Below are 288,358 nucleotides of genomic sequence, written 5' to 3'. Positions count from 1 at the left end.
GTAAATGTTGAAAGAGTTAGGGGGGAGTAGGAAGCACAGCACAGAGGTGGAAAAGGCTAAGCAGGTCATCATCAGCCCCGCCAGGAAATTTCTTTGGGGTGGGAAATACTGCTAGGAACTTGGTTTTCAGCAATTTTAAATGGTAATGTTTATCTTTTTCTATTTATATGAAGTACTTCAATGCATTTAAACAAATGAACGTAATGTATTTATCGATAAGAAAATCCTTTTGAAGAGGTTGTAATGGCTTCAGTTTTATAGAAGATCAAAAGTCTCACAGAATTTTCATCCATACAAACAATAATACTCCTTTTCATCCAACCGAAATTCGTTAGTAGTAATATTAACAAGGACTTTTTACCAAAATTACTATTCATCGCCAACATCTTAAGCATATTCAAATTTTATCAAAAATCGAAATTGCAAATTTAAATGTAGGACGCATATTTGTTTATTTACATATTTTAAAAGCAATTAACCAGGGATTTAAGAGACAAGTACCTTAAATTATATCTTGGTTCGGCCTGCGTATGATGTGGAAAATAATCAAAAATTAAATAAAAAAAGCTTTTCAACTGAAAGGAAGGAACAGATTTAAACCCTATTTGAAAAGACTATACTTTATATGAAGGGGGCTGTCTCCTCCTTAGCTCCTTATTCTTTACTGTGAAGTTTGGCTTTTTCCAAATTTTTGAAAGAATATTTGCAATTGGAAAAAACAGATTTTTTAAAGCACTAAAAAACTTTTGTTTAATGAGCAAGGTGTTGAGAAAGGAGAAGTCCCCTCTTATATACAGAGTAATTGTATTTGTTTCGAGTTTTAAACTTGCTTTTTACTTTAGTTTAAAAACCCTTTCTATTTGTTTCATTACATTTCATGAAACTGTGAAGTTTTATGAATATTATAATTTTGGTAACCCAAAAAAATGATCAATATTTCACTGATCTCTGTTCGGATTTTGATGGGTAATCAAACAGTTCGTGGTAACGCACTATAAATAAGGAGCGACCCGGCTCAATAGTAACTGAAACTCTAAAAAACGGAATTTTGATATCAATAGATATATCAAAAGAATTGACTTATAAAGCTGATTCCAAATAAATAAGTTTCATTAAGTTTAATCTCACCCATCAAAAGCTACGAGCCTAAGAAATTTTTTCTGACTTTTGAAAAAGGGTGGGAAGACTCCCTTAAAGTCATAGTATTTTAATGAAAATTACACCATCAGATTAAGCGCGTCAAAGAACCCAACTGTAAAGGTTTCAAGCTCATATCTGGAAAAATGTGGAATTTTGTAGTTTTTGCTAGAAAAAAGATCACGGATGCTTGTTTATTTGTTGTTTATTTTCCCCCAGGGGTGATCGTATCGACCCAGTGGGCCTAAAACGTCGGAAGAGGGTTAGATCTCCCTCCTTAGGTTAGATCTTGAATTGAAGTTATCAGGTATTTTGCAGTAAGTCGCATCAAGACATGGTCAATTGTAGAAAAAGAAAAGCCAAGACAGATAGTCGAAATAATTGAGAGGCAAATGTTTAAATGTCTGTGGCACGGGTAAGTTGCGGGAGTAAATATGACTCTCTTATTGGACAAATACTTGTTTGTCAGTTTTTGGAAAGGCACGCCTGACTAGAGTCTCAGGCAGGTTGACCAAGAATTTAAAATTAACATAGGGCCATTAGATTGACTGGAATGAGAGGCAAACAAGGGACGCCCGCCTATGGTCTTAGAATTGACGTTGGGCAATTAATTTGCTTAAAATGACAGGCAAACAATCGTTTAATGCCATCTTCATCTTCCAAATAGTACGTATTCGTTGCCTAAGCTCAGCCTCGCTTTTTGAGAAAATTTCAATTTCTCACAAATATTTCAAATTTTTGGGTCACTTGTCCGAGACACTGTGCGGGTTTACGCCCCTAAATATGGTCCCAAATTCCTCTCTCAATTTAGCACTTGTTCACGGATGCCCATTGTCTCCAATCCCTTTCCAAATAGTATCATTTCCTAACCCTCTTCTAACCCTCTTCCAAATAGTAATCCCTTTCCAATAGTATTGGAGGGCAACTAGGCCTCTTCCTATGCCGCTTTTTTCCCAAAATCGTCCGGTCAAAATTTTGAGATACCTTTTTTCTTCGGCATAGTTGAAAGGCCCAATAACTGTGCCTTTGGAGATAAAATGACCCCCTACAGCCCCTGGGGAAAGGTTTTGAAATTATAAAGTTTGTCAGTTGTTCTATTTGTTATGTGGAAGTATGCATACATTTTCGGGTGGAGAGGGGAGGACGAACTTTCTACTGGAAGGATTTTCCACTGGGAGAATTTTCCATGGAAAGGAAAGGTTCCAGGGGGTGAACATTTCAGGGGAAACTTTTCAATGGGGGAATTTGCCAGAATTCCTATACGAAATGTCTTTATATGTATTGCTTTGTCTTTACCAATTCAATTTTAATCGTGGACATGTTAAGGATAATTGTCCGGCGTAAATTTTTGCCAGCATTGAATTCTCTAGAGAATATATCTGTGGGGAGGAGATTTTTCCGTTAAGGGGCAGCCAGGTATCCTGGCACTATTAAAAAATAATCAGAAATTAAATGAAAAAACAAGTTTTTTCAACTGAAAATAAGGAGCAACATTAAAACTTAAAACGATCGGAAATTATTACTTATTTGAGGGGATTTCCCCTTCCTCAACACCTTACTCTTTACGCTAAAGTTTAAATTTTGTCAAAATTCTTTAAAAACGACTCCTGAAACACAAGGGTCGTTTAATTAGAACAATAAGTAACTTTTTTAAAGTTCCGAAAAACTTTAGCGTGAAGAGCGAGACGTTGCGGAGGGTGACAATCCCCCTCATATACGTAATAATTTATTTTTTTAAGTTTTAATGTTGCTCCTTACTTTAATTTGAAAAAAACTGTTTTTTTTTCATTTAATGAAGCTTAGAGACAAACATTTTTCTAAAGGCAATGGAAAAAGTATGTCAATTAAAGTAAAAGTAAATAAAAATGGAAAAAAAATACAAAAATGTACAAAACAAAGCCTACTTACAAAAACTAAAATATGAACTCCAAGCATTCAGTTCTGCTGAGCAATGCCGAAACGTTGGAAGAATATTTTTTAACAATATCGACAGTTTTGAACTTGGTTATCAAAGATTCAGTATAAACACTGAGTCTAAATGCCTTTAGACTCAGTGTTTATAAAAAGTAACGTATTATCAAAGTAATTTGTTCAAAGTAAAACATTAAAATTAAGATTCAGAAAAGCAAATAAAATTTCTAGTTCAATAATTTTAGTTTAATTTTTAATACCAAGACCAATATATTTGACACGTTTATACTTCATAACTGTAAAAAATTAAATGTATTTCAAAAGTGACAACTAGATAAATACAATCACTCCTGGAAAAAATTATAATAAAACACAAAAACGTATCCGTTCAGGAGAAAAATACAGAAATTCCCAGCATTCCGTTCGGGGAAACATTTCTGATTAATGTGGCTTCATATATCAGCTCATGGGTACTCTTGCAATGCAAGCAAAAGTTGACGGCATATTGTTACCGGAATTGCCCCTTATTAAGCTTTTTTCCTTGGTGTTTTCTATAATTATACCAAGTTTCTTGTGTACTAATAACTGCACTAATTACCAATAAACAAATACACATTTAGGATCACCATAAAAAACTTATTCTTTGATTGAATATTATCAATAGTTAGGCTCTTATAATTTCGTTATTCACAAGGATTGTTATTTATTTACCATTTAATACTATGGAAAATTTGTTGTTTTTTTTTTTTTCACTCCAACCAAATAATATAGAAAAAATGTTCGTGGAAAACTGGAAAGGGGTCACTCAGTCACAAATTAGAACGTATATTTTCCTTATTAAGGGTCAAAATCTACTGGCAGGCAGCCAACAATGGGGCATCACAACACACATTTTGTCATAACCCACCGCAGCTTTGAAGAGGGATGCCGAAAAGAATAAAATACACTATATGGGGGCATAACCCACCGCAGCTTTGAAGAGGGATGCCGAAAAGAATAAAACACACTATATGGGTGCTGGTTGTCAGAAGGGCATATCATGAATATCTAAGGAACGGCTGAGGACATTAAGATGAAAATTTTAAAGGAATTTTGAAGGGGGTGTTGAAGAGCTATCGCAGGGCAAACAAACTCCTTGTCCTTTTTAGATGCCCCCTCTCTTCAACACTGATCGCAGGGCAAACAAACTCCTTGTCCTTTTTAGATGCCCCCTCTCTTCAACACTGATCAAAATATTGAAAAGTAATTTTCTTCAAAGTAGTCAAATATCTAGTAGCTATATCTTCGGGGATACAATACACCCCCACACCCTCCAGGGCAAGGATTTCAAATTATGCAATGTACCCTTTTTAAATGCAGGATTTATCATTGAGAGAAGGAGGAACGTTTGATTCTAGGTGTGTTGGGAAAGGCTAAGGGAATTAAGGTGAAACTTGGGGGAATGTTGAGGGGCCTGTTAAACTGAATCAAGAGATATTGTGTGCATCTAGTTTATTAAGTTTAAACTTCCAGGGCATGTTGAGGAAACTAGGTGCATCCCAGTCATGGGCGTAGGCAGCATTAGGCAGCATATTGTCTAGGGGGGGGGCAGTCGATAATGCGATGGAGTTTTATCAACTGCTTTTTCCAAACCATCTGCTTTTTCAGCCATATCTAATGTAAATTTGAAGGTCTAAGGGGGGAGGGGGCCACTGCCCCCCTGCCCCCCCCCCCTCTGTGCCCATGATCCCAGTTGCTACTGGGCGTAGCTGCACCCTCTCTAGAACGGTTAAGATTATTAAGTTGAAAATTTTCAGAAGATATCGAATGAGGTGTTAGAGTACATCAAAAGACTTCACGTATATTCTGGTTGTCAAAATGACATATCTGCAAAATCTCAGGAAGCCTATTGCCTCTTCAATGTAAAATTGCTTTGAGGATAAAGGATCCTTCTTCTTTTTAACCCCCCCTCCCTCAACACTGATCAAAATCATTAAATAGTCGCTTTGTTCAAAATAGTCAAAAGCTCTAATAACTATGGCTTTGGGGATGCTGTATCCCCAATAGCCCATTGGGAAATGGTTGTAAATCCCGTAATGTCCATAGGTTACATACAGGATTTATTATTGAAAATGGGAGGTTTTTTTTATCCTGTGTGTGACTTACCTGAACCGTGCACGCAATCACACACTAACACTTTAGTAAAACTAGCAAGTTTTTTCTGAAATATTTCAGCATAGCGTAAACGACGTTTGGTCAATAAAATACAGAGGAATGTTAGCCCTACCTCTGTTTGTAGTAAAGCAAACTGTCTTTTTTCCACACTACCGTTAAGCAGTTCCTACCTTGGACGTAAAGGTCCAAGCACGTTTTTTTTCTAACAAGGTACCATCAGGAGCCCTAGTCCTCCTTTGGAAACCATCAACTATCCCCCTTTCATATTTTTTTGGCTGAAAATTTCATGACAATTTGATAATTATATTAAGCTAAATCAAACCATACTATGTACAGCTATGTTGTCAAAAGGGCTTAGGTGAATTAACTCAGGAATAGCCAAGAACATTATGTTGAAACTTGCAAATAACATTGAAGATAATATTTATCTTAATTAAAAGACACTATATACATCCAGGCAGTCAAAAGGACATACCGGCAATGCATCAGGAACAAGCAAGGGTATTAGCTTCCAACGTTCAGGGAATGTTGAGGGTGATAAAACAAAATATCTGTATCAAATTTGTCAGTAGAGCATGTGGAACATTTGAAATATTTCATGAACAGCTAGTGGTATTAGGTTATGCCCACTAGTCCCCAGACACGCATGCATGCACACAGACACACAAACACACACACACACACGTAAATTTGCAGAGGTACAACCGTACAAGCAAAGAGGCTTGTACCCGTCTTAAAATAAACACATAAGGTTTTTTCAGAGACAACGCTATAACATTGCTTATAGTAAAGAGCCATAAGGCTTCAATGTATTATTTTTTTTTGCCAAAGACACTTCATATAGAAGAGGTGGTTGCATAAAACTTCGGAGGGGGCTCATTCAATTTGAAATCAGAAGTTCTAGTGTCCTTTTTAAGAGTTAAAAGTGATTGGAGGATACAAGCCCCCCACGTCCTTTTTTCTCTAAATTCATCCTATCAAAACTTTAGGATAATAATCTTTTTCAAAATAGTCCAAAGGTCAAATACTATGCCTCAGGGGGTTGACAAAAACGCTACAGCCCCCAGAGCGAGGGCTGTAGGTTAAACAAGTTGCCTATTGTTAACATGTAAGGTTTTCGTGGAAGGTGGGTCGTATAGACTTTGGAGGAAACTCATTTGATTAGAAACCAAAATTTCTACTTCCCCTTTTAATTGTCAAAAGTGACCGGAGGGCGAACAGCACCCCCCCTCCCTGAAGCTCTTTTTTCGCCAAACGCATCTTATTAAAATTCTTAGATGACCATTTTGTTAAAAATAGACCACAGCTCAATTAACTATGCCTCTGGGATTTAATCCCCCCAAGCCCCTGGGGCAAGGGCTGTAAGCTATGCAAGGTGCCCACTGTTGACACATAAGGTTTTACATTGGGAAAAGAATCCTGGATCTTCAAAAAAGCTTAGGGTATCAAAATACTGTCTTTTAGACTTTCGGTTACTATTCAGCCAGGTCGCTACTTACTTACAGTTCGTTATCACGAACTATTTGATAATGCTACAATGCTATTGATATTGGTCGCTCTGTAGGCTATGTGATCGAAATATCTGGACTTTTGTACCTGTTTTATTTTTCACTGTCTAAATAAATGGATTTATCCCCATTTGAAAATGTATTTCTTCTTCATAGAAGGGCAGTGTGACCTAAGAAAAGAATACCTAATTAAAGGTGTTATGTTGAAAAAAAAATACAATTTTTCAAGTTTTTTCTAGGGCCCAGGGTGCAACCTATGAAACATTTTGAATAGAATCAACAGATAAAAATTCAAAGTTTTAGTTACAAAAAAATTGAATCTCTCTCAACAATCTGGAAAATTTTCAACTTAATACCTTTAGCCACTCCTGAGATTTAACTACCCGCCATTTTGACAATATGGGTGCAAATGAGTTCTTTTGTTTTAGTTAAATATTCCGCTAAACATCCTTTGAAAGTTTCAACTTAACACCTTTAGCCGTTCCAGATATAATGCGAATATGTCAAGTTACAACCTAATGGATTTCATGTCTTGGATTTACCCCAATTATCCCGTCGACATGAAAAATTAAAAATCTTATGCATAATGATTATAAATAATAGCCTTAAAAGAAAAAAAAGAAAATAACCTCCTTTTTTTCTAGGCTGGAGCCCAATCATGAAAACGAATTCTAACAAGAAGTGCCCAAAATTTTGTATTTCAGGGAGAGGCTAGCCGCTTAGCCTGTAAGACTTTTCCAATGTAGAAAGTAGTAGACGTTTCCATTTTATATACTAAATTGGGATAGTAATTTTTCAAGCATCCGCAATTTCCCGATTACATAAGCACAACCTGGTAATGTCCCCCTCCCGCTTTCATTAATTATAATTAAATACAATGCTGAATACCGTTTTTGGTTCTCGGTGACTTCAACCTTAATTTAATGGAGATTCTCCCATCTACCCAGCAAGGAATTAATGGGCATGTGCTACAGTTCCTAGAGTGCAATCTATCACATGGTATAAGCCCTGTATGTCTTATACCGACTCGAGTAACGAATTATTTCTTCTTCTCTTATCGACAATGTCTTTGCATCTGGTCCATGCAAAGCCACTTTCGTGGTTATGGAAGATTCGCCTGACCACTGTATTATGACGTCTGATTGCAAAGCATGAAGGATAGTCTCTAAAAGTAGTCATAGGCAGCGCAATCGCGCTGCCTAAGTAAGGACGATGTTGGCACAATTTATTGTTTTATTCCTTTAGACCAGGGTACTTCATATCGAAGGAATTGTCGTAGAAACTTCGAAAAGGGCTCATTCGATTGGACATTGGAGTGGCTTGTGCCCTTTGTAATATTCGAAAGTGATTTGAGGATAACTAAAACCCCTTCCAGGCCCACCCTTTCCCCAAACACATCCAGTCAAAATTTTGAGATAGCCATTTTGTTCGAAGTTGTTAAAAAGTCTGGAAATTATGTTTTTGAGAATGACAACCCCCCCCCCCCCCCTCTCAGGGCAAGATAAGATTTTTATAGAAAGTGTTGTCGTAGAAACTTCAAAAAGGCTCATTCGATTGGAAATTGAAATGGCTAGTGCCCTTTTTGATAGTCAAAAGGGATTGGAGAGCAACTAACACCCCATCCACGCCCACCATTTCTCCTATTACATCCAGTCAAAATTTTGAGATAGCCATTATGTTCAACGCAGTTGAGAGGTCCGGAAATTATATCTTTGAGCTGGACACTCCCTCCAGGGTCTTCAGGGCAAGCGTTGTAAATTATACCCTGGGGCCGTATAAAGTTTTTAAAGAAAGTCTGTTCTTAAAAACTTGAAAAAGGGCTCATTCGATTGGAAATTCAAAGGGATAGTGCCCTTTTCACTTGGTGACAGTAATTGGAAGGCAACTAACCCCCTCTCACGCCCACCATTCCCCCAAACATTTTTGGGACTTTGTATCGAATTATTTTTTTTCCCCTACCAGGACACTTCTTATCAAAGGAGTTGTCGTAGAAACATTGAAAAGGGCTCATTCGACTGGAAATTGGAATGGCTGGTGCCCTTTTTAATAGTTGAAAGTGATTGGAAGGCAAATAGCACCCCTTCCACGTCCACCATTTCCCCAAACACATCCAATCAAAATTTTGAGATAGTCATTTTGTTTAACGTAGTTGGAAGTTCTGGAAATTATATTTTTTAGCATATTTTTGAGAGGATGACAATCTCCCCCCCCCATAGCCCTTAGGGCAAGCGTTGTAAGTTATTCCCTGGGGGCATATATGGTTTTTATAGAAAGCGTTGTCGTAGAAACTTATAAAAGGACTTATTTGATTGGAAATTGAAATGGCTAATGCCCTTTTTAATAGTCAAAAGTGATTGGAAGGTAACTAACAGCCCTTCCACGCTCACCATTTATCCAGACACATACACTCAAAATTTTTGAGATAGCCATTTTATTCAAAGTAGTTGAAAGGTCCAGAAATTATATCTTTGAGGATGACACTCCCCCCACAGCCCTCAGTGTAAGGGTTGTAATATATGTCCTGGGGGCATATAAGGTTTTTATTGAAAGCTTTGTCATAGAAACTTGAAAAAGGGCTCATTTGATTGGAAATTCAAAGGGCTAGTGATCTTTTTAATAGCCAAAAATGATTGAAGGGCAACTAACCCCTCTCTCACGCCGAACTTTTCCCCAAACACATCCAATCAAAATTTTTAGATAGCCATTTTATTCAACGTAGTTAAAAGTTTTAGAAATTAGGTCTTTGAGGATGATAACCTTCTCAGAGCCCTCAGGGCAAGGGTTGTAAGTTATGCCTTGGGGACATATAAGGTTCTTGTAGACAGCGATGTTGTAGAAATTTTTAAAAGCGTTCATTCAATTGAAATTAGAAGGGCTTGTGCCCTTTTTAATATTCAAAAGTAATTTGAGGATAACTAACACCCCTCTCACACCCACCATTTCCCCAAACCCATCCAGTCAAAATTTTGAAATAACCATTTTGTTCACAGTAGCTAAAAAGTCTGGAAATTATGTTTCTGAGGATGACACTCCCCCCCAGAGCCCTCAGGGCAAGGATTGTAAGTTATGCCCTGGGGGCATATGAGTTTTTTATAGAAAGCGTTGTCGTAGAAATTTCAAAAAAGGGCTCATTCGATTGGAAATTGAAAGGGCTAGTGACCTTTTTAATAGTCGAAAGTGATTGGAGAGCAAAAAACCCCCCTCTCACGCTCACCATTTCCCCAAACACATCCAATCAAAATTTTGAGATGGCCATTTTGCTCAGCATAGTTGAAAGGTCCGGAAATTATGTCTTCGAGGATGACGCTCCCCCCACAGCCCTCATGACAAGGGTTGTAAGTTATGCCCTGAGGGTATATAAGGTTTCTATAGAAAGCGCTGTCACTGAAACTTCAAAAAGGACTCATTCAGTTGAAAATCGAATGGCCTAGTGCCCTTTTTAATTGTTAGATTGTACTTAACAGCAGCTATCCGCCTCTACTGCCCAGCATTTTCCCAGCCAAATTCAATCAAACTTGCAAGTCCTAAATTATGCTCAATGTCATTTAAAATTCTTACTATACGGTCTTTCGAGATGACACCCTCCCCCCCCCAGCCCTCAGAACCAGGTTTGTGAGTTATACCCCGGGGGCACATAAGGTTTTTATAGAAAGCGTTGTCGTAGAAACTTCAAAAGGGCTCATTCGATTGGAAATTGAAAGGGATAGTGCCTTTTTTAATAGTTGAAAGTGTTTGGAGAGCAACTGACGCCCTTTTCACGCCCACCATTTCCCCAAACACATACAATCAAAAGTTTTTAGATGGTCATTTTGTCCAACGTAGTTGAAAGTTCTGGAAATTAGGTCTTTGAGGATGACACCCCCCTCACAGCCCTCAGAGCAAGGGTTGTGATGCATGCCCTGGGGGCCTATAAGGTATTTATAGAAAGTGTTGGCGCAGAAACTCAAAAAGGGCTCATTCAATTGGAAATTCAAAGGGCTAGTACCCTTTTTAATAGTCAAAAGTGATTGGAATGCTTGACATTTTTATAGTAAAGAGCGATGTGGATACAATGTATTATTATTATTTATTTTTTTTTTTTTTAGACCAGGGCACTTCGTATCGAAGGAGTTGTAGAAACTTCGAAAAGGACTCATTCGATTGAAATTAGAAAGGGCTAGTGTCCTTTTTAATAATTGAAAGTGATTGGAGGGCAACTAATCCTCCACCCACGCCCAGCCTCCCATTTGCCCAATATGTTTAAAAACTAAATGTTGCCTTACGATTAAATCAAAATGCACTGTGTTAATGCTAATTCCCAATAAGGCATACCTGATTCTCAGCAGTATCCTACGAACGACTGAATGTATAGTGTTCAAACTTTCGGGGCTACTTCTGCTCTTAAAATTTAACCAAATCAAAATAGCGTAAGTGTATCCAAGCTATCAAAAAAAGTAAACAGATTTTTTTTTGCGAATGGTATCAAGTTTTCTATTTCAGATCAACTAGTCGAAGTATGAAACCAAACTAAACACTACTATTTGTGTCCAGATTTTTAAAAGGGTGTATGTTGTTAAAAATTGCTGAAAACATTTTCTCCAGCATACAAATAGCAGGCCAAACTATAAAGTCTTAAAAAACGAAAAGATTTAAAGTATTATTTTCTTTTTTCCTGAAAAGACTATGTCAATATAAATCGAACATAAATTAATTAAAAAAAACTTTATCCACAAAATAAGTTTTTCCAAGAACAATAAAGAACTCCATTAAACCAAAAATAAGCAAAAATAAAATAAAATAATCTACCAAGGGTAAAACTACCACAAATCAGCGTCGATAAATAAATGAAACCCAAAATGAACAGAAACTACAATAAATAGCCGAGTCAAACTTAAAATTAGCAGAAATTAACATGAGTAGGATTCTATACCCCTATTCCTTCCCAAGGCCAGATCATAATTTGCACTTTACTGAAAAAAATACAAATGAATGCGCAGTGTCAGTTTAATATGCATAAAAGTAAATAGATTTATATTTTACATTACAAGCTTAAAGACTGAGGTATTTAGGAGGGAAAAAACCCCTCATATACGGAATGATTTCTGTTTATATTGAATTATTCTTTACTTTCAGTTGAAAAAAATATAATTTGTAAAAGGATCTTAAAAAGTAAGCCTAATTTTCAGTTTTTCATTCATCTTAAGGCCCATCGGGATCCAGAATTTTTGTTCGTGGTGGCATTTTTTGGGGTGGGAGGGGACAAAAAACGTTTGAAAAATACATAAAAAAATTGGTTCAAATACCTTTTGATTACGTTTTTACGAGTTTGACAAATATTTCAGAGGGGGATTTAAACCCTCTACCCCCTCCCCCTGAATACAGCCTTGAAGCTAATTCACAATGAAATTAACTAAACTTTAGCTAGCTCTAATTTGAGCTAATCAGAATTTTATAGCTAGTCAGAAAATTCTATGAAAAATATGAATGGCCTAAATTAGAACTCGGCACTAGGAAAACATTATTGTGAATAGGCCTTTACCATAACTTTGATGACTTTATTCATAATGAAGAAACTTATTTGAAGTGTGGAGTTTCTGTCCAAGACTGACCTCATTATCGCGCCTTGTTCAGACAGTGCTATTAGGCTAGCCATTAATCAAAAGGGTACGTTCATAACTATGACACATAGGTGTGAAATTCAATTTGAACGTTTCTATGAGTTATGCTTTGAAATTCCTAAAACAACACCTTGCCTCCGCGAACAGTAGGTGATTACACAGTTGGACGCCGTGGTTTGATGATTATTTTAAATGGGAGTGATAGTGATAATAGAGGAACAGAAAATAAGCGAAAAATTAATTTGTAACGAAATTAACAGCTCTTTCAAAGAAAATTTAGAGTCTTATCTATCCCCATAGAATGGCTCAGTAGTCTACAGATCCTAGGGCAAGGAAGTAACTTGATTAGACTAATTTTCTTTGGCTTAATTTACATTGAGTCATTGGAATATGTTCTTCTTTTGCTTGATAAGAAAATGTTTTGAAGTCGAATACTAAAAAAAAACAAAAAAAACAATAAGGATTAAAAAACAACAAAACCGCAGGTCCTAATGGTGTAGTAAATGGTTTCTTAAAAGGTTAAGGCAGGAAATAGGGCTAATAGCTGATTTTGTGTTAAACCAGGAGTTAAGCAGAGTTGTGTTCTACCCCTATTTTTATAGGTCATTTTGATAGATCCATGTTCTCGTCAGTGGGAGGATACGGAATCAAATGCTAAGGTTAGGAATAAGTGAAGATGAAAGGGTGACGCTGGATAGCCCAAAGATTGATCAAGTAGACAGCTTCACTTACCTAGGTTGTAACATAGGCAGCGCAATAGCGATGCCGAAGTAATCAGTAATTTGGGCGCAATAAATGATTTTTTTTCTGACCAAGGCACTTCGTAAAGAAGGAGTTGTCGTAGAAACTTCGAAAAGGGCTTATTCAAAAGCTCTATTGCCCTTTTCAAGAGTCAAAAGTGATTGGAGGCAACCAGCACCCCCGACCCCTATCATTTACCCAAACACATCTAATCAAAAGATAGCCATTGTGTTCAGAATAGTTGAAAGGTCCGGTAATTATGTCTTTGGGGATGAACCCCCCTCCTTACAGACCTTGGAGTAAGGGCCATAAGGTATACTAGTCACCTATTACTAGCATATAAGGTTTCTATGGAAGGGGCAGTTGTGTAAACTTTAGAGGGGGCGCATTTAATTGGGAATAAGAAGTTTTAGTGCCTTTTTTATGAGTCAAAAGTATTAAGAGGGCAACTAGCCCCCACTCCCACGTCCTCTTTCCCCAAAATGTATCCAATGAAAATTTTGAGATGATAATTTTATTCAAAAAATTATTAAAAGATCATAGGCAGCGCAATAGCGCTGTCCAAGTAAGAGCGATGTGGGCACAATGTTTTTTTTTTGTGTTTTTTTTCTAACCATGTCACCTCGCATAGAAGGATTTGTCGTAGAAACTTCGAAAGGGGTTGATTCAAAAGCTCTAACGCCCTTTTTAAAAGTCAAAAGTAATTGGAGGCAACCAGCCCACCTCCACCCCTATCATTTCTCCAAACAAATATAATCAAAAGATAGCCATTTTGTTCAGAATAGTTGAAAGGTCCAGTAATTATGGGGATGAAAACCACACCTCCTCCCTACAGACCTCAGGGTAAGGGCCATTTGGCATACTAGTTGCCCATTACTAATATATAAGGTTTCTATGGAAGGGGCGGTCGTGTAAACTTTAGAGGGGGCTCATTTAATTGGGAATCAGAAGTTTTAGTGCCTTTTTAAGAGTAAAAAGTGTTAGGAGGACAACTAGTCCCTACCCCCACCTCCCCTTTTCTCAAAATATATCTATGAGAAATTTTGAGACAACAATTATTCTGCACATTATAAAGTAAGAAATATTTTCTAGCTTCACACTGTCCAAATACTTACCCCCCCCCCCTAATGTGCAAATACACATCCCAAATTATATATTTCTTATATATTCAGTCACTTCTTTTTGTCTTGTCTCACGCTAAACTGAAAGAAACTATCGAAAAAAAAAACGGTTCTACACTGCATCATTGGATGAACAACTTGAGTGGTCGGGGCTATATCATACAAGTACCGAAAGGTGAAGTTACTACATCTTTGGGGGTGATAACCCCCCCCCCAATTTTGAGATAGCCATTTTGTTTAAAATAGTTGAAAGGTCATATAACAAGACTTTCAGGGCTGACACAAGCCCCCAGAGCCTGGGGGCAAGGGTTATAAGTTATACCCCGGGGATATATAAGTTTTTTTTACGAAATGGGTGGTCGTATAAAGTTTAGAGGGAGTTCATTTGTTTGGAAATTGAAAGCTCTAGTTCCCTTTTAAGAGTCAAAAGTGATAGGAGGATAGCTGCGCCCCCCCAGACGCCCTCTTTTACTCAAACGCACCTGATCGAAATTGTGAGATAGCCATTTCGTTCAAAACAGTCCAAAGAAAACAAAACAATGCCTCCAGGGCTGACACAACCCCCAGAGCCTAAGGGCAAGAGTTGTAAGTTATACCGGGGGCATATGAGGTTTTTATGGAATGGGTAATCGTATAAACTTCAGAAGGGGCTTATTTTGATTGGAAATTGGAAGTTCTAGTGGCCTTTTTAGGAGTCAAAAGTGAATGGCAGACAACCAGCCCGCCCCCTCCATTCTCATTATTTCCCATATCCAATCAAAATTTTGAGACAGCTATTTTGACCATTGTTGACAAGTCCAGTAATTATTTCTTTCGGGATACCCCCCCCCCAGAAGCCCTCAGAGCAAGGGCTGTAAGTTACGCAGTTCGTTCACTGTTTACATATAGTATATGTTATTGAGAAAGGTGGACATGTTCGATCTTTATTTTCCAAACAGATGAAGGGTATATACGTGAGCCTTTTAGAGAATGTTGAGGGGATTGTTGAACTAGATAAAAAATAAAGTTATATACACACGGGATGTAAAATAGGCATAACTCAGGAATGACTGTGTATAATAATTTGGAACCTTAAGGGAATGATAAGGGAGATAATCAGTAACATTTTGCATGCTACTGTTACTACTACTACAACTACCACTACTACTACTGCCGCAACTACTATCATTATTATTACCACTATTGCCACTAAAACTACTGCTTTTATAGCGAGTACTACCAAGGCTGAGGATATTGAAATGAACATCTTTGGAAACGTTGCGGGGAAAGTAATGGATTTGGGTGCAGAGATTTACTGATTGAAATATCAACTATGTAAGAGTTAAAAGTTCTTCTTTATCTTTCAGTTCAAACTCTTATTGCAGCAAGAAGGGGGATTTTTGTTGAAACAGAACGTGGGAGGCAGGAAGGAAGAGGTGAATATTGACTAGGGAAAAGGGGAGTTGTTCGATGGTTATGAAGGGCATTGTTAGCGAAACGCACGAAAATTTTTGCTCTTTCGTCAGAATTATGTCGGAGCTGATGTCGGAACTTTCAGACAATGCTTAAAGGTGAATATCAATTGACAAAAAGGTAATATGTGCATGATACTTCTAACACTACTACCTCTGCTACTTTTGTTGCTACTACTACTATTACTACTGCTGCTACAATTCCAAAGTTGGAGTAGTGCTACTGCACTACTCCAACTACTACTTGAATTGCAATTACTTGTACGACTAAGAGATTGAAGATGCAAAAGGCATCAAAAGGGGGTCAAAAGGGCACATCAGCAATATTTTTGGAACCTCTTACCGTATCAAGATGAAATTTCCGGGTTATCATGAGGCGGATGTTCAACTGATCAAAAGAAAAAATTTACTTGCTATTACTGTTGTTAATTCTGCTGCAACTACTTTTACTGCTACTAATAAAACACTACAACTGCTACAATTTCTCCTACCACGACCACTACTACTATAATGTTAGTACTATTAAGGCTAAGTGTACAAAAGTGAAAATTTGAGAAAATATTGAGGGGAAATTTGAACTTAATTAAAAGACACTATGTGTATGCAGATTATTAGAAGGACATATCTCAAGAATCAATTTGGGTATTAAGTTGGAACTTTCAGAGAATACTTACAGGGGAAGATCAATTGACCAAATGCAAAATGTGCACGCGACTACTAATGCTACTACCACTACTGTATTTGTTACCATACTACAACCATTACATACTACTCACTTGTACTTGTACTTAAAGCACATTCGAGCCGAATTGAGACTCATCGTGGCATCCAGAAGACAACGACAGGTTTCCTTCCGCACATCACGATTAGTAGTGGCCAACTCAACGATATTAAGCCAGTAACGGTCCCAGCGTCTTCCGTACTTTCGGAATCCGCCAATTGACTCCAGGTTGGCTTTGACAGTGGCAAGCCAGATTTTCTTCTGTACTCCTACTCTCTCCTTCCAAGACGAAAGCGGTAGGCATTTGAGGTAATTCTTGCTTACATTGTTGTCTCGTCTGCCTATTGTGTGGCCGAACCATCTCAGCCTTCTGTGTTTAAACACCTCAGATACAAGTGGGTAATCACCTCACCTTCGCTTATTTTCTTTGTTTGAGATTCTGTCTGATATGCGGAGTCCTAATATATAGCAGAGGCACTTGTGATGAAATGAGTTCAGGTTCAGGACCTCTGATGCTTTTAACGATCAAGTTTCACATCCGTCGAGGAGGAGGGAAAAGATAACGTCATAAACTTGAAGTTTTGTCCGCAGTGATATCTCACTTCGTTTCCACAGCGATTTACGCAGCTGAGGAAAGACAAAAAATGCGGATGAGATGCTGCTTCGGATTTTGTGTGCGGATTCTCCTGTTGGGGTCATTAGAGATCCTAAATATTTAAGCTGTAGGAGTCCTCGATTTGGGTTCCATTAGAGGTAATCGGTGCGTGGTCCAAGCCAATACGCATTGTCTTATTTCTCTCAAGGCTGGTAGGGAGGTCGGTTGATAGAATCCTCTTTGACATTTCATTGAGCATTGACAGTGCCTCAGCGAAAGTTGGGGTCAGAATGTCAACATCGTCAGCTTAACCTAGGCTTGTGACTGGGAATGAAGAGGGCTCAATGCGACACCTTAATACTTATCGAGAACTTGCAAAATTAGTCGATAATAGAATTGAACGAGATAATTTCGGAGACCACACTGCGTTTCCATGACGATAGATAAAAGTTCAAATAGGTATAAAAACCTTTTGATAGAAAGTGATTTTCACAAACCGTGATAAAATTTTACAAAAATCACTGTTTGTGAAAATCACTGTCTTTTAAAAGGATTTTATCCCTATTTGAACTATTATTTATAGAATTGAACAAGACGGGTAAAAGGAAACAACCTTGTTGGACATCTTCTTCGATCAGAAATAAGTCCAAAGATTCACCATCGGCTCTGACTCTTGCCTTCGTTCCAGCATAGTACGCTTTTAGTAGCCTGATTATTTTGTCAGGGACGTCGTCTTCCCACATAGCTTCCAAGATGGAGTTATGGTGTACCGAGTCAAATGCCGTGATAAAATCTATGAATATTTGAATTGTTTCTTGCTGATGTTCGAAGTGGTGTTCGAGGATCTGTAGTAGACTAAAAATATTGTCACAACAGCCGATGCCCAACCTGAAACATGCTTGGTTATGTCTTGTTCGTGAATTCCTCACATATCTGAATCTATTCAACAAAACTATTGCGAATAGTTTTGCGGCAGCGGGAATCAGGGATATTCTTCGATATTTTTTACATTATGAACGGTCACTCTTTTTGAATATTGGGATAATATTGGACATTTTCCACTCGTCAGGAATGTAGCCTACTCTTTCTCTCACGCATCTGCTACTATGCTGTGCCGGTCATTCACCACCAAGTCAGGGAGTGATTTTAAGAGCTCAGCCTAAATTTTGTCTATTCCTGGGCTTTTGTGGTGACCCAGTTGTTTCATTGCTTGTGTAATTTCTTCCCTGCAGGGTGAGTCTGTACAAAATCCCTCACAGGCCTTGTCACCTGGTGGATTTCGACTGGGTCCCAAAATGTTGAGTCTGAGCGTTTGGGGGGTCAGACTTCAGGAGCACTTGGAAATGAGTTTGAGTTCTCTTGAAGCGGTCTTCACTACTCGTAAAAAGCTTTCCGTCAGTTGCCTTCAGAGAGGGAACAGTAATTTGCTTCTTTTTGCCGATGCACTCTTGAAGTATCAGGTACAGCTTCCGTGCATCATTAAGTGAGGCAGTGTTTTCCATATCGTTAGCAACATTTGACCAGTATTTCTGTTTTTCAGTCCTACCAGCGCCTTATAAGAGGCAGATTTTGTTTTAGTCATTTGTTTCTTCTTCACAGAGAGCTCAATCGTTCTCTTGGGAATCCACTTTTTTGGGTTTCCAGTTGACCACAGCCAAAGTTTCAATGGCAGATTATTTCACGCTATCTCTTAAGCTTTTCCACTTCTGTTCAATCCCCATTTCCAGTTTTATAGGGTCTGTCTTATACGTCTATTTTGTGGCTAGGCGTACAAGTCTTCTTTGAACTGAGTCTGTACTCCAGTTTTGTCTTCAGGAGAAAGTGGTCTGACCCATTTCTGAATCCTGAATCGGCTCATGTAAACACTCTTGAATCTTCCACCATCGACTTCCATTGGCGGGATATAAGCAGATAGTCAATTTGAGCTTTCACCCTTACATCTCGGGATTTCCATGTATATGTGTGGCCCGGTTTATGTTTGAACCACGTGTTAGCCACACTCAGGTTATTGTGCATAACAAACATCAGCAATTGGTTTCCATTTGCATATCTATCAACGAGGCCGTGGTTGCCAATTACCTGCTCCGATGCACTGACTCTTCGCCCAAGCCTGGCGTTGAAGTCTCCTCCAATTACGCGAACATCTTTGCATGGTATTCTATCTGTGACATTCTGGACATTACTATAGAACTTTTCTTTTAGGGGCTCAGTGTTACGTTTATGGTTACCGGCTTTTTCGGTAAGGTAAAGTAAATCTTTATTATTGCAATAGTTACGAAAGAAATTCCACTTTAGCCAACGGAGACCACAGCTTGGAGTGTCAGTTTAATATATAGAACATAAATATGAAAATAACATTTAAAAATGCTACATCTTCAAACAAAATAAGAAGAGATCAATATTTTAAGCAGCAAAGGGCAAAGAGAAGAAGAAGAAAGAACAGAGAAAAAAGAATAGGGGACGTCCAAGCGTGAATATGAATCAAACCAAAATTGAAAAGGAAGCTAAAATTTGTAGGTCTATATTCCTTAAAACACATTAAATTCGTAGCAACACATTAACAGTAAACCCCGCAGGAATAATCCTTAAAACACATTTGTCTTTGACGAGTGATTTCTTGGAATAAGTAAATAAAAAAAACAAGTTTTTTTTAATTGAAAGTAAGGAGCGGCATTAAAACTTAAAACGAACAGAAATTATTCCGTAAATGAAAGGGGCTGTCCCCTCCACAACGCCTCGCTCTTTACGCTAAAATGTTTATTGTTTTAAAAAATAGCATTGTGAGATAGAGTCAAACTTTAGCGCAAAGAGCGAGGCGTTGAAGAGTGGACAATCTCTTCTATATACGGAATAATTTCTGTTCGTTTTAAGTTTTAATGTCGCTCCTTACTTTCAGTTAAAAAAAACTTGTTTTTTTATTTAAGTTCTGAAAATTTTTGAATTAATGCAGCTTTGATTTTGGCTCACCCTACATGAATAATTAAAATGAAATTTGCATATTAAATTTACTTTTTTTTGGCTAAATGGATTTCTCGAAATTTTTCTATGACATAACTTACGAATTAACTTACGTAACGAACTTCTATATTCGTTAGTTTTTATTATGCATATTAGGGAGTTCGTCCTCTAGTCCATACCTCGCCCTTTACGCTAAAGTTCGAATTTTGTTCGAATCCCTAACCCCTGAATCACAAAGACCGGTTAATTGGAATAGATAGCTCTTTTGAAAGTACAAAAAAAAACTTTAGCGTAAAAAGTGAGGTATTGACTTGGGGCGAACCCCCTCAAATACGTAATAATTTCTGTTCGTTTCAAGTTTTAATGTTGCTAGAACCAAACACAAAGAACACCAAAGCTGTATTTTTGAGACAAATTTAGTACGATTTGTATACGAGTATGCTGTACATTTATATATTATACAACACATAATTAAGTCTAATACATTTAAAATCTTGCTAGAAATTTCAAAATAGTTTTATACAAACTAGTGCGTCATACTCAACACCATCTATATTTTCGGGATTCAAGAGAAACCATTTCGTCATTTTTGAATTTTTGTTTTTGGTAGATTCAAGAAATGTTTTTAATACAAATTTATTCATTTGTTATTAGTATAATACAGGCTATATCATAATAAAAGAAGTAGAGGTTATAATAGACTGGCCTAGAACAAAAATCTGTTGACCTAAATGAAAAAATTAAGTTGCTCCTTTAAGCAGTTTTGCCAGTTTTGAGCCAAAAAGTAATCCAGAGACTTTAAAAACAAGGCAAGAATCAGCCGGACAATGTTTATGTCAAATCTAGCACAAATTTTACCCTATGCACTTGCGCTTATGTATTCGATGGACGGAAAAATTAATTACCTATTTGAGTTCTACCATGGCATTTAACACTGAAGAAACAGTTTTTTTGAAGCATTGTTTTTCCATGTTGACATTTTCAGACACAAAGTCCTAGGCTAGATCCCGAATCCGAAATGAATCAAAAACTAAACTAAACCTATATTTTGTTAAATTTCCTGTACCTGTAAATTAAAAAATTCCAAATATTTGAAGTAAGTTTACTCTTGATGTGATTGATTGATTCAGATACTGGATTCAATGAAGTGAAAAATGGTATGTTGATATATCAAACATCTCACAACGGTTCTGCAAACCAAATTAGATCTTCTAAAATTAGACCTGTAAAGTATGGACAAAGGAGGATAAAAATATATTACAGACAACTATTGATTCGTTACTTTCCAATAACTGCTAATATACTGTATCTTCAGGCATAACAACATAACTCAATTCATGACTAAATTTCTCCCTTATTTGTCTCTGAAAAATGATAAGGCAGAGTCAAAGGTTTCTTAAAATTTGAAAACGCTTTTGCACGTGATTCACTATTTTCACCATGCAGTTTGAGAGGTAAAGTGACCGTGGTTTCGATCGAACTTGCATGCACATATAGATAACAGCTTTTGTTATCTACATGTGCATCTAAGGTCGATCGAAACCACGGTCACTGTTTGGCTCTGCTTTATCATTTTTCAGAGACAAATAAGGGAGAAATTTAGTCATGAATTGAATTATGTTATTATGCTTGACGATAAAGCATATTAGCAGTTATTGGAAAGTAACAAATCAATAGTTGTCTATAATATATGTTTATCCTCCTTTGTCCTTACTTTACAGGTCTAATTTTAGAAGATCTAATTTGGTTTGCAGAACCGTTGTGAGATGTCTGATAAATCAACATACCATTTGTTACTTCATTGAATCAAGTATCTGAATCAATCAATCACATCAAGAGTAAACTTACTTCAATTATTTGGCATTTTTTAATTTACAGGTACAGGAAATTTAACAAAATATAGGTTTAGTTTAGTTTTTGACTCTTTAGAATTCGGGATTAAGCCTAGGACTTTTTGTCTGAAAATTTCAACATGCAAAAACAATGCTTCAAAAAAACTGTTTTTTTAGTGCTAAATGCCATGGTAAAACGCAAATAAGTAATTAATTGTTCCGTCCAAGTCTCTGGATTACTTTTTGGCTCAAAACTGTTTAAAGGAGCAACTTAATTTTTTCATTTAGGTCAGCAGATTTTTGTTCTAGGCCAGTCTATTATAACTTCTACTTCTCTTATTATGATATAGCCTGTATTATACTAAAAACAAATGGATAAACTTGCATAAAAACATTTCTTGAATCTACCAAGAACAAAATTCAAAAATGACCAAATGGTTTCTCTTAAATCCTAAAAATATAGATGGTGCTGAGTATGACGCACTAGTTTTTTATAGAACTATTATTGAAATTTCTAGCAAGATTTTAGCTGTATTAGACTTAATTCTGTGTTGTATAATATATAAATGTACAGCATACTCGTATACAAATCGTACTAATTTCGTCTCAAAAACACAGCTTTGGTGTTCTTTGTGTTTGGTTCTAATAGACTTTTTATAATTGATGCTCTTTTAACAAATTCCATAAAAACATACGTTTTAATATAGGTTTTCAGTAGCATTAAATCAAGTGTCATAACTAATGTTCACAAGATCCAAGGTCTAATTCATTTTATTTATCTTGAATAAAATTTAAGGAGCAAGAATATAATGCAAACATTTTATTTCAGGAAGAGTAATTATCATTCCAATTTAGAAAAATTAATTATGTCCTAGACGCAATGGCGTTTGTTCCGAAAATTGTGATCATAAATCAAAGTTCAAAAAAAAAAAAATTAAATTTCATGGTAGTTTTTCATCACCTACGACTACTTTTGACAAACAAAAAACTCAAATAAGGCAATGCCCAATTTTAGACCAGTGGTGGATACAAAGGGGGGGGGGAGGGCGAGGGGGGCGCGCGCCTCCTCCCTAACGTAGTCTAAAGTAGTGTGATTTACTTAATTAGCGCAAGTTTGCGTTAATTAAACTTGCTCCTAACGCAAGTTTATTGGATCAGCCTATTTTGCCCCCCCCCTAAAAAAATCCTGGATCCACCCCTGTTTTAGACATCTTTCTTACCGATGTTCAATCTGACTTCACTACAAGGCTAGCCAGGCATTTCTTTTTGTTCACTCTTTCCTTTTTCAATATAATAGGCTATTTTTATTTCTTTACATTTTTCGTCTTTGTGACCTAATTCTTATCTTCCTTACACTCAACAATTTACAAACCCAGCTCTTCCTTGGGGGTCCATCATTTTACTGCACTATGGTATTGTACTCAGTTTATGAGATCCATCATTCATTCTTTAGGTATTTAAATAAAAAAAAGTTTTTTCAACTGAAAGTAAGGAGCAACATTAAAGCTCAAAACGAACAGAAATTATTACATATATGAAGGGGATTGCCCTTCCTCAACACCTCGCTCTTTACGCTTAAGTTTTTTAGTACTTTTGAAAAAGCTTCTTATTGTTCAAATTAAACGAGCCTTGTATTTCAGGAGTCGCTCTTAAGGAATTGGGACAAAATTCAAACTATAGCGTACATACCGATGCATTGCAAAGGGGGAAATTCCCTTCATATGCGTAATAATTTCTTTCGTTTTAAGCTTTAATATTGCTCCTTGCTTTCAATTGAAAAAACTTGTTTTTCGATTTAATTTCTGATCACTTTTGACATAACGCCAGGAAATCTGGCCCCACCTGCATGGAGAAATCCCCCCCCCCCCACGGATATATCCTCTATAAAATTCAAAAAACCTACAAAGAGAAAAATGTCAGCGAAAAACAAAAACAACAAACGAGACTGCGGCCAGTGAAGAGAAAAGAAACGAAAAATGTAAAACAACGCGGATATTTTGCCTGTATCCAAACAAGGTGTCTTCAGCACGAAAGAAACACAAGAGGAACAAGATAAAAAATAAGCTAAAACTAAAAAACCAATAAAACCACCACCAAGAAAAACAAAATATACAATTGGCGCAAACTGATCCACGTAGGGAAAAGATGCTATTATAGAGTTACTTCAGTGAGAACTTAAGTGAGAAGTTACTCTGGTGCTCTCACTGAAGTAACTCTATAATAGTATCTTTTCCTCATGTGGATCAGTTTGCGCCAATTGTATATATATATATATATACATATATTTGGTGGTTGTTTTATTGGTTTTTTAGTTTTAGTATGTTTTTTTTTATCTTGTTCCTCTTGAGTTTCTTTCGTGCTGAAGATGCCTTTTTTCGATACAGGTGAAATATCCGCATTATTTTACATTTTTCGTTTCTTTTCTCTCCACTTGCCGAAGTATCTTTTTTTTTTGTCACTGAGATTTTTCTCTTTGTTGGTTTTTTGTCATGGCTGGCCAGTTCGGTTTAAGATCTTCCATTCTATAAAATTCAATCCTGGTGAAAATTTACCCCGGACAATTATCCTCAACAACTCCACGCGTAAAATTGAGACGGAAAAAAGAAAGAAATACATATAAGAAGAATTTTGTATAGGATTTCTGGCAAATTTCCCCAGTGTATAATTTCCCCTGACAAGTTTAGCCCCAGGAAACGTCCCTCCCTATGGTAAAATTCCCCAGTGGAAAAACCCACTGCAGAAAATCCCTTCCCCCCATATGAAAATATATACATACTTCCCAGTGGCAAATACTATGAGTATACAACGGGGAATTTTTAAAGACCTTTCCCCTGGGGTTGTGCAGGGGTTGTGTTATATCCAAAAGCATTGCTAGTGGGTCTTTCAATTATGATGAACAAAATGGCTATCTCAAAATTTTGATCGGGTGATTTCGGGGAAGAAAGGGGCGGGGGAGGAGACCTAGTTGCCCTGTAATCTTTTTGGTCTCTTAAAAAGCAAAACTAGAACTTTTAATTTTCGTTCGAAAGTCTCCTCTTATGATAATTAAGGACCACTGAGTTTTACCCCTGGGAAAAGCAAAACAAATAAACACGCATCCCTGATCTTTGTTCTGGCAAAAAATACAAAACTTCACATTTTTGCAGATAGCAGCTTGAAACATCTACAGTAAGGTCTCTGACACACTAAATCTGATAGTATGAATGAGATTCTATGACTTCTAGGGGCTGTTTAACCCTTTTTCTGAAAATCTGGCAAATTTTTTCAGGCTCGGGGCCATTAATGGGTAAAATAAACTTAATAAAACTTATATATTTGAAATCAGCATAACAAGTCAATTCTTTTGATATATCTATTGGTATCAAGATTCAATTTATTAGAGTTTCGGTTACTATTGAGCCGGGTCACTCCTTCCTTAGAGCTCGTTATCACTAACTGTTTGATGATACTAAACCCAATTTATTTGGTTTTTAGTTTCAGTTTAATTTTTATTGGTGCCTTTTTGACCATTTGCTATTTTTATTGCTTTATTAATATTTGTTTTCTATTGCACTGATGGGTGCTAAAAACGATGGCGAAAGACTTTTAATAGTAGGGGGAAAAAGTCAGAAAGTGATATTATCTAAATAAGCCAAAATTTTATGTATTGGTTCACTTTTTATTGTCTTGGATAATTTTTATTGACATGAATTGTTTTATTCTTGTATGATGGAAAGGAGAGTTATATTTAAAGCTACTTACTTTAAAATATGTTGGTCATATTCAATTTTTCAAAAAGAAAATATAGCTTACTTTCAGTGAAATACAACTTTCTGCAATATTTGAAAAATTTTGAGCTTTTGAAATTAAAAGAAATATCACTGAAATTATTCACTTTTTGCTCTGAAATTATTCAGAGTCTTAGTCTTAGATTTTTTAGTTTGGAGTATTAGTTTAGGGTTTTAGCTTACAGTTTTTGCTTAGAGTTTAAGTTTAGAGTTTTAGTTTAGGGTTTTAGTTTCAAATTTTGGTTTAGAGTTTTAGTTTAGAGTTTTAGTTTAAAGTTTTAGTTTATAGTTTAGTTTTAGTTTAGTTTTAGTTTAATTTTAGTTAAGAGTTTTAGCTTAAAGTTTTAGTTTGGAATTTTAATTTAGAGTTTTAGTTTATAGTTTTAGTTTAGAGTTTTAGTTTAATTTTAGTAAAGAGTTTTAGATAGAGTTGTAGTTTGGTTTTAGTTTAGAGTTTTAGTTTAGTTTTAGTTTAGAGTTTTAGTTTAGTTGTAGTTAAAAGTTTTAGTTACAGTTTTAGTTTAGTTTTAGTTAAGAGTTTTAATTTAGAGTATTAGTTTCGTTTAGTTTTAATTTAGAGTTTTAGTTTAGTTTAGTTAACAGTTTTAGTTTAGAGTTTCAGTTGAGTTTTAGTTAAAAGTTTTAGTTGGAGTAGTAGTTTAGTTTCAGTTAAGAGTTTTAGTTTAGGGTTTAAGTTATAGTTTTAGTTTAGTTCTAGTTAAGAGTTTTAGTTAGAGTTATAGTTTAGTTTTAGTTAAGAGTTTTAGTTTAGAGTTTTAATTTAGAGTTTTAGTCTAGTTTTTTTTAGTTTACTTTTAGTTTAAATTTTTAGTTTAGTTTTAGTTTAGTTTCAGTTCAGATTTTAGTTTACTTAAGCTTGAGTTTAGTGTTTTCAATTTATAATTTTAGTTTAATTTTAGTTTAATGCTTTAGTTTAGAGTTTTAGTTAAGAGTTTTGGATAGAGTTTTAATTTAGTTTTAGTTAAGAGTCAGTTTATAGTTTTAATTTAGAGTTTTAGTCTAGTTTTTGTTTAGTTTAGTTTCAGTTTAAATTTTTAGTTAGAGTTTTAGTTTAGTTTCAGTTTAGATTTTAGTTTACTTAAGTTTTAGTTTAGTGTTTTTAATTTAGAATTTTAGTTTAGTTTAGTTTTAGTTTAACTTTTAGTTTAGAGTTTTAGTTACAGTTTTAGTTTAGTTTTAGTGAAGAATTTTAGTTAGAGTTTTAATTTAGTTTTAGTTAAGAGTTAATTTATACTTTTAATTTATAGTTTTAGTTTAGTTCTAGTTTAATGTTTTAGCTTAGAGTTTTAGTTTAGAGTTTATCCAAGAGACCAAAGAACAACCTATGCCACTACTCATAGCACTTTCGATTGTATCCGTAAATTCCACGCAACATGTCAGCCTGATCGACCCCTCCCATGTATTTCTTTTAATCGCTGACCATTTTTGGACAAGATAAGGTCAATTTGGTTCGATCCTGTTTCTTCCTAGTAAGTGTCGTCATCTCAGTTGAGTGCCAATTGGACGCCAAAAAGACGCTTTTAATTCTCTCCACTTCAATGCAACAATTTCTTGCTGAGAAACTCGCCAATCTGAATTACCTCTCTCCATCTTCTTGTCCTATATAAGCTTATGGAAGTGCTTTCTTGTTTTCCTTATTGTCCCACACACATGAATACCTTTTTTTCAAGTAGCACAATAATTCAATCAACGTTAATTAATTGTCAATATACACCATGTGGTGTTTGAACGCGATTGGAGCAGTTAATTTTACAATTACTCTCCTTTCCAATCCTTATTGCACCTGTACGCATGATTGTTCTTCCTTTTCTGGATAGATTTCAAACCTGTAAATGTAGCCAGACATACATACTATGCACCAGACTTTAATGTCCTCGCTTTATGGGTTTCATAGGGTTATATTGCTTCATACTGGATCTACCCTTAAATAATATCATACTCTCATCAACTGAGAGAGCCTCTGCCTCATTCCAAGCACCTGAGAACTGTATGTTCAGCTTTTCAATCAACGGTCGAATCTTGAATAGCTTGCCCTTACACCCTTCGGGTATTGCATGGTTGTCATTGAGATGAATAAATCGTCGAATTTGGCAAAATCAGTTTCTAGTCATGCTCTCACATATAACTGGGACCTGTACATCTTCAGAGCTTTCCCAGTACATTTTCATGTCTGGGACTGTATGGTATGACATGATTATGATTATGTCTTGGAAACCCAAGAGTTGAGTCCCAGTTGAGGTCTTGAAGATCTTGGCTGAAGCCAATGCATCTATCTTTTGCTGGGAGTACAGGTTAGTTTGCTCAACAATCTGATTTAGTAACTTCCTGTTCCACAAAGGAAGAAGTCTTTTGGTGTGCTACAATCATCAAAAAAGTCACATTTTGGTCCACTTTCTTCCGAAAACGTTCCCATAGTTGGGGCTGCCAAAATTCGTTTCTTCCATTTGGGTAAAAGCATATCGAAAGAATAATTTTCGTTTGCAGTTTTCATGGCAATAGAAGAGGTAGATGTGACAGCTGAAGATCTAACAGCTCTTATGGTATGCTTTGCAGGGCTCCTATCAAACTTAGTACCAACTGGAATGGCCAGTGGTATCGTTTGAGCTCGGCTGTTTGGGAGCAATTTGGAGTTAGGTGCTGCTGTATTACTTTTTGGTTCTTCAGAACCAATCTCTGGTATTAAAACTGCATCCAGCACTTCAATGCTGAGGCCAGACTCAGGCAAGACGCCTTGATCATCGGAGAGGTCACAATCTGACTCTAATTCTGTGTCCGAGTCATAGTCAGAAGGCAATTCGTCTAGTAAAGTTGAAAGATTTTCTGGGGCTATTTTCTTCTTCATGTTGTGAAAAAAGAAATTCTGTAACTAAACACAAGGGATGCATACAGGTTCCACTAGTCTATCTTGTACAAGGTAAGAAACCCTTGTAATAATGTACACAACAATTAAGGTAAGGTAATGCATGATATTGTAAATTGATTTTAAGAAATAATATTAATAAATGACATTAATAAGATAGAGAAATATATAGGGAAATATTAATATAAAAAAATAAGCTTAATAAATAATAATATGTAAATATATCTAAACATTAAAAATAAAGAAATAATGAATAAATATAAAAAGTGCAGCAGTAAACAACAAAATAATATAGGGAAATAATAATAAAGACGAAAAAGTTATTAAAAACAACATTAATGAATTGTAAAACAAAAAATAAGATTTTCTAAGCAAAGGATTCTCCTGCAAAATGAAAATTGAGGAGGGAAAAAGGGCTCAATATATTTCTAAGAAATAAAATGCCAAGAAAGGTAATTTTTCCCAGAAGATACAGAAAAGGTAACAATAAAAATCTAAAGCAGTGACGGATCCCTGAGAGGGGGACGCGCGCCCCCCTCAAATGGTCTAAAGTCGTGTAATTTACTTAATTAAAGCAGGTGTGCGGTGATTAAACTTGCCCCTAATGCTAATGCAAGTTTGTCGTATCAACCTATTTTGCCCCCCCCCCCTAGAAAACCCTGGATCCATCACTGATCTAAGGGGACAGACAAATGCATGGTGCATTCCCCTCTGCCCCATCTACTATTGCTCAGGTATCTTGCTATACGGTAGCTAGTTTTAAATGATCTTATGTCACTAATTGTACAAAAACAGATCAAAAACACACTTCACTCAATAAGTACTGTTACTGACTGACGGGACCTTGGGGTCCCAGAGCAAAATAGTTCTGTTATCCCAAACCTAGGAAAAATGACCCGATTTCATGTAACGCACACTATAAATCAGTTTTTATTAAATGCGGAAAAAAATCGCATTTACCTACCTATATCACAACAACCAAAATGCTTAATTGCAAAATAAGATATTTTCCTGTCTAACTTTGGTACGTATGACAAATTTACTGATCATGTCGCGCAATTTGTATCCAATTTTTACAGGTGAATGACGTATTAATCTAATCGTCTCTGAAAGGAGTATTGGACAGCATCTATAATATCTCATTATTTTCAATCCGAGATGCCAAATCCAGCTTTTATTCAGCCGGAACCTGTAAATCCCGTCGGTCCAGAAAGAGTTAAAAGGTATTTGTATCTGCTGAACTTAAGTTTAAAATGGCCTTTACTTTTCTTTGAAAAACTTATTTTTCGGAAAGTTTTTTTTAATTAATTTTAAAAAGAACTAAACCGCCAACAGATTGCTCTTCTTACCGTCTAATTTCTTTTTCTTTCAATATTAGCAAGGTCTTCGAGCATATTCTTTTACCTAGTCTTACTCAAAATATTTCTTTCTTTCGTGAAAATCAACTTGGTTTCAGATTTGGTGTGGGGTGCCAACATGCTCATCGTGTCCTTTCTTCTATCCTTCTTTCTAATTCTTCTAAGGGTAAAGGCCTATATCTCTGTACACTTGATCTTTCAAAGGCTTTTGATTCTGTTATTCATAACCAGCTTTTCTTTTCTTCGGCTTCTTCTGGTGCTAATTTTTCGGTTATTTACCTTCTACGGTTTTGGTATTATAATTATTACCTCTGCCTGAAATCTTCTCCAGAAACCACTATTAAATTGCTTCGAGGAGTAAGGCAGGGAGGTGTTTTATCACCTACCCTTTTCAAGATTTGTATTTCTACTGTTCTGGAAAGGATCTCAGGCACTTATTTTCCTGGGTCTTCTGATATTTCATACATTGCCTATGATGATGACATTCTGTTGATCAGTCGTACTAAATATGCTCTTTCTGCGATGGTTTCTTTAGCTTCTCAGTCTTTCTTAAATATTGGTCTATTCCTGGATCTTGACAAGTGTGAATTCTTATCTTATAATCTGTCTTCATCTACTCCTCTGGTATGTAATAAATTTTCTGTCTCTTCCTTCCGGTGGCTTGGTATTACGGTTTCTAATTCTCTAGCTCTTCTCCGTAAACAGATTGTTGCTGATGCAGTAAGAACAATTCAGTTCAGTTACTCAAAAATTGTAGCAAACCGTAGAAAATATAGCAGAAGAGCTCTTGGGCACTTATTCTCGACTTTTTCCTATCATTCTGTACTTTATTTTTCGGATGTTCATTCTGTTCTTAAGCTAAAGGATTTGAAAAAGATTAAAGTTTCATATTTCAAATTTTGTAAATTTTTTCTTTCTCTGCCACCATGGACTAGAAATTGGTATCTAGTTAATAATTTCTATGTTACGGATGTAATTCAAAAGCTCGGTGACCTACACAAAAGGCTCTCTGCAGATGCATTTTGTAATATTGGCCCTAACCATGGTCTTTTACAGTTTTTTTTTCTTAGTAGAAATTAATTACTAGTGTTTGCTGATGTTCTTTTTTAGTTTTAGTTTTTATTATAGTATATACCATCTATTGAATTTGCCAAGGCCCCCGTACCAAACAGGTTTTTTTGTTAGGTAAACAGGTCATTATACTCGGTCATTACACTCTTTGTCAAGAGGAATTACGCAATTTCAAAGTATAACTTGATTGGTGAGTAGGATTTGACCGATGTCTCTTTTTACCCACCAATTATTTTTGTATATATTCAGATTTCATATTTGATTCTCCATCAGTTGGGGTTACGTGGGGAGGATCTTTCCATGGAGGAATTTTTCATTGAAGTTATGAACTTGGCCCAATGTTTACATAAAGTATTGGTTATTGGAGTATACAGAAGTTTTAAGGAGGAATTTTGTCTGATAGTTGGGGGGGTGAGTCGGAGGGTTACTCTATGACCTTTCTAATATTCTCAATACTCAAAGGTTCAAATGCAAGAACTTATTGATTTTCTTTAATTTATATAAAAATATCTAATCTATCGTGATGAAAGCCACAAAGTAATGTATATTTTTTACATGTTCTACACTTATATGTTGATTCATATCGATGTATATCTCTCCATATCAAAAACCAGTTCCGCTGCTTACACCAATAGCATCTATCGTCTTTGACTATATCATCGGGGTTATGGGGATAGTACAATCCTCCTTCGGGTTTCATTACAGAACTCTGAAAGTAAAAGTATATTAAATTATTAAGAAGCCTATTTCCTTAATATGAATAATTTTAATTTTAAAATTAAAATATGATAAATTATTTATTTTAATTATAAATTATTTTATTTAAAAAATTGGAAAAAAAAAAAAACCAACTTCACAATAAATAGTAACAAGTTAAGGATGAGACAGACATTTGATCGTTTACATAATTAAATAAATAAAAAAATTATATATTTGAAATCAGCATAAAAATATGTTTCTATTGATGTATCCATGGATATCAAAATTCCAGTTTTTTTGAGTTTCGGTTACTATTTAACAGTGTCGCTCGTTAATTACAGTTCCTTACCACTAACTTTTTTAAAAAATATTAATGTTGTTCCTTACTTTCAGTTAAAAAAAAACAAAAAAAAACTAGCGATAAAACTTATTATAGTGACAAAAAAAAAACTTATATATTAAACCTGTGAAAAGCTAAGAAATCCAGCTCAGAAAAGTAAAAAAAAAAATAGCAAGCCACACATCCCAAATCATAGATTTCAGACAACACACACACCAACGAAAGACTAAGAAATCTAGCTCCGAAAAGTACACTGAATCGAACGGTATGATTTTGATTAAAATTCACTGACTTTTAGGGTGAGTTTCCTCCTTTATTCAAAAAATAATGCAAATCTTCTCAGGCTCATAACTTTTGATTGGTAAAACATCTTCTCAGGCGCATAACTTTTGATTGGTAAAACTAAATTTAATGAGTTGAAATCACTTATATATTTGAAATCAGCATAAAAAATATGATTCTATTGATATATCCATGGATATCAAAATTCCAGTTTTTAGAGTTTTGGTTACTATTGAACAGTGTCGCTCCTTACTTACCTTCTTATTTGGGGATTCTGAATATGGATATAAACAACACCAGTCACTATTTATAGTTGAATAGGACATGGTTGAACAAATCGTCAAATCGTCAAAAAACCTACTTGATCTAATGAAGTGGCACAGAAACTCACCAAACTGAAAAGATAAATGTAATAATTAACAATTATTAGGTAGATCATGGTTTAATCTAAATAAAATTGCTTTTTACTACTACTGATTGCCAAGCAGTAAGAGGAAATTACAATTCTTAATTTTGGTTCACAAACTCTTTTTTTTATTCAATTTTTGATTGTTTTCCAAATCATACCCAGGACTAACTGAGATATTATTTGAAGTATCGGTCCCTTAAATCCTTGGTTAATTGTTTTTTAAAATATTTAAATCAGTAATTGCACGTTGATTAATACATCCTATGTTTAAATTTGCAATTTCAATTTTGTATAAAATTTGAATATACGTAAAAAATTGGCGATGAATAGTAACTTTGGAATACTTTGGAATAAATTTCAAAATTCTGAGTTTGGAATAACTTTGGATACAAAATGGAATTCTATTTTATTCTGTTAGAACTATTTTGGATTTGTGTTAACTATTTTTTTATTTTTAAGAATAATTTATTGTTTTGTAAGAAATAATTTGGATTTCTTACAACTTTTTATATTTTTTAAGAATTATTTCTGTTTCGTAAGAACAATTATTCTGTTAGTACTATTTTGGATTTGTCTAAAGTATTTTTGTATTTTGTAAGAATGATTTTTGTTTTTTAAGAACTATTTTTGGAATTTGTTTGAACTTTTTGTATTCTGTAAGAACTACTTTCGGTGTTGTTAGAATTTTCGGGCTTTGTGACAAGTATTTCATATTTTGCGGAAAGCTATTTTTAATTCTGTTAAAACTATTTTGGATTTGTGTAAAGGATTTTTTCTATTTTTAAGAATAGTTTTTGTTGTTTAAGAACTATTTTCAATTTTCTTACAACTTTTTGTATTTTGCAAGAATTGTTTCTGCTTTGTAAGAATTATTTTTGGAATAAGTTTCAATTTTTTGTGTGCTATAATAACAATTTGGGATGTTGTTAGAAAATTTAGTGTCTTGAAGCAAGTATTTGGTATTTTGCATCAAGTATTTTATATTCTGTTAGAACTATTGTGGATTTGTGTAAAGTATTTTTGTATTTATTACGAATAATTTTTGTTTTGTAAGAACTATTTTGGATTTCTTAAAACTTTTTGTATTTTTTATGAATTATTTCTGTTTTGTAAGAAATGATTTGGAGTTTGTCTGAACTTTTATATTCTGTAAGAACTATTTTTAATGTTGTTAGAAATATTTTGTTTTTTTAAAAAGTATTTTGTATTTTGCAAGAACTATTTTTTATTCTGTTATAACTATATTGGATTTGTCTAAAGTATTTTTGTATTTTGTAAGAACTATTTCCGGATTTTTCTGAACTTTTTGTATTCTGTAAGAACTGTTTTCGATGTTTTTGAAATTTTTGCTATTTTTGAAAAGCATTTTATATTTTGTAGTAACTATTTTTTATTCTGCTAGAACTATTTTGGATTCGTTTAAAATATTTTTTCTATTTTGTAAGAATAATTTTTGTTTTGTAAGAACTATTTTAGATTTTTTAGAACTTCTTGTATTTTGTAAGAATTATTTATGTTCAGTAAAAATTATTTTTAGAATATGTTTGAACTTTTGTATTCAATTAGAACTATTTGGGATGTTGTTAGAATTTTAATATTTTGAAGCAAGTGTTTTGTATTATGTAGCAAATGTTTTTTAATCTGTGAACTATTTTTTTTATTCTGTTAGAACTATTTTGGATTTGTCTAAAGTATTTTTGTATTTTGTAAGAACTATTTCCGGATTTTTCTGAACTTTTTGTATTCTGTAAGAACTGTTTTCGATGTTTTTGAAATTTTTGCTATTTTTGAAAAGCATTTTATATTTTGTAGCAACTATTTTTTATTCTGCTAGAACTATTTTGGATTCGTTTAAAATATTTTTTCTATTTTTTAAGAATAATTTTTGTTTTGTAAGAACTATTTTGGATTTTTTAGAACTTCTTGTATTTTGTAAGAATTATTTATGTTCAGTAAAAATTATTTTTAGAATACGTTTGAACTTTTGTATTCAATTAGAACTATTTGGGATGTTGTTAGAATTTTCATATTTTGAAGCAAGTGTTTCATAGAGACAACACACACACACACACACACACACACACACACACACACACACACACACACACACACACACACACACACACACACACACACACACACACGAGAGAGACAACATCCACACAGAGATGACACAAACACACACACACACACAGAGACGACACACACAAATTGAAGACTTACACAAAGACATGACACACACACACAGAGACGACAAACACACACACACACACACACACACACACACACACAGAGACGACACACACACACAGAGAACACACACACAAAGACACGACAAACACATAGAAACGACACAAACACACAGAGACGACAAAAACACAGAGACGACACACAGATATAGAGTACACGCAAACAGAGACTACAAAAACACAGAGACAACACACAAACATATATGAAACACACAAAGCGACGACACACGCACAGAGAAGACAAAACACACAGAGACGACACACACACACAGAGACGACACACACACATAGACACAACACAGACATAGATATGACACACACAGAGACGACACACACACATAGAGACAACACATACATATAGATTACATACACACATATACAAAACACCCACATTGACGACACACACACATAGAGACAACACATAGATAGAGATTACAGACACACAGATACGAAAAACACACAGAGACGACACACACACACAGAGTCCACTCACACACACACACACACACACACACACACAGAGGACAAACACACAGAGACGACAGACACACAGAGACGAAACACACAGAGAGAGTACAAACAGAGAGACAACACACATACACACACAGAGACAACATCCACACAGAGACGACACACACACACAGAGACGACACACTCAAAGTGACGACTTACACATAGAGAACATAGAGACGACAAGCACACAGAAACGACACACACACACACACACACACACAGACACAGATACGACACACACAGAGAGACAACACACACACTGAGACGACACACACAAACAGAGACTACAACACATAGAGAGACGACACGCAAACAGAGATGACAAACACACAGAGACAACACACACACAGAGACAAGACATCCACAGAGAGGAAACATGCACAGAGACGACACACACACACACACACAGAGACCACACGAACAGAGATAGGACAAACACACAGAGACTACAGACACAAAGATACAAATAGATACACACACAGATACGACACAAAAAACGCTACGACACACGCACAGAGAGGAAAACACACACAGAAACGACACACACACTCACACACAGAGACCACACGAACAGAGAAAGGACAAACACACAGATACTACACACACAAATTTACACTAATATACACACAAATATAAGAAACACACAACGCAACTACACACGAACAGAGAGTACAAAACACACAGACACGACACACACACACAGAGACGACACACACAGAGAGACAACACAGACCGAGATATCAAAGACACACATATAAACAACACACACAGAGACTACACACGCACACACACACACACACACAGATACCACACAAAGACACAGAAGACATACAAAAAGAGACGAATCACACACAGAGATTAAAAACACACATAAACGACACAATCAAAGATAAGATACACACACAGAGTCAAAACACACAGAGAGACGAGACGCACACACACACAGAAATGACAAAAACACATAGAGATTACACACACAAAGAGACGTCACACACACACAGATACAAAACACACAGAGGGGCGACACACACATAGACACAACACACACCCCCACTATACACTACACAAACAAAGTTTCTAAGATATAGAGACACACCTAGACTAATAAAAAACAGAGCGGAAAACCACACAGAAACTACACAAGCACAGAGACTAAACACACACACAGAGTCAACACACACAGAGAGACGAGACACACACAGAAATGACAAATACACATAGAGATGACACACACAAAGAGACGTCACACACACACACACACACACACAGATAATAAACAAACAAAGGAACGACACACACAGAGAGACAACACACACACACACACACACAACACCCACAGAGATTACACAATCACAGAGACGACACACACACACACAGAGCCAACTCAAACAGAGAGAGGATACACACAGACACACAGACAACACACACACTCATAGCCGAAACACCCACAGAGAGGACACATGCACAGAGACGACACACACACACACACAGTCCACTCAAACAGAGAGAGGACAAACACACAGAGACGACAGACACAAAGAGACGAATCACTTGCCTTTCCTTGGCACCTTTCCAAACGAGCGGGGATTCCCCACTGATTCCTAAACAGTGCAAAAAAGTGACCAGCATGAAAACTCCACGTTTTCAACCAGACTGGTTTTTTGACACGACACACAAACAGAGTCATAGTGAGAGAGATATCCAAAAAGTTGGGGTTAATCTAGGTTCACTTAGAGTGGCGCGCCACTCTAAGTCTGTGGGTGTTGTGTGTGTGTGTGTGTGTGATGTCTCTATGTGTGTGTCGTTCCTATGTGTGTTTCGTATCTGTGTGTGTGTGTGTGTGTGTGTGTGACGTCTCTTTGTGTGTGTCATCTCTATGTGTATTTGTGTTTTCTGTGTGTGTGTGTGTCGTGTCTCTGTGTGTGTGGTGTCTCTGTGTGTGTGTATCGTCTCTGTGCATGTGTAGTTTCTGTGTGTTTGTCCTCTCTGTGTGTGATTCGACTCTTTGTGTCTCTCTCACTATGACTCGGTTTATGTGTCTTGTGTAGTGTGTGCGTGTGGAGTCTCTATGTGTGTGTCACCACTATGTGTTATTAGTATCTGTGTGTGTGTGTGTATTATCTTTGTGTGTGTCATATCTATTTGTAGGTGTCTGTTCTGTGTGTGTGTGTGTCTAGTGTCTATTTGTGTGTTGTCTCTGTGTGTGTATCGTCTCTGTGCATGTGTCGTGTCTGTGTGTTTTTACACTCTGTGTGTGATTTATCTCTGTGTGTGTGTCGTCTCTGTGTGTGTGTGGTCTCTGTGTGTGTGTGTGTGTGTGTGTGTCGTCTCTGTGGGTGTTTTGTATCTGTGTGTCTGTCATCTCTATGTCTGTGTTGTCTCTATGTGTGTGTCGTCTCTGTGTGTGTGTGTGTCGTTTATGTTTGTTTTCTACTCTCTTTGGGTGTGTCGTAGCGTTTGGTTTTTCGTTAATGTGTGTGTCTATTTTTTTAACTTTCTTTCTGTCGTATATGTGTGTTTGTGCTGTCTCTGTTCGTGTGGACTCTGTGTGTGTGTGTGTGTGTCGTCTCTGTGCATGTGTCCTCTCTGTGGGTGTTTCGTATCTGTGTGTGTGTTGTCTATGTGTGTTTGTAGTCTCTGTGTGCGTGTCGTCTCTCTATGTGTTGTCGTCTCTGTATGTGTGTGTCGTCTCAGTGTTTGTGTTGTCTATATGTGTGTGTCGTATCTGTGTGTGTGTGTGTGTGTGTGTGTGAGTGTGTAGTTTGTGTGTGCTTGTCGTCTCTATTTTCTCTATGTGTAAGTCGTCACTTTGAGTGTGTCGTCTCTGTGTGTGTGTGTCGTCTCTGTGTGGATGTTGTCTCTGTGTGTGTATGTGTGTTGTCTCTATGTTTGTCCTCTCTGTGTGTGATTCGTCTCTTTGTGTCTGTCGTCTCTGTGTGTGTTTCATCTGTGTGTGTGTGTGTATGTGTGTGTGTGAGTGGACTCTGTGTGTGTGTGTCGTCTTTGTGGGTGTTTTGGCTGTGTGTGTCTGTCATCTCTATGTCTGTGTGGTCTCTATGCGTGTTTGTCGTAGGTGTGTGTGGGTTGTATATGTGTCTCTTTCCTATCTTTGTCTGTGGTGTGTATATGTGTTTGGTTCTTCTATTAGTCTGTCCTCTCTATTTCTGTTTTTTCTGGATGGATGTGTGTCGTGTCTGTGTGTGTGTGTGTCGTTTCTTTGTGTTTTGTCATATCTGTTAGTGTGTCGTCGGTGTGTGTGTTTCATGTCTGTGTGTGTGTTGTGTGTGTGTGTTTGTCGTCTGTGTTTGCGTGTCGTCTCTCTATGTGTGTCGTCACTGTGTGTTTGTCGTCTCTGTGTGTTTTTGTCGTCTCTATGTGTAAGTCGTCACTTTGTGTGTGTCATCTCTGTGTGTGTGTGTCGTCTCTGTGTGTGTGTGTGTGTGTGCGCTTTTCGTCTCTGTGTGTGTGTCATCTCTATGTGTAAGTCGTCACTTTGAGTGTGTCGTCTCTGTGTGTGTGTGTGTGTGTGTCATCTCTGTGTGGATGTTGTCTCTGTGTGTGTGTGTGTGTGTGTGTGTGTGTGTGTGTGTTTGTGTGTGTGTGTGTGTGTGTGTGTGTGTGTGTGTGTGTGTGTGTGTGTGTGTGTGTGTGTGTGTGTGTGTGTGTGTGTGTGTGTGTGTGTGTGTGTGTGTGTGTGTGTGTGTGTGTGTGTGTGTGTGTGTGTGTGTGTGTGTGTGTGTGTGTGTGTGTGTGTGTGTGTGTGTGTGTGTGTGTGTGTGTGTGTGTGTGTGTGTGTGTGTGTGTGTTGTCTCTATGAAACACTTGCTTCAAAATATGAAAATTCTAACAACATCCCAAATAGTTCTAATTTAATACAAAATTAAAAACATATTATAAAAATAATTTTTACTTAAAATAAATAATTATTAAAAAATAAAATAATTTATATAAAATAAAAAATTTTTATTAAAAAAAAAAATTTATTATTAAAAAATATAAAAAATATTTTAAACGAAGCAAAAATAGTTCTAGCAGAATAAAAAATAGTTACTACAAAATATAAAATGCTTTTCAAAAATAGCAAAAATTTCGAAAACATCGAAAACAGTTCTTACAGAAATACAAACAATTCAGAAAAATCCGGAAATAGTTCTTACAAAATACAAAAATACTTTAGACAAATCCAAAATAGTTCTAACAGAATAAAAAAAATAGTTCACAGATTAAAAAACATTTGCTACATAATACAAAACACTTGCTTCAAAATATTAAAATTCTAACAACATCCCAAATAGTTCTAATTGAATACAAAAGTTCAAATATATTCTAAAAATAATTTTTACTGAACATAAATAATTCTTACAAAATACAATAATTTCTAAAAAATCCAAAATATTTATTACAAAAAAAAAATTATTCTTACAAAATAGAAAAAATATTTTAAACGAATCCAAAATATTTCTAGCAGAATAAAAAATAGTTACTACAAAATATAAAATGCTTTTCAAAAATAGCAAAAATTTCAAAAACATCGAAAACAGTTATTACAGAATACAAAAAGTTCAGAAAAATCCGGAAATAGTTCTTACAAAATATAAAAATACTTTAGACAAATCCAAAATAGTTCTAACAGAATAAAAAATAGTTCTTGCAAAATACAAAATACTTGTTACAAAACCAAAAGATTTCTAACAACATTAAAAATAGTTCTTACAAATAAATAAAAGTTCAGACAAAATCCAAAGCAGTTCTTACAAAACAGAAATAATTCTTAAAAAATACAAAAAGTTTTAAGAAATCCAAAATAGTTCTTACAAAACAAAAATTATTCGTAATAAATACAAAAATACTTTACACAAATCCACAATAGTTCTAACAGAATATAAAATACTTGATGCAAAATACCAAATACTTGCTTCAAGACACTAAATTTTCTAACAACATCCCAAATAGTTATTATAGCATACAAAAAATTCAAACTTATTCCAAAAATAATTCTTACAAAGCAGAAACAATTCTTGCAAAATACAAAAAGTTGTAAGAAAATTGAAAATAGTTCTTAAACAACAAAAACTATTCTTAAAAATAGAAAAAATCCTTTACACAAATCCAAAATAGATTTAACAGAATTAAAAATAGCTTTCCGCAAAATATGAAATACTTGTCACAAAGCACGAAAATTTTAACAACACCGAAAGTAGTTCTTACAGAATACAAAAAGTTCAAACAAATTCCAAAAATAGTTCTTAAAAAACAAAAATCATTCTTACGAAATACAAAAATACTTTAGACAAATCCAAAATAGTACTAACAGAATAATTGTTCTTACGAAACAGAAATAATTCTTAAAAAATATAAAAAGTTGTAAGAAATCCAAATTATTTCTTAAAAAACAATAAATTATTCTTAAAAATAGAAAAATAGTTAACACAAATCCAAAATAGTTCTAACAGAATAAAATAGAATTCCATTTTGTATCCAAAGTTATTCCAAACTCAGAATTTTGAAATTTATTCCAAAGTATTCCAAAGTTACTATTCATCGCCAATTTTTTACGTATATTCAAATTTTATACAAAATTGAAATTGCAAATTTAAACATAGGATGTATTAATCAACGTGCAATTACTGATTTAAATATTTTAAAAAGCAATTAACCAAGGATTTAAGGGACCGATACTTCAAATAATATCTCAGTTAGGCCTGTGTATGATTTTGAAGACAATCAAAAAGTGAATAAAAAAAAAGAGTTTTTGAAATAAAAGTAAGAATTGTAATTTCATCTTACTGCTTGTCAATCAGTAGTAGTAAAAAAATATTTATTTAGATTGAGTCATGATCTACCTAATAACTATTAATTATTAAATTTATATTTTCAGTTTGTTGAGTTTCTGTGCCACTTCATTAGATCAAGTAGGTTTTTTGACGATATGACGATTTGTTCAACCATGTCCTATTCAACTATAAATAGTGACTGATGTTGTTTATATCCATATTCAGAATCCCCAAATAAGAAGGTAAGTAAGGAGCGACACTGTTCAATAGTAACCAAAACTCTAAAAACTGGAATTTTGATATCCATGGATACATCAATAGAAATATAACAATAGTAACCGAAACTCTAAAAACTGGAATTTTGATATCCATGGATATATCAATAGAATCATATTTTTTATGCTGATTTCAAATATATAAGTGATTTCAACTCATTAAATTTAGTTTTACCAATCAAAAGTTATGCGCCTGAGAAGATGTTTTACCAATCAAAAGTTATGCGCCTGAGAAGATTTGCATTATTTTTTGAATAAAGGAGGAAACTCACCCTAAAAGTCAGTGAATTTTAATCAAAATCATACCGTTCGATTCAGTGTACTTTTCGGATCTAGATTTCTTAGTCTTTCGTGGGGGTGTGTGTTGTCTGAAATCTATGATTTGGGTTGTGTGGCTTGCTATTTTTTTTTTTTTTAATTTTCTGCGCTGGATTTCTTAGCTTTTAACAGGTTTAATATATAAGTTTTTTTTTGTCAATCTAATAATTTTTATAGCTGGTTTTTTTTTGTTTTTTTTAACTTAAATTAAGGAACAAGATTAATATTTTTTCAAACAGTTCGTGGTAAGGATCTGTAAGTCAGGAGTGAGACTGTTCAATAGTAACCGAAACTAAAAAAACTGGAATTTTGATATCCATGGATACATCAATAGAAACATATTTTTATGCTGATTTCAAATATATCATTTTTTTTATTTATTTAATTATGTAAACGATCAAAAGTCTGTCTCATCCTTAACTTGTTACTCTTTATTGTGAATTTGGTTTTTTTTTTTCTCAATTTTTTAAATAAAATAATTTATAAATAAAATAAATAAATTATAATATTTTAATTTTAAAATTAAAATTATTAATATTAAGGAAATATGCTTATTAATAATTTAATATAATTTTAATTTCAGAGTTCTGTAATAAAACCCGAAGGAGGATTGTACTATCCCCATAACCCCGATGATATAGTCAAAGACGATAGATGCTATTGGTGTAAGCAGCGGAATTGGTTTTTGATATGGAGAGATATACATCGATATGAATCAACATATAAGTGTAGAACATGTAAAAAATATACATTACTTTGTGGTTTTCATCACGATAGATTAGATATTTTTATATAAATTAAAGAAAATCAATAAGTTCTTGCATTTGAACCTTTGAGCATTGAGAATATTAGAAAGGTCATAGAGTAACCCTCCGACTCACCCCCCCCCCAACTATCAGACCAAATTGCTCCTGAAAACTTCTGTATACTCCAATAACCAATACTTTATGTAAACATTGGGCCAAGTTCATAACTTCAATTAAAAATTCCTCCATGGAAAGATCCTCCCCACGTAACCCCAACTGATGGAGAATCAAATATGAAATCTGAATATATACAAAAATAATTGGTGGGTAAAAAGAGACATCGGTCAAATCCTAATCACCAATCAAGTTATACTTTGAAATTGCGTAAATCCTCTTGACAAAGAGTGTAATGTCCGAGTGTAATGACCTGTTTACCTACCAGAAAAACCTGTTTGGTACGGGGGCCTTGGCAAATTCAATAGATGGTATATACTTATTATTATGCTTATACTCCACTTGTACTTCTTATTCTATTGTAGTTGTGGGTAATAAACGATTGAATTGAATTGAATTAAACAAAAAATCTAAACTAAAACTCTAAACTGGAACAAAACTAAGACTAAAATGAAATTCTAACTAAAATTCTAAACTGAAACTAAACTAAAACTAAACCAAACCTATAAACTAAAACTAAATTAAAACGCTAAACTAAAACTAAACTAAACTAAAAAACTAAATTAAAACTCTAAACTAATACTCTAAGCTAAAATTCTAAACTAATACTCTAAACTAAAAATTCAAAACTCTAAGCTAATACTCTAAACTAAAACTCTAAGTTAAAACTAAATTAAAACTCTAAACTAAATCTAGTTAAACTAAAACTCTAAACTAAAACTCTGAACTAAAACTAAACTAAAACTCTAAACTAAAAAACTAAAACTCTAAACTAAAAATCTAGACTAAAACTCTCAACTAAAACTTTAAACTAAAAATCTAAACTAAAACTCTAAACTAAAACTCTAAACTAAACTAAAACTCTAAATGGAAACTAAACTAAGACTTTGATATTATTCTCCATGACCACACTGCCTATTCTATGACAAACTCAATAAGAATTCCAAATAGGGATAAGTCCTTTTATTAGACAGTGAAACGAAAATATAAAAGAAATACTCTAAATATTTCGATGACACTGTCGGTCATCATCATCAGTAGAGTTACTAACTTATCAAAATTAAAACAAACTGCTTTTATACTAAACAAAATAATCACTTCCGGGTCAAAGCAAGTTACCGGTCCATTGACTTAAAAAGTTTACTAACTGTTCTTGAATTTTTTATACTGCGTTGAGTAAATACTGCGCTGCATTTCATTTGCTATTAGAAGAATAAAAAGATAAATTTAGCACCTATAAATTCAGCGTTATTTCATTTTTAATTAGAAGAATATTCAACGCAGTATTACAAGATTCAAGAACAGTTAGTGAACCTTCTAAGTCAATGGACTGGTAAACTGCTTTGACATACAGTTTCGAAGTAACTAATACCACCTTTACTCAACGCTGTATACAAATAAAAATTCAAGAACAGTTAGTGAACTTTTTAAGTCAATGGACTGGTAACTTGCTTTGACCTGGAAGTGATTATTTTGTTTAGTATAAAAGCAGTTTGTTTTAATTTTTATAAGTTAGTAACTCTACTGATGATGATGACCGACTGTGTCATCGAAATATTTAGAGTATTTCTTTTATATTTTCGTTTCACTGTCTAATAAAGGGACTTATCCCTATTTGGAATTCTGATTGAGTTCGTCATAGAATAGGCAGTGTGGTCATGGAGAATAATATCAACGTCGTATGTATGGGGATGATAGACCAACTTCAGAATCAGCAACATTTCATTTGCTATTAGAAGAATAAAAAGATAAATTTAGCATCTATAAATTCAGCATTATTTCATTTTTGATTAGAAGAATGTTCAACGCAGTATTAGAAGATTCAAAAACAGTTAGTGAACCTTCTAAGTCAATGGACTGGTAACCTGCTTTGACATACAGTTTCGAAGTAACTAATACCACCTTTACTCAACGCTTTATAAAAAATTCAAGAACAGTTAGTGAACTTTTTAAGTCAATGGACCGGTAACTTGCTTTGACCCGGAAGTGATTATTTTGTTTAGTATAAAAGCAGTTTGTTTTAATTTTGATAAGTTAGTAACTCTACTGATGATGATGACCGACAGTGTCATCGAAATATTTAGAGTATTTCTTTTATATTTTCGTTTCACTGTCTAATAAAAGGACTTATCCCTATTTGGAATTCTGATTGAGTTCGTCATAGAATAGGCAGTGTGGTCATGGAGAATAATATCAACGTCGTATCTATGGGGATGATAGACCAACTTTAGAATCAGCAACATTTCATTTGCTATTAGAAGAATAAAAAGATAAATTTAGCACCTATAAATTCAGCATTATTTCATTTTTAATTAGAAGAATGTTCAACGCAGTATTACAAGATTCAAAAACAGTTAGTGAACCTTCTAAGTCAATGGACTGGTAACCTGCTTTGACATACAGTTTCGAAGTAACTAATACCACCTTTACTCAACGCTGTATACAAATAAAAATTCAAGAACAGTTAGTGAACTTTTTAAGTCAATGGACCGGTAACTTGCTTTGACCCGGAAGTGATTATTTTGTTTAGTATAAAAGCAGATTGTTTTAATTTTGTTAAGTTAGTAACTCTACTGATGATGATGACCGACTGTGTCATCGAAATATTTAGAGTATTTCTTTTATATTTTCGTTTCACTGTCTAATAAAAGGACTTATCCCTATTTGGAATTCTGATTGAGTTCGTTAAACTAAGACTAAACTAAAACTCTAAACTGAAACTAAAATTCTAAATTAAAACTACACTAAAACTCTAAAATAAAACTCTTAACTAAAACTAAACTAAAACTAAACTAAAAAAAAGTGCTACTACAAACATTATTTTTTTAATAGTAAAAATCACGACTAACATATCTATATCATTCTAATTTTTTATTTTAAAAATATTAGATTTAGGTAATTTTTTTGTTTTGATTATATTTCATATCATTTTAAGATATTTAAAAAAAAGTTGAAAAACTTTTCTACTGAAACTAAGGTAAAGGTGAACTAAAACTCTAATTAAAACTTTAAACTAAAACTAAACTAAAACTCTTAACTAGAACTCTACACTAAAACTAAACTTTAACTCTAAAATAAAACTCTAAAGTAAAACTCTAAGCTAAAACTAAACTATAACTCTTAACTAAAACTAAACTCAAACTCTAACTCTAACTAAAACTCTAAAGTGAAACTAAATTAAAACTCTAAGCTGAAACTAAATTAAAACTCTAAACTGAAACTAAAATTCTACACTAAAACTAAACCACAACTCAAGCTAAAACTAAACTAAAACTAAACAAAACTCTGACTAAAAATCTAAACTAAAACTCTAAACAAAAACTCTAAGCTAAAAATCTAAACTTTAACCCTTAACTAAAACTAAACTACAGCTCTAACTAAAACCCATAACTAAAAGTAAACTAAAACTAAACTAAAACTCTTAACTAAAACTCTAAACTAAAACTGAACCAGCCTATAAGTCTAAACTAAAACTCTAAGCTAAAACTCTAAACTAAAACTCCAAGCTAAGACTCTAAACTAAAACTAAAACTCTAAACCAAAAATAAAACTCTAACCTAAAACTATAAACTAAAACTCTAAGCTAAAACACTAATGCTCTAAACTAAAACTCTAACTAAAACTTTAAACTAAAACTAAACTAAAACTGAAGTTCCACTTTAATTCTGAGTTTTCTCGAAGAAGTGAAGAAAAGTTCAAGATTTCTTCTGAATTTCCTCAGAGACGAAAAAAAAAAGTCTGAAAATTTCCAAGTCCAAAAAATTCCAAGTCAGAACAAAAACGAAGTGTTACTGCAAACATTATTTTTCTAATTGTAGTAGTCACGACTAACGTATCTATATCATTCTGATTTCCTATTTCAAAAATATTAAATGTGATTTTTTTTTTATTTTAAGTACAATTTATGCCATTTTAAGACATGTAAAAAAAAGTTGAAAACTTTTTCTATGTTAAAAAAATATATAAAAAATAAAAGTAAAAAAAATGTTAAAAGAAATTAAACTTAAAAAAAAATTATAAAATGTGGAGGAGAGGTCAAAAAGCTAGGGGGGTATTGGAGGTTTGGGGAGGGGACCCTCGGAAGTTGAGGTATGGATGACTAATGGCTGCCGTATCATTTCGACTTTACTCTAGGGCTATTTTGAAAGAAAGGTTGAGGTGGCTAGGGCACATTGTGCGGATGAAGAATGACAGATTGCCGAAGATTGTTCTTTTTGGCCAACCGTAGAGGGCTAAACGGAAAGCAGGTCGTCCTCGTCTGAGGTGAGAGGAAGTCATAAAGAAAGATTTAAAGGAAACGGGAACTTCGTGGGAGGGTTTAAAAAGGGAGGCTTGGAATAGATTGGGATGGAGGAGGAGTGTGCGTAGCTGTGATGGCCGCAGGTAGTAGTAGTAGTATTACTATAATCGTGGATTCAAAATTCCAAATAAAGCTATTTTCTAAATTAAATAGAAACAGCACAAACAGAAATACTTTGTGTATAAAAAGGCAATGAAAACGGCACTAGACTTCACAGTCTATATCGGCGGTGCTGATCTCCTTATTATGGCCCTTCAGCCAGGAAGTGAAACAGAAAAAGGATAGCCCTCCTGTACAATTACTTGCCCTTTCAGTTTACCTTCCCCAAATTTCTTCAAGTGTCCATTTAGAGTTGGGTCGACTCGTGCCGAGCTTACACAGTCATACCACAGACAAACGTTCCAAACCAAATAGTCGGAGACTCCTGGACTCGAACCCCTGTCCTAGAGGACACAAGATTTCAAGTTTAGCGTGCTAACCACTCGGTTAAGATGACTCTATACCTGGGTTGACTCTGGCTGAGCGTACAAAGTCGCACCACTCACCACCACTCCAAACTAAATAACTAGCGACATCAGAATTTCAACCCATTGATATAACTTTGATTACCAAATAACCTTGGTTTATGGCTTGACGTTTTTTTTTCATAAAATGAAGATAGAGTTAAATCTCTTTATATGGTAGTAAGTATATTCAATAGAGCGATTCCTTTTAAATATTAAACTTTATGTTGTCATTTGCATATGCTGGCTTGTTATAAGTTTACACAATTGCCTAAGCTTATTGTCTCAACGTTATAACGCTCTAGAATGTCATGCTGTGGAATGTCATTGTGTGGAATTATTTGCCCGAATCACGTCGAAGGAGCCACTCATTCGATTTGTTAAAAAAATTCTTAAAAACTCTTTGGGTTCTTAGAAGTTATTTTATCTATATATATCTGTATATATCTATATATATATATATATATATATATATATATATATATATATATATATATATATATATATATATATATATATATATATATATATATATATATATATATATATATATATATATATATATATATATATATATATATATATATATATATATTTTTATTGGAGTCTATTTAATCTACTAGTCTACTTAATTAATTTAGTCTATTCAATCTATTTATTTTTGTTTTCTATACTTTTTATTTTATTTATATATTTTTTCATCTCCTTTTTGCTCTTCTAGTGATTATATTAATCTTTTTTGTATTTCTTCTTCTCTGAGTAAGTGACTCGTTCGTCTTTCCCATTCTTTACAGGCCAAAGAGCCTTTGGGGGAATAGGGCCTTTGCGGAAAAAACAATAAACGCTTGGCATTGCAATAATTATCCAAATATGAAAAGAATTTTTCAAACTTTAAGAGTTTAATCTTTGATAGATATTTTTCTATAAAATATTGAATTTGAGATATTATTACCTTAGAGATAGACTGCATCCCAAAAGTATTTTTTAACTTTACCAAAATCACCCAGTTAATCGACAAAAGTTACAATCCATTACGTTTTGTTATTAGTTAATCAAGTTACATGAGATAATTTTTACATTTTGGGAATATTGATGTTATAGAAGCTTCTAATTCAAAAAATCAGATTTCGACCTTATCAAAAACCATCACAATAAATAAAAGTTCAAATAGGGATAAAATCCTCTTAATCCATTTTTATTACTGATGACGGTCACTGCATATGTGACCGAAATATCTGGTATTTTTTGTGAATTTCTATCACTGTTTGTGAAACATTGTCTATTAAAAGGATTTTATCCCTATTTGAACTTTTATTTATCGTCATGGAAAGGCAGTGTGGTGTCCGAAGTTTTCTACGTCAAAACCATCACATCTTACAAATCAAAAGGTTTAGTGCTTGTATTGATTTTTCTAGACCACACTAAAAAAACTACTGAATTTTAGCCTTGAAGAAAGCGTCTAGTAGACAAAAGTACAATTGTTACCGTTTATAGTCTATGAAACAAATTCTTAGTCAAACAGTTCTTGGTAACTAACTGTAAGTAAGGAGCGACCCTGCTCAATAGTAACTGAAAGTCTAATTTTGATACCAATAGATTCATCAAAAGAATTAGATTTTTATGCTGATTTCAAATATGTAAGCTTCATCAAGTTTAGTCTTACCCGTCAAAAGTTACGTGGCTGAGAATATTTTCCTTGTTTTCAAAAAAAGGGAGGAAACACCCCCTAAGAGTCATGAACCTAAATGAAAATCACACCATCAGGTTCTGCGTATCAGTGAACCCTACAGTAGAAGTTTTAAGCTCCTATCTGCAAAAATGTGGAATTTTGTATTTTTTGCAAGAAGAAAATCACGGATGTATGTTTATTTGTTTTTTTCCCCAGGGTTGATCGTATCGACCCAATAGTCCTAGAATATTGCGGGAGGACTCATTCAAACGGAAATTAAAAGTTCTATTGCCCTTTTTAAGTTACCCAAAAATGGAGGGCAACTAGGCCCCCTCCCACGCTCATTTTTTCCCAAAGCCACCCGATCAAAATTTTGAGATAGCCATTTTGTTCAGAATGGTATAAAAATTAATAACTACGTTTTTGAGGACGATTAATCCATCACAGTCCCCTGGGGGAGGGATACAAGTTAGGAACTTCGCCTAGTATTGGTTATTGGGAAGTATACAGACATTTTCAGTTTTTTTCCTGGTAGTGAGGGGGGGGGGGTAGGTCGGGGGCTACTTGGGAGGATCATTCCATGGAGGAAATTTTCATGGGGGAAGGAACATTACTATGAAGGGAACACCGGATATCCCAGCATTATTTGAAAAAACGATCAGAAATTAAATAAAAACAAAAAAAAGTTTTTCAACTGAAAGTAAACTTAAAACTCAAAACTTAAAACGAACAAAAATTATTAAGTATATGATTGGGTTTGCCCCTAAGTTAATACCTCACTTTTTACGCTAAACTTTTTTTTTTAGTATTTTCATAAGAGCTATTTATTCTAATTAACGGCCTTTGTGATTAAGGTGTCATACTTAAGGAATTGGAAAAAAAATTTAACTTTAGCGTAAAGAGCCAGGTATTGAGCAAGGGCCGAACACCCTAATATACGTACTAAAAATATACGAATATAGAAGTTCGTTACGTAACTTACGTATATTTATTACTAATAAATTCATTCGTAAATAAAATTAAACAACTTTCGAGAAAGCCATTTAACCAAAAAAAAGTAAAATTTACATGCAAATTTCGTTTCAATTATTAATGTACGGTGACCCAAAATCAAAACCCGCATTAATTCAAAAACGTTCAGAAATTAAATAAAAAAAAAATCAAGTTTTGTTAACTGAAAGTAAGGAGCGGCATTAAAACTTAAAACGAACAGAAATTATTCCGTATATGAAAGGGGGTGTCCCCTCCGCCACGCCTCACTCATTACGCTAAAGTTTGACCCTGTCTCACAACATTATTTTTTAAAACAATAAAAAACTTTAGCGTAAGGTGCGAGGCGTCGATGAGGGGACAGCCCCTTTTATATACGGAATAGTTTCAGTTCATTTTAAGTTTTAATGTCGCTCCTTACTTTCAGTTAAAAATGAACTTGTTTTTTTATTTTAAGGATAAAGAATAGATGTTTTAAAATTTTCTTGACCTATTTTTTCAAAAATGATGATTGTAGATAGTTCGGATTGGGCTCTTTTGACTCCACATACTGAAATATGAAGTTTTTATGAGAAGAAACAGATCAAGAAGTTTTTAGCCACTTATTATGCATACAAGTTCCTCTGTGACACTGCACAGCTCCTGATCGAAATTAAAAATATATTTTCAGAAAAATACGATTATTTCCACATTTTCAACAAGACTATCGAAAATACTTGTTAAGCTTAGTAACCAAAACTTAATATACCAAAATTGGGGCTAAAGGGAATATCAGTCAGACTCTTACTTAGGAAATAGATGAGACACCGCTTTCCAAATCTGGCGATTTTCAGAGTAATTCATTTATTTTAGTGTCTTTTCGATTCTATTATCTGAATCCCTCTTCCAAAATATCAGGCCTTCTCCCCCTCCCTAAAAAAAATTTCCCCAGCCCCTTTGGCACTTCGTCTCCTTTTTCTTGTAGTAAGGATCGATTTTGAGTTTTGCAGTTAGCTCTTATACTGAAAAGACTTTTTTCATAAATGTTTGTTAATATATCAAATATGTAAATATTTATTGTAAAATTTAATAATAAGTTAGACAATAAGAGCATATATTCTTGGCGGTAAATGTCTATTTGGGTAGTGCCTACTTGGTGTAAGGTCTTCCTTAAATTTCGTTAAAGGACCTGTAGGCACTGACTTCATTGGTGGCAAATCTGGAATGAACTGAATCCCTCGTAAGTCTGGAGCTCCTGAAAAAACTACGACATTGCCACTTCTTGGTCTGTATGCAATTGGAACACTTTCTGCGTTTATCACTCCAAGAATTTTGCTTTTTCCTGGTGGCTTCTTAGCCGCAAGTCGTGAAAGAGCATCTAAAAAAATAAAGCAGATTAGTTATCAGTAAAAAATTTTCTCCGTACTAACTTATGAAGCAGTTAAAGCTTTCCAGTTTCTGAGATCAAAGTTTACTAAGAAAAAGTGGAAAACTTTCGTGGAAAATTGTACAGGCGTATGTATAAATCAGCCAAGATTTGGCTAGTTAGGGTTTAAAAATGCAAATCTTGAAGAACATAAAATCTGTTCTTTAACATAACTTTTGGTTGTGTGCTTCTATGCTAATAGTAAGTGCATCCTTATAACCTATTAGAAAGAAACTAGACCATAGGTCAGTTATTTTTTTCCTATTTATATATTCTTGATTTTACCTGAATATATATCAACTTCTCTTGAATGGCTCCAAATAGGCGTATTTCAGTCGTTGTGATTTTTATGCAAAGCCTTTGTATTTGATAAGTACTTATTCAAAAGGGCTGAAGCTAGCTAAGTGGCTGAAGTTGCACAATTCCTTTTTACTACTTGTTTGTTTTACATGGTCTGAGGATATTTCGACTGAGAAGTTGAGTTTCAACATCGCATAAAAATTTGAAGATGTAAAGATTACCTTTATTCAAACATTCTGTCATTAGATCCCTGTCTTTGTTTAAAAAAGTCTGAATTTCGGAGACTATTAACAGGTATTTTCTAAGAAAGCCACTGAGAATTTGGCCACATCCCAAAATTCACTGTTGAGAAATCTAAAGGTTTGAAAGAAATCCCAAGATAGTAAATAATAACATAATTAATACACATTTGAGGGTAACGTTTAAGGTAAATATACTTTTCACAAGATCCTAAGTGGTAGCTAAGTGACTAAACTGGTAGCATTCATTTTTTACTTTTAAATTACAAACATCATCACGAACGGTGGTCTCTCTTCAATTAAAGTAGTGCCTGCCTTGCGTTGGCTTAGAATTAGCATTTGCTCGTCTGTATCAGCTGTCCATTTTAGTGCACTTTTACAATTTAGGAATAAATTGCTCCAAATCGTGACCTACATTCCCGCAACGCTTTGGCTAGAATGTGTTCAATTTATTATGACTGTTTTATTCCTTTTCCCTCAGGTCTGCATCCATTTTTTAATTCTAATAAGATGCAGGAGATTCGAGTACTGTTTTTCCCCTACTATAAAAAAAAATACAAGTTGGTATATGAAATTTTATAATTTTGTTTTATAATTATGTTTAGTGCAACTGATTAATATCTGTTCTGACTTGGATTCTAAGTTAAATTAAATAAAAAAACATGTTTTAAATTAAATAAAAAAAAACAAGTAGGTATATGAAATTTGATAAATTTCTAATGTTTAGTGCAACTGATTAATCTCTGTTCTAGGGATTCTAAGTTAAATTAAATAAAAAAAAAAACAAGTTTAAAATTAAATAAAAACAATATAAGTTGGTATGTGACATCTGATAATTTTCGAATGTTTAGTGTAACTGATTAATCTCTGTTATGACTTGGATTCTAAGTTAAATTAAATAAAAAAAAAAAACAAGTTTTAAATCAAATAAAAAAACAAGTTGGTATGTGGAATTTGATAATTTTCGAATGTTTAGTACAACTGATTAATCTCTGTTATGACTTTGATTCTAAGTTAAATTAAATAAAAAAAACAAGTTTTCGAACTGAAAGTAAGGAGTAATATTAAAACTTAAAACGAACAGAAATAAGTAAACACATGAGGAGGGTTTCCCCTCCTCAACACATCGCTCTTTACGCTAAAGTTTTTCGGCTCTTTAAAAATGTTACTTATTGTTCTAATGAAACGACCGTTTCAGGAGTCGTTTTTAAAGAATTGGGACAAAACCTAAACTTTAGTGTAAAGAGCGAGGTGTTGAGGATTTCCAACCCCTCTCATATACTTAATAACTTCTGTTCGTTTTAATGTTTAATGTTACCCCTAAATTTCAGTTGAAAAACTTTTTTTATTTAATTTCTAATCGTTTTTTTAACGCCAGGGAATCTAGCTCCACCTCGACGGAAAAATCCCCGTCCCATGGAAATATCCTCTGGACAACTCAATCCTGGTGAAAATTTATCCCAGACAATTACCCTTAACATCTCCACGTGTAAAATTGAGTCGGTATAGGAATTCTGGCAAATTCCCCCCAGCATAATATTTCCCCTGAAAAGTTCACCCCTTGAAAACTTCCCTCTCCATGGAAAATTCTCCTCATGCCAAATCTCCCATCAAAAAATTGTCCTCCCCTCCCCAGTCGAAAAATATATGCATACTTCCCAATAACAAATCCTATATGTAAACAATGGGCAAATTTTATAACTGAAAGACCTTTCCCGTAGGGGCTAGGGAGAGGGGTCAAGTTATCTCCAAAGACGTAGTTTTCGGGCGTTTCAACTATCATGAACAAAATAGCTAGCTCAAATTTTGATCAGAAAATTTTGGGGAAAATGTGGCGTGGGAGGAGGCCTAGTTGCAGTTCTTTTTTCGGTCAATTAAAAAGTGCAATAGAAATTTTAACTGTCGTTAGAAAGAGCCCTCTCCCGACGTTCTGGGCCCACTGGGTCGATACGATCACCCCAGGGGAAAAAAACACACAAATGAACACGCATCCGTGATCTTTCTTCTGGCAAAAATTACAAAATTCCACATTTTTGCAGATAGGAGCTTGACACCCTTAAAGTAGGGTTCTCTGATACGTTGAATGCGATGGTGGGATTTTTATTAAGATTCTATGACTTTTAGGGGATCCCCCCATTTTTTCGAAAATCAGGCAAATTTTCTCAGGCTCGTAACCTTTGATGGGTACGACTAAACTTAGTGAAACTTATGTCTTTGAAATCAGCATATAAATCTGATTCTTTTGATATATCTATTGACATCAAAATTTCTTTTTTTAGAGTTTTGGCTACTGTTGAGCCGGGTCACTCCTTACTGACAGTTCGTTACCACGATCTGTTTAATGAATAGGCTTACTTGTGGTTATATCTTTTTCATCTTAATGTGTACTTGTTTTGATTTGCTTAGCTTTTTTTTTAACTAATAATTGTTCAAAAAAACGTTTCTTTGTATAATTATGTTCTTTTTTGTGTGTGTATTTATACATTCCTGCATGAATTTGTATATGTATGTGTACGTATATGTGTTCATGTACGTATATGTAGGTATATGTGTTATTTGTATATGTATATGTACGTATATGTGTTCATGAATGTTTATGTGTTTTTTTCTTTTCTTGTGTTTCTCTTCTATTTATGCTTATTAAACGTCTAGTCTCAGTTTATGGGCTAACTGAGCCACTACTAGTGACTGAGGAACGTCGGGTTCGCTTTTTATGTAGGCATAAGATGGATAAGTCAAATAGCCTCCATCTTTCTATGTGCCAGAACTGCGTCCAGTTTGCTATTGTATGTGTCCTACTTGTATTGTGTTTTATGTTATGTTATTCGAGGCAGTATGTTTACTATGTATGTGTGTGTGTGATTTTTTCTTTTCTTTTTGCTTACTTTGTTTTCTACTCTATTTAACACAGTTATATACTCTTTAGGGTAATAAATATATTGATTGAATGATCTTACAATGAGTTACTAACAAATCTAGCTATTGAAGAGTGAACTCATATAATCGGATTACTTTTTCAAGTTAAAAGGCTTAAATTTGATATTTTTTTGGACTTTGCCATTCCGTAATTTGATGCAAGTGTAGACTTCTACGTGTGGATTATAGCACTTATTATGACTGTCACTCAAGCAAAATTTTATGAAGGAGTGAAACGGCTTCAGGCGTTGCTGGATAAAATATTGGCAGAGCAAAGAAGTTTTACTGTCTCAATAATTTCCCTTCAAGATGAAGTTAGGCAAACATCAGCTGAAAATGCGAATCTACGAGAGGAATCTAAAAAGCTTCTAAATGATCTAGAGCAAGAAAAATTGCGGAATAGCGATTTGGAGAGTAAGCTTTTGGACATCGAAGTGAGAGAAAGAAAGTTGAATTTGATTGTTCATGGTCTGCCTTCTGAAAAGCATAATCAATCAGTGACTAGCAACGTAAAGTCTCTTCTTTCTGACAAATTGCAAGTTACCGAGGACATTTCTCTTACCAAGTGCTATCGCCTTGCGAGAAATAGCAGTTCAAATATCACTAGTAGGAAAACTAGTGTTCGGCCGACCCCTGTTTTTATATCGCTAGACACAGATCATAGCATTCAGGCTATTCTCAGTTAGGTGAATAAGTTGAAGGGTAGTGAAATTCGCATTTGCACTGATCTCCCACCAAAGCTAAATTTCCTATGGAATGAGCTATTGTCCAAGGGAAAAGACATTTCCCTTGGACAATATTATCATCTGTACTACTTCCATCCACCTTCCCCCTTTTTGTATTTTATTTTGAGCTTTATAGTTGCTTAAGAGTGTCACTAGTTTTGTTGGTTTATTTTTGCTTGTTTATGTTTGAAATGTGCATTTTCTCTCTCTTTCTTTTCTTATACTAATCTTATCAACCGTTGGATTGATATTTATTCATTCTGTGCTGCTATGTGTTAATGTGCTCTTTACTCAGTTTACTAAGAATTTTGGTCTTAAGCCATTGTGTATTTTGGAAAGCAATCGCTTTAACTCATTTTTAATTTATTGTTCTGTGATTTTTTTGTTAGTGTTTTTTATTTTTTTTTTCTTAGAAGGGAGAATTCAGATAGGCAATTTTACGAAATAAATATCTTGTCTTCCCAGCTTGAAACCTTAGGAAAAAGTAACATATGGATTTATGAGGCACACTCCCCTTCGCTGACCAAATTACAAAAATGTTTACCTGAATCAAACCCTCAAAGTTGCAAGAATGACAGCATGAATAGTAATTCAGCTATACACAGGCCAGCAACCATACTCACAGTACTTTAATCAATCATGTCCAAAAATGCACAGGCTGCATAACCCTTTGAAAATTAGCACCAAAGAATATAGGTAGCTTATAAGAGTGAAAACTGTAATTTTGAGTTTAAAAAATCACCAACGCCATCTAGGGTTTGGCGTTTCTTGACATTTAAAAAAAACCTGCTGATACATTTTTAAAAATAATTAAAATATATTAAAAATTAAAAATATAGGTAACTTATTAGAGTGAAAACTGGAATTTACGTAAAAAAAAAAAAATCACCAACACCATCTAGCGTTTGACGTTTCTTGTCACCTTAAAACAAAAATTATAATTATGTTTTTATGAAATTAAAATCCGACACTTCTCGCTAAAATAATTTGGCCGATTATACTCATTTGCCCTGTTGTTACTTTCTCATTTGCCCTATTCTAACTATCATTATTGTCATTTGCCCTATTGTTACTCTGAAAATTGTCAAGAAAAGACAAGCGCTAGATGGTATTGGTGATTTTTTTTTACACTGGCACCAGTTTCCACTGCTACAAGTTCCCATGCTCTTAGATTGCCAGCTGCCACACTGAGAATAATTATCAAGTTGTCAACCATCAGCAGGGATTTATGTCATTGGTCGCTTGCATTTCAGACAAAAAGAAAAGTTAAGTTAAATAGTTAAGTTAAAAGAATAGAAAAGTTAAATATTGCCAGAGTCAAGGCTGCATCCAGGGGTTTATGGGGGTTTGACCCCCCATCCTGAAATGTTTGTCCGACTCGTAAAAAAACGTAACAAAAATGAAAGTAAACAAATTTCTGATGCGTTTTCTAAAAAAAATTTGGTACCCCCCCCAAAAAAATTATTTTGTAAACCACCCCCCCCCAAAAAAAAAAAAAATCCTGGATACGGCCCTGGTCAGTACATGCTTATTCATGCTGTTCGTCATTTTTAAGCAAAGTTACTATGATAAGTATTTCTTCGTAAAAACACATTAGCGGGTGGGCTGGGAAATTTAGTTTCAGATAAAAAGGAACTTACTTCGTTTTTTCCTTTTTGTATTTACGGTCGTTATGTGCACTGAATACAAACTTCTTTCTGTGCCCTCTTCCATGAAAAAACTCTTCTTTTCCTGTTCAACGATTTCATGTTCTCGTGTAGACTGCAAATGTCTTCTTTCTTCATTGAAAGGATTCATTTGTTTTTCAACACTTTTTGTAGGCACTTCAGAACTATTAAACAGAAAATTAATAACTGTAGATGAACTTGTGTAATACGAATATTCAGTCTCATATGAATCATGGGAGTGAGGATAAACTACTGAGACGTAGAATATAAGGCCAAATACAGCAATGCTGACAAGAACGACCATCCAGGTCTGTAAAAAAAGAAACAAACATAAATTTTTGGAAATTTGGGAAAGTTTTGGAATTTCAATTAAACGAAAAAAAACCATGTACATGCAGGCAAGCGTTCCGAGGCTTATTTCATTGGGGGGGGGGGGCGATCTTTGTAAATGTTACCAAATTGCTACCTGATTTATGCCAAATATTCTGCAGAAATCAAGAATTTTGCTAAATTTCGGCTGAATTTTTTGCCTGTGGCGAAAATTTTCGTCTAGAGGAAAACTGTTGAACCATGTTTTGGGGTAAACGAATCAATTAAAACGTACTATATTCATACTACCTCTACTACTTCTAATAATACTACTATTAAGGCAAAGGGTATTAAGGGGACAATTTCAAAACATGTTAAGGGGTACGTTAAATTAAATTGAAACACGTTGTATGTGTGCAGGCTGTCAAATGGCATTATCAGCAGTATATCAAGAACAACTTAGAGTAGGCTGAAACTTTCACAGCATGCTGAGCGGTTTGCTAAGTATGTTGAGGGGTTTTATGAATGGTGTCAAGTTTTATTTTTTAGGGAATCACAAGGATGTGTAAAAAATTAAACAATACTATGTGTGTCCAGATTCAAAAAAGGTCGTATGCTATTAAAAATTTCCGAAATTTTTGCTGGCATTTCATTCATTGCTGGCATTACTAATTTATTTATAAGCATTTTTTTGTTTTTTTGCGAGTCAACAAAAATTTTGGTGGGGGGGGGGGGTTCAAGCCCGGTAGCCATCCTTGAAACGGCCTTGCTTATTCCCTATAATAATTCCTATATAGAAATATATATAACAGCAAATAGCTTCATAAAACAACAGGCAAACTGCTTAACTTACAGCCCTTGCCCCAAGGGCTCTGGGGATCAGAGCGTAACTACTAAACCTTTCCATAATGCTTAAAAAAATGATTATCAAACAATTTTGATTAGATGTCTTTGGATGAGGGTAGTAAAAAAGGGCTTGGAGGGGACTGGTCCTGGTTACCCTCAAACCACTTTTAACTCTGAAAAGGGGTGCTAGAACCTTCAATTTCCAATCGAATGGGCCCCCTTTAAAGTTTCTCCGAGAAATCATTCCATTCAAAGTGGTATGGTGAAGAGATAAAAATAAAAATACACAGAGCCTGTTGGCGGGGTGGGGTGCAATAACGATAGCAAAGACAGTTGTTTAATTATTTGAATAAGAAGAGCCCAGAAAATTTAGGTTTTGTGGGGGGTCAAGCGCTAAGAGTCCTTTATATGCAAGCTCCTATCTCAAAGTTTAGCTACAGTTTATAGCAAAATAAAAAGTGTGTTATTTTTTTTTGCTGCAGACGGCTTCGTTGGAATTTGACGGCTTCGTTGGAATGCGAAAAATTAGTTTTTCATGCAGAATATTTTTCAAAAGGAAAACAAAGGCTCTAATTCATGAAGTAATAAATTTGATATATTTTCCGGTTCCTTAAGTAGTGGAGGGCAGTAATTCCCCCTCCCTAGACTCTGAAAAATCCTGCTTTTGTGTATTTCCATTAACGAATTGAAAAAACAACGAAACCGCACCGCCCCCTATATTCTACAACGAAAAATATTGCCACCAACATCTCCTTGAATTGACACCACTGTTTTTGTTTGTTGTCTTTTTTTTTCATATTCTATTGAATTTTAAAAACCGAGAGGAAATACAAAAATTTAAGTTTTTTTTCAATTTTTTTAGCGTTGTAGTAAGCTCCAGTTGGCAACGCCTACTTAATGCGTAATATGTAGATTCTAAACGACATCGCAAATAACTTTTATTAGTTTGGATGACACTCAGAAAATGATATGACTTGTCAGATGAGCCGCCTTATTTCTTACCCATCACCAATAATTGCAAAACTACAATGATACGATTTTACATTTTATCGCAAAGATGACTGAATTAATTTCCGTTAGCAATTTACGATTTTTTAAATTTCTACACATAAAACTTATATCTGAATTTGTTTGATAACATAAAACTTATATCAGTTTTGTGAGCCTAACCTGACAATTGTAAGAAAATGAAGAGTAACAGAAAATAATACACATGCCGGTGCCGAACCAGAGTTTGGCAAGTTCCAAAGTCTCTAAAGGGTTTAGAGGGTAGCCAAAGCTATCCACTTAATGGATAAAAAGAGACACTAAACACAACAATTGACAGATTTTCAGCACGAAATAAATGAACTATCACACCAATTTACAGACAAGTACACAGTGCTCCCTTTTGACTCATTATCTTTACTATTATAGCAGTAATTTTCACGTAGTTTAAGAATTTTACTTTCCAAGCGGAGGATGGGCCCAAAAATAATGAAGCTAAAGGTGTTCCTTTAAAATCTAAATGATGAGTGGTTCTGAGTCAAATCCCCCCCATCCCCTACCCAAAATATACTCCTACATACCACTGAAGATTCATCTCCTGGGCGTCTGCGATATTTTTTCCAATTTATACCCATTTGGTCACCTAAACTACCACTACGGTGTCAATTTTGCAACTACTGGTCACTAGAGATTAGCAAAAACCCCGTTAAGACCTTTACCTCAGATGATTATCAAACTTGTGCTAATTATAAAAGCTTTTAGACTAGCTCATTGTGAGAATATTTTAACTTGTAATTAGTATGGCCAGCTCGTGGCATTTAAGCCGCTTACTTGGGGGTTTACAACGTCCAACACTAGACTATGCCTTAATCTTGGGGTGAATCCATATTTGATAATCCTAATATTGACATTGATGCTACTTTAGTATTTGCTGTTTACACTTGTGAGTTAGATTGTGATTTGATTTCCGCCTTATTTTCTCCATTCTGAAAAGTAGGACAGCCTATGAATTTTAATTTGGAATATTTATGCACAAACTATTAAATCTTGGTTTCCTATATTCAAGTAGCGATTGGCTCGAAGTATTAGCTTAAGAAAAACATCAGTGACAATGTCTAATTTATTTTAATATTTGTAAATAAGATAAACAGAACCCTCAGTAAAGACTGACTGAAAATACGGAAAGACTCAGTAAACTCATTTTGGCGATGCTCTGAAGTTACTGAGGTTTCTGAAATTCAAAGTCCCACAAAAGTGAGAGCCTGAAAGAAAATATTGTGGTAAAGCTTTTAGCATGACTAAATATATAATTGCTAACACAGCGTTCAACTGTGATAATCAAAAGTGCAACATAATCAGTGCATCATTTAAGGGGATCAATTATCCAAGTAGGGGAAGATAGGCTACTTCATGGGCTAATGAGGTGTAGAGCCCCCCGTTACATTGAAATTAGGAAATTTTGTATTGAAGGGAAGGATGTCAAATGGAGTGTAATTTTCTTTAGTATTTGTCTTTTTTGTATATGGCTTTAAAAGGCTTTTAAATACAGATTATTATTATCATACCCCGTTTTTGTAACATTTTAGGAGAGCCAAAAAAAACGAAAAAAGTGATTGTCTGTGGCCGTTCTGAAGGATGAGACTAATGGAGATAAAGGGAACATATTCTAAACCAGCTTTTTATGTTTTTGTTTCAGGGGTAAAAATTAAATCTAAATATTCCAAACGATTTCAAAATTATTTCATTTTATGGCGTATGTCTCCTTTTTCCTATAGATAATTCATATCCTTCTCGGTCAAAAGTATTCTGAGTGAATTAAAAATTAACCCATTTTTGACGTATGTCTCCTTTTTTCTTAAAAAAAAAAAAGAATTCAAATGCACTTATCAAACAGTTCGTACGTTAACGAACTGTAAGCAAGGAGCGACACGGCTCAATAGTAATCAAAACGGAATTTTGATGTTAACAGATACACCAAAAGATTTGGCGTGTTGCGTTGATTTCAAATATATGAGATTCATTAAGTTTAGTGTAACCCATCAAAAGCTACAAGCCTGAGAAAAGTTTGCTTGACTCTTCAAAACTTGGGAAAAAACACCCATTAAACGTCAAGAAATCTTAATGAAAACAACACCATCAAATTCAACGTATCCGAGAACCTTATTGTAGAATTTTCGAACTCCAATCTGCAAATTTGGGGAATTAATGTTTTTTGTCAAGAGAAAGATCACAAATGCATTTTCTTTTGTTTATATTTTTTTGCTGTTTTTTTTTCCAGGGTCGATCGCATCGAACCAATAATCCTAGAATATCAGGAAATGACTCATTCTAACGGAAATTAAAAGTCCTAGTGCCATTTTTAAGTGACCAACAAGATTGGAGGGCAACTAGCCTCCCTCCCCCCCCACCCCACTTTTTCCTCAAAGCTGACCGATCAAAATTTTGAGACAGCTATTTTGTTCAACATAGATGCCACTGAACATATTGATAACATAAATATGTTAATGTCTTTCTTTTTCTTACAAATATTGTCGTAAACATCCAATCACGTTCACACACTAAGTTTAATTAAGAGTTATCAGTTCTGGGTTAAGTCCCCCTATTTTCTATTCCCGTTGCAAATCAAGTCAAAATTTCATGCCCCTCGTTTTAAGTCAAATCCCAATTTATCACGCTTTAAAATATGTAACTGAAAATATTCAGTGGCATGAACTCACTAACCCTTAGGAGGGCGGGGCATAATGAGTTTTTCCGAATCTAAGTTGGGGGATGGGGCAGTTTTTTTATTTTCAGTTTTCTCAGTGAAACTCAAAATACGCTGAGCAGGTCAACCCAGACGAATCAGCACGTATTACTCAGCACCAAAATTAAATTGAAACTACAAAAGAAATCCAAAAAACGCATAAATATGTGTTTATACTCATTTTTGATACGTTTTCACGAGTCGAACAAACATTTCGGGGGGGGGGGCGATTCAAACACCAAACCCCCTTAAATACGGCCTTGAATGCACTTAATTTTATCCTTGGGGAGGAGATAGAAGCCCCCTCACTTTTCAATCAACTAAAATTGAAGGAGTCTGAATGAATTTCTACCTTTAACATTCCTTCCATCTTACCTGTTTGATACTCTGGTTACCCATTACTCGTATATAACAGGATTCATATTTCCTCTGCATCCTTTGTCATCACTTACAATAGACTAATCTCTATATGCAAAGATTTTTTTTTAAGTTGCCACCAAAAAGCAAGGAAGTTCCCGTCAACTTTAGCTGAAACCTCTGAAATTGTTACTAATACGCTTGACCTGAGCCCTAATGAAATATGAATTAGTTTGGTACCACTCTTGTTTCAAAGGTGTCAGGACTGTTAAAAATCACGCCGTTGGCATTTACATTTATTTCATATTTAGATTAGAAGCTTTATTAGCATTTGGTTTGTCAGATGAAACAAATATTTAAGACTTGGTACGGTTTGAGGTTAAATGACAAATATTTTTGATTGCAACTTAGATTAGCTTAAGTCAGAATCCAACTGTCAATCGACTGCGAGCTAAAAAGATCTGACAATAAGCCCTCAAAATTCTAGGCAAATTAGTGGCTAAATAAAAACGAATTAAGGTCATGGAAAACTTAATTCAAATAAAACGTTTCTATTTAATTGACTTGCTTAGACAATATTGTATCACTTGTCCAAATTTATTATCATAGGCAGCGCAAAGAGCAATATGCCTTCAATGTACTGACATTTCTAACTAATTCAAAGCTGTAGTGTCCTTTTTGAGGATGAAAAGTGATTGGTGGGTAGCAAGCCCGAGAAAAAATTTTGAGACGGTCGTTTTATTAAAAATGTGCAAGAAGTAGGCCACTGGGTCAGGCACGTACGCAGGAATTTGTTTCGGTGGGGGGGGGCAAATCCTTCAAACCCATTATTCTGTGAGAAAAATCAGAAAATTTTGGGAAAATGAAAAAAATCGTGAGATTTCGGGGGGGGGGGGGGTCCAAAGGCCCCCCCTGCGTACGACCCTGCACTGGGTAGGGTATGACACGTAATTAGACTCCAAGTGGTCAAAAGGGACTACTTGCAAACATGGGCGCCCATAACGGGGGGGGGGGGCTCCAGCCCCCCTGGCTGAATGACGCTGCCTTATATTTATATTAATTTAAAAAAAATTCCACAAAACAATTTTTTCAAAGAGAAGTAATGACCTCCATTAAGCTAAAAATGGGCAGAAATAAAGTCAAATAATCTTCCAAGCGCAAATCTACCACAAATCACTACCAAATAAATAAATGAAACCCAAAACGAACATAAACTGCAATAAATAGCTGAGTCAAACTGAAAACCAGCAAAAATTGACATGAGTAGGGCTGACAACCCCTACTCATACTAGGAGGGAATAGTGCTCGTCCGAAGTCTGCTCCCATGCATTCATGACGCAAGCAGAGCTGACTTCACATGCCTCTGGATATCCGGTTAGCCACCGGAGAACTAAATGCACCTAGGAACGGCTAGGCTAGCTAGCAATCCTCCTCCTGAAATTACTTGCTACGAAAGGAACTGGATATACAGCCTCGGATACCCCATCTACTATCCCAATTGGACCAATGCCTTTCCAAGGACGTACCCCTTTTAACATCGTTGACCAAAGTGGCATTAATGTCGCTACCTGGAATGTCCTGACGCTGAACCAGCCTGGTTCTAAGCTTCTTTTAGCAAAGGAACTAAGAAGATACAAAGTGACGATCGCAGGAATAACAGAAACTCACCTTACGGGAAGCGGCGAAGAAGATATTGGAGAAGGGTGGACACTGCTTTGGTCTGGTGGATCCCAAAAAAGAGGGGGAGTCGGCCTTGTTCTGAACAATTTCGCTCGGCACGCCCTATTGTCATTTACGCATATTTTACCACCTCTACTGAGAGTGAGAATCGACGGCAAGCACGGGAAGACAACTGTTCTTACCTGCTACGCATTGACAAACGAGGCCCAAGATGAAGATAAGGACAACTTCTATGCGGTAATGTCCTCTGAGCTCTCCTCCGTACCTCCACACGAGTACCTCCTAGTTCTAGGAGATTTTAACACTTGTTTAGCCAACAGCTCTGGTATGTACGATGCTGCTGTTGGACCTGTGACAGTTGAAGCTCTGAATGATAATGGTGAACGGCTGCTCAATTGCTGCATCACCCACGCTTTATCAGTAACAAATACCTGGTTTTTGAGAAAAGACATTGCGTAGTACACATGGTAAAGCAATGATAACAGGACAAAAAAGATGCTTGACTACATCATTGTTCGACAACACTGGCTTCCGTCTGTCCAGAACTACCGCTCATACAGAGGGTGAGCTCGGCAATGCCGACCATCGTCTCGTCTCTGCAAGCATAAGACTTCGGCTGATGGCCAATAAAAGTAACTCCGCATCCACCAAGAAGATAGACATCTCTCGACTGAAGCAAGATCCCTCGGTTCGCGAGCGGTATATGGTTAAATTTGTAACTGCTTCCAACAGTGCTCAGAAAGCAAGTCAGCATGGATCACTTTCAAAGACAATGTTCTCAGAGCAGCTACTGAAGTTGTGGGCTCGAAGCAGCGAAAGAAGAAAGAGTGGATTAGCACCCAGACGTTTGAAATACTTGAGCAGAGACGGCGAGCGAGATTCTACAGACAGATCCACAGACATATAAATAAAGAACGCAACTCCTTGCTTCATAAGGACAAGAAAGACTTCATTGCGTGTAAAGCCGCTAAGATTGAGCAATCTGCCCAAAAGAAATAAATAGGCACAACATTCAAGATCCTGCGCGAGCTGACTGGTTAACATGCCATGACGTCCACAAGCCTTAAAGCAGCGAATGAAGAAACTGTAAATGATCTGTCTCAATGTGTTGGTCTCTGGGAGAAACACTTTAATAAGTTGCTAAAGTCAGATCCGCTCGACCACATTGGCCCAGGGCTTATTGCAGCTGCGGCAAAAGCTATCCCTGCCCCCGACGGTGCCAATCTCCTGAGGAAATTACATCGGCCGTGAGGAAACTGAAAAATAATAAAGCAGCTGGCACATGTGGTATAGCTTCAGAGTTACTTACTACGGGCGGCCCTACAATGATACTTTGGCGGCAGATGGTTTTCAGCATAATCTGGCGCACTGAAGTTATACCGTCAGACTTGAAGAAAGGAATCATCGTGCCATGGTTTAAGCGCAAGGGCAACAAAACAGATTGCAGCAACTACAGTGGTATCACCCTACTCTCTGTTCCTGGAAAGCTGTTTGTAATGCTCCTGCTGAAACATGCAATAAGTTTCATATATGCTCTGCACCACCCTCCACAAGCCAGATTCATGCCAGGAAAATCGACAACTAAACAGATTCATACGGTCAGACAGATCGTTGAGAAGACACTGCAATTCAATAAGAAAACTTTCATTGACGTTCTTTCTGCCTTTGACACTGTTGACAGGCAGTCCCTTTGGCTAATCTTGAAAGCTGTGGACCTACCAACAAAGATATTCAGCCTCTTTAAAGAACTCCACAGCAGCACAGAAGTACCGTCCTTGTTAACGGGAAGATTTCTTCTTCTTTCCCCATCAAAAATGGTGTACAGCAAGGTTGCGTTGCTACACCTCAGCTTTTTACGCGCGTCATTGAACACATTTTGAACGAGACACACCGTGTCCACCCTTTTGGCATAAGTTATGCCGGGAGGACTTTGTCTGATGTTGATTTTGCTGACGATCTAGCCGTCCTTAGAGAAAATCTCGACCAGCTTAAGTCTGCACTCGAGACGCTCTCCTCCACTGCCTCCGGAGTTGGGCTGCAAATCAACTGGAAGAAAACGAATAGCATGCCCATAAAAAAGACCGCATCAGTATCACCCTTAACTGTTGTGATCAACAACCAAGCTGTTGGCGTGGTAAGGCAGTTCACTTATTTCGGATCAATTATATCATCAAATGGCACAATTGACGCCGAAATCTCAGCCAATACAGACTCTGTATTCGGACGGCTCCTGAGAGCAATCTTCCGCAAAACGCAAATTAGTCGCCTTACAAAAGCCCGTATCTACAACACCACAGTCTCAAGCATCATGCTGTACTCTTCTGAGACATGACCGATAACCCTGACACAGCTAAGAAAGATTGATGCCATCCAAACTATACATCTGTCAAGTTGAAGGCTTCAAATGGTATGACAAGATTCGCAATACTAAGATCCTGAGGACCTTCAAGTTAGTGAACTTCTCCACCCAAGTAGAAGCTCGTTCTCTAAGATGGTACGGCCACTTACTTTGCCTCCCGCCAACTACCCCTGCTAGGATCATATTGGACTTCAATCCCTTGATTGCCTGGAAACGTACTCGAGGGAGGCCGCGCACCAGATGGGCTGATGTTATAAATCAACGCCTCTTCAACCACAACATCGACCCAGATGAGACCCAATCCCTAGCCCTGGACAGTCTGCTTGGAAAAGACTGACAGCGCTGTCAAGCAGTTCCTTCTACGCTGGCGACTCTGCTAAGGAAGAGCATTAAGTCAAGTAACAACCCCCATGCCTTCTCAAGACCAGAACATAATTCAGGCTTTACTGAAAAAGAAACAAAAAACAAATGACCGTGGATTGTCAGTTCATTATACCTATACAGATATTTATTCCCTAAAGTCTTAATTTTTTGTTTTTATTTAAGTAAAAAAAAAAAAAAAAATTGAACGTATTTTGTTTTCAGTAAAGCGCAAATTATGCTCTGGTCTTGAGACGGCATGGGGGTTATCAGCCCTACTAATATTAATTTTTGCTCGTTTCGAGTAAGACTCGGCTATTTATTCTAATTTCTGTTCGTTTTAAGTTTTAGTTATTTATTGCTAGTGATTTGTGGTAGTTCTACGCTTGGACGATTACTTGACTTCATTTCTGCCCATTTTTGGCTTATTTGAGCTCTTTACTTTTCTTTTAAAAACTTCTTTTGTGGAAAAATGTTTTTAAAAAAGTAATTTCTGTTCTTTTTTTTGTTGACATAGTAATTTTCAAGAAAAGAAATTATATCTTTTCGGTTTCATCCAGTTTTTTTTCATTCGAACGTTTTATTCAGCTCATTCAAACGTAACTTAAAAGTTCTAGTGCCCTTTTTAAGTGACCGAACAATAGGGGGGGCGGCAACTAGGCCCCCTCCTGTACTCATTTTCTTCTCAAAGTCACCCAGTCAAAATTTTAAGATGCCATTTTGTTCAGCATGGTCAAAAAATACAATAACTATGTCTTGAGGATGACTTAATCCCCAAAAGTCCCAGGGGGAAGGTATACAATTTATGAACTTTGCCCATATTTACATATAGTATTGGTTATTGGGAAGTATACAGAAGTTTTCAAGGTTTTTTTTTCTGGTAGTTTGGGGGGGGGGGGGGGTCGGGGTTACGAGGGAGGATCTTTCAATGGAAGAAGTTTTCATGGGGGAACGGAGATTGCTATGAAGGGGGAACGGATTTCCCAGCATTATTTAAAAAAATCAGAAATTAGATAAAAAACAAATAATTTTTTCAACTGACAGTAAGGAGCAACATCCAAACTTAAAACAAACAGAGATTATTACGCATGTGATTATTATCTTTGTGATTAAGAGGTTATTCTTAAAGAATTAAACAAAATTTGAACTTTAGCGTAAAGAGTGAGGTATTGACTAGGACTTTTGGTACAGTATGATATACTGTAGGAAAAGTTTTAAGAGAGGAACAGTGTGATTTTAGGAACAAAAGTGTCGACTAAATATTCACCCTTTGATTAATAATTCAGAAGTTTCTGAATCATCAGACCCGTGGAATCATCAGGTCCTTACTTTCAGTTCATCGCTCCTTACTTTCAGTTAAAAAAAAACTTGTTTTTTTTATTTAATTTCTACAAGAATCCATAGTTTGGCCTGCTATTTGTATGTTGAGAGACACTTTCTCAACAATTTCTTATCCTAAGACTTAGTATCAAAAGACTTTGTCATAAGACAAAACATAAGACTTAGTATCATTCCCAAAAGATTCTATCTATACTCTTTGACAACCATTATACACTTACACTCTATTTATTTATTTAAACTGTAAGAGCAGAAGTAGTAATAGTAGTAGGCCCGAAAGCTTCAACTTAATACCCCCAATCGTTTTGGATATATTACTGAAGTGTCTTGTTGGCAACCGCAAACACAATGCCTTTTGATTTAGTTTTAAAGTAGTATTTAGTTATATATCATAATGTGCCAATTGCATAATTGTGGGGGGTTGACATGCCCAATATCCTTAAGGACATAGTTGCTGGACTGTTCTACTATGCTGAACAAAATAGTTGTCTCAAAATTTTGACTGGATGTGTTTGGAAATATATCGGCTTGAGAGACGGGCTGATTGCCCTCCAATCTCATTTTACTCTTAAAAAAGACACGATAATTTTAATTTTGTACCGAATTAGCTTCTTTAAATGTTTCGGTGATATTTCTAGCTATTACAGAGTGGTAGTGTCTATGATATTGCTTATATGCCCTTTTGAAAACCTTCATGCATACAGTTTTTTCTTTTTATTGGAACTCCCCCTAAACGCTTCCTAAAAGTTTCACCTTAATACTCTTAGCATTATTAGTTATAGTAACTGTAGTGGTAGTATCAAGATGTATACATAGTGCCTTCTGGCTAGTTCAAAATCCCCCACAACTATCCCCTACAAGACTAACTAAATTATACAAGTTGTTTCTGAGATATTGCTTTGTCACCTTGTTGAAAAACTACCTATTTATAGCTTGTTGTGATTTATTTAAACGTCCACCTAGATGTTCATTAGGTTTGCTTACTGACTACATTGATATATTCTCTTTGAACGGTTGGCTTCAAAATGGCTATCTCACAATTTCGATCGAATGTGTTTGGGGAAAAGAGGATATAAGGAAGGGGAATGGGCTATTTTACTTAGGCAGCACTAAGAGCCCACATCGCTCTTTACTTAGGCAGCACTATCATGCTGACTGATATTTTGTTTTGAGATTTCTATTTTACAGCATTGTAAGTGCGGATCAGATAAGCCCCCCCCCCTAAAATTTAGCCAATGGGCGCCCATGCTTGCAAAATATCAGGAACAACTAAAGAAATTTAATTAAAAGTTTCAGGGTATAATGAGGAGGATGTTCAACCAAATCAAAAGCCAATATGCCTCCAGGTTGGCTAAGGGGCATATCTGTATATATGTGAAAGAGATGAATATAATAAATTGAATATTTCAAAACATGCTGAGGGGGATGTGAAACTAAACCAGGAGACACCATACTTATCCAGATTTTCAAAAAGGAGTCTGTGCAATATTTCAGGAACAACTAAGCATTTAGGTTAGTGCTTTCAGGGCATGTTGTTGGGAATTTTCAGCTAAATAATAAGACAATAGGTCAATCCAGGCTCTCAATAGACCATATCTGCAGTATCTGAGGAATGGCTTATATCAAGTTGAACTTTTAGAAAATATTGAAGGAATGTTGAATTGAACTAAAAAAAAGCACACTTTGCATGTCCAGGTGGTCAAAAGGACGTATCTGTATTCCCTCACAAACAGCTTAGGGTATTAAATGGACACTTTCAGGGAGGGTAAGGGGGTGTTTAACTGCTTAGGAAGAAAGCTTATCTGGGAGGACAAAAATTTAGAAAACTGAGCTTTTTCAACTATTAGGCATTTTTTTTTACATATAATTTAATGTTATTTGATATTCAAGGTAAATTTGTGTGCTGTATTCGAACCCCCAAGAATCCTCTCACTGCATTTTTTCTTATAATTTGATATACTTGTTTTCTTTAAACTATTAAGGTAATTTTCATTGAAGTATAATACATGCTACTAAGAAGCCTGATATACTTAAGAAGACCCCCCTCCTCTCAAAACGGCTGTTTGTTTTCTTTTTTTCTCGTCTGTATTTTTAAATAATAAGTATACCTTATCATAGGCAGCGCAATAGCGCTGCCTAAGTAAAGAACGACGTTGGCAAAATGTTTTTTTTTCTTTCTCTCTTTTAGACCAGAGCACTTCGTATGAAAGGAGTCGTCATAGAAACTTCGAAAAGGGCTCATTCGATTAGAAATTGGAAGGGCTTGTGAAATTTTTAATAGTCAAAAATTAATGGAGGGCAACTAACACCCCTTCCACGCCCACCATTTCCCCAAACACATCCAATCAAAAATTTGAGATAGCCATTTTGTTCGACGTAGTTAAAAGGTCCACAAATTATTTCATTGAGGATGACACTTCCCCCACAGCCCTCAGGGCAACGGTTGTAAGTTATGCCCTGAGGGAATATAAGGCTTTTATAGAAACGGTTGTCGTAAAAACTTCAAAAAGGACTCATTCTATTGGAAATTAAAAAGGCTAGTGCCATTTTTAACAGTCGAAAGGGATTGGAGGGCAACTAACCCCCCTCTGACGCCCACCATTTTCCAAAACACATTCCGTCAAAATTTTGAGATAGGCATTCTGTTCAACGTAGTTGAAAGGTCCAGATATTATATCTTTGAGGATGACACCCCCCCCCCCCACAGTCCTCAGGGAGAGGGTTGTTAATTATGCCCTTGAGGCATATAAGGTTTATATAGAAAGTGTTGTCGCAGAAACTTCAAAAAGGGCTCATTTGATTGGAAATTAGTAATAGTCGAAAATGATTGGACGGTAACAAACCCCCCTCTAACGCCCACCATTTTCCCAAACGCATCCATTCAAAATTTTGAGATAGCCATTTTGTTCAACGTAGTTGAAATTTCTGGAAATTACGTCTTTGAGGATGACAACGACCCCACACCCCTTAGGGTAAGGGTTGTAAGTTACGCCCTGGGTGCATAACAGGTTCTTATAGAAAGCATTGTCTTTTAAACTTCAAAAAGGGCTCATTCTATTAGAAATTGAAAGGACTAGATCCCTTTTTGACAGTCGAAGGTGATTGGAGGGCAACTAACCCCCATCTCATGCCCACTATTTCCCCGAACGCATACAATCAAAATTTTGAGTCAGCCATTTTTCAAAGTAGTTAAAAGTTCTTAAAATTGGGTCTTTGAGGATTACACTCCCCCCGCAACCCTCAAGGCAAGGGTTGTAAATTTTGTACTCGTAGTATATAACATTTTTATAGAAAGCGTTGTCGTAGAAACTTCAAAAAGGGCAAATTCAATTGGAAATTGAAAGGGCTAGTGCCCTTTTTAACAGTCGAAAGTTATTGGACTCCATCTAACACCCCTCTCACGCCCACCGTTCTCTCGAAACACATCCAATCAAAATTTTTTAGATAGCCATTTTGTTCAACGCAGTTGAAAGTTCTGAAGAAATAGATCTTTGAGGATGAGCCCCCCCCCCTCACAGCCCTCATGGCAAGGGTTGTAAGTTATTGCCTGGGGGCATATAAGATTTTTATAAAAAGTTTTGTCATAGGAACTTCAAATAGGGGTCACTGGGTTGGAATCGAGCAAGTAGAACAATCGGGCTCACTGGATTGGAATCGATCTGAAAAGAGGCCAGTGCCCTTTTTAATAGTCGAAAGTGATTGGAAGGCAACTAGCCTTCCTCTCACGCCCACCATTTCCACGAACACATCCAATCAAAAATGTATGAGGATGACAAACCCCCCACAGCCCCTAGGGTAAAGGTTTAAGTTATTCCCTGGGGACATATAAGGTTTTTAAAAACGGCTCATTCGATTAGGAATGGAGAGGGCTAGTGCCCTTATTAATTGTCAAAAGCGATCGGAGGGAGAATGCCCCTCCACAACCATCATTTCCCCAAAAACTTTGGATCAAAATTGTATATAGCCATTTTATTGAACGTAGTTGATGGGTCCGGAAATGATGTTTTTGAGTATGACCCCCCCCCCCAGTTCCAGGGCTAAGGTTGTAAGATATGCCCTGGGGGCATATAAAAAAGTGTTGTCGTAAAAACTTCAAAAAGGACTCATTTCATTGGAAATTGAGAGGGCTATTGCCCTTTTTAATAGTCGAAAGTAATCGGAGGGAGAATCAACCCCCCCCCCACTCCCGTCATTTCCTCAAACATTTCCAATCAACATTTTTGATATGGCCATTTTGTTCAACGGGGTTGGAAGGTCTGGAAATTATGTTTTCGAGGATGACACCCTCCCCCATAGCCCCCAGGACAAGGGTAGTAAGTTATGTCCGTCGGGCATATAAGGTTTCTATAGAAAGTTTTGTCGTAGAAGCTTCACAAAGGGCTCATTCGATTGGAAATTGAGATGACTAGTGCCTTTTTATTAGTCAAAAGTGATCGGAGGGCAAATGACCCACCCCTACGCCCATCATTTCTCCAAACACTTCCAATCAGAATTTTGAGACAGCCATTTTTTTCAACGTATTGAAAGGTCTGGATATTGTGTCTTTGAGGATAACAAATCCCTCCAGCCCTCAGAGCAAGAGTTGTAAGTTATACCTTGGGGTGTATAAGGTTTTTATAGAAAGCGTGGTCACATAAACTTCGGAAGGAGCTCATTGGATTGGTAATCAGATGCTCTGATGCTCTTTTTAAGAGTCAAAGTGATCGGAGGGCAAATACCCCCGCCCCCCACCCACTGACACACACACATCGTATTGTGCCGAAATGCAACTAATAGATATTTTGAGACAGCCATTGTGTTCAAAATAGTCTAAATATCATATAACAAGGATTTGGGCTTGAAACGAACCCCAGAGATCAGGGGCAAGGGTTGTAAGTTATGCCCAGGGGGTGTTTGAGGTTTTTATGGAAGGGATGATTGTTTAACTTTAGAAGAGGCTTATTTGGTTAAAAATTGGCATTTCTAGGTCCTTTTTAAGCGTCAAAAGTGATGGACGGCATTTATCCCCTCCCCTTTCCTACAACCCCTCCCTTCACCAAACACATCTGATTGAAATTATGAGATAACGATATTTTTCAAAATAGTCGAAAGAACGTATCATAATGTCTTTAGGGATGACACAACCTACCAGGGCCCTAGAGATAGGGTCGTAAGTTATATTATGGGGATAAAGAAGGTTTTTATTGAATGGATGGTCGTATAAACATCAGATGGGGCTTATTTGATTTGAAGTTGGAAGTTATAGTGCCTTTTTAAGAGTCAAAATTATTTTAGAGTGAATAGCCCCCCTCCACTCTCAGCATTTGCCTTAAGACATCCAATCAAAATTTGGAAATGCCAATCTTATTCGTCGTAGTTGAAGGCTTCGGAAATTATGTCTATGAAGAAGACACCCCCCCCCCACAGCTCTCAGATAAAGGGTTGTAAGTTATGCCCTTGGGGCCTATAAGGTTCTCTTAAGAAGGCTGGTCATATATGCTTAGGAGGGGACTCATTGGATTGGTAATCATAAGTTCTAGTGCCCCTTTTAAGAGTCAAAGTGATCAGAGCACAGCTACCCCCCCCCTCCCCACACACACACACGTACACAAAATTACGTCATGTTTTCCTGAGGTATATCCAATAGGTGTTTTGAGACAGTCCTTTTATTCAAAATAGTCCAAATATCATATGAAAAGGTTTTTAAGGTTGATATGAACCACCAGAGCCTGAGGGCGAGGGTTGTAACTTATGCCCCTAGGGCATTTTAGGTTCTTCTGGAAGGGATGGTTGTATAAGCTTTATAGGTGGCTCATTTTGCTGAAATTAGAAGTTTTGGTTCCCTTTAAGAGTCAATAGTGATGGAGGTGAAGTAGCACCCCTCCCCACCCAACTACCCCTTTTTTCGCCAAATACTTGTGATTGAAATTGTGCAATGGAAATTTTGTTTAAAATAGTCCAAAGAACATGTAACAATGCTTCCAGGGTTAGCACCACCCTCCAGAGCTATGCGTAGCAAGTTGTAGTAGTAGTAGCAGCAGTGTGCAAATAATACTTTTTTTCAACATTCCTTTCAACATACGATGAAACTCTTAATACCATCAACTGGTCCTGAAGTATTGCTGATACGTCCTCTTGACAACCTATATGGGCATAGTGTGTTTCGATTTATTTCAAAACAGTTACAATACTGCCCAAAATTTTCGCCTTAATACCCTTAGGTTTATTAATTGTAACCAGTAAATATAGTAGTAGCAGTAGGAGTACAGTAAATAGTAGCAGTCTTAGCATTAGTAGCAGTAGTAGCAGTAATAGTAATAGTAGCATTAGTTGTAGGAATAGAAGCATTAGTGTTATAATGCAAATATTGTCTTCTATAAAAACCTTCTATGCCCCCAGGGTATGACTTACAACCTTGGCCCTTGGGTCTGTGGGGGGTTTGTCATCCTCAAAGACATAATTTCCGGACCATTCAACTACGTTGAACAAAATGGGTATCTCAGAACGTTGATTGAATGTGTTCAAGAAAATGGTGGGCATGAGAGGGGGGTTAGTTGCCCGCCAATTACTTTCAACTATTAAAAAGGGCACTATGCCTTTCAATTTCCAATCAAATGAGCCCTTTTTGAAGTTTCTAAGACAACACTTTCTAAAAAAAAACATGTATATTCCAAGGGCATAACTTACAACAAATGCTCTGAGGATCGTGGTGGGGGGGGGGGGGGTTGTCTTCCTCAAAGACATAATTTCCAGAACTTTAAACTACGTTGGACAAAATGGTTATCTAAAAATTTGGATTGGACGTGTTTGGGGAAATGGTAGGCGTGAGAGGGGAGTTAGTTGCCCTCCAATTACCATCAACTATTAAAAAGGGCACTAGCCCTTTTAATTTCCAATCGAATGAGCCCTTTTTGAAGTTTCTAAAACAATACTTTCTATAAAAACCTTATATGCCCCCAGGGCAGTACTTACAACCCTTACCCTGAGGGTTGCGGGGGGAGTTTGCTCCTCAACGACACAATTTCCAGAATTTTCAACTAGGTTGAAAAAAAATGGCTATCACAAAATTTTCATTGCATATGTTTGGGGAAATGGTGGGTGTGAGAGCGGGGTTAGTTGCCCTCCAATCATTTTCTACTATTAAAAAGTTAACTAGCCCTTTCAATTTCCTATCGAATGAGCCTTTTTTGAAGTATCTAAGACAACCCTGTCTTTAGAAACCTTATATGCTTCCAGGGCATATCTTACAACTCTTAAAAAAGGGACCTAGCCCTTTCAAGTTTCTACTACTAAAATTTATAAAAAACCTTATATGCCTCCAGGGCATAACTTACAACCCTTGCCCTGAGGCTTGTGGGGGGCTGCCATCCTCACAGACCTAATTTCCATAACTTTAAATTACGTTGAACAAAATGACTATCTCAAAATTTTGTTTGGATATGTTTAGGAAAATGGTGGGCATGAGAAGGGGTTTAGTTACCCTCCAATTACTTTCGATAATTAAAAAGGGCAGCAGCCCTTTCAATTTGCAATCGATTAAGCCCTTTTTGAAGTTTCTACAACAACACTTTCTATAAAAGTTTATGTGCCCCCAGGGCCTAACTTGCAACCCTTGCCCTGAAGGTTGTGGGGGGTTTTCATCCTCAAAGACATACTTTCCAAAACTTTCAACTACGTTAAAAAGTTGCTATCTCAAAATTTCTAGTGGACGTGTTTGGGGAAATGGTGGACATGAGAGGGGGTTAGTTGTCCTCCGATCACTTTTTACTATTACAAAGGGCACTGTTCCTTTTTCTACTATTACAAAGGGCATTATTTCTTTCAATTTCCAATCGAATGAGCCCTTTCTGAAGTTTCTACAACAGCCCTTTCTATAAAAACCTTATATACCCCCAGGGCATAACTTACAACCCTTGCCCTAAGGGCTGCGGGGGATTCTCATCCTCAAAGACATAATTTCCAGACCTTTCAACTACATTGAACAAAATGGCTGTCTCAAAATTTTGATTGGATGTGTTTAGGAAAATGGTGGGCGTGAGAAGGCGGTTAGTTGCCCTCCAATCAGTTTCGACGATTAAAAAGGGCACTAGCCCTTTCAATTTCCAATTGAAGGAGACCTTTTTGAAGTTTCTACGACAACACTTTCTATAAAAAAAACTTATTTATCCCCAGGGCATAACTTACAACCCTTGCGCTGAGGGTTGTAGGGAGAGTGTGCTCCTCAAAGACGTAATTTCCAGATCTTTCAACTACATTGAACAAAATAGCTATCTCAAAATGTTGATTAGATGTGTTTGGGGAAATGGTGGGCGTGAGAAGGGGGTTAGTTGCCTTTCAATTATTTTCCACTATTAAAAAGGGCACTAGCCCTTTCATTTTCCAATCGAACGAGCCCTTTTAAAAGTGCCTACAGCAACACTTTCTATAAAAACTTTGTTTGCCCCCAGGGCATAACTCACAACCCTTGCCCTGAGGGTTGTGGGAGGGTTGTCATCCTCAAAGACATAATTTCGAGAACTTTAAACTACGTTGAAAAAAATAGCTATCTCAAAATTTTGATTGGATGTGTTTGGGGAAATGGTGGACGTGAGAGGGGGTTAGTTGCCCTCCTATCACTTTCTACTTTTACAGAGGGCACTATTCCTTTCAATTTCCAATTGAATGAGCCCTGTCTGAAGTTTCTACGACAACGCTTTCTATAAAAACCTTATATGCCCCCAGGGCATCACTCCAACCCTTACCCTAAGGGCTGCGGGAGGTTATCATCCTCCATGATCAGATTTCCATAACTTTCAACTATGTTGAACAAAATGGCTATCGAAAAATTTTGATTGAATGTGTTTGGGGGAATGGTGGGCGTGAGAAGGATGTTAGTTGCCCTCCAATCACTTTCGACGATTAAAAAGGGCACTAGCCTTTTCAATTTCCAATTGAAGAAGCCGTTTTTGAAGTTTCTACGACAACGCTTTCTATAAAAAACCTAATATGCCCCCAGGGAATAACTTACGACCCTTGCCCTGAGGGCTGTGGGAGGGAGTGTGCTCCTCAAAGACTTAATTTCCAGATCTTTCATCTACATTGAACAAAAAGCCTATCTCAAAATTTTAATTGGATATATTAGGGGAAATGTAGGGCGTTGAAGGGGTGTTAGTTGCCTTCCAATCACTTTTGGGTATTAAAAAGGGCACAAGCCCTTCCAATTTTCAATCGAATGAGCGCTTTTCGTAGTTTCTACGACAAATCTTACAATACGAACTGCCCTGGTCTAAAAGAAACAAAGAAATAAAGAAATAATACATTGTGCCAACATCTTTCTTTACTTAGGCAGCGCTATTGTGCTGCCTATGATTACTAATGACAGATGATTATGATGGAACCCAATGCAGACGTCGATGTCCCACCTCTACTCTAATCAGGTTCTATTCGTTTATATTTTCTTTTCATCTCTGTTTTCCAAATAAGAAATAAACATAAAAAGAAATTTGCATCCAAGACTAAGGAGTTAATAATCACCAAATCAATGGACTCACGCCGACCTTCTGACTTCATCGTCAAGGTTGAAGCTATCAAGAGAGTTGGCATACTTTTTTCTCCCAACTAGTACATTTTTAAATAAGAAAGGTGCTCTTTTAAGCATAAGAACAAGTTTGCATCGAAGATTAAAGAGCTATTAAACACCAAATCAATGGGCTTGTATTGACCTTCTAGCGCCGTCTTCAAGGATGAAGCTATCAAGAGAGTTGCCAAACTTCGTATTTTTGGAAATTTATTTCCAAAAATTATTTATAACCCTCTTGGCACAAATTTTGATGATATTTGGTCATGCTGTGTAAGACAGCAGGCATAATTCTTCGTCCTGGGAGCTTTTTCATCCATTTGCTCTTCTGCCGAATATTCATACATTCTTTTTAGGGGCTTCTAAAACCTTACTTGCACCCCTCCAGAGTATCTAAGATAGGACTCAAGGACCAGTCTTATCACCAACTGGGTATCTTTACAACATCTAAATGAGAGATTTGATGAGGTGTCAATGACTGTTTTCTACGACTATATTAAAAACCTTCCCAACGACGATCTAACCTTCCTTGTCCTGCCCGTTTGCCAAGACAAACGGCAAACCTGCTGAAACGCGGTCATATTATCTACAAGAAGAGACACCCACACGAAAAACAGCTCTGTAAGAATATGTGCCCCAATTTAGAACGGGTTTCTGAGAAAGGTTACTCCTGAGAATACGTCTGTTGATTTTAAAAGGAAAGTTGAACAGACCCAGCTCTATGGGAAGACCTAGATAAATGGGTTGCTAGTGTCTAATCTAAGCGTTCGTTTTTAGTATCATTGCGTGATGACAAATTCTAAAAAAAAAAATTTGTTACTTTCTGGTACAACAAAAGAGCCCAACTTCTTTAGTACTGTAACACTAACTAGTGCTCTCAAAATTGATCACACCTCTATAGATCCTAGAACGGTTTTAATTGAAAAATCGTGATGCTAAGCCTCACAATCCTGGTTTAGGATGGAGCATGTTTCCAAACCTGATCAGTTTTATGCCAGACAGAATATTTACAGCTTCTTAAGAAAATAGATACTTATTATCTTCAAAAAATCGATCACTTTTTGACCGTACGTAGCCACGCAAGAATTTATTTTGATCAAGCCTGTGCTACAAACATCTGTAGTAACTACAACAGAACTTCTCGATTGTTGAAAAAAAATGGATCGATTTCGAAGGGTCAGCAACAGTAAAATAAGCTTGATTTGTTCTTCTAAAAACGATCATTTAACTAACGTTACTTAATACGAAGATTTAATGAATTTTCAATTTTTAGTTACTTATCCACGATTCTTCTCAAATTAATCCAAGAATTCACGGGTCTCTTAATAAGGCAATGAAAAAGAAACATCACTTCATATACTTCAACAAAAAAAAATTCTCGAGACAGCCACCATAAAAGATTTCTGTGTGTTTTTTTTATATAAAAAAAAGAATTCAGATTTAGCCTTAATATCTAATGTCTGTCATATCAAACATGATATTGCAATTATGTTATATCCGCTGTCTATCAATAAAACCAATGGAGTTATAAAATCAGTTTTCCAGCTCATTCTCATAGAATATTCAAACACCGAACCAATGAAAAAAAATCCACTTTTCTTATTTCTTTTCTCATATGAAAGACGAAATAGACTTTGGGAAAGTTCTACAACTACCAATATAAGTTAAAACATGTTTTAAGACTTATTCCTCGGCAAACTCTATCTGTTCTTTTTTTAAACAAAGACAGAATTTTGTTTCAATTTTGGTTTTCTTGAATATGGAATTAACACAAATTTTGACTGGAAGACAGCCAATATCCAGCCATGCAAATCCTGTAGACCAAAAGGAAAAATCTTTAGAAGTATGGAGATGCCCAGTGATTTTTTTAAAGTAGTAATCACAAAAGTCCATAATATGGATATTATATTTCCCCCGAAACTAACCCACCATTCATAGAATGAAAAAGAAACGCTAGCTGTAGTATTTCTCTCACAAAGGAAGGTGTTTCTGGAGAGCTTCTAATTTTGCAGAAGAATTCAAAGGTTTCAGAAGTTGCAAAGACCCAGGAAATTGCAGGCATCCCCTTGGATTCTTACATGTCCAAAAATAAAAACTATGCACAAGATTATGTTTCACATTTTATTTTGAAAATGTTTTGAATCAATTTTCTGTGGTTTGGTGGACACTCAAGGACTCACATATGATGACATGATGGAATTTTAAACAATCATGTCAGCATTAAACTAAAGAAGTAAGGAGTAAGAACAGAGCCAAATGTCGTCACTTATACGAGAGGAAGAAGGGGTCTAATGTCAAAAGTGCAAATTAAAGGCAAAAACTGATAATTTTGAAGTAAAAGGGATGCAGTATGTAGGGTAATAGAGGGGAGGATAAGTAGTTGAGATGTCTGGAATTTGATGCACACTCAACGATTAGCATTATGTGAATATAAAGCTATCACAACAAACAATATGTCGATATTAGGCAGTAGGAGCCAGGCGCAGAAAAAGGGCCCAGTATATCACACAGCCAAGAGATTGAAATGGGTAGGGGCTTCTGAATGCAATCCTTCCAATAAAAAACAGATTTTTAAAAATTTGAACATATGGAAATTGCAATCAAATTATTTTTTTTAACATTAAATAATTCCATAGGTTCTCTTCTTTCAACTTTGACAAAGTAATTAGCTAATATATTTTTTTTTTTGGTTTTGTCTAAAATTATGTATTTATTTCGTGTATATTTTCATCCCCGAAGGAAACCCTCAAATAATGTTACATAAAATTGTGTGAAAAGACCATTTTGTCTTTTTTTATTTTTCAGTTCAAAAGTACCATTGCAAACAGCATCACTGCTCTTTCTGTTCGAAGGGTATATTTTTTTATGTCAATGCAAAGCGTTACCATTATTTTTTTAATGAGGTAAAGTGGCATTGTTTTTATTTGTCACTTACTAAAGTGTCATTTTAATCTTTTATGGTATTATTTTATCCACTGAGGTGAAAATTTCAAGGCTGAAGTCCATCTATAAAGTTTTTCACCTCTGCAATTTTCCATGAATGGAATTTCCATTTGTGTGATGCAATTCGGTTCAATTGTCCTTGAAACCATAGAAAATAATTTGCGGTAAAATGAAGTTTTTGGGGTAAGGGATGAAAGAGGAGGGTGGCTCCTCAATAGACAAGATGATTATATATAAAAATATAACAAGTGTTGCAGTGGTACGTATAAAGCAATGGCAACTTTTCTGAGAACAGAAAAATATAATAGCGCTTCCAACAGTCACATGAACAAAATGACGCTTTTTTGTGACAGGAAAAAAACGAGGACACTTTTGTGACGAAAAAAAGCAAACAGACAATCTTTATCCGCTGACAGATAAAAAAAGAACCTTTGCATCTTCGTCACCATTTGTGAATCATGGCTGATATGCCAACACCACCTATTGACCGTGATACACCATGGTCCACCGATGACCCTTGTAGACGCATCAGCTATTTTACCAGCACCTATTTCGACTATGTCCATGGATTTCCACTGATGTGATTTCATGCCAAAACGACCATTTTTGCATGATCTGTCAAATTTCTTCTGTTTTTCTGCTGCAAGTTTTTGTTTCACAGTGGTTCGTCGGCTGCGTTTAAATATTTCTATTGAATCGATGAAAATCAAATCTGTTATTTTGAATGGAAAGCTTTGTACAACCATAAATTGCAAGTAACTGAGAAACCAAACATGTTTATCAAAAGTTTTCCATTAATATTTAACTAACAACATGAGGGTCGTTTTTTGAACAGAATATTTTAATAGGCGAGTCCTGGGGGACATTTCCAAGGAAATGAGCAAAGAAGATAAGACTTATGTTTTTTTTTAGGCATAGTTAGCTTAGGCTATTACAGGTTAGTCCTTTGAATACTTACTTGGCATCTAAAACTTGATTTAGCCTATTCCTGTGAATATGCTTTTAAATATCTTTTGCGCTTCAACAGCTGTAGTGGAAAGTTTCTGTGCGAACATTTTTGCGATTATCAGGATTGATAGTTGCTGCAATAATATTTCCTGTTGGCTATCCAAGGGATATATACATGGTCATTAATATATAGGTAGCGTTGTATATGGCATAAATCAAATCATGAGGCACGCAATCCTTAAAAAAAAAAAAAAATGTTGAAGAAAGTTGATTAAAGTTATTTTTGCCTTCAGAATCTGTTGAGTACAATTCATGTGGGTGTATCAAAGTTGGAATTGTTTCTTAAAATGTGTATATTATAACTTAAGAATTGTTTTTCGACAAATTTCCTTCTAGAGAGTTGAAATGAAGCATTAGCAGTTTACCAAACGTAGTAGGCCTACCATTGTATTAGGCTACCTATTTTATCCTATTTTTAAATACCATGGTTACTTTTCTGACGTTTAATTTTCTAATTTACTTGCTCGCGAGATAGCTAAGAAATAGACATAGGCCTAGCTTAGGCCCACCTTTTTTTAGAATCACAATATCATCCTGAATCCAAATACAGGTCTAGCCTGATATTCATTTGCATTAGAAATGGATAAATTTCTAGTGAGCCTTATAATTCAGCTAAGATGAAAGTGAAAACATCATTTGATGCCTTTCTTATGCTCTTTCATAAATCAATGATTGCTTCTGGGCTAATTGCATCTTGAGCCTTTAAAGGGGCCCTGAATGTATTTTATATGAATAACAAAAGAGCATAAAAAAGCATCAAATAATGTTTTTACTTTCATCCTAGTCTAGCTAAATTATATGGCCCACTGCAAATTTACCATGTAGGCTAATTTATCCATCCCCAAATGTGCAAATAGGTCTGTATACCCTGAATTGTTGATGGCAAAGTTTCAAATTGCAAAATTCAGTGCTATTTTGTCAACAGCATTGGAAAAACTTGAAACAGTAGGAAAACAGTTTATATTTGAACTGACTGATAAATAAGTTTTGAATTCTTATAAACAAGTATTCTTGGAATATATTACTCTTGAACAACCTATTTATAAACTAGTGATATGTTTTCAACCACTTTTCAGTAACTTAATTAGTGTTGAAAACTTCTTTGTGTGGTTACAAAAATGAAATACCTTAGTATAAAATGAAAGTGAAGGGCTTAAGATGCAATTAGCCCCAGGAGCAACTATTGAATTATGAAAAAGCATAAACAAAGGCATCAAATGATTTTTTCACTTTCATCTTAGCTAAATTGTAAGGCCCATTGGAAATTTGCCTGGAAATGAACTTTACACCTGTCCCTCAATCTATGGTGCAAATGTGTACCATGAGCTGTGCATATGCACTAATTCTCTGTAAGTCATTCTTTTCTTCAAATTTGTTTAACAGTTGGTCAAAATGATGGAAAATTCATTGAATATATAGAATGTATATGTACAACCCAATTCAGGGTGTATGTTTGCACATTAGAGGACTGAGGGTAAAATTAATTCTTGACACAAATGAATGTTAGCCTATATTTGGATTCAGGATGAAAGTCTAATTCAAAAGATATGCCCATTTCTATTTCTTATCTAGGTATAAGTCTAGAATTAGGGCTGTTGAGAAAGACACATGTTAAGAAAACAATTTTTACTTTATAATACACAGAATGATTATAGTTAGCACATTTTGACTGCAGCTCTGCTATACATTACCCTCTCCCCAGTGTGCAAATATGTAGCCCAATTTATGTTTCCTATAGGTTTTATCTGGTTCTTGATTTTGTGACAGTTAATTCAGTTTATAGGTAAATGGCATGAAACAAATTTGACACAACACTAAATGCATGGGTAATATATAATCTGGGCTATATATTTGCATGTTAGTAGAGCTGCAGCCAAAATAGTCAACTACAGTTATTCTGCTGTTATGAAGTATGAATTGTTTTTTTAACATGTTTCCTTCTCAACAGGCCTAATTCTAGACTTCTACAATTATCTAACTCACTAGTTAGATAATGAGAATATTTACCTTTCTGGCAAAATACTCTACCCCCTGATCTTCTCAGGGGGTGAAACTAGGCCTGTTTTACTGTATTTTAGTTTTTTATATATCCTAAGGGTATATGTAGTCCCAAATCATATTATAATGTTTCCATCTAGTGGTATCAATTGAAGTCATGGTAAGCCTTAATAATGTTTTGGATGACTTTTATTCAATGGGTACTCTGTCTATAAATCAGCATGCTGATAAAATAATTTCTCAAAGTACATGCCTTTTGTGTTAGATATTTGTGACAACAATCATGATCTATATTTTCATGTTGCTTAGGTGATATTTGAAGAATCTCTTAAGATATTTGGAACAAAGCATGTTACCATGCAACATGAACATATAGATGCATGTTACTGTGACAACATGAAAACATAGATTCCAATTGTTACTACAAAAATGCTTAAATACAAAGGCTTCCAATTTAAGAAGCAAAGAAAATTAATATATGTATTAAAAGAAAACAAGTGATTAAAAGCAAACGCAAGTAGAAAATCTGACTTTTTTTTTTAAAACTATTAAAGGCTAAATTCTTGCTTTGGGGCTTTTTGCCATCTTGAAAAGTTGCTTAATTAAATGAATGAAATTTTCAGGAATTAATTTAGGGCCAAAAATATGGCAAGAGGTGATATTGCTAAGCAACTATGTCAACCCTTTTTTAATTTCTGGAGCTTTGAAGATTGCAAAGTGGCTTGTTTATACCTAGCTGAATTTTGACAAAAAACATTATACCACAATTTTCAGTTTTAAGTCTCTTATCCCTTTTTCATTGGCTTGAGTTTTTGAAAATGCAGCTGGTTCAGTAGAATTTTAAGCCAGTATCAAAGGTTTTTTCCTAAATTTGAGAAGTAGATTTTTAAAACTTTATATATTGGGATTGAGCAAATGTATGAGGCTCAGAACACTTTTCTTGTGCCTGATTTAATTAAGCCACTCTATAAGAAAGGTGATAAAAGTGAGTGTGGTAATTATCAAGAGAAAGTTTTAAGAGAAGAACAGTGCGGTTTTAGAAAAGGTAGAGGATGTGTTGACCAAATTTTCACTCTTAGGCTAATAATTGAGAAGTGCCTGAGTTTTCAAACATCTTTGGTCCTCAGTTTTATAGATTATGAGCAAACGTTTGATTCTGTTGATACAAGAGGTTTGGCGAAGATCTTATCCTTGTATGGTATGCAAGACAAACACATTAAACTGATTAGTGGTATGAAGGAAAATAACACTGTAGCGGATAAAGTAGGATATGAGATTAGCAGCTGGTTTTGTATTAAATCAGGAGTTAAGCAGGGTTGTGTTCTATCCCCCTTTCTATGGATTATTTTGATGGACTTTGTTTTAAGGAGCGCAGGAAAGGCAATGGGAGACCATGGAATCAAATGGGGAGGAAAAAGTCTCCTGGGCTTGGATTATGCTGATGATTTAAGCATCATAGACAAAAGTGTGAGCAAAATGAATGAGGTTTTAGAGGTTTTGCAAGTTCAGGATGCTAGAATGGGTTTGAAAATTAATGTTAGGAAGACTAAGTCACTAAGGCTAGGAACAAGTGAAGATAAAAAGGTGACGTTGGGTGATGAAAAGATTGATCAGGTGGGCAGCTTCACTTACCTTGGTAGTATTATTAGTAAAGATGGCGGGAGCAGTGAAGATGTTAACTATAGAATAGCCAAGGCTCAGGGTGTTTTTCACAGTTAAAAAAGGTCTGGAAGAATAGGAAGATAAGTCTGCAAACCAAGATTAGAATATTAGAAGCTACAGTGATGACAGTGATGGCTCTGAAGCATGGACGCTCCAAAAAGCGGATGAAGATTGGCTAGATGGTTTCCAGAGAAATTGCTTAAGGATTGCTGTGGGTATCCAGCTGACTGACCATATTTGAAACAATAGGCTATACAAAAAATGTGGTTCAATACTGCTCTCTTGGGCTATAATGAAAGAAAGGTTCAGGTGGCTAGGGCATGTTGTGCAGATGAAGGATGACAAATTTCCAAAGAATTGTCTTTTCAGCCAGCCATCTAGAGCTAAACGGAAAGCAGGTTGTCCCTGTCTGGGGTGGGAGGACTTCATAAAGAAAGATTTAAAGGAAATGGGAACTTCGTGGGTGGGTGTAAAAAAGGAGGCTTTGAATAGATTGGGGTGGAGGAGGAGGGTGCATAGCTGTGTTGGCCTCAGGCGGCTTGGTGCTGTGGTGAGTTGTTAGTAGTACTAGTAGTATGAGGCTCAGAACACTTTTCTTGTGCCTGATTTGAACAGAAGATCTATTTTGCAAGGCTCACTTTTGTAACATAAAGATTGTTAAAGGTCATCAAAGCTCAGTGGCCTCTGGATCAATTCCTGAGAGCTTTATTCACTTTGCTCAGTCACTTTCCAAGATAACAAAAACCCCTAAACTAGAATTTTACCTCTTCAAAATCCCCTGGAATTTTACCATATGAAGTAAGAGTTGTTTTGTTAACATGTTTCCTATTGAAGAGAGTAACCACTAAATAATTGTCCACCTGATGGCCATAAGTTGGACAAAGTTGCTTTGGTGTTCTCATTGCAGCTATTAGCTATTAGCTTTTGTGACCTATAAGGTCAGTTGCTACAATTGTACTCATTGATTTGGCTGTTTTTATCTGTTGGTTTTGGTTTTATTTGTTTTTAGGTTATTTTAGTTTTTATCTTTGTTTCATCAGCATTGAAGATGCCTTGTTTTCATACAGGCAAAATGTCTGTGTCATTTTAGTTTTTATCTTTTCTTTCTATGGGCTGCATTACTGTTTGTTCTTCATTGACGTTTCTCTCTTTGTTGTTTTTTGTCCAATGTCCAACTGACCTCACATTCTTTGGTAATTAGATAAAACTAATGCTTTTGATAGATCTAGAATACAGTTAGATACTCATTAACAAAGAAATAAGAAGTCTCAAGAGACAAAGAATAGGCTAAGGGAAGAAATTTGTTATTTAGCGTTGTATCTGAGACCAGTGTGATGCATTATCAGGGATGTAAATATTTTATTTAAAAATATTATACAGTAAGGAATCTAGATTTTCTTAACATGTTTTCTTTAGGAGAGTACCCAAATCTCCTGTTACAAAAAATGTATTTTTTAGAGTCTTGGTTGTTACAATTTTGTTTTTGTTTTTTAATGAAAACAATTTTTTACATCGGGGGGGGGGGGGTCAAAGTCCCCCTACTGCGTCCTCCATGTGGCAACCCCACTCTAAATAGAATTTGTATAGGAAGCAAGTGGTATAGGAAAGCCATAGATAAAATTGCTGGGGATCTGGAAGATGCAGCTAGACAGCATAATAGTAAAATATTGTACTGGCATGTTAATAAATTGAAAGGGAATAGTCAATCTAGACAGGAGAAGTACCTAGCCATTTTAGGAAAACCCTAATTAAACCTCTGTATAAGAAAGGTGATACAAGAAAGTGGGGTAATTATAGAGGTATTAGCCTGGTCTCTGTAGATAGCAAATCGCTTAGCATGATCATACTTTTTAGACTTAGAGATGCCATAGGCAAAGATTTAAGAGAAGAACAGTGCAGTTTTAGGAAGGATAGAGAATGTATTGACCAAATTTTCACTCTTAGGTTAATAATTGAGAAATATCTGAGTCATCAAACACCTTTAGCCAGTTATATTTATTATGAGCAAGCATTTGATTAAGCTGGTAGAAGATCTTTAGTAAAGGTCATATCCTTGTATGGTATACCAGACAAACAAATTGAAGTAACTAGTGCTATGTACAAGAATAAAACTGCTGTGGTTAGTAGCTGGTTTCATATTAAATCAGGTGTTAAAGCAAGGCTGTGTTTTATCCCCATTTATATGAATCATTTTCATGAAATTTGTCTTAAGGAGCACAGGAAAAGTAATGGGAGAGCATGGAATCAAATGGAAAAAAACTTTCCTGGACTTAGATTGTTGTGATAATTTAAGTGCCCTAGATGAAAGTCTTAGCAAAATGAATGAACTTTTACAGGTTTTGTAAGTTTGGGGTGCTAGAATATGTTTGAAAATTAATGTTCAGAAGACTAAGTCACTAAGGCTAGGAATAATTGAAGATAAAAAGGTGATGTTGGGTAAGGAAAATATTGATCAAGTGGATAGTTTCACTTACTTTGGTAGTATTATTAGTAAAGATGGTGTGTATGCAGTGAAGATGTTAAAAGCAGAATGGTTGAGGCCCAAGGCACTTAGAGTATTGGAGATTAGAATATTGGAAGCTAAAGTGATGAGAGTGGTCAAATATTGTTCTGAAGCATGGGTGCTCCAACAAACAGAGAAAGAAAAGAGCTAGATGTTTTCCAGAGATATTGACTACATATTGTTTTGTGTAGTCGCTTTTATTTAAATGCAATACTACCCCCGTAGTATTTACATATAGCACTGGACTATGTTTTAGGTTGTTATACAAATATACAGAGTACCTGGAGTTACCTGTCTATTTTCCCTAATTTCAGAATTTAAGATACCCTTCTAAGATTCTTAAGATACTCTACCCTTCTTATTAAGATACTCTACCCTTCTTATATGAATTAACCTAATACCCAATGACATCAGTTGTTAAAAAAAGATATTAGTGCTGCACATACTCTACCATGAAGGAAACACAACAATTAAAAAACAAAGGTACTTGTATGATAAACCTCTCAAGATAAACCACTCAAGTTGTTCTTTCATTGATGCATTATAGAACCGTTTTTTTTTCGTTAGTTATTTTCAGTTTAGCAGTAGACAAAAAAAATAGGAGTGACAGAATAGATTGAAAATATGTAATTTGAGCTATATATTTGCACATTAGGGGGTGTAGGTGGGGGTGAATTATTTGGACAGTGTGAAGTTAGAAAAGAATTCTTATTACATACTATGTAGAATAATTGTACCTAACCCATTAGGCATGCAGACCAGCTATACTTTTACAGTGTAGTAACTGAACCAGCTCAATAGTAACCATAACTCTAAAAAATGGAATTTTGATACCAATAGATGTGTCAAAAGAATTGGCTTATTATGCTGATTTTAAATATATAAATTTCAATAAGCTTAGTCTTACCCATTAAAGGTTACGAGCCTGACAAAATTTGTCTGATTTTCAGAAAAAAGGGGGAAAAACCCCCTAAAAGTCATATAATCTGAATGAAAATCATACCATCAGAGTGAGCATGTGGGGCAGATATACTGATATTCCCAGAAATTAAATAAAAAAAACAAGTTTTTTCAACTGAAAGCAAGGAGCAATATTAAAACTTAAAATGAACAGAAATTATTAAGTATATGAAGGGGGTGGCCCTCTCCTCAGCACCTTGCTCTTTACGCTAAAGTTTGAGTTTTGTCCAAATTCTTTAAGAGCAACTCCTGAAACACAAGGGTCGTTTAACTAGAACAATAAGAAGCTTTTTTTTTTAAGTACTAAACAACTTTAGCATAAAGAGTGAGGTGTTGAGGAGAAGGTAATCTCCTCCATATTTGTAATACTTTCTGTTCGTTTTAAGTTTTAATGTTGCTTCTTACTTTCAGCTGAAAAAAACATATTTTTTTAATTCAACTAAATAATGAATTTCCCAAACTGATCTAAATTCTTGTGCAATGAAATGATTATATTGGCAGGTTAAGAATACAAATAAATTAAAAAGAAATACAGTGATTCAAGTAATGAAAAACAATGGAAAACTATTTGGGGCTATATTGGGAATTACAAGGGAGGGTTAGGGTGTGTTGTCATACAAGTGACCATTGTGTATGGAAAAAGTCTTGACTGGGATATTGAACCATACTACTTTTTTTTTACTAGAGTCGTTTCTTCAAAAGAAGGGATATACAACACTTGTAGCTGAAAAAACTGCACATTGTTTAAGAAGTCTAGAAGTATGGCGCACTACTAACATCTGCTTTGAGGCAATTAAGAATTATGTGATGACATTTCAAATGTGGAAGCCAGCAATCTCTCTAATTTCTAAATTCATGAACTTTGAAATGGTATATGCTTACAGAGTTTCAATAGACTTTAAGTTTACCTAATTCTATTTATTTCTACAAAACTCAGTTTTACTGCCTTTTTTTATTACATTGTAGCAAACTCCTGACCATTCTTTTTAAAATTGGCATTATGAATCAGCTGTAAACGAGAAATTAATAAAAAATAATAATACAAAACTTTAAAATAAGCATTTTTTTTTATTGCCTAGAGCTTTATGTAGGCATTAAAGAGAGGTAGGATTGCTTTGGAAATTCATGATAGCTATGACAGTCTTTCTAGAAGGACACAACTGTTTCTCGAAAAAAGTCAAAATTCTGTAAAAACGATGTTAGGCATAGGATATAAGCACCTGGGAATGTTTTTTTGCTTAGAGGCCAAAACTACTTGTTACTACTACTAATAATACTAATAATTTACCTCTTACCCACTTACAAAAGGGAAAAAAGAAGGTTACAAATGAAACAAAAAGTTTACAAGCAACACAAAACACAAGATAAATAAACAGAGCACAAACATTAAAAAAAAACAGTACAAAAAAATATCAAAACTTTAGTAAAACAGGCAGATAAGATGCTTTTTTTTAGATTAAGACAAATTGACACCAGGGGCGTCCCGAGGGGAAGGGGGGGGGGCGGGGCGCGCCCCTCCCCCTCCAACTTTTTTGACATTCGGTAAAATATTCGCCAAAGGGGAAAATTTGGGCAGAAATTTTGCAAAATCGGCCGACATTTAGCAATCTTGATTTCTGCAGAAAATTCGGCATAAATCAGGTTCGGCATAAATCAACCTTTAGTTCCAAAATGATTGTGTCCAACCAATTAGTATCACCTCTACTGTAGGAAATGTACTTGAAAGCATAGTCCACTCCATATTCATTCAACGTCTGACTCAAGGTAAGCTGTTGTCCCTATGCCAGCATGGTTTCTATCCTGCTAAATCAGTTGAGATCAACCTTATTGGCGCATATGAATGTGTCACCAAACTTATAGACAGGTGTTCTCCAGTAGACATGATTTTGCTGAACTTTGTAAAAGCATACAATATGGTGTGCTACATGAGATTGAATATTATGCTAAAAGTTGTTGATATTAATACAGAAACTGTTGACTGGGTGATGCTTTTCCTGACTAATAGGAAACAAGGAGTTCAAGTGTTTGGGGAAAATGGGCAAATATTTTTACTGATGTCGTGGAAGTGATAAGTGGGGTGCCTCAAGGCACAGTCCTGGGCCCAACTTTATTCAATATTTTCATTAATGATGCATCTTCTAACATCAAAAATAAAATAAGCCTTTATGCGGATGACTCATACGTAATTGGTTCAGTTGAAAGTTCAGAAGAAAATAGAAACTATTCAAACAGACTTGGATTCATTTACTTGCTGGGCAGAGACTCGGAAGCTAGAGTTCAACATTCAGAAATGCAGTTATCCACTTTGGTAAAAAAAAAGAAGCAAAACTCAAGACCCAAGTACTCAATTGTGTCAGTGGACAAAACAAGGCAAACTATTGTCAACAGTCATGCTGAACATGACCTATGTCTATTAGTTGATGAAAAGTTAAAGTTTAGTTTACCAGCCCAAACTGTTGCTGCAAAGGGAAGTCAGACTTTTGGTGAGAATTTGCTGTCGTCGTTCCCCCTCAGTTGTTTCAAAGCTTTTTACAGGTTTATTTCGGCCTGCTGGAGTTAGCTATGTGCATTGCCAACCAAATTAATAAATCAGACCAAGAAACTCTAGAATCAGTTCAGAGGTTTCTCTGACATTCCTTACCCCTCTTAGCTTGAAAAATTGAATTTACCCACACTGGCTTATCGCCGAAAGACAGGGTTTAGTGACATTCAAGCTGCTCAACCATAAAAAACTTATCCCAAATCTCTTTCAACAAGATATCTCTCCAAGAACAAGAGGATATGATCAATAACCTTTTCAAGAAGCGCGCCAACTCAAGATTTTTTAGTAAAATCTTTTCTAATGGGGTTTTGAATCTATGAACCTCCTTAAATGAAGCTACAGTCTTTTCTGTCAATATCGAGTCAATCATCAGTTGACAAGGAATGGTGCAACAAGCCCTGGCGATTACTTTGGGACTCTTCTTATCAGTTACTTCACTATCTTCACTGACCAGTGACTAAAGGATCATCCTATCGCTAGCAAGTTCGATTTAAGGTAATTTAATGTAATTAAGTTGAATAAAAACTTACAATAGCAATAATACTCTGTTGTGACCATATTATGTCACCTTTTTTCAAAAGCATGTAAATATAAAACAGAATAATTGCAGAAACTCGAATGCAGCTTTGTTAATGTTTGCTGCAGAAAATGTCCACGATTTCTAATAATTTTAGAATATCCCAGTTTAAGTTTATCCTTAATATATCAAATTGTTTGAAAGTGAAAAGAACTTAGAGAATTACAAACAGAAATTCCTAGCCATCCAAAAGAGGTGATTTGTAGTATGCAAAATGAACTACAGTCCAAAGGATGAGACGAAACAAGTCTAATTGAAAGTTAGATATTCACATTTACTAACATTTATCAATAATCTGATGCATGAAAATGTGGTTGGACAGAACGTACTAAAACAACCTCAGTCTAGATCACGAGAAGCAGGTTGTCAGCACAAGCTGAGTATGATATGTATGATAATTTTGAAAAGGCAAGTACTGCATATGTCAGACAACACTTTTTCAATATTAGCATTAAACATATGAAGAAAGAGGACTTCCCCCTGTCTAACCCTACACTTAACTGGTATATGTTCAAAAATGTCACCCTGCTCCGGGCTTGTCCAAGCCTGGAGCATACCAGGCTTGGACAAGGCAAATACTATCAAACGTCTTTAATAAGTTGCTTCTAGTAGCTTCTTTAATAAGCTGCACTGAAACATGGTGAGTATATTAACAACTCAAACCTGACCTGAGTCCAAACTGGTTAGTCTCATATTAATCAGATCCTTAATATATGGGGGTAAAACATCCTCAATTAATTTACTTAGAGTACAGGTGACATAAATCAGCCTGTAGAAAGATCCACATTTTTCTTTTTTTAATATAGAACTACACTACCACATGAAAACAAATCAGGGACAACAGATCTTGAAAGGTAAATCAAAAATAGTAACAGAAGATGTGATAAAAGTTCAACCGAATTTGCATTGCTGCACTAATACTGTCAAGGTCACAGACTTTGACCATCAAAGAGATTTCTCAATAATAGATTTTTCAATACGTATAACATGTCTTTGGCTCACAATATTAAGAAGAACGTTTGTGATCACAGCAGTAAAATGGCTTTGCACAGAATAATTAATGCCAGGAAAATTCCATATAGCCTATAGTAATTAATCCACAACAGTTAGGGTATAATATCACTAGAAAAGAATCTTCAAGTTTCACTGTATTCAGCACACTTTTCGGCACCCGAAAATCGAACTGCACAGAAATGACGCTTAGGAGCCAATTTGGTTTTCTGCTTAACACTAAGAACTTATGGTAAGAGTGCTGAGAATCCACGTCCTTAGCCAAAACTTGGCTTGGTTCTTCTCTTTCTTCTCTTTATTTGGGACTACGCTCCAAAAAAGTCATATTGGTATTAGGTCCTACGTTAATTAACATTACCACTATTGCTCCAATTTTTTTAATTGAAGAACTAATAATTCTGTAATAACCATTTAACTGGTAACAGACATCACTGACAATATAACTGGCGCCAGGAAATAAAAACACACGGAAATAGTGGTTAGAAGCAAAGCAAGAGTCAGAAGATAGAGTGACCGATTTGTATTTCCCAACCACGTTTGCCATTTCCCAATCATGTAAAGCTTTTTATGTTTAGAAGGAGTACCAAAGCTGATAGTTGACCTAAAAGATATATTTAAAATAAGAGGAAGAGTGTCATAATCTCTTTCCTCATCGCTGACATGAACATCTGAGGAATCAAGAGAGGGTGAAGACACAGTGATCCAAATCAAAAACTGCAGCACTGTTTGGATGCAAGAGAAAGTACAATCTTTATTAATAAACCTGATAATGTACAAGTTTACTTACCTGTGCAAAATTAGCAGAACTGAATCGTCTACTTGCCAGCGACATAATTACAACATTCACATCGTCCAGTCAGACTGAGACCTTGTTAAATACTCTATCAGCCACGTATAGATTTATTGATAAAGATTGAACCCTCTTTTATATCCAAAATAGTGCTGCAGTTTCTGATTTGGATTATTGTCCCTTTCTTCATGAAAGAATAGCCTTGGCTATTCTCCTTTCTTTTGACAAAAGTAGAATATATATATATATATATATATATATATATATATATATATATATATATATATATAAATATATATATATATATATATATATATATATATATATATATATATATATATATATATATATATATATATATATATATATATATATATATATATATATATATATATATATATATATATATATATATATATATATATATATATATATATATATATATATATATATATATATATATATATATATATATATGAAATAGAAGCCAAATAAAGATGATTCTTGCATCCACCATCCCATAGTTACAATTCCTACTAAAAAAAAATTACAGAAAGAAACATTAAAAACAGACATAGCGCATATAGTCTTGTCAAACATAAGTGATAAAAGAAAGATTTCTGAAAATGGGTCTTCTAAGACATTTAATACAACTGAAACACTAACAGTCAATACAACTGAGTACAACTCAAAGAGTTGTAATTTTTGTCCATATGTTTTAAGTTTTCTATAAGAAATACGTAAAAAAAGAACAGAAATATAAGCATTACCTTTTCTTTAGTCAGGTCAAACATAAAAGACTGAGTCTTAGCCCTGCTCTTTAAAACTCAAGTCGTTTCTCCATATCCGGGCACTTCGTATCGAAGGAGTCGTCGTAGAAACTTTGAAAAGGGCTCATTCGATTGGAAATTGGAGTGGCAAGTGCCCTTTTTAATAGTCAAAAGTGATTGGAGGGCAACTAGCCCCCCCCCCACACCCATCATTCCCCCAAATACGTCCAATCAAAATTTTGAGATAGTCATTTTGTTGAGTATAGTTGATTTCCAGATAGAAAATATCTTTTTGAGGAGGACACTCCCCCACAACCCACGGGGCAAGGGCTTTAAATTATGCCCTGAGGGCATATAAGGTTTTATAGAAGGCGTTGTCGTAGAAACTTCAAAAAAGGCTCGTTCGATTGGAAATTCAAAGGGCTAGTGCCCTTTTTAATAGTGAAAGTGATTGGAGGGCAACTAGCCCCCCCACGCCCATCATTCCCCCAAACACCTCCAATCAAAATTTTGAGATAGCCATTTTGTTCAGCTTTGTTGATTTGCACATAGAAATTATGTTTTTGAGGAGGACACTCCCCCACATCCCTCAGGGCAAGGGTTTTAAGTTATGCCCTGGGGGTATATAAGGTTTTTAAAGAACGCGTTGTCGTAGAAACTGCAATAAAAGCTCATTCGACTGGAAATTCAAAGGGCTAGTGCCCTTTTCAATAGCCGAAAGTGATTGGAGGGCAACTAGCCCCCCCCCCCCGAACACCCATCATTCCCTGAACACTTCCAATAAAAATTTTGAGATAGCCATTTTGTTCAGGGTAGTTGATTTCCAGATAGAAAACATATTTTTAAGGAGGACGCTTGCCCACAACCCTCAGGGCAAGGATTATAAGTTATGCCCTGGGGGCATATAGGGTTTTTTTGAAATCTTTTTCGTAGAAACTTGAAAAAGGGCTCATTCGATTTGAAATTCAAAGGGCTAGTACCATTTTTAATAGTCAAAAGTGATTTGAGGGCAACTAACCCCCATCTCTCGCCCACCTTTTCCCAAAACACATCTTATCAAAATTTTTAGATAGCCATATTATTCAACGTAGTTAAAAGCTATAGAAATGAGGTCTTTAAGGATGACAACCCCTCCCCCACAGCCCTCAGGGCAGGAGTAATGCCCTGGGGGCATATAAAGTTTTTATAAGGTCATAGAAACTACAAAAGGGTTCATTCAATTGGAAATTGAAAGGGGCTTGTGCCTTTTTTAATAGTTGAAAGCAAGTGGATAGCGAAAAATGTCCCTCTCACGGCCACCATATCTCAAAACATATCCAATCAAACTTACGAGATGTCTATGTTGTTAAACATTGTTGAGCCTTCTGGAACATAGGTCTATTAGGATGTTAACCCTCACATATCCCTCAGTTCAAGGGTTGTAAGTTATGCCCCGGTGGCATTTATGGTTTATATAGAAAGTTGTTGTATATGATGTATAGAATATATTTTTGTCTTCCTCAAATAAAATTTTTATATGTTTAAAAACCAGATGTTGCCTTAAGATTATATCAAAATGCACTGTGATAATGTAATTCCCAATAAGGCATCTCAGCAGTATCCCAAGAACGACGGAGGGTATTATGTTCAAACGTTCGGGGCTACTTCTGCTCTTAAAATTTAACCAAATCCAAATAGCGTAAGTATATCCAAGCTATCAAAGAAAGTAAACAGATTTTTTTTTGCGAATAGTATCAAGTTTTCCATTACAGGTCAACTAGAAGAGTTATGAAACTAAATTCAACAGTATTATTTGTGTCCAGATTTTTAAAAGGGTGTATGCTGTTAAAAATTGCTGAAAATTTTTCTCCGGCATACAAATAGCAGGCCAAACTATAAAGTCTTAAAAAATGAAAAGATTTAAAGTATTATTTTATTTTCCCCTGAAAAGACTACGTCTATATAAAACGAACATAAATTAATTAAAAAAAAACTTTTTCCACAAAATAAGCTTTTCAATGAAAAGTAAAGAACTCCGTTAAACAAAAAATGAGCAAAACTAAAATCAAATAATCTACCAAGCATGAAACTACCACAATCAGCATTGATAAATAAATGAAACCCAAAACGAACAGAAATTACAATAAATAACCGAGTCAAGCTCAAAACGAGCAGAAATAACATAAGTTGGGCTCAAAACCCCTCTGCCTTCCCAAGGCCAGAACAAAATTTGCACTTTACTGAAAAAAAAACAAATGAATTTGCATTGTCAGTTTAACATACATACACTGATATTTAGTAATCAAAATGTTAATATTATGTGATTTATTAAAGTTATAAAAGTAAAAACATTTAAATTTTTTCAGTAAAGTGTAAATTTTTTTCTGGCCTTGGGAAGGCATAGGGGTTTTGAGTTTGAGTTGCAGTGGTGTTTCCAAGAAGTAAACATCAAGGAAAGTCAGCATTCATCGAGTAAGCCTGATAAGATGGGTAGAACTTTGGAAGGAAGTACCTTTAAATGAACTTAACAGTAAGGAATCAGAGTTAGTTAAAGGTGATAATGGCATTGAAAAAATATTAAGTGGTATTGAAGACAACAATCTAGCTAATTATCTGACAAAAGCTAGTAAGCTGCACTATGGATTCAGTCCAAAAAAATGTCGTATTCTGGCCCATCAGTTTGCAAAAATGAACAAGAACGAGATTCATGACAGCTCGGAAAATAATAAAACTATTGGTGGAGATTGTTTTGCATTTTTTCTGGTAATAAACCCAAGTAAGTCTATCCGTTCTCCTTAGGCTACGAGCATTGCTCGGGCAACAGCATTCAATCAAACAACGATTAATAACTTTTTTGACTATTACTCAGCTCTGTTAGAAAAGGAGAACTTTTAAGCTTATGCTGTGTGTAATGTTGATGAAACGCGTCTTACAACGGTGCAGAATCCTAAGAAAGTGTTAGCACCAAAAGGTGCTAAGCAAGTTGGTCAACTAACATCAGCGGATGGATGACTGTTGAAACCTTTCCAGAATTTATTAAACACTTTAAAAAGCACGCACGATGTAGGTTTTCCTCAAAAATGTTATTGATCATGGACATATATGCATGTATGCATGGACAATATGCTAAATTGAAAGGAAATGATACTTACTATCCCACCACACACAGGTCACAAGCTTCAGCCCTTGGATAGATCTGTCTTTGGACCATTAAAAGCTTACTACAATAGAGCTGCTGATGTATTGATACTTAAACATCCTGGTCATCTCATCGAGATTGATATTGTTGAGCAATTGCTTGACACTGCTTTTCCACAGGCTTTTGCGCCGCAGAATATTCAGTCTGGCTTCAGAGTTTTTGGAGTCTATCCCTTCAACCGTGATATTTTTACGGATGACGAATTCTTGAGTTCCTATGTCTCTGATCGTGCAGAACCAGCCACTCCAAGCATTAATCCTCATGAAAGCATTGATCCGTCTAAACCAAGCACATCTTCTAGAACATCTTCAGAACTATGAGAAGAAACACCTGTGTGCCCAAATACCTCCCTTGAACAGATTTCTCCTCACCCTAAAACCAATGCCAGAAAAAAAATATTACAAACCACAAAAGGACCAAGAGCATTATAGCCACTGACACACCTGTTAAAAATCAACTGATAAAAGACTTCGCTGAACGAACAGCAAAGGCTAAGGGAAAGAAAAAAGTGAGAAGTAACAAGGCAAAATTAGCAAGAAAAAAGGGGAAAAGGGCCCAGAGTTCTGACACCATAGAGAGTAATCAGGATGGAATGGAAGAAGAATACCATCTAAGTGACCCAGATGATGAAAGCATGCATGCGGATGTCGTGAGGGACATTGGCTATGAAGAAGTGAAAACTGGTGACTATGTACTTGTCTTAGAGGGAAAAATAGGGAAAATCCCATCCTACTCAATTGGGAAGATAATTTCATAGGAGGAAGACAAATATAAGTTATTGTGTTTGAAAATACTTGCGCCTTTTATGAAGTTTACGAGAGCTGATCAGATTTTTACATTGGGCAGTGCAAGCATCAAAATGAACATAGGGCTTCCATTACTTACTGGTGGCACTAAGCAAAAAGAAAAACAGCTTGTTTTTCAAGTGAACCTGTCCCAATTTGACAACAAGTAGTCGTGATTGCTTAAAGTACCACAGCTGAACAACTGAGTTGAATTAAAGCCTACAGTGGAAAATTGCCTAAGTTGTCACTGCATAACTAGTTGTTATATATATTTGATACATTTTTAATAAACAATCAACTTTTCTTGTTCTGATTTCTTATGCTTCTCTTTCACTCTCTTTTTTACTTCTGATTTTTACTCTTCTATTTCTGACTTTAGCGGCCCAGGGTATAATGGACATCAGTGTCCAAATTACCCATACCCAGTGTCCGTTATACCCCGGTAATCCAGGTATATGGACACTTTTGCCACTTTTCGTTTTGTCACTTCCCATGAGAATCTGGTAAGAGGTGCAATTTTCTTATGAATAGCTCTAATAAAGCTAACATACTGAATGTAATGTTGGTAGAATCGGATGTGCAAAAAAGAGTATTACTGAAAAGTTATTTGCAATCCTGGGGAAAAGTGTCCATCATGCCCCGGTCTCCCCTACTATAAAAACATAACTACTCATTAACCATTTCACGATTACTCAAGTACAAAAAATTGAAAAGAGCCTGTTTTGTATTAAAATAAAAATGAACAAATATTCTTAAAATTTGGTTTTGTTAGTAAAAATAGCAGTTATTAAAAATAGTAAAATTTCAAGTTAGAATAAAATTTTGGTTGTAGGGTGAACAAAGGGTCAAAATCGGTCTAGCTCTCAACTTATAGGAGAAATATCTGCCTCATCAGAATACTTAACTCTCTTCAGAATTCGACATTTTCAGTTAAAATTGTTGAAGATGTCTGATCATGATTTGGACAACTGGGACCCCATGGATGAGGATTACCAGAAGGAACGTGGAATCGCATGTTCGTAAGTAGTTAAAAAAAAATTTAAATTTTTAAACTTTTTTGAATTCTATTCAATAATAATCTAGCATATCTTCTATCTCAAATAGACTCCATAGTTCGAAATAATAAGACATTAATGGCATTCCATTATTGAAGTAAAATCGAAGAAAAAGAACTGAAACAGCCATTAAAAAATCCACTGGCCCTCCTCCACTGTTTTTGGCTCTGCTTCCAAGCCAAGGCTTAAGATTTAGCCCTTTAAAGTAGAAATTTCCAAAAAGTTAAAAGTTTTAGAATATTTAGCAAATCTTTTCAATTCTTTTAAAACTTTGAATTGCACTCTTATAGGATTAAACGTAGTCCTTGTAGTAGTTTTGGAAGCTCTTGAAAAAAGAAAGGCCGACAAGAATTTGCAAGCATATTATTTTTTTAAATATTAACAGGATAAAACTTCAGTTAACGACAAGAAATAACATAATTACCTAATTGAGTTTACTGTATAGGCATGTGTACTACTTCAATTAGTTGAGTTTGGTCTCATCAAGGGAGCTGCTATTTTCGTTCAAGAAAGTAATGTTATTTACTAGTTCCAGCTAGCTCTGCTGCTAGTCTACAAAGCTGGGATAAAGGCTTTCTTCTTTATGATGGGCAATTTTGAGGAATGTGACAATAATGTTGTTCATTTGAGTTTCAAATTTGTCAAGCTTGTGGTCCTGTCACAGGCTTTACGCTGTATTCGCTCAAATTTAAATTTAGCAGAAACAAATATCATTTTCTGAATTTTAAACAATCATTTGAAAAAAAGGGGCTAAGAAGGAGAAAGAGAGAGAGAGAGAGAGAGAGAGAGAGAGAGAGAGAGAGAGAGAGAGAGAGAGAGAGAGAGAGAGAGAGAGAGAGAGAGAGAGAGAGAGAGAGAGAGAGAGAGAGAGAGAGAGAGATAGAGAGAGAGAGAGAGAGAGAGAGAGAGAGAGAGAGAGAAAGAGAGAGAGAGAGAGAGATAAGAAGAATAAAAAGAAGAGATGGAGCAGAACATTTGCGTGAATTTTAAAGGCTTTTTATAAAAATTTCAAGCATCAGTATCTGTACTGTGAAAACTTACATTTTGAGGGCTTTAGTTAGAAATAAATTTTGCTTATTTTGTCCTAGATTCCTGTTACCCGTTTTATCACTAACGTAAAATATTAATTTCTTCAGAAGAAGTTTCTCCTCCACAAGAATAGCAAGAGGTTTCTTCACAGGAGTACCGAGAGTAAGAACAGCGGCTGTCTGAAATCACAATGTTTTCTACTCGTTGCAGACTGACTTTTTGAGATTGAGGTCGACGTTCCGGACTGACTTTTCGAGAATGAGTTCAAATGAGCTCTCTTTCTCATACGATGCTATTTATTAAATTTTGTATGATGCTATTAATTAAATATTAAATCTAACTTCACAGGCTAGCTTTAAAAGCACTTTCGAAATTTTACTTTTGGCTTATAATCAACACTTAGAAAATCAATATGCCTTGGGAATTAGGGCAAAAAAAAATTTAATGCAAAATTTTTAATCAAAACCGAATAGAGTTGTAACTCGTGTAACTTGTAGCAAGCTAAGTATCTCATATATTGTTCTTGCTTAGTAGTTCATCAGCAAAATAATCATATTATTTGTTACATTTATTTATAGGTCGACTGGTGTTCAGCAAGATGTCTTATTTGTAAGAAACATTGCCAAGGAATGGGAACAGGTAACACATATTTAAATCGTTTGTTTGCTGATTTATGCTGTTAGTTTATTTATATTCAAGCTTAAAGAAATAATATCCGTATAAAACATAGGAGACATGGGGACTAAAACTAATCGATGTTGCATTTGTTATGTTCATTGTTGAAAGATGGAAGCCACACGCCTTGCAGCGGTTAAATTTGGTTTTGGACAGCCAAATATGATATTTAACTTATCTTAAGCAGGTAATAAATTTATTTTTTCGTGTAGTAAAAATGTTAAAAAAATATTCAAAGTTATATTCAAATATGATATTTAACTTATCTTAAGCAGGTAATAAATTTATTTGTTCGTGTAATAAAAATGTTAAAAATATTCAAAGAGGGAGCTTGGGGTCCAGGCCCCCTCTTCAGAAATTATCATGAATTTATCAGCACCTATAATTAAAATCATCAAATATTTCAATTTTGGACAATGTTTGTCCAAAATTTGTCTTGAGTCAATAAATTAGGCTCAGATGAACAACTTTGTTGAAACATCGTATCACAAAAAATCGTTTTCATTTTCTTCCTTATTTCCGTTAGAATATGAGTTCTTTTCAACTAATGTCCCATTTTCTGGAGGCTTTGGTATGGGCAATTCTTGACAACGTGGAACTGCTCTCATCGCAAATTATAAGCTAAGGTTCACAGTATGCTGTGATTTTGGCGCAATCCCTTCAATTTTTGTTAAGTAGACATAACAGTCAGAGAATTGATCTTCGGGTCCCCTCCAAATCGTAGTGGTAGCAAATGTCATGTGGCGTTTGCCGTTCTTCCGTGCAGTAAGATCCCTACTATATGATAAATAACAGACATGTGGGGCCCAGGCCCTCGTTTGACTTAAACAAAGTATGTATTTTTTAACTAACAACAAATCAAAAGAATTAAACTTGTATATAGTATGCAATAATCAAAAACAAAGCACTCACAATGATCTGCTTACTGGTTTTGTGCAGCCTCACAACTAACGTCGTGCTAATGAAAGGATTATACCCTAGATCATGTTTTACCTCTCTCTACACGTTTGGTCATGCCTGAGCTAGCTCATGTGGTTTCATTGCATTTTTGTTGCTCTAGGAGTGTTAATTATTTCATAATGGACAAATGGACTTAAAAAAAAAAAATGTTTATTAAAAAAAAATAATCGAAATTGTAATAAAACAAAATGTGGTTGATGGAGAAATTCCGAAAACATATTTGAAAAGACGATAAAAAAAAAAAACCGCAGTACATAGTAATATTGGTACTCATGAGACAAAAATCATGTTTTCCATTGAATCAAAGAAGCTCATTCATTTATGTGTTAAAGTTTTTTATATATAGAAATTTTATACATTACCTTGTATTTATATTAATTTTGTCTCTATTTATAAATATATATCTTGGCTTATGTTGGACATAATTTCTTGTTTTAGGAAACGGTTCGTCTCCATTTTTCAAGATTCGGGAAAATTACCGGCTTTCATTTTTTACCCAAAAAGTGGAACAGCACTACAAGGTGTGCAATTATCCATTTTTCATCACCTAGGTAAGAAAGGTCTTTATGTCTTTTACAAAAAACCAAAAAAAAACTACTATTTGCTTGAAGTGTTGGAACAATAAGTCTAGATTTCGGCGGGAGTCAAATTTAGCTTTGGCAGTACTGTTTCGCGTTGTCTTCTCTCTTCTGATTCTATATTTACTCTATAGAAGGCCTAAAGTTAACTCCAGAGCAGAATTAGCTGGAGAGTATGTCTCAGCAACGACAACATTTGCACCCGCAAAGGTAAGCAAGACGATGGTGTAATTCTGTTATGAGAAAATGACGGTGAAGATACCTTGCATATATCCTCTATATATCAGATAGAATAGAATTTTATTTTTAAAAATTTCTATCAGAGCATGGTTGCCGAACTTGAATTTTACGTCAGAAAAAAAGTACTATGTAATATATATATATATATATATATATATATATATATATATATATATATATATATATATATATATATATATATATATATATATATATATATATATATATATATATATATATATATATATATATATATATATATATATATATATATATATATATATATCAAAAGCACTATACATATACCATCAAAGGACTTGTCGTTCACGTCAAACATAATTCATTGTAAAAAATACATTAAAAAGTCAAAAATAAAAATAAATAGAAAACAATAAAATTAATGAAAATACATAAAAAATATGATGAGTCAACACTTAGTTAAAAAGTCAAAAATAAAAAATAAATAGATAACAATAAAATTAATGACTAATTTTCCTGGCTATTATATAACGCAACAAAACTCAGAACAAAAACTCTTCCGATATCGTTCATGTTTAGCGGGGATGGGAGTGAGTTTGGGGACTTTTTGGGATTTTATTCGGGACGGTCTGTTGTGGGCGGGAAGATAGGGTTTGGGGATGATGGAACGCAATCGAGGAACAGACAGGGTTTTGGTACCGAAACGAAGGCATAGGAGGCTCCTTCTCTTGGCCAACGTTGGGAGCTTGACTTACCCAGTAGATAATGATATGAAACCCTCCCTTCACCATTTATGATTCTAAGCGCTCATTTTTGCACATTTTCAATCTTATAAATGTGCTCTGAAGAAATACCGAAATGCCACACTGGACAAGCATACTCCAGTATTGGCTGAATAAAAGAGCAATAAAGTTGGAGAAGAACCTTAGGGGGAGGGGGGGCAAGAAAATTTTAAAAAAGTTTTAGAAGGGAAACCGAAGGGGAAGATTGTTAAGGATCTTTTGAACATGGGCATCCCACTTCAAGCCAGCAGTAATTTTCACCCCAAGTAGTTTAATGCATGTGACAGAGATTTGGGAAGGAATGGGGTTTGTGAAAGAAGGGGGTGATTTCACAAATATGCCTCCGCTGGCAGCCAGAAGGCACTCGTGACAGGGGAAGACACATGAACATAATCCGTAGGACCTAAAGACTTTATGGAAAAACTCTTCGGATGAGTTTTTTCCCAAAGTGGGAGGACATCTTCATGATTGCCCACTTAAGATGCGCTTACTGATGCGCTGTGTGCCTTACTTGATGGGTTTTACTGGAGCAGCTAAGGTCTAATGTAAGGATAAAACGATTTACTTCAAATATGCACTCGATTCGATTTTGTTTTGGATCAGAGCTAAAATTTGGTCTTCTAAAATAAATAAATGGCCAAAATAGAAGATTCATGTTTAAGCACCGGAAAATAGGATTACAAATCGAAAATTATCCCAAGATTCGTGCGTTGAAAATCCCCGAGTTTTGGGAAGAAGGTTGAAGATATTAAATAATAAAATGCATTTAGACTTGCCACCTTGGACACATTTTGTCCTTTATGTGGACGTTTAAATTTGCACTGATGATAAAATGTTAAGTCTATTTTTTAAGCAGATTGCAAATGGAAGCAAACTGGAAATCAGACTGTTGCATTTTGTAACTCATTGGCAGATATGCAATTATTACTGCTTGATTTTTAAATTTAGCGGCAATGAAGTAACCAGACTCAGCAAAGAACTCGCAAGGGAACTGGGATATGATAGCAAGACAACCGGAAAGTGCTCTTGTACATGAAAGAAAAACTCTAGAATGTAACATAATGACGTTTATAATGAATGTTACTAGTATAGTGACATTTAACTAAAAACTAAAATATATACAGAAAAAATGATAAAGAAAACAAAACGAGAGTGATTTTTAGCCATTTGAAAAGAAGCACTGAGTAGCGAAAAGTTCCATGAGTGGTGAATATTTCCATAACTGTCCGTTGTAAATTACGACCCCTGCAAAAAAACAAAATTATACACACTATGCTCTTTACCGGACAAATGCTGCTGCGTCGATTATGATAAGCTAGGCCAGAAATTAGGTTCCAAACATCATCTAATGGGTTTTACAATGGTTTCATGGTTATTAAACCCAAAAAAGGAAAAGAATGACTCTATAAAGCAAATGGATATTTTGTGACTAACAACTCTAACGTCTTGGAGTCCGATTGTTTCAAGAATGTCTTGGTCCTGAAACATGTGAAAGGAGCTAGGGGAGAGGAAGTATATGGGTCAGGCTCGAATTTAACTTAAATTAAAACTAATAAAAAAAGATTAACTCAAATAGCTTCTTAACATACAACAAAACAATAAATTACAGTAACTGTTTTTCTAATTCAGGGATAAATGAAACATGGCCATTGCAAATAGTTTTGAGTTAAAATCCACAAATTGCCAAAATGTGTGAAAACTATTGTAACCACTGAAGATGAGCCCATGAGTGGTTTAGATCGTAGCAGCGCAAGTTCATCATCTGCAGATGTTGAAAATAAAGCGATGGTTAAGATGTCCAATAAGATTGAAATTCACAAGAATGTTACTGTTATTGCAGTTTACCCTAATGATGTTATATTCAAACCAACAAAAATGGTTTTTACCAACCCAAGATATGTTAGTGTGCCATCAATGGCAGAAATCGAGATTTCAAAAAGTGTAAGGAGAGGATATATTATCTACTGAGAATTGAGGGTGAGGACTTTCTCACGATCCAACTAATGTATAACATTAATCCCTTTTCCGGGGTTTTAGAAGCCGAGAGCGTTGCTATCATTTGGATGCATTAATCCCTTGTCACAGGTGGCATTGAACCTGCAAATCCCTGGTGAAGAGGTACGATATCATCCACTGCGCTGTGATAGAAGTTTACGGATAGAACTGAACACTGGTAAATTGTAATTTTATCATGGTTACAGCTCTAGCTGTGACCTAGTAAAGGGCGAACCGCAGCCTGTACTAACCAAAAGTTAAAAAATGTGTTTAAAAAAAACAACTATCTAATGAAGAAAAATTGCCACCTGACAGCAGAAATGTTATAAAACAGAAATTATTGATGGTGATATTGAATGTATCAAACATGTGACGGTCATTCAAATAAGGAAAGCATGTGGTATAAAATTAAAGAAAAAGACAAGAGCAAGAAATATGGGCCTAGAAGACCAGCAAAATCACAACGAACCTAAAATAAAAGTGAAGGACATAGACGTTATTTGTTAGAAGACAAACGAAATCGAGAAAAATAACGATGTCGCAAACTTTGACGCCAACAAGCTGTGGCATAAAACTCAGTTCAAACCTACAAAGATGTTGTAAACTGCGAAAATTTGAATTACAATGCTTTGCGACCTTTCAAAGTAGTATTTATTCATTACGGAGCCCTCGACTTTCCTGAAGAAAGAGTAGTAAACAACAGTGACTTACTTTGAGATTGCTGTTTGCATGGTCGAACTAAAATTAATGTAAAAAATATCACCCGGAAAAACCCTTGACCTTGAGATTAAAAATCCCAAGCTTTAACCGACTGAGTTAACCAGGTATTGTAAATTTTTTCCCTATCAAGGGTGTTATATCATGGTTGCAGCTGTAGCTGCAACCTAGTAAAAGATGAGTAATAGCCCATGGTAACCAAAATTTGTAAAATGTGTTTTGAAAACAGTGCCAAATGAGAAAAAATTGCCATCCGAGTCTGATTTAGGAATGGTAACTATTATTTCGTTTAATCTTAAAAGTTCATAACAAGAAAAGTTATGGTGGTTTCAGTGAAAAGCCAAAAACCCTCAAAAATGGCCCCTGATTTAAATAAAGGGCACCATTGGAATCAGCATGATGGAAGACATTTTGTAGGATAAATTCAGTTTTTCACCTTGGACAGTAAGGAAAGTCATTTTTTGGCATTTGTAGCACTGATAAGTCTCCCGCTTTTGCTTTTTCTTCTTTTTTTTCACCAAGGCTAACGGGCTATTATAAAATCATAAAGAGAAGTTTAGTGGCTCATTTTGTTGAAATTTTTACATCTATTTGCTTTTTTAAGTAAGAATCAACTGTTTATAAAATAAAATAATTTTTTCCCAAAAACTGTCTTTGCGTATACAAGATCGTGATTGCAGCAATTTACAGAAAACCAATACAAAATAATTACCACTATGTGTGAGAATGCTCAAATCAACTTAAAACAAACAAAAATGAATTCGGTTACTGCCCCCTTCCCCCTCCCTTAACCGTAAAACTTCAATAGCTTATTGTGTCATTTACACTTTGCTGAAAAAATATATATTAAAAATATTTTTTTATATTTATAACAATAAACAAAAGGAGTAACAGCAAGATAGAATCTAAAATTGCTGAGATTTCACGGAATTAATACCATTATAATACGATATGATATTTATTTCCTAAAAAAACCCACCCGGGCCATGGCAAACTACATAAGAAGAATATAATAGATTATACAGACATAAAAATAATGAATAAATAAAAGTAAATCTGAGTTTCTCCTAATAGCCTACTAATAAACAATTAAATATACAACACTATTTTTTTTAAATATACAGTATTTTTTTTTAGTTCTTTCCGGTCATTTTGATTATTATAGGCCTAGTGATTTACTTTTTATTTCTCATCAACAATTTGAAAACATTGTCACACTATATGTATAAATACATATAGTTTTAAATAAAATACAAATTACATAATATCGTTTAGAGCTTCTCTTGTTAGAAGAGGGCAGTAGCCAAACATGCTTGTAGTAGTTCTGTTTGTTTCACATTTGACTTGAATATGAAATTCAATTTTTAGTTGTTATATACCAGGTTTAGTTAGTGTTTAGTTGTTATATACCAGTTGTTATTATATAATAAATACCAAGAGACCAAGGTTTACTTTGTTCTTGGTACTCAGCACACGGCAGACGTAAACAAATACATGATTCTTGCTCTCGCTTGTCTTCTAACTTGATTCTAACTTCTAACTTGTAACTTCATTCGAACTTCTAACTTGTCTTCTAACTTCTAACTAGATTAATGTGAACTTCTCTTCCCGCTTTTTTACCAGTAACTTTACTTTATCAGCTTTTTACCAGTAACTTTACTCAAGTTACGCTGTTACATAATTCAATATCAACCAGGCGTGTTTTACTGGACATACTCTCTGATAAATCTATATTATGCATTAGCATAATTGGCGTGTTTTTTTTTAGTTATAAGTCAAAGGGCGACGAACATACAATTTTAACTGACTTAAGAAATTCTGACGTGAATTCAATTCCTCCTTCCTGTTTATTCTTCACCAAATCATAGCTTTTATATTATGTGTATGCTCTAGGGAGACGATCGACAAGCTGAACATTAATTGCACTTGCTTCTTTGTTGAGCGGCGACAAAATAACGCGTTCTTTCATTCAGTTTTGATTGGCAAGGCAATTTCCAAATACTTCTTCAATGAAATTACCACTGGAAATTCTATCTTCAGCTACTTCAGTTTATTTCATTTTTTGTAAAAATTTCCATTTCCCAATTCTTATATATACTTTACAAATGCTTCCTGTTCAGGATCGAAATGTACGTTTTTTACTAGAAATTTTGAAACACTTCCAGAAATGTTTTTTTTTTCTTAAGAAACCGAGTGTTTCACTACGGTTGTTTTGGTGTTGAACAGAACCTTTTCAAGATCCAGCTAATGAATAGATGTGCTTGTGCTTCACTGTGTTAACATTTCCAAAGAAATGACTGTGAAGAATACTTTATAGTCTGTAATCGTTATTTTCGTTAAGTAAATGGTCTATAATAACGGTTATGTTTTTATGGACTTCAAAGTATTTATTTCTTATATCTAAGGTTGATTTTTAATTCTTTCTTTCAGAGAGGCTAATTTGGCACTAGCGTCATTAAATGGTGTAAAACCAATGAATTACCTAATTTCGTTTGCAAAAAATTCGGATAAGCAACAGAACAAGTAATTATTATAAGTAAGTATTTTCTATAAACTGGTAAAAGCATTTGAAAAGGCATTAGCATTCTTACCTCCCCCTCCTTCTCCTCCCCTAGTTATTAAAAAATCTGGTTTTGGTTTTCTCATTGGAAAATGCCTTTTCTGATAGTTTCTTTTTAAAAAGGATATAACTTAATTACCCCCTACATTTTAAAAACATATTTCCCTTTCTTTTATTTTAGTGAATGGGCATTTTATGCGTCAAAACGAAAGATTAGACACGGCAAGATATGACAGTGCACATGTCTCAATTAAAAAATAATAAAAAATCGTTCTAAATTTACCTGCAGCGACAATTACTTTAGTATGAGAAATGTACAATTGTGAAAGAACTTGGTTCATCAATTTTTTTAAAAATAAGATGTATTTTAAACAGGGAACAACAGCAGTATTTGTTCCCATGAAACCGTTTTTTGCTTTGGGTCTAAGCTTATTCGAGCACGATGGCTTGTTTTAAGCTGGCACCTTGCAGCAAATACGCAGAATTTCAATGCAAAATGTTTGCATTTTTTTATTTCGATTTTGCTGTACCATCATGTTGCATGTAATCTAATTTCATTAATTCATTCATTTAAAGAATTAAAGAAAATTCAGAACAACGAAATCATAAGGCTGGAAGCAAAGCTTGAGTGAGTCAAGTATTTAAATTTAAACATTGATAAAGGATAGGAAAAAAAGAACAATTAAATAAACAAACGCTTAATACGCTTACAATGAGAAAAGAGAAGAAAAATAGAAACGTAGTTTTTGGGGGAGATGATAAATTTTGACAGCAAAAAGGGGAGGGTACTTGAAAGATGTCACTGAATTAGGCAGGTGGTCCCAAGCGGAAGCACTTCGGTAACTGGGATCAAGCAGAGATCGGACTGCGCTTTTTGGGTTGGTCAATAATTTATGTTGTGAAACCGATTTCACAATTTGAGCGATGTAGAACACTTACCAACGTATTGAAACAAGGGTTTTGGGATGTCGGTTCTGAAGGCTGTTCCTAGGACCAAGCTGGGATCGGATCGAACTATAAGCTTTTTTGCCTGTCAACGATTTGAGTTATTAAGCAAAGTTATTGAAAGAAGGATTTTGGGATGGAATTTCTGAAGGCTGAAACTGGGAGCCTGGGATTGCTCAGTTTAATATTTTTGAGAGACTGATCTGACCCGTGTAAGGGTAAACATCTGTAGCAGAATATAGCCAGGGTGGGCTATAGTGGCCGATTTTTCGGCTTTAGGCTATTGTCCTTGTGTCAGACCAACCAAAAAATAGAAGTCCTGATAAGGCATACCATATATTAAATACGTAACCTAACCTAAGTACCTTTTTTCCCCCTTCAACCCCAAAAAACTAAAGTATAAATCTTTGTCGCGGAGTGAGCACCGCCTCAAATCTAGCGGAAACCTGTTTTTCATTAAGCATCTCGGTCTTTTAGATTGACACAATACTACTCACTTCTCCTGAAGTTGAGAACCTGAAGTTGAGATTTTAATGCATGAATTATCTCGCTGAACCAGGGGAGGCTAGAAGTCCTCATGCAAATTTGCAAATATAGTTTTTATTGCCGTCATGCACATTTGCCATCCACAAGATATCTAATCAGTTTTGATGTTCTTAATTCAGTTTAGCCGGTATTTGAAGGATGTTTGAAACAATGTCTTTGGGTGTAAGTAAATGAGGAAAAACTCCACTTTACTGGGGACACTAGCCTAATTAAGATAAGCCAATGAAGGTGCTTCAAATACTTGTGTCGACTAGAAGCTAGCCTTGCCTGTGATTTTTTTTATAGTTTGTCCTTGTTGAATGAAGTCTTTCATTTTTGTATACGGTTTTATTTTAGTTTATTGCAATTTATATCCTAAATTTCTAAAGAAGCTTATTTCTAGGCCCTGGTAATCTTCAAAACTGGCTTGTCTTTGTTAAGCGTCTATGATGAATCTGACCATATTTGAAAGTCATTTAGTACTGTAACGCTTTTTATATTTAATTTTTCTAATACATCAATAAACAATTCTAATTTTATTTTTTAGTTCTGTTTATTCAATCATTTCTTCCTATTCTTGAATAGTTCCTTAAATTCTGATTCTCTGAATAGAAGCGGAATTTTTACCGTTAGAATTTATAAAACAGATCTTTTTCGACGCCTTTAGTTTTTTCTTTCTTCTCTGTCTTGTCGTACTTTAAGTGCTTTTGCTATGAAAGCTGCATTTTTAAAGTGTTACTGAAGAGCCGAAGGGCTGACCAAAATGGCAAGCAACAGGAAACTTTACTTGGGACCTAATTTAAGTGTTAAGGTTGATTTAAAATTCAACGTTAATTTTATTGTTCCTTGAGGTTGACATTGAGGTTCCCTTAAGGTTAACGTTATGTTTATTTTCGATTTTTGTGAGCAATTTTCCTACGGTCATCAGTTATTACTGTTTCAACATAAGACGACAATTTCGATATTGCTTGATAGCTGAGACTTAATATTTGCTTTCGTTTTTGCTTCAGATATAAAAAAAAAATACTCAAAAGATGTAAAATATACCAATGTTCCTAATTTTCAAACCAATTTAGATTATTCTCCAAGAAATAATTTGGCTACTATTATAGTTCTAGCTGAGTAAATAGATAGGTCTAAAACTAATGAATTCCCTAAGATGAATACCGTGTCCTCTCGGTGCATGTTACAGACGTAAGGTTGTCGGATGATTTATGTTTCAAAGGCAACCTAAACTTTAAGCTAGTTTTTTGGTTGTTCTCAGTTCTCGACATTAAGTTCTTTTATTAAGAGAAAGGAGGAGTTGCAGCAGTTTCCTTGCAGCTGTCAGGAATTAGAGGAGTGACACCCTAGGCCACACATTAACCTTAAGGAATTTAGCTTAGGAAGTGCGATCATTAATATCAGTCGTTGCTAAAGAAGTGAACTTGAAAAAAACTTTGTTTCCATTGTTGAATGTCAGTTCTATTATGCACTCACTGTGTATAGCAACTTTATACAAACTGGCCTTGGCCTGAGACAATCAAACGAAATTATTATTATATCAGCTGCACGTTTCCAACTTCGGCGCAGAACTTTTTCTTATTGACAAAGCCTTTTAAAATACTTTTATGCTGGTAAAATAATTGGAAAATGCGCTTTTTTAGTATTGGCACTATTCCAAATTGCAAAACTATATTTGTGGTATTGGCTTGTGAAGAGAGGATGTTTCATGAGATTAAGCCGGTAAAATTGGATGCTAGATCTATCGTGGAATAAAAACGACTTGACTAACTTATGATGCTAACTGTTAAACATGTTTTTTTTTTTTTTGTACAAGCATGACTTGTCTTCACTAGTGTGCAAAGTGGTACTGACAGCCAATGAAAATCACTCTTTCTAGAGGAAAATCAGAATTCTACAACACTGTTTCTTCAAATTTGATATAGATGGTCCATATTTGAGACAGCTGGTCAACATTGCGAGAGACAGGCAGATCACGCTTGTCACAATGATCGTTTTGATTCTTACACAACAGACTGTTTCCAGTGCGCTTTTGAGAGGACAGGGGTAGGCTAGACAATTTAAAAGTACCTTATGATGTCTTTTTAAGTATGTGATCAAGCTAATAATAAATATAACAACCTTCAACATTAAAGTAACTGTTTTTCCTCTTCTAAATTTCTAAGAAAAGAACATAATATCTTTCATCTTGTTTATCAACAATTGTCGATCAACAATAATTTTCGTCAGGACAAAAATTGCTATTATTGTTCGAAATAAACGGCAATATTTTCAAAATCAACTGCATACTGTTTTACTATTTTGGATAGACTTGTGTTTGTTCTCGTATTTTTCACTGTTTATGCAGCTTTTTACCGTCTGATTCAATACTAAATTGTCAGTTTTACACATGATTTTTCGAATGCCTTTTAAAAAGGAATGGGGTACATGACTAAAAAATGAAAGTGCATTCTGATATCTTATTTTAGGTAAGAAACCAAGCTAATAATAGATATAACTACCTTTAAGGTAAATTAGCTGCTTTTTCTCTTCTAATATTGTAAGAATAAAACAAAATTTCCTATGATATTTTCTCCCTTAAAATTTCCCACTTAATTTGACCAGCAAATTTGACAATCAATGATCTCTTTTTGGTTCGTTTTCATCTAAAATGTTAATAAAAAAATCTTTTTCGGTCGATATAACACTAATGTTCATTAGCACTGTTTGGCCTGAAATGATTGTTGGTCAACAATATTGGTTCACAATATCATCTGAAAGGGTCTTAAAAGATAGCCGATGCAATACAAGATCCAATTAGACATACTAATTTAGACTGGCCAAGGCTTGGTTTTGGTGTGTGGAAATCCCATGCATAGACTTAAATTGAATCGGGAACTGGCGTTTTTATTGATGTTTCATACCATTTCATATCTTCGGTAGCGTTGCATCTGCTAAATAATTTAAATCTCGGCAATGCCAGGGTTGCCACCTCTAGTGATTTATCACTATTCCTTGTGATTTTTTATGTTGCCTGGTGATTTTCTTCTAGCTAGTGATTTATAATGATTTTTATTCTAAAACTAGTGATTTTTTTCTAAATCTAGGGATTTTCGCAATATAGTGCCTACATTCATGATTCAATCGAATAAATCATACAAGAAGCTAATGAACAAAAAAAAAAACGCAAAATAGTGATTCACTAAACTTCCTAATATGTTCCCGGTAGCATTTATGCAAATATACCGCCTTTGAAACTTCTGATTTCCCACCATATGTCCATATCAGATATAGACCTTAGAGGGTTATCACCAAGATCATAGGCGAACCTAGTTAATCGCAAAATTGTAAAAATGTTTTATACTTCCTATTTGGGGTGTTCCCATTTGAGCGCTTTCCCATTTGAGCGCCACGGAATTTTGTTCCATTTGAGCGCCACGGAATTTTGTTCCCATTTGAGCGCCACGGAGTACCATTTGAGCGCCAAACCCAAAATTGTGATTTTGCGGTGGATGAAGCGTGGTTTGCTGCCACATTGACCTGTACAAATATTTATTGCCACGAAGACAACGAACAAAACTGAGGATTTTATTGGGTCAATGGTTGTGAAATAACTCTGTACTGAGAGTTAAGAAGCTAAACGTTTGTTAAGCTTGTGAAGAATATAAGTGAAGGTTTTACGCACGTTCATAGGGTAAGAACTGATTGCCGCTGAAGAAGGCTTGCTCGTCAAGTCGAAATATTCGGCTCTTTTTTTAGAGTTATTTCACAACGATCGTTTAGAAATGGAACGAAATCACCCAAAAATCGTGCCAAAAACGGATAATTCAAATTAATATATTGGTAAAAATACAAACAAAAACTGCTAATATCACACATCCGGCGAAATGTTATGTGCGACACCCAAGAGAAGCTCGTCTGCTGTTCGAGTTCCAGCCCTGTACTCCGTCGACAGCTTTTCGAGTCGTTCGTTCAGCCGTGCCTACTTCTTGTTCGTCCGATGGATGACATGACCCTGGAGTAGCTGTGTCCTTGCAGAATCGACGACTGCTTGTTCTTCCTTCAGGAAAGAGATAAACTGCCACAAGTTCGGGTGGTAGCGACCGACTCTTCGGTTAAACCGCATGTGCCATGATTCGAGGTCGTTGTTTGTCCTTCGCTGGATGCCGTAGACTGACCAGAAATGAGGAGGACATTGGTCGAACCACTGACGGCTGAAGTAAGTGACAAACGGACGAGCCGAAGGCCAGGTACGAACGATGTGAGAAATGATTGGACCAGAATTGATTCTGACGATCGCTGGAGGTAGGAACGCCAGAGCCAGAAGCTTTCGAACGTAGAGGTTGAAGTCTGCATCGGTCATGTACAGCTCACGGACTGAGTGACGCCCCAAGTTTCTGATTACTGCTTGGCAAAAGTGGAAGTAACACCCACGGTGCTTGGCGGCCGGAAAAACTTGCTTCACGGATGTCAGCAGACCGGTCTCAAAATCAGAGACGACGGTCGTCGGGCGAAGTGTCACTCCTTTCATCGCAGCCTGTAGGATCAGCTCGCTGAAGACGTCGTTGTAAAGCTGCGCAGACTTGCTCTCCATGAGCACGAAGACAGCGGGAAGTTGCTTGTCGCCGAAGAAAACGTGAACGGTGAACAACTGGCCGAATGGGGAAGGAGCTGAGTCGAAGGTGCCGTCCATATACCATTCCGGGCTTCGTTCAAGCAGACTTAACGACTCGTCGGTTGCAAAGCAAATCGCAGCGTTATTTTGAAGCTGAAAGAGGAGGAATCTCTGGTTTGCAGACGTCTCACTGAAAGCCTGGGGCAAGGGCGTCGGTACGGATATAGTATCAGCGGGCAGTGGTGGTATCAGCTTGTTTCGTGATCTGTACATGGACGACTTCACGTGCTTATAGGGTAACTGAGGCAAAGCACTCAGCCCACTGGCAGCAGCACTTGCGACCTGGCCGTCGTAGATAGCGGGAATCGGACGAGTAGTACGGGCTGACTCGCTTCGAAGGTCTGACCGGAATTTGTACTGCTGGGTCTGCAGAGGATCAGCGCTGTGGTCGTGCGTACCAACTGAAACTGGTGAGCCGTCGCTGGAATCAGTGTGTAACCGCCCGAGACATCCCTTCTTCATGCATCTCCAGCTCTTCTTTCTTCCTCCAGAAATCGGCTTATCGAATCTGTAGACGAAACCGTCGTGTTCTAGCAGTTGTTTATTCTTGGAGCTCTTCATTGTCAAACTGACTTATTAATACTAACCAGAAATATTGTTCCTGGCATCATTAAATACTTGTTATAAGAGGGTAAAAAAATATGCTCCCACACTAAATCCTATTGCATTTTGTGGGTAAACGGTTGTGCAATCGCTTACGCAATTAGGTCACCTGACCTAATTATCTGGCGCTCAAATGGGACACAACTGAACTAATTAAAATACGGCGCGCAAATAGGAAATTCCCATGTGCGCGCCATGGCGCTCAAATGGGAAAGCGCTCAAATGGGATACACCCTCCTATTTCATAGCATTTGCTCAGGTCAAATTTTCGTCTTCATGTTTGTGATTTTTTTTTCTATCCATAATCTATCAGTTCTATGCTAGATTTTCTTCTTTTAAAACCTTTGAAAGTGGAGTGAACGGTGGTTATGAATTCACCCTCTATATCTGCAAATAGAACAGAAATGGAGTCATTGAAACATAAGAAGGTAGGTATACATTAAATATAATTTTCTAAATGGAAAAAGAAATCATTGAAAAAGAAAATAGGACGTAGTGCTTTTTATAATAGGATTTGTAATATAACTAAGTAGATTAAATTTATTGTAGTTTGATGATTGAAGTCGGTTAGGAGTAAGGGGGAGGGGGTATCTTCTCTGGGAATTGTCTAATGGTTTTGATCCTTACTTTTAACATCTAATCGGAACTCCAATAATTCTCCAAATTTTCTTATTTGTAATTGAAACATCTAGTAAGCACAGATAACGTCCTGTTCTTTACGTTTTTGGATTTATGTGCTAACATATCAAACAGTTTGTGGTAATGAACTGTAAGAATGGAGCGAGAATAGTAACCGAAACTCTAGAAACGAAATTTTGATATCTTCTTCCTCAAATCGATATACCGTCGGCTTATTATGTTGATTTCAAATATAGCTTAGTTTTACCCATAAAAAGCTAAGAAACTGTGAAAATTTGCCTAATATATTAAAGAGGGGGGAAACACCCCCTAAAAGTCCAAGAATTTTAAGGAAAATCACACCAATAGATTCAGTGAAATGTTACAGAGTGAAGGGGGGCAATTTTCAGCAACGATGGAATTGTCAGGAAAAAATTTTAAGGGATTGGGGTGTATTTTCGTGGGAGAAACTCCACGAGGAGTTTCCCGTGACGGGAAAAAATATTTTATACTGGGTGACCCAGATTTACTTGAATTGTTCGAACAACACTTTGAAATTGAACAATTTTTTTTGAACAGAAAGCAAGGAGCAACATAAAAACTCAAAGTGGACAGAAATTATTCCGTGTATGACTGTGTTGTCCCTCCTCAATACGTTTCTCTTTACGCTAAAGTTTGACTGTTAGTCCCAATTTCTTAAGAACGACTCCTGAAACACAAGGGCCGTTTAATTAGAATAGGAAGCTTTTTTAAAAGTGTTAAAAACTTTAGTGTGAAGAAAAAGGTATTGAAGAGGGGGGCAACCCCTTCACATACGGAATAATTTCTGTTTGTTTTGCAGTTTAGTGTTGCTCCTTACTTTTGGTTGAAGAAACTTGTTTTTTTATTTAATCAACGTATAATGGCCTCTATTTATAATACTACGCTGGCTTCTCGTTATTTTAGCTTTTCTGTACATTTTTTCTAACTACGTCTGAAAAAAGGATTGTTATAAATGTACTAAAGATTATTACTGAATTTAATCGCATTTCACGCAACACCAGCGCAACTTGTGGGATTTTTAGTACTGTATCGTTATGCTGCACCAACTGTCTGCTACCAGTAAGTTAAAGTGAATTTGAACACACACACATTTATAAATTTTGTGTGCAAATATAAGCAATTTCAACATATAATCTTTTTCTATATTTATCAGTTTTAGCTAGCAGTATTAAGCTTCGCTTGGTGGGAGGAATGTCAGACGACCTTAATCACATATTTGGGTGTCAAATGGCAATTCACTTGCCTTATTAAGTTTAATTTTTTAAAAGAGATTAATTATATATACAAAATATACATGAGTTATTAACTAGCTCTCTATGATGTTCATGTGTCTGGCCCAGCCTTTTCATTCCAAAATCGCCCAAATTGGGTTTTTAGGGTACCATGTGGCCCTTTATGACAACTTTATTGAGTTAAAAGTAAAAAAAAATATAAACTATGTTGTTTTACAGGAGCATAGATCCAGATGAGGAGTCAAGGCTTTTTTTATAGCTTAAGTAATAGAATGTAAAATTATTGCCAATAAACGAAATTTTTTTTGGGAAAAAAATTCTTCTGTTCTTTTTTATTAAAGGAACAACAAGACCGATGTTTATCGACATTTACGAAGGGAGGGACAAATTTTCCATGAAAATATAAGAAAGGGTAATTTTCAAAATTATCGCCGTTGTCCCGGTAATTATGCTTGCTCAATTAGAGTAAACAGAAAATGTTTTTTTATATTTCTTGGGGGAAAACTGGGATTTTGAATGGACAAGGAAATAAAAAAAATTAGATATTTCGATTACATCAGCGATAACCAATTTTCACAAATCGGGGGATAAGCCAAGGGTAACAATTCAAGAAAATATATAGAGGAAGCAAGGATTCTGTCCTATTCTTTGCCTAAAAATGCGATAAAGCATTTTTCAAAATTTCAAGGATAATTTCCGCTTGATAAAAAACAAAACACCAATCTAAAGGTATTTTTTACATCTAGGGGATAATTTTATCCCCTTCCTATAGATGCACCTTTATAGAATATGGTAAAGAAACAAAATAACTCTTAGTTACATTGATAAAGAGTATTATAACTTTAGTAGTTTCGTTAATACCATTTGCTCATTTTCCACAATTAGATTTACTCTCGTATAGGAAACTCCAATCTATTTTCTCCAGTTCATTCTTACTTAGATAAAGACCGTTGATTAGGATAAGTACGATATGAGTCCCTTTACCTCACAATTAACCTTAGGTCGACAATGCTTCACATTTGCTTTATATTCACGTAAATGTTATCACTTAAGGTCGCACTATTATCAGTTACCCTAGTGGAAACATTAATTCCAGGGAAAAGGCTACAACTAAATATCATGTTAATGAGCTGTCAAGAATCCCTGTCATCAACAATCAAATCAATATTTAAATCCCCCATAATTACACATTGATACCTACATACGGGTAACTTCCAATAAATCCTCCAACAGCTTAAAAAACGAAATAAAGGAGACGATGGCGGTCTATAAAGAATAACAAAACAAACACTCCCTTGTAGGCGCTTAACCTCCAGTACCATGCTCTCCAGTATCATTTCAATATAAACTAATAAACTCTCCCTCACCTTGACTTCCGCGTCTGGTTGCATGTAAGCCGCCAATCCACCATGCCTGTACTTGCACCTATTGCTACTGTAAAAATTCTAACCATTATTATCTAATAAAGATTCATTATTAACATTCAACCACGTTTCCGTCAGACCTAGTACCTGAATACCACGGCTATTTTCAACTAATTCTGACAAATATCTATGTGAACTGTTTATTCCTCTACAGTTTAGATGAAACAAATTCAACTCCCTATCTTTTACAGGGTTATCTCTAAACACATCACTAGAAATTACATATTTCGTAGAATCACCAAAATCAGACGTTAGCACTGGGCTCTCCTCATCCAAACTTTCTTGTAAAACACCATTTCATTTCTCAAAAAAATCGACCGGATTTCTATCGAGCAGCTCAATTTTACTTCTAAGGTCCACGGTCATACCTAATACATTCAAAAATTTGGCAACCCGAATTCGTAACAACTGATACATGATATCTTCATAATACTCAATTTTCCTGTTTTGCTTTACATCCAAAAATGCACTCAAAAAAAAAAAAAAAAAGCAGAACAAACGGTATTAATATTGGAACTTATCATCCAACAGTACAACACAACCCCAGCAAAATAATAATGCGCCCGGTCTACCCATCATCGCTATTTAAACATTCTTTTCGTCTACATTCACGATATAATAAATAACATAATAATAGATAAAAATAAAAACCACCACCTATAACAAAGAAAAAAAAACTTTCGTCACTTCTTAATTATTACACAGTATCTATCAAGTCACATCCGATGTGACCTTCTCCGTGACCATGACAACGAATAAACTTGCTTAGTAACGGCAACTCGTCAAGTGAATATTTTTCAGGTACGGTTTGATGTTGGCGTTTCACAAAGATCTTTGGCGGGATAGATTTTGTTACCCAAGTTTCAAGTCCCTGGATATCACATTCTCGAATTTTGTCACGCACTGACGCTAGTTTTTTCCGCGTTTCAAGCAGTGATAATGGGGCATCATCTGTCAAATAGATTCCAGACTGGTTTGAAGCTGTTTTTTCCGCGTAACTTCCTACTATTCTTCAAAATAGCGAGTTTGGCTTCTCTCGATTCCACTTGAACTTTCACATATTTTTTTTATTGGGTTTGACTCAATTACAGTAAACTTCAGAACGTCCATTTCTAAATCTTCTGTAACTATTTTGTAGTAACCTTCTGTAGTCTGCAGAAGCTACATTCCAAGCCAATATATTTTCTTCTGTTCCTTTACTTTCCACTTTCATCAAAGATTGTCGCATATTAGCCAACTGCGACCTTAAATTATCCGTTTCATCAGCCGCAACCGACATCTGAAGCTTGCAATTATCAGAATCAGTTTCAATCCTTGTTATTTTTGGTTTTAACTCAGATGCTTCCCGGTTCGAATCTTGCGCTGCACTCTCAAGCTTTGAAATTCTGTCCTCTAGTCCTCTCATTCTAGCAGAAAGATCTGCCAACGCCTTAGAATTGTCCTGGACCGTTGTTAAAACTAAACTTAAATTGTCCGCTAGATGTTGTAACGTCACAGAATTTGCTCGATCACTGGAAGCAGTCGAATCATTCAGGAAACTTTCATTCCTCTTCCTTTTAGTTTTCATCATCTTCTTAAAATCAGACAGAAAAAAAATTAAAAAATAAAAATGGATCGATTTCTACCTCAGAATGGTCCTGGTTTACCCACGCAGAGCTCTGTGCACCATGCTGAACCGTTAATTTAGCCACGGTAAACAGCTATTCCAAAATCAGCAACAAAAACTCCAACAACAGCTTCCGCCAAGATCTCGAACTTCTAAACAGCCAATCCTTTGCAAAAATTTCTTCAAAACATTTATCCATTGCAATACACCTTCAGGCTAGGTCCAGCGCAAATGAGATATTTTCGCTCTGAATTCATTTCAACGATATTTGAATGCATTCAGGAAGTTAATAACTAATTTTCTTCTTAACTAAATGAGCAAAAAAATATCCAATAGTAACATTGGAAAAATATCCAAAAATATATAACTAAAAATCCAAAATTATGCTTATTGCGAAAATTCTATAATCACTGTGAATTAATCACTAGCAAAATCTATAATCATAATCATTGGCAAAATGTTTTGCGAGTAATTCAAGAATTTCACTTTAGATGTTATTTGTTCGAATGAAATTTAAACTGATTAGTTAGATGTTGACAACTTGAAAACAAGTTCAGTACTAAAATCACTAGCTCAGTCTTAATAGGATGGTTTTCTAATTGTTTTGTAAAAATTTTCATTATAAAATATTTTGCAAAAATCAATGAGACTACACGCAATATTAGAATATTAAAAAAAAATCAAATAAAGATTAGTTACTACTAATAATTGGTATATTTTTGTTGGATGAATACTAATAAGTTTTGTTCGTGTCTGATGTAGGTTTAATTATTTTTACTTTATAAACTAAATTTCCAAATACTAAATAGGTTGAAGATCAACACCCTAATCCTCATCAATCATCATGACAATCGTATTTATTAGGATATTATCGTATACAATACAGTATTGCCTCCAGAAATTTCAAAAGGCTGTGAAAAAAGTGTAAAAAATAACCCTATGAAATTCGTCAAAAGCAAGGCCGTAGCCAGAATTTTTCTTTGGAGGGACGGGGAGTCACACAAATTAAAACATTTATGAAAATTTTTGTTTATATGTAGGTTTGTTAAGTTTATACGAGTTAGACACAATTTGTAGGGGGGGGGAATAAACCCATCCCCCCCGTATAAGGCCTTGCTTGTGACCACTCTTAGAGCCTATTATTTTTTATCAAAAGTAACATTTGATAAGTAAAATTAAGCCTAATAAATTGTTTATATTTGGAATCAGGATAACAAGCCAATTCTTCGATGCATAAATTATTATAAAAATTATTTCTTTAGAGTTTTAGTTACTACTGGACTGAATCGCTCAATACAATTGAACTGTTTAATTTTACTATACAGAAGACTAGACATTACTGATAATTAGACGGATTGCTTCAAAAATTGCCGATTAACGTCCCAAACTTTGGTTTGAAACTTTAAGCATTTATTGTGGTTTCAATTATAGTTTCAAGTTATAGTTTCAAGTTATAGTTTCATTTATAGTTCAGTATAGTTTTAGTATAGTTTCAGTTATAGTTTCAGTTATAGTTGTGGTTTGAATGCACAATTTGTGCTTTTGAGTAGGAAATTTCATAAAATTCTAAAACCAACTCTAAAAAATCCAAAACGCTTACTTCAATGATTCCTAAGAATGTTTCAGTTTGTTCTACCTACAATCTTCTCCCAACATGCAAATCTAAATCCTAAACAATATATTTTCCATAAATTTTGCCATGCGTCACTCTTGTTTCAACTTAATATCCTTAGATTGACTAAATGTTGACAAAATAAAGAAATCAAAAAAGCATGGGAAATATACAGTTTGGGCTACATGCTGCTACCCCTCCTCCAATGTGTGAAATTGATGTTAACTCACGAAGACATTTCCCTCCCATATTTATAGCATTAGTACCTGCATATAGCCTTTGTTTAAAAACAAAAGTTAACTCATTGACTTCAAATTACATCGTATCGTTAGGAAGGGAGGGGGAGGAGTTAACGAGCAATTAAACTGGATGTGATTAAGAAAATCCAATAAAACACAAATTTGGAGAAATATATTTTTTGGATTCAATGAGTAATAGTTTTATTAGTTAAGTATTTGTGCCCGAGGGGATAAAACAAACCTACTATCACCCAAATTGCTATTCATTACCTGTCTTATAATATTCTATTGTAAAAAAAACTTCTAATAATGTTTACCTTTGTTTTCTATTATAAATTATACTGTTTACCTATGTTTTGTGCATCTTGGAAATTATGTATCTTCCCAACTTTATTAAGTTCCTTCTTCGTAGTTAATGAGTGATCGGGGTTGCCACCCGGTGACAAAAAAAAGTCACTGGATTCTTGAAGAAAAATCACCAAATCAGCACATAAATCATGACCGTCTTTTAATGTATTTAACTCCAACTTGAAATGAGCTATCTGATCTTTTAGGTTATTAGTCTTTTTAGGTTATGTATCTATATAATGATTTCTTATAAGACTTCAGTTACTATGTGTTACAGTTCTTTCCTTAATGTACAATAAAATTTCTAATTAAGCCAAAGAAGTCTGGTTCCAGGATACAATAATAAATTGTAACTGAGATAAAACGAAATTAATGGCGTAAAAAATGGCGTAGCGAGTCAATTGAAGCAAAACGAAAACCAAACTATTTTTAAATTTCAGATTTTTTCTAGTTTGAATTAAAAAATGAAAATTATTGATCAGACACGATAAATATTTTTGCACTTTGCAGTTAAATAAAATTATTTGATTTAAAATTTTCAAGAATTATTCTAGTTTCAGTTGACAAATAAGATTTTTTTTTTCAAGGGATCGAGGAGCTAACTAAGTCAAATATATGCAATGGTATGTTCTTCGAATGATCGTCTCTTAATTAGGTTGCCTGCTACCGCTGTAACCCGGAACTATTTTTAAAAATATTTACAGAAGGAACTAAACGTGTTACTATTGAGACGAATCGCTCTTACTACACATTAAATAAAAAAAAAACAAGTTTTTTTAAACTGAAAGTAAGGAGAGACATTAAAACTTAAAACGAACAGAAATTATTCCGTATATGAAAGGGGCTGTCCCCTCCTTAACGCCTCGCTCTGTACGCTGAAGTTTTTTATTGTTTAAAAAAATAAAGTTTTGAGAAAGAGTCAAACTTCAGCTCAAAGAGCGAGGCGTTGAGGAAGGGACACTGCCTTTCATATACGGACTAATTTTTTTTCGGGTTAAGTATTATTGTCGCTCCTTAATTTCAGTTTAAAAAACTTGTTTTTTTTTTATTTAATTTCTTATCGTTTTTTAGTTAATGCAGCTTTTATTTTGGCTCGCCGTCATTGAATAAGTAAACAAAATTTGCAAAAAAATTTTACTTTTCTTTTGCTAAATGGCTGTCTCTAAATTTGGTTCTGACGTAATTTACAAATTAACTTACGTAACGAACTTCTATATTCGTATATTTTTCTTCTGGCAAAAAATACAGTTGCAGATTTTTGCAGATATGAGCTTAAACCTATGTTATAGGGTTTTCTGATACGCTGAATCTGACGGTGTGATTTTCATTAAAATGCTTTCACTTTTAGGGGATGTTTCCCCCCTCTATGAAAAAACAGGTAAATTTTCTCAGGCTTGTAGCCTTTGATGAGTAATACTAAACTTAATAAAATTCATATATTTAGAATCAGCATTATAAGCCCATTCTTTTGATACATTTATTGACATCAAAGTTTCGTTTTTAAAAGTTTCGATTACTGTTGAACCGTATCGCTTGTTTTTTTTATTGTTCTTTTTTATTACGTATATGTTATTACGTATATGAGGGGGTTCTCCCCCTAGTCAATACCATGCTCTCTACGTTAAAATTTAAAAATATAGTCAATTCCCAAAAGCCTTACTCACAAAGGTCGTTTAATTAGAATAGATATATCTTTTTAAAGCAATAAAAAAAACTGTGGGGTAAAGAGTGAGAATTTGACTTGGTGGAGAAGACCCTCATAAACGTATTAACTTCTGTTCGTTTTAAGTTCTAATGTTGCTTCTTACTTTCAGTTGAAAAAACTTGTTTTTTTTAATTTAATTTCTGATCGTTTTTTAAATAATGCTTGAAAATACGGCGCCCCCTTCATAGAAATGTCCCTTGCCCTAAAGAAACATCCTCCACGGAAAGATTCTCCCGAGTAACGCCCTCCTCCCGCCCCCCCCCACCAGAAAAAAATTCTTGCTGAAAATGTCTGTATACTTCCCAATAACCAATACAATATGTAAGCAATGGGCAAAGTTCATAACTCTCAGCCCTTCCCCTGGGAACTTTGGGGGATTAAGTCATCGTAAAAGACATATTTATTATATTTTCGACTATGCTGAACAAAATGACTATCTCAAAATTTTAATAGGGTAACTTTGAGAAAAAATGAGCGTAGGAGGGTGCCTAGTTGCCCTCCATTTTTTGATCACTTAAAAAGGGTACTAGAACTTTTAATTTCCGTTCGAATGAACCCTCTTACGATATCCTAGGACCACTGGGTCAATACGATTACCTCGGGGGAAAAGAAAAAAAAAAAAATAAACACGCACCCGTGATCTTTCTTCTGGCGAAAAATGCAAAATTCCACATTTTATTAGATAGGAGCTTGAAACCTCTACATTAGGGTTCTCTGATACGCTGAATATGATGGTGTGAATTTCATTAAGGTTCTATAACTTTTAGGGGGTCTTTCCCCTTTTTTTCGAAAATCAGCCAAATTTTCTCAGGCGCGTAGCTTTTGATGGGTAATATTAAACTTGATGAAACTTATATATTTGAAATCAGAATTAAAATCTGATTCGTTTGATGTATCTATTGGTCCCAAAATTCCGTTATTTAGAGTTAAGGTTACCATTGAGCCGGGTCGCTCCTTACTTACAGTTCGTTACCACGAACTGTTTGATACAGTTGGTTATCACAAATTGTTTGCTTTGATGTATCTATTGGTATCAAAATTTCGTTCTTTAGAGTTTCAGTTACTATTGAGACAAGTAGATATTATTGTTATAGAGTTCATTACCATGAACTGTTTGATTGCTTCAAAATTCAAATATCTTTGAAAAGACTGCAATACGAAAATACATCAAAAATGCAGTTTTTTGACAAAACTGATTCTACTTAAAACTATTTTATTTTTGATTACAAAAGTGAGTAGATGTAGCAATTTCCTTTAAAATGAGCCATTAAAAAGCTCTCTATGATTTTACAGTGCCCAGATAGCTGAGGAGTCAAAAAAAGCGGAAAGAAAAAAAGATGCCGTTTGCGGAGTTAAAGTGGTTAAAGTCAATTTTCTTGATTTTCCAGCAAATATATTTTCTTTGTTATTCAAGCCAAAGGACGGTAAGTTTGCTATATAGAAGTTTTGGACAAGGCGGTTCTAATAGTGTACATTTTGTTTTGATCTAAATCTTTTTTCAGGAGTTTTGGGTTACTTTAAATTTTACAATGGGGCGTGATCGTCTCTTACAAGATTGCTAGCTACCGCTGCAACCCGGATACAGTTTGTTATCACGAACTGTTTGCTTTGATTTATCTATTGGTTACAAAATTTCGTTCTTTAGAGTTTCAGTTATTATCGAGACAAGTAGCTATTATTACTATAGAGTTCATTACCATGAACTGTTTGATTGCTTCAAAATTCAAATATTTTTGAAGAGACTGCTGTATGAAAATACGTCAAAAATGCAGTTTTTTTTGACAAAAATTATTCTACTTAAAAACTGTTTTATTTTTAATTACAAAAGTGACTAGGTGTAGCAATTCCCTTTAAAATGAGCCATTATACAGTTCTCTATGATTTTCCAGTGCCCAGCTAGCTGAGGAGTAAAAAAAAGCGGAAAGAAAAAAAGATGCCGTATGTGAAAAATATCGTGGTTAAAGTCAATTTTCTTGATTTTCAAGCCAATAAATTTTCTTTGTTATCCAAGCCAAAGGACGGTTAGTTTGCTATATAGAAGTTTTGGACAAGGCGGTTCTAATAGTGTACTTTTTGTTTTGGTCTGAATCTTTTTTCAAGAGTTATGGGTTACAGAAGTTTTTACTATGGGGCGTGATCGTGTCTTACTAGGTTGCTAGCTACCACTGCAACCTAGATTACAAACGGAAGAAAGCCTATGGGTTTTTCTCAATTGGAGTAGTAAGAGACGACCTGGCTACAACACACGATTATGACATCATTGATCAATCTTCTTGATTATAGTAGAAAACATAAAACATAAGCCTACGCGGCGCAGTGGATAGTGTATTGGAATTCTGCTCCAAAGGCCACAGGTTTAATTCCTGCCGAAGTATTCATAATTATTCATAACTTTATTTTTCCACATTCATAAACAAATAAATAAATCAAACAACACTTTCACGCTGGAGGAAACCTATGAAGGTTTGCGATCGCGCAAAAGTACACGTAACTACTTACCTATTAACACAACTATTTACATAAACCTCAACTATTTAATTAAAACTATTATAAATAAACCAAAAATAGATAAACTATAACCTATATATATAAGAAAACCTATGAGGAAACTGGAGGAAACCTATGAAGGTTTGCGATCGCGCAAAAGTACATGTAACTACTTACCTATTAACACAACTATTTACATAAACCTCAACTATTTAATTAAAACTATTATAAATAAACCAAAAATAGATAAACTATAACCTATATATATAACAAATATTAAAAATAATAAATATATATATATATATATATATATATATATATATATATATATATATATATATATATATATATATATATATATATATATATATATATATATATATATATATACAAAAAAATAAATAAATAACTGAATTAAAAATAATAATAGATAAATAAAATGTAAAAGAAAATAATAATAACAAATCCAGTCTCCATCACTCATTATACTCAACTCCCTCTCCCCCTGCCCTTCAGCCTAACCTTAGCCCCTACCCACCCTTACCTTCCCAGTCCACCCTTACCTCTGCAGCTCCTCTTCCTCCCCTACCCAACCTACCAGCCAAAATAAAATTTAACAAATTCCCCCAAAAAATAATCTTTTAAATTCTTTTTAAATTGAGGTACATGTTCCGCCGCTCTAATCCTCAATGGTAGCTCATTACATACTGATAGACCCAGGTGTTTCATTGAAAATGAAAACCTAGTACCACGACGCAAATAAACAACTATATCATCACTTTGCCTAGTTCCATAATTATGCAGGTCACTATTAATGTGGTAAAAATTCTTAAAAACATCAGGGGTTAAACCACTCTTACACTGAAACACAAATACTGCAGCTTGGTAATCTCTTATCTGACCTCATTAAGGAGCTTCAGGGACCTAAAACAAGCAGATGTGTCGTGTACATCCTGGACATACCTACCGATTGTTCTAACAGCTTTATTTTGTAGAAATTGCACTCTTCTATTGTTGCATAAGAAGTAACTGCTCTATAGGAGGCAACCGTAGGAGATGAATGGATAAAATAACCAATAATATATAGTTAGAAATATTCTTTGGGAGAGAAAGTGCTGCAAACGACGAAGTATTCCTACCCCACGGGCAATATTTGATGAAATTGCTTCACTGTGACACTTCTATGCCAGATTGCAATCAAGATAAAAATCAAGGTAGCGGAGATGATCAACTTGCTGAACTAGATTACCAGATAAAGTTACCTGTCCAGACACATCCAGTGGTGTACCAACTGTACAAAACACCATTAAAAATGTCTTGCAAAAATTTACACGCAATAGACTTAATGAAGTGAAAATGTCCAGCCTTTCCAATGCGAGATTCGCTTTTCTCACTAGGTCCTTCGCAGATGAGGCAAACACAGTTAAAGCGGTATCATCAGCAAACGAGATAAGACACACATCTTTCAAATAAAGACGCATGAGATCAACACAGATGAGGTAAAGCAGCGGACCTAACACAGATCCTTGTGGTAATCCACACGTCGCTGGAAATGCTGCTGAGCCCACATTATTCAACGCTGCTTTGTGGGATCTCCCTGTGAGATAGCTTTCAAACCACTTTAAGCACTTTCCGCGGACACCTAACGACTCCATCCCACTTAGCAGAGTTTGCAAATCAACTGTATCGAATGCTTTGCGAATAGCTATAAACATAGACAATGGTGTTTCACCTCTGTCCATACCACTTTTAATTGATTCCATAAGTTGTTGCAAAGCATTCGTCGTCAAGTGCCCTTTGCGAAATCTGAATTTGGTCTCGCTCAGCAAATCATTAGCCTGTAGGAAACTATATAGTCATTTATGAACAACTTTTTCTAATAGTTACGGAAACAATGGAAGGATCGAATCGAACAAATCACACATTTGACTTTTTAAAGTCTAAACATAACTATTAACAACTGCTACAGGAGATCCTCTTGACTGACACATTTTATGATAAACTAATATACAGTTCTTACTATGTAGTTTGCTACCACGAACTTTTTAATTGTTGCAAAAATCAAAAATCTTTGAAAAGACTGCAGTATGAAAAGACATCAAAAATGCAGTATTTTTGTAAAAAGTGATTCTTTTTTTTCTTTTTTTTTTAATTATAAAGGTACTATTACTTTTAATATCTATTTAAATGAGCCCTCTCGTGACATTCTAGGACCACTGGGTCGATACAATTACCGTTGGTAAAAAAAGGGTAAATAAACACGCATCCGTGATCTTTCTTGTGGCGAAAAATACTAAATTCCACATTTTCGCAAATAGGAGATTCAAAACTCTAAAATTTTGTTCTGTTATGCGCTGCAATTGATGGTGTGATTTTCATTATGATTCTATGACTTTTGAGGGGCGTTTTTCCTTTTTTTCGAAAATAGGGCAAATTTTCTCAGGCTAGTAGCTTTTAATGAGTTAAACTTGATGAAAATTAAATATTTAAAATCAGCATAAAAATCCAATTCTTTTGATTAATTTATTGATATAAAAATTCCGTTTTTAGAGTTTCGGTTCCTATTGAGACGAGTCGCTATTACTAATCAGTTTGTTACCACGAACTGTTTGATTCAAGCCAAGGGACAGAAAGTTTTCTATTTAGTGGGACCGGACAACGCAGTTGTAATGGTGTACTTTTGTTTTGATATAACTCAATTTTGAGGAGATATGGGTTATTACATTTCTCAGCATAGGACGTGATCGTCTCTTACTAGACTATATTAATAGCTACTACATGAGCTCCTCTTGATTGACACATTTTATGATGAACTAGCATACAGTTCCTACTATACAGTTCATTACTTCAAACTTTTTAATTGTTTCAAAAATCAAATATCTTTGAAAAGACTGCAGTATGAAAATACATCAAAAATGCATTTTTTTTGTAAAAAGTGATTCTATCTTTAATTTTTTGTGATTTGATTAAGAAAGAAACTAGAACTTTTAATTTCTGTTCAAATAAGCCCTCTCACAAAATTTTAGGACCTCTGGGTCGATACGATCACCTCTGGTAAAACAAAGATAAACAAATAAACACGCATCTTCTGGCAAAAAATACAAAATTTCACATTTTGGCAGATAGGAGCTTGAAACCTCTATAATAAGCTTCTCTTATACGCTGAATCTGACGATGTGATTTTCATTTAGATTCTATGACTTTTAGGGTGTGTTGTTTCCCTTTTTTGAAAATAAGGCAAATGTTCTCAGGCCCTTAACTTTTGATAGATATGACTAAACTTGATGAAGCTTATATATTTAAAATTAGCATAAGAATCGAGTTCTTTTGATGTATTTATTCATATTGAAATACCGATTTTTAGAGTTTTGGTTACTATTGAGACGAGTCGCTCTTACTATATAGTTAGTTACCATGAAATGTTTGAACCCCCCCCCCCTCCCAAAAAAATGACTGCATTTTACATAAAATAATGGATATTTATTTTTAAAAAAAACATATTGACAAACACCATTTATGATGAACTGCATCGGTCCTTTATGTAATTTATCTGACTCTATTTTTAGGATTTATGGGTTTATTATATTTCTTATCATTAGACGTGATCGTCTTCTAATAGGTTTCTAGCCAGCACTGAAACCTGAAAAATTACAAACAGGAAAAAGCCTACGGCTTTTTCTTATTTAGAATAGTAACAAACGACCTTGAAAGGCTCCGGCAGCTAACTTCCATTTAAAAGATGGTTTTATCATATTAACCTTTAGTTACTATGTGCCGTGGTTTGTTACTTACTCGATTTCAGCCATATCTGCTGAAACTAGCATAGGCCCCATTTATCATGAACGTTATTGATCCTTTATCTAATTGACGCTTAACGGAAAGGCTGGTGGTTCCATGCGACACAGGGTCAATTTCTTTTAGTTTGTATTTTAGCTATCACTAAACCCATGATACCGATGATACTTACAAAATTCTCATTTGCAATATCGATCCAGTATGTATCCTACATTTTTTGTCAAAATTGCTTAAAAAATGAAATATCTTTGAAAAGACTGTAATATGAAAAGACAAGTGATAAAAGAGAAGACAAGTGATAAAAGTGATAAAAATTCAGTTTTTCTGTAAAAAGTGATTCTATTTTTATTTTTTTTATGTTTTGAATAAAAGAGGGACTAGCACTTTTAATATCCGTTTATATGAGCCCTCTCGCGATATTCTAGGACCACTGGTTCGATAAGATCATCCCTGGTAAAAAGAAAAAAAGGCCAAATTAACACGCCTCCGTGACTTTTTTCTGGCAAAAATACGACATTCAACATTTTTGTAGAAAGGAGCTTGAAAACTCTACAATAAGGTTCTCTGATACGTGATTTTCATTCTATGACTTTTGAGGGGTGTTTTCCCCTTTTTTCGAAGATAGGGGAAATTTTCCCAAGCTCGAAACTTTTGATGAATAAGACCAAACTTGATAAAAGTTAAATGTTTGAAATCAGCACAAAAATCCAATTCTTTTGATATATCTATTGATATTAAAATCAGGGTTGCCACCAAAGTTACGTTCGTACCATTTTTGGTACGTTTTAAGTAAAACGGTACGTTTTACGTTATGGTCCTAAAAATGTTACATTTTTGTTACGTTTTTGAATTTATGTTACAATTATATTACGCTTTTGAATAATGAGGAATTTTCATATTTTCTGAGTAATCTATTTTTTACCCCGTGAAAAAATTTGCTGTTCCCATTTTAATTACACTGACATGAGTATCGACATTTTTTCACGTCGCGGTCATTCAATCTTATCAAGCAATCACTCAGTTATTAGGATTAGAAAACACCCACTTCTCTTACTCGCATAGCAAGTTAAGATAACATTCTCTCTCATGAGCATACGATTATCATTTGTTTAGTGACAAGTGACAATAGTCAGTTAGTCACCTCACCAACTTTCAATTTCATTAATTGACTTTGAATCTTGTTCTGTTACCATTCATACCAAAACGATTATGAGAAGGATTTAGAGTCATTAGCTAATACTCATAGTAAAAAACAAAATATGAGGAAAATATAAAAATTTAGAACAGAATTTGGGCTATATTTTTTATCATTAGGGGGGGGGGGTAAAGCAAATCATGTATTGAGTCCTCAGCCTAATATAGGTACCCCCCCCCCCTAAACCCTAAAAAACAATAGTTTAAATATTGTAAACGCAATGACAAACCACGCTTTGCAATTCAATTCTCCACTGACTGATAACCGTTTGACTAGTTTCCTTTAGCATCTATCTTGCGTGTGTATCAGCTAATTGACTAGTACCAATTATTTATGTATTATTATTTCCGTAACAACCTCCCCCCCCCCCCCATTCTGATTGGTTTGACATAATATCAGGTTATATACAAAAGTTGCTCTTTTTATATGGGATTATGAACAGCTGGAATTGACAAAATATATGAAACTGTAAAAATGAGCCATTTTTTGGGTTTATCTAAGCATTGAGGAGGGGGGTCGGTTAGTTGAACCGGAATTTTCAATTTTATGCTAAACTTTTTCCAAATATCATGGTCACTTTTTTGACATTATACCCCCCTTCTCATCTGCGGTCCCATATATTACTGTATAAAAACATTTCATCGTTGTGGCGAATCTTGTGATGACATTCTTTCTTGTTATATATATTTATATATTTATATATTATATATATATATTTATATATTTATATGTTATAAATATATATTTATATATTTTATATATATTTATATATTTATATATATATATATTATATTTCGTGTTCTTTCATATTGTAAAGTAAGTATTTTATTGGTCTATATTTTTTAATGTTTCCCTAGGGCTATATCCTGGACCATCAAGGGGGTGGTGTATTTTCAGAAAAGAGGCCATGATATTTGGAAATATTATAAAATAAATAATTTAATAGTACTTCTTGTGTGTTTAGCATGTTTTCTTCAGAAAAGGATAATGACTAGATATTTGGTTTTAGATAACGGCAACTAAACTAATGACCATTTTTATGAAAAAGATAACAGTCTTGTATCTTTATAAGGTAGGCTTACAGTTTACTTAAGAACCGATTCATAGGGACCACGCAGGCTGGACTAGGGCCCCAACTTCCTGAAAACGTAAATTTCTCGGCATTTCTTTATTAAATTATAGGTCTTTTAATTTTCTTAATTAAATCATTTCCAGTTCATTTTTATCAACTCACTGATCTTTTTGTTCCATCTTCCTTTTATTTCATTGTCATACAATTTATTTTTAATTTGTCAACTATTTTTCAACCACTTTCGAATGTTCAGTTACTTTCCACTTTTATCAGTATAGCACAACGGTAAGAGCACATCCCGAGGCTGTGTTAACTTAGGATGAGACATCATATTTTTTTTAAATTGGAAAATTAAAAATTTGAAAATATCAAATATAAGTGAAAATTCGGGGCAAAAATCGATTCTTTTTTGCATAGTTTGATCTTTTTTATTTGTATTCCTCAACTCATCGACTTCTTCCGTGTATGCATTTAAAACCTAGATAAATTTGGTGTTTATTTTATTTAAAACCCAATGCTTTTTGTGCCCCTCGTGTTCACTTATATTCATATATTCTTGAGAAAAAAAATTCTGTACTTTGTAGTTCGTTTTGAAAATGAGTTTATTTTTTGCATTGTTTGGCCCCCTCCCCTAAAAATTCTTTGTACGTGCCTGGACTCGTGAGACCCATCAAAACAGCTTTAGGCTAACATTTTTGTGGTTGAATTGTGTCAACTCTTCTTTTATTTCTGACTTTCTTTTGGTTGCGATTTAAGAATCAAATTAAAAACGGAAAAATACATATTATGCAAAATAACTGTTGTTTCGTATAGGAACTAAAGACAACGATTAAAATATTTTTTGTTCGATAAAAAAAAAAAAAAAAAAAACTCCGTCACTCGGAATTGCTTAATCTTCATGTTCGAACGATGCAAATTTGAAGCTAGAGGAGGTGAGACTGAGACTGAGCCAATCTAAAATGTTAGACGGGAAGGGAGCAGTTAAAATGATTTTTTAGGTGTTTTTAAGAAGCTGGATTTATTAAGATCGTTTTTATTGAAATTTATCAATAAAAAAAATTTAGTTGTTTTTCTTCTTTTCTTCAAAACTCTAAAGTGTCCTGTGTTTATTGATTTGCCTTTTATTTTGTACGAGTAGATACCTATCAGGAGCTCCGAACGGGGCACCAAATATGGGCATAGAGTCCCTATGGAGAACACGTGGTAATGTCAGTCCCGTACCCACACCAAATATGGGCATGGAATCCCCAGGGAGAATGATTGCATAATCGAAGTGGGTCAATGACCTCTTTTTCCCAGGTCGATTTATTTGTTGTTGTTGTTTTGGCCAAGTTCACGCTCGGGGCGAATGTTATGAGTCCTGGAATAGGAAACAGTTAGATCACGTGTTTCCTTCTCAGCCAATCAGCGAGTCGGTTACATCTCCTTTCTCAGCCAATCAGAGGCTTGCTTACATATGGTTTTCCCCGTTACATAACAATTCACCCTTGAGATTTCGTATATAACGGACATACCTTGTGATTAAATTATCAGAAAGTAAAGTAACCTGACAATGGATAGAACACTTCAAATTATTGATGAGCTTGAAGTATTGGCAACCTCAATTTACCATGTAAGTTCTGTTTATGTACATTTAAATTTTTATTTTCAAAATAAAATTATTTTCCTTGGTCACCCTCCAGTATATTTAGGTAAGTCCCCCCCCAAAACTCCACCATGCTATCTTTATACTCGCTAGAAAACATAAAATATATTCTTTTTACCACATAAACCTAACCCCCCCCCCACTGTTTTACAACGATAATTCTCGCAAAAGAAATAATTCTCTTTCTCGAAACAGGTGACTTTTTCACCCGTCTGCATTTTCAATGTACCTTTCTGTAAGCGTTTCTAAAAGTGACAGCCAACTTTCTGTCAATCCCTTAGCTATTAAGCCGCTAACTTGACAGACATTTCCGCAATGATAATTACTGTCACCCCTTTTAAAGTATATCCGCTCTCTCAATCCTTTACGTTAACGGTTTAGCCAATGGTTTCTCAGATCAAAATGGTTTGTTTTTCCCGTCAAATTAAAAACAGTTTCGAGCAAAAAGAGATTGCGATAATTAAGCTTGTGGATTCGCAACCTGTATGGAGGAGTGAAACGAGTTATTCCCCAAAAATAATTGCTAACAATATTTTTTTAGGACATTGGTGAAAAGGGAGGGGGAGGGAAGGGGCAATACCTCAATTCTAACACCCTCATTGTAAAATGAAAACAAAGTGTTTCTTCGCGTGAAAAGTAAGGGGCTGGGATGTCTATGAATAAGCTTTTTTAATTAATTAAAGTAGCATTTGATTTCTGAGTTTAGTATATTTTTACTTTTTGCTTTACTGAAAAGGGGAGGGGGAGAGGGACATGCTAGGCTAACAATCTTTTTCTATTTTAAAAGTCTATAGAAATTTTGGCCTATAGGCTGCTGGGTTAACCATTTTTTTTAATCTGATTTAAAGCCTATATCCAAATATCCTCTTATTCTTGAGCTTTGAACATTTTGAAAGTTACTCTATAGGGTTTTACTTTTTGCTTTACTGAAATGAGATAATTGATTTCTAGACAAAATTATGCCTGAAAATAAATTCTGTAGAAGGGGGATAATAATTTCTCTTCTTTTAAAACAGGGAAAATTATTTCAATACTAAATGTTTCTTCTTTTAAGGCCAATTACGAAGAATGTATACCCTCTCCATCTAAGAGAGCGAGAGAGGGTGAGGCAGCCCCAATGCAGCCTGGCAGAAAGTTAAAGAGAGAGTGGGCGAATAACTACAATGCCGAAGCCCCATCTACGCAAGATCATGAAATAGCCAGCCCGTCACCCCCTTATCATACATTGTCGAGGGTCTTAGGAGCTGCCTCGCCTATACAAGATCATGAGGTTGCCCTCCAACACGCGCTACCTGGACCATCTGGCACCAAAGTGCAGCCGGGATATAAAAATGTAAGCATTTTTACCTTTAGTTATAGAAATATATATCTATTTCTTCCAATGTTTTTTTAGTCTTTTCTTTTTCACTATTTTTCAACACTATAAAAGTGTGTCTCAGAGATATTAAAAAGTGTCTTTTACATTCTCAGGGGGAGAGGGGATGAAAACTAAGGTTTTTAACTTTGATAGTACTAGGCTAGAAAGAAAAGTCAGTAGGAGTTGCATAAAGAATATATAATTTGTAAATTGGCTAGTATTTTTAACATATGTTTGCAAAATTTAGGCCTATAGGCTGCTGGGTTAATGATTTTTTTTAATCTGATTTAAAGCCTATATCTAAATATCCTCTTATTCTTGAGCTTATAACATTTCGAAAGTTATGCTATGGGTTTTTACTTTTTGCTTTACTGAAATGAGATAATTGCTTTCTAGACAAAATTATGCCTGACAATAAATTCTGTAGAAGGGGGATACTAATTTTTCTTCTGTAAAAAAGGGGGAAATTATTTTCTATACTAAATTTTTCTTCTTTTAAGGCCAATTATGAAGAATGTATTGTCTCCTCTCCATCTAAGAGAGCGAGAGAGGGTGAGGCAGCCCCAATACAGCCTGGCCGAAAGTTAAAGAGAAACTGGGCGAATAACTACAATGCCGCAGCCGCAGCTACACAAGATCATGAAATAGCCGGCCCGTCAACCCCTTATCATAATTTGTCGAGGGTTTCAGGAACTGCCCTGCCTATACAAGATCATGAGGTTGCCCTCCAACACGCGCTACCCGGGCCATCTGGCACCCAAGTGCAGCCGGGATATAAAAATGTAAGCATTTTTACCTCTAGTTATAGAAATATATATCTATTTCTTCCAAAGTTTTGTTTTTTTTAGTCTTTTCTTTTACACTATTTTTCAACACTGTAAAAGTGTCTCTCAGAGATATTTAAAAAAATGTTATTTTCTCTATAATCCCACACCCCTTTTTTTAAATTTCTCTGCTCCCCCTCCCTCGGAGATATCTAAATATAATGTAATTTTTTTTCATGTCAAAAAACCGCTCTTTTTCTAATCTTTCCAATTTACTCTGTTCCCCCCACTGTAGGCATCTTCGCTATTTTCAACCTTATAATAATATTTTTAGCTAATTTTCTAGTTTACTGCTATCTCACCATTTGAAACTCAAAATGCTATTTCTTGCTAGAATATTAGTTTTAATTTTTGACATAGCTCCTCGCAAGCATATAAATAGATCTGTTTCACCCCTTTTCCTGTTTTGTTTACATTAGCGGTTAGGTTAGACAAAGTCTAGGCTTTCAATGCTTTTACGTAGGTCTGTGTTTGTCTGAAATGAGCGGAATTGTTTACAAAATTAGCGATAGATATTTAGGACATTGGAATTCTATATTCTATGTAAGAGCGAAACAAGTTATACCCCGAAAAATAATAATTGCTATTTATGACATTGCTGAAAAAGGGGGGGGGGGTTTCTCCATCAAATTAAAACGATTTCATTCAGACCCTTGCAATAATTAAGCGCATGCCTACGCACTCTCTATTTGGAGAAGTGAAACGAGTTATTTTCAAATTTAGGTCTAACAATATATTTAGGACATTGCTTAAAAAAGGGGGGGGGGGACATGCCTCATTTCTATCACCGCCTCATTGTAAAAAAAACAAAAAAAACTGTTTATTGACGCGTTGGTGAACGGGTATGGGGCCGGGAATTCAGCTAAGAAAAAGATAGCTTTGTGCACCGTGGCGGTCGGGAATCATCGGTGGGCCCGGGAAGAGCCGGAACGTGCCGCGGGAAAGCGCCGCGATGGCCGGCTCGGAGGGGGAGTATTAAATAGTAGAAATTGAGGGGGGTGGAGTTGTTTGAACAAAATCAAATTACAACTTCTATGTCATTTTTAGATTGTAAATATCTTATATTAAGTTGGAAATTTGAACTTTCAGAATCGATAGAGTAGGGAACAGTGAATTAACCAAATGCTACTATGTGCATACTGCTACTACTACTAAGCGCGTTTTAAATAATACATAAATAATAATCCAGATTTTAACAGTAGGGGTGATTTGAACACTTATTTATAAAATAAGCTATTTTTCATTTATGGGTTGCTTTGGTCCCATATTCCTTGTTACCGTCCTCATCAGTTGGAGGAGAGGACGCACCGGTGGACTTCCACAACAATTCACCATGGAGTGGTAATTCACTGGAAATACCAGATAATATTGAAGATTTTTTAAATGATTTTCTTTTAAATGCAGATTATAGCACAGTTGAGCAGGGGGAAATATCTTTGTTAAGTCCAAACACCTTACAGCTTTTAAATGATTTTACAAAGGAAATAACTGGGAACCCTCTTCCTCTAGCCAACGATATCCTAACGAATCCACTTTAAACAACTGAAATGGAGCATTCGCATACCCCAAATATTGAACAATGTGGTGGGAGTGTTGATAATATACAACCGGGGGAGGGGGAGGGGGGTAATGTCCAATTTACGACTTTTCCCGAATTTCAATTATCTAATACAATTTTAAATGCAATTGTCTACACTGCATCAATTATCTACACTGCAACTTTTGGGGATCCGTTTAATTCACTTATTGGGGGAAATTTTGTGTTTGACCCCGTAGAAATTGTGCATAAATATGTAGATAAAATTCGTGCACTGCTGGAGAACCAAATTCAATTATGGGGAGGGATTCAATTAAGGTTTCAATTGTTTTAAAGGTGTTTTATTTAAATGAGGGAAAAGTGAGGTTTATCACCATTATGTACATTCCGAGATGCGTTTGATTTATCCGAATTTAGAAAATTTTGAGTGTTTTTTGCGAGTGGGTAGGTCAAATTATTGCGCATCTTGAGAACTTTATCAAAAATGGGAGCGGCTCTGTAGTTCTATATGTTAAAAATTGAAGTGTGAATATTTGTAAAGTTAAAAAAGATTTTATTTCAAGAGGGGGGCATAGGGACACGGGTACAGTTTTAAAATATAATCTAGATCTAGAAGGATGTAAAGATGTCCAGCGGATCTGTTTTGAAACAGGTCAAAAATGTTTCAAGTATGCTTTCCTCATATCAGCATTCGAGCCTCTAGCACGTGACGCTACCAGGACGAAGTTAGAGGATTGGGCTGTACATGGGAATTAAGGATCCAATTTCATAAGTATAGATTTCGCGTCTTTAAAGGGAAAATACCCAGTAACGCTAAGATCCATTGATATTTTTGAAAGGGCTAATGCTCATTTACATATCGGCGTTACTGTGGTTCAGTATGAAACTGAATTTGAAGATGGGGTTCATTCTAAAAAGAAGGGGTTGGTATTCCCAGTAAGGGGCCCGTCAATTGATTTGGTCAAACACTGGGTTTGGTTGTTGTACACACCACCATCTAGTGACTTTGCCAATTCAATTGGTCATTTTAACCCGATCACAGACATCAGTAGAGTTCTGGGGGAGGGTAAGAAAAAGGGGACATGTTTCTACTGTCCGACATGCCTCACTAGATTTTGGACTGAATTAAAGCTGCAAAATCACATGAGGCACTGTAGACGGCAAGGCTACCAGGCAGTAGAAACGGTTTCAGGGGATATTGCCATTTTACGTTTCAAAAATTTTCAAAATACCCTCCTCCAGTGCAACAAAATACCTTTGGACTGGGAAGCTAAGCTGGTGGAGGTGAACGATCCACGATTTCCAAACCGAATCAAGAACACCAAGCTATTGCAGTGTCCTATGCCCATGCCCAAAGAGACAGTTCTAACACCATGCGGTTGTTAGAAATAGTAGAAACATTGGATGAGGAGGATGAGTGCATGATCAAGGCACTGACTAATCTAAATGGCATGGCTAATTGCGCATTTCTCGTTTGAGAAATACCCATTATCCAATGGTGTTGTCTGTAGAGGATCGTTTCGTTAATAAAAATAAAAAAATCTGTGGGGTTTGTACGGGAGATTGTGACGAGAGTGATCCAGGTACTAGCAGAAAAATAGGGGGGAAGGGGAAAGTCAAAGACCATAAGCACGCCGTGAAAGGTAGTGCATCTGGAATGAGTAATTTTAGAGGGGTAGCGTATCAATTGTGTAACTTAAATGTTAGCCAGCAGTTTTTTATCCCAGTTTTTATTCACAGTTCTTATAATGACTTAAAATTTATTTTACCGGCACTGGCACGTATGCACAGGGAGGGAGGGGGAGTAGACAGTCCATGGGAAAACAGTTCATTTACCTATAACATTATTCCCAAATCGGCCAAGAAGTTGTTGCTTCTCGACCTGAAATGGCAGGCAGTGGATAATAGGCATATGTGCTGGAATAAAATCTAGTTTTTTGATTCTTTTAGTTTTTTTCCCAAGGCATTGGGTCAATTGATTCAAGTCCGGAAAATTGACAATTTTGAAAGCTTTCCCTTGCCTAAACAACACTTTCAAGACAGTAAAATTTATGACCTATGGACCTGTAAAGGTGTCTACGCATACGAATATTACTGTTGTGGCACTCTGCTTAAGTGAGGCGAAACTACCTCCAATTGAAGCTTTTTACAATTCACTCACCAGTAGTGAATAAACAGCCGAGGATTATGAGTTTGCCAAGAAGGTGTGGGCTAAGGGGAGTTGTAAAAATGGGTGGTATTATTGTAGAATGTACTTGGCCAGGAATGTTTTAACTCTGTGGGTTGTAGTCTGCAAGAACACAGACCGAATCTATTCAGACTTTGGGTTAGATATAGGCTACTATTTTTCCACACCACATTTGGTGATGGATTTGATTTTAAGAATTAGTAGGGAGGAAATAGGCCTAATCACCGATGTAGATCAGCACCTTTTTGTAGGGCGTTCAATGAGGGGAGGGTATAATTTTTCATGGGGACCGCGTCTTGTCAACCGATCCGAGCGGACAAAACAGCACCGGTGCAAAGTCAAATGTAGTGTTCTTGGACATGAACTCATTGCACCCCTTGGCAATGTCTCACTACTCTTTGCCGTGTAGGAACTATCAATGGCTCGAGAATCCTTGTGAGTTCCCCGACATTACCACCGTCGAGGACTATGGGCCACAAGGATGGTTCTTTGAAATTGACGGGCACATTCCACTGGCGCTTCACGATTCAGTCAGAGATCCTGCTTTTCCCTGTATCAATCGACCCGTGAGCAGGGACTCACTGAGCCCCTACAATCGATCACTGGTTGAGGATATGGGGATGCACTGGACCCCTTCTAAGCAAAAACTGATTTGGACCCTAAGGTGAATATCGTTGTTCACCATGTGCTTTTGCACTGGATGGTGAGCAATGATTTCAAGATCACCAAAATACATAGGGTCCTGCAGTACAATCAGAAACCTAATTTAAAGACGTCTATCGAAACTTCTTTCTATAAACGCTCAAAGAAAAAGTCCAGAGTAGAGAAGGAAATATATAAACTGATCCTAAATTCAATGTTCGGTTAAATGTGTGAAGGAATATGTAACAAATCTCACTATGACGTCTTGACTGAGCTTCTAGAGTGTGCACGACTTAATGCCGACCCCAATTTTATATCATTCACGAGCATAGAGACTGGCATGGTTCTTCTACACAGGAAAAAGCGAAATGTTTTGCTGAACAAGAATATAGCGGGCGGCATTTCAGTGCTAGAAATTTCCAAAAGGCTCATGTTGTCGTATTTTTACAATTTGTGCCAGTTGCACTGGCCAAGGGCGGGGGTGGTTCAAGTTTACTATGGGGATACAGATTCTCTGCTGTTAAAGGTAAATGGGACCGAAGATTTATTGGGTGATCTAGAAAAGGGGGAACACATCAGCTCGCGGATGGATTTCTCAAACTGGAATCCGTCCATCTGATGTTAAAATCAGAGATGGGGAGTGATTTGATATCCAGGGGGGTGTTCCCGGGTCCCAAAGTTTATTGCGTTAAAACTCATAGTGGGGATGAAAAGCAGGCGTGTAAAGGGGTACCTAAACATTTTGTAAAGAGCAATTTCAACATGAGCGTGTACAGAGATTGACAATAAAGTAACCTATGGCCGAGAGCACAAGTGCTTGCAATTTGCTCTCTACAGTATAGAAATTATACTGTGAGAGTGGAAAAAAAAGCAATGTCATGTATATCCGACAAAGTCTATGTGCTCGAGAATGGTGTAGGTGTCCTGCCTCATGGCCACTATCGTATTTCAGACCGAGTTGAATGCATAGACTATCGCAATCAACTTGGTCTGGATAAATTAACCTAACCAACCTAACCATATAACCAACTAGCCTAACCAACTAACCACCAACCTTTCATAAATTAAATGCTCTAACCCTTTCATAAATTAACTAACCCAATCCCAACTAACCCAACCTAACCTGTAGCAGCAGCAATGACGACAACTATTGTACTGTTTTTTTCCATCGCGGCTCCCGGGGGGCCCTTCCCGCGGCCAGCCCTGGGGGGTGGGGGGTCCCGCCTGCGGCAAAACCTTCGGCCCCGCGGCCCCAGAGGGGGGGTCTCTCCATTTAAATTCATAATGTTCAACTGTGCTAGTTCATGTTCCAAGTGTTTTCTTTTTCTGTTGTTTTCAAGTGTTGTTGTACAGAAAAATGTGCTAATGTACATAAAGTTTTCATGTTGATGAACAAAAAAAAAGTTTTCAAATACAATAAGTGTTGTGAAGATAGTGTTATTGTTGACGGAAAAAAGTGTTTTTTTTTTGTTGTACATAAAGTCTCATTTTTATCATTGTTGTTCATGTTGAACAAATAGATTTTTCATGTTGCCAAAATAAATGACCATGATATATTATCAGGTTCTTGTTAAACATAACGTATTATTTTTATCGTTGTTTTTCACGTTGAACAAATAGACGTTTTCATGTTGTCGAAATAAATGCTGCCATGAAATATTGTTTTTTTTGTTGTTCTTGTTAACGTACTAGATAAATCTATGGGGAAATTACTACTACTACTACTTTTTCACCGAGCACGTATGATTTACAGTTAGTTATAGCCCAACTGTTGTCAACAGCAGCAGCAGCAGCATATATCAATTTAAAATACCCTTCAGACCGTTACTGTGTGGTCTCTTCATGTCGGGGAATACAACACTTTTATCTAAAATAATTAAAAATTGTCAGAAAATTTTTTTTGAAAAGCCGAAAAAAATCTACTATTGTTACAGTATTTGGCAGGGGTCCTATGATCAAATAAAAGCTATTGCCTCAACCATACCAATAAAATTCATACGGGGACTTGATATTTTCAATAGCATTGAACCAAACTCGTGGATGATTATCGATGATTTGGCTGAATCCATTGAATAGTTCCCACAGGAAATGCTACAACTGTTCACCGTTCACTTCCACCATGAACACATTTCCATAACCCTAGTTCTACACAATCTGTTTCAACAGAGCAAATGTATGCGAACCCTTGCTTTGAATTGCACTATCTATATTATCTATCGAGTTGTTCGTGATTCTAGCTCGCTCATAACTCTCATTAAACACATACAGCCCAGCTCCCTAAAATTTCTGTTGTCAGCGTACGCTCATGTAACTAATAAACCCTACGAATACATTTTGCTGCATCTTAATCAGAGCACACCCGAGGATCTACGTGTAGTCACCAACATTTTCGACAAAGATAGTACAGTATATCTTCCGGTGAACAGTAAAAAAGGCTATTAGTTGGCGTTGTAACACTGGAGAAACTACTTGAACAATGGCATTTATTTTCCGTTTTAAGCACTTCAAACCCTTGCTTAGAAAGGTCATACTCAAACATGGTGTTGACAACGATTTCATTAATATAATATCTGAACTTTGTTTAAATTTAACCGAGGGCAATGTTAAACTGTCAGAAGGTGTTAGACAACAGACAAAGCAATATCGTTCCACTGTACGCGCCTTGGCTTGTAAAAACAAGGGAAAAAATTTGAAAAGAAAATGTCTCCTTCAAGCGGGAGTTAGCTTTTTCACACTTTTACTGCCAATAATTGCAGGACTTGTAAACAGTTTTCTCTAGAGAGAGAGAATGGCTAAACCCTATAAATTCACACCATTTGAACTTGTCCTCTCGCCCGTCGAACATTTTGAAGACAATCTAAGCAAATTTATTAATAATGAAAATATTGCCCATGACATAAAACTGCTCTTACTTCGAGATGCATTACGACGTGTGGACAAACATAAACCTTATCGTGAGAGACCCGTAGTCGCCACTGTTGCAGATCCCTCTAAACAGGAAACATCTCCTCAAGATAGTCCTCCAACAACACCAACACCGTCATTTAAAAAAGAAGAAGATTCAATATTTGAAAATACTATCAGTAGCAGCAGCAGCACCACTGATTTTACAACACCTGTAGCTGCCAGCCAAAAGTAAAGACAAATTGATTTATCCTCGAGTGTACAAAAGGGGAGTGGACATTACACTATGTGTTCACATTCAAAGTGGATGAAGTTCTGAAAGCTGTATATGAAAATATTGGTGAAGCGGGAAGTTTAAGTTCTCCCAAAACGCTTTCTAAAGTTGTCTTTGACAGCACATTGAAAAAAGCAAAAGAACATCTAGAGAATGAACCGAGTTACACACTGCGCCGGAATCACAGGCTTCGTGGTAAACAATATCGATAAACTATAGCCTTTTTCCCTCTGCATATAATACAAACGGATCTTTTAACTTTAGACGCAATTCAACGGCGTCACAATGCACCCTACAAATATATTCTGGTGGCAGTCAGTGTCTTTAGTCGCTATGCCTATACCATTCCATTACGGTCAAAGAGAGGCGTTGAAGTTGCTCGGGCCATTGAAAGTATTCTTGAACAGGATTGCTACAGAAAAATTCAATCGGATCGTGGTAGTGAATTTGTTAATCCCAATGTGCAAAAGGGTCTATTGAAATATAATACATCACTTTATCATAGTCACAGTCCAATAAAGGCTGCTTTGGCTGAACGATTAATAAGAACGATTCGTCTATTAATATCAAGATATTGTACATTGAAAAATACACCCGCTTTTATTCATGATTTAGATAAAATCATGCGAATATACAACCATCGACCCCATCGATCTCCGTCCAACTCAAGCCCTCGGGAAGTTCATTGCAGTGAAAATACATTTGATGCTTTTTTAAAGCAATATTCCAATGGTGGAAAAGAAAAAAAAATGTGAAGAAGAAATTCAATGTTGGTAATACTGTTCGAAATAATAGAACCACCAATATTTTTGAAAAGGGGAATTATTTATGGAGCACCGAACTTTTTAAAGTGTCCAAAATCTTGGACACCGAACCCACGACATATCGACTGCGAGACACCAAAGATGATGAGATTCTCGGCGGTTTTTATGAATCTGAACTGCAAAAAGTTAGAAACACTAGTGAAATTTATCAAATTGAAAAGATATTAAAGAGTCGTACTTGTAGGGGCAAGAGACAGTTGCTTGTTCGCTGGCTAGGATAAAACTCAGATTTTGATTCTTGGGTCAGTGCTGAAGATATTAACAATGCCCAATGATTTCTATGTGACTTTCATGTCCAATGTTTCTGATCCTCTTTACAATAATTCGAATACAACAAGTGCTTTTTGGATGAAATTCTCCCCCACCATCAAAGTCCACCACAATTGAAAGTATGAAGTGGCTCCTACCGATTGTAATCTCAAAAATACCTATGACCCCTTGAAAAAGGGTCATAAATATTAAATAAAAATTATACCCTATGATTGGCCGCCACCACCCTCAAGAGATCATGAACAAATTCAAAAAATCAATTGGATGGATTATCCATATATTGAATTACCCTACGAGGAACTCACCTGTATTGATGATTTATGTCGTTCTATTAATAAAAAAATTTCCGCTCGTAAAAAATGAGCTTTTCATTTCAACTATTCAAAGGAAGAGGGCAAAATCTACATTAGTTCACCTATTGCCAGCGAAAAGGTTATTCTCAATGATAATCTAAAGGATGTTCTTGGCTTTAAGCTCAATATAATCAATGGTAAAAGTGCCGGAAACACTAATTTCATTTTTGCTGACTACCCACCTGCCTTCTCCACAGACACCTGTATATTTTTCTACGCTTCATTTGTGGAAACATCTCGGGTTTATGATTCAAATTTTCCCCTCATAAGAGCTCGTGAACAAAAGACCAATAGAAAGTGTATTCACAACTACGGAATAAATCATCTTCGGCATAGTCCTGTAGTCACTTCCCATATGGAAATAATACTATCAACAATACTTACTAAATTAATGGATCCTAAGGAGATTTCCAATGGTTTTGCTGTAATTGCAGGCCATTTCTAGCCCATTATTTAACAGCAAGATATCTAATAGAAAAGTGGTATTCACTTGTCCTGATATTGACTGCTATGTTTATACTCTTGGCCCAAGACAACAGGGCAATGGAATGGACTATTACAAGGGTGGCTCGTCAATGTCTGGCTACGGTCTTGGCAGCTTGTTTGCTTAGCTGTTTCGCTCTTCACTACCACTGGCTAGTAAATATCTTGTACCGGCTGCGACAGAGTTTGCATCCTCTATACTATACGATTGGGGCTCTGGCAAGTATTTTAAAAAAAGTGCCTTGGAAATTCTTAGGTTCAGTGCGTGAACCCTTGGCGAGAAATTAAAACAAAATGGTAAAGGCTTAAAAAGGTCGAGAAACAATACATCACTCATCAGTCTCCACTCAGGTCGGAAACGAAAGACATCATCCGTCTTGTCAAAGAAAAGAAGGAAAAAGCCGACACGTGCTGTAAACAGAAGAAGAAGCCCCAGGAAGAAAATTGTTAGATCGAAACTAGATTTCTTTTCCTAAGATGTCCTAACTACCGCATAAGGATTCTTAGCCTTCAATCACCGCCTCATTGAATATATTCAATGCTGAAAATGTTGATGTGAGTGTCAAGCATGGATACTATGAACAATTTTATCCTCAACAACCCCTCTCTGATAATATCCACTTTCAAATTTATTCCAATGAAGACTACTTTATGGACATGTCTTCAACATTTATAGATTTACAAATGAAAGTCCGGAAATCCGATAATACAATGCCAATTCGGGCCGATAGAATATCCTATGAAAATTGTATATTACATAATTTATTTCGTCAAATTAGTGTCTACATCAATGGCACACTGGTGAGCACAAGCAACAATCTCTCAAATTATACTAGCTATATGCAATTCATTCTGATGACACCCAAGTCATACAAGGAATTGAGAAGCACCTCCAATGGATATGAATTTATTACTAATACTGATAGTACAGATGCACTTAATAATGCTACAACTAGTGAATTACATCTAGTTGGAAAAATATATCATGAAATATTTAATATACCCCAATGGCTGCCGCCCAATGTTAAAGTGTATATAAAATTGACGCTTGCACCAGTCAATTTTTTATTGAGAAAAGATCTTGCTTCCAATCCATATGTATACATCTCCGCCCACTCTGACATACTTCATACGCACATAAAATAAGTCGTGAGTCCTGTTGCTCTGGCCATGGAGAAAACGAAAGTCAATAGAAATACTATTAAACTACATATTCCTTATAAAGTTACCCATCAACTACATATTGGCATAGGGTCAGGCCCCTTCACTAATTTATCTTTTATCAATTGCGAAATTACGTCAAAACTCGCTTTGGCATTTGTAAAAAGCGCTAGTGCAATAGGATCGTGGACTGGATGCCCACATAAATTCGAGATGTTTGGACTTTCATCTCTTGTGTGCAAAGTAAACGGCATCGCACTCTACAATCTATCTTTTGATAAATCCTATAGAAAATTGTATGAGTTGACCATGCAAACCCAAGGTCATGATTCGCTACTATTTGAAAATGGTGTAACCGAAGAAACGTTTGCTAAAACACATGGTATCATTGTATTAGATTTGTCTGGCACACAGGATATGAGTATAGTACGTACGGGGAGTGTGCGTTTAGAGTGTACATTTGCCGACCCATTGGCTGAGAGCATTGCACTAATCTCACTAAATCAATATGAAACCTATTGGGAAGTCACTCCCGAAGGCAGTGTTCTACTAGACTTGGCGCCATGAACACCAGTCAAATAATCAAAGTATTTAATATGGATTCCTACATGTCCCAGTACGAATCCTATTGTCTTCCCATAGAAGTTCTTGGAAAAATTCAAATTGTCAATATTAGCTTAATTATTGGTAATAGCAGTCCGTCAACAGTGTTGATAGGTCATTGGTTATGCATCTTTCAAACAGTGAAGAATATCGAATTTTTTGATCCTCTTGGTCTACCCTATACATTCTACACACCCCACATCAGCAACTATATTGAGAGCAGTGGGAAAACTATTATTCAAAATCGGAAGAGGGTGCAGGATCTAACGACTAAAAGCTGTGGCTTCTATGTACTACTATATTTTGTGTTCCGATGTCGCGGCTATACTTACAAGTAGTTTCTCTACATTTATGTTGACAATCCACGTCTGAACGACTTTCTAGTGGAAAATATCCTCTCAGACCTACACAGTATTGATTTCAGTGCCCTAAGAGTAAAGTGCTTAAAAAATGTTTGTGAATTTGTTTATTAATAAAATACATATATATAACAATGTCTTTAAATCTTCACTTTAGATTTCTTCTTCTTCGGTGTATAGGCAACTGTCGTGAACCACTAATGCTGGTAAATCATTTGGATTCACTGTATATTGACCTTGATTGACTGCAAAGTCAGGGTCACATTTTCTACAGTACAATGTAACTTCACTCTTGTCATATCTCTTTGTATAGTCAATAATACTATTTGCATTCATATTATGAAATTCACGAGTTTCAATCTGTTTATTTGAACCAATATCACATACAGTGTTTTCAAATGGTGAATCACATTCGGTAACTGCCAAATAAAAATCACTTGGTTTATAGTCATAGTAGGCAGTGTCGTCACAACGATGACGGAGAAACCAAATTGTCTTGCTACCCCAACAGTTGAATCGTAGACCGGATTCTTCTTCCCAGAATAATTTAAATCTACGACGATACCAATCTCGTAGAAATAAACTAAAATCACGTTTAGGATTCTTTCCAATCATAGCAGGTTAAGTATTCTCCCACTGATCACATTTATCATAGTGACAAATGGAGCATATGTATCCTCTAGGCTGAGAGTCACAAATCTCTTCAAGACATGAATTACATCCTTTAATTTGTACTGCATAGCCTCTATGTAATTTGCAGGGATTACATAATTTACACTTTTCACTATAGTCATCAATAATTGTACAATTCTCATATTGAGTCCAACTGCCAAGAGTGTACATGCACAATTGACATATATAGAACATTTTTCGGTTTCCGATGTCAACTCTCTCACAGCTAAAACGAAACTGTTCGTCCTCGCTCGATAAATTCAGAGAGGGGAATGGGGAGAGGAGTAACTCTGTGACATTACCTCTTTTGAATGGTGGGGGAGCCATCTAAAGTGAATCCATTGACACTGTTTTCAAAAATATATCCACGATATTATTCTGCTTTGTTCCAATTAATATATCAATAAAATGATTATAAGTATTTGAATCACATCTTAAAAGTTTCATACAATAGTCCAATGGGGGAGAATCAGTCTTCATTATATTGTCAAGTGTTCCCCGAGAGAATATCCAGCTTTGAAGTGATAACTCAAGAAAATCGTCATCCCAATTCAAATCTTTTTCCATAAACACTAGATTTGATCTAATTCTCTCTTTCTCAAATTTATTCATTTTTCAATCCTTTCACTCTGACTGCTGACTCTAGACTGACCCTGATTCGTTAGCCCTAACCTAACCTTACCAGAAAGGGAACATTTTGATTTCGAAACAATTTTATTGAATAATTACAACAACAATAATAATACTAAGCATGTACAATTAGCGATACAGTTTATTGTCTTCGATATGTTTCACTAATGCACTTAAAGCACATTAAAGTCTATTCACATGTGCTATATCAACTTTAGCGATGAAACATAATTGGTCCTCCATTTTAAATTTACTCAATGATATCACATATCTTGCATATACTACATCCCACTCAAGAAAAAACTGTGATCCTCGCGTGAGTTCCACCGCAACGTTTGGTGCTCTTGTATTATTATCATCAGCAGCACTATCAACTTCTAACAGGGTAAACATTCCACTCGCCATCACAAATATATATCCAAATGAGTAAAGTCAAAACTGTTCTTCTCACTCCTTTGAATTCTATTCACAGACTAATAAAACTATAAAAAAAAACCTTTCCTTATATTCTCTGCAAACCTCTGCCGCTAATATGTAAGCGAGCCTCTGATTGGCTGAGAAAGGAGATGTAACCGACTCGCTGATTGGCTGAGAAGGATACATGTGATCTAACTGTTTCCTATTCCTGGATTTTGACATTCGCCCCGAGCATGCACTTGGCCAAAAAAACAACAACAAATAAATCGACCTTGGAAAAAAGAGGGCATAGACCCACTTCAATTATGCAATCATTCTCCCTGGGGATTCCATGCCCATATTTGGTGTGGGTACGAGACTGACATCACCACGTGTTCTCCCTAGGGACTCTATGCCCATATTTGGTGCCCCGTTCGGAGCTCCTGATAGGAATCTACTCGTACGTATTACTCATCAACTTTTGGTTTAAAACACCAATAATGGCAATTAAAAACAACAAGATATTCAAAATAGTAGCCTGGGGTTTTATGCAGGGATCAGGGGGGGGGGGGTCTTTCTGTTGTGCAGGTAAACTGGAAGCAGCGCTTGCAGTTGAATAAATAAGAATTTCCAGAAGGTAAAGAAGCATGAATTGTTATTATTGTATACTTCTTAGACACCTTTTAAAAGTTGGAGGGACGATTTTTGATGAGATTACGTAAAAATATATTTTCAAATTATACAGGCAATAAATGTCCCATCCCCCCTTTAAGTACCGCTCTTGATAGCGAAATTAAGGCACCCTGCCTTGAAAAGAGACTTTCCTATCAAAAGTTATGAAAAAGTTACGTTTTTAAGAGTGGGACGTTACGAAATGGTCTGGTGGCAACCCTTATTAAAATACCATTTTTAGAGTTTCGGTTACTTTTGAGATGAGTCGCTCTAACTATACAGTTTGTTACCCCCCCCCCCCCCCAAAAAAAAAAATAATACTGTATTTTACATAAAATAATGGATAATTATATAAAAAAAACGTATTGACAAACACCACTTATGATAAACTATATCGGTCCTTTATTTAATTGATCTAACTCTATTTTAGGATTTATGGGATATTATATTTCTTAACATTGGACGTGATCGTCTCTTACTAGGTTGCTAGCTGCCACTGCAACCTGGAAAAATTACAAACAGGAAAAAGCCTATGGCTTTTTCTTATTTAGAATAGCAAAAGACGATCTTCAAATGGTCAGGCAGCTAACTTCCATTTAAAACATAGTTTTATTATTTTAAGTTTTAGTTACTATGTGCCGTGGTTTGTTCTTTACTCGGTTTCATCTGTATCTGCTGAAACTAGCATAGGCCCCATTTATCGTGAACGTTATTGATCCCTTATCTAATTGACCGTTAACCGAAGGGCTGGTGGTTCCAAGTGACACGGGGTCAATTTCTTTTAATTTGTATTTCAGCTATCACTAAACCCATGATACCGATAATACTTACAAAATTCTCATTTGTAATATCGATTCTGTATGTACATTGTTTTAGCAAAATTGATTAATAAATCAAATATCTTGGAAAAGACTGTAATATGAAAAGACAAGTGATAAAAGTGATAAAAATGGCGTTTTTTTTAAAGTGATCCTATTTTTATTTATTTTTTTATTCCCTTGCTTGTTCTGGAGTCAATTATTCAGTTATTTCTACATTGCGATATTGGTATGATAATTCTTATGTTCGTATTAAGTGGCTGTCAAATACTTCTGATTAGGTAGCTGTTAGGAAAGGCGTTAGACAGGGAGGAGTTTAATCTCCTTATATATTTAAATGTGTCCTCGCTGCTTGTTTAAAACATCTATCTCCTCGTGTGTTTTTTCGTGATATTGGTGTAAGTTATATTGCATACGCCGACGATGTCCTTTTAGTTAGTTTTTCTCGTCGAGGGCTGGCTCAGAACTTCCGTAAGCTGTCTTCTCTACTTAGGGATATTGGCCTATCTGTTAATATGGGAAAGTGTGAGTTTATGTGTTTCAATAGTAGTATTTCTGTATCTCCATTAAACCTCGGTTCGATTTCATTACCTTGTTTGGATAAAGTCAAGTGACTTGATAAATCGTTTTGCCCGTCCATTTACGAAACTTGCTCCGAGTTGGTTTCTAATGCATTAAAAAATGTTCGTGTGTCATATGGTAAGATATCTCCAAATAGAGGGCGTTATAATCGTGAGGGCCTAGCTCGGCTTTATAATAGTTTTTGCTCTCCAGGAGTAAATTTTCTATCTGGATTCCACCACTTGCTGAGGAAAAAAGGTTTACGGAGACTTAGAAGTGGTTACTTTAGATATTGTAAATATTTGATGTATTTACCCGGCCGTTTTAAAAATAGAAATGTTGTATCCCGTTATGGTGACATTGATGCTTGCGCGCGACTGGCCAGTGTGTCTTCTAATATGATTATGAATACTAGTAATGTTGTTTCTGTCACTGACCCCTTAGTGGTTTTTTTTTTCATCGTGATATCGGTTAATTTGTATTTTTTTGTTGTTGTTTGATTTCGTAATGATGTTGTTATTTTTTCTTTTATATTTTCCACTACTCCACAGTGTCATTTATAATGTTCATATGTGGATCATAAATAAATTATTATTATTATTATTATACCCTTTAAGGAAATATATATTACAAACAGGAAAAAACCTATGGCTCCTTCTTCTTAAGAATACTAAGAGATAATCCTCAAGGGATCAGGCTGCCAACTAAGGCCATAATTTGCTCTTTAACATTAACTTCATTAATCAGTAATTTTTCATGTATCTTACATGGTCTAGTGGTTGGGACAGCTGGCTCTCACCCAGGTGGATCGAGATTGAATCCTGGTTTGGGATATTTTTACTTATGGTGAGTCCTTTAGGAATAGAATTAAAATAATCATCTATATAATGACTCATCTTATTATTTCAGTTACTATGGGCTACAGTTCATTCCTTAGTGCACAAAAAATTGCTTTATAAATCAAATATCTTTGAAAAAAGTGCAATATGAAAGACAAGTGATAAAATTGAAGACAAGTGATAAAAGTGATAAAAATACAGTTTTTCTGTAAAAATTGATTCTATTTTAATTTTTTTTAGTTCTGTGAGTAAAAAGGCTCTAGAACTTTTAATTTCTGTTCAAATAAGCCCTCTCACAAAATTCTAGGCCTGTGGGAACATTTTTGGAGATAGGAGCTTGAATCCTCTACAGCAAGGTTCTCTGATACGCTGAATCTGATTTTACTGTTTACTGTTTATTGTTTATTTGATTAATTCAACATAACAAAAAACATATACCCCCAACAGAGAGCAAAGCTTGTAAATGATGGTGCGATTTTTATGAAGATTCTATTACTTTTAGGAGTTATTTTACCCTTTTTTTGAAAATAAGGCAACTTTTATCAGGCTCGTAACTTTTGATGGATATGGGTAAACTTGACGACACTTATATATTTAAAATCAGCATAAAAATCCACTGCTTTTGGTATATGTGTATCTATGTATCTATTGATATTAAAATTCTGTTTCTTAGAGTTTCGGCTACTATTGAGACAAGTCACTCTTACTATACAGTTCGTTACCACGAACTGTTTGATTCAGGAATTATTCTAGTTTCAGTTGACAAATAAGACCTTTTTTTTTCCAGGAATCAAGCAGCAAACCTTGTCCAACATTTTGCAAGGGCATGCAGGGTTGCCACCCTGGCCTGGAAGAATTTACTAAATCTGAGAGAAAAAGTTTACTTGATCGCATCTGTTTTTACTGAATGGTCAAAAAAAATTGTTGCGCGTGCGGCTGCCGCCGCACGCGCACCATAAAGCATCGATTTTTACTATAGGAGCAAAATCAATAGAATTTACATAATCTTTTTTTCCTTTTTCTGTTTTTTTTCGCTTTTCCTTTTTCTTTCGTTTACATAGTATGATTGAAAATTTCAGAAACCTATCATAGGCATAGAAATAGCGCAGCCTATGTAAAAACGATGTGGGCACAATGTTTTTTTTCTCCATACCCGGGCACTTTGTATCGAAGGAGTTGTCTTAGAAACTTCAAAAAGGGCTCATTCGATTGGAAATTGGAGTGGCTAGTAACCTTTATAATAGTCGAAAGTGATTAGAGGGCAACTAGCCGCTGCCCCACGCCCATCATTCCCCCAAACACATCCAAACAAAATTTTGAGATTGCCATTTTATTCAGCGTAGTTGATATGATGTTAGAAAATATGTTTTTGAGGAGGACACTCCCCCAAAACCCTCGGGGCGAGGGTTTTAAGTTATGCCCTTGGGGAGTGTAAGGTTTTTATAGAAGGAGTTGTAGAAACTTCAAAAAAGGCTCATTCGATTGGAAATTCAAAGGGCTAGTGCCCTTTTTAATTGTCGAAAAAGATTGGAGGGCAACTAGCCCCCACTCCCATCATTCCCCCAAACAATCCAATCACAATTTTGAGATATCCATTTTATTCAGTGTAGTTGATTTCCAAATAGAAAATACGTTTTGAGGAGGAGACTCCCCCACAACCCTTGGGGCAAGGGTTTTAAGTTATGCCCTGTGGACATATAAGGTTTTTATAGAAGGCATTGTCGTAAAAACTTCAAAAACGGCTCATTCAATTGAAAATTCCAAGGGCTAGTGCATTTTTTAATTGTCGAAAGTGATAGGAGAGCAACTAGCCCCCCCGTCAATTCCCCACTAGCCCCCCCAAACACATTCCCCCAAACATAGAAAATATGTTTTTGAGGAGGACACTCGCTCACAACCCTCGGGGAAAGGGCTTTAAGTTATACCCTGAGGGCATATAAGAACGAGGTTGGCACAATGTACCATATATTATTTTTTCCCTTTAGAGCAGGGCACTTCTTATCGAAGAAGTTGTCGCATAAACTTCGTAAAGGGCTCATTCAATTGGAAATTGGAGTTGCTTTTGCCCTTTTAAATAGTCGAAAGTGATTGTAAAGCAACTAACACCCCTTCCACGCCCACCATTTCCTGAAGTACATCCAATCAAAATTTTGAGACAACCATTTTGTTCAGCGTAGTTGATTTCCCGCTATAAATTATGTTTTTGAGAAGGACACTCCCCCAAAGCCTTCAGGACAAGGGCTGTAAGTTATGCCCTGGGGGCATATAAGGTATTTATAAAAGGTGTTGTCGTAGAAACTTCAAAAAAGGCTCATTCGATTGAAAATTCAAAAGGTTAGTGCCCTTTTTAATAGTCGAAAGCGATTGGAGGGCAACTAGCCCCCCTCCACGCCCATCATTCCCCCAAACATATCCAATTAAAATTTTGAGATAGCCCTTTTATTCAACGTAGTGTTAAGTTCTGTAAACTAGGTCTTTGAGGAATACAAACCCCTCACAGCCTTCAGGGCAAGGGTTATAAGTTATGCCCTAGGGGCATATCATAATTTTTTAGAACACATTTTCGTAGAAACTTCGGGTATAACTTACAACCCTTGCCCTGAGGGCTTTGGGGGGGAGGGGATGCCATCGTTAAAAACCAAATTTCCTAAACTTTCAACTACGTTGAACAAAACGGCTACCTAAAAAATTGATTGAATGTGTTTGGGGAAAAGGTGGGCGTGAGGAGGGGAGGTTCAATTACTCTCCACTCACTTTCCACTCACATTAAATAGGACAATTTCAATTTCCAAACAAATGAGCCGTTTTTGAAATTTTTACAACAACTTTCTATATAAACCTTATATGCCCCCAGGGCATAACTTACAACCCTTGCACTGAGGGCTCTGAGGGGGTTATCATCCTAAAAGACCTAATTTCCAGAACTTTCGACTACGTTGAACAAAATGGATATCTCAAAATTTTGATTGGATGTGCTCAGGGAAATGATGGGCGTGAAAGGGGGGTTAGTGGCCCTTCAATCACTTTAGACTATTAAAAGGGCACTAGCCCTTTCAATTTTCAATTGAATGAGATCTTTTTGATACTTTTACAACATCGCTTTCTATAAAAACCGTACATGCTCCCAGGGCATAACTTAAAACCCTTGCCCTGAGGGTTGTGTGGGGGGGTGTGTCATCCTTAAAGACCTAATTTCCAAAATTTTCAACTACGTTGAACAAATGGCTATCTAACAATTTTGATTGGATGTGTTTGAAGAATTGATGCGCTTGAGGGGGGGGGATCAATTACTCTCAACTCACTTTCGACTATTAAAAAGGGCAATTTTAAATTTCCAAACAAATGAACCCTTTTGAAAATTTTTACAACAACTTTCTACATAAACCTTATATGCCCCCAGGGCATAACTTACAAGCCTTGCACTGAGGGCTCTGAGGGGGTTATCATCCTAAAAGACCTAATTTCCAGAACTTTCGTCTACGTTGAACAAAATGGATATCTCAAAATTTTAATTGGATGTGTTTTGGGAAATGGTGGGCGTGAGAGGGGGTTAGTTGCCCTTCAATCTTTTTCGACTATTAAAAGGGCACTAGCCCTTTCAATTTGCAATAGAATGAGCCCTTTTTGATGTTTTTGCAACCAAGCTTTCTATAAAAACCTTACATGCTCCCAGGGCATAACTTACTACCCTTGCCCTGAGGGTTGTAGGGGGGATGGGTTGTCATCCTTAAAGACATAATTTCCAATACTTTCAACTAAATTGAATAAAATAGCTATCTAAAAATTTTGATTGGATATGTTTTGGGGAAAAATGGGCGTGAGAGGGGGGGTAGTTGCCGTCAAACCACTTTCGACTATTAAAAAGGGCACTAGCCCTTTGAATTTCCAATCGAATGAGCCCTTTTTCAAGTTTTTATGACAAAGATTTCAATAAAAACCTTATATACCCCAGGGTATAACTTATAACCCTTGCCCTGAAGACTGTGGGGGGAGTTTCCTGCTAAAAGGTATAATTTCCTGAACTTAAAACTGCGTGGAACAAAATGGCTATCTCAAAATTTTGATCGGACGTGTTTGGGGAAATGGTGGGTGTGGGAGGGGTGTTAGTTGAATTTGAATCACTTTCGACTATTAAAAAGGACACTAGCCATTTCAATTTACAATCGAATGAGCCCTTTTTGAAGTTACTATGACAGCGCGTTCTGTAAAAACATTATATGCCCCCAGGGCATAACTTACAACCCTTGCCCCGAGGACTGTGGGGGAGTTTGCTCCCCAAAAACATAATTTCTACCTGGAAATCAACAACGCTGAACAAAATGGCTATCTAAAAATTTTTATTGGATGTTTGGGGAAAAGGTGGGAGAGAAAAGGGGGTTAGTTGCCCTCAAATCACTTTTGACTGTTAAAAAGGGCGTTAAACCTTTGAATTTTTAATCGAATGAGCCCTTTTTTAAGTTTCTACGACAAATATTTCAATAAAAAATTATATGCCTATTTTTTATTATATGCATATTATATTATATGCATATTATATTTGATTGGACGTGTTCGGGGAATTGGTGGGCTTGGAAGGGTTGTTACTTGCTTTCCAATTACTTTCGACTATTAAAAAGGGCACTAGCCATTTCAATTTCTTATCGAATGAGCCCTTTTCTACTTTACTGAAAAATTTGCACTTTACTGAAAAAATACAAATGAATGTAAATTATCAGTTTAATATACATATACTGATATATAGTAATCAAAATGTTAATATTATTTGATTTATTAAAGTTATAAAAGTAAAAACATTTATATTTTTTTTCAGTAAAGTGGAAATTGTTTTCTGGCCTTGGAGAGGCATAGGGGTTTTGAGCCCAACTTATGTTAATTTCTGCTTGTTTTGAGTTTGAATCGGTTATTTATTGTAATTTCTGTTTGTTTTGTGTTTCATTTATTTATTGATGCTGGTTTGTGGTAGTTTCACACTTGGTAGATTATTCGATTTTATTTTTGCTAATTTTTTGTTTAATCGAGTTCTTTACTTTTCTTTGAAAAACTTATTTTGTGGAAAAAGTTTTTTTAATTTAATAAGTTCAAAAATCCTTTTTTTTCGATTGTTTGGATGTACTACTTGGATAGGCGTCGCATTCCGGATGCGGTATATCCACGACGTCAAACAATAGTCTGGAATCTTGGATTCTGGAAATCCTGCTAATGAAGCCCGGCTTTAAATTTATCAATGATCTTCAGGTCACAAAATTCAGATATATTGAAAAATTAAAAAGCCATCAACGAAGAAAAACTGCTACAACTCATATTCACGAAGCAATTCAGGCGATGGAGTGCTTAGAATCTGACGTGTATTTGAAAGTCACGGCTTTTGAAATTTGCCCCCAGTTTCCGTTTTTATGTTTGGAAATCTAAACCCTTAAATTTTGCATTTTTAAGAGGAAATTTGCCACTTTTAAAGCACTAATTGGGCTGGTTTTTAAATAAGAGATAATTTGCTTACAAATAATTCTGGAAAATTTTTAAACAATTAATTTGAGATTTTTTAAACCGATTTTTTCTGGATTCTCTCTCGTTTGTGTTCAAGGGAATCAAAAACCAATTCAATCTACGTCACTTCAGAACGAAAATGACGTAATCGGCTACCGGTTTAGATGTAAAATTATGTAAATTAAAAGTGCAACTCAAATTGGACTAGGGCTGCCAAGAAAATGAAAACTTATATAGCATAGCCTACAATAATTACTTTTAAAAAAATAACATTGTGTCAATAGTCTGTATGTCAGGCAAATCACACAAATTGAAAAGTAAGAAGAAATATATGTCCATTTCTTGATAGCCCGAGTCAGAGTGCTGGAGATCATCCAGTCATGTACCCCACTTGACGACCTAAGAACAAGGTGCTTCCTTTTCATCAGGGATGAAACACTCGAGACGTTTAGCCTATTCAGGTTTTTAGTTTTAATGACTGACAAAATCAAGAACTGTCTCTCTGCTCCAGTACTTGAATGGGGCCAACTACAAAAAGTCAGAAAGAACTTGGGCAAGTATTGAAAAAGTTGGTTTCCAGCAGCGTCTTTAAAAAGGGAAAAAGCTAACTAACAAACGTAGCAGCTGTTATGAGAGTCTGGGAAAATTTTCTGAAAAAAAATTAAGCCGGCATACCAGTCCTGATTTTAAATAGTATGCCTTTCAAAGCGAGTATCAAGAAGAAACCTAGAGAAAAGTAGAGATTGTTAAGCGCTACGGTTGACGTGAAATCACAAAAATGAGAGGAATAGCAGCCCTAATATCTAATATAATAAAAATCAGGTTCTGTAATGAATGGACCCTATTTTGTTCCCTGAATTCATGGAAAATAGCAAAAGTTTTGTTTACTACAAATCATGACTTTTTACTAGATTTCGGGAAATTTATTAGATCCTCAAAATTTACTAGATTTTTTTTATTTTACTAGATCTAGTATAATCTTACTGACAGTGGCAACCCTGATAGTATGTTCTTCGAATGATCGTCTTTTATCGTATTACTTATTATAAAAACTAACCAAAAATAAAACTAATTTTAAAATTTTCAGGTATTTTTCTAGCTTAAACTAAAAAATTAAAATTATTGCTCAGACACAATAAAAATTTTTGAAGTTCACATAATAACTGCAGTGATCCTGAGTTTAGAACTAAAATAAAATAAAATTATCTTGTCGAAATATGAACGTGTATAAATATTGCATTCACATATTACGTCATATATGGTTATAACCTATATACGATTATAATGTCCTTCATCAAGCTTCAAAATATTTTATTTTTAATTACAAATTTAACTAGGTTTAGCAATTTCCTTTAAAATGAGCCATTATTCAACTCTCTAAAGAAAAAAAAATATGCCGTATGTGGAGAATATCGGTGTTACAGCCAATTTTCAAAATTTTCAAGCGGATATATTTCCCTTGTTATTCAAGCATAGCGACGGTAAGTTTTCTGTATAGGGGTTTTGGATGAGGCGGTTCTAATAGTGTACTTCTTGTTTTGATCTGAATCTATTTTCCGGATTGTATGGGTTACTTTAGTTTTTACTACGGGGCATGGTCATCTCTTACTCGGTTGCTAGCAACCGCTGCAACCCGGATGCATAATTTCGCGGTTTCAGCCGCTTTTTTTTAAACCAAAATATTTTCTTTGTTATTTAAGCCAAGGGACAGTTAGTTTCCTATATAGGGTTATTAGACAAGGAGGTTCAAATAGTGAATTTCTTTTTTTGATCTGATGCTGGTTTTAGCCGTTATGGGTTATTTTGTTTTTACTCTGGGTCATTATCGTCTCTTACTAGGTTGCTATCTAAAGCTTCAGCCCGGATCCAATCGGCGGAGAAAAACCTTAGATACATGTCTGGGTGAGTATCGTATAAGCACTTTACTAACTAAAAGCAGGTTGCCAGCTACCGCTGTAACCTCTTACCATACTTCGTAAAACACTACAATGGTGACCCAGAAAAATTGTAAATAAATCAAGTTTGAATAATTTAATTTTGTAAGTGTTTTTAAATTGTTTGACTCCCGCTGTTATTTTTGTTGTTAACAAGAATATTAAGAAGAAAATAAAGTGAATTTGAATTTGAATTAACCTAGGTATAGCCAGAGGCACAAGAACACGCTATATCGATCCAATATGTATGTCTTATACTGTCTTGTCGAAATATAAGCGTGTATAAATATTGTATTCACCTATTACTTCATATATGGTTACTACCAGCGATTACCAGCGGTTACTACCATAAAAATGCAGTTTTTTGGGGAAAAATTGGTTTTATTATAAACAAAATTACAAATACCAATTGATCTGGTAATTTCATTTTAACTGAGCTACTGAACGACTCTCTACAATGTTCCAGTGCCAAACTATTTGCGGAAAAAGAGACAGAAAAAAAGATGCTGTTTGCGCAGAATGCTGTAGTAGCTGCCATTTTTCTTGATTTTCAAAAAAATATATCCCATGCTGTTAAAGCCAAATGACAAAAGTTTTCTATGCAGGGGTCTTGAACTAAGCGGTTCTAATGGTGTACTTTTTGTTTTGATCTGACTCTATATTTAGGAGTTATGGGTTATTATATTTCTGTTTATTGGACCTGATTTTCTCTTATTAGGTTATTACTAGCTACCACTGCAACATGGATACTGCTGAACCCGTCATTTGGTTATTATTAGCCGTGTTCATCTTTTCCTAGGTTACATCTACCGATAGCTAATTTTACTGTGGTCTAGAGTTCGTTCTTTATTATGTACTGCCACTGTGACCCAGATTACAAACAGGAAAAGCCTATGGCTTTTTCTCATTTGGAATAGTAAGAGACGATCTTCAGAAAATGAGGCATTAACTAGGCCAATATGTGCCATAGTTTGGACTTTACTAGGTTTCAACCGTCTCTACAGTTATGGCACCGATAAAACCTACATAATTGAAACCTAATAATTAACCAGACCGATTGCTTATGTAAACTTTTTAGTTTATTAATGAAATTATTGTCATATATTTTATGTAACACATATATCATGAGTCTCCGATGGCACAATGGTAATTACACCTACTTGTCATGTGAGAGAACGGGGTTTGATTGTTCAAAAGAAGATCTCATTTGTTTAACTACCACTGCAGCCTAGATTATTTTTAAGGTTAACGACAAAAATATTTACCATTCCTAAATCAGTTTCTTCACTATATGTATAAAGCTTCACACATGATTAAGACATTTTAGACACCACAAACTGAATGGTATATTTACATCAGAAGTTGCTGCAGCACGGATGAGAAAGGACTCTCCTTCGATGCTGAAGGATTCAAGTTCAAAGCACTCTATGGCAATGAGTCATATTTCATAGTATCCTTCAGAATTAAATATATCATTTAGTTTACAGTAACTGTCATCGTTATTAAAGCAATCTAGGTCCCTTTGACACTTTTCTTTGCATCTCTCTACCATGGCTTTGATGTCATTATACTTTGCTTCTAATCCATCTTTGGCAAGCTGATAGCTCTCATCCAACCTTTTCTTATCCTTAACACCTTCTCTAATAAGTCCCTCAGAAACTTCATATTTTAGCTTCTTCTTGTCATCACGTCTTTCAGCCAGTACTTTGAGAATTCTCATATTATCTTTATTTTTGGCTCTCATATTTTCACTCACAGCTTTCTCCATTTTATCCTTCCAGTTTGTTAAAATATGAAGGTTTTCATTATAAGATTTTTGTATTTCTTTAAAAACACTTTTCCAGAAGGATTTAAAGCTTTTAAGGGCCAGAGCTTTCCCTTTATTCTTAAAGTCATTTTTTAAGGTATCTGTTTCTTTATCTCTGTCTTGTAATTCCACGAGAGAGCTTCTTAATTTTCTTTCTAGCTTGTTACAAATTTGTTTCATCTCTTTTTTGTACTGATCTCTTTTTTTACGTGTGGATTTAGCCTCCAGAACGTCTGTCAGTGACAAATAAAACAGTTCAGGAGGAATAAACAAGGTTTCTTCGGTAGCTGTCTGTTGCATTGTATTTGAGCTTGTGGATTGTACAGGAGCATTGCCGAAACTCATAGGCTGTGCTAGCATTGTTTCTCTAGGAATTGAAGCAGAAACTCCTCGTTCTGGTGTTATCATGTTTAACTGATTTTGATACCTGATTGGATTCGATAATGCCAGTATCTCTTGACGGAAAGTATCAGGGATATAATTTTTCACAATGATATGCACAAAAACACTAGAAAAACAAATTGGCTGACCCAGCTCATTACGGAGACAGATAAATTTATAACCAGGTGAAATAGTATTGATAGGTAAAATTCGATGGCCGATAAAGCCTCCTGTCTCTTCGTAAACAGCCAATCGTACACATGCGAGATCTGGGAAAATAATTCTGGGAAATACGAAAGGGTCTTCGTCATATAGTGGATTAATTCCATTTGAAGGTGTAATTTTTGTACGAAATTTTTGTAAATGAGTGTCAGCTCGAATGCCATACATTTCCACTTCAACATACGTTCCAACTCTTCCTTTAGAAAGAAGTTGTCCGGATATTACTTGGAGAGAAATTGATTCAGCAACTACCCCATCAATGGGTGAATGAGAAAAGGGATCAAACATTTTGTCTTGCCGTCGCATTAAATCTGGTTTTATTAGGTATCCACATTGATCATTAAATTCAAACATAGCTGAGTTTAGCTGCAAAGGAACATCTGCAGTCTGGAAATTCAGTGCCACCATTTGAACACCACAATTCCAAAAGTCGTGAGGCATAAAATTTGAAGAATCGATTCGCGCTGCACTTGGATAAACCCGGCTCATTTGCCGTTTGTTATAGTCCACAAACTCAACCCGCTGATGTTTCGAAAGGGTCAGAGCTTTCGTTTCTACAAAAGAGGACATTTCAAAACTGTTATTACGTTCTTCAGACTCCTCAAAAGAACGAAAACGAATAGGCTGCACGTAATTCACTAGGGCAGAAATTTCAGCACCGGCTTCAGTCTCTTTACAAGAAGTGCCTTCCTCACCCATTTTGCGTACAAACTCCTCTGCATCTAAATTACTTGAAACTTCTTCTTCGATTAGATCATCGTCATCATTATAATCCTCATTATCATCTAGGATGTCAGGCTCTGCACTATCCAGTCTTTTCTTATTTTTGATTATTATTTTACGTTTCAGCAGAAAAGGTGAGGGCAAAGGAAACCCAGCTTTGAGTGGATAGCCCTCAATTGGTCCTTCGAGTAGTAGATCCCCAAATGCTTCTCGACAATATTTGGCGATTTTAGCTTGATTTCTTTTGCTGCAATGATTTTCAAAAGATAAAATAACTGGATATTCAGATGTTTTAAAGGCAGATTCAGCAATAGCATCAATAACCTCCTTTGCCGAGATTTCTTTAACCAGAGTGTAACCATGCACTACAATAGGACTCTTTGCAAACTTTTTGTTCCAAAAATCGAGTTCAACACATCGACAACCCGACAGTAAAGCTTGCCTATACATTTCTGGAGAAGACTGGCCGTTTAACTGATGGCCTTTCAAATACGTATTGTGTGAAGAATTAATGAAATAGTGAGACAAGGGCTCAGTCATATCGTTACAAAGATCAACTTTATCGAGTCTCACCGGTAAACATTCATCACTGGTAAGGTAACGCAAAAAACCTTCGTATGACAACAGACCACGGGACTCATATACAGTAGATGGTTCAAACTGAGTGATTGTTTCTAGGGCTTTTTGTTTGTTTGCGCGAGGGTAAAGCATGTCATTAAGTCGACAATCTCTCTGCACGTTGTTTAAAAAGTTTACCAACTCATCAGGCCCTAAGTGATTTTTCTTGTCCTTACATATCTGGGCAAATATCTTTTCCATTTGAAAACGGAACGTCAAGTTACAGTAGAACTGATAAAAAAGTTCATAAGTAAAGTCTTTCGGATTAATGGGTTTCACCTTATTCCCAATAAATTTCAAAACACCAGTAAATTTTAGCGCCCTTTTGACCTGATTCCGACCTTCTTTGTCTGACGCAAATTCTCTTAGCACAGCGCTGACTGGTAAATAGCCAGATGTATTAACGCTAAAAAATAATTTTCTATGTGCTTTTTTAAGGAACATTTCTACCGACCCATTAAGGGCAAGCAGATTATACGCAGCTTTTAGAATTTCATCACACCATTTATTAGCAACCTTTTTACTGCCACAACTAAAATTTATGAATCGGACATTTACAAAATCATTGCCATAACAAATTGTCACAGTTTTATCTTCAAGACTATCAGGGTCTCCGAAATTTGCACTGTCCCGAACATACTTATGTTTGGGAGTTTTTGCATATCTTCCTGTCCTTGTATCCCGGATACAACTTATATCCAAAAAATCAGTTTTGCCGTCCTTCCCAGTCCAGAACAGGTAAAAACCCTTCTCATCAACTTTCAACGTAACATGCATTAGATGAGGTGAATTTTCATCCCATTTGACAAATTTTCCACCTTCTATAAGAGAAAAGTCCAAAAGTATAGGCTTTAGCTTGACTATATGAATTCCTTGGTTAGCCTTAACCATTTTACCAAACTTTACTATAAACATAGATGCTTGAATGACCCAAGTTCTTTCTAGCTGCTAACATTTTAAAATTCTTAAAAAAAAAATTCAGCGGAGGTAATTTCTCTCAGATGGTGACTCTGCTCGATTTTTACAGACAGAATATTTTTGCAATTGCTGTTAAATCAATAATTGCCATTAAATTCTACAATTTAAATTTTTTTAAAATCTTGTCCTGTGATGCCTTTTTCCTGTAAAATTTTTAATTCTGTTAATTTCATGCATGTTAATTCTCTTAATTAGTAGCTACCGTAGCAACCCAGATTTACTTCGTTACAGCTCAGGCTGCAACAGTGATTATTTTTAAGGTTTATGCTACTAAGAGATAGAGTTTCTTTTGATTATAAGTGTCAAAAATTAAGTTTTTTAATTTAGCATTTCGGTCACTATGGGCTAGAGATCGTTCTTTACTATGATTAACATTGGACGTGATCGTCTCTTACTAGGTTGCTAGCTACCGCTGCAACCCGGATTACCACGAACTGTTTGACTATGATGAATTCTTAAGGGAAATAATAAAAATTAATTTGTGTTATATTATCTTATCGAAGAATAAATATGTGTTACATTATCCTCTATATAATGATGCCTTTTAATACTTCAGTTACTATGGGCTACAGTTCGTTCTTTAATGTCATACTTTAGGCAATTTAAAGCCTTTAAATAGTGAATCTATTCAAAAAATATTTGATTATTACAGCAAGTTTAATTTCTCATACCGATTTCTACTAAGCTTCAAACTTTTGGTTTTCTTTTTTAAGGTTTTTAAATTATTGTAAAATCTTGTGAAAATATATACGAATATTTTTGCAGTTCCCAGTTCTTTGCTCTGTTGTGCAATGCCTGTATGTAATGTTATCTTTTAAAAATCCCTTTTTTTTATTTATGACTCTGAACAGATGTTAGGCATACGAGACCCAAGATATGTTAAAACGTCTAATAAAACTTGTAGAAGCTAGTTACAATTGAAGTAAAGGTATTAACTAAAATACGTAGGTATTTTGTGAATTTTCAAACGGAGTATACTCAATTAAACCAGGATACCGTCAATTCAAATTAACCTATATAATATTGCGGCGGTAGTTACAAAGTAGTAAAAACGTACCAAGGTCCATAGCAATAAATCTATAAATAAAGAACAATCTTTTGTTAAAATACATATAAATATTTTTGCAATTACCAGTTTTTTGCTCTTTACACAATTTATTATCTTTCAATTCTATGTCTTTTCAAAGATGTTTGATTATTAGACCAAGTCCAAATTCTAACAAAGATTTTTACTAAGGTTCAAACTTTGGCAAATATTTTTGCCATTACCAGTTTTTGTTCTTTACGCCATTAAATATTCTTTTCATACTGCAAGCTATTCAAAGACATACGATTATTATAGCAAGTCCGATTTCTAACAACGATTTCTACTAAACTTCAAAATTTTGGTTTTATTTTTTATGGTTTTTTAATTTTTTTAATCCCTTGTTAAAATATATACAAATATTTTTGCAATTACCAGTTTTTTTCTCTTTACGCGATTAAATTTCTTTTCATACTGCAATCTATTCAAAGATATTTGATACCTGAGTGCACTCGGCACGCTGTAGATACAGCTGAAACTTAGTAAAGAACAACATGGGAAATATTTGACCTAGTTAGCTGCATGATTCTCTGAGTTTCGTCTCTTAGTATTCAAAATAAGAAAAAGCCTTTGGTTTTTCCTGTTTGTAGTTTTTTTGGGAAATTAGGGTTATATTACAGAACGAACTGTTGCCTATAATAGATGAAAATGTAAGAAAATTCATCTTTTTATATAGAAATACAAATTTAATATCGAGTCAGGTACGTTAGAACCTAACAAAAATTTTAACTAATTTATAAATTTTAAGGTATTTTTCTAGTTTGAATTAAAATATTCAAATCTTTGCTCAGATACTATAAATATTTTTGCAGTTTACGTACTAACTTTAGAGATCCTGAACTGAGAAAAATGAAATGAAAGTTTCTTGTCGAAAGATAAACGTTTATAAGTATTGCACTCACCTATAGGGTCATATGTGGTTACACGAGACAAATCAACCTCTTTGTTTATTTTTTAAATATTGTGAATGGTAAAATTTTCAGTATGATTACAATAGCTTTATATTCGTTCTTTATTATAATAAATTGCGTAAAGAGCAAAAAACTGGCTATTGCACAAATATATGTATATGTTTTGATAAGGAATTACAACAATTCGAAAACCTTAAAAAAGAAAACCAAAAGTTTGAAGCTTAGTAGAAATCGTTGTTTTCAGGAAAATTGTCATCCTGTTATATTCTTGCCTAAAAAAAATTATTTAAACAGGTCAGAACTTTGAGAAAAATCTTTAAGAGCCTTAATTTCACGAAAAAAAATATTTATTTGAGTGACATCCTTTTTATTAAATCAGTATCGTAATGACGTTCAGACTTGTCACACTTATGAGGAATTTAAAATTTTCAGGTATGGAAAATTACATTAAATTGCATAAAGAACAAAAAACTGGTAATTGCAAAAATATTGTTATAAATTTTCACAAGGGATTATAACAATTTCAAAACATTAAAATAGAAAAATAAAAGTTTGAAGCTTAGTAGAAATCGTTGTGAGAAATCGAACTTGCTGTAATAATCAAATATCTTTGAATAGGATGCAGTATGAAAAGACATTTAATTGACTAAAGACCAAAAAAACTGGTAATTCCAAAAATATTTGGAAATATTTTAACAAGAGATTACAACAATTCAAAAACCTTACAAAATAAAACCAAAAATTCGAAACCTAGTAGAAATCGTTGTTAAAAATTGGATTTGCTTTAATGATCAAATATCTTTGAAAACAGTTCATGGTAAGGAACTGTACAGTAAGAGCGACCCGTCTCAATAGTAACCGAAACGCTAAAAAACGGAATTTTGATACCAATAGATACATCAAAAGAAATGGATTTTAATGCTGATTTTAAATATTTATATTTCATCAAGTTTAGTTATACCCTTCAAAAGTTATGAGCCTGAGAAAATTTGCCTGGTTTTTGAAAAAAGGAAAAAACACCCCCTAAAAGTCATAGAATCTTAATGAAAATCACACCATCAGATTCGGCGCATCAGAGAACTTTTTTGTTGAGGTTTCAAGCTCCTATCAGCAAAAATGTGGAATTTTGTATTTTTATACTAGCTACCTATTTTTATACTAGCTACCTTTTGTATTTTTATACTATATGAGGGGCAGGGGGGGAATAGGGGTTGGAACCCCCCCCACCCCACCCCCCTCAGTGGCTTCGTTTGAGGGGGGAAGGGGGTGGGGGCATTTTCCCCTCTCTCCTCAGTAATTTGGAGAAAAATTGCTATATAGCCCATGTCCTTTGCTTCTCCGGATATGGATCCCTCTTGCCCCTCCCCTCCCCCCCTCCAATAAAAATGCTGGAGCTACGCTCCTCATAGGACATCAGCTGTATTGCAAGTCTGCAAGACACTTTCATTTGAGTCTTGAAAATTTCAATTTTTAAGCGAAGGAGCAATTTTTACTTCTTAATTTACTTACAGGTTGGCGTTTTTTTAATTGTTTTTGTTTTACTCTTTTTAGTATTCGGCAAACACAAGTGAAAGAGCCACGGTATAATGTCCGTCTCTGAATTCCACTGGTTTTAACTGGTTTTAATTCTACTGGCCTCGGACCTGCTCTCTTTCTTGTTTTGCTATATTTCTTTTCATGATATATTTCAATCACGTCCCATAGTAAAAACTAAAGTAACGCATAACTTATGAAAAAAGATTCAAATCAAAACAAAAAGTACACTATTAGAACCGCCTTGTTCAAAACTTCTATATAGCCAACTTACCATCCTTTGGCTTGAATAACAAAGAAAATATATTAGTTTGAAAATCAAGAAAATCAACTTTAACCACAATATTCTCCACAACCGGCATCTTTTATTCTTCTCGCTTTTTTTCTTCATAGCTAGCTGGGCCCTGGAAAATCATAGAGACCAGTATAATAGATCATTTTAAAGGAAATTGCTACATCTAGTGACTTTTGTAATTAAAAATAAAATGGTTTTTAAGTAGAATCAATTTTGTCAAAAAAATTGCATTATTATGTATTTTCATACTGCCGTCTTTTCAAAGATATTTGAATTTTGAAGCAATTAAACAGTTCATGGTAATGAGCTCTATAGTAATAATAGCTATTTGTCTCAATCGTAACCGAAACTCTAAAGAACGAAATTTTATATCAATAGATACATCAAAGCAAACAGTTTGTGATAACGAACTGTATGTCGTATAGTAAGAGCGACTCGTCTTAATAGTAATCCGGGTTGCAGCGGTAGCTAGCAACCTATTATGAGACGTTCACGCCCCATAGTAAAAACTAAATTAACCCATAACTCCTGAAAAAAGATTCAGATGAAAACAAAAAGTACACTATTAGAACCGCCATGTCCAAAACTTCTATACAGCAAACTTACCGTCTTTTAGCTTGAATAACAAAGAAAATATATTGGCTTGAAAATCAAGAAAATTGACTTTAACCATGATATTCTCCACTATTGAGACGAGTCGCTCTTACTATACAGTTCGTTACAGAGAACTGTTTGAAATTACTACAAAGTTTGTTAACTCGAACTGATTGACAATACTGATGGTTAGAGTTTGGTCTTTAAGTTATCATATTCTGTTAAAATTCTTTCTTAAATTGACATTTATTGATGTAGTGGTTAGCACTTAGAACTTTGAATCCTGCAATCTGAGTTCAAACCTCGTTGGACGGTTTCTATGAAATGTACCTTACTTATATTACCATTTGGGTTTCTGCCGTATTTCTTTATTTTCAAAATTAAATTAGTTACTATGGCCTAGAGTTAGTTCTTTACCATATATGTGACAAAGGAATCATATAGCATTCCGATATTTATTTATTTTTTGCATTGTTTGCCCATTTTTTAGTTGTTGTGCTTTTGTTATGATTTTCTTGTTTATTTGTTTTTTTATGGACTTCGAAATTCAAATTCGGCCCATTAGGGCTTGTGATAGTAATTTCTCGAAATAAATATCTATCTATCTATCTAAACTTACATAGTCCCCATAAAGAACCATATCGATCCTTTATGCATTAAAACGATTCAATTGAAAATTGCCATTAGAATACATTTATCAAAATCTATTTATCCGTATATACACAGTTTTGTGGAAAAATCAAATTAATGAATACCTTACTACAGCACAATGGATGAAACTGTGCCTCATAATTAGAGGTTTGCAGTTTCAAATCCGCCTGTAGTAAGGGATCAATATCGAATAAAGGAATGATTCCTTAATATAATTTGACTTCAAATCCTACATCTTCTATTGTATTTTTTAGCTCAGAGCAGGAGGAGTTCATATGACGCAAAGGAAACCGGGTTTCCAAATTCTCTGAGTCTGATTCAAATATATTACTTTGAAATATGACAGCGATGCCTCTCAACTTGTTTTTAGCGCTATATCTGACACTTCCTATTGGAATGTTAGTTTTGATTTGTTTTTCCTGGTTCATCTTTGAAACATCATCAGTTGACATAATATCTTGTTTGCTTTGCGGTACATAAAATACTAATCGTAAAAATTACTAGAAACCGTCGTTAGGCGACGTCATTTATGAGCATGAGATGACGTCATTAAATGCGCCTGGTTTGCAGCCAAAATAGACTCGCTTGTCATGACGTCATTCAGCATCTTGTTTCTCTTAATCTTTCAAATTAGACAATTAATTTCCGATAGCGACATATCATTTTTTTTTAGAATTGTGGAATGATTGCATTCAATCAAAAGGATATTCCAAGAGAGATGCAGTACGATATTCATTTTCAAGAGAACAAGTTGCCTTATTCAATAAATGGCCTAAATCTTAAAGGCAAAGTCAGTATGATATTATGGTACCCTCTTTATAGAGTGAATTTTAATAACTACTACATGAGATCGTCTTGACTAACACCATTTATGATCGATCCTTATATCCCACTATACAAGTTTGTATAGGCAAGAGTTCGTTCTTTATTGTAATTTTAATATAATATTTTTAACCCCATTAATTCCCTTTAAAATGAGCCATTGAACAACTCTCTACGATGTTCCAGTGCCAAGCTATCTGTGGAATTACTAACCTATACTATAATTCAGTGGCGTATAAAATTTAGTATAGGCATGAGGTCGTTCTTTATTATAAAATTCATATGGGTGAGAGGTCGTTCTTTATTGTAAAACCCGGACTACCACTACATCGAGATACTGTGAAATTACAAACAGGAAAAAGCCTAAGGCTTTTTCTTAATTGGAATAGTAAGAGACAATCTGGGTAATACCTATGAAAATGACGTCATTGATCAATCTTGATCATGAAATTATATCTGATGAAACTTACAAATTCTGCATTTACGATGAACCATATTGATCCTTTTATTTACTTGTAGCTACCCCTGGAGCCACCGTATATCAGTTACTATTGGTGAGAGATCGTTCTTTAATGTAAAGCTGCAACCTGGACTAGGTTGCTAGCTACCACTGCAACCCGAATTACAAACAGGAAAAAGCCTACGGCTTTTTCTTCTTTGAAATAGTAAGAGACGAACCTCAAACAATCAAGTAGCTAACTAAGTCCAAAGTCTGCAATGGTTTGTTATTGCAATGGTCATCCTTTAATGTAATACCGCTGCAACCCGGATACCGCTGTAACCCTGGTAACAAACAGGAAAATATTAAAAACAGGAAAAAGCCTACGGCTTTTTCTTCTTTGAAATAGTAAGAGACGAACCTCAAACGGTGAAGTAGCTAACTAAGTCCAATGCATGCAATAACTTTTTATTCCAATGATCGTCTTTTAATGTAACATATCAGTTACTATGGGAGAGAGATCGTTCTTTACTGTAAAAAGTTTTTAACCCCATTAATTTGCTTTAAAATGAGCCATTAAACAACTCTCTAAGATGTTCCAGTGCCAAGCTATCTGTGGAATTACTAACCTATACTATAATTAAGTGGCGTATAAAATTTAGTATAGGCAAGAGGTCGTTCTTTATTATATTCTTTGAAATAGTAAGAGACGAGTCTCGAGCAATCAAATAGCTAGCTAATTCCAATGTATGCAATTGTTTGTTATTACAATGATCGTCTTTTATTGTAACTAGGTTTCAGCCATCTCTACAGCCATGATACTGATGGAAATTACATAATCCCTATTTATGTTTTAGTTAACATGGGCAAGGTGTCGTTCTTTATTGTAACAACCCGGAAAACCTTATATATAATTAAGTGGCGTATAAAATTTAGTATAGGCAAGAGGTCGTTCTTTATTATAAAACAGGAAAAAGCCTACGGCTTTTTATTCTTTTAAATAGTAAGAGACTAAACTCAAACAATCAAGTAGCTAACTAAGTCCAATGTATGGAATGGTTTGTTATTTCAGTGATCGTCTTTTAATGTAAAAATATAAATACTGTAATCTCAACTATAGTGAAGTTGCGTATGCAAGTTAGTATAGGGAAGAGTTTGATCTTTATTATATTTGATTGCTTCAAAATTCAAATATCTTTGAAAAGACTGCAGTATGAAAATACATCAAAAATGCAATTTTTTTGACAAAATTTATTCTACTTAAAAAAGTATTTAATTTTTAATTACAAAAGTGACTAGATGTTGCAATTTTCTTTAAAATGAGCTATTATACAGCTCTCTATGATTTTCCAGTGCCCAGCTAGTTGAGGAGAAAAATCAAGCGGAAAGAAAAAAATATCCCGTTTGTGGAGAATAACGTGGTTAAAGTCGATTTTCTTGATTTTCAAGCCAATATATTTTCTTTGTTATTCAAGCCAAAGTGTGATAAGTTTTCTTAATAGGGGTTTTGGCCAAGGTGGTTCTAATGGTGTAATTTTTGTTTTGATCTGACTCATTTCTCAGGAGTTAGGGGTTTTAATATTTCTTAACATTGGACGTGATCGTCTCTTACTAGGTTGCTAGCTACCGCTGCGACCCGGATTCTATTCACGTCATAGGTCTAATATAAACCTATGACGACATTCATTATTTATCTAGTAGGGTTTCAGACAAGGTAGTTCTAATGATGTACTTTTGCTTTGATCTGACTCTATGTTTAGGAGTTTTGGGTTTTTATATTTCTTAGCATTGGACTGATCGTCTCTTACTAGCATGCTAGCTACTGCTGCAACCCAAATTATGAGAGGCAGCCTGGCCGAGTGGTCCAAGGCACTGGTGTTAGCCACCAGTCTTTTCGGAGGCGTGGGTTCAAATCTTACCGCTGGTATACGATTATGTTTGAAAGACTGCAGTGTGAAAAGACATCAAAAATGCAGTTTTTGGTGGAAAAATTTATTCTCTTTTAAAAATAATTTATTTTAGTTACTATAGATTTTTAACCCAATTAATTTCCTTTAAAATGAGCTATTGAACAACTCTTTAGAATGTTCCAGTGCCAAGCTATCTGTGGAAAAGAAAGAAAGAAAAAAAAAATATCCCGTTTAGGCAGAATGTTGTAGTAGCTGCCACTTTTCTTGATTTTCAAGCCAATATATTTCCCTTGCTGTTCCAGCCAAAGGACATAAATTTTACTATACAGGGGTTTCGGACAAGGCGGTTCTAATGGTGTACTTTTTGTTTTGAGCTGACTCCTTTGTTAGGAACTATGAGTTTTTATATTTCTTAACATTGGACGTGATCGTCTCTTACTAGGTTGCTAGCTACCGCTGCAACCCAGATAATAATTTAAAATGATCCATTGAACAACTCTCTACGATGTTCCAGTGCTAAGCTATCTATGGAATATAAAGTTTAAAATACAACCTTACCACGAACTGTTTGATTGCTTCAAAAACAAAAATCAAAGACTGCTGTCTTTGAAAAGACAGCAGTATGGAAAGACATAAAAATACAGTTTTTAGTAGAAAAATTTATCCTGTTTTAATTTGTTTTAGTTATAAAAGGTTTTTAACCCAATTAATTTCCTTTAAAATGAGCCATTGAACAACTTTCTACGATGTTCCAGTGCAAAGCTATCTCTGGATAACAAGAAAGAAAAAAATATACCGTTTAGGCAGAATGTCGTAGTAGCTGCCACTTTTCTTGATTTTCAAGCCAATATATTTCCCTTGCTGTTCAAGCCAAATGACAGAAAGTTTCCTATACAGGGGTTTCGGACAAGGCGGTTCTAATGGTGTACTTTTTGTTTTGATCTGACTTCTTTTTTAGGAACTATAGTTTTTTACATTTCTTAACATTGGACGTGATCGTCTCTTACTAGGTTGCTAGCTACCGCTGTAACCCGGATATGATTACAAACAGGAAAAAGCCTACGGCTTTTTCTTCTTTGAAATAGTAAGATACGAACCTCAAACAATCAAGTAGCTAACTAAGTCCAAAGTCTGCAATGGTTTGTTATTGCAATGATCGTCCCTTAATGTAATTATTAGTAGATAATCGGTAAAATATTCGTTCTTTATTATAATTTAAAATGATCCATTGAACAACTCTCTACGATGTTCCAGTGCTAAGCTATCTATGGAATATAAAGTTTAAAATACAACCTTACCACGAACTGTTTGATTGCTTCAAAAACAAAAATCAAATGTCTGAAAAGACAGCAGTATGGAAAGACATCAAAAATACAGTTTTTAGTGACGAAATTCATCCCGTTTTAATTTGTTTTAGTTACAAAAGATTTTTAACCCAATTAATTTCCTTTAAAATGAGCCATTGAACAATTTTCTATGATGTTCCAGTGCAAAGCTATCTCTGAATAACAAGAAAGAAGAAAATATCCCGTTTAGGCAGAAGTTGTAGTAGCTGCCACTTTTCTTGATTTTCAAGCCAATATATTTCCCTTGCTGTTCAAGCCAAATGACAGAAAGTTTCCTATACAGGGGTTTCAGACAAGGCGGTTCTAATGGTGTATTTTTTGTTTTGATCTGACTCCTTTTTTAGGAACTATGGGTTTTTACATTTCTTAACATTGGACGTGATCGTCTCTTACTAGGTTGCTAGCTACCGCTGCAACCCGGATCTTGTGTCCCTGTAATTGATTTCACAATAATCCAAGCCGTCAAGGTAGAAATTAACCACTTTGTCAGTTGAAAATTTTAATGCTATATTATTTTCAAGGATATCAAAAAGAATTTGACATAAATTCAATATCCGTCGGATAGAGCTTGCAGATATCAGGGTGACATTGCCAAGTAACCTGCTGCCCAATTTTTGGGTTTGAATGTTTACTCAGATTGTTATAGGTGACTTCAGCCATCATAATCTCCTTGTCAGATCTAGTTTCAGAATATTTTTCAATAGTTGTCTTGTACTTTTCAGAACAGCTTATTCTACAACACAGAGCATTTTTTGCCAAACATTCAGTAGAACTAAAAGAACTGTTTAAAACACAGTTAGAAATACTTTTTTCTCGAGGCGGTGTTCCAGGAATTTGTTCTAAATCATTAGTCTTGCAAAAGACATATGCTATTAACCCTAACAGATTCGTTTTCACCATAATTGAAAAACATTGTTTTTCCTTCGCTGTTGATAGGTATGCTTGTATATGTATTTTTATTGCTGCTGCATAAACTGCAATTGCTCCTTCCAAAATTAATATACAAGTTTTCTAAGAAGTACGCCTCCGTATATTCACTGTGTTGTCGAACATTTTCCATTGCATCGATAAACTGTTCCGCAGTTGCCAATCCATACCTTTTAAGCTTTTCATTAAGCTGACAACATTTCTTTTGGATATTACTCTGAAGTTTTGCCAGAGCATTTCTAGCCGACTTTTCAACATCATCTGCTCTTTCAAAGAGAATTTTGATCTGTAATCTTCAATGCTTTTTGTGATCCTGGCTAAACATGCGTAAAATGTTTCTCAATTTACAAAGATCAGATTGCATTTTTGCCATCTTCTTGTATTTCTGAATGTAATTTTTCCCTTTGTCCTTATGCGTTCTTCGGTACAACCGCGCAGAGAATTTAATTTTTTCATTATAGCTTTTGTCACCCAAGTATCTACCCATTATTCTGGTAGCAACTTTTGTCTTATGTTTGTTTCGGTAATCTTTATCGTTATCATACCGTTCCTTGCTCTTTTGTTTGGCTGTCTCAATTGTTGCTTCTCTGTAATCTTCATCATTATCATACCGTTCCTTACTCTTTTGTTTGGCTGTCTCAATTTTCGCATGTCTACAATCTTCATTATTGTGATAACACATCTTGCTGTTTTGTTTTGCTCTCTCAATTATTACTTCTCCATACGCTTGGTCGGTTGAATACCTTTGCTTTTTTCTTTTCAAGATACTATCTCTGTTTTTTTGTAGTACTGTTTTTTTAACTTGCGTGTAGCTCGCTTTGATATAACCATTATGTATTCATGAATGAGACCATTTACAGTTTTGACGTTTCTTATATAGTAATTATGACGTCACAGCGTAATGATTTTATTTCATGACGTCATGGCGCAATGGTATTTTTTTATGACGTCTTCAGAATCAACAATATAATTTCGTGTTTTTCTATTCACGTTATAGCTCTAATATAAAACTATGATGACTGACATTCATTATTAATCTAGTAGGGTTTCAGACAAGGTAGTTCTAATGATGTACTTTTGTTGCTATATACTATATATTACGTATACTATAGTTAAGTGGCCTATAAAATTTAGTATAGGCAAAAGGTCGTTCTTTATTATAACTTTAAGTTCCTTGTAAAAAAAAAAAAAATTATAATCCTTAGAATGTTGATTAATTGTTTAGTAGGGGTGGGGGAGAGGAGGAGGATTCAGAGTTTTATTTCCCTGAGGAAGTGTATAAGTAGTTGAAGTGTTCCTTTTTTTGCGTGATCCCAAACACGCTAATATGCGTCGGGACCTATTTTGATATTGTTGGTATTATATGCAGTTTCGTTTTCTTAGTATTATATGGAGATCTGTATGTTGTTTTTTTGTGACCCATTTCTTAATAAAAAAAAACAATTTCTTTTCGTTTTAAGTTTTAATGTTGCTTCTTATTTTCAGTAAAAAAAAAGCTTGTTTTTTTATTTAATTGACTTGATGAAATGTATGGTGACCAAGGGCATTTCACTTTTTAAGACTAACCTCTGTGACTTAATCTAAATTTCAGCAATTTAATTCGAATCCTAATTCAATTTAAAAATCAGTACTTAATAATTACAGAGTATTTTCCAAAACAAATGCATCAGGAATTCAATTAGTTAAGGCAATTTTATTTAATTATGACGACTGGTCATTGATACCATCATTTGTTTTAACACACGACAAAGAAAACAAAATGTGTTTATTTAAGAGATGTTTTGGAGAAAGTTCCAGACCCATTTTCTATAGAGTATACGCTCAATTTTCTCATATGCTTGGAATTTTAGGCATAATTCTTAAGTAATATCTCAAACATGTAAATTAATAAAAAAATTTATCTTTTCAAAAGGGCCCATTGATCAATTTTACATGTCCCATTATCGTCTTAACAATTTCAAATTGAATACGTTTTCCTTTCAACTGCATAATGTGGGACATATGAAAGGGGCCCAAAGTAAAATACTTTTCAATGCGTTGACAGGGGTCCACGCAAACGCAGTCCCCCACAACCAAAAATTACGCTGTTGAGTTATCCCCATTTGGGGTAATCACAGGGGTCAGCCAATCCGAAGTGCAATTGAAAGGCCTCACCCTCTAAGCGCCTCCTTCATGATCAAGGCAGCTCTTTAGCAGGGTTACTACCAGACCTAAAAATTTCGTAACGTCCAAACTCTTAAAACTTTTTCGTATTTTTTGATAGTAAAGTCTGTTTTTAAGGCTGGGTACCCTAATTTTGTTATCAAAGGCGGTACTTAAAGGGGGGGGGGACATTTGTTGCCTGTATAATTTAAAAAATATATTTTCCCGTAATGCCATTAAAAATCTCCCCTCATAAACAATAAGTAGAACAATAGGAAAATTTTTATATAAGACACTGGAACGCAACTTTAAATGAATATTTTGACCCTATATCCAAGGGCCGTCCTCAGCAAAACAAACGAAGAAAAAGACAATATAAAAGAAACTCGCATTAAAATTCAAGCATTCGTTCCACTGTTTTATATTAAAAATTTCTCTATTGTTCTACTTATTGTTTATGATGGAAAGGCAGTGTGGTCTTCGTCACTGTCTTCGTCGCTGTTTAATCCCCCCTCCAATTTTTAAAAGATGTCTTTTTTGTATCTTAATTAAAAATTTTGAAAACCACCCCTCCTCCATTCTAAATATTAATAAATTGGACACCTTTTTACTTTAGCATCACAAACAGCTATGCAATGAAAAAATCGAGTTGATTCGGGTGCAATTTGGCCTTTTTATCTAGCAAGTTTGAATGACACTTTATTTTCACGTAAGAAAAATAAAAATAAACCATTGAATTGATCTTCTTTCACCTAAAAAAAAAATCCTCGAGAATGTGGAGAAATGAATGAAAATCATGCGTAGGCAATATTATGCCTAGTTTGCATTTGCTCAAATTCTGACAAGGTGTGCCTTATTTTGTTCTCAATTTGTCTTCGATTTGGATGTAATTTAGGATACTTTGAAGAAAAAGACAAGCAAAGATTGCATTTTTATTTAGCAAAATTTAGATAAACAACTCAGATAATCGTTTAGGGTTTAACTTAAAGCTTACTTTTTATGTAGATATAAGGCACAACATATTATGTACTTGTACAGGGTAGCAAACAAAATCAATTAGGGAACATGCTTAACGTGAGAGTTCACTTTTTCCACTTTCTTGCTTTCCTTACAAGAGTATCCGGGATCTACCAAGAACTTGGGTCAGGAATTGCTCTTCTGACATGCATAAGATCAGAAACAGTTTTCGGATTGAGTCTATTACGAAGTGGGGTCTTTATCATTTTTAACTCAGAAAACTGACGCTCAACTCCAGCACTGGAATGGGGTAGACACGGCAATATGAGAATGAAATTTGGTAAAAATTGTAAGGAAGGATTGTCAGCTCCATCTTTTAAATTGGCAACACACTTCCAGAACTTTACTACAGACAGTTTAATGTCTAAATTTGCCTCACTTATTATAAAAGGAAGGCGTCTCCACTATGTGTTTAACGTCTCAAGATCAACATGAGGAAAACATTCTTTAAACATCTTATACAAAGGGGCAATTGACTTCACTTGCCCGGGCTTTGCTACACTTGGAGACAGACTTTGAACTAGATCCAATAAAGGGTCTTTTGGGTTTATTCGCAATTGTATCTCGAACTGTAGCTTGATATAAAATGCTAAACAGCTTTTTTTCACCTTTTGCACTTGGCGCTCCTCGACCGCACCCTTTTCGATGCTTTCAAGCTCGTATAGTTGAAATTGTGCACCAAAATACATATCTTGTATATTCCTGAAGTTTCGAGGATCTGAAAAATTCATTGTAAATGGATAAGTTTTTCCAGGCCTCAGCTGACTCTCGCTAATGAAATTCGATCCTATTTTTTGAAGAAGGTATGAAACACTAGACTTTGATTTATGGATTTTTACGTCCGCGCTCTGAAATTCGACGTTTAGTCTGTTAAAAATGGGTAAAACGTATTTAAGAAACAAATAAAACAATTTTGATTTTGGATTCACCAAACCCAAATAAAGATTTACAGCACTCATGTCCTTTCCTTCTAAGAATAGTATCTTAAAAAACTCTGTGAGTACCACCCATTGTTCAATCAAGCGGTTGGCAACTGATTCAAACACCAACCATCTTGTTGCACATGGATAGAGCAATTGATGCTCTGCAGCCTGTAGAAAATGCTGAAATTCTTTCAGCTCTGCTTGTAGCTTTGCACTTCCTGAAATGTAATTATAGATGTAGTGACTGAATTGCACAATGTCAGATGGAAGTTTTTTGCAGGCGGCAGAAGAGCAGAACGAGAACGAGTGACAAACACAACCAATTACGGCAAGCCAGGGTAAATCATTTTTAATTGAAGTGGCCAGGCCGTCCGTTTGCCTAACATTACACCGGCATTGTCCGAAGCAAAGCCAATTATATTGGAGTAAGTAATTCATCGGTTATTTAGTACCTCATAAACAAGTGTCTTCAAACCATTTGCTCTAGCGTCGTGAACCTCGGGTAGAGCAAGAAACTCTTCCTTTAATTCACCTGAATTAAAGCAAAAATAACGACAAATAATCACCAAGAACTTAGATCAGTCTTGTCAGTACTTTCATCAACTAAAATGGAGTATTTCACTCTTTTAAGCTTATCACTGAGTTTCTCGATGGCAATTTAGAATGTTTACAGAAAGCTATTAATGCCATGTCGTCTGCACTTGGTGATATTGGGCTAACAATGGAGGTAGATATGGCCTTCTGGATTCTATGGAAGCACTAGGAAGACATTTCTATGGAAGCTCTACACCTTTTCAAAGAGAGTAAGTAGCTGTTGCATATAGATAATACTTCTATGGAAGCTCCACACCTGTTCAAAGAGAGTGAGTAGCCCTATAACGTGTTTTTTTCCCCGGTTCAAAATTCAAAATTAAACTTCCTTATATTATATGTTCAAAGATGGTCTTTTTATAGAAATACTGGTTTTCAGCTGGAGGGCTTATATTCATGTTTTGTCTTGTATTCATAGGTTAATTGGACTTTTCTGTGAAATGGTTAACAGCCAAGTTTTTGGCTATTAGGATTCAATGGTAGGTTTAATGATGGTATATGGGAATTAATTACTATATTTGCGAAAAAAGGTATAGGAAATGCGAATTGGACTGTATGAACGATCTTAATTGAATTATTGATTCCAGCAGTTCTCCCTGATTTCCAGAGTTCCTTCCACTCAAGCCATATATTTGCGCTATTTACAATATTGACGAAAGAAGTTGCTTTTCGAGGTCAGTATATGACTTGGTAAGTTCATCTCTTCGTTTTTTTTTCATTATCAGTATAAGTAGATCCAATGAGTTTTTCTATAATGCTTGCTAAAAGAGCATCTTCACCGAACACTTTTTCATACCTCGCTCTGCAATGGGGGCAATTCTTTCGGTTCTGTTCCCATTGAAGGATACAAGTTTTGCAGAACGTATGCAAGCATGGAAGTTTGACCGGTTTCACGAATACCTCAGTGCAAATGCTACAAGACAGGTCTGAATTTAACAGGTCAAGCTGTGTCTCTTTTTCTTTGTCTTTTTCATTATCAGCATAAGTAGATCCAATGAGTTTTTCTATAATGCTTGCTAAAAGAGCATCTTCACAGGACACTTTTTCATACTTCGCTCCGCAATGGGGGCAATCCTTTCGGTTCAGTCCCCATTGAAGGATACAAGTTTTGCAGAATATATGCGTGCATGGCAGTTTAACCGGTTTCACGAATACCTCAGTGCAAATGCTACAAGACAGATCTGAATTTAACAGGTCAAGCTGTGTCTCTTTTTCTTTGTCTATCTGTTTCGACACCATTATTTTATAAGTGTTTATTTTTCAATTCACATAAAACCACCTGTCGAGTAGTTAGAACCTAGAAAAAAACGAAACCAATTTAAAAATTTCCAAGTGTTTCTCTAGCTTTACTTAAATATTGAAATTATTGCTCAGACACCACAAGTATTTTTGCATCTTACATAATAACTTTAGTGATCCTGAACTGAAAACTAAAATAAGAAAAATCAATTTTTGTTACGGAAATTCACATTAAATCTTGCGTCAGGTAGTTAGAACCTAACAAAAAAGTTAACTAATTTTAAAATTTCCAGGTATTTTTCTAGTTTTACTTAAAAACTTAAATTATTACTCATATACCATAAATATTTTTGCATTTTACATAATAACTTTTGCGATCCTGAACTGAGATAAATTGGTTCGCCTGTTATTTGCCAGAGTCGAATTGTGCTTGGACTGGCTTATGAAGCAAGATTGTGTGTTTTTCGTCAACCTGCGGCTTTTAGAGAAACTATAGTAGAATTTAATCACTTTTTTCTTGTTTTCTCATCTGTTCCTAAAAAAAAATTAATCCCTTTGTATCTTTTCAACATATTGTAAACAGTATCCTTTTCAATATGATTTCTCCGACACAAATCATCACTCGTGCCTCTGGATCGATGCAGACTTGATAGTATTCAGGCGATAAGCCTCGTCATTTCTGTATTTGATGTTTCTCCGGATTGATGCAGACTTGATAGTATTTTGACAATACTCTTCATTATCTCTGTATTTGATGTTTCTCCGGATGGATCCAAACTTGACATTTGAAGTGATCGTCTCTTACTAGGTTGCTAGCTACGGCTGCAACCCAGATCCAACGATCGTCTTTTAATGTAATTATAACTAACTCATTCCAAAGTTGTCTTTTTTTGGGAGGGGGGGTCTAGAAATGGATTAACCGTTCAGCAGCAGCATAAGAGCAAGGAAGAGACAACAGTATCTTCATAGAATTAGGTGAAGAAATTAACATAGGGCTGCTACCGACATCCATCCAGTTTTTGGGCTCAGCCGAAAAAGTGCCAGCTGTTTTTTTTTTTTTTTTTTTTACTTCTAATTAAGAGGCACGCAAAAGTAAGACTTTCTGCTACTTTTTGTCAAGTCATCGATTTCCAGGGTCTGAGTTAGGAATAAATGTCCATCAGACTATTTATTGTTGACAATTGCTGTAACGATCAGGTCAATACAATCAAACAAATTAAAAAGCTGATCACTAAAATCGGTAATGCGGTCTTTATCTTCAAGCAGTATTTGATAAACAATTCATTTCAAGCTCAGTGTTGCCATGGATTGAAAAGCGACGATTTGTGTTTGCGATGAAAAGCTTTATTCGCGACTTCCCTTGATAAAATTGGGTCGTCACCTCCCTGATTTCCTGCAATCTGGCTTCCAGATTTTGAGCTTTTCAGTACCTAAAAGCCGTGATTATCAAAAATCCAGAAGTGAATGCCCACTAGTGTAGTGAGGCGCTATAATACCAACCAGAATTTAGATTCTCGAAACTGGAAGCCCAGACTCCAAAAAATTCAGTAGGTAGAGACATACTACTAATAATGGCTTAGATCAAGTTCTTTTAGAATATTTACCATCATTTGGGCAATTCATTTACAATTTACTGAAAACGGTTCAATTATTGTAGGTTTCTGGGAATTTTGCTTCCTTTAGATTCGGTCTAACTGAAGTGCCAAAAACAGCCTCCAAATCTATCTTTTTCCAAATTTGGGTTTTTGTGTTCCTAAATTAGAATTGCCGTTCAACTGCAGCATAAGAGTGGAGAAGAGACATCAGTGTTTGCATAGACGTAGGTAAAGATCTAAACGAAGGATTGTTACCGAGGTCCATCAAATTTTTTAGCTCAGCCTAAAACGGTTGTTTGTTGCGTGGGAGGATCCTTCCATGGGATTGGAGACTGACCATTCCCTGTCCTGAAATTGCTTTTGATATCCCTTAAGACACCTGTTCTACATGGTACTTATTTTGCACGGGCTCTGGGTTGGGTGCGATGTGGGCAGGGAGGACGGCTCGGGGGAGCGTTTCCGCGGGGGAAGTCTCAGAGGGAGGAGGGGAATTTTTCAGTTGGAGCTTGTTGAGGCTAGAAGGATAATGTAGTCAAAAGTACATAAAGCATTCTGAGATACCTAAATAAAAAATTTTCAAGTAGCTTCTGATACAGCCTTCAATAAGAAGAATAATCGAAATTGATTGAAGACCGCTTAACTAATATCAAAAAATAAAACCTTACTATTGATTTTGTATTCAACTTCGTTAGCATACTCCGAAGTTTGGCATTAATAGCACAACTATGGAAAATGTGAAAAAATTAATCATTTTTCTTCCGATTGCATGCTTGCTCAGTTGGGAAGACCAGCAAATCATACGATTGGATTTGGCACGTACTGATCCCCTTTCACGAGCACCAAAAACAGCCTTTGAATCTTAACTTATTCCAAAGTTGTCTTTTTTTTGGGAGGGGGGGTCTAGAAATGGATTAACCGCTCAGCAGCAGCATAAGAGCAGGGAAGAGACAATATTATCTTCATAGAATTAGGTAAAGCTATTTATATAGGGTTGCTACCGACATCCATCCAGTTTTTGGGCTCAGCCGTAAAAGTCTGGGCTGTTTTTTCTTTTTTTTTTTTTTTAATTATAATTAAGAGGCACGCAAAGGTAAGACTTTCTGCTACTTATTGTCAAGTCGTCGATTTCCAGGGTATGAAGTGGGAAAAATTGGTAATAAATGTCCATCAAACTATTTATTGTTGCCAATCGCTTCAACGATCAGGTTAATACAATAAAACAAATTAAAAAGCTGATCAATAAAATCGGTTTTGCGGTCATTATCTTCAAGAAGTATTTGATAAACAATTCATTTCAAGCTCAGTGTTGCCGCGGATTGAAAAGCGACGATTTGTGCTCGCGATGAAAAGCTTTATTCGCGACTTCCCTTGATAAAATCCCTGATTTCCTGCAATCTGGCTTCCAGATTTTGAGCTTTTCAGTACCTAAAAGCCGTGATTATCAAAAATCCAGAAGTGAATGCCCACTAGTGTAGTAAGGCGCTATAATACCAACCAGAATTTAGATTCTCGAAACTGGAAGCCCAGATTCCTAAAAATTCGGGAGGTTAAGACATACTACTAATGATGGCTTAGATTAAGATCTTTTAGAGTAATTGCCATCATCTGGGCAATTCATTTACAATTTATTGAAAACAGTTCAATTATTGTAGGTTTCTGGTATTGACGAGGAGGCGAACCCCCTAATATGCGTTTTAAAAATATATGAATACAGAAGTTTGTTACGTAAGTTAATTCGTAAGTTACGCATATTAACTACTAAAAAAACGTTCTTAAATGAAATTCAACAGCATCTGCTCTTTCAAAGAGAATTTTAATCTGTAATTTTGAATACTTTTCGTGATCCCGATAAAACATGCGTAAAATGTTTATCAATTTACAAAGTTCAGCCTGCATTTTTGCCATCTTCTTGTATTTCTGAATGTAATTTTTCCCTTTGTCCTTATGCGTTCTTCGGTACAACCTCACAGAGAATTTAATTTTTTCATTATAGCTTTTGTCACCCCAGTATCTACCCATTATTCTGGTAGCAACTTTTTTCTTATGTTTGTTTCGGTAATCTATATCGTTATCATACCGTTCCTTGCTCTTTTGTTTGGCTGTTTCAATTGTTGCTTCTCTGTAATCTTCATCATTATCATACCGTTCCTTAATCTTTTGTTCGGCTGTCTCAATTTTCGCATGTCTATAAACTACATCATTATAATAACGCTGTTTGTCACTATCAATTTTCGCATCTCGATACGCCTGGTCGGTTGAATACCTTTGCTTTCCTCTTTTCAAGATGCTATCTCTGTTTTTTTTGTAGTACTGTTTTTTTAACTCGCGTGTAGCTTGCTTGATTGAAACCATTATGTAACCATTAGTTGAATGTCTAAGTCACGTATCAAGTATCAAGAACCTGACAAAAAATTAAACTATTTTTTAAATTTTCAGGTATTTTTCTAGTCTAAACTAAAAGATTAAAACTATTGTTCAGACACCATAAATATTTTTGCAGTTTATAACTTTAGCGATTCTGAACTAAAAACGAAAATAAAATAAAAATTAGTTTTTTCAATTTTTACGTCACGTCGCTCATTAAGTCATATATGGTTATTAGTACACAATAGGTTTTAGATATTACGTCATGTCACTTATTACGTCATATATGGTTATTAGTAGATACTCGGTAAAATATTCGTTCTTTATTATAAAACTCTCTACGATGTTCCAGTGCCAAGCTATCTCTGGAAACAAAAGAAAAAAAATATCCTGTTTGTGGAGAATAACGTGGTTAAAGTCAATTTCCTTGATTTTCAAGCCAATATATTTTCTTTGTTATTCAAGTCAAAAGGCGGTAAATTCCTTTATACGGGTTTCGGATAAGGCGGTTCTAATGGTGTACTTTTTATTTTGATCTGACTCCTTTTTAGGAGCTATGGGTTTTTATATTTCTTAACATTGGACGTGATCGTCTCTTACTAGATTGCTAGCTACCGCTGCAACCCGGATATAGAAACTTAAAAATTAAAAGATTTTTTTCTAACAATGTAAAGACCGATGTAAGACTTAAAAAAATAGTATCCATAAAATAGAGAGACTGACACTCACCTTAGATCATCGCTTTTTATGTTAAAGATTGACTCTTTTTTTCACTCCACTGCTTCCAAAATTAATGCTCTGACACGAGTGGAAATTCATAAACAGTCGAACACTTTTCATCACAATCTTTTGAGAATCAGCGGGCTCAGTTGTATCTGCTTTAAAAAGTACTATTTTCCGTTCAAAAGTTTTAAAGGCGACCGATAAATAAAACAATTGCAATTACCATCTGACAATGTGACTCTTTATGTACATTCCGGAAAATGATAGTAAAGATTTAGCGTAAAGATTGGGGGATTGAGTAGGGCAGAAGCCCCTCTAATAAATCAGATAATTTCTGTTCATGTTAAGTTTAAACATCGTGCTTTACATTTATGATTAACTTGACTGATCCTTTATGCAACGTGCCTCCAAACCCAGGTAAATAATATCCGTCCTCAGTGGATTCTGATTTGTTGCCGATATATCTCGGTGATGCCTGCTACTGATATCTCGATCTGATCTGGTCTGTTCTCGGTCTGATCTGATCTGGTCTTTGTTTGACGTGAAATTACAAACAGGAAAATGCCTGTGGTATTTTCTTAATTGGAATAGTAAGCGACGACCTGGCTACAATCTATGATTATGACATCATTGATCAATCTTTAACATGAAATTTGTAGTTTTTCATAGAAAAATTAGTTCTATTTTAAAAATTATTTGTTTTAAATGCAAAAGATTTTTAACTCCGTTAATTTCCTTTAACAATGAGCCATTGTACAACTCTCTCCGATGTTACAGTGCCTAGCTATCAGTGGAAGAAAAAAAGGAAAAAGAAAAAAGAAGATGCCGTATAGGCAGAATGCTCTAGTAGCTGCCAGTTTTCTTGACTTTCAAGCCAATATATTTGCCTATTTGTTCAAGCCAAGGGACAGAAAGTTTCCTATATAGGGGGTTCAGACAAGGCGGTTCTAACCGTGTCGTTTTTATTGTTATCTGATTCTATTTTTAGGCGTTATTGTTAATTGTATTTCTTAACATTGGACGTGATCGTCTCTTACAAGGCTGCTAGCTACCGCTGCAACCCCCAAAAAAGGAAAACAGATGCCGAATATGCAGAATATCGTGGTTTCAGCCACTTTTCATGATTTTCAAGCCAATATAATTTCCTTGTTGTTCAACCCAAGAGACGGTAAGTTTTCTTTATAGGGGGTTCGGACAAGGCTGCTCTAATAGTGTATTTCTTGTTCCGACCAGACTTTTTAGGAGTTATGGGTTATTTTAGTTTTTCCCATGGAGCGTGATGGTCTCTTATTAGGCTGCTATACGGCTTCAACCCGGATACTTCAGTTACTATGGGCTACAGTCGTTGCTTAATGTAAATTTATTTTTATAGCTACACCAGTGCAAATTTATCTGTTGAAAAGAAAGAAAGAAAAAATAATATGACGGTTAGGCAAAATTTTTTAGTAGTCGCCCCTTTTCTTGATTTTCAAGAGAATATATTTGCCTTGCTGTTCAAGCCAAGGGACAGAAAGTTTCTTTACGGGGTTTTCGGACAAGGCGGTTCTAATGGTGTACTTTTTGTTTATATCTGAAACTTTTTTTTGGAGGTATGGGTTTTTGTATTTCTTAAAATTGGAAGTGATCTTCTAACATTGGAAGTAATTGGAAGTAACATTGGAAGTAACAACGAACTGTTTGACTGCTTCAAAAATCAAATATATTTGAAAAGACAGGAGTGTGAAAAGACATGAAAAATGCCATGTTTAGAGGAAAAATTTGCTCTGTTTTAAAAATAATTTGTTTTAGTTACACAAGGTTTCTAACCCAATTAATTTCCTTTAAAATGAGCCATGGAACAGGTGTTTCTGTGCCAAGCTATCTTTGAAAAAGACAGCAAGAAAGAGAAAGAATAAAGATGTCTTTTAGGCAGAATGGTGTAGTAGCTGTCACTTTTCTTGATTTTTAAGCCAATATATTTCCCTTGTTGCTGTTAAAGTCAAATGACAGAAAGTTTCCTATATAAGGGTTTTTGACAAGGCAGTTCTAATGTTGTACTTTTTCTTTGATCTCACTTGGGTTTTATATTTCTTAACATTGGACGTGATCACCTCTTACTAGGTTGCTAGCAACCACTGCAACCTGTAAAATATTCCCATTTATAATGACCTATTTCGATCATTTATGTATAGTATAAGAGTTCGTTCTTTATTATAACATCTTATCATTCTTTACTATATTATTACAAACAGGAAAAAGCCTAAGGCTTTTTCTTCTTTGGAATAGTAAGAGACGACCTGGCTACAAACTATGATTATGGCATCAATGATCAATCTTTAACCTGAAATGTCCTTTATTGTAATGGTTTGTTCTTTACTAGGTTTCAGACACCTCTGCAGCCATGATACTGTTGGAAATTACATAAACCCTTTTTTTGTTTCAGTTAACACGGGCTAGGTGTCGTTCTTTATTGTAATTGGGTTTCGTTTTATGCCATATCATTACAAACAGGAAAAAGCCTACGGCTTTTTCTTCTTTGAAATAGTAAGAGACGAATCTCAAGCAATCAAGTAGCTAATTAAGTCCAATGTATGCAGTGGTATGCTACTCCAATGATCGTCTTTTAATGTAACCTATACAGGAGTTTCGGACAAGGCGGTTCTAATGGTGTACTTTTTGTTTTGATCTGACTCTTTTTTTAGGAGTAAGGGGTTTTTATATTTCTTAACATTGGACGTGATCGTCTCTTACTAGGTTGCTAGCTACCGCAGCAACCCGGATAAAAATTATTATCATATCTTATATGTAACTTTCAGTTTATAAGTCTTCGATAGTCTAATGGTAAGCACTGCCTACTTGTTACATGGGAGAACGGGGTTTGATTCCTCGTCAGGGAGAACTTTTAATGTGTTGAATTAAAATCACTATCCTTTAAATTTAAAATTTAAGAAAGAAACTTGTTTATTTACATCCTAGCTAAAATAATGAAGATAATATGAATGAACCACAGGGTTCAGTTTCTTTGGTCTTGAGTTCGTTTTTTAACTGTAAATACAAACAGGAAAAAGCCTACGGCTTTTTCTTCCTTTAAAGAGTAAGAGACGAAACTCAAACAATCAAGTAGCTAAGTCCAATGTATGGAATGGTTTGCTATTTCAGTGATCGTCTTTTAATGTAAAATTTTATTATTGTATTTTCATCCACAGAAACTCTAATATTGCTATCACCGTAGATGAAGTCTTGACTATTATTACGACAGAGTCTACTTGACACTTCTTCTATATGATGACTTAGTTCCTTGTACGAGCCCTCGACTTTTAGTAGATTAATATGTTGTATAATCTTACATTTTGATACTGCCTTATATACGCTATTAATGAAATGGTTCAAGACAGGAAAATGTGGATCTAGTGCCCTTAGAGAACGCAAATAGCTCTGACATCCCTCATTTGGGCTACAGTATAACGAATGCCCATGCTTTCTTGTGTCCCTGTAATTGATTTCACAATAATCCAAGCCGCCAAGATAGAAATTAACCACTTTGTCAGTTGAAAACTTTAATGCTATATTATTTTCAAGGATATCAAAAAGAATTTGACATAATTCAATATCCGTCGGATAGGGCTTGCAGATATCAGGGTGACATTGCCAAGTAACCTGCTGCCCAATTTTTGGTTTTGAATGTTTACTCAGATTGTTATAGGTGACTTCAGCCATCATAATTTCCTTGTCAGATCTAGATTCAGAGCATTTTTTAAAAGTTGTCTCGTACTTTTCAGGAAAGTTTGTTCTACTACACAGATAATTTTTTGCCAAATATTCAGTAGAACTAAAAGAACTGTTTAAAACACAGTTAGAAATGCTTTTTTCTTGAGTCGGTGTTCCAGGAATTTGTTCTAACTCATTAGTCTTACAAACACATATACTAATAACTCTAACAGGCTCGTTTTCGCCATAATTGAAAAACATTGCTTTTCCTTCGCTGTTGATAGGTATGCTTGTATATATATTTTTATTGCTGCTACATAAACTGCAATTGCTCCTTCCAAAATTAATATACGAATTTTCTTAGAAGTACGCCTCTGTATATTCACTGTGTTGTCGAACATTTTCCATTGCATCTATAAACTGTTCCGCAGTTGCCAGTCCATACCTTGGAAGCTTTTCATTAAATTGACGACATTTCTTTTGGATATTACTATGAAGCTTTGCCAAAGCATTTCTAGCCGACTTTTCAACAGCATCCGCTCTTTCAAAGAGAATTTTAATCTGTAATTTTGAATACTTTTCGTGATCCTGGTAAAATATGCTTAAATGTTTCTCAATTTACGAAGATCAGCCTGCATTTTTGCCATCTTCTTGTATTTCTGAATGTAATTTTTCCCTTTGTCCTTATGCGTTCTTCGGTACAACCTCGCAGAGAATTTAATTTTTTCATTATAGCTTTTGTCACCCCAGTATCTACCCATTATTCTGGTAGCAACTTTTTTCTTATGTTTGTGTCGGTAATCTATATCGTTATCATACCGTTCCTTGCTCTTTTGTTTGGCTGTCTCAATTGTTGCTTCTCTATGAAGTTTATCATTGCGATACCGCTCCTTGATCTTTTGTCTAGCCTGCTCAATTCTTGCTTCTCTGTAATCTTCATCATTACCATACCGTTCCTTGATCTTTTGTTTGGCTGTCTCAATTTTTGCATGTCTATAATCTTCATCATTATGATAACACATCTTGCTGTTTTGTTTTGCTCTCTCAATTATTACTTCTCGGTATGCCTGGTCGGTTGAATACCTTTGCTTTTTTCTTTTCGAGATACTATCTCTGTTGTTTGTGTAGTACTGTTTTTTTAACTTGTGTATAGCTTGCTTTGATCTAACCATTATCTAATTATGAATGAGAACATTTACAGTTCTGACACTTCTTATATAGTAATTATGACGTCACGGCGTAATGATTTTATTTCATGACGTCATGGCGCAATGGTATTATCTCATGACGTCTTCAGAAACAACAATATAATTTGGTGTATTTCTATTCACGTCATAGCTCTAATTTATCTAGTAGGGTTTCAGACAAGGTAGTTCTAATGATGTACTTTTGTTTTGATCTGACTGTATTTTTAGGATTTTTGTGTTTTTATATTTCTTAGCATTGGACTGATCGTCTCTTGCTAGGTTGCTAGCTACTGCTGCAACCCAAATTATGAGAGGCAGCCTGGCCGAGTGGTCTAAGGCACTGGTGTTAGCCACCAGTCTCTTCGGAGGCGTGGGTTCAAATCTTACCGCTGGTATACGATTATGTTTGAAAGACTGGCAGTGTGAAAAGACATCAAAAATGCAGTTTTTTGTGGAAAAACTTATTCTCTTTTAGAAATCATTTATTTTAGTTACTATAGATTTTTAACCCAATTAATTTCCTTTAAAATGAGCCATTGAACAACTCTCTACGATGTTCGAGTGCCAAGCTATCTCTGGAAACAAAAGAAAAAAAAAGAAAAAAATATCCCGTTTAGGCAGAATGTTGTAGTAGCTGCCACTTTTCTTGATTTTCAAGCCACTATATTTCCCTTGCTGTTTAAGCCAAGGGAAAGAAAGTTTCCTATACAGGGGTTTCGGACAAGGCGGTTCTAATGGTGTACTTTTTGTTTTGATCTGACTCCTCTGTTAGGAACTATGGGTTTTTATATTTCTTAACATTGGACGTGATCGTCTCTTACTAGGTTGCTAGCTACCGCTGCAACCCGGACTAGAGAGTCAGGCAGCTAACTTGGTCTAATATGTGGTATGGTTCGTTCTTTACTAGGTTTCAGCTATCTGTACAGCCATGATACCGATGAAAATTACACAATTCCTATTTATATTTCAGTTAACATGGGCTAGATGTCGTTCTTTATTATAAAAAAAAAAATATCCCGTTTAGGCAGAATGTTGTAATAGCTTCCACTTTTCTTGATATTCAAGCCAATATATTTCCCTTGCTGTTTCAAGCCAAGGGACAGAAATTTTCCTATACAGGGGTTTCGGACAAGGCGGTTCTAATGGTGTACTTTTGAATTTGATCTGACTCCTTTGTTAGGAACTATGGGTTTTTATATTTCTTAACATTGGACGTGATCGTCTCTTACTAGGTTGCTAGCTACCGCTGCAACCCGGATTTTCAACACATTGTAAACAGTAACCTTTGATTACTGTAAGCATCATCTATATAATGGTTCCTTATAACACTTCAGTTACTATGGACTAAAGATCGTTCTTTAATGTAAAGCATGAAAATACATCAAAAATGCAATTTTTTTGACAAAATTGATTCTACTTAAAAAAATATTTTATTTTTAATTACAAAAGGGACTAGATGTTGCAATTTCCTTTAAAATGAGCTATTATACAGCTCTCTATGATTTTCCAGTGCCCAGCTAGCTGAGAAGAAAAATCAAGCGGAAAGAAAAAAATATCCCGTTTGTGGAGAATAACGTGGTAAAAGTCAATTTTCTTGATTTTCAAGCCAATATATTTTCTTTGTTATTCAAGCCAAAGGGCGATAAATTTCCTTAATATGGGTTTCGGACAAGGTGGTTCTAATGGTATACTTTTTGTTTTGATCTGACTCTTTTTTTAGGAGTTAGGGGTTTTATATTTCTTTACATTGGAGGTGATCGTCTCTCAGTGTTGCCAGGTTTTTGGCATAACGTATAGCCCAAAGAGGAGCAATCATTAGCCCAAAAATAGCCCAAAGTAGCCCAAAAATAGCGAACGCTATTATAACCCTATTATAGCGCTGTTATGGGTAAAACGAGGAGAGATACAATTGGCATATCAGATAACCTAAACTTAAGGATAGGTCAAAAGCAAAAAAGAGCTCTGTGAGCGAACAAAAATAACAAATCGTCTACGTATGACGTCGTAAAATTGACAAGTGCTTCCCTGAAAACAAAAAGGAAATGTATTCTTTAGACCATTGGGTTATTTTTTACATACCATGATATCAGTGAAAAAGAGTTGGATGTAATATTACAAGAAGAATTATTAACAAAATTAAAATTAATATCTGAACTTTTTTGTTCCAATCTATTAGAATATCATAGGCGACTCTAACTGGTAAATATGCTCAACAGGCTCAGAGGCGATAATCTATAATACTTACAGCCCACTAAGTGGCTGTTTTTTTCTAGCAGTGAGAGAACAACCTTTCTTCCATTTTTTTTTTCTTTCAGTAAAGCGCTAGTAAATCTATGACGGCACAAGTAGAGGGGTAATAACTTTGTTCGTTTTAAGTTTCAACTTCACTCTATCAACCCATTTAATCCATGGAGCGTGTATACTTAATTATTATGTATTGTTAGGCATTCAATCTTTATCCAATATTTTAAAACCTAGAATAAAAGAAAATCAGACTGAAACCACAATTACAGAAAGTTTTATTGTTAATCTGGGTTAAAACTTACGAAATACAAGGAAATCCAATACATGAGGCTCTATTCTAGCCATGAGGCTCTATTCTTTTGCACTGAAGACAGTTGGTGGAAGTCCAGCCGTAATCATTAAAGCGAGTCCGATGATAGCGAAAAATACGCCCTGAGTCTAAATAATTAGAAGCAAAATATTATCCAGCAACAAATGCACCACAGAAAAAATACACAACTGTGGGTTATCACTCCTCAAAAAACTCATCTAACAGTTCAAAAACCGCGATGTCTTCATCTTCAGTTTCAGCATTACTTTTTTCGCACTTATACATAGAGCTGTCGAACCTTTGAAACATTGCTTTCGAAGGGATGAAATTTTGACAACATTTTTCATCCCCATGAAGGCACCCTCTAATCAATAATATCGCCGAAAGCAGCTTCAGGCCCATTCTATTCCTAACTTTTGTCTTAACGCAGTTCATTATACTAAAAACCCGTTCAACAAACGCGTTCGACACTGGCAGTGCCAAAATATTGAGTACAGAGGCGGCGAGTTCTCTAAAACAATATTCTCCCCCTGCATTTGTGTAATTGTACACAGCGACCCAAAATTGTTCAGAATTGAGAGATTCACTTTTCTCAACCACCAGTGTCCAGTCGATAGACAGCAGTCTTCTCCACTGATCTTCTATTAGTTCCACTTTCCGCAAGTTTTTATCTGGCACTGGCACAAGAAGAGACAAAGGTAGGTTATCAAAACTGCAACGAGTCTGACTCAGACAGTGCTCTGGTGATAACAAAACCACAGTTGAAAGCAATTTCATGTGTGAAGGGACTCTTTTCTTCACCTCTTCACACAATTTCTTCAGAAAGTCATAGCATCTTTTTCTAAGTTCACTCTTTTGTTCATCTGGAACTTTCGAGTTTATCAACATTCGACGGAAATTGGTTCCAAGATCAGCAAGTGTAACATCTAAAAAGTTTTCTTCTATCATTTCTATTTCTAGCAACTGAGCGGTAGTCAGTTTTTCGGCCCCTCTCACTACACGACGGAATAATGTAGAAACAAATGATTCAAAATCTTTGAACAACTTGGCTGGGTCGACAGAAGTCTGCTGAAATAAGAGGCTCATTCTGGTGAATTCTTTTGTAATAGGAAGCAGAAATGTCAAAAAGAAATAGTTCACATCATCCTCGTACATCATCGAAAGCGCGTTCGCAGTAAAACATCGCTCAGTCTGCGCTGCCCTTTTGAAGTGAGTCTTCAACTCAAGCCACTGCTCAAGAATCATATCAATGGCAGCCTCTCTGGCGAGCCAACGAGTGCCACTGAGCTGCAAAATCTTCTTTGGCTCTTTTCTCGTACTATTGATCAAGGAGTATATTTGACGATAAGCCTCCCGTCTGAGAGGGCTATTGCTGAACCAGTTATAAGTCTCTCTTAGCAAAAACTCTATGTTTGTTGGCAAAACTTTAGCTGCTGCTGACATGCACAAGTGCAACGAATGGCAAATGCATTTGATCAAAACTAGATCAGGATTATGCTCCCTTAGTTTAGTAAACAAAGAGCAGTTCTGTCCAACCATATTACTGGCACCATCAGTTCCTAGTCCAGTAATATTCTCCAGCTTCAATTTAATTTTGTTTTCAATGAAGTCCTTCAGTCCATTATAAAGGTTCTCAGCTGTAGCACTTTGAATCTCGACAAGTCCTAGGAAACGTGTCACTATTTTCTTCCTTCTATTGCAAAAGAATCTAATACATACAGCCATGTATTTGTGCGTTCCAACATCTGTAGACTCATCCAATATCAAAGAATACTTGTTATTACAATCTTGCACTATTTCTTCTAGTAGACTAGGTGCAATCACATGCACAATCAAAGCACTGCATTTCGTACGATGTAGTCTAAGTCGATATGTTGGTTTGGCAGCAGAAGTAGCAGTTGAAGATATAATGACATTAATCAGTTCTCCTAGGTGGTCTACCGTTCTAACAGATGAGTGGCAAGCAATGTGACAGGCAATGGCAAGCTCGTGTTTCTTCACTTTGTCACTTAAAACTGTCACATGGCCATCAAGTGTCTTGCAACCTTTTGACGGGACCTGTTGCATTGACTTCAGTATATGTTTTTGAGAGCTAGCATGCACTGACAGGTCATTATGATGAGCCCTAATTTCTTTTCTGCACGCCGTACAGTATGCTTTTGACTCATCAGTTGGGCATTGCCTGACCCAAGGAAATTCATTCTCCCACCTTTCATTATATGTTTTGGCATACTTCGCCCATTTTCCCATGGCGACAATCTGAAAAAAGGGATGTTTTAACCACCTGCTTGTTCTAACCATCTAAAGCAAACTGCTGGAAAAGCATGAACAACTTTTTTGTGTCTATCTGCTGCAGAAAAGTCTTAAATGAAACAGGAATAGGTTTTACCCTTTCATTTAAAGCTTAGTTTTGGCTAGAAAGTCCTGAAATTATTAATTAGCAAGCACATCAAGCTAACTGGGGATTTGCATCAACTGAATTTTTCTGATTGTCCCATGCACTCAAGAATATTAAGCTTCTGACAGTTATAGTTTTACATGAAGTATAATTTAATTTGGCATATTGTCTGATAATCCAAAACATACCCCATCAACATCATTGTCAATCTAACCAGCTAGCAAGTTGGCAATTATTATTAAAAAATTGGCAATTACACCAAAATAAACAAATTGTCACCCATTTTTAGTATGAGGGTTCTTTATAACCATTAACCATTTCCCTCTGATTTTTAGTAAGCCAGAAAGAGGAATTATATAGTTTTTGTATAGCCATTAGGGTAACGGAGCTGGTAGACGGCCCGGTCATAGTAGCCAGACAGACAAAAAGAAATAAAATTAGAACTCATTAGTTTTATAAGAGATAGGTTGTATTTTTTTTTTCCTTGATGGCCAGCAACACTGCTGATATTCTGGCATAAAAAAAAAACAACTCAAGATGTGGTTTGACAAATTTTTAATAAAATTTTTTTTTTTTGAATTTCCGACTACTCTGACCGGGCCGACTACCAGCTCCTTTACCCTATGCTACTTTCGTGTAACCATAACCATCAAGTATTTCAAGCTACGAGCTGTTCGGCTCATTTAAAGGGAAGGAAATTGAGGAATCCAAACTGAAGCAATCAACAAAAAAACTTTAATTTATCTTTAAAACCTCTTTTCCTATTTTACCAGATGCTGGAGTTAAGCAGAAGTAAGGTAACATAAAAGCAACAAGCAACCATCAAAACACAAGTTTTGCAATGTCCATTTTGCTATTATGAATCTTAAAAAAATTCTGTAGAAACTCAATACTGGTACATTAGTGTCTAGCTGAGCCTTTCCTCTGTTTACTGATTTACTCTGAATATTTTCTGGTTCCTTCTCTAAGCAAATGCTGAAAAACTAAGGTCAGGTAGCCTATATGGTTTTCAGTCGAACGATGCTCTGCTCACAGTCCAGATAAACATCTCCTTCTGTGTGTACAATATAGTATGGTATAGGAAGAAGAGAGATACCGTGAATCTTATCTGCTCCATATCTCCTTCATGCTTGACCAGAAATTAATAATTTTCACACAGCAGGTAAAGCAGACCAGATATTTTCAGCTGTGTAAAAATTTTACACTTCTGGTCCAGCCTTGGGAAGATATAGTGCAAATAAGATTCACGGTATCTGTCCTCGGTTAATTTGGAATATAGGACCATAATGAGATAGCTAAAAAATAAACATACCATTCGACTCAAAATTCAATGCTGTGTCCAAATATAGCAATCATTTCCGGCGGAAACTCATCCCTTAGATTCTACAAATCAAGCTTTTCCGGGATACGAAGGGATTCGGGGGCGGGCCATGGGGTTGTAGGTGGGGTGGCCTAGACCTCGAATACCGAGTGAGCCGAAAACTAAACCGAAACTAGGTTTTTCCAATCCCAGAATCTGGAAATTCCAGAATTTTCAAAATTTCTAGAATCAATTTCCGCCGGAATTTATTGTTATATTCGGATAGAGGATTGAATTCTGAATCAAATGGTATGTTTATTTCCTAGCTATCTCATTATGGTCCTATATTCCAAATTTACCCTGTCCTCTTCCTGTACCAACAAAATTTAGTGGCCCCTACTGGTGTCAGACGGGCTGGACAATGGCAGAGGTTACGTTTGAGTACTCTCTTTGGAGAATGGTTATCTATGGTTTATCTAATGGTTATCTAATGGTTTAACTATGGTTATCTTATCTAAGCTAAGTTACTTCAGAATCTTGGCTCATAACAGACACAGCAACTCGGACAGCAGGTCAGTACAATTTACCTATCAATAAAGGAAAAAAAAGTTTTTCTACCTCTCCCCTTGTTCCAAGATTTATCACTTTCTTGGCTAGAGAATGAGTCACACACTACTCACTGGTCTTTTCTGTCCGTTCTTCTTTGAAAGTTGTTGGAGCGTTGGAGCTCGGCAGTTCCGCCACAGACAATCTACATGACAACTACAGACATGACATGATGACCGCTGGCTTTTGCATCGTGTCTCGGTCGATTTCGAAATTAAAAAACATGTTTTGTAAATATAGCCCAAAAATAGCAAAATGAAAGGTTTTTTAGCCCAAAAAACCGCGTTGCGGGTTTTTGGGAATCTTACCCGCAAAAATGAAATTTTACTAGCCCAATTGGCGGAAACTAGCCCAATCTGGCAACACTGTCGTCTCTTACTAGGTTGCTAGCTACCGCTGCAACCCGGACAAACAACTCAAACTCAAACAATCAAGTAGCTAAATCCAATGTATGGAATGGTTTGCTATTTCAGTGATCGTCTTTTAACATAATTCTCGATACGCCTGGTCGGTTGAATACCTTTGCTTTTCTCTTTTCAAGATACTATCTCTGTTGTTTGTGTAGTACTGTTTTTTCAACTTGCGTATAGCTTGCTTCGATCTAACCATTATTCTAATCAAGAATGAGAGAATTTACATCTTTGTCGTTCTTAAGTAGTAATTATGACGTCAAGGCGTAATGATTTTATTGACGTCATGGCGCAATGATATTATTTCATGACGTCATCAGAAACAACAATATAATTTCGTGTTTTTCTATTCACGTCATAGCTCTAATATAAAGCTATGATGACATTCATTATTTATCTAGTAGGGTTTCAGACAAGGTAGTTCTAATGATGTACTTTTGTTTTGATCTTACTCTATTTTTAGGAATTTTGGGTTTTTATATTTCTTAGCATGGGACTGATCGTCTCTTACTAGGTTGCTAGCTACTGCTGCAATCCAAATTATAAGAGGCAGCCTGGCCGAGTGGTCCAAGACACTGGTGTTAGCCACCAGTCTCTTCGGAGGCGTGGGTTCAAATCTTACCGCTGGTATACGATTATGTTTGAAAGACTGCAGTGTGAAAAGACATCAAAAATGCAGTTTTTGGTGGAAAAATTTATTCTCTTTTAGAAATAATTTATTTTAGTTACTATAGATTTTTAACCCAATTAATTTCCTTTAAAATGAGCTATTGAACAACCCTCTACGATGTTCCAGTGCCAAGCTATCTGTGGAAAAGAAAAAAGAAAAGAGAAAAAATATCCCGTTTGGGGAGAATAACGTGGTTAAAGTCAATTTTCATGATTTTCAAGCCAATATATTTCCCTTGCTGTTCAAGCCAAGGGACAGAAAGTTTCCTATACAGGGGTTTCGGACAAGGCGGTTCTAATGGTGTACTTTTTGTTTTGATCTGACTCCTTTGTTAGGAACTATGGGTTTTTATATTTCTTAACATTGGACGTGATCGTCTCTTACTAGGTTGCTAGCTACCGCTGCAACCCGGATTTTCAAGCCAATATATTTCCCTTGCTGTTCAAGCCAAGGGACGGTAATTTTCCTATACAGGGGTTTCGGACAAGGCGGTTCTAATGGTGTACTTTTTGTTTTGATCAGACTCCTCTGTTAGGAACTATGGGTTTTTATATTTCTTAACATTGGACGTGATCGTCTCTTACTAGGTTGTTAGCTACCGCTGCAACCCGGAAAAACTTGTTTATTTACATTATAGCTAAAATAATGAAGATAATATGAATGAACCACAGTGTTCAGTTTCTTTGGACTTGAGTTCGTTTTTTAACTATAAATACAAACAGGAAAAAGCCTACGGCTTTTTCTTCTTTTAAATAGTAAGAGACGAAACTCAAACAATCAAGTAGCTAACTAAGTCCAATGCATGGAATGATTTGTTATTTCAGTGATCGTCTTTTAATGTAAAAATATAAATACTGTAATCTTAACTATAGTGAAGTTGCGTATGCAAGTTAGTATAGGGAAGAGTTCGATCTTTATTATATTATTGCTGCTACATAAACTGCAATTGCTCCTTCCAAAATTAATATACGAAGTTTCTAAGAAGTACGCCTCTGTATATTCACTGTGTTGTCGAACATTTTACATTGTATCTATAAACTGTTCCGCAGTTGCCAGTCCATACCTTGGAAGCTTTTCATTAAAATGACAACATTTCTTTTGGATATTGCTATGAAGCTTTGCCAAAGCATTTCTAGCCGACTTTTCAACAGCATCCGCTCTTTCAAAGAGAATTTTAATCTGTAATTTTGAATACTTTTCGTGATCCCGATAAAACATGCGTAAAATGTTTCTCAATTTACAAAGATCAGCCTGCATTTTTGCCATCTTCTTGTATTTCTGAATGTAGTTTTTCACTTTGTCCTTATGCGTTCTTCGGTACAACCTTGCAGAGAATTTAATTTTTCATTATAGCTTTTGTCACCCCAGTATCTACCCATTATTCTGGTTGCAACTTTTTTCTTATGTTTTTTTCGGTAATCTATATCGTTATCATACCGTTCCTTCCTCTTTTGTTTGGCTGTCTCAATTTTCCCTTCTCGATACCCCTGATCCGTAACATACCTCTGTTTTGCTCTGTCATATTTCATTTTCTTAAATTCTGGATCACAAGACATCTTAGTAGCAATCCTTACGAGTTCTCGAGCTTTATTGCGTTCGGTGGCCTTTTTATCTCTTTTAAATAAACTTTTCCTATATTTCAGGATGTTAGCTTTATTTTTTGTGTAGTAAAGTTTTCTATTAGTAGAAATTTGGATTGCTCTATTTTGATAGTTTTTTTGGTTATTCTTTCTTGTTTTCCACTCGCGTGAGAACATATTTTTTCAAGGTTTAAAATTATTAAGTACACAATACCCCGTTTCGAGTATCTAAAACCTAGCATAAAAAAAAAACTAATTTTTAAATTTCCAGGTATTTATCTTGTTTGAATTACAAAATTAGTATTATTGGTTAGACACCATAAATATTTTTGCAGTTTACATAATAAGTTTAGCGATTCTGGACTAAAAGCTAAAATAATTGCAATTATAAGACAATAATATGGAGATACGTACTTAACGGGTTACAAACCAAAAAAAGTTTGGTTCCAGGATACAATAATAACTTTGAACCGAGATGAAAAAAAATTTTCTTCCAGGAGACAAAAAGTAAAACTAATTATAAACTTTTCATGTATTTTTGTTGTTTAAATTAAGAAATTACTATTACTGATTAGGCATCATAGATATTTTTGCAATTTACATAATAATTTTAGCGATTAAGCCAAAAAAGAAAATTTTGGTTCCAGGAGTTTCGGTTACTATTGAGACAAGTAGCTATTATTACTATAGAGTTCATTACCATGAACTGTTTGATTGCTTCAAAATTGAAATATCTCAAAATTTCAGACAAGGTAGTTCTAATGATGTACTTTTGTTTTGATCTTACTCTATTTTTAGGAGTTTTGGGTTTTTATATTTCTTAGCATGGGACTGATCGTCTCTTACTAGGTTGCTAGCTACTGCTGCAACCCAAATTATAAGAGGCAGCTAGGCCGAGTGGTCCAAGACACTGGTGTTAGCCACCAGTCTCTTCGGAGGCGTGGGTTCAAATCTTACCGCTGGTATACGATTATGTTTGAAAGACTGCAGTGTGAAAAGACATCAAAAATGCAGTTTTTGGTGGAAAAATTTATTCTCTTTTAGAAATAATTTATTTTAGTTAATACAGATTTTTAACCCAATCAATTTCCTTTAAAATGAGCTATTGAACAACCCTCTACGATGTTCCAGTGCCAAGCTATCTGTGGAAAAAAAAAAAAAAAGAGAAAAAAATATCCCGTTTGGGGAGAATAACGTGGTTAAAGTCAAATTTCTTTATTTTCAAGCCAAAATATTTCCCTTGCTGTTCAAGACAAGGGACAGAAAGTTACCTATACAGGGGTTTCGGACAAGGCGGTTCTAATGGTGTACTTTTTGTTTTGATCTGACTCCTTTGTTAGGAACTATGGGTTTTTATATTTCTTAACATTGGACGTGATCGTCTCTTACTAGGTTGCTAGCTACCGCTGCAACCCGGATTTTCAAGCCAATATATTTCCCTTGCTGTTCAAGCCAAGGGACGGTAATTTTCCTATACAGGGGTTTCGGACAAGGCGGTTCTAATAGTGTGCTTTTTGTTTTGATCAGACTCCTCTGTTAGGAACTATGGGTTTTTTATATTTCTTAACATTGGACGTGATCGTCTCTTATTAGGTTGCTAGCTACCGCTGCAACCCGGAAAAACTTGTTTATTTACATTCTAGCTAAAATAATGAAGATAATATGAATGAACCACAGTGTTCAGTTTCTTTGGACTTGAGTTCGTTTTTTAACTATAAATACAAACAGTAAAAAGTCTACGGCTTTTTCTTCTTTTAAATAGTAAGAGACGAAACTCAAACAATCAAGTAGCTAACTAAGTCCAATGCATGGAATGATTTGTTATTTCAGTGATCGTCTTTTAATGTAAAAATATAAATACTGTAATCTTAACTATAGTGAAGTTGCGTATGCAAGTTAGTATAGGGAAGAGTTCGATCTTTATTATATTATTGCTGCTACATAAACTGCAATTGCTCCTTCCAAAATTAATATACGAACTTTCTAAGACGTACGCTTCTGTATATTCACTGTGTTGTCGAACATTTTCCATTGTATCTATAAACTGTTCCGCAGTTGCCAGTCCATACCTTGGAAGCTTTTCATTAAACTGACAACATTTCTTTTGGATATTGCTATGAAGCTTTGCCAAAGCATTTCTAGCCGACTTTTCAACAGCATCCGCTCTTTCAAAGAGAATTTTAATCTGTAATTTTGAATACTTTTCGTGATCCCGATAAAACATGCGTAAAATGTTTCTCAATTTACAAAGATCAGCCTGCATTTTTGCCATCTTCTTGTATTTCTGAATGTAGTTTTTCACTTTGTCCTTATGCGTTCTTCGGTACAACCTTGCAGAGAATTTAATTTTTCATTATAGCTTTTGTCACCCCAGTATCTACCCATTATTCTGGTTGCAACTTTTTTCTTATGTTTTTTTCGGTAATCTATATCGTTATCATACCGTTCCTTGCTCTTTTTTTTTGCTGTCTCAATTTTCCTTTCTCGACACCCCTGATCCGTAAGATATCTCTGTTTTGCTCTGTCATATTTCATTTTCTTAAATTCTGGACCACAAGACATCTTAGTAGCAATCCTTACGCGTTCTCGAGCTTTATTGCGTTTGGTGGCATTTTTATCTCTTTTAAATAAATTGTTCCTATATTTCAGGATGTTAGCTTTATTTTTTGTGTAGTAAAGATTTCTATTAGTAGAAATTTTGATTGCTCTATTTTGATAGTTTTTTTGGTTATTCTTTCTTTTTTTCCACTCGCTTGGGAACACATTTTTTCAATGTTTAAAATTATTTAGCACACAATAAACCGTTTCGAGTACCTAAAACCTAGCATAAAAAAAAACTAATTTTTAAATTTTAATGTATTTATCTTGTTTGAATTACAAAATTAGTATTATTGGGTAGACACAATAAATATTTTTGCAGTTTACATAATAAGTTTAGCGATTCTGGACTGAAAACTAAAATAATTGCAATTATAAGACAATAATATGGAGATACGTACTTAACGGGTTACAAACCAAAAAAAGTTTGGTTCCAGGATACAATAATAACTTTGAACTGAGATGAAAAAAAATTTTCTTCCAGGAGACAAAAAGTAAAACTAATTATAAAATTTTCATGTATTTTTGTTGTTTAAATTAAGAAATTGCTATTACTGATTAGGCATCATAGATATTTTTGCAGTTTACATAATAATTTTAGCGATTAAGCCAAAAAAGAAAATTTTGGTTCCAGGAGTTTCGGTTACTATTGAGACAAGTAGCTATTATTACTATAGAGTTCATTACCATGAACTGTTTGATTGCTTCAAAATTGAAATATCTTGCACTGCAGCATGAAAATACATCAAAAATGCAATTTTTTGACAAAATTGATTCTACTTTAAAAAGTATTTTATTTTTAATTACAAAAGTGACTAGACGTTGCAATTTCCTTTAAAATGAGCTATTATACAGCTCTCTATGATTTTCCAGTGCCCAGCTAGCTGAGAAGAAAAATCAAGCGGAAAGAAAAAAATATCCCGTTTGTGGAGAATAACGTGGTAAAAGTCAATTTTCTTGATTTTCAAGCCAATATATTTTCTTTGTTATTCAAGCCAAAGGGCGGTAAGTTTCTTTAATAGGGGTTTCGGACAAGGTGGTTCTAATGGTATACTTTTTGTTTTGATCTGACTCTTTTTTTAGGAGTTAGGGGTTTTATATTTCTTTACATAGCGATAAGACAAAAGCTAAAGCGAGATGGGCCGAACATTTTGAGAATTTGCTTAACCGAGATAGAGTTGCAGGAAAAAATATAGAGGAAAATGAAAAAGTTTGTGATACCTTGGATGTGAAGGAAGATTTATTTTGTGAGGAGGAATTAGAAACAGTACTAAAAGTATTAAAGAATAATAAGTATCAAGGTGCTGATAGGGTAGTAAATGAGTTTCTTAAATATGGTGGCTCTGAGGTTAGAGATAAGTTATTGGAGATTATGAATATGATTTTTGAAAAAGGGGAAGTACCTAACGATTTTAGGAAAACCTTAATTAAGCCACTTTATAAGAAAGGTGATAAAAGTGAGTGTGGTAATTATCGAGGCATTAGTCTGGTCTCTCTAGGTAGCAAATTGCTTAGTAATATGATACTTTTTAGACTGAGAGATGCCGTAGACAAAGTTTTAAGAGAAGAGCAGTGCGGTTTTAGAAAAGGTAGAGGATGTGTCGATCAAATTTTCCCTCTTAGGTTAATAATTGAGAAGTGCCTATGTTTTAAAACACATTTGGTCCTCAGTTTTATAGATTATGAGCAAGCGTCCAATTCTGTTGGTAGAAGAGCTTTAGTAGAGGTTTTATCCTTGTATGGTATACCAGACAAATACATTGAAGTGATTAGTGCAATGTACGACAACACCACTGCAGCGGCTAAGGTAGGAAATGAGGTTAGCAGCTGGTTTTGTATTGAATCAGGAGTTAAGCAGGATTGTGTTCTATACCCCTTTATATGGATTATTTTGATGGACTTTGTTTTAAGGAGCACAGGAAAGGTAATGGGAGACCACAGAATCAAATGGGGAGGAAAAAGTCTCCTGGACTTGGATTATGGTGATGATTTAAGCATCCTAGATGAAAGTGTGAGCAAAATGAATGAAGTTTTAGAGGTTTTGCGAGTTCAGGGTGCTAGTATTGGTTTGAAAATTAATGTTAGGAAGACTAAGTCACTAAGGCTAGGAATAAGTAATGATGAAAAGGTGACGATGGGTAACGAAAAAATTGTTCAGGCGGACAGCTTCACATGCCTTAGTAGTATTATTAGTAAAGACGGTGGGAGCAGTGAACATGTAAAAAGTAGAATAGGCAAGACTCAGTGCTTTTTCAAAGTAAAAAAAAGTCTATAGAAAAGGAAGATAATTCTACAAGCCAAGATTAGAATATTAGAAGCTACAGTGATGACAGTGGTCAAATATGGCTCTGAAGCATGGACGCTCCGAAAAGCGGATAAAGATTTGCTAGATGTTTTCCAGAGAAAGTGCTTAAGGATTGTTCTGGGTACCCGGCTGACTGACCGTATTTCAAACAATAGGCTATACGAAAACTGTGGTTCAAGACCGCTTTCTAGGTCTATAATGAAAGAAAGGTTGTGGTGGTTAGGGCATGATGTTCGGATGAAGGATGACAGATTGCCGAAGATTGTTCTTTTCGGCCAACCATCTAGGGCTAAACGGAAAGCAGGTCGTCCCCGTCTGGGTTGGGAGGACGTCATAAAGAAAGATTTAAAGGAAATGGGAACTTCGTGGGCGGGTGTAAAAAGGGAGGCTTTGAATAGATTGGGGTGTAGGAGGAGCGTGCGTAGCTGTGATGGCCTCAGACGGCTTGGTGCTGCGATGAGTTGTTAGTAGTAGTAGTAGTGTCTCTGTTTTTTGTATAGTACTGTTTTTTTAACTTGCGTGTAGCTTGCTTGATTGAAACCATTATGTAACCATTAGTTGAATGTTAAAGTCACGTATCAAGTATCAAGAACCTAACAAAAAATTAAACTCATTTTTAAATTTTCCGGTATTTTTCTAGTCTAAATTAAAAGATTAAAACTATTGTTCAGACACCATAAATATTTTTGCAGTTTATAACTTTAGCGATTCTGAACTAAAAATGAAAATAAAATAAAAATTAATTTTTTGAATTTTTACGTCACGTCGCTCATTAAGTCATATATGGTTATTAGTACACAATAGGTTTTAGATATTACGTCATGTCACTTATTACGTCATACATGGTTATTAGTAGATAATCGGTACAATATTCGTTCTTTATTATAACTAGGTCTCTTCAATGCAGTTACTTGCCCTAATCTGACGATCGTAAGACAAGGCATTACAAATCGAATCATTGCCATTTCAAAATTATTTAAACACTTTATACATTCCGGTGTACAGTCTATATGAAGGTTATTTAATACTGATCGGACATTCTCCTGACTTTTCAACATTTTCCCAGCACAGTAATCACAGACAAAGAACGAATCTATGACATCCTCTTTCCAACCTGTACATTGAATTAGTTGCTCTCTGTCATCTTTGGGTATGTCCTGTTGTAGGTGTTCTAAAATCGTGGCCATCATTACATCAAAACCTTTCCTATTTGAAAGGGATCTTAGACTCTTCAATTGGTATTTTGTCTTTATCTGCTCACAACTGTCACAATGAATTGTGGGGTATACATCCCTGATGTTAGCTACCTTATCAAGGCTCTCACCAAATAATTTTATTATTGTATTTTCATCCACAGAAACTCTAATATTGCTATCACCGTAAATGAAGTCTTGACTATTATTACGACAGAGTCTACTTGACACTTCTTCTATGTAATGACTTAGTTCCTTGTACGAGCCCTCGACTTTTAGTAGATTAATATGTTGTATAATCTTACATTTTGATACTGACTTATATACTCTATTAATGAAACAGTTCAAGACAGGAAAATGTGGAGCTAGTGCACTTAGAGAACGCAAATAGCTCTGACATCCCTCATTTGGGCTACAGTATAACAAATGCCCATGCTTTCTTGTGTCCCTGTAATTGATTTCACAATAATCCAAGCCGCCAAGGTAGAAATTAACCACTTTGTCAGTTGAAAATTTTAATGCTATATTATTTTCAAGGATATCAAAAAGAATTTGACATAATTCAATATCCGTCAGATAGAGCTTGCAGATATCAGGGTGACATTGCCAAGTAACCTGCTGCCCAATTTTTGGTTTTGAATGTTTACTCAGATTGTTATAGGTGACTTCAGCCATCATATTTTCCTTGTCAGATCTAGTTCTAGAGCATTTTTCAATAGTTGTCTCGTACTTTTCAGGACAGTTTGTTCTACTACACAGAGAATTTTTTGCCAAACATTCAGTAGAACTAAACGAACTGTTTAAAACACAGTTAGAAATGCTTTTTTCTTGAGTCGGTGTTCCAGGAATTTGTTCTAAATCATTAGTCTTACAAACACATTTACTAATAACCCTAACAGGCTCGTTTTCGCCATAATTGAAAAACATTGCTTTTCCTTCGCTGTTGATAGGTATGCTTGTATATATATTTTTATTGCTGCTACATAAACTGCAATTGCTCCTTCCAAAATTAATATACGAATTTTCTAAGAAGTACGCCTCCGTATATTCACTGTGTTGTCGAACATTTTCCATTGCATCTATAAACTGTTCCGCAGTTGCCAATCCATACCTTGGAAGCTTTTCGTTAAACTGACAACATTTCTTTTGGATATTACTATGAAGCTTTGCCAAAGAATTTCTAGCCGACTTTTCAACAGCATCCGCTCTTTCAAAGAGAATTTTAATCTGTAATTTTGAATACTTTTCGTGATCCCGATAAAACATCTGTAAAATGTTTCTCAATTTACAAAGATCTGCCTTCATTTTTGCCATCTTCTTGTATTTCTGAATGTAATTTTTCCCTTTGTCCTTATGCGTTCTTTGGTACAACCTCGCAGAGAATTTAATTTTTTCATTATAGCTTTTGTCACCCCAGTATCTAACCATTATTCTGGTAGCAACTTTTTTATTATGTTTGTTTCGGTAATCTACATCATTATCATACTGTTCCTTGCTCTTTTGTCTAGCCTTCTCAGTTGTTGCTTCTCTATAAAGTTTATCATTATGATAACGCTCCTTGATCTTTTGTCTAGCCTGCTCAATTCTTGCTTCTCTGTAATATTCATCATTATCATACCGTTCCTTGCTCTTTTGTCTAGCCTGCTATATTGTTGCTTCTCTGTAATCTTCGTCATTACCATACCGTTCCTTGATCTTTTGTTTGGCTGTCTCAATTTTTGCATGTCTATAATCTTCATCATTGTGATAACACATCTTGCTGTTTTGTTTGATTACTTCTCGATACGCCTGGTCGGTTGAATACCTTTGCTTTTTTCTTTTCAAGTTACTATCTCTGTTGTTTGTGTAGTACTGTTTTTTCAATTTGCGTGCAGCTTGCTTGATTGAAACCATTATGTAATTATGAATGTGAACATTTACAGTTCTGACGCTTCTTATATAGTAATTATGACGTCACAACGTAATGATTTTATTGACGTCATAGCGCAATGATATTATTTCATGACGTCTTCAGAAACAACAATATAATTTCGTGTTTTTCTATTCACGTCATAGCTCTAATATAAAACTATGACGACATTCAATGTTTATCAAGTAGGGTTTCAGACAAGGTAATTCTAATGATGTACTTTTGTTTTGATCTGACTCTATTTTTAGGAGTTTTGTTATATTTCTTAGCATTGGACTGATCGTCTCTTACTAGATTGCTAGCTACTGCTGCAACCCGGATTCACATATATATTATTTATGAGAGGCAACCTGGCCGAGTGGTCCAAGGCACTGGTGTTAGCCACCAGTCTCTTCGGAGGCGTGGGTTCAAATCTTACCGCAGGTATACGATTATGTTTGAAAGACTGCAGTGTGAAAAGACATCGAAAATGCAGTTTTTGGTGGAAAAATTTATTCTCTTTTAGAAATAATTTATTTTAGTTACAAAAGGTTTTTAACCCAATTAATTTCCTTTAAAATCAGCTATTGAACAACCCTCTACGATGTTCCAGTGCCAAGCTATCTCTGGAAACAAAGAAAAAAAGAAAAAAAGAAAAAAATATCCCGTCTAGGAAGAATGTTGTAGTAGCTACCACTTTTCTTGATTTTCAAGCCAATATATTTCCCTTTCTGTTCAAGCCAAGGGACAGAAAGTTTCCTATACAGGGGTTTCGGACAAGGCGGTTCTAATGGTGTACTTTTTGTTTTGATCTGACTCCTTTTTTAGGAGCTATGGGTTTTTATATTTCTTAACATTGGACGTGATCGTCTCTTACTAGGTTGCTAGCTACCGCTGCAACCCGGATAAAAGCTTCAAAAACGCATGAAAAAGTTGTTCATATTCATTTTTATATATATTTTTATATTCAATTTTTTTTTATTCATTTCATATTCGTTATTATGAATCTGACAAACATTTTGGGGGAGGGGGGTTCAAACCCACTAAACCCTTTGGATACGTCCTTGAATGTTATTAATTTAATTTAAAATGATCCATTGAACAACTCTCTACGATGTTCCAGTGCTAAGCTATCTATGGAATATAAAGTTTAAAATACAATCTTACTACGGGTTGCAACCTTACCGCAGTTGCCAGTCCATACCTTGGAAGCTTTTCATTAAACTGACAACATTTCTTTTGGATATTGCTATGAAGCTTTGCCAAAGCATTTCTAGCCGACTTTTCAACAGCATCCGCTCTTTCAAAGAGAATTTTAATCTGTAATTTTGAATACTTTTCGTGATCCCGATAAAACATGCGTAAGATGTTTCTCAATTTACAAAGATCAGCCTGCATTTTTGCCATCTTCTTGTATTTCTGAATGTAATTTTTCCCTTTGTCCTTATGCGTTCTTCGGTACAACCTCGCAGATCATTTAATTTTTTCAATATAGCTTTTGTCACCCCAGTATCTACCCATTATTCTAGTAGCAACTTTTTTCTTATGTTCGTTTCGATAATCTTTATTATTATCATACCGTTACTTGCTCTTTTGTTTGGCTGTCTCAATTTTCCCTTCTCGATACCCCTGATCCGTAAGATACCTCTGTTTTGCTCTGTCATATTTCATTTTCTTAAATCCTGGATCACAAGACATCTTAGTAGCAATCCTTACGCGTGCTCGAGCTTTATTGCGTTCGGTGGCATTTTTATCTCTTTTAAATAAACTTTTCTGATATTTCAGGATGTTAGCTTTATTTTCTGTGTAGTAAAGTTTTCTATTAGTAGAAATTTGGATTGCTCTGTTTTGATATTTTTTTGGTTACTCTTTCTTTTTTTCCTTTCAAGTGAGACCATATTTTTTCAAGGTTTAAAATTATTAAGTACACAATACCACGTGTCGAGTATCTAAAACCTAGCATAAATCAAAACTAATTTTAAAATTTTCAGGTATTTATCTTGTTTGAATTACAAAATTAGGATTATTGGTTAGACACCATAAATATTTTTGCAGTTTACATAATAAGTTTAGCGATTCTGAACTGAACACTAAAATAATTGGAATTATAAGACAATAATATGGAGATACGTATTTTACGTTTTACAAACCAAAAAAAGTTTGGTTCCAGGATACAATAATAACTTTGAACTGAGATGAAAAACATTTTTCTTCCAGGAGACAAAAAGCAAAACTCATTTTAGAATTTTCATTTATTTTTGTTGTTTAAATTAAAAAATTACTATTACTGATTAGGCATCATAAATATTTTTGCAGTTTACATAATAATTTTAGCGATTAGGCCAAAAAAGAAAATTTTGTTTCCAGGAGTTTCGGTTACTATTGACACAAGTACCTATTATTGCTATAGAGTTCATTACCATGAACTGTTTGATTGCTTCAAAGTTCAAATATCTTTGAAAAGACTACAGTATGAAATACATCAAAAATGAAATTTGTTTGACAAAATTGATTCTTTTTATAAAAGTATTTTATTTTTAACGACATAAGGCAGTAGACGCGGCAGTTTCCTTCAAAATGAGATATCATACAGCTCTTTATGAGTTTCCAGTGCCCAGCAACGTGAGGAGAAAAAAAAGCGGAAAGAAAAAAATATCCTGTTTGTGGAGAATAACGTGGTTAAAGTCAATTTTCTTGATTTTCAAGCCAATATATTTTCTTTGTTATTCAAGCCAAAGGGCGGTAAGTTTCCTTTATAGGGGTTTCGGACAAGGCGGTTCTAATGGTGTACTTTTTGTTTTGATCTGACTCTTTTTTAGGAGTTGGGGGGTTTTATATTTCTTAACATTGGAGGTGATCGTCTCTTACTAGGTTGCTAGCTACCGCTGCAACCCGGATCTCTTACTAGGTTGCTAGCTACCACTGCAACCCGGATTCGGTACAACCTCGCAGAGAATTTAATTTTTTCATTATAGCTTTTGTCACCCCAGTATCTACCCATTATTCTGGTAGCAACTTTTTTCTTATGTTTGTTTCGGTAATCTATATCGTTATCATACCGTTCCTTACTCTTTTGTTTGGCTGTCTCAATTTTCGCCTGTCTATAAACTACATCATTATAATAACGCTGTTTGTCACTATAAATTATTACTTCTCAATACGCCTGGTCGGTTGAATACCTTTGCTTTTTTCTTTTCAAGATGCTATCTCTGTTTTTTTGGTAGTACTGTTTTTTTAACTTGCGTGTAGCTTGCTTGATTGAAACCATTATGTAACCATTAGTTGAATGTTTTTATGTCACGTATCAAGTATCAAGAGCCTAACAAAAAATTATACTAATTTTTAAATTTTCATGTATTTTTCTAGTCTAAATTAAAAGATTAAAACTATTGTTCAGACACCATAAATATTTTTGCAGTTTATAACTTTAGCGATTCTGAACTAAAAACGAAAATAAAATAAAAAGTAATTTTTTCAATTTTTACGTCACGTTGCTAATTAAGTCATATATGTACACAATAGGTTTTAGATATTACGTCATGTCACTTATTACGTCATATATGATTATTAGTAGATAATCGGTAAAATATTCGTTCTTTATTATAATTGATCTGACTCTATTTTTAGGAGTTTTGGGTTTTTATATTTCTTAGCATTGGACTTTACAAAGTCCAAAGATCACAAAGATCAGCCTGCATTTTTGCCATCTTCTTGTATTTCTGAATGTAATTTTTCCCTTTGTCCTTATGCTTTCTTCGGTACAACCTTGCAGAGAATTTAATTTTTTCATTATAGCTTTTGTCACCCCAGTATCTACCCATTATTCTGGTAGCAACTTTTTTCTTATGTTTGTTTTGGTAATCTTTATCGTTATCATACCTTTCCTTGCTCTTTTGTTTGGCTGTCTCAATTGTTGCTTCTCTGTAATCTTCATCATTATCATACCGTTCCTTACTCTTTTGTTTGGCTGTCTCAATCTTCGCATGTCTATAATCTTCATCATTGTGAATTCACTTATTACGTCATATATGGTTATTAGTAGATAATCGGTAAAATATACGTTCTTTATTATAATAAAAACTTCAAAAACGCATAAAAAAGTTGTTCATATTCATTTTTGTATATTTTTTTATATTCAATTTCGTTTTATTCATTTTATATTCGTTATTATGAATCTGAAAAACATTTTGGGGGAGGAGGGTTCAAACCCACTAAACCTTTGGATACGTCCTTGAATGTTATTAATTTACTTTAAAATGATCCACTGAACAACTCTCTACGATGTTCCAGTGCCAAGCTATCTCTGGAAACAAAAGAAAGAAAGAAAAAAAATATCCCGTTTAGGCAGAATGTTGTAGTAGCTGCCACTTTTCTTGATTTTCAAACCAATATATTTCCCTTGCTGTTCAAGCCAAGGGACAGAAAGTTTCCTATACAGGGGTTTCCGACAAGGCGGTTCTAATGTTGTACTTTTTGTTTTGATCTGACTCCTTTTTTAGGAACTATGAGTTTTATATTTCTTAACATTGGAAGTGATCGTCTTGTACTAGGTTGCTAGCTACCGCTGCAAGTTGGATTTCTCACTTATAAGTTTTCAAGCGACTCAAAGCACTAGGTAACTCATTTTAAAGGTAGAACTCTTTCTAATTCATTACAAACAGAAAAAAGCCTACTAGCCTCAAACAATCAAGTAGCTAACTATCTCTACGATCTCTACGATATTCCATTGCCAATCTATCTGTGAAAAAAAGATGTTGTTTAGGCAGAATGTTGTAGTAGCTGCAACTTTTCTGGATTTTCAAGCCAATATATTTCCCTATATAGAATGTTTCCTATTAGGGGTTTCGGACAAGACGGTTCTAATTCTTGTTTTGATCTGACTCTTTTTTAAGAGTTACGGGTTACTATATTTTTAAACATTGGACGTGATCGTTACTAAAATCAAATTATTTCCTTGACAAAAAGCTTAATTGTTGTATACAACATGATGAATGTAGTCATAATTGTAGGTTACATCCACAATTCGTAAAAAACTGATTCCATTTTAAAGATAATTTGTTTTAATTACAAATTTTTTGTAACCCCATTAATTTCCTTTAAAATGAGCCATTGAACAACTCTCTAAGATATTCCAGTGCCATGCTATCTGTGGAATTACTAATATATACTATAATTAAGTGGTGTATAAAATTTAGTATATGCAATAAGTCGTTCTTTATTATAATTACTTCTCAATACGCCTGGTCGGTTGAATACTTTTGCTTTTCTCTTTTCAAGATACTATCTCTGTTTTTTGTGTAGTACTGTTTTTTAACTTGCGTGTAGCTTGCTTTGATCTAACCATTATGTAATCATGAATGTGACCAGTTACAACTTTGTCGCTTTTTATATAGTAATTATGACGTCATGGCGTAATGATTTTATTTCATGACGTTCTGTCGTAATGATATTATTTCATCACGTCTTCAGAAAACAACAACATAATATCGTGTTTTTCTATTCACTTCATAGCTCTAACAAAACTATGACGACATTCATTATTTATCTAGTAGTTGCATGAAATGTTGCATGTTTAGTGAAAAGCTTCCAAGGTATGTACCGGCAACTGTGGAACAGTCTACAGATGTAATGGGAAATCTTATACATCACTGTGAATATATGGAGGCATAATTGTCCTTTACTTAGTTTCAGCTTAAATTCGATGATCGAGCCTTTATGTAATAACATTGGACGTGATCGTCTCTTACTAGGTTGCTAGCTACCACTGCAACCCGGATGTATTATTACAAACAGGAAAAAGCCTACGGCCTTTTCTTCTTTGGAATAGTAAGAGACGAACCTCAAAGAATCAGGCAACTAACTAAGTCCAATATAAGCAATTGTCTGTTCTTCTAATGATCAACATTGAATTTTGCGTTTCTTACTAGGTTGCTAGCTACCACTTAAACCCAGATTATGTAATAGGTTGCTAGCTACCGCTGCAACCTAGATATTCTTATTTCTGCTACTATTGGCTAAGGTTCGTTCTTTCATATAAAACTAGCAAAACATTTTTTAAGTCTGATGAAGATTTAACTAATGTGTCAAAAGTAAGGTTGCAAGGTCGACGATTTTTTTTTGGCCTTATTATAATTGGTATGGTGAAATAATAATATGCACATGGCTTTTAAATCATACTTCTTTATGGTCCCATATGGTCTAGTGGCTAGGATAGTTAACTTTCACTTAACAGGCCCGGGTTCGATTCCCGGTGTGGGAAAATTTTTAACCCTATAATCTTATAACATTTGAACCTTTTATAATTTATAATGATGTATAATATAAATACTGTAATCTTAAATATAGTGAAGTTGCCTATGCAAGTTAGTATAGGGAAGAGTTCGATCTTTATTATAATATTTTAGTTACTATAGATTTTTAACCCAATTAATTTCCTTGAAAATACGCTATTGAACAACCCTTTACGATGTTCCAGTGCCAAGCTATCTGTGGAAAAGAAAAAAGAAAAAAAAAAGAAAAAAAAGAAAAAAATATCCCGTTTAGGCAGAATGTTGTAGTAGCTGCCACTTTTCTTGATTTTCAAGCCAATATATTTCCCTTGCTGTTCAAGCCAAGGGACAGAAATTTTACTATGCAGGGGTTTCGGACAAGGCGGTTCTAATGGTGTACTTTTTGTTTTGATCTGACTCTTTTTTTAAGAAATATGGGTTTTTATATTTCTTAACATTGGACGTGATCGTCTCTTACTAGGTTGCTAGCTACCGCTGCAACCCGGAAACTTTAGCGATTCTGAACTAAAAACGAAAATAAAATAAAAATTAATTTTTTCAATTTTTACGTCACGTCGCTCATTAAGTCATATATGGTTATGAGTAGATAATCGGTAAAATATTCGTTCTTTATTATAAAAACTTCAAAAACGCATAAAAAACTTGTTCATATTCATTTTTGTATATTTTTTTATAGTCAATTTTGTTTTATTCATTTTATATTCGTTATTATAAATCTGAAAAACATTTTGGGGGAGGGGGGTTCAAACCCACTAAACCCTTTGGATACGTCCTTGAATGTTATTAATTTAACTTAAAATTATCTATTGAACAACTCTCTACGATGTTCCAGTGCTAAGCTATCTATGGAATATAAAGTTTAAAATACAACCTTACCACAAACTGTTTGATTGCTTCAAAAATCAAATGTCTTTGAAAAGACAGCAGTATGGAAAGACATCAAAAATACAGTTTTTAGTGGAAAAATTTATCCTGTTTTAAAATAATTTGTTTTAGTTACAAAAGGTTTTTAACCCAATTAATTTCCTTTAAAATGAGCCATTGAACAACTTTCTACGATGTTCCAGTGCAAAGCTATATCTGGATAACAAGAAAGAAAAAAAAATATCCCGTTTAGGCAGAATGTTGTAGTAGCTGCCATTTTTCTTGATTTTCAAGCCAATATATTTCCCTTCCTGTTCAAGCCAAGGGACAGAAAGTTTCCTATACAGGGGTTTCAGACAAGGCGGTTCTAATGGTGTACTTTTTGTTTTGATCTGACTCCTTTTTTTAGGAACTATGGGTTTTTATATTTCTTAACATTGGAAGTGATCGTCTCTTACTAGGTTGCTAACTTCTTTGGGCTTGAGTTCGTTTTTTAACTATAAATACAAACAGGAAAAACCCTACGGCTTTTTCTTCTTTTAAATAGTAAGAGACGAAACTCAAACAATCAAGTAGCTAACTAAGTCCAATGTATGGAATGGTTTTTTATTTCAGTGATCGTCTTTTAATGTAAATTTACCAACCTATACTATAGTTAAGTGGCCTATATAATTTAGTATAGGCAAGAGGTCGTTCTTTATTATAATTTGATTCGGTAATCTTCATCATTATGATGACGCTCCTTGCTCTTTTGTCTAGCCAGCTCAATTGTTGCTTCTCTGTAATCTTCATCATTATCATACCGTTCCTTGCTCTTTTGTTTAGCTTGCTTAATTGTTGCTTCTCTATAAAGTTCATCATTTTGATAACGCTCCTTGATGTTTTGTTTGGCTCTGTCAAATTTTACTTCTCAATACGCCTGGTCGGTTGAATACTTTTGCTTTTCTCTTTTCAAGATACTATCTCTGTTCTTTGTGTAGTACTGTTTTTTAACTAGCGTGTAGCTTGCTTTGATCTAACCATTATGTAATCATGAATGTGACCAGTTACAACTTTGTCGCTTTTTATATAGTAATTATGACGTCATGGCGTAATGATTTTATTTCATGACGTTCTGTCGTAATGATATTATTTCATCACGTCTTCAGAAAACAACAACATAATATCGTGTTTTTCTATTCACTTCATAGCTCTAACAAAACTATGACGACATTCATTATTTATCTAGTAGTTGCATGAAATGTTGCATGTTTAGTGAAAAGCTTCCAAGGTATGTACCGGCAACTGTGGAACAGTCTACAGATGTAATGGGAAATCTTATACATCACTGTGAATATATGGAGGCATAATTGTCCTTTACTTAGTTTCAGCTTAAATTCGATGATCGAGCTTTTATGTAATAACATTGGACGTGATCGTCTCTTACTAGGTTGCTAGCTACCACTGCAACCCGGATGTATTATTACAAACAGGAAAAAGCCTACGGCCTTTTCTTCTTTGGAATAGTAAGAGACGAACCTCAAAGAATCAGGCAACTAACTAAGTCCAATATAAGCAATTGTCTGTTCTTCTAATGATCAACTTTGAATTTTGCGTTTCTTACTAGGTTGCTAGCTACCACTTAAACCCAGATTATGTAATAGGTTGCTAGCTACCGCTGCAACCTAGATATTCTTATTTCTGCTACTATTGTCTAAGGTTCGTTCTTTCATGTAAAACTAGCAAAACATTTTTTAAGTCTGATGAAGATTTAACTAATGTGTCAAAAGTAAGGTTGCAAGGTCGACGATTTTTTTTTGGCCTTATTGTAATTGGTATGGTGAAATAATAATATGCACATGGCTTTTAAATCATACTTCTTTATGGTCCCATATGGTCTAGTGGCTAGGATAGTTAACTTTCACTTAACAGGCCCGGGTTCGATTCCCGGTGTGGGAAAATTTTTAACCCTATAATCTTCTAACATTTGAACCTTTTATAATTTATAATGATGTATAATATAAATACTGTAATCTTAAATATAGTGAAGTTGCCTATGCAAGTTAGTATAGGGAAGAGTTCGATCTTTATTATAATATTTTAGTTACTATAGATTTTTAACCCAATTAATTTCCTTTAAAATGCGCTATTGAACAACCCTTTACGATGTTCCAGTGCCAAGCTATCTGTGGAAAAGAAAACAGAAAAAAAAAGAAAAAAAAAAGAAAAAAATATCCCGTTTAGGCAGAATGTTGTAGTAGCTGCCACTTTTCTTGATTTTCAAGCCAATATATTTCCCTTGCTGTTCAAGCCAAGGGACAGAAATTTTACTATGAAGGGGTTTCGGACAAGGCGGTTCTAATGGTGTACTTTTTGTTTTGATCTGACTCTTTTTTTAAGAACTATGGGTTTTTATATTTCTTAACATTGGACGTGATCGTCTCTTACTAGGTTGCTAGCTACCGCTACAACCCGGATTCATTCAATCATTATAAGTTAAATATTTATCATCTTCTCTCAATTGATTAATTCGCTATTTACTGTGATTTTCTATAATTCATTCACTGATTCTTAAGCAAGCATTTTTAATAAAAGAAAAGAATTAAAAGAATTGAGATTTCCAAAGTGAAACCTAAAAACTAAAGCAATTAACAACTGTTTAACTGGAGGTTGATTCAACAATTGATGTTGAATGCACATGAGCCGTCTTATGAAACCACATCTATTGACCTAAATATTAGATAATCTTATTCGTATTGATTGCTCCATTAAACCTAAGAGCAGTTGCAGTAAATCCATATGCTTTTCCACATTACCAGGCATCTGAAATTCAAGCATTACGTGTGTAACCGTACACTCCCAGGCTCATGGATATGTGTAATCGTACAGGCTCATGACCATTTATTTTCACTGTCTGATCACTTTCTGTGATCAGCTTTTTCTCGTCAGCTTCGTATCTTCTCTTTTTCATTTTTGGTTCACCTCGATAATAATATGTATTGCTTAATTTTTCTTCCCGACGATTTTCGTCATAGTCTCTTCTTTTATAAATGGGCTTATTCTCAAATGCATTCATATGCTCTCCTCTTCTGCTTTGCTCCTTATATGTACAACCCTGATAATTGACAAACACCATTTGTGATGAGCTATATTTTTCCTTTATGTAACTACACCTGGAACCACCATATATCAGTTAGTATGGGAGAGAGATCGTTTTTTACTGTAAAATCCAACTATCGTCTTTTTATGTAACTACACCTGGAACCACCATATATCAGATACTATGGGAGAGAGATCGTTCTTTAGTGTAAAAAACTAACTCAGTCCAATATATGCAATGGTGTGCTTTTCTAATGATCGTCCTTTAATATAAACTATGGACTAAAGTTCGTTCTTTAATGTAAAAATTCGATGATCGAGCCTTTATGTAACCCGGATTAAAAAATTATTATCATATCTTATATGTAACTTTTATATTATAAGTCTTCGATAGTGTAATGGTAAGTATGCCGACTTGTTACCTGGGAGAAGGGGGTTCGATCCTCCGTGGGGTTAGAACTTTTAATATGTTGAATTAAAAGCACTATCTTTTCAATTTAAAATTTAAAAAAGAAACTTGTTTTTTTACATTCTAGCTAAAATAATGAAGATAATGTGAATGAACCCCAGTGTTCAGTTTCTTTGGACTTGAGTTCGTTTCTTAACTATAATAAATACAAACAGGAAAAAGCCTACGGCTTTTTCTTCTTTTAAATAGTAAGAGACGAAACTCAAATAATCAAGTAGCTAACTAAGTCCAATGTATGGAATGGTTTGTTATTTCAGTGATCGTCTTTTAATGTAAACTCCTTTTTTAGGAACTATGGGTTTTTATATTTCTTAACATTGGACGTGATCGTCTCTTACTAGGTTGCTAGCTACCGCTGCAACCCGGAAATATAAATACTGTAATCTTAACTATAGTGAAGTTGCGTATGCAAGTTAGTATAGGGAAGAGTTCGATTTTATTATAACTAGGATAGTTAACTTTCACTTAGGAGGACCGGGTTCGATTCCCGGTGTGGGAAAATTTTTAACTCTATAATCTTCGAACATTCGAACCTTTTATAATTTATAATGATGTATAATATAAATACTGTAATCTTCACTATAGTGAAGTTGCCTATGCAAGTTAGTATAGGGAAGAGTTCGATCTTTATTACATAATTTTTATATTTCTTAACATTGGACGTGATCGTCTCTTACTAGGTTGCTAGATAACGCTGCAACCCGGATTTGGAAAAAAAAGACCTATACTATAGTTAAGTGGCCTATAAAATTTATTAGAGGCAAGAGGTCGTTCTTTATTATACCGCTGCAACCCGGATATTCTTTACCATAACAACATGGATGATGTCAATTACAACTTGGGTTTCGTTTTATGCTATATCATTACAAAGAAGAAAAAGACTACGGCTTTTTCTTCTTTGAAATAGTAAGAGACGAACCTCAAGCAATCAAGTAGCTAACTAAGTCTAATGTATGCAGCGGTATGCTATTCCAATGATCGTCTTTTAATGTAATGTATGGGAAATTTTTTACTTATGATGATTTCTTAAGGAACATAATTAAAATGTCTTAATGTAATAAAAATAATTTGTTTCAATTACAAAAGGTGTTTAACCCCATTAATTTCCTTTAAAATGAGCCATTGAACAACTCTCTACGATGTTCCAGTGCCATGCTATCTGTTGAATTACTAACCTATACTATAATTAAGTGGCGTATAAAATTTAGTATAGGCAAGAGGTCGTTCTTTATTATATTCAAAATGAGCCATTGAACAACTCTTTACGATGTTCCAGTGCCATGCTATCTGTTGAGTTACTAACCTATACTATAATGTAATCTTAACTTTAGTGAAGTTGCGTATGCAAGTTAGCATAGGGAAGTGTTCTATCTTTATTATACACAAAAGTGACTAGATGTAGTAATTTCCTTTAAAATGAGCCATTACACAGCTCTCTATGATTTTGCATTGTCCATCTAGCTGAGGAGTAAAAAAAAGCGGAAAGAAAAAAAGATGCTGTTTGTGGAGGATATCGTGGTTAAAGTCAATTTTCTTGATTTTCAAGCCAATATAATTTCTTAGTTATTCAAGCCAAAGGACGGGAAGTTTTTTATATAGAAGTTTTGGTAAAGGCGGTTCTAAAAGTGTACTTTTTGTTTTGATCTGAATCTTTTTTCAGGAGTTATCGGTTACATTAGTTTCTAATATGGGGCGTGATCGTCTCTTACTAGTTTGCTAGTTACCGTTGCAACCCAGATGATGGTGCTAGCTACCGCTGCAACCTGGACTTTACTAACCTATACTACAGTTAAGTGGCCTATAAAGTTTAATATAGGCAAGAGGTCGTTCTATATTATATTCCTTTAAATAGTAAGAGACAAAGCTCAAACAATCAAGTAGCTAACTAAGTCCAATGTATGGAATGGTTTGTTATTTCAGAGATCGTCTTTTAATGTCATTACCAAACTATACTACAATTGAGTGGCGTATAAAATTTTGTATAGGCGAGAGTTCATTCTTTATTATAAATTCCAGTGCAAAGCTATCTCTGGAAAAGAAGAAAAAAAAGAAAAAAATATCCCGTTTGTCGAGAATAACGTGGTTAAAGTCAAATTTCTCGATTTTCAAGCCAATATATTTACCGTGCTGTTCAAGCAACAGGGCGGTAAGTTTCCTTTCGAGGGATTTCGGACAGGGCGGCTCTAATGCTGTACTTTTTGTTTTGATCTGACTCCTTTTTTAGGAACTATGGGTTTTTATATTTCTTAACATTGGACGTGATCGTCTCTTACTAGGTTGCTAGCTAGGTTGCTAGGTTGCTAGCAATATGGAAAGACATCAAAAATACAGTTTTTAGTGGAAAAATTTATCCTGTTTTAATTTGTTTTAGTTAAAAAAGGTTTTTAAACCAATTAATTTCCTTTAAAATGAGCCATTGAACAACTTTCTGCGATGTTCCAGTGCAAAGCTATCTCTGGATAACAAGAAAAAAAAATATCCCGTTTAGGCAGAATGCTGTAGTAGCTGCCACGTTTTAGTTACAAAAGGATTTTAATCCAATTAATTTCCTTTAAAATGAGCCATTGAACAACTCTCTACGATGTTCCAGTGCAAAGCTATCTCTGGAAAAGAAGAAAAAAGAAAAAAATATCCCGTTTGTGGAGAATAAGGTGGTTAAAGTCAATTTTCTTGATTTTCAAGCCGATATATTTCTCTTGCTGTTCAAACCAAAGGGCGGTAAGTTTCCCTTCAAGGGTTTTCGGACAAGGCAGTTCTAATGGTGTACTTTTTGTTTTGATCTGACTCCTTTCTTAGGAACTATGAAGGTTTTACATTTCTTAACATTGGACATGATCGTCTCTTACTAGGTTGCTAGCTACCGCTGCAACCCGGATTACTAACCTATACTATACTTAAGTGGCGTATAAAATTTATTATAGGCAAAAGGTCGTTCTTTATTATAATACTTCTTTAAGGCCCCATATGGTCTAGTGGCTAGGATAGTTAACTTTCACTTAACAGGCCCGGGTTCGATTCCCGGTGTGGGAAAATTTTTAACTCTATAATCTTCGAACATTTGAACCTTTTATAATTTATAATGATGTATAATAAAAATACTGTAATCTTAACTATAGTGAAGTTGCCTATGCAAGTTAGTATAGGGAAGAGTTCGATCTTTATTAAACTAACCAAAAATAAAACTAATTTTAACATTTTAAGGTATTTTCTAGCTTGAATTGAAATATTCAAACTATTGCTCGGATACCATGGATATTTTGCAGTTTACACAAGCTGCAAAGAACGCATAAGGGCAAAATTAAACATTATATTCAGAAGTCCAAAAACATGGCAACAATGCTGGCTGATCTTAGCAAATTTAGAAAAATTTTACGAATGTTTTACCGGGCTAACGAAAAATAATCAAAATTAAAGATTAAAATTATCTCTGAAAGAATGGATTTTGTTGAAAAGTCAGCTAGAGATGCTTTCGCAAAACCTCATAGTAATATCCAAAAGAAATGTTGCATGTTTAGTGAAAAGCTTCCAAGGTATGAACCGGCAACTGTGGAACAGTTTACAGATGTAATGGGAAATTTTATACATCACTGTGAATATATGGAGGCATAATTGTTCTTTACATAGTTTCAGCTTTAATTCGATGATCCAGACTTTATGTACTAACTACATCCAAAGACTATGACGTCATTGATTAATAGTGTATATAAAAAATTAAGTTTTTCGTAAAAAAAATTAATTAAAAAAAAAATTAAGTACAACTAGCGCTAGATCTAGAGAGTTCCTTTAAAATGAGTCATTGAACAACTCTCTACGATGTTCCAGTGCCAAGCTATCTGTGGAAAAGAAAGAAAGAAAAAAATATCCCGTTTGTGGAGAATAATATGGTTAAAGTCAATTTTCTTGATTATCAAGCCAATATATTTTCTTTGTTATTCAAGCCGCAGGGCGGTAAGTTTCCTTTGAAGGGGTTTCGGACAAGGCGGTTCTAATGGTGTACTTTTTGTTTTGATCTGACTCTGTTTTTAGGAGTTAGGGGTTTTTATATTTCTTAACATTGGACGTGATCGTCTCTTACTAGGTTGCTAGCTACCGCTGCAACCCGGATTTAAAATGATCCATTGAACAACTCTCTACGATGTTCCAGTGCTAAGCTATCTATGGAATATAACGTTTAAAATACAACCTTACCACGAACTGTTTCATTGCTTCAAAAACAAAAATCAAATGTCTTTGAAAAGACAGCAGTATGGAAAGACATCAAAAATACAGTTTTTAGTGGAAAAATTTATCCTGTTTTAATTTGTTTTAGTTACAAAACGTTTTTAACCCAATTAATTTCCTTTAAAATGAGCCATTGAACAACTTTCTACGATGTTCCAGTGCAAAGTTATCTCTGGATAACAAGAAAGAAAGAAAAAATCCCGTTTAGGCAGAATGTTGTAGTAGCTGCCACTATTCTTGATTTTCAAGCCAATATATTTCCCTGGCTGTTCAAGCCAAATTACAGAAAGTTTCCTATACAAAGGTTTCGGACAAGGCGGTTCTAATGGTGTACTTTTTGTTTTGATCTGACTCTTTTTTTAGGAACTATGGGTTTTTACATTTCTTAACATTGGACGTGATCGTCTCTTACTAGGTTGCTAGCTACCGCTGCAACCCAGATTTCGGTTACTATTGAGACAAGTAGCTATTGTTGCTATAGAGTTCATTACCATGAACTGTTTGATTGCTTCAAAATTCAAATATCTTTGAAAAGACTGCAGTATGAAAATACATCAGAAATGCAGTTTTTTGACAAAATTGATTCTACTTTAAAAAGTATTTTATTTTTAATTACAAAAGTGACTAGATGTTGCAATTTTCTTTAAAATGAGCTATTATACAGCTCTCTATGATTTTCCAGTGCCCAGCTAGCAGAGGAGAAAAAAAAGCGGAAAGAAACAAATATCCCGTTTGTGGAGAATAACGTTGTTAAAGTCAATTTTCCTGATTTTCAAGCCAATATATTTTCTTTGTCATTCAAGCCAAAGGGCTGTAAGTTTGTTTTATAGGGGTTTCAAACAAGGCAGTTCTAATAGCATACTTTTTGTTTTGATCTGAATCTTTTTTCAGGAGTTATGGGTTAGTTTAGTATTTACTATGGGGCGTGATCGTCTCTTACTAGGTTGCTAGCTACCGCTGTAACCCGGATTGCTAGCTACCGCTGCAACCAAGATTTGCATAGGCAAGAGTTCGTTCTTTATTGTAACAAACATTACTGCATTTTACATAATAATAGATAATTGCATAAAATGAAACCGTATTGACAAACACTATTTTATGATATACTTTATCGTACATTACTAACCTATGCTATAATAATTGGCCTATAAAATCTAGTATAGGCAAAAGGTCGTTCTTTATAATAAGATTAGATTAAAATTGTGTCTTTGAAAGCCTGCGCGGCGTAGGGGATAGTGTGCTGGAATTCTGCTCTAAAGGTCACAGGTTCAATTCCTGCTGAAGGCTATTTTATTCCTTCGTCTTTTTAAAGTCTAAACAAAACTTCTATTAATAACTCTTTACGTCGATCCTAGCTCGTTCTTAACTATAATTCTATATACAGCAGTTTTCTTTAAAATGAGCCATTACACAGCTCTTTATTATGACCACGAACTGTTTGATTTAATACTAAAGTTATTATGGGTTCAGTTCGTTTCTTATTGTAACTACCGCTGCAACCCGGATTTCTTAACATTGGACTGATCGTCTCTTACTAGGTTGCTAGCTACCGCTGCAACCCAGATTCTATGCTATATGATTACAAACAGGAAAAAGCCTACGGCTTTTTCTTCTTTGAAATAGTAAGAGACGAACTTCAAACAATCAAGTAGCTAACTAAGTCCAAAGTCTGCAATGGTTTGTTATTGCAATGATCGTCCCTTAATGTAATACCGCTACAACCCGGATACCGCTGTAACCCTCATAACAAACAGGAAAATATTACAAACAGGAAAAAGCCTACGGCTTTTTCTTCTTTGAAATAGTAAGAGACGAACCTCAAACGATCAAGTAGCTAACTAAGTCCAATGCATGCAATAACTTTTTGTTCCAATGATCGTCTTTTAATGTCACATATCAGTTACTATGGGCGAGAGATCGTTCTTTACTGTAACAAATCTTACCGCTGGTATACGATTATGTTTGAAAGACTGCAGTGTGAAAAGACATCAAAAATGCAGTTTTTGGTGGAAAAATTTATTCTCTTTTAGAAATAATTTATTTTAGTTACTATAGATTTTTAACCCAATTAATTTCCTTTAAAATGACCCATTGAACAACTATCTACGATGTTCCAGTGCCAAGCTATCTGTGGAAAAGAAAGAAAAAAAAAATATCCCGTTTAGGCAGAATGTTGTAGTAGCTGCCACTTTTCTTGATTTTCAAGCCAATATATTTCCCTTGCTGTTCAAGCCAAGGAAAAAAAGTTTACTATACAGGGGTTTCGGACAAGGCGGTTCTAAAGGTGTACTTTTTGTTTTGATCTGACTCCTTTTTTAGGAACTATGGTTTAAAATATTTTATATTTCTTAACATTGGACGTGATCGTCTCTTACTAGGTTGCTAGCTACCGCTGCAACCCAGATTTCGGTTACTATTGAGACAAGTAGCTATTGTTGCTATAGAGTTCATTACCATGAACTGTTTGATTACTTCAAAATTCGAATATCTTTGAAAAGACTGCAGTTTGAAAATACATCAAAAATGCAATTTTTTGACAAAATTGATTCTACTTTAAAAAGTATTTTATTTTTAATTACAAAAGTGACTAGATGTATCAATTTCCTTTAAAATGAGCTATTATAAAGCTCTCTATGATTTTCCAGTGCCCAGCTAGCAGAGGAGAAAAAAAAGCGGAAAGAAACAAATATCCCGTTTGTGGAGAATAACGTTGTTAAAGTCAATTTTCCTGATTTTCAAGCCAATATATTTTCTTTGTCATTCAAGCCAAAGGGCTGTAAGTTTCTTTTATAGGGGTTTCGAACAAGGCAGTTCTAATAGCATACTTTTTGTTTTGATCTGAATCTTTTTTCAGGAGTTATGGGTTAGTTTAGTATTTACTATGGGGCGTGATCGTCTCTTACTAGGTTGCTAGCTACCGCTGTAACCCGGATTGCTAGCTACCGCTGCAACCAAGATTTGCATAGGCAAGAGTTCGTTCTTTATTGTAACAAACATTACTGCATTTTACATAATAATAGATAATTGCATAAAATGAAACCGTATTGACAAACACTATTTTATGATAAACTATATCGTACATTACTAACCTATGCTATAATAATTGGCCTATAAAATCTAGTATAGGAAAAAGGTCGTTCTTTATAATAAGACTAGATTAAAATTGTGTCTTTGAAAGCCTGCGCGGCGTAGGGGATAGTGTGCTGGAATTCTGCTCTAAAGGTCACAGGTTCAATTCCTGCTGAAGGCTATTTTATTCATTCGTCTTTTTAAAGTCTAAACAAAACTTCTATTAATAACTCTTTACATCGATCCTAGCTCGTTCTTAACTATAATTCTCTATACAGCAGTTTTCTTTAAAATGAGCCATTACACAGCTCTTTATTATGACCACGAACTGTTTGATTTAATACTAAAGTTATTATGGGTTCAGTTCGTTCCTTATTGTAATGCTAGCTACCGCTGCAACCCGGATTTCTTAACATTGGACTGATCGTCTCTTACTAGGTTGCTAGCTACCGCTGCAACCCGGATATGATTACAAACAGGAAAAAGCCTACGGCTTTTTCTTCTTTGAAATAGTAAGAGACGAACTTCAAACAATCAAGTAGCTAACTAAGTCCAAAGTCTGCAATGGTTTGTTATTGCAATGATCGTCCCTTAATGTAATACCGCTGCAACCCGGATACCGCTATAACCCTGATAACAAACAGGAAAATATTACAAACAGGAAAAAGCCTACGGCTTTTTCTTCTTTGAAATAGTAAGAGACGAACCTCAAACGATCAAGTAGCTAACTAAGTCCAATGCATGCAATAACTTTTTGTTCCAATGATCGTCTTTTAATGTCACATATCAGTTACTATGGGCGAGAGATCGTTCTTTACTGTAACAAATCTTACCGCTGGTATACGATTATGTTTGAAAGACTGCAGTGTGAAAAGACATCGAAAATGCAGTTTTTGGTCGAAAAATTTATTCTCTTTTAGAAATAATTTATTTTAGTTACTATAGATTTTTAACCCAATTAATTTCCTTTAAAATGACCCATTGAACAACTATCTACGATGTTCCAGTGCCAAGCTATCTCTGGAAAAGAAAGAAAATAAAAAAAATATATCCCGTTTAGGCAGAATGGTGTAGTAGCTGCCACTTTTCTTGATTTTCAAGCCAATATATTTCCCTTGCTGTTCAAGCCAAGGGACAAAAAGTTTACTATACAGGGGTTTCGGACAAGGCGGTTCTAAAGGTGTACTTTTTGTTTTGATCTGACTCCTTTTTTAGGAACTATGGGTTAAAATATTTTATATTTCTTAACATTGGACGTGATCGTCTCTTACTCGGTTGCTAGCTACCGCTGCAACCCGGATTGCTATTTACCGCTGCAACCCGGATGAAATTGGCCATTCTTAATGTCTGACGTTAAAACCCCCCAAAAATTACTGCATTTTACATAATAATGGATAATTATATAAGAAAACCTAATTGAAAAATAACATTTATGATGACCTATATCAGTCCTTTATGTAATCAAGCCAATATATTTCCCTTGCTGTTCAAGTCAAGGGACAGAAAGTTTACTATACAGTGGTTTCGGATTAGGTGGTTCTAATGGTGTACTTTTTGTTTTGATCTGACTCCTTTTTTAGGAGCTATGGGTTTTTATATTTCTTAACATTGGACGTGATCGTCTCTTACTAGGTTGCTAGCTACCGCTGAGATCCGGATTGCTAGCTACCACTGCAACCAGGATTGCTAGCTACCGATGCAACCCGGATGTTTTCGAACATTTTCCATTGCATCTATAAACTGTTCCGCAGTTGCCAATCCATACCTTGGAAGCTTTTCATTAAACTGACAACATTTCTTTTGGATACTACTATGAAGCTTTGCCAAAGCATTACTAGCCGACTTTTCAACAGCATCCGCTCTTTCAAAGAGAATTTTAATCTGTAATTTTTAATGCTTTTTGTGAAGATTTTTAACCCAATTAATTTCCTTTAAAATGAGTCATTGAACAACTTTCTACGATGTTCCAGTGCCAAGCTATCTGTGGAAAAGAAGAAGAAAAAAAAATATCCCGTTTAGGCAGAATGCTGTAGTAGCTGCCACTTTTCTTGATTTTCAAGCCAATATATTTCCCTTGCTTTTCAAGCCAAAAGACAGAAAGTTTCCTATACAGGGGTTTCAGACAAGGCGGTTCTAATGGTGTACTTTTTGTTTTGACCTGACTCTTTTTTTAGGAGTTAGGGGTTTTTATATTTCTTAACATTGGACGTGATCGTCTCTTACTAGGTTGCTAGCTACCGCTGCAACCCGGATGCAGCTAACTAAGTGCAATAAATGCAATGGTTTGCTCTTCTAATGATCGTCTTTTAATATACTATTCATAAATACAAAGAACTGTTTGATTATGTAAACCCTGATTACAAGCAGGAAAAAGCCAAAGGCTTTTTCTTCTTTGGAAGAGCAAGAGACAAACCTCAAAGATCTGGCAGCTAACTAAGTCCAAAATAGGCAATGGTTTGCTCTTCTAATTATTGTCCCTTATTATAATTTTCTATTCACGTCATAGTTCTAATAAAACTATGACAGCATTCATTATTTATCTAGTAGGGTTTCTGACAAGGTGGTTCTAATGAGGTACTTTTGTTTTGATCTATTCTTAGGAGTTTTGGGTTATTTTATATTTCTTAGTATTGGGCGTGATCGTCTCTTACTAGGTTGCTAGCTACTGCTGCAGCCCGGATTAAAATAGATAGTTATGAGAGGCAGCATGGCCGAGTGGTCCATGGTGCTGGTGTTAGCCACCAGTCTCTTCGGAGGTGCGGGTTCAAATCCCACCGCTGGTATACGATTTTGACGTCATTGATCAATCTTTAATATGAAATTTTTTTCCTTTAAAATGAGCCATTGAACAACTTTCTACGATGTTCCAGTGCCAAGCTATCCGTGGAAAACAAGAAAGAAAAAAGAAAGAAAAAAATGTCCCGTTTAGGCAGAATGTTGTAGTAGCTGCCACTTTTCTTGATTTTCAAGCCAATATATTTCCCTTGCTGTTCAAGCCAAGTGACAGAAAGTTTCTTATACAGGGTTTTCGGACAAGGCGGTTCTAGTGGTGTACTTTTTGTTTTGATCTGACTAATTTTTCAGGAACTATGGGTTTTTATTATTCTTAACATTTGACCTGATCGTCTTTTACTAGGTTGCTAGCGACCGCTGTAACCCAGATTATAAGGTTATTGGTTACCGCTGCAACTCGGATTGCGTATAAAATTTCTTATACGCAAGAGGTCGTTCTTTATTGTAATATTATAGGTGACTCCAGCCGTCATAATTTCCTTGTCAGATCTAGTTTCAGAGCATTTTTCAATAGTTGTCTCGTACTTTCCAGGACAGTTTGTTCTACTACACAGAGCATTTCTTGCCAAATATTCAGTAAAACTAAAAGAACTGTTTAAAACACAGTTAGAAATACTTTTTCTTGAGTCGGTGTTCCAGGAATTTGTTCTAAATCATTAGTCTTACAAACACATATACTAATAACCCTAACAGGCTCGTTTTCGCCATAATTGAAAAACATTGCTTTTCCTTCGCTGTTGATAGGTATGCTTGTATATATATTGTTATTGCTGCTACATTAACTGCAATTGCTCCTTCCAAAATTAATATACGAATTTTCTAAGAAGTAAGCCTCCGTACATTCACTGTGTTGTCGAACATTTTCCATTGCATCTATAAACTGTTCCGCTGTTGCCAATCCATACCTTGGAAGCTTTTCATTAAACTGAAAACATTTCTTTTGGATAATACTATGAAGCTTTGCCAAAGCATTTCTAGCCGACTTTTCAACAGCATCCGCTCTTTCAAAGAGAATTTTAATCTGTAATTTTGAATACTTTTCGTGATCCTGGTAAAACATGCGTAAAATGTTTCTCAATTTACGAAGATCAGCCTGCATTTTTGCCATCTTCTTGTATTTCTGAATGTAATTTTTCCCTTTGTCCTTATGCGTTCTTCCGTACAACCTCGCAGAGAATTTAATTTTTTCATTATAGCTTTTGTCACCCCAGTATCTACCCATTATTCTGGTAGCAATTTTTTCTTATATATTTTTCGGTAATCTTCATCATTGTGATAACACTCCTTGATGTTTTGTCTAGCCTGCTCAATTGTTGCTTCTCTATAAAGTTTATCATTTTGATTAGGCTCCTTGATCTTTTGTTTGGCTGTCTCAATTTTCGCATGTCTATAAACTAAATCATTATAATAACGCTGTTTGTCACTATCAATTTTTACATCCCGATACGCCTGGTCCGTTGAATACCTTTGCTTTTCTCTTTTCAAGATTCTATCTCTGTTTTTTTGTAGTACTGTTTTTTTAACTTGCGTGTAGCTTGCTTTGATATAACCATTATGTTATCATGAATGAGACCATTTACACTTTTGAGGTTTCTTATATAGTAATTATGACGTCACGGCATAATGATTTTATTTCATGACGTCATTTCATGACGTCTTCAGAAACCACAACATAATGTCGTGTTTTTCTATTCACGTCATAGCTCTAATATAAAACTATGACGACATTCATTATTTATCTAGTAAAGTTTCAGACAAGGTAGTTCTAATGATGTACTTTTGTTTTAATCTGACTCTATTTTTAGGAGTTTTGGGTTTTTATATTTCTTAGCATTGGACTGATCGACTCTTACTAGGTTGCTAGCTACTGCTGCTTCCCAAATTCACATATATAGTTATGAGAGGCAGATTGGCCGAGTGGTCCAAGGCACTGGTGTTAGCCACCAGTCTCTTCGGAGGCGTGGGTTCAAATATTACCACTGGTATACGATTATGATTTATGTAGAAAAATCGAATATCTTTGAAAAGACTGCAGTATGAAAAGACATCAAAATGCAGTTTTTAATTGAAAAATTTATTCTATCTTTAAAATAATTTATTTTAGTTAAAAAAGATTTTTAACCCAATTAGTTTCCTTTAAAATGAGCCATTGAAAAACTTTCTACGATGTTCTAGTGCCAAGCTATCTGTGGAAAAGAAGAAAAAAAAATATGCCGCTTAGGCAGAGTGTTTTAGTAGCCGCCACTTTTCTTGATTTTCAAGCCAATATATTTCCCTTGCTGTTCAAGCCAAGGGACAGAAAGTTTCTTATACAGGGGTTTCAGACAAGGCGGTTCTAGTGGTGTACTTTTTGTTTTGAACTGACTAATTTTTTAGGAACTATGGGTTTTTATTTTTCTTAACATTGGACCTGATCGTCTCTTACTAGGTTGCTAGCGACCGCTGTAACCCAGAATATAAGGTTATTGGTTACCGCTGCAACTCGGATTGAGTATAAAATTTCTTATACGCAAGAGGTCGTTCTTTATTGTAATATTATAGGTGACTCCAGCCGTCATAATTTCCTTGTCAGATCTAGTTTCAGAGCATTTTTCAATAGTTGTCTCGTATTTTCCAGGACAGTTTGTTCTACTACACAGAGCATTTCTTGCCAAATATTCATTAAAACTAAAAGAACTGTTTAAAACACAGTTAGAAATACTTTTTCTTGAGTCGGTGTTCCAGGAATTTGTTCTAAATCATTAGTCTTACAAACACATATACTAATAACTCTAACAGGCTCGTTTTCGCCATAATTGAAACACATTGCTTTTCCTTCGCTGTTGATAGGTATGCTTGTATATATATTTTAATTGCTGCTACATAAACTGCAATTGCTCCTTCCAAAATTAATATACGAATTTTCTAAGAAGTACGCCTCCGTATATTCACTGTGTTGTCGAACATTTTCCATTGCATCTATAAACTGTTCCGCAGATGCCAATCCATGCCTTGGAAGCTTTTCATTAAACTGAAAACATTTCTTTTGGATATTACTATGAAGCTTTGCCAAAGCATTTCTAGCCGACTTTTCAAAAGCATACACTCTTTCAAAGAGAATTTTAATCTGTAATTTTGAATACTTTTCGTGATCCTGTAAAACATGCGTGAAATGTTTCTCAATTTACGAAGATCAGCCTGCATTTTTGCCATCTTCTTGTATTTCTGAATGTAATTTTTCCCTTTGTCCTTATGCGTTCTTCGGTACAACCTCGCAGAGAATTTAATTTTTTCATTATAGCTTTTGTCACCCCAGTATCTACCCATTATTCTGGTAGCAATTTTTTCTTATATATTTTTCGGTAATCTTCATCATTGTGATAACGCTCCTTGATGTTTTGTCTAGCCTGCTCAATTGTTGCTTCTCTATAAAGTTTATCATTTTGATAACGCTCCTTGATGTTTTGTTTGGCTGTCTCAATTTCCGTATTTCTATAATCTTCATCATTGTGATAACGCTCCTTGATGTTTTGTTTGGCTGTCTCAATTTTCGCATGTCTATAATCTTCATCATTGTGATAACGCTCCTTGATCTTTTGTTTGGCTGTCTCAATTTTCGCATGTCTATAAACTAAATCATTATAATAACGCTGTTTGTCACTATCAATTTTTACATCCCGATACGCCTGGTCCGTTGAATACCTTTGCTTTTCTCTTTTCAAGATGCTATCTCTGTTTTTTTGTAGTACTATTTTTTTAACTTGCGTGTAGGTTGCTTTGATCTAACCATTATGTTATCATGAGGTTTCTTATATAGTAATTATGACGTCACGGCGTAATAATTTTATTTCATGACGTCATTTAATGACGTCTTCAGAAACCACAACATAATGTCGTGTTTTTCTATTCACGTCATAGCTCTAATATAAAACTATGACGACATTCATTATTTATCTAGTAGGGTTTTAGACGAAGTGGTTCTAATGATGTACTCTTGTTTAAATCTGGCTCTATTTTTAGGAGTTTTGGGTTTTTATATTTCTTAGCATTGGACTGATCGACTCTTACTAGGTTGCTAGCTACTGCTGCTTCCCAAATTCACATATATAGTTATGAGAGGCAGATTGGCCGAGTGGTCCAAGGCGCTGGTGTTAGCCACCAATCTCTTCGGAGGCGTGGGTTCAAATATTACCGCTGGTATACGATTATGATTTATGTACAAAAATCAAATATCTTTGAAAAGACTGCAGTATGAAAAGACATCAAAATGCAGTTTTTAATTGAAAAATTTATTCTCTCTTGAAAATAATTTATTTTAGTTAAAAAAGATTTTTAACCCAATTAATTTCCTTTAAAATGAGCCATTGAACAAAACAACTTTCTACGATGTTCCAGTGCCAAGCTATCTGTGGAAAACAAGAAAAAAAATATCCCGTTTAGGCAGAATGTTGTAGTAGCTGCCACTTTTCTTGATTTTCAAGCCAATATATTTCCCTTGCTGTTCAAGCCAAGGGACAGAAAGTATCCTATACAGGGGTTTCGGACAAGGCGGTTCTAATGGTGTACTTTTTGTTTTGAGCTGACTCTTTTGTTAGGAGTTAGGGTTTTTTATATTTCTTAAAATTGGACGTGATCGTCTCTTACTAGGTTGCTAGCTACCGCTGCAACCCGGATGTCGTTCTTTATTATAAATTTCAAAGCTGCTAAAATCATATTAGAAACCTTGAAAGTTTCCTTTAAAAGTCCTAGAAATCATGTTGAAATCATGTGAATCATGTGATTTTGCAGGAGCAGCGCCTACGGCAACCCCCCCCCCCTCCCTGCAGCAACATACGTCTCTTCTAGCTATATAGTATCGATCCAATGTGTAGAATAAAAAAGACGAATTCTGGCTTATCTGTATTGGAAATATGAAAATAAATCCTCATATGTATGAGGATGCAATAAATTTAACTTGCAATAAAATGTAACACAACCACAATTTAAAATATTGATAATTACAAAGAGGAAAAAATCTATGGCTTTTCCTTTTTCGAATAGTGTAAAAGAAGAACCTCAGAGAATAAGGCAGCTAACTAAGTCAAATTTGACCCCATACCCAAGAACAGTACCTGTTTTAAGATGCTTTTATTATATTTACGTTTAGTTACTATATGCCGGGGTTTGTTCTTTGCTAGGTTTTAAACATGTCTATAACCGTGATATAGATGTCCACATTTAGATTGAAATATATGAATCCTTTATATACCTTTTTTATAATTATAATGAGCTATACCATTCCTTTATGTAAATACTGTTGCAACCCAAATTATGAGAGGCAGCCTGGCCGAGTGGTCCAAGGCACTGGTGTTAGCCACCAGTCTCTTTGGAGGCGTGGGTTCAAATCTTACCGCTGGTATACGATTATGTTTGAAAGATTGCAGTGTGAAAAGACATCAAAAATGCAGTTTTCGGTGGAAAAATTTATTCTCTTTTAGAAATAATTTATTTTAGTTACTATAGATTTTTAACCCAATTAATTTCCTTTAAAATGAGCCATTGAACAACTATCTACGATGTTCCAGTGCCAAGCTATCTGTGGAAAAGAAAGAAAATAAAAAAAAATATCCCGTTTAGGCAAAATGTTTTAGTAGCTGCCACTTTTCTTGATTTTCAAGCCAATATATTCCCCTTGCTGTTCACGCCAAGGGACAGAAAGTTTACTATACAGGGGTTTCGGACAAGGCGGTTCTAATGGTGTACTTTTTGTTTTGATCTGACTGCTTTTTTAGGAGCTATAGGTTTTTTTATTTCTTAACATTGGACGTGATCGTCTCTTACTAGGTTGCTAGCTACCGCTGTAACCCGGATTTCTAGCTACCGCTGCAACCCGGATCTCGTGTTTTAAATTAAAAAACCACAGAAAATCAGGCAACTAAGCTATTCAATTACATGCTGTTGTTTGTTATTTACTAATTTTCAGATCAATCCTTTATGTAAAGTCTAAACAAAACTTCTATTAATGACTACTACACGAGATCTTCTTGACTGATACTATTTATGATAACTTTATCGATCCCTTATGTAAAAAAAAAACTGGAAAAATACCTGAAAATTTTAAAATTAGTTTAATTTTTTGTTAGGGTTTCGTTTAATAACAAGCCGACATATTTTCTTTGTTGTTAAGCAAAGAGACTCCGGGTTACGGCTGCAGCTGCAACCCGGATACCGCTACAGTCTGGATAGCTTGTAGCTACCCCTGAAACCACCGTATGTCAGTTATTATGGACGAGAGATCGTTCTTTACTGTAAATAAACTATTGAACAACTCTCTACGATGTTCCAGTGCCAAGCTATCTCTGGAAACAGAAGAAAAAAAAATATCCCGTTTAGGCAGAATGTTGTAGTAGCTGCCACTTTTCTTGATTTTCAAGCCAATATATTTCCCTTGCTGTTCTCAAGGCAATGGACAGAAGGTTTACTATACAGGGGTTTCGGATAAGGCGGTTCTAATGGTGTGCTTTTTGTTTTGATCTGACTCATTTTTTAGGAGCTGTGGGTTTTTATATTTCTTAACATTGGACGTGATCGTCTCTTACTAGGTTGCTAGCTACCACTGCAACCCGGAAATTAAGTCACATATAAAGTACCAAGAACCTAACAAAAAATTTAACTAATTTTTAAATTTTTAGGTATTTTTCTAGTCTATATTAAAAGATTAAAACTATTGCTCAGATACCATAAATATATTTCCAGTTTATGACTTTAGCTATTCCGAACTGAAAACGAAAATAAAATAAAAATTGATTTTTTCAATTCTTACGTCACGCCGCTCATTACGTCATATATGGTTATTTAGTAATATTTTATATTACTATATTTTATATTTCATGATTACAAAATGTAATTAGAGTTTGTTCTTTATTGTAAAAATGTGGAGCTAGTGCCCTTAGAGAACGCAAATAGCTCTGACATACCTCATTTGGGCTACAGTATAACGAATGCCCATGCTTTCTTGTGTCCCTGTAATTGATTTCACAATAATCCAAGCCGCCAAGGTAGAAATTAACCACTTAGTCAGTTGAAAATTTTAATGCTATATTATTTTCAAGGATATCAAAAAGAATTTGACATAATTCAATATCCGTCAGATAGAGCTTGCAGATATCAGGGTGACATTGCCAAGTAACCTGCTGCCCAATTTTTGGTTTTGAATATTTACTCAGATTGTTATAGGTGACTTCAGCCATCATAATTTCCTTGTCAGATCTAGTTTTAGAGCATTTTTCAATAGTTGTCTCGTACTTTTCAGGACAGTTTGTTCTACTACACAGAGAATTTTTTGCCAAATATTCAGTAGAACTAAAAGAACTGTTTAAAACACAGTTAGAAATGCTTTTTTCTTGAGTCGGTGTTCCAGGAATTTGTTCTAAATCATTAGTCTTACAAACACATTTACTAATAACCCTAACAGGCTCGTTTTCGCCATAATTGAAAAACATTGCTTTTCCTTCGCTTTTGATAGGTATGCTTGTATATATATTTTTATTGCTGCTACATAAACTGCAATTGCTCCTTCCAAAATTAATATACGAATTTTCTAAGAAGTACGCCTCCGTATATTCACTGTGTTGTCGAACATTTTCCATTGCATCTATAAACTGTTCCGCAGTTGCCAATCCATACCTTGGAAGCTTTTCGTTAAACTGACAACATTTCTTTTGGATATTACTTTGAAGCTTTGCCAAAGAATTTCCAGCCGACTTTTCAACAGCATCCGCTCTTTCAAAGAGAATTTTAATCTGTAATTTTGAATACTTTTCGTGATCCCGATAAAACATGCGTAAAATGTTTCTCAATTTACAAAGATCAGCCTGCATTTTTGCCATCTTCTTGTATTTCTGAATGTAATTTTTCCCTTTGTCCTTATGCGTTCTTCGGTACAACCTCGCAGAGAATTTAATTTTTTCATTATAGATTTTGTCACCCCAGTAACGCTCCTTGATCTTTTGTTTGGCTGTCTCAATTTTTACTTCTCGATACACCTGGACGGTTGAAATACCTTTGCTTTTGGTTTTTCTTATATTTGATGCGGTAATCTTCATCATTGTGATAACTCTCCTTGAACTTTTGTTTGGCTGTCTCAATTTTTGCATGTCTATAATCTTCATCATTGTGATAACACATCTTGCTGTTTTGTTTTGCTCGCTCAGTTATTACTTCTCGATACGCCTGGTCGGTTGAACACCTTTGTTTTGCTCTCTCAATTTTTACTTCTCGATACGCCTGGTCGGTTGATTACCTTTGCTTTTCTCTTTTCAAGATACTATCTCTGTTGTTTGTGTAGTACTGTTTTTTCAAATTGCGTATAGCTTGCTTCGATCTAACCATTATTCTAATCAAGGATGAGAGAATTTACATCTTTTTCGTTCTTAAGTAGTAACATGATACCATTTATGATTGATCCTTTACGTAAATAATTAACCAGACCGATCCCTAATATAATTTTTTAGCGTAATAGCGAAATTATTATCATGCCTTATATTTAAATGATATTTCATCACTCTTTGATGGTATAATGCTAAGCATACCCACTTGTGGCGCGGAATAACGGGGTTCGATTCCCCGTCGGAGAGAACTTTTAATATATTGAGTAAGAAGCAATATATTTTTAATTTGAAATAAAAAAAGACTCGTTTTAGTTACATCCTAGCTAAAATAATGAAGATTATATGAATGAGCAACAGGGTTCAGTTTCTTTGGGCTTGAATTCGTTTTTTCCTATAAAGCTCGTTACCCCGAACTGTTTGATACATGATACCATTTATGATTGATCCTTTACGTAATTAATTTCCTTTCAAATGAGCTATTGAAAAACTCTCTACGATTTTCCAGTGCCAAACTAACTGTGGAAAAGAAACAAAAAAAAAATATGCCGTTTGTGGAGAATAACGTGGTTAAAATCTATTTTCTTGATTTTCAAGCCAATATATTTCCCTTGCTGTTCAAGCAAAATGACAGAAAGTTTCCTATACAGGGGTTTTGGACAAGGCGGTTCTAATGGTGTACTTTTTGTTTTGATCTGACTCCTTTTTTAGGAGCTATGGGTTTTTATATTTCTTAACATTGGACGTGATCACCTCTTACTAGGTTGCTAGCTACCGCTGCAACCCTGATTAAAAATTATTATCATATCTTATATGTAACTTTTGTTTTATAAGTCTTCGATAGTATAATGGTAAGCATGCCCACTTGTTATCTGGGAGAAGGGGGTTTGATTCCCCGTCGGGGAGAACTTTTAATATGTTGAATTAAAAGCACTATCTTTTCAATTTAAAATTTAAAAAAGAAACTTGTTTACTTACATTCTAGCTAAAATAATGAAGATAATATGAATGAACCACAGGGTTCAGTTTCTTTGGACTTGAGTTCGTTTTTTAATTATAAATACAAACAGGAAAAAGCCTTCGGCTTTTTCTTCTTTTAAATAGTAAGAGACGAAACTCAAACAATCAAGTAGCTAACTAAGTCCAATGTATGGACTGGTTTGTTATTTCAGTGATCGTCTTTTAATGTAAATTCGGACAAGGCGGTTCTAATGGTGTACTTTTTGTTTTTATCTGACTCCTTTGTTAGGACTATGGGTTTTTATATTTCTTAACATTGGACGTGATCGTCTCCTACTAGGTTGCTAGCTACCGCTGCAACCCGGATTCTCTATTATAAGTATAGCTCGTTGTTTAATGCAATACTTGTCAAAAGATGAACGTGTATAAACATTGCATTCACTTATTACGTCACATATGGTTATCTTTTAATGTATTATTACAAACAGGAAAAAGCCCACGGCTTTTTCTTCTTTGGAATAGTAAGAGACGAACCTCAAAGAATCAGGCAGCTAACTACGTCCAATATCAGCAATTGTTTGTTCTTCTAATGATCATCTTTTAATTTGGCATTTCTTACTAGGTTGCTAGCTACCACTTAAACCCGGATTATGTAATAGGTTGCTAGCTACCGCTGCAACCTAGATATTCTTATTTCTGCTACTATGGGCTAAGGTTCGTTCTTTCATGTAAAACTAGCAAAACATTTTTAAGCCTGATGAAGATTTAACTAATGTGTCAAAAGTAAGGTTGCAAGTCGACGATTTGGTTTTGGCCTTATTATAATTGGTATGGTGAAATAATAATATGCATATGGCTCTTAAATCATACTTGTTTATGGTTCCATATGGTCTATTGGCTAGGATAGTTAACTTTCACTTAACAGGCTCGGGTTCGATTCCCTGCGTGGGAAAATTTTTAACTCTATAATCTTCGAACATTTGAACCTTTTATAATTTATAATGATGTATAATATAAATACTGTAATCTTAACTATAGTGAAGTTGCGTATGCAAGTTAGTATAGGGAAGAGTTCGATCTTTATTATAAAAATTCAAATATCTTTGAAAAGACTGCAGTATGAAAATACATCAAAAATGCAATTTTTTTGACAAAATTGTTTCTACTTTAAAAAGTATTTTATTTTTAATTACAAAAGTGACAAGATGTTGCAATTGCCTTTAAAATGAGCTATTATACAACTCTCTATGTTTTTCCAGTGCCCAGCTAGCTGAGCAGAAAAAAAGCGGAAAGAAAAAAATATCCCGTTTGTGGAGAATAACGTGGTAAAAGTCTATTTTCTTGATATTCAAGCCAATATATTTTCTTTGTTATTCAAGCCAAAGGGCGGTAAGTTTCCTTTATAAAGGATTCGGACAAGGCGGTTCTAATGGTGTACTTTTTGTTTTGATCTGACTCTTTTCTTAGGAGTTGGGGGTTTTATATTTCTTAACATTGGAGGTGATCGTCTCTTACTAGGCTGCTAGCTACCGCTGCAACTCGGATGTGGCGTTCAGAAAAGAATCTAGCCAAAGTCCTCTTTACAATTTTGAGGTTTTAGTTTGAAAGTACATAGTTGACTCTTCAGCTGAATATCGATTGAAAATGATTGTCGAGTTTGATATTCAGCTGTTTTTGTCAATTATTTTCAAAAGTTGAAAAACTATCAGGCTTCTAGATTGACTGGCTTTAACTCTATCCCTTCTCGATACCCCTGATCCGTAAGATACCTCTGTTTTGCTCTGTCATATTTCATTTTCTTAAATCCTGGATCACAAGACATCTTAGTAGCAATCCTTACGCGTGCTCGAGCTTTATTGCGTTTGGTGGCATTTTTATCTCTTTTAAATAAACTTTTCTGATATTTCAGGATGTTAGCTTTATTTTTTGTGTAGTAAAGTTTTCTATTAGTAGAAATTTGGATTGTTCTATTTTGATATTGTTTTTGGTTATTCTTTCTTTTTTTCCACTCGCGTGAGATCATATTTTTTCAAGGTTTAAAATTATTAAGCACACAAAATCCCGTGTCGAGTATCTAAAACCTAGCATAAAACAAAACTAATTTTAAAATTTTCAGGTATTTATCTTGTTTGAATTACAAAATTAGTATTATTGGTTAGACACCATAAATATTTTTGCAGTTTACATAATAAGTTTAGTGATTCTGGACTGAAAACTAAAATAATTGCAATTATGAGACAATAATATGGAGATATGTACTTTACGGGTTACAAACCAAAAAAAGCTTGGTTCCAGGATACAATAATAAATTTGAACTGAGATGAAAAAAAAATTTCTTCCAGGAGACAAAAAGCAAAACTAATTTTAGAATTTTCATGTATTTTTGTTGTTTAAATTAAAAAATTACTATTACTGATTAGGTATCATAAATATTTTTGCAGTTTACATAATAATTTTAGCGATTAAGCCAAAAAAGAAAATTTTGGTTCCAGGAGTTTCGGTTACTATTGAGACAAGTAGCTATTATTACTATAGAGTTCATTACATGGACTGTTTTATTGCTTCAAAATTCAAATATCTTTGAAAAGACTGCAGTATGAAAATACATCAAAAATGCAATTTTTTTGACAAAATTGATTCTACTTTAAAAAGTATTTTATTTTTAAATACAAAAGTGACTAGATGTTGCAATTTCCTTTAAAATGAGCTATTATACAGCTCTCTATGATTTTCCAGTGCCCAGCTAGCTGAGCATAAAAAAAAAGCGGAAAGAAAAAAATATACCGTTTGTGGATAATAAAGTGGTAAAAGTAAATTTTATTTATTTTCAAGCCAAAATATTTTCTTTTTTATTCAAGCCAAAGGGCGGTAAGTTTCCTTTATAGAGAATTCGGACAAGGCGGTTCTAATGGTGTACTTTTTGTTTTGATCTGACTCTTTTTTTAGGAGTTGGGGGGTTTTATATTTCTTGACATTGGAGGTGATCGTCTCTTACTAGGTTGCTAGCTACCGCTGCTACCCGGATTATGACGTCACGGCGTAATGATTTTATTGACATCAAGGCGCAATGATATTATTCCATGACGTCATCAGAAACAACAATATAATTTCGTGTTTTTCTATTCACGTCATAGCTCTAATATAAAGCTATGACGACATTCATTACTTATCTAGTAGGGTTTCAGACAAGGTAGTTCTAATGATGTACTTTTGTTTTGATCTTACTCTATTTTTAGGAGTTTTGGGTTTTTATATTTCTTAGCATGGGACTGATCGTCTCTTACTAGGTTGCTAGCTACTGCTGCAATCCAAATTATAAGAGGCAGCCTGGCCGAGTGGTCCAAGACACTGGTGTTAGCCACCAGTCTCTTCGGAGGCGTGGGTTCAAATCTTACCGCTGGTATACGATTATGTTTGAAAGACTGCAGTGTGAAAAGACATCAAAAATGCAGTTTTTGGTGGAAAAATTTATTCTCTTTTAGAAATAATTTATTTTAGTTACTATAGATTTTTAACCCAATTAATTTCCTTTAAAATGAGCTATTGAACAACCCTCTACGATGTTCCAGTGCCAAGCTATCTGTGGAAAAGAAAAAAGAAAAGAGAAAAAAATATCCCGTTTGGGGAGAATAACGTGGTTAAAGTCAATTTTCTTGATTTTCAAGCCAATATATTTCCCTTGCTGTTCAAGCCAAGGGACAGAAAGTTTCCTATTCAGGGGTTTCGGACAAGGCGGTTCTAATGGTGTACTTTTTGTTTTGATCTGACTCCTTTGTTAGGAACTATGGGTTTTTATAGCAATTAGGACTTTGATTCCTGAAATCTGAGTTTAAATCCCGATTGACGGTTCTTATAAAATGCAGCTTACTTATGCTACCATTTAGGTTTCTGCCGTAGTTCTTTTTTTTCAAAATTAAATTATTTACTATGGCCTGAGTTAGTTCTTTACCATACCGTAACAATTTATTTTATAATAATTTTATAATTATATTTTATAATTATTTTTGTTAATTACAAAAGGTTTTTATATAGGTCTATAGCAGTTTCCTTTAAAATGAGCCTTCACACAGCTCTTTATTATGACCACGAACTATTTGATTTTATACTTCAGTTACTATGGGTTACGGTTCGTTCCTTATAGTAAATTTATTTACAAAAAGTTTTTAACCCCATTAATTTCCTTTGAAATGAGCCTTTGAACAACTCTACGATGTTCCAGTGTCAAGCTATCTGTGGAATTACTAACCTATACTATAATTAAGTGGGGTATAAAATTTAGTATAGGCAAGAGGTCGTTCTTTATCATAATCCGGGTTGCAGCGGTAGCTAGCAACCTAGTAAGAGACGATCACGTCCAATGTTAAGAAATATAAAAACCCATAGTTCCTAAAAAAGGTTTCAGATCAAAACAAAAAGTACAACATTAGAACCGCCTTGTCTGAAACCCCTGTATAGGAAACTTTTTGTCCCTTGGCTTGAACAGCAAGGGAAATATATTGGCTTGAAAATCAAGAAAATTGACTTTAACCACGTTATTCTCCCCAAACGGGATATTTTTTTCTTTTTTTTTCTTTTCCACAGATAGCTTGGCACTGGAACATCGTAGAGGGTTGTTCAATAGCTCATATTAAAGGAAATTAATTGGGTTAAAAATCTATAGTAACTAAAATAAATTATTTCTAAAAGAGAATAAATTTTTCCACCAAAAACTGCATTTTTGATGTCTTTTCACACTGCAGTCTTCCAAACATAATCGTATACCAGTTATCCGGGCTGCAGTGGTAGCTAGCAACCTAGTAAGAGACTATCACGTCCAATGTTAAGAAATATAAAAACCCATAGTTCCTAACAGAGGAGTCAGATCAAAACAAAACGTACACCATTAGAACCGCCTAGTCCGAACCCTACATATAGGAAACTTTCTGTCCCTTGGCTTGAACAGCAAGGGAAATATATTGGCTTGAAAATCAAGAAAAGTGGCAGCTACTACAGCATTCTGCCTAAACGGGATATTTTTTTCTTTTTTTTCTTTTGCATCCAGAGATAGCTTGGCACTGGAACATCGTAGAGAGTTGTTCAATGGCTCATTTTAAAGGAAATTAATTGGGTTAAAAATCTATAGTAACTAAAATAAATTATTTCTAAAATAGAATAAATTTTTCCACCAAAAACTGCATTTTTGATGTCTTTTCACACTGCAGTCTTTCAAACATAATCGTATACCAGCGGTAAGATTTGAACCCACGCCTCCGAAGAGACTGGTGGCTAACACCAGTGCCTTAGACCACTCGGCCAGGCTGCCTCTCATAAATAAATATATATGTGAATTTGGGTTGCAGCAGTAGCTAGCAACCTACTAAGAGACGATCAGTCCAATGCTAAGAAATATAAAAACCCAAAAATCCTAAAAATAGAGTCAGATCAAAACAAAAGTACATCATTAGAAATACCTTGTCTGAAACCCTACTAGATAAATAATGAACGTCATCATAGTTTTATATTAGAGCTATGAAGTGAATAGAAAAACACGAAATTATATTGTTGTTTCTGAAGTCGTCATGAAATAATACCAATGCGCCATGACGTCATACGCCTTGACGTCATAATTAGTATATAAGGAAAGTCAAAACTGAAAATTCTCTCATTCTTGATAAGAATAATGGTTAGATCAAAGCAGGCTATACGTAAGTTGAAAAAATAGTACTACACAAACAACAGAGATAGTAACTTGAAAAGAAAAAAGCAAAGGTATTCAACCGACCAGGTGTATCGAGAAGTATAATTGAGAGAGCAAAAGAAAGCAGCAAGATGTGTTATCACAATGATGAAGATTATAGACATGCAAAAATTGAGACAGCCAAACAAAAGATCAAGGAACGGTATGGTAATGATGAATATTACAGAGAAGCAAGAATTGAGCAGGCTAGACAAAAGATCAAGGAGCGTTATCACAATGATAAACTTTATAGAGAAGCAACAATTGAGCAGGCTAGACAAAAGAGCAGGGAACGGTATGATAATGATGAAGATTACCGAAACAAACATAAGAAAAAAGTTGCTACCAGAATAATGGGTAGATACTGGGGTGACAAAAGCTATAATGAACTTAGAGCTAATGACTTAGAGTCGCGCGCGACTAGAGTCGCGCGCGACTCTAAGTGAACCTAGATCAACCCAAGAAAAAAGTTTTTGTCACTCTAATAAGTTTATCGCTAGTTTTTTTTTCCAAGTGAAAGTAAGGAACAACACTAATATTTTTTCAAACAGTTCGTGGTTACGAACTGTAAGTAAGGAGCGACACTGTTCAATAGTTACCAAAACTCTAAAAACTGGAATTTTGATATCCATGGATAAATCAATAGAAACATATTTTTATGCTGATTTCAAATATATAAGTGATTTCAACTTATTAAATTTAGTTTTAACAATCAAAAGTTATGCAACTGAGAAGATTTGCATTATTTTTGAATAAAGGAGGAAACTCCCCCTAAAATTCCTATAACTTTAATATAAGTGATTTCAACTCATTTAATTTATTTTTACCAATCAAAAGCTATGCGCCTGAAAAGATTTGAATTACTTTTGAATAAAGCATGAAACCCCCATAAAAGTAATAGAACTTTAATCAAAATCATACCTACCGATTCAGCATAAGAGAAAACCCTACTTCGGAAGTTTCAAGCTCCTATCTGCAAAAATGAGGAATTTTGTTGTTTTTTTTGTCAGAAGAAAGATCACAGATGCGTGTTTTTTTTTTTTTATTGTGTTCGTGGTAACGAACTGTAAGTAAGGAGCAACACGGCTCAATAGTAACCGAAACTCTAAAAACCAATTAATAACTTGCTCACATGCTGTTAAAAAACTCCTGATCAACTTCGGAAGTTTCAAGCTCCTATCTGCAAAAATGTGGAATTTTGTATTTTTTTTTTTTTTTTTTAAGCTCCTATCTGCAAAAATGTGGAATTTTGTAATTTTTTTTTGTCAGAAGAAAGATCACAGATGCGTGTTTTTTTTTTTTTTTTTTATTGTGTTCGTGGTAACGAACTGTAAGTAAGGAGCGACACGGCTCAATAGTAACAGAAAGGTTTTTTTTTTATTGTGTTCGTGGTGACGAACTGTAAATAAGGGCGACTTGGCTCAATAGTAACCGACACTCTAAACACAAATTACGAGCTTGCTCAGAGGCTGCTACAAAACTCCTGGTCAACTTCGGAAGTTTCAAGCTCCTATTTGCAAAATTGTTGACGTATATATTTTTTTTTGTCAGAAGAAATATAAAAGATGCGTCCTAATTTTTTTTTCTATTGTGTTCGTGGAAACAAACTGTAAGTAAAAGGCGACACGGCTCAATAGTAACCGAGATTCTAAAAACCAATTAATAGCTTGCTGACATGCTGCTACAAAACTCCTGGTCTACTTCGCAAGTTTCAAGCGCCTATCTGCAAAAATGTGGAATTTTGTATTTTTTTTTTGTCAGAAGAAAGATCACAGATGCGTTTTTATTTTTTTTTTATTGTGTTCGTGCTAACGCATTGTAAGTATTGAGAGAAACTTATAAATATTAACCGATTAGTTGATTTTTTTGTATTGTGTTCTTGTCACAGATATTTAAGTAGAGGGTTAAACAGATAAAAATTAAACCAAAAACAAAAAAAAAAAAAATATATTTCTGAAAAGTTGCTACAAAAATAATGGTATAATAATCAAGTTTAAAGCTCCTCTCTGCAAAAATGTGGAATTTTGCGGCTGTTTCCAAAAGATTTAGGATGCATTAACCAGAAATGACTGAAAAGTGTTTGATTGGCAGAAGGATGTATTAGCGAAGTTATAGTGGAGGGCGAGTTGCTAGCGAAAAACCCGTGTGGATGAGTTGAAATAAAAAAAATTTTTTTAACATGAACTGTCTGAAAAGTGTTTTGGGGGAGATGGGTCGATTGCAAGAAGGATGTATTAGCGTAGTTATAGTGGAGGACGAGTTGCTAGCGAAAACCCCGTGTGGATGAGTTGAAAAAAAAAAATTTAACAAGATCTGGCTAAAAAGTGCTATGGGGGAGATTGTGTGATGGGCAAAATTGTGCATGAGTGTCCCTATAGCTTAAGGCAAGTTGCAAACGAATGATATACGCTAATAGTGGATTTTGATCGCAAACAGGTTTTTTGTAAGAAGTTTATGAAAAGTAAAATTCGGTTGCTCATAGTTGACACTTAAGTCTAGGTATGGATCAAAAAATAAACTATTTCTGTAGAATCTGAGCTAATAAGGGTTTTTTTTACCATAAACTCTAGTTTCCTGTAAGAAAATTCTGCAAAATACAATTCTCTCGTTCAAATGTGAAACTTAGGTCCATTCTCTGATTCAAATGTGGAAAAACCCGTGTGGATGAGTTGAAATAAAAATTTGTTAACAAGAAATGACTGAAAAGTGTTTTGGGGGAGATGGGTTGATTGGCAGAAGGATTTATTAGCAAAATTAAAGTGGAGGCTGATTTGCTAGCGAAAAACCCGTGTGGATGAGTTGAAATAAAAAATTTTAACAAGAAATGGCTGAAAAAAGTTTTGGGGGAGATGGGTTGATTGGCAGAAGGATGTATGAGCGAAGTTATAGTGGAGGGCAAGTTGCTAGTGAAAAATCTAAGCTAATAAAGGTTTTTTACCGTAAACTCTAGTTTTTTGTAAGAAAATTATGGAAAATACAATTTACTGGTTCATAGGTGAAACTTAAGTCCAGGTATGGAAGGTAAAATAAACTATTTCTGTAGAATCTGAGCTAATAAGGGTTTTTGATCATAAACTCTAGTTTCCTGTAAGAAAATTATGGAAAATACAATTCTCTGGTTCAAATGTGAAACTTAGGTCAATTCTCTGGTTCAAATGTGAACTTAAGTCCAGTTTTGGATACTCATAATAATGAGGTCTGTTGGTTTTAATTCAATTTTTTTTTCATGAAAACAAAATACTTTTTTTTAAACTTCGAAATTATTAAACTTTTTTTTTGTACGCATATTAAAATTAAAAAATATTATTACGACTCCAGAAATTGTAATATGTTATTTGTCAGAGACACAATGTGGCTTTCCCACTGGCATTCTATTTTCTACTTAATAGTTCGACTTGATAGGAATTCTAAAACTCGACATAAATTATTTCAACAGATACACGTTAGCGCGCTAAAGAGAAATTTGAGTCACATAAGCTTGGGTTATTAAGCGTTTGAATCTGATAAGAAGAAGTTTAATTTCTTTTAATCCCCAAGATGTAGATTCCTCTCTCGTATGATTTTCGTAATAATTAACCATTATCGCATATGCTTAGGGATATTAAGCGTTTGAATCTGATAAGAATGGTGTTCAATTTCTTTAAACAAAATTTTACTAACACATTCCACACTGTGACCAGTGTAAAAACAAATCCTCTTGATATTATTTGAAGAAATCATTACATAAAAATTCTTGTTTGAGATGTTAATATATTCAATTTCTTTTGTATATAATGTAGTTTCAATTTGAAACTTTAAATAGTTTGAATATCCATTCTATTAATATAACTTCAAAGATATTTGGCATTTTTTACTGTGGATACATTAGCGTGAAGAAATCAGCGTGTGGAGTGAGTTTTGAATGCGCATTTCTACTGTTGACTAGTGATCATCAAGAAGTCTCTTGTTATCACTGGTATATAAAATAAAATATGTATGCGTAAAATGAAGAGAGGTGGCGCAGTCAACTATACTTTATAAACAAAATAGGTTTATATAATAGAATGATTCTTCCATCCTATAACAAAGGGAAGGATTTATCCTACATAAAAAGAGGAGGTTAGAGAGGTATGCTGTTTTTTGGCGTAACAGCACTGTACACAAGAGGGAATGAGCCCACTGACTAACTTTTAATCGAGAAATGCAAATCAGATATACCGTTATTCAACTTGGAAGACTTTAGTTGTGAGATATTTCCGAGTAAGATACACAGCCCAGAGGACGAGGTTCGATTTTTTAGTAAATGGGTACCAATAGATATTCCTTCTCGGAATATGTGTGAGATATCCTAAGAAGAAGAAGAAGAACAAACAAATCCGTAATATAGATTGGAATCATACTGAATGGATGACAAACAATGATCAATTTTTACAAGTCATCACACTCATGACTACCCAACGGTCTTTTTAAAGACCACCAATTCTATAAACACTTCGTAACTATGGTAATATGAATCTTTTAGGTTCAATGTCTGAAGCTAGCTTCAGCTGAAGCTTAGGATAGTAGCGAACATCCTACTGTAGGGCTCATTTGAATGACAATTAAAAGTTCTAGTGCCCATGTTTAAGTGACCAAAAAACTGAAGGGGTAACTATTCTCCATTCCTTGCTGAATTTCCCAAAAACTACACAATCCAAATTTTTAAAAAGCCATTTTCTTCAGCATAGTCAAAATTTCTAATAATTATATCATTGAGGATGACTTAATCTCCCCAGGTCTCCAGGGGGAGGGACTGCAATTCTGATCTTGGGAAGGCATATGGAGTGTCACGCCCCAACTTTTTGACTTTTTGGGGTGTTTCTCCCTTTTTTCGAAAATCTGGCTCCCATTTTTCAAAACCTCTTTTTCTTCTAAGGCTAGGATCATTTGCTTGATAGATATTAAACGTAGTGATAAACGAAAAACTTGCAGAAAAGTATCAATTAATATAGCAATTGTGGAACTGCAACAAATCGACATCAATAAAAAAATGAAACACAAAATGAGCCGAAACTAAAAGAATTAACTGAGTCAGACTCAAAACGAACAGAAATTAACATAAGTTGGGCGCGAAACCCCTATGCCTTCCCAAGACCAGAACAAAATATGCACTTTACTGAAAAATACAAGTGAATGTGCATTGTCAGTTTAATATACATATACTGATATTTAGTAATCAAAATGTTAATATCATTTGATATGTGTCTTATGTCCCAAAAAAATTTTAAGATAGTACATTTTTGTAAATAAAAAAAAGTTTAGTAAAATTCTACGGTACTGTTCTATTAGCTGTAAACCATACAAGAGGTAAAGTTCGGTTAATGCTAATGAAATAAAACAAAATAGGATAAAAATGTAATAGTTTAGAAACAAAATTCATTTTTTGCAGAAAAAAAATAAATAGGTTAAAGATAATTAAATAAAAAAGAATAGTATAAAAATGTAAAATTTTATAAAAAAAATTAATTTTTTTCAAAAAAAAAAAAAAAAAAATATATTAACCGAGTCAAACTCAAAACGAGCAGAAATTAACATAAGTTGGGCGTGAAACCCACATGCCTTCCCAAGACCAGAACAAAATTTGCACTTTACTGAAAAATACAAGTGAATGCGCATTGTCAGTTTAATATACATATACTGATATTTAGTAATCAAAATGTAAATATCATTTAATATGTGTCTTATGTCCCCCAAAAATTTTAAGATAGTACATTTTTGTAAATAAAAAAAAGTTTAGTAAAATTCAATGGTACTGTTCTATTAGCTGTAAACCATACAATAAGTAAAGTTCGGTTAATGCAAATGAAATAAAACAAAATGGGATAAAAATTTAATAGTTTAGAAACAAAATTCAGTTTTTGCAAAAAAAAAAAAAAATTCACTTGTATTTTTCAGTAAAGTGCAAATTTTGTTATTTTTTGTCTGCTTTTCAAAATGTTAGTATTTGGAAGTCTGTCAGTTAACACTAAGCTGTAAATCGGGTAACTCTCTCACAGTAACAATAGGCTTAGCAGTGATTAGATCTCATTGTCAGCGACAATTCAATCAGATCAGAGTTGTGCAAAATGGAATACCTTTTTGCAAATTGAGTTAGCTTCTATTTCATAGACAAAATATTTGAATTCCTTTTATTCAAATCACCTATCAAGTTATCAAAAAAATATATGAAGTAGAAATCTGGTCTGTAAATGAACATTATAGCCATATCTGTAGTGAAGCGTTTTTCTATTCATAAACAAATTTTTAAAACTAAAAAGTTACCCCCTCCGCCCTCAAAAAGTTCACAAAAACACAATAGCCATATCTGTAGTGAAGCGTTTTTCTATTCGTCAACAAATTTTTTAAACTAAAAAGTTACCCCCTCCTCCCTCAGAAAGTTCAGAAAGACACAATAGCCTTATCTATAGTGAAGCATTTTTCTACTCTTATGTTTTCAGATTATTGAAAACATATAATTTTTCCATATCGTCCATCAAAACCCAATTCCTAATATAATTTTTTAAACTAAAAAGTTTCCCCCTCCTCCATCATAAAGTTCACAAAAACACAACAGACATATCTATAATGAATCTTATTTTTATTCATAAACAAATTTTTTAAACTAAAAAGTTTCCCCCTCCTCCCTCAGAAAGTTCACAAAAACACAATAACCTTATCTGTAGTGAATCGTTTTTCTATTCGCACAATATATTTTTAAACTAAAAAGTTACCCCCTCCTCCCTCAGAAAGTTCAGAAAGATACAATAGCCTTATCTGTATTGAAGCATTTTTTCTACTCGTATGTATTTCGAATCTTTAACAGATAACATTTTTCCATACCATCCAACAAAACCCAAAAAGTTCCCCCCTCCTCCCTCAGAAAGTTCACAAAAACACAATGACCTTATCTGTAGTGAAGCGTTTTTCTATTCATAAACAAATTTTTTAAACTAAAAAGTTACCCCCTCCTCCCTCAGAAAGACACAATAGCCTTATCTGTAGTGAAGCATTTTTTCTACTCGTATGTTTCCCGAATATTTAACACGTACCATTTATTTGAATCCAACTACTAATCAAGTTAGTGTGACCGCCGCTCTCTCTAACCGTCTGACCCCAAAAAATGCGTGTTACCTCATAAGAAACCCGTCTGCTAAGCCAATGTACCGTTCCTAGTAATAGGTGAAGGACCCTGGTAAGCCAATGTACCGTTCCTAGTAATAGGTGAATGACCCTGGTAAGCCAATATACCGGTTAAACTACACATATATCCATGCCTCAGGTTTGTGAAAGTGCATGTCTATTCAGGACCTTTACCACTATTACTACTGAAGTTGAAACTTAAAACGAACAAAAATTATTATTTCACAGCCTATCTAACATATATCAATAAAACTAGAGCAAATAAATCAAATGGTGAAATTTCCTTATGTTTGAAGGATTACTGAAAACTAGCGCTTTACTGAAAACACAAAACAATATAAGAGTTTTGGTACGGTAAAAATAAACATTTAAGGACACTTTTCACAGTATAAAAGTAAAGCCTTTTTAGATTGTTGATATATTTAATTATTCTTTTAATTTGGCATCACTTCTGCACAATGAGCTCAGTTCAATGATTGACTGTCATTTTGGATCTGAAAAAGACATTTCATGATTATTTTGTAGACAAGTTTGAAGTGAAGGAATCTCATTAGTATTAAGACTACAGATCAAGGCCGTCTCCAGGGGGGGGGGGGGGGGGCGGGGGTACCCGGTTTGAACCCCCCCCCCCGAAATTTTTGACCGAGTCAAAAATAAGTAAAAAATTAGTACCCCCCCCCCCAAAAAAGTCAAAAATTAGTAACCCCTCCCCCGAAAAAAAATCCTGGATCCGCCCTTGCTACAGACTAGCCTTAAAATTTGTATCACAATTTGGAATTCTCCGTTTTATAAAGAGAAATAACTGGATCTCCAGAGTCTATATTATGGTTGATATGCTCTTCATTTTGAGTAATGCTAAGTGAGGCCAAGATGTTACCCAATAAATCAATCCATTACTTTTTATGCTCTTTAATGACCGTAAACTTATTATTTTTATGCCTGAGTTTTTAAGATAATTTTAATTGTATACTGAAAGTTACTGATATCACAGCTCCTGTAAGACTACGAAAAGTTTTATAGATTAGTTTGTTGTTGTGAGGCTACGTATTTACTTTTGACTCCTAAATCATTTTTTATACTTGGCTTTTATGTTTTCAGTAAAGCGCTATTTTTCTGTAATCCTACAAACATAGGGAAATTCCCCCAGTTGATTTATTTACTCTAGTTTTATTGATATATGTTAGATTGGCTGTGAAGCAATAAGTTTTGTTTCAACTTCGCTCCTTACTTCCCTCGGAAAAAAATTTATTTTCTAAATTAATCTTGCAAGAGATCTAAGCCAGGTTAGACCTAATCCCCATTTCGAAGGGGGGGATTCAGACAACTTTGTTTTTAAGCTTAAACACCCATATTTCCACGGATTTGCGCTACAGCGATCTTAGGGGGTAGGTCGAAGGATTTCTCCTTTAGTTATACCATACATCTGAGCGGGAAAGGGGTAATTCGGGCTGTACCAACTAAAATCTATAAGTTTAAGGACTGCTTCTTAAACAATTTCTTGTATTTCTGTCGTAGTAATTCACCTATTTTTTGTGTTGTTTCTGAAATGCTGGTCCCTGAAAATTCCAAGCCGAAGGGAAGAAAAAAACAAAATATACCGTTTGAGCCAGGGACTTTAGGATAAACTTTTCATCCGTTCGTGAAAATATGCAGTTCCTTTTCGAAGAATATTTTGGGTTTCTAGGCCTTTGCCCTTAACTTAAACATTAAGTTTTTTAGTCCAAGGAACTTGAGGATGTAAAATTCAAACCAGTTGGAGACATAAATTTGACGATCTATTTACAGATTAATTAAAAAAAGCTTTTTCCACAGAATGAGTTTTTCAAAGAAAAGTAAAGAACTCCATTAAACCGTAAATGAGCAAAAATCAAATAATCTACCAAGGGTGAAACTACCACAAATCAGCATCGATAAATAAATGAAACCCAAAACGAACAGAAATTACAATAAATAACCGAGTCAAACTCAAAACGAGCAGAAATTAACTTGAGTAGGGCTCAAAACCCCTATACCTTCCCAAGGCCAGAACATAATTTGCATTTTACTGAAAAAATATGGATGTTTTTACTTTTATAGATTAAATAAATTAAATAATGTCAGGAATTTGAATGCTATATATCAGTATGTGTATATTAAACTGGCAATGCACATTCATTTGTATTTTTTTCAGTAAAGTGCAAATTATGTTCTGGCCTTGGGATGGCATTTTATTTTTACTTTTTTTGGTTTAATGGAGTTCTTTACTTTTCTTTGAAAAACTTATTTTTTGGAAAAAGTTTTTTTTAATTAATTGCTGTTCGTTTTATATTGACAAAGTATTTTCAAAGAAAAAGAAAATAATACTTGAAATATTTCGTTTTTCTAAGACTTTACAGTTTGGCCTGCTATTTGTATGCTGGAGAAAATTTTTCTGCAAATTTTAACAACATGCACAATTTTAAAAATCTGTACACAAATAGTAACGTTTAATTTAATTTCATACCTCCTCTAGTTGACCTGAAATTTTAAGAGCAAAAGTAGCCCCGAAAGTTTGAACATAATACCCTCAGTCGTTCCTGGGATACTGCTGAGATGCCTTATTGGGAATTAGCATTAACACAGTTAATTTTGATTTAATCTTAAGGCAACATTTAGTTTTTAAACATAAAGGGTAAATGGGTGGGTGGGCGGGGGACTAGATACCCTCCAATCACTTTCTACTATTAAAAAGGGCATTGGCCCTTTCTATTTTCAATCGAAAGAGCCCTTTTCGAAGTTCCTAGGACAAGTCCTTCGATACGAAGTGCCCTGTTCTAAAAAAAAAAAAAAAATACCTTGTACCCAAATCGATCTTTACTATAAAAATGTCAAGCCTTCCAATCACTTTCGACTATTAAGAAGGGCACTAGCCCATCCAGTTTCTAATTGAATGAGCCCTTTTTGAGTTTATACGACAATAATTTCTATAGAAACCTTATATGCCCCCAGGGCATAAATTACAACCCTTGCCTTGAGAGCTGTGAGGGGATTGTCATCCTCAAATACCTAGTTTCCAGAATTTTAAACTACGTTAAACAAAACGACTATTTCAAAATTTTGATTGGATGTGTTTGTGGAAATGGTGGGCGTGAGTGGGGCGTTAGCTGCTTTCCAATCACTGTCAACAAATAAAAAGGCACTAGCCCTTTCAATTTCCAATATAATGAGCCCTTTTGAAGTTTCTACGACAACGCTTTCAATAAAAACCTTATATGCCCCATGGGCATAACTTACAACCCGTGCCCTGAGGGCTGGGCGAGGGGGGTGTCCTCTTCAAAGACCTAATTTCCAGAACTATCAACGACGTTGAAGAGAAATGTTATCTCAAAATTTTGATTGGATGTGTTTGGGGAAATGGTGGGCGTGAGAGGGGGGTTAGTTAAGCTCCGATCACTTCCGACTATTAAAAAGGACGCTAGCCCTTTCAATTTCCAATCGAATGAGCCCATTTTGAAGTCTCTACGACAACGCTTTCTACAAAAACCTTATATGCCCCAGGGCATAACTTAAAACCCTGAGGGCTGTGAGGGGGTTGTCATCCTCAAAGACATAATTTCCGGAATTTTCAACTACGTTGAACAAAATAGTTATCTAAAAATTTTGATTGGATGTGTTTGGGGAAATGGTGGGCGTGAGATTTACTTTCCCTCCAATCACTTTCGACTATTAAAAAGGGCACTAGCCGTTTCAATTTCCAATCGGATGATTACTTTTTGAATTTTCTGCGACAACACTTTCTATTTCAAAAAAAAACTTATATGCCCCCAGGATATACCTTACAACCCTTGCCCTGAGGGCTGTGGGGGGAGTGTCATTCTCAAAAACATAATTTCTAGACTTTTTAACTACGTCGAATAAAATGGCTATCTGAAAATTGGGATTAGATGTGTTTGGGGAAATGGTGGGTGTGAGAGTGGTGTTAGTTATCCACCCATCACTTTCGACTATTAAAAAAGACACAAGCCCTTCTAATTTACAACCGAATGAGCCCTTTTTGCAGTTTCTACAACATCACTATCTATATAAACCTTATATTCCCCCAGGGCATAACTTAGAACCCTTGCACCGAGGGCTCAAAGGGGATTATCGTCCTCAAAGACCCAATTTCTAAAACTTTTAACTACGTTGAACAAAATGGCTATCTGAAAATTTTGATTGGATGTGTTTGGGGAAAAGGTGGGCATGACAGGGGGATTAGTTGCCCTCAAATCAGTTTCGACGATTAAATAGGGCACTATCCCTTTGAATTTCCAATCGAATGATCCCTTTTTCAAGTTTCTACGATTCTAAGGCAAAGCTTTCAATAAAACTTTTATATGCCCCCAGGGCATAACTTACAACCCTTATCCTGAGGGCTGTGGGGGGAGTGTCATCCTCAAAGATATTATTTTTGAGACCTTTCAACTACTTTGAACAGAATGGCTATCTCAAAATGTTGATTGGATGTTTGGATAAATGGTGGGCGTGGGAGGGGTGCTAGTTGCCATCCGATCGGATTCTACTACTAAAAAGGGCATTAGCTCTTTCAATTTCATACCAAATGAGCCAATTTTGGAGTTTCTACGACAACACTTTCGATAAAAATCTTATATACCCCCAGGGCATAACCTACCAGCCTAACCTTGAGAGTTTTGGGGGTTGTCATCCCCAAAGACCTAATTTTTAGAACTTTCAACTACATTGAACAAAATAGCTATCTAAAATTTTGATTGGATGTATTTTAGGAAAAGGTTGGCATGAGAGGGGGGTTAGTTGCCCTCCAATCACTTTCGACTATTAAAAAGAGCACTAGCCGTTTCTATTTCCGATCGAATGATTCCTTTTTGAATTTTCTGCGACAACGCTTTCTATAAAAAAAACAACATTATATGGCCCCAAGAGCATAACTTACAACCCTTACCCTGAGGGCAGTGGGGGGAGTGTGATTCTCAAAAATATAATTTCCGGACTTTTCAACTAAGTCGAACAAAATGGATATCTGAAAATTGTGACTGGATGTGATTGGACGACCCTTTCCTATTAACGGTTTTTTTTTTTTTTTTTTTTTTTTTGGAGTAATAATTGTTTCAGTTTGCAAAACCCTTTAACCGTTACTAGGAAAGGGTCGTCCAATTTTAATTTGGTGTTTTTATTTTAAGGTTTGGTTTTTATATTTTTATCAGTTTTATTCTGCACTGAGGACGATCAAGAGGAGGTCTTGACTAAAATATTTGCATAATTTTTAAATTTTTTCACTGGCGGTTAATTGTCCCCGTTTTATTCCTTTCTTCGGGATTTTTTGTTTATAAATTATAACCCTTACCCTCAGGGCTGTGCAGGTGGTGGTCGTCCTCTATAACATAGTTTCCCGAACCTTCAAATACGTTGAACAAAATGGCTATCTCAAAATTTTGATTGGATATTTTTGGGGACAAGGTGGGCGTGAGGAGGGGCGTTAGTCGCTCTCCAATCACTTTCAAGTATTAGAATTTGCACTAGCCCTTTCAATTTCCAAGAGCCCTTTTGAAGTTTCTACGACAACCCTTTCAATAAAAACCTTATATGCCCCCAGGGCATAACTTACAACACTTGCCCTGAGGGCTGGGGGGGGGGGGGGTTGTCGTCTTCAAAGACCTAATTTCCAGAACTTTCTACTAAGTTGAACGAAATTGCTATCTAAAAATTTTGATTGGATGTGTTTTTGGGGAAAAGGTAGGTTTGAGAGGGGGGTTAGTTTCCCTCAAATCACTTTCAACTATTAAAAAGGGAACTAGCCCTTTGAATTTTCAATCGAATGAGCGCTTTTTCAAATTTCTACGACAAAGGTTTGAATAAAAACCTTATATGCCCACAGGGTATAACTTATAATCCTTGCCCTGAAGACGGTTGGGGGAGTGTTCTGCTCAAAGGTATCATTTCCTGAAATTTCAACTGCGTGGAACAAAATGGCTATCTCAAAATTTTGATTGGATGTTTTTGGGGAAATGGTGGGCTTGGAAGGGGTATTAGTTGCCTTCCAATCACTTTCGACTATTAAAAAGGGCACTAGCCATTACAATTTCTAATCCAATGAGCCATGTTTGAAGTTTCTACGACAACGCTTTCTATAAATAACCTTATATGCCCCCAGGGCATACCTTATAACCCTTGCCCAGAGGGCTGTGGAGGGGGGTTGTTATCCTCAAAGACTTAATTTCCAGAACTTTCCAATCGAACTTCCAATTGAAAGTTCTTTCAAGTGAAAGCAAGGAGCAGCATTAAAACTTAAAACGAATAGAAATTATTACATATATAAAGGGGTTGCCCCCTCCTCAACACCTCGCTCTTTACGCTATAGTTTCCGTTTTGTCCCAATTCTTTAATAATGACTTCTAAAACACAGGGGTCGTTTTATTAGAACAATAAGACGCTTTTTTAGGAGTACTAAAAAACTTTAGCGTAAAGAGAAAGGTGTTGAGGAGGGGGAAACCTCCTTTATACACGTAATAATTTCTGTTTGTTTTCCTATTAGGTTTCAGACGCTTGTTTGCCTTGCAATTCTAGAGGTCATGTTGTTCAACCAACATTCAATTAATTTTTTGTTAGTGTAACTGTCTGAGCTTGTGAATTGAATCACTTACCTCACACTCTAGGCAGGTAGGGCCCCTATTAGGCTATGGACGCTTGTTTGCTTGCGAGTTCAGGCAACTTTTTGGTCAACCCAATATTTTAGCGCAACTATCTGAGCCTATGAATTGGGTGCTAAACCTGGGAAAACAGTTAAGGGAGGCAGGCCAGCTCTGTTAGGCTTTTGACTGGACACTTGTTGGCCTGCAATTCCAGGCGATTTAACCGTCATGTGTCAATTCTAAAATTTGGTTAACCTGTCTGAGACTCTAGGCGGGCGTGCCTCTCCAAAAGCTAACACACAAGTATTAGTCTAGTTTCAGATTCATAACTACTCCCGCTGCTTGCCCAGACCGTTTACCAAAACGCTTGGAAAACAATAGTTCCCGTATGCCTGCGAGTCCAGGAGACCTGTTGGTCATATGTCAATCCTAAAACACGGTAGTCTGCCTGAGACTCTAAGCAGGCAACCCTATTACGCTTAGGTCACTTGTTCGCCTGTGAGCTCAAGCAAATTCAGTCCCCACCCATTTTGCATAGAATTCCAGTCAGTCAACATTGTCTGTCATGAGTCAACCCAGAAATATCTATCATCCCTAAAGTTCTATGACTATCTACCTTAGTTCTATCCCAAGATGGATGGATAGATAATAGACTATCTATCAACAAGTGAAAATTGCATAATTTTTATACATTCCTGAAAAGTATTATGCCAGCTGTGCCTCTCACTCAGACTATCTGTGTTGGCTTTTCTCCAATTAGCCATAGATTGATGACAACTTGATTTTAATTCAAAAATCTACTAAAAACAAGAGTTTGGCTACTGCTCCCTTCCCCCTTCCCTAACTGTCATTTGCGCTTTATTGAAAAGTGCAGGTTTTTTGAACATTGTGCTTTAGTATTTCACAATATCGACGAAAAATAAAAGATAAATCACTAATCAAGATAATTGGAATAAACTATGGAAAATAAACTGAATGTTTAATATTTAATGCCTTTAATTCCGGGATACCTCAGTAATTGCAAACTAATTTTGCTGTATCTTTTTTTTAGTGTTATAGACATTTAAAAATATATTTATAATGTTTTTTGTTTTCAGTAAAACGCAAATGACGCAACGACGCAACTTCCTTCAGTTTAAAATGCCCCTCAACATTCCTCGATGTCCAACCTGAATGCTCTTAGCCTTTTCTGACAAACCCAGGATCAACCCCCCCCTTCAAAGCACTTATCTGCAATATCTCTCTAATGGCTAAGGTTATTAGTTGAAAAATTCAGAGGATATTGAATCGGATGTTTCAAATAGATAATTTCGGAGACCACACTGCCTTTCCATGACGATAAAATAAAAATTCAAAATAGGGATAAAATCCTTTTTAATAGACAGTGTATAATAAATTTCACAAAAAATACCAGATATTTCGGTCACATATACAGTGACCGTCATCAGTAGTAAAACTAAACTAAAACGATTTAAAACAAAAGTTTATATACGAAATCAAATAAAATTATATATTTTTTATATTTCTAATTCTTTTCTAAGCGAAGGTGGAAGCTAGCCTCCTTGACCTTCTTGGATTTGGTTAATTACCATTCAATTATATATCAATTGGACAGAGATCAACTACATTGAGTGAATTGAACTTTACTCTGTAAGATTTTAATAAATTATCATAGATAGAGTTCAACCCAAATTCACCTGTATCCAGATTCAAACCAATATTCTTGAATAAGATTTTCTTTATTTCCAGACTTTCACGAAAATATTGCTTTAAACCCCGATCCCTAGAAATCAAAGAAATCATCGCATGCATAGTTAAGGTTATTAAGTTGAAACCTTATTTTATCGCATGCATAGTTAAGGTTATTAAGTTGAAACCTTATTTTATCGCATGCATAGTTAAGGTTATTAAGTTGAAACCTTAATTTATCGCATGTATAGTTAAGGTTATGAAGTTGAAACCTTATTTTATCGCACGTATAGTTAAGGTTATTAAGTTGAAGCCTTATTTTATCGCATGTATTGTTAAGGCTATTGAGTTTAAACCTTATTTTATCGAATGTATAGTTAAGGTTATTAAGTTGAACCCTTATTTTATCGCATGTATAGTTAAGGTTATTAAGCTGAAACCTTCCAAGATTGTCCAGGAAGACGTTGAACTTAATCAAAATACATTCATGTACCTCCTGAAAAGGGCGTATGTTCACATTGTGAAGATCGGCGAATGGTACTTAGTAGAAACTTTCAAGGGATGTTGGACTAAATCAACAGATACTATGTACATCCAGCTTTTTAAAATAGAGTGTGAAATATCTCAGGAACAATAAAGGGTATTAAATAGAAACTTCCAGAAAATGTTGAGGGGATATTGAACTCGATAAAAACTAAATGCATCCGGTCGTCACGAGGGCATATCTAAAATATCTCAGGAAAGGCTAATGGCATTTAGTTGAGACTTTCTAGGACTGTTGATGGGGATGTTGAAATAAATAAAATTAAACTAATTACAACTAATAAATTTGAATCGAACATTTTAATTCTTAAGCCGAAGAAATGAAAAACTGTAGAAACATTCATTATACGAACCAATAATAACCCTCGGGCCTAGGTAATAAAAAATGAAAAGAAATTAAGTAAAAAGCAAAAATTTCCTAAGCAGACATTTTCCGAAGAAAAGTAAAGAGCCATATTAAACTTAAAACGAGTAGAAAAGAAATCCTACAATGATTTAAACTCAAACCACCAGAAATTACTATTAAAGAATAAATGAAACCCAAAATAAACATAAATTAAAATAAACAGTCATACCAAATATAAATCTAATAGATACTGATGGATGAATAAGGTTAAAACGAGTATGAATCAAATCAAATATCAAACTTGAAACGAAACAAATTACTATAAGCAGGAGTTTGGCTACTGCCCCTTTCATCTCCTCTGAACGTAGTAATTCTAAAACCTATTTTGTCCTTTGCGCTTTACTGAAAACAAGAAGTAAAATCTTGAACTGTTGAGATTTCAAGAAATCAATATTTTTATATGTTAAATATTCAATTTATTTTCGTTAGTTCTTTCCAGTCACCTTGTTTATTTTTTTTAGTAATTATTTTTTTAGTTGTCGTGTATGCTTTAAAGAAACTAAAAAACACTGTTAAAAATTTATACATGTTACTGTGAATGTCCTAAATCTGGTTAATGTCAACATTCACTGGTGACTGTCCCAAATTCATTTTTCTCTGATTGGATTCAATTAACTTTGAGAATCAGCTTTTTTAGTCTTATGCAAGGTTTGATGGTAAAAGTTAAAGTTAGGATGGGTTAAATTAGGTTATAAATGTAGGAAATGGGTTAAAAATCAAACCTAACCTGTGACCATCAAACCTTGCATAAAAGTGAAAAAGTTGACTGGCAACACTGACTAAATCTAAGGAGAAAAAAGTAAAGTTTTACAAAATAAAGTTGTTCATGTCTTAGGAGATTATGTGAGATTTGAAAATAGCACTTTGAGGTACTTCACTAAAATGAAAATTCTAAATGTTTATAAGTTAAGAGATTATCAGTAAGCTATTTTTGTTTATCATTGCTATTCTCTCAGAGGAAGTTATTACGGTTAGAAGAAGATAGAAGAAGAAGAAGATAGAAGAAGAAGAAGGGGCAGTAGCCAAACTTCTCTTTATAGTATTCTTTTCGTATGAAGTTATACTTGAATATTAGATTTAATTTTTACTCGTTTTAAGATTTATTCATTAATCTACATCAGTATCTGTTATCTTCATGTTGGATATTAGGCTATTGTTCATTTAATTTCTGTTTATTTTGGGTTTCGTTTATTCTTTAATAGTAACATATGGTCGTTATGAGTTTCAATTATTGAAGGATTATTATTATACAAATGTATCTCTACTGGTCATAAGTTTAACATGATCTTTACTTTTCTTTAACAAAATGGGAGTTTTTTCTATTAATTAATTTCAGATCCCAATAAATCACAGACACCAACTGCATTCAACATACTTGTACATACCTGTAACCACAGTATACAACATACCTGTAAACCACAGACACCAACTGCATTCATAATTGATGCATTATGGATAACTTTACATTCTATCCCTTTTTGTTTGGCTCGAAGAACTAAGTCTGTGTGAGTGGTAGCTCCGAATGGATCACCAACAACCAGAAAACTTATAAGACTTGTTTTTGCTTCTTCAAGCATTTGGTCACACTGTTGCTCTACATAATCTCGATCTGCTTCAATAAGCTGCCTTCCATATACTTTTTCCTGAAAATATTACCATTAAAAAAAGACGGCAATTAGTCAAAGGTAGATGAGGATTAGTTTGGGAGGAAACTAAAAGCTGCAATAGGAATGCTAGTGAAAACACTTTAAATTTGGTAGAGGAAAGATAGTATTTTTGCAAGAATTTTTGAAGTGATAGACAAGATGGTAAAAATAAGAAAGTGAGAGAAGTAGAATAAGCACTATCGTATGAGTTAAGAAGATGTAAAATGAAGGTCACGAATAAAACTGTCGAGGATCTGGAAGATGTGCAACAAGATATTGCTGCATAGAAGATATGCTGGAAGATGTTGAATTGAAATTTTAAGGAAGTCAGAGTAAGTAGTCAGTCTGGACTTATCTATAAATAACAGTTCAAATAGGGATAAATCCTTGTATTAGACAGTGAAAAAAACAACAAAAAATATACTGGATATTTCATTCACATGATATTTCATTTCCTCTGGACTTACTCCATTTAAACTTAGTACCAGGACCTCAATTAAAGGAAAGTGTCAAATAGAGATGGACAGAACATTTTGATAGTGGTCTGAAAGTGTGATGGAGCTATGGAATGGTATTGTAGACATTACAAATTTTGTGAAGAAAATTTTTATTGGAAAATTTTTTCTGTTTAATTTACTAAGGTTACTAAGAGAAAGCCTATGTAAGAGTGGGGGGGAAGGGGTCAAAAACCATTCAAGTTCATTACTAAATACTTTTAAACCGAATGTTTTGAAAATCGGCAAGTATGGTCCTAACACATACAATGGAACTTGAACTCCCAGGGATTATCTAATGGCCGTTTCCTAGAGAATTATAGGGAGCTATGTTGATGCGCAAGAAAATCCAGCCATTGACCCAATAAATGCAATTTCTACACATTAGACTATTGTACAAGGTGTCATATTGACTATCTAGGTAAACCAAATTCCATTTGATTGCAATGATACAAATGATTGTCACGATAGCAGTTTCAGCTAGTGAGGCTATTATAGCTGAACATGTATGGCCAAATAATCAACTCAATTAAAATTAATCCTTTACTTCCAGTAAAGAAAATCATAAATACAAGATTTTACTGAGAAAAACCGCTCCAAACATTGTGTTTTATGTTAAGATTCACTATTACACATAATGCCCAATTTAAAATCCTACAGAGAGCTTCAGCTTAGGATCCTTCATATGCTTACTTACATATTTTGATTATTGTTTACTAAAGGACCATTTAAATATCATTAGCTTAGGGGCCTTGCAATGAACTATACAAGCACTAATAAGAAAAAAAAATGAGCTAACTTCCTAAAGCTTTGGACAGTAGACTATACACATTAGTGAAAGAAGCAGTAAAAAATATATATTTAAATAAGCAAAAATAAAATAAAAATCGAATTCGGTCTCTTACAAACAATTTTGATCTATCTTAGAATTTTGATCTGTCTGGCTCAGTTCCAAGATCCGGGTCTACGTTTTCCTGATACAAATCTTCCAAGTGATTTGTAAAGGGCAGATTAACTGAGATATTTCTGACTGAGTTAAATTCTTCTATTTCAAGAAAGATTCTCCTTAGTTTTGTCAGGTGTATCACTACTTTTAGAACAGTTGCTTTTGCTAGTTATTGATCCCTATGCTTTTATATCTGAGATATTTCTAGAAACACGAGGACAGTTCTACTAATGAAAAATTTCAGGGGCTACTGAAAAGGGTAGGAATACAAAAAACGGGATTTTTCAATGAAAATACCGAACAAATATATTTTTCAAACAAACAGAAATTATTAAGTATATAATGGGGGTCGCCCTCTGCTCAACACCTCACGCTTTAAGCTAAAGTTTTAAGTTCTTTTTAAAAAGGGTCTTATTGTTCTAATTAAACGGCCCTTGTGTTTCAGTAGTCATTATTAAAAAATTGCGACAAAATTCAAACTTTAGCTTAAAGAGCGAGGTGTTGAGGAGGGGGCAACCCATTTTATACACGTAATACTTTTTGTTCATTTTAAGTTTTAATAATTCTCTTTACTTTCAGTCGAAAAAACTTTTTTTATTCAACTTCTAATCGTTTTTTAAATAATGCCAGGAAATCTGGCCCCACCTCCATGGAGAAACCTTCTCCCCGCGGAAATATCCTCTCAACAACTCAATCCCGGTGAAAATTTACCCCGGATAATTACTCTTAACCACTCTATGCGTAAGATTGAGACGGAAAAGAGAAATCAAGACATAGAAAAAAATGTGTATAAGAATTCTGGAAAATTCCCCCAGCGTATAATTTCCCCTGACACGTTCACTCCCTAGAAACTTCCCACCCCATGGATAATACCCCCGTGGAAAAACCCCAGAAGAAAATTTGCACCCCCCCCCCCACCTTAAAATGTATGCCTACATCCCAATAACAAATACTATGCACAAACAATGGGCAAATTGTATAACTTAAAGACCTTTCCCCTGGGACTGTGGGGGGAGGGTGTTTATATTAAATCCAAAGACTTAGTTATTGGACCTTTCAACTATGATGAACTAAATAACCATTTCAAAATTTTGATCGGACGATTTTGGAAAAAAGAGTGGGGAAGAGGGCCTAGTTGCCCTCCAATTTTTTGATAACTTGAAAAGGGCACCAGAACTTTTAATTTCCGTTCGAGTGAGTCCTCTTCCGATATTCAAGGAACAGTGGGAAAATATAATCACCCCTGAAAAAAAACACACACACAAATAAACACGCATCCGTGATCTTTCTTCTGGCAAAAAATACAAAATTCCACATTTTTGCAGATAGGAGCTTCAAACCTATACAGTAGGGTTCTCTGATACGCTTAATATGATGGTGTGATTTTCATTGAGATCACTTCACTTTTAAGCACTGTTTCCTCCTTTTCTCAAAAATCAGAAAAAAATTCTAAGGCTTTTAACCTTTGATGAGTAAGACTAAACTCAATGAAATTTATATATTTGAAATCAGTATAAAAAGCCGATTCATTTTATATATCTATTGATATCAAAATTCCGTTTTTATGAGTTTTGGTTACTATTGAGCCGGGTAGTTCCTTACTTACTGTTCGTTACCACGAACCGTTTGATATATTCCATAGAGCAATTTAATAAAGCAAACGGTTTGGGTTAAACTGCGACCACTATGATAAGCAGCCGCCTATGATATTTCCTTGGAATGAAAATTTCGATTCTCAAAGGGTTTATGTTGGGGTTTCACTCATTGTTTCTTTTCTTTTCAGATAAATGAGCTATTCTATTTTCTGTAATTGCAGTTGCCTATGAGATGATTTTCAACTGTAAGTTAAACTCTTCGTTAAAGCAACCATTTTGCAAGAGAAAGTAAATTGCTTTAATTATAATTCAGTATGAGTCATCGCATGGGATGGCTAAAATTCAAGTCATTGATTCTGAAAATATAATTAGCGTGAATTCAATTGAGGGACCTGATACATTTGATTGGCCCGCGTCTCACTGAGCCACACCCCAAGTGCCAAGATTCTTTAAGTGTCCTAATATTATTCTTTTAGTCTGTACTGAGAGTGTACATTGAAACCCCGTTTGGGGAGTCTTTTTTTTTTTAGAGTTTATATATGTGCTATTTGTGAACTTCTTTTAGACGATTACAAGTAAGCTATTTTCTACACCTGTATAGACTATTTTTCCATGAACCCAGACAGGGTAGGAAAAGAGTTGCGAGAAATACCGTCATTATCTTATCTACAAGGGGGTCTGTTTACCTTCCAAGGAGATAGCTAGAGATTCTAGTGGAGACCCGGGTTGGGTGCACCCTTGGCCTTAGAGTTTGGCCATTTGACCGTTCGAACACGTTATCATACCCTGGGGCAGGGTATATTGTAAATTGAGTATTAACATACCCTATATTTACAGTACCATTGTGGTATGCGCGGGCATCCCATTGTAATAGTTGGCGCTAGCAGGGCTTTCCCCTCCAGTAAGTGGTGTAGCACCATTTTTGCACCAATAAGTGGTGACATCAATATCTTACCACTCGAATACTGGTGGCAGCAAAAAAGGTCCTATTGGTAAAACTGATAGTAAAGAATTCAGCGTTTTCGAAGAGACTATTTAGTTTAGCCTACAGAGTAGCCTATTGTGATTAGGCTAAATATAAAAAATTTGCGGAGAGAAAAAAAGGCAATTAATTAAAAATATCAGGATGGTTTAAATGGGCTGTTTCTAATTAAGTAATAATAAGAAGTAAAACTTAAGAAACAATATTTCACGCGACTAATTAGCTTATGAGACAAGGGAGGCTGAGCCAACTACTTAAAATCGGCAAATTAAGACGCAACAATTTTTCACGAAAAGAAAAGAAGAGACATTGGAAACATGATTTTCAGTTGGATTGAAATAATAATTAATGCCAACTAAACCTTGGAATAATGGCAGAAAGACAGAAGATTCACAGAAAGTCAGAAAATGGAAAAGAGTTGATAGAATTAGATATGAATTCGAAAAAAAAAACTACTGCGGTAAACCAAAAATCGTATTCAGGCCCACAATTGTATACGACTCCCGCTGGAAATACCCTGAGAAAAACAGCATCAGATGGAACCATATTTCAGTCAGGTGGTGAAATAGACAATTCTGACACGTGTGAAGCGGGAAACTTCAAATCAAAACAAAATCATTAATAGGGCGACCTCCGGTACAAACCATAGAAGGAGAAACGAATTTAGGGCATATTCACGAAGAATTACTTGCAGATAGAGATGCCCAAATAACGGTAATAAATAAGGGAGCACAAAAAATATAACTGGGACGAAGCATACCCATTAGTGGGACAGGGCATGATATAGAAACAGCGCCGATAACATACGAAGACAAATCATTATACGTAAATACGAGTAAAAAAACCAACTCACCCTTCAGATGCTGTGCAAAATGTAGGAAAGTTGCAGGTAAGACAAAATATAAAAATAGAACGAACAGACTCAGAAAACAAATTAAGTGAATATAACGACATAAGGAATTAAAGTAGGCCGAGTAGCAGGAGTAGTACAAGCTTAAATGCCAGCAGGGGATCGCGAAAAAAAAACTCAGGTAGATATGACAACAACAACTATTCAATTTCATGAAGGAAGAAAGAATAGCGAGAGAGAAAAAGGAAGAGGCTGATAGAATAGCCAGAGAACGAAAAGAGAAGGAAGATAGAGAATAAAACGAGGATATTACAATAGCTAGAGACCGTAGGGAGAGAAAGAGAGAGAAATCACCAAGAGTTTAAAATAACCGTAATAGGCCTAAGAGAAGCCCGCTGGGGAATTCCAGAAACTGAGATTTTATCACAACTAACTTCTAGGTTATCGAATAGCCATAATAGTTTGTCTACGAATCAATCGCGAGAAAATGAAAATTATCAGACATTAAATGCTAAAACGGAAAAATATGCCACCTCGTTAACAAGGCGGGGAGGTGGACCGGCCCATAAAACAAAATGGAAGGCTGACCCAGCCTGTCTAAAAAACGAAATGCTTGATACATCAGTTCAAAATGTTGGTTATCCGAAGAAGTGGGATGCAGATTGGGCTGAGCCACGTAATATTTAAAATAAGACGCGTGAAAATGATTTTTCTGGAAAGTTTTCAGAAAATATAAAACTTCAAAACACAATCAACGAATATGAAACGCCGACAAATATATGCCAAAATGCAGCACTGATTGTACCAGGAAAAAATTAGACGAAATTTATTGTATGCACGTTTCCTCGTAAAGTTCGTGAAATTTTAGTACAATACGAAAAACCAAATGTCGGAATTCAGTTCCTATTTGACAACGAAATATATGTTTCTGTGGTAAAAGTAAAGAAAACTAAAAGGGAGAAAAAAAGCTAATTAGTCGCGTGATATATTGATTCTTAAATTTTATTTCTTATTATTATCTAATTAGGCACAGCCCGTTTAGATCTTCGTAATATTTTTAATTAATTTCCTATTTCTTTCCTTCGCAAATTTTTTTATATGTAGCCTAATCACAAAAGGCTACTTTGTAGGCTAAACTAAATAGTCTCTTCGAAAACGCGGAATTCTTTACTATCAATTTTACCAATAGGACCTTTTTTGCTGCCACCAGAATTCGAGTGGTAAGATACGGATGTCACCACTTATTGGTGCAAAAATGGTGCTACACCACTTACTGGAGGGGAAAGCACTGCTGGCGCCAACTATTATCATGGGATGCCCGCGCTAATTATCCGGGGTAAATTTTCACCGGGATTGAGTTGTTGACAGGATATTTCCGCGGGGAGAAGGTTTCTCCATGCATGTGGGGCCAGATTTCCTGGCATAATTTAAAAAGCGATTAGAAGTTCAATAAAAAAAGCTTTTTCGACTGAAAGTAAGGAGAAACATTAAAACTTAAAACGAACAAAAAGTATTACGTATATAAAATGGGTTGCCCCCTCCTCAACACCTCGCTCTTTATGCTAAAGTTTGAATTTTGTCGCAATTTTTTAATAATGAATACTGAAAAACACAGGCCGTTTAATTAGAACAATAAGACCCTTTTTTAAAAGAACTTAAAACTTTAGCGTAAAGAGCGAGGTGTTGAGGAGGGGGCAACCCCCATTATATACTTAATAGTTTCTGTTTGTTTGAAAAATATATTTGTTCGGTATTTTCATTGAAAAATCCCGTTTTTTGTATTCCTACCCTTTTCAGTAGCCCCTGAAATTTTTCATTAGTAGAACTGTCCTCGTGTTTCTAGAAATATCTCAGATATAAAAGCATAGGGATCAATAACTAGGAAAAGCAACTGTTCCAAAAGTAGTGATACACTTGACAAAACTAAGGAGAATCTTTTTTGAATTATACGAATTTAACTCAGTCAGAAATATCTCAGTTGATATATCCTTTACAAATCGGTTGGAAGATTTGTATCAGGAAAACGTAGACCCGGATCTTGGAACTAAGCCAGACCGATCAAAATTCAAAGATAGATCAAAATTGTTTGTAAGAGACAGAATTCATTTTTTTTTAGAATTTTTGCTTATTTAAATATATATATATATATATATATATATATATATATATATATATATATATATATATATATATATATATATATATATATATATATATATATATATATATATATATATATATATATATATATATATATATATATATATATATATATATATATATATATATATATATATATATATATATATATATATATATATATATATATATATATATATATATATATTTTACTGCTTCTTTCACTAATGTGTATAGTCTACTGTCCAAAGCTTAGGAAGTTAGTTCATTTTTTTTCTTATTAGTGCTTGTATAGTTCATTGCAAGGCCCCTAAGCTAATGATATTTAAATGGTCCTTTAGTAAACAATAATCAAAATATGTAAGTAAGCATATGAAGGATCCTAAGCTGAAGCTCTCTGTAGGATTTTAAATTGGGCATTATGTGTAATAGTGAATCTTAACATAAAAGACAATGTTTGGAGCGACTTTCCACAGTAAAATCTTGTATTTTTAGCGTAAAGAGCGAGGTGTTGAGGAGGGGGCAACCCCCTTATATACTTAATAGTTTCTGTTTGTTTGAAAAATATATTTGTTCGGTATTTTCATTGAAAAATCCCGTTTTTTGTATTCCTACCCTTTTCAGTAGCCCCTGAAATTTTTCATTAGTAGAACTATCCTCGTGTTTCTAGAAATATCTCAAACATAAAAGCATAGGGATCAATAACTAGCAAAAGCAACTGTTCCAAAAGTAGTGAAACACTTGACAAAACTAAGGAGAATCTTTCTTGAATTATACGAATTTAACTCAGTCAGAAATATCTCAGTTGATATGCCCTTTACAAATCGGTTGGAAGATTTGTATCAGGAAAACGTAGACCCGGATCTTGGAACTAAGCCAGACAGATCAAAATTCAAAGATAGATCAAAATTGTTTGTAAGAGACAGAATTCATTTTTTTTTAGAATTTTTGCTTATTTAATATATATATATATATATATCTATATATTTTACTGCTTCTTTCACTAATGTGTATAGTCTACTGTCCAAAGCTTAGGAAGTTAGTTCATTTTTTTTCTTATTAGTGCTTGTATAGTTCATTGCAAGGCCCCTAAGCTAATGATATTTAAATGGTCCTTTAGTAAACAATAATCAAAATATGTAAGTAAGCATATGAAGGATCCTAAGCTGAAGCTCTCTGTAGGATTTTAAATTGGGCATTATGTGTAATAGTGAATCTTAACATAAAAGACAATGTTTGGAGCGACTTTCCACAGTAAAATCTTGTATTTATGATTTTCTTTACTGGAAGTAAAGGATTAATTTTAAATTGAGTTGATTATTTGGCACATACATGTTCAGCAATAATAGCCTCACTAGCTGAAACTACTATTGTGACAATCATTTGTAACATTGCAATCAAATGGAATTTAATTAACCTTGATAGTCAAAATGACACCTTGTACATATTAATGACATCTTAAAACGTGCAAATGTACACCTGTCCTGTTTGGCATCCAGTCCAAAAAAGGTGCCTAAGAATTATCTTCAATGAGGGTAAAGTACCTTATATTTCCCTTCTTAGGAGAGCTAATCTTGTCACCCTTAAGGAAAGGAGAGCAAAAATTACCTTGCGTTTTGCTAACAATGCCCTTCATAACCCTCAAACAACTCCCCTTTTCCCGGTCAATATTCACCCCTTCAACCCCGCCTCCCGCGTACTGTGTCAACAAAAATCCCCCTTCTTGCCCCAATACGAGTTTGCACTGAAAGATATAGAAGAACTTTTATCCCTTACATAGTTGACATTTTAAACACGCCAATCTCCGCTGCCTCCCCCCCATCACTCACTCTTTACCTCATAGTTATTAATTTTAATGCTCATTTTGCAAATTTGGTGGTTTAATATTTATGTTTGTCAGTCACCAACTAACTTATGTTTTTGTTTTAATTTTACTTTATGCCCTTGTTAATTTTACATTATTTGTTTTTTTTTGGCATTTTTGCTGACTTGACATTGGCCTTCTAATTTTATGAGTTTATTTTGTTTTTGTTTTTAAAATTTTTACGTATTTGACATTGACCCTTTTATAATTTTCTGTTGTATGTTTGATTGTATTTTTGTTGTTCTTTTTTCGCTTTATTTGACGCTAAAGTGCGAACTCGGCCGTTTTGGGCTTGTGATAGCCGTTTTTCAGCAATAAATCTTATCTTAACAGGTAAAAAGGTGAATAGCTAAATCTTCAGCTTATCAAATCTAAGCTGTAAGTGGAGCCTTGTCCCAAAAGGGCATTAAAGCTGAAAAATAAGAGATCACAGGCGAAGACGTTATTTAACTGTCATAAACAAACAGGTTACTCTGGTGTCCTCACTGAAGTAACTCTATTTTAGCATCTTTTCCCTACGTGGTTTAGTTTGGGCCGATTGTACATTTTTGTTGTTTTTTTTTGGTGGTGGTTTTTTTGGTTTTTAGTTTTATCTTTTTTTTTTTTTTTGTGTCTTTCGTGCTGAAGACGCCTTGTTTGTATACAGGCGAAATATCCGCGTTGTTTTGTTTCTGTTGTTTTCCTTTTCTCTCCACTGGCCACAGTCTCGTTTGTTTTTTTTTTTTTTAGAGATTTTTCTCTTTGTTGGTTTTTTAAACAAACAGACATAGAGTAAGCTAAAAAAAAGTAACTGACACAATTTTTTTTTTCGAAATAGAACCAAAGAAAGGTTGTAAAACAAAGATTAAAAAAAGAAACGCGAAAAATAAATGTATAAAGTCACATATGGACAACTGTATATAGCCTAGTGGTAACAAATGTTAGTGAGAAAATATATAATTATAAAGGTATTTTGAAAACCTTTTAAAAATATGGAATTGTTATCGTATAAAATTGTAAATGTGTAAATTCGAATTGTAAGAGCTGTTGCCAAGCCCTTAAATAGCGGCTAATCCCAGTTGAATTTTTTGGTAAAGACTTTAATTGCAGTTTAAGCCTTATCAGATAAAAGTCTTGATGGACTTACTAAAAAGTTGTACAAAAACTAAATATTTCAGTGACTAAATAAATTGTAACGGTACATAAGTACTGTTTGTTTTTCAGCAATTAATTTATGTATCAACATAACTTCTGTTAAAATATATATAACCAGGACTATCCATATAAATATAGTGAATGGGTATTTTGAGTGTTTTATTTAAACAAAAAATTGCTTTGTGTATAGTTATATTACTATATAGTGTTGTAAAATAACTTTTAAACCTTTAATTAAAGTATTTTTTGATAAATATTGTATCTAAGTTTTGTGACTTCACAATGCTTGTGTAAGTTTATAACACAGTGTTCGTGTATATACTATGATTTTTAGAAATAACTTTAAGTTCTAACTAGTGGTTTAACGTTATTTCTAAGCTTTGTAACTTCCAGTAAACGTATAATTTTTTTTTTGTGTAATAATCCGTAAGTGATTAACAATTCTAAATTAAGTTTGAAAAGGAAGATGCAACAAATCGCCGGCAAGGAACATAATGTTTCTATTTAAACGGCATATTATGTTTACAGTAAACAGAGAGAAAAGTAATGAAAATAATTAACCTCTCGCTTAAAAAAAGAGAATGCAGTTATATATACAAAATTGAGTGTTTTTTGTACTATGTATGTAACACTTTATGCTTTAATTGTATTCTAATGTGATATTTATTTTAGATACAGCCTTATATTTTTTTTGGAAATCAAATTTTCGTAATATCTTTTAGAATCCATTTTTTAATCATTTTTTGACCAAATATTGATATCCTTGGAAGAAAGGACATGGCATAATATTTGGCCATAAATATGACCCTAAAGAAACCCACTGAGGGTATATGCACAGAATAACCCAATGATGGCAGTATAAGAGCCATGGACAAAATTAAACAAATTCTTGTATTAAAAGTAAAATATTGAGAGTTGGGACAACTCTTCTCAAAATAGGAACTATTGTGGTGACGCTTTCTAATTAAGTCAAATTTCGAATTTAGAAAAAACATTCAGACGCAAATACGAAGTTTCGAAATACCACTTTTTATTAAGATTAATTTAAAAAACTTTTACCATAAATAAATTTTTTCAAAGAAAAGTAAAGAACTCCATTAAACAAAAAATGAGAAAAAATAAAATAAAATAATCTACCAAGCATAAAACTATCACAAATCAGTATCAATAAATAAATGAAACCCAAGACGAACAGAAATTACAATAAATAACTGAGTCAAACTCAAAACGAGCAGAAATTAACATAAGTCGGGCGCAAAACCCCTATGCCTTCCCAAGGCCAGAACAAAATTTGCACTATACTGAAAAAATACAAATGAATGTGCATTGTCAGTTAAATATACATATACTGATATTTAGTAACCAAAATGTTAAAATTATTTGATTTATTAAAGTTATGAAAGTAAAAACATTTATATTTTTTCAGTAAAGTGCAAATTTTTTTCTGGCCTGGATGTGTTTTGGAAAATGGTTGGCGTGAGAGGGGCGTTAGTCGCTATCCAATCACTTTCAACTATTAAAAAAGGCACTAGCCCTTTCAATATCCAATTGAATGAGCCCTTTTGAAGTTTCTACAACAACGCTTTCAATAAAACTTTATATGCCTCAGGGCATAATTTACAACCCTTGCCCTGAGGGCTGTGGGGGAGGGGTTATCATCCTTAAAGACCTAATTTCCAAAACTTCTAACTACGTTGAATAAAATATCTATCTAAAAATTCAATTATAAATTTATCTATTTTAACTAATACCCCTGGACCTCCTAAATGCCCACTAGTGCAGTCATTAACATCCAGGCAAACCTCAAAGCAAAGATTAGCTGATTTACTAGTTTTTCACTTTTTTGAAGTTCCTCTACTATAAGCTGAACTGTATTCCCCCTGAATTGTACACCAAAAAAGTGTTATTATTGCCATTTCCTGTATAGAAAGTCTAGATTAATTGCACTGAGTAGGGCCTACCTTTCCAGATTGGTTGTTTAAATGAGCCTTTTGTTTTTGTGCTTCTTCAGTTAGAGTAGGTAGTAAAAGTTTCCTTGGCAACAAAATACATTTTCAACTACATAAAAATAGCATTTGTTTTTACAAGTTGTACAATACATGGTATCTGAAAAGATTTTATAGTAAAAAAAATTGTAGTATATCTGCTTTGGAAGGGTGGAATACACAAAAGGAAATAATTCTGTTTTCATTCCCTGTGAATTCATTTTATTTACAGCTCTATTTATATTGAAAATTACACTCTGTCACTATATCTTCACTCAATGTATCTCAACTTTGTAACTAGAATGATAAAATACAATAGTTTGCAACATGATATGTTAAACATTTGTCTAAGAGAATACTTTTATTAAATTTGTAATTGGATTGATAAAATACAATAGATTGAAGCATAAGGTGTTGAACATTTGCCTAACATCCTAACTATGGAAAAATTCAAGGATGAAGATGGATCTTAATTCACTCCAAAGTGCAAGTTAAGGTAACTAATTAGGGTAACATAGAATTAAAATGTTTCCTGTGAATTTCATAATTTTTAGTTTGAATTCTTTTGTTGGCTACTGTTTTTGGTATCATTCTTGTCAACATAAAGACCATTTTAATGCTGTTTTGAGACTCACAAAATGCATCTTGAGACATGTAAAGAAGCTGTACCATTATATTTTAAATTCATAATTCTGAAAACGAATTACTAATGAAAACTGATTCAAAACATAAATGAAAATGAGAAATAAAAGGAAATGTGATTCATTTATACTTGCTGCATATTATAAAGTAAGAATTTTGGTAAACTTGATGGTTAACAGAATATTGAAATTGCTAAGAAACAGGCATAGCTTTAGCTTCAGAAATTCATTTTACATCCAAATATAATATTCAATTGAGGTAGAAATTAACATTACCTCCACACCTGAAATGCTAGAGAGAAGTATTTTTGAACAAAAAAAACATAAAAAGGTATTTGTCAAAATTTAGGGAGGAGAGAAAACAAATCTTGAAGGCATGTGTCCCCTGGTATATACCACTAGAAAAAGGGCATTCTTATGGAAAATACCAATAAATATATTTTTATAAAAAATAAACAGGGGTAGGTAACTGCTCCCCTACCTTCTTCCATTCCAAATGGTGCCACTGCCCAAAGAAGACTTAAAACTATAGAAGAGACAACTACAATGTATCACAGTATACCCCATTACTTATTGCTTTAACCTCCCTGTTTTAATATATTGATTAAGTCTTGAGTTATGCAAATATTAGTTTATTATGAAAAAAAAAACTATTTATTTAAAGACAATTTCAGGAGAGACAGAAACTTATTATAGTCATGGAGTTAAAAGGCAGGATTTCTTCTTTCACCCCAATACAAGGCAAGCATTTATTGCCATGCTAAAAAATGTATAAAACATTAAAAAATATATATCCAAAAAAGTAAATGGCCTCTTTCCTCTTTATCTGTTTCTTAAAAACTAAATCATTGTAAAATCTCTATCATATAACCAAGAAAGTGGATTGTTTTACCCTTGGATATTTCAAAATCTTCTTGACAAGCATGTGATTAGCTTGAATGTTTTAACTATGTACAATAGTCAAAATTTCAAATATACTGATATACAACAGTGTAGCCTAATTTTGGCCACACACATAAAGCTTGAGCCTAATCTTAGAAAATTCTGTCTTATCTTCAACAAGGCATCTTAAAATTTGAACAACATGTCTTAATCACAGAAACAGACAACCTTGGATAGACTTAATTGAAGATAAGGGTTGTGAAACAGAAAAAAATTGTACTTAAATAGGATAGGGTTTAGAATTAACTTCTGTCAAAATTCAAATGTTGAAAAACCTGATGTTTTCCTAGATTATAGCCTAGTCAGCCAATCCCAACTGGTCTAGTCCTAACCATCAGCCAATCACAACTATGTAACCCTATAAACATAACATCTGAATTCTCTAACACTAAAGATCTGATCTAAAGATCTAAAGATCTAAATTCTCTGACACTAAAGATCTGAATTCTCGTTCTGGAACTGGCATCTAATATTGCGAATCGGCCTCCCTGATTTATGGGAAAAAGTGACTGTGCTTGCAGGAAAGCTGTTCTTATCTGCAGCTCTTACTGCGCACCATAATTTATGTTGTTTTATGTAAATAATTGTTAAGTGTGCAAGTTTGCTTTTTTGATAACACCTGGAGATTATGTATAGACTTTAGATCACTAAATGCCGTCACGGTTAAGGACGTGAGGAAGTTACCAAGAATTGATACGATTTTAGATTCGTAAGGGGGTTCAAAATATTACACTAGCTTTGATTTAATAGCAGGGTATTGGCAAATCGCTTTAGATACAGAAACAAAGCATAAGGCTACAGTAATATTAGAAGATGGAAGAACATTAACATTTGAACTTATGCCTTTTGGCTTATCATTTAGTCCAAATTGTATTAGTCGACTAATGAATTTGGTGTTAAAAGATAACAAACCAGGAAGAAAAAAAGATACCTTGGCTTATTTAGATGATGTAATTTTGTTTAATAAGAACCTGGAAGACCACTTGGTCGGAGTTAGAAAAATACTGGAAAAGTTTGAAAAAGCAGGCTTAAAATTAAAACCAGAAAAGTTAAAAATACTAGTACCAAAATTAGTTTTTCTGGGAGACCTGATAAACCAAGGTACTATTTCACCAAATCCCAGAAAAATTTACAGTCATAGAAAATTTACAGCCTCCTAAAGATAAAAAAAAGCTGCAGATCAGTTTGTGGTTGGTTAAGCTATTTCAGACGATATATTGTAAATTATGCAACAATAGCACAACTTTTGACAAACCTTTTGAAAAAATCAGGTAAATTCGAATATCCAGCGGACGCAAAACAAGCGCTAAATGAAATAAAAAGGCAATTATTACTGGCACCAACACTAAAACTACCAGATTTGTCACAAAACTTCTGTGTGCAAACAGATGCTTCGGGATATCGGAGCCATATTATTGAACATAAATTCTGAAGGAATAGAATCAATAGTCCAATACGCGATCAGGTCACTGTCGAGAGCAGAAAAAAATAGTCAACAGTTGAAAGGGGCCGTTTAGCATTGTAATTTTTACAGAATATTTTCGACAATTTTTACTTGGAAAAAAATTTATTTTAAGCGTAGACCAAAAATCATTAGTTTGGCTACATACGATGCAGAATACTTCAATCCGGCAGACACCGTGAATACGACAACTGCAATCATATTCATATACCCCAACATAAATTAAGGGCCGTACCAACATTTTACCAGACAATTTGTCACGAAATCCAGATACAGAAGGAAATTTGGTAATAACCATCCAGAACGAACTGGAAGGGCTAGGAATACTGTCCAATGAAAATATTGCGAAGTATCAAGATAAAGATGATTTTTGTTTAGCAATGAAATCCTTTTTATCAATAGGAACGGAATTGCCAGAGCGCTTTAAACTTTTTTAGAGAACTTAGGTCATTTCGATCTTGACAAAAGTGAAAATATTTTGGTAAGATATCATAGACCATCGCAAGAATATAAAAAAAATTACTTTAAAATTATACCAGTAATTCCAAAATCTGGAAGGAGAAATTTTACAGATGGTACATGCAACAATTGGCGGTTACATGGGAGAAGCAAAAACTATGGGGAGACTGAAAGGAAATTTTTATTTTCCAAAAATGTACTCAAAAGTAAAAGCTTTCATACAAAGCTGCCAAGAGTGCGCCAAACAAAATTCGCCACCAAGGACCTCTAGGGCTGAATTAGGTCAATACCCGACCCCTTCAGGGGTGGGAGAATTAATGTCAACATACATTTGGGGATCAGGAGGAACTTTAACAGTTTCGGAGAAGGTAAACAGATGTATACTAACCGAAGTCCATCATTTTAGTTCCTATCGATATGCTAATCCAATGAAAAACGAAAAGAAAAAAACAAATGTAAAATTTATGGTCAATCGTCAGTTCTTAGAACACAGGGTTTTACCTAGAGTCTCCCTTATTAACAACTGCCCATGTGTTAAAGCTGAATATTATACAAATTTACAGAATATCTGGATGTGAGACAATGGTTTACTCCAGTGTACATGACCGCAGAAAATGGAACGGTTTAACATAAACATAGGGAATTAGCTTACATGATGTGAATACATGCAAGAGAGGAAAATAAAAATTGGGATTAACGTTTACCGTTTGTAGTCTTTGCAATAAATACGGCTTTTGTTGTTTTTGTTCTTGATGTACTCTGATTCTTTTTTATAGTGGGTAATAAATAAATTATTATTATTATTATATACATACCAATGCATAACAAATATATTAATATATATGCACATTAGGAAGTAGTGAGTAGAGTTCAAAATTGCCTCTATAGTTAGAATTGCATGCTGAATCTGAATTTAACACTCATTTGCACCAGAAACTAACTTTAATCCCCCCCTAATGTGCAAATATATACCCTGATTGGTACATGCAGGGGTAGGGGGGGGCGGGGTAGAGTTCATTTCTTGCAAAAATGAATTTTAAATTTGGAATCAGAATGCAATTCTCACTACAGATATAAGTTTGTTTTGGTACTTGTGCATTATGCAGGCCTACTGCTATAACTGTATGAAGCAAACTAGACACAATACCCACCAAGTGGGTAGGGTAAAGGTACTGATGATTCGACAGTTTTTGTAAAAAAAAACTGTTTTTCTACTCTAGAAGTCTTAATTTAAAGACTTTCGGTTTATAAAGGGTGTCAGTATGTAGGAAAAACATCTAGGAATCTAACTGTTTGATGAGAAGTTTGAAGTTTTGTCTGGAAAGGGTACAAAACTCCAATTTTCCGAAATTAGAGCATTTTCACCTACAAATTCGACACAAAAAAAAAGTTATCTGTTTTCAAGGCAAGTTAGAACCCAATTCGACACCCGTATTGGGTGTCGAACTGATGATTCGACAGTTTATTTAAAAAACCAGTTTTTCTACTCTAGAAGTCTTAATTTAAAGACTTTTGGTTTGAAAAGGGTTTCATTGTGTAGGAAAAACATCTATAAATCTAACTGTTTGATGAGAAGTTTGAAGTTTTGTCTGGGAAGGGTACAAAACTCCAATTTTCCGAAATTAGAACATTTTCACCTACAAATTCAACACAACAAAAAAGTTACCTGTTTTCAACGCAAGTCGGAACCCAATTTGACACCTGTCTTAATACTTGGGGAATACTTGTGGGCAGAACCTGGTGTATTTGACACATATATTCTTGTTTCTTTGTTTTTCTTCAACTTCATTTAATGTATAAAAGTGTAAAACACTATGCAAAAAGTAGAAGTAATAAAACTAACAAAATTTGTTTAAAGTATGTAGTATTTGGTATAACAAAATTGGTACAACAAATTTTAATATACATTGTTAAATACAAATAGTATTTAGTATAACAAATTTAGTATAATTAAATTGTTTCACTAGCATTTCGGAAGGAATAGGGTCTAGGAAAACAGGAGTGGATTTCAAGAAATTTAAGAAGTTTATTTGATTTTCATATTTTCATATGCAGATTCTTAGTTTTGTCAAAAACAGGCCTACGCGTCATTTCGATAAGATTTTGTATTCGATAAAATTTGTATTTTTTATTCGGATGAAGGATAAATAAGGGTATAATCTAAAAAATCTCGGGGGGCAAAATCAGGTCTGGGGGGGGGGGCAAAACGAGGGCGGGGGGCAGATGCCCCCCCCCTGCCCCATAGCAATTTCCCCCCCTGCATGGGATGAGGCCAAGCGGCAGTTCCTCAGATGATGGAAAAATCCAGTGTCTGTAAGTAAAACTTCAAAGTTTAAAAAAACCTTTTGTTTAAATGTTCTTTCATCTGAAATATTATTAGAAATATTAATCATCAAAATCTCTCATTGCGCAGAAAACACCCATAAATTCGACAGCTATGGTGCCTATGGTTTCGTCAGTGGATCCTGGAATTTCGACACCTATTATTTCTCATCTGTTTTACATGTTCAGTGAAGTTTCGACAAAGTCACCTATATTTCAAAAGGGCCTGTTGCTGTCTGTCCAAAATTTCAAGAAGGTTACTACAAGATATTTGCCAAAGAAATAAATCCCTTGATAGAAGCCGATATTTACGCTTGAATGCGGATGAAGGAACATTTTTAGTCCGCCTGGTATTCCACTACATTGAACGAGAATTTTCGACACTTGGAACCTAGTTTTGACAATGCAATTTCCATCGCCATTTGTGGTAAAGCTTTCTAATTTAGTTAATTATTAATTTAGTAAAAATATATAAGACGCAAATATGAAGTTTTGAAATACCACTTTTTGTTAAGATAAGGAACATATCCTGCCAAGTTCTGTTTAACGGGAAATTGAGAAATTACCACTTCCTAGCGATTACGTGGGAAGGTGTGGTTGATAAAAATATATAAAAGATACATTTTATTGGAAGGAGGGATCGGATACTAACTTTATGCCGGACATACCTCTGGTCCGTTGTTTTTAGAAATACCTTGGAATTTTGTCTTATCATTGTAAGTGCCTAAGTATCTTATTATATATTATTGTAGTTTCTGAGACTTGTGGTCTACTTGGGACAACCAGTCCAAATAGAATATCTATATCTGTAATTATTGTATGTATACTGAATAAAAACATTATGTTCTTAACAAACTCTCTACGATCTACCTTCAGCCCCTCGAGCATATCCAGTCGGTACGCCTCATAAGTTCGGTCATAGCCTAAGGCACGCTATCAAAGTTAAATTACCTTAGGGCCAGAGTTTATCTCCCCTTTAAAGGGAGAATAAAGGCATGTACGACTAAACCACTCAAATACCATAAAATACACTTCACAACAACCGGTGGTCGCTGGAAAAACTGGGTCGAGAGGGCTAGATAAAACTAGTAGATTGAAATAAAATGGCTTTAACAGAGGAAAAAATGACTTCCCTATCTACAGTACTTGAATTTGCAAAAATTATACCAGAATACGCGGGAAATTCAGATGTAGACGAGTTTATTGAAAAATTAAAAATTTTCGACGAACTAACTGAATCGTTTGAGGATAAGGTCAAAGAGCAATGCATGGCAGCCAGATTAAAGGGAAGCGCCCTTAAACATTTTGAGGCAAATAAGGAAAAAGAGCCCAAGAACATCAGTACTCTAATTGAATCTTTTAAAACAAGATTCATAGGACAAGCATCTCCAAGAGGTTAAGAACCGAGGTATTCACATTCAATACCTAAACTAGTATCAGGGAATATGCCGACAAAATTTGTAGATCGGTGTGTTTACAATTAGAGAAAGGCGGAAATGACGAGACAGTACAGAGAGTACAACTACATACTTTTACCCGAGGGTTACCAAAAAAGTTATTAAGACTAATATTATCGCGGAAACCTGAAAATTTAGAGCAGGGTATAATACTAGTCAAAACAGAGGTAAAAATTGACGAGGCTATGAAAAGGTTTGATCAGATGTCAATAAATAACACAGGAGCCCAAGAAAGTAAAAAATATGAAAGGGGACAAAAGAGGATGAACTTTGAGGAGCCGAACCGTGAACCAAAAAGGCACGAGGAAGGCCAATCCTTCCCACCATGGACTGACGCCTCCCCATTTGACGATCAATCCCATGGTATTAGATCCTTAATGACTTGGAATACCAAGTATTATGGACACCCACCTCCTCCTCCCGAGGAAAATTATAGAGCAAATGGTGGCAGGTCAAGAATATATAGAAATAGATATAGACCCCACAATGAAGGGCAAATTACAAAGCAATATAGGAAAAATTTCAATTGCTATAATCCTGGCAAACCAAATTACTATGCAGAAAATGGTAGGTATAAAATACCCGTACAAGGCCAGACGTACAAGACAAAACACCAGTTCAGAACGCAGGGGGACAGAAATTTAGGAAGGCAGGGAACAAATAATACTTGGCAAACACCTAATAATATTCCTGAATTTAGGCCTAGGAGGCAAACGGTTAACAATACCCAGGGTCAAAGTAGCAGCGCTGAAGAAAACTGGGACAATCCCAGAAACTTTTGGCCAAACAGTGGGCATTTAAACGGAGAAACCAGCCTGTAAGGGTCGATAGAACTATTTACTTACAAAGACCCCTATACAGTTTATAATGCTGTGAAACAAATGCAGATAATAATAATCTACCGATTCTGCGCTGTTTTAAAATTGAGTGTCTTCAAAATTTACAATGTTTACTAGATACAGGCGCATCTAAATCATTAATTCAAGAGGCTGTTTTTAAGAGGTTTCCTCCTAGTGTCAAAAATCACGTAAGCAGATGCCAGAATACCCTCACATCTGTGACAGGGCATAGGCTGACAATTTTGGGAGAATGTCCACTAAAATTTAGTGCAGGGGATAAAGAAATAACAGTAACAGTAATAATATGCAAGCAGCTACCATTTCCTTGTATTCTAGGAGTAGATGCCATCAGAAAATATGGGATTGTATGGGAACCCATATCCAATACAATAACCATAACCCAGGCAAATGAAAATAATAGGCAAATTTACGTAACAACAAATAACGAAAGTGAAGATTCAAATTATAACCTAAAAATAAGCGGAAAAATCGACATAGAAGGGGGAACAACAGTTAAAGTTCTAGCGACATTAAATGCAAAAGAAGGAAAGGTTAAAACAATGGATGCCATGATAGGAGGGTACACCATAAAAGAATACCCAATGATTTTCGTGGAAAATCAAGTTATAAAAATTGAAAATGGTATAACATACTTAAAACTATCAAATCTAAGTAATAATAAAATAAAACTGAACAAGGTAGAACTTGGATCAGTAGAAAAGATTTCAAATTCGGAAATAAAATCTATAAACAGTCCAGAATTAAGCGTAAACTTCACTAGCCCCGAACATTTATACTCATTAAAACCGCAACCACAAAATGCAAACTGCAAGACACAAGAAGAGTACGGAATGTCGAAAACGGATTTTTGGCAACAATTTGATTTAAAACATTTACCGGAAAACGTAAAAAATAGGGTGGAAAATATTCTTTGGGATTTCAAATGGACTTTTGCAAGACACAAAGCTGGTTCCGAATTAACCTATTTAATGACGCACAAGATATCCACAGACGGCCCTCAAATCAAAAAGTCAACGTATAAAGCACATTATCATTTAAAACAAAGTCTTGAAACCCAAATAAAAGAAATGAAAGATCAGGAACTAATTAACGAAGATATGAGCGATTGGTGTTATCCAATAGTAATAGTTAGAAAAAGAGATAACACCTGGAGATTCTGTAAAGACTTTAGATCACTAAATTCCATCACGGTTAAGGACGTTATGAAGTTACCAAGAATTGATACGATTTTAGATGCGATAGGAGGTTCAAAATATTACACTAGTGTTGATTTAATAGCAGGATATTGGCAAATCGCTTTAGATGCAGAAACAAAGCACAAGGCTCCAGTAATATTATATGATGGAAAAATATTCACATTTGAACGTACGCCTTGCGGTTTTTCATTTATTCCAAATTTTTTTAGTCGACTAATGAATCTGGTTTTATAAGATAACAAGCCAGGAAGGAAAAATGGCACCTTGGCTTATTTAGATGAGGTAATTTTGTTTAATAAGAACCTGGAAGACTACTTGGTCGGAGTTAGAAAAATACTGATAAAGTTTGAAAAAGCAGGCTTAAAATTAAAACCAGAAAAGTTAAAAATAATAGTACCAAAATTAGTTTTTCTTGGACACCTGATAAACCAAGGTACTATTTCACCAAATCCATAAAAATTTAGTCATAGAAAATTTACAGCCTCCGAAAGATAAAAAAGCTGCAGATCAGTTTGTGGTTTGTTAAGATATTTCAGACGATATATTGAAAATTATGCAACAATAGCACAACCTTTGACAAACCTTTTGAAAAAATCAGGTCAATTCGAAGGTCCAGCGGACGCAAAACAAGCGCTAAATGAAATACAAAAGCAACTATTACTGGCACCAACACTAAAACTACCAGATTTGTCACAAAACTTCTGTTTGCAAACAGATGCTTCGGGGTAAGATATCGGGGCCATATTATTAAACATAAATTTTGAAGGAGTAGAATCAACAGTCCAATACGCGAGCAGGTCACTGTCGGAGGCAGAAAAAAATACTCGACAGTTGAAAGGGAGTGTTTGGCAGTTGTAGTTTTTACAGAATATTTTCGACAATTTTTACTTGGAAAAAAATTTATTTTACGCGTAGACCAAAAATCATTAGTTTGGCTACATACGATGCAGAATACTTCAGCCCGGCTGACACGGTGAATACTACGACTGCAAGCATATTCATATACCCCAATATATATAAAGGGCCGTAAAAACATTTTACCAGACTATTTGTCACGACATCCAGATACGGAAGGAAATTTGGTAATAACCATCCAGAACGAACTGGAAGGGCTAGGAATACTGTCTAATGAAAATATTGCGAATCGTCAAGATAAAGATTATTTTTGTTTAGCAATGAAATCCTTTTACCAAAAGGAACAGAACTGCCAGAGCACTTTAAACATTTTTTAAAGAACTTAGATAGTTTCGATCTTGACAAAAGTGAAAATCTTTTGATAAGATATCATAGACCATCGCAAGAATATAAAAAAAATTACTTTAAAATTATTCCAGTAATTCCAAAATCTCTGGAAGGAGAAATTTTGCAGATGGCACATGCAAAAATTGGCTGTCACATGGGAGAAGCAAAAACTATGGGGAGGCTGAAAGGAAATTTTTATTTTCCAAAAATGTACTCAAAAGTAAAAGCTTTGATACAAAGCTGCCAAGAGTGCACCAAACAAAAGTCACCACCAAGGACCCCTAGGGCTGAATTAGGTCAATACCCAACCCCTTCAGGGGTAGGAGAATTAATGTCAATAGACATTTGGGGAACCGGAGGAAGTTTACCAGTTTCCAGGAAAGGAAACAGGTGCGTACTAACCAAAGTCGACCATTTTAACTCATATTTATACGCTTTTCCAATTAAAGATGAAAAGACAAAAACCATTGCAAAAGTTTTGGTCAATCACCTATTTCTGGAACACGGGATTTTCCCTAGAGTTTTTCTAGACAATGGGCCATGTTTTAGAGCCAAATATTAGACGATATTACAGAATATCTGGATGTTAAACGATGGTTTACCTCGTCTTACATGGCAGCAGCTAATGGGAAGGTTGAACGTAAGCATAGGGAATTAGCTTACATGCTGGTAATACATGCAATAGAGGAAAATAAAAATTGGGACGAACATTTACCAATTGTAGTCTTTGCAATAAATATAGCTTTTTCACATACCTTAAAAGAAACACCATTTTTTTTGCAACACTTAAGAGATCCCAGAATTTGTTTAGATGAAACACAAAATGACATAATATTTTACAACTTAGAAAAATATAAGCAAGAGATGCTGGTTCGAATTAAAATGGCTAGGAAACAGGTTAAAGGAAACTTGAAAAATAAAAAAACATAAATAAAACATAAATACGACAGAACAAGCACACATATACCGAGTGACGGTTTATGATACTCTGTGCATTTCCACAAAACTAATTAGGAAGCAACAAATAAGTTATAACAAACATGAGATGTGCCTTATAGGACTGTAAAGCATCTAACAAACAACTTAACATATGTTCTAAAGCATCAGTATAAGGAAAAGAAAAAAGTAGTGCACCACAATAGAATAAAAAAGGGATATTTTTCAAAACAGTGGAAAACCGAGCCTATGCTTTCAGAAGAAGAAATAGAAGACACGATCTCACCATTATATATTAAAAAACAAGACGAACTGTATGACCGTTCTAATGACCAAAAAGGTTGAGAGGAGAGGCAGGAGTATTAAGCCGGATCATGGCTACAAACTCTCCAAAACAAACAAGGGAAAAAGGGAAATGTTCGATGCTTCTTGGAAAATAGCGATGAAGAAAATCAAACACAACATGAGGGTTTAAAATGTGATAAACCAAGGATAAAATTCACAGAGGAAGAAAAATTGGAAGGAACCAATGAATTATCTGATTTTCATACATTAGAATCACCTACAGTCTTAACACAAAAATGGCTTTTGGAACAAACGCCATCTACCAGACGCGAGCAAACCGAATGTGACACGGATAATTCTTCTACAGAAACCGATATAATTAAAACTGAGCCATCCCCAAAAAATCTATCTTAAGAAAAGAGCTATGTAGAACAGTAAAGACACCAAAGGAAAAGCAAGAAGTTCCCTTGTCAGCTGAACAAGTGGCTAAAACACTTATGAAAAAGGCCAAACATCAAGAGAAACAAAGATTAAAGATATTACACGAGGCAACAAAACAGCACTCGGACTCAGAGCCTTGTAAACCACACTATAGAGACCACGGAAAAACTTGCAATTACTATAAAGAAGAAAAGCAAAAATTTGGGGTCCAAAACTCGGATTAGGAAACGGAGAAAGGCAGAACAAGCGTAGCCCCCAGCAGATTAATATTTGAATAAAACAATTATAACAAAAAAAATATTAAATAAAAATAAAATGAGTAAAAAGGCTCTCAAGAAATATCTATATTTTCTTTTTTAATCTGTACATAAATAACACCAAGTTTTCCTTCAAATATATATCGCCAGGGAAAAATTATTACCGTCACGTTCTAACGCTAAATTATTAGCTCCGATCTGAAGTGACATCATAGGTTCCTGCAAAAATTTTGTTTCCGAGACAAGATAAAATTTCGCAAATGGTGTAGCCTACTGACAAGACTTGTCAAAAAGAGTAACCTTCAATAAAAGAAAATAAGTAAGGCCACGTAACTCTTAAATGGGTGTAGTGAACCTAATTAAATTATACATGTTTAGAATCAGCATTAAAAGGCAATTCTTTTGATATGTATATTTGAATAATATATTTTAGGAGGATAAGTAATTAATTAAAAAAAAAAAAAAAAAAAAAAAACAAGTAGGTTAGTCTACTGAAATAGGGTCATTGGAAGCTAGCAAATTTGGAGAGCTCAATCACTGCTGGTCTCTCGTTGTTAAGTAAATGCGAAGCATCTACTGACCTTTGACTCTCTTGGTAACACTTTACCAAGTCGAATTAGAAAAAAAAATTTGTTTTGAAGAAATTTAAAAATAATTATAATTGGAAAGGCAGCGAGGGTTTACATGAATCCGGACATGTATAAGCTAGCTGTAATGTTGTTATAGATAGTATAAGATATAATAAATTAAACCCTTACTAATAAGGACGTTATAAGTAAACAAGAAGCTGTAGATAAAATGGGTCAAAATTTAAAAAAGAATAGCGCAGTGTAAAACAAAGTTTTCTTAGGTATAATTAATTTCACATATTAAATAAATTCGCAACAAACCATTAACGGAAATAACAGGGCGAGGACATAAAAAAAAATACTTATGTAAGCTATTACACAATGCTTATATATATATATATATATATATATATATATATATATATATATATATATATATATATATATATATATATATATATATATATATATATATATATATATATATATATATATATATATATATATACTATGTTTTTATCAACTTTAAGTTTTAACTAGTGATTTAATGTTATATGCAAATGTTTAACCTCGAGTCAACGTATTAATAATTTATATTGTGAAATAATCTGTTTAT

The 288,358-nt window shown here is 34.9% G+C and overlaps 4 protein-coding genes, 1 non-coding gene and 2 pseudogenes across 17 annotated transcripts; 3 read left to right on the top strand and 4 right to left on the bottom strand.

Annotated features, from left to right (window-relative positions):
• Positions 1-51,059: 51,059 nt before the first annotated feature.
• On the bottom strand, positions 51,060-83,229 carry LOC148949991 (uncharacterized). Of its 3 annotated transcripts, none has more exons than XM_089092047.1 (3): positions 83,049-83,229; positions 57,270-57,606; positions 51,060-51,401 (listed from the first exon to the last, which is right to left on the bottom strand). In XM_089092047.1, the coding sequence occupies exons 2-3, from the start codon at positions 57,598-57,600 to the stop codon at positions 51,121-51,123; spliced, it is 612 nt and encodes a 203-aa protein (XP_088948173.1). In that variant the 5' UTR covers positions 57,601-57,606; positions 83,049-83,229; the 3' UTR covers positions 51,060-51,120. The 3 variants fall into 3 exon arrangements, with proteins under 3 accessions (XP_088948173.1, XP_088948171.1, XP_088948172.1); XM_089092045.1 differs by lacking the exon at positions 83,049-83,229 and adding an exon at positions 62,557-62,697; XM_089092046.1 differs by lacking the exon at positions 83,049-83,229 and adding an exon at positions 60,020-60,085 and having other exon boundaries at positions 51,061-51,401.
• On the top strand, positions 64,045-64,677 carry LOC148949993 (protein CFDP2-like). Its single transcript, XM_089091758.1, has one exon. The coding sequence runs from the start codon at positions 64,045-64,047 to the stop codon at positions 64,675-64,677; it is 633 nt and encodes a 210-aa protein (XP_088947884.1).
• Positions 66,582-66,914, top strand: LOC148949992 (uncharacterized). The gene has a single exon (XM_089091757.1). The coding sequence runs from the start codon at positions 66,582-66,584 to the stop codon at positions 66,912-66,914; it is 333 nt and encodes a 110-aa protein (XP_088947883.1).
• LOC148949990 (uncharacterized) lies at positions 81,923-111,114 on the top strand. Of its 10 annotated transcripts, XM_089092049.1 has the most exons (7): positions 81,923-82,015; positions 89,570-89,754; positions 99,468-99,556; positions 101,200-101,260; positions 102,695-102,807; positions 108,978-109,083; positions 110,981-111,114. In XM_089092049.1, exons 2-6 carry the CDS (start codon positions 89,692-89,694, stop codon positions 109,072-109,074), a joined length of 423 nt encoding a protein of 140 aa, XP_088948175.1. In that variant the 5' UTR covers positions 81,923-82,015; positions 89,570-89,691; the 3' UTR covers positions 109,075-109,083; positions 110,981-111,114. The 10 variants fall into 10 exon arrangements, with proteins under 10 accessions (XP_088948175.1, XP_088948176.1, XP_088948182.1 ...); XM_089092050.1 differs by lacking the exon at positions 89,570-89,754 and having other exon boundaries at positions 81,932-82,015; positions 99,412-99,556; XM_089092056.1 differs by lacking the exon at positions 89,570-89,754 and having other exon boundaries at positions 81,933-81,999.
• On the bottom strand, positions 103,385-266,585 carry LOC148949987 (diphthine methyl ester synthase pseudogene; annotated as a pseudogene). Its single transcript, XR_016141979.1, has 4 exons — positions 266,544-266,585; positions 262,448-262,681; positions 169,238-169,303; positions 103,385-105,080 (listed from the first exon to the last, which is right to left on the bottom strand). The product of XR_016141979.1 is annotated as a diphthine methyl ester synthase pseudogene (transcript).
• On the bottom strand, positions 162,081-165,284 carry LOC148949989 (1-phosphatidylinositol 4,5-bisphosphate phosphodiesterase classes I and II pseudogene; annotated as a pseudogene).
• Positions 177,925-178,088, bottom strand: LOC148949988 (U1 spliceosomal RNA). Its single transcript, XR_016142026.1, has one exon. It is a non-coding gene; the product is annotated as a U1 spliceosomal RNA (small nuclear RNA).
• Positions 266,586-288,358: the final 21,773 nt, after the last annotated feature.

This window comes from Artemia sp. Qi Xiang Cuo, chromosome 7 (assembly GCF_049724085.1).
Source record: "Artemia sp. Qi Xiang Cuo chromosome 7, ASM4972408v1, whole genome shotgun sequence".
Taxonomy (NCBI): domain Eukaryota; kingdom Metazoa; phylum Arthropoda; class Branchiopoda; order Anostraca; family Artemiidae; genus Artemia; species Artemia sp. Qi Xiang Cuo.
The sequence above is the reverse complement of the archived record's forward strand: the minus strand, read 5'-3'. Positions and strand labels throughout refer to the sequence as shown.

Excerpts from the sequence above, each read along its gene's own strand:
- LOC148949991 (XM_089092045.1), bottom strand. The coding sequence starts at position 62,616 with ATGCAGAGGAAATATGAATCCTGTTATATACGAGTAATGGGTAACCAG. Across the intron at positions 57,607-62,556 it reads GTAACCAGAGTATCAAACAG|ACCTGGATGGTCGTTCTTGT; the intron begins GTAAGATGGAAG and ends CTTTTTTTACAG. Across the intron at positions 51,402-57,269 it reads TACAAAAAGGAAAAAACGAA|ATGCTCTTTCACGACTTGCG; the intron begins GTAAGTTCCTTT and ends TTATTTTTTTAG.
- LOC148949993 (XM_089091758.1), top strand. The coding sequence starts at position 64,045 with ATGCCTTTCCAAGGACGTACCCCTTTTAACATCGTTGACCAAAGTGGC.
- LOC148949992 (XM_089091757.1), top strand. The coding sequence starts at position 66,582 with ATGCCATCCAAACTATACATCTGTCAAGTTGAAGGCTTCAAATGGTAT.
- LOC148949990 (XM_089092048.1), top strand. Across the intron at positions 99,557-101,199 it reads GAACGTGGAATCGCATGTTC|GTCGACTGGTGTTCAGCAAG; the intron begins GTAAGTAGTTAA and ends ATTTATTTATAG. Across the intron at positions 102,808-108,977 it reads ATCCATTTTTCATCACCTAG|AGAGGCTAATTTGGCACTAG; the intron begins GTAAGAAAGGTC and ends TCTTTCTTTCAG.